Raw genomic sequence first — 288,358 nt, forward strand, 5'->3', positions numbered from 1 at the left:
CCATAGTGGTAGTAATCAAGTGTCCTTGCCATCCTGAGTGAAATAAATCAACCCAGAGGTCTGTGATATTTTCTGGTGCAGAGATATGTGATTTGTTACTTGGTTGCTAGGGTAACCCCATCTGGTTGCTAGGCAGTTACCATAGTGATAGTAATAAAGTGTCCTTGCCATCCTGAATGAAATAAATCAACCCAGAGGTCTGTACTATTTTGTGGTGCAGAGATATGTGATTTGTTACTCGGTTGCTAGGGTAACCCCATCTGGTTGCTAGGCAGTTACCATAGTGATAGTAATCAAGTGTCCTTGCCAGCCTGATTGAAATAAGTCAACCCGGAAGTCTCTATGTTTTTGTGATGCAGAGATATGTGATTTGTTACTCGGTTGCTAGGGTAAGCCCATCTGGTTGCTAGGCAGTTACCATAGTGATACTAATGAAGTGTCCTTTCCATCCTGATTGAAATAAGTCAACCCGGAAGTCTCTACGTTTTTCTGATGCAGAGATATGTGATTTGTTACTCGGTTGCTAGGGTAACCCCATCTGGTTGCTAGGCAGTTACCATAGTGATACTAATCAAGTCTCCTTGCCATCCTGATTGAAATAAATCAACCCAGAAGTCTCTCTGATTTTCTGGTGCAGAGATATAGTTACTGCTAAACGGTTGCTAGGGTACTCTGTGTAGTTGCTAGGGAGTGGCTTGGCAGCTGCCAATCATGAATCTCCAAAGGCTGCTTGTCAGTATGAATGATATAAACCAACTCCCATGCCTCTGTGACATTCAGAATGGAAGATATCCCTCTATGGATTTTGGTTGTTAAGGTGCTCGACAATGGTTGCTAGGGAGGGGCTAGGAAGTGTTGATTTGATGCATGATTGGCTGTTTGCTGTCCCGAGTCAAACGAGACCACCCTTGTGTTTCTATGACAGTTCTATCCGGAGATATCCCTTTGATATGTTTCAATAGAAGTCTATGGGACTTGTTGCTAAGGTGCTCTTAATGGTTGCTAGGGCGTGGCTTGATAGCTTCACAATGATCCTGAGAGACTGATTGGTCGTCTGAGTAAAATGAGCCCACCCCTCGTCTCTATGACACTGTGATCCAGAGCTATGTTCAATACAAATCCCTATGCCTTTTCATTTCATGGGCCGTCCTACACCATTATAAGTCAATTGGGGCATTTTTGGGCAGCTCCTGCCCCCAGGGGTGCAACTTTTACCCCATATTGAGGTATGCTCTTACAGAGCCTGCCAGCCTCTTCAAATGTGGCAAATCACACGTTTCTACGAAATCCTCGCTTGGAGCTGTGACGCGTCAAAGTTTGTCTCAATGTTAAGTCTATGGGATTTTTCGGCCGCTTTTTTGCCCCTGGGGCAAATACCGTACCCCCGATCGCTTATAAAAGTCATAGCACACGTGTCCTCAATAGGCCGTTCGATTTGACACCTCATTCGTGGGTCTACGCCAAACGGTGCGGGACGAGTTAGGTGCCGAAGTTTTGTTAAGAGATATAAAAATAAAAATAAAAATAAAAACTAGATAGGTACATTTCCTGAAGAAAATGTGAGTGGTGCTTGCCGTGGCAAAACTCGTCAAATAGCATGCTTGAAAAGAACAAAAATTATGGTCATAAATAAATCAACCCAGAAGTCTCTACGTTTTTCTGATGCAGAGATATGTGATTTGTTACTCGGTTGCTAGGGTAAACCCATCTGGTTGCTAGGCAGTTACCATAGTGATAGTAATGAAGTCTCCTTGCCATCCTTATTGAAATAAGTCAACCCGGAAGTCTGTACTATTTTCTGGTGCAGAGATATGTGATTTGTTACTCGGTTGCTAGGGTAACCCCATCTGGTTGCTAGGCAGTTTCCATAGTGATAGTAATCAAGTTTCCTTGCCATCCTGAGTGAAATAAATCAACCCAGAAGTCTGTACTATTTTCTGGTGTAGAGATATGTGATTTGTTACTCGGTTGCTAGGGTACTATGTGTAGTTGCTAGGGAGTGGTTTGGCAGCTGCCAATCATGAAATTCCAAAGGCTGCTTGTCAGTATGAATGACATAAATCAACTCCCATGCCTCTGTGACATTCAGAATGGAAGATATCCCTCTATGGATTTTGGTTGCTAAGGTGCTCGACAATAGTTGCTAGGGAGGGGCTAGGAAGTGTTGAGGTGATTCATGATTGGCTGTTTGCTGCCCCGAGTCAAACGAGACCACCCTTGTGTTGGTATGACACTTCTAGCCGGAGATATCCCTTTGATCTCTTTCATTAGAAGTCTATGGGACTTGTTGCTAAGGTCCTCTAAATGGTTGCTAGGGCGTGGCTTGATAGCTTTGCAATGATCCTGAGAGACTGATTGGTCGTCTTAGTAAAATGAGGCAGGCCCCTTGTCTCTATGACACTGTGATCCAGAGCTATGTTTAATTAAAAATCCCTATTTCATGGGCCGTCCTACACCATTGTAAGTCAATGGGGGCAACTTTGGGCAGCTCCTGCCCCCCAGGGGTGCAACTTTTACCCCATATTGAGGTATGCTCTTACAGAGCCTGCCAGCCTCTTCAAATGTGGCAAATCACACGTTTCTGCGAAATCCTCGCTCGGAGCTGTGACGCGTCAAAGTTTGTCTCAATGTTAAGTCAATGGGATTTTTCGGCCGCTTTTTTGCCCCTGGGGCAAATACCGTACCCCCGATCGCTTATAAAAGTCATAGCACACGTGTCCTCAATAGGCCGTTCGATTTGACACCTCATTCGTGGGTCTATGCCAAACGGTGCGGGACGAGTTAGGTGCCGAAGTTTTGTTAAGAGATATAAAAATAAAAATAAAAATAAAAATAATAAGTATGTGAGATTACAATAGTGATGCTTTGCAAGCACCACTAATAATAAGTATGTGAGATTACAATAGTGATGCTTTGCAAGCACCACTAATAATAAGTATGTGAGATTACAATAGTGATGCTTTGCAAGCACCACTAACTAGATGGGTACATTTCCTGAAGAAAATGTGAGTGGTGTTTGCTGTGGCGAAACTCGTCAAACAGCATGTTGTAACTTGAAAAGAGCAAAAATCACGGTCGTAAATAAATCAACGCAGAAGTCTGTACGATTCTCTGGTGCAGAAATATGCGATTTGTTACTCGGTTGCTAGGGTAACCCCATGTGGTTGCTAGGCAGTTACCATAGTGATACTTATCAAGTGTCCTTGCCATCCTGATTGAAATAAACCAACCCAGAAGTGTGTACGTTTTTCTGATGCAGAGATATGTGATTTGTTACTCGGTTGCTAGGGTAACCCCATCTGGTTGCTAGGCAGTTACCATAGTGATAGTAATCAAGTGTCCTTGCCAGCCTGATTGAAATAAGTCAACCCGGAAGTCTCTATGTTTTTGTGATGCAGAGATATGTGATTTGTTACTCGGTTGCTAGGGTAAGCCCATCTGGTTGCTAGGCAGTTACCATAGTGATACTAATGAAGTGTCCTTTCCATCCTGATTGAAATAAGTCAACCCGGAAGTCTCTACGTTTTTCTGATGCAGAGATATGTGATTTGTTACTCGGTTGCTAGGGTAACCCCATCTGGTTGCTAGGCAGTTACCATAGTGATACTAATCAAGTCTCCTTGCCATCCTGATTGAAATAAATCAACCCAGAAGTCTCTCTGATTTTCTGGTGCAGAGATATAGTTACTGCTAAACGGTTGCTAGGGTACTCTGTTTAGTTGCTAGGGAGTGGCTTGGCAGCTGCCAATCATGAATCTCCAAAGGCTGCTTGTCAGTATGAATGATATAAACCAACTCCCATGCCTCTGTGACATTCAGAATGGAAGATATCCCTCTATGGATTTTGGTTGTTAAGGTGCTCGACAATGGTTGCTAGGGAGGGGCTAGGAAGTGTTGATTTGATGCATGATTGGCTGTTTGCTGTCCCGAGTCAAACGAGACCACCCTTGTGTTTCTATGACAGTTCTATCCGGAGATATCCCTTTGATATGTTTCAATAGAAGTCTATGGGACTTGTTGCTAAGGTGCTCTTAATGGTTGCTAGGGCGTGGCTTGATAGCTTCACAATGATCCTGAGAGACTGATTGGTCGTCTGAGTAAAATGAGCCCACCCCCTCGTCTCTATGACACTGTGATCCAGAGCTATGTTCAATACAAATCCCTATGCCTTTTCATTTCATGGGCCGTCCTACACCATTATAAGTCAATTGGGGCATTTTTGGGCAGCTCCTGCCCCCAGGGGTGCAACTTTTACCCCATATTGAGGTATGCTCTTACAGAGCCTGCCAGCCTCTTCAAATGTGGCAAATCACACGTTTCTACTGAAATCCTCGCTTGGAGCTGTGACGCGTCAAAGTTTGTCTCAATGTTAAGTCTATGTGATTTTTCGGCCGCTTTTTTGCCCCTGGGGCAAATACCGTACCCCCGATCGCTTATAAAAGTCATAGCACACGTGTCCTCAATAGGCCGTTCGATTTGACACCTCATTCGTGGGTCTACGCCAAACGGTGCGGGACGAGTTAGGTGCCGAAGTTTTGTTAAGAGATATAAAAATAAAAATAAAAATAAAAATAATAAGTATGTGAGATTACAATAGTGATGCTTTGCAAGCACCACTAATAATAAGTATGTGAGATTACAATAGTGATGCTTTGCAAGCACCACTAACTAGATGGGTACATTTCCTGAAGAAAATGTGAGTGGTGTTTGCTGTGGCGAAACTCGTCAAACAGCATGTTGTAACTTGAAAAGAGCAAAAATCACGGTCGTAAATAAATCAACGCAGAAGTCTGTACGATTCTCTGGTGCAGAAATATGCGATTTGTTACTCGGTTGCTAGGGTAACCCCATGTGGTTGCTAGGCAGTTACCATAGTGATACTTATCAAGTGTCCTTGCCATCCTGATTGAAATAAACCAACCCAGAAGTGTGTACGTTTTTCTGATGCAGAGATATGTGATTTGTTACTCGGTTGCTAGGGTTACCCCATGTGGTTGCTAGGCAGTTATCATAGTGATACTTATCAAGTGTTCTTGCCATCCTGATTGAAATAAATCAACCAAGAAGTCTCTAGGTTTTTCTGATGCAGAGATATGTGATTTGTTACTCGGTTGCTATGGTAACCCCATGTGGTTGCTAGGCAGTTACCATAGTGATACTTATCAAGTGTCCTTGCCATACTGATTGAAATAAATCAACCCAGAAGTCTCTACGTTTTTGTGATGCAGAGATATGTGATTTGTTATTCGGTTGCTAGGGTAACCCCATGTGGTTGCTAGGCAGTTACTTGTGATACTAATCAAGTCTCCTTGCCATCCTGATTGAAATAAACCAACCCAGAAGTCTCTACGTTTTTCTGATGCAGAGATATGTGATTTGTTACTCGGTTGCTATGGTAACCCCATGTGGTTGCTAGGCATTTACCATAGTGATACTTATCAAGTGTCCTTGCCATCCTGATTGAAATAAGTCAACCCGGAAGTCTCTACGTTTTTCTGATGCAGAGATATGTGATTTGTTACTCGGTTGCTATGGTAACCCCATCTGGTTTCTAGGCAGTTACCATAGTGATACTAATGAAGTGTCCTTGCCATCCTGATTGAAATAAACCAACCCAGAAGTGTGTACGTTTTTCTGATGCAGAGATATGTGATTTGTTACTCGGTTGCTAGGGTTACCCCATGTGGTTGCTAGGCAGTTATCATAGTGATACTTATCAAGTGTTCTTGCCATCCTGATTGAAATTTACCAACCCAGAAGTCTCTACGTTTTTCTGATGCAGAGATATGTGATTTGTTACTCGGTTGCTAGGGTAACCCCATGTGGTTGCTAGGCAGTTACCATAGTGATACTTATCAAGTGTCCTTGCCATCCTGATTGAAATAAATCAACCCAGAAGTCTCTACGTTTTTGTGATGCAGAGATATGTGATTTGTTATTCGGTTGCTAGGGTAACCCCATGTGGTTGCTAGGCAGTTACCATAGTGATACTAATCAAGTCTCCTTGCCATCCTGATTGAAATAAACCAACCCAGAAGTCTCTACGTTTTTCTGATGCAGAGATATGTGATTTGTTACTCGGTTGCTATGGTAACCCCATGTGGTTGCTAGGCATTTACCATAGTGATACTTATCAAGTGTCCTTGAAATCCTGATTGAAATAAGTCAACCCGGAAGTCTCTACGTTTTTCTGATGCAGAGATATGTGATTTGTTACTCGGTTGCTAGGGTAACCCCATCTGGTTGCTAGGCAGTTACCATAGTGATACTAATGAAGTGTCCTTGCCATCCTGATTGAAATAAATCAACCCAGAATTCTGTACTATTTTCTGGTGCAGAGATATTTGATTTGTTACTCAGTTGCTAGGGTAACCCCATCTGGTTGCTAGGCAGTTACCATAGTGATACTAATCAAGTCTCCTTGCCATCCTGATTGAAATAAGTCAATCCAGAAGTGTGTACGTTTTTCTGATGCAGAGATATGTAATTTGTTACTCGGTTGCTAGGGAAACCCCATCTGGTTGCTAGGCAGTTACCATAGTGATACTAATGAAGTCTCCTTGCCATCCTGATTGGCATAAGTCAACCCGGAAGTCTCTACGTTTTTGTGATGCAGAGATATGCAATTTGTTTCTCGGTTGCTAGGGTAACCCCATCTGGTTGCTAGGCAGTTACCATAGTGATACTAATGAAGTCTCCTTGCCATCCTGATTGAAATAAGTCAACCCGGAAGTCTCTACGTGTTTGTGATGCAGAGATATGTGATTTGTTACTCGGTTGCAAGGGTAACACCATCTGGTTGCTAGGCAGTTACCATAGTGATACTAATGAAGTGTCCTTGCCATCCTGATTGAAATAAATCAACCCAGAAGTCTGTACTATTTTCTGGTGCAGAGATATTTGATTTGTTACTCGGTTGCTAGGGTAACCCCATCTGGTTGCTAGGCAGTTACCATAGTGATACTAATCAAGTCTCCTTGCCATCCTGTTTGAAATAAGTCAACCCAGAAGTCTCTACGTTTTTGTGATGCAGAGATATGTGATTTGTTACTCGGTTGCTAGGGTAACCCCATCTGGTTGCTAGGCAGTTACCATAGTGATACTAATGAAGTCTCCTTGCCATCCTGATTGAAATAAGTCAACCCGGAAGTCTCTACGTTTTTGTGATGCAGAGATATTTGATTTGTGACTCGGTTGCTAGGGTAACCCCATCTGGTTGCTAGGCAGTTACCATAGTGATACTAATCAAGTCTCCTTGCCATCCTGATTTAAATAAGTCAACCCGGAAGTCTCTACGTTTTTCTGATGCAGAGATATGTGATTTGTTACTCAGTTGCTAGGGTAACCCCATCTGGTTGCTAGGCAGTTACCATAGTGACACCAAGCAAGTCTACTTGCCATCCTGATTGAAATAAGTCAACCCGGAAGTCTCTACGTGTTTGTGATGCAGAGATATGTGATTTGTTACTCGGTTGCAAGGGTAACACCATCTGGTTGCTAGGCAGTTACCATAGTGATACTAATGAAGTGTCCTTGCCATCCTGATTGAAATAAATCAACCCAGAAGTCTGTACTATTTTCTGGTGCAGAGATATTTGATTTGTTACTCGGTTGCTAGGGTAACCCCATCTGGTTGCTAGGCAGTTACCATAGTGATACTAATCAAGTCTCCTTGCCATCCTGTTTGAAATAAGTCAACCCAGAAGTCTCTACGTTTTTGTGATGCAGAGATATGTGATTTGTTACTCGGTTGCTAGGGTAACCCCATCTGGTTGCTAGGCAGTTACCATAGTGATACTAATGAAGTCTCCTTGCCATCCTGATTGAAATAAGTCAACCCGGAAGTCTCTACGTTTTTGTGATGCAGAGATATTTGATTTGTGACTCGGTTGCTAGGGTAACCCCATCTGGTTGCTAGGCAGTTACCATAGTGATACTAATCAAGTCTCCTTGCCATCCTGATTGAAATAAGTCAACCCGGAAGTCTCTATGTTTTTCTGATGCAGAGATATGTGATTTGTTACTCAGTTGCTAGGGTAACCCCATCTGGTTGCTAGGCAGTTACCATAGTGACACCAAGCAAGTCTACTTGCCATCCTGATTGAAATAAGTCAATCCGGAAGTCTCTACTATTTTCTGGGACAGAGATATGTAATTTGTTACTCTATTGCTAGGGTAACCCCATCTGGTTGCTAGGCAGTTACCATAGTGATACTAATGAAGTCTCCTTGCCATCCTGATTGGCATAAGTCAACCCGGAAGTCTCTACGTTTTTGTGATGCAGAGATATGCTATTTGTTACTCGGTTGCTAGGGTAACCCCATCTGGTTGCTAGGCAGTTACCATAGTGATACTAATAAAGTGTCCTTGCCATCTTGATTGAAATAAGTCAACCTGGAAGTCTCTAAGTGTTTGTGATGCAGAGATAAGAGATTTGTTACTCGGTTGCTAGGGTAACCCCATCTGGTTGCTAGGCAGTTACCATAGTGATACTAATGAAGTCTCCTTGCCATCCTGATTGAAATAAGTCAACCCAGAAGTCTCTACGTGTTTGTGATGCAGAGATATGTGATTTGTTACTCGGTTGCTAGGGTAACCCCATCTGGTTGCTAGGCAGTTACCATAGTGATACTAATGAAGTGTCATTGCCATCCTGATTGAAATAAATCAACCCAGAAGTCTGTACTATTTTCTGGTGCAGAGATATTTGATTTGTTACTCGGTTGCTAGGGGAACCCCATCTGGTTGCTAGGCAGTTACCATAGTGATACTAATCAAGTCTCCTTGCCATCCTGTTTGAAATAAGTCAACCCAGAAGTCTCTACGTTTTTGTGATGCAGAGATATGTGATTTGTTACTCGGTTGCTAGGGTAACCCCATCTGGTTGCTAGGCAGTTACCATAGTGATACTAATCAAGTCTCCTTGCCATCCTGATTGAAATAAGTCAACCCGGAAGTCTCTACGTTTTTCTGATGCAGAGATATGTGATTTGTTACTTGGTTGATAGGGTAACCCCATATGGTTGCTAGGAAGTTACCATAGTGATACTAATCAAGTGTCCTTGCCATCCTGATTGAAATAAGCCAACCCGGAAGTCTGTACTATTTTCTGGTGCAGAGATATGTTGTTTGATAGTCGGTTGCTAGGGTAACCCCATCTGGTTGCTAGGCAGTTACCATAATGATACTAATCAAGTCTCCTTGCCATCGTGATTGAAATAAGTCAACCCGGAAGTCTCTACGTTTTTCTGATGCAGAGATATGAGATTTGTTACTCTGTTGCTAGGGTAACCCCATCTGGTTGCTAGGTTATTACCATAGTGATACTTATGAAGTCTCCTTGCCATCCTGATTGAAATAAATCAAGCCAGAAGTCTCTCTGATTTTCTGGTGCAGAGATATAGTTACTGCTAAACGGTTGCTAGGGTACTCTGTTTAGTTGCTATGGAGTGGCTTGGCAGCTGCCAATCATGAATCTCCAAAGGCTGCTTGTCAGTATGAATGATATAAACCAACTCCCATGCCTCTGTGACATTCAGAATGGAAGATATCCCTCTATGGATTTTGGTTGCGAAGGTGCTCGACAATTGTTGCTAGGGAGGGTCTAGGAAGTGTTGAGGTGATTCATGATTGGCTGTTTGCTGTCCCGAGTCAAACGAGACCACACTTGTGTTTCTATGACACTTCTATCCGGAGATATCCCTTTGATCTGTTTCAATAGAAGTCTATGGGACTTGTTTCTAAGGTGCTCTCAATGGTTGCTAGGGCGTGGCTTGATAGCTTCACAATGATCCTGAGAGACTGATTGTCATCTGAGTAAAATGAGCCCGCCCCCTCGTCTCTATGACACTGTGATCCAGAGCTATGTTCAATACAATATCCCTATGCCATTTCATTTCATGGGCCGCCCTACACCATTATAAGTCAATTGGGGCATTTGTGGGCAGCTCCTGCCCCCCAGGGGTGCAACTTTTACCCCATATTGAGGTATGCTCTTACAGAGCCTGCCAGCCTCTTCAAATGTGGCAAATCACACGTTTCTGTGAAATCCTCGATCGGAGCTGTGACTCGTCAAAGTTTGTCGCAATGTTAAGTCTATGGGATTTTTCGGCCGCTTTTTTGCCCCTGGGGCAAATACCATACCCCCGATCGCTTATAAAAGTCATAGCACATGTGTCATCAATAGGCCGTTCGATTTGACACCTCATTCGTGGGTCTACGCCAAACGGTGCGGGACGAGTTAGGTGGCGAAGTTTTGTACGGAGATATAAAAATACAAATAAAAATAAGTATGTGAGATTACAATAGTGATGCTTTGCAAGCACCACTAACTAGATAGGTACATTTCCTGAAGAAAATGTGAGTGGTGCTTGCCGTGGCAAAACTCGTCAAACAGCATGTTATAACTTGAAAAGAACAAAAATTACGGTCATAAATAAATCAACCCAGAAGTCTGTACGATTTTCCAGTGCAGAAATATGTGATTTGTTACTCGGTTGCTAGGGTAAGCCCATGTGGTTGCTAGGCAGGTACCATAGTGATACTTATCAAGTCTCCTTGCCATCCTGATTGAAATAAATCAACCCAGAAGTCTCTCTGATTTTCTGGTGCAGAGATATAGTTATTGCTAAACGGTTGCTAGGGTACTCTGTTTAGTTGCCAGGGAGTGGCTTGGCAGCTGCCAATCGTGAATCTCCAAAGGCTGCTTGTCAGTATGAATGATATAAACCAAATCCCATGCCTCTGTGACATTCAGAATGGAAGATATCCCTCTATGGATTTTGGTTGCTATGGTGCTCGACAATGGTTGCTAGGGAGGGGCTAGGAAGTGTTGAGGTGATTCATGATTGGCTGTTTGTTGTCCCGAGTGAAACGAGACCACCCTTGTGTTTCTATGACACTTCTATCCGGAGATATCCCTTTGATGTCTTTCATTAGAAGTCTATGGAACTTGTTGCTAAGGTGCTTTAAATTGCTGCTAGGGCGTGGCTTGATAGCTTCACAATGATCCCGAGAGACTGATTGGTCGTCTGAGTAAAATGAGCCTGCCCCCTTGTCTCTATGACACTGTGATCCAGAGCTATGTTCAATACAAAATCCCTATGCAATGAGGGAGAGAGAGAGGGAGAGATGCAGGGCTGACAGGCCCTTTTTGTCTGTGTGTGTGAAAATGTCAGTTGGGATTTAAATTTCTGAACATTCCGCAATGTTAAGTCAATGGGAGTTTTTTCCGAGTCCGATCAGTTAGAAATGATATAGCAACTCGAGTCAGAACAGTTTGAGTGTCTGAGCCAAGTTTGGAGTATGTGGAGTTAAAGCTCTAGGAGGAGTTCGATATAGAAATTTCTGAGTAAGAAGAATAATAATAACTAGAAAAAGTTCGTCGAGACAAACTTTAAGTTGGCTTGTGAAAGTTTGGACCAGAAAGTTTGAAGAAGTTTAAAGTAGTTTGAAGTTTAAATTTGTTTAAATTAGTTTAAATTAGTTTAAAGTCGTTTATAGTTTAAAGTAGTTTGAAGTTTAAAGTAGTTTATAGTTTAAACGAGTTTAAAGTTTAAATTAGTTTTTAGTTTAAATTAGTTTAAAGTTTATAGTTTGTAGTTTAAAGTAGTTTAAAGTTTAACTTAGTTGCTAGATAGATAGACACTCAGATAGATAGTTAGATAGAGAGATAGAGAGATAGATAGATAGATAGATAGATAGATAGATAGATAGATAGATAGATAGATAGATAGATAGATAGATATTTACCCTCAGATAGATAGATAGATAGATATTTACCCTCAGATAGATAGATAAATAGATAGAGAGAGAGAGATAGATATTTACCCTCAGATAGATAGATAGATAGATAGATATTGACCCTCAGATAGATAGATAGATAGATAGATAGATAGATAGATAGATAGATAGATAGACAGACAGATAGATGCTAGCACATTTTTAGCATTTTTCTAGCACTTCACTAGGCAATGCTAACATGTGTTAGCATTATGCTAGCACGTTTTTAGCATGTTTTAGCACTTCGCTAGGCGATGCTATCATGTGTTAGCATGATGCTAGCACGTTTTTAGCATGTTTTAGCACTTCGCTAGGCGATGCTAGCATGTGTTAGCATGATGCTAGCACGTTTTTAGCATTTTTTAGCACTTCGCTAGGCGATGCTATCATGTGTTAGCATGATGCTAGCACGTTTTTAGCATGTTTTAGCACTTCGCTAGGCGATGCTAGCATGTGTTAGCAAGATGCTAGCACTTTTGTAGCATGTTTTAGCACTTCGCTAGGCGATGCTAGCATGTCTTACCAGTGTAGACTGATTCCCAAACAAATGACTCTAATGAGCCGGTTCTTTTGAATCTACAGTGTGAAACATACAGTGTGACCAGTGTAATCTGATTACAACATTAATGACTCTAATGATCCGGTTCTTTTGAATCCACAGTGTGAAACATACAGTGTGAACAGTGTAGTCTGATTCCCAAATTAATGACTCTAATGAGCCGGTTCTTTTGAATCTACAATGTGAAACATACAGTGTGACCAGTGTAATCTGATTACAATATTAATGACTCTAACGAGCCGGTTCTTTTGAATCTACAGTGTGAAACATACAGTGTGAGCAGTGTAATCTGATTACGACATTAATGACTCTAATGAGCCAGTTCTTTTGAATCTAAAGTGTGAAACATACAGTGTGACCAGGGTAGTCTGATTCCCAAACAAATTACTCTAATGAGCCGGTTCTTTTGACTCTACAGTGTGAAACATACAGTGTGACCAGTGTAGTCTGATTCCCAAAGAATGACTCTAATGAGCCGGTTCTTTTGAATCTACAATGTGAAACATGCAGCGTGACCAGTGTAGTCTGATTCCCAAATGAATGACTCTAATGAGCCGGTTCTTTTGAATCTACAATGTGAAACATACAGCATGACCAGTGTAGTCTGATTCCCAAATGAATGACTCTAATGAGCCGGTTCTTTTGAATCTACAATGTGAAACATACAGTGTGACCAGTGTAGTCTGATTCCCAAATTAATGACTCTAATGAGCCGGTTCTTTTGAATCTACAATGTGAAACTTACAGTGTGACCGGTGTAGTCTGATTCCCAAATGAATGACTCTAATGAGCCAGTTCTACAGTGTAGTGTTAAAAAAGTTTAACTTAGTTGCTAGATAGATAGATAGATAGATAGATAGATAGATAGATAGATAGATAGATAGATAGATAGATAGATAGATAGATAGATAGATAGATAGATAGATAGATAGATAGATAGATAGATATTTACCCTTAGATATATAAAGAGATAGATATAGATAGATAGATATTTATCCTCAGATAGATAGATAGATAGATAGACAGATAGAGAGAGAGATAGATATTTACCCTCAGATAGATAGATAGATAGATAGATAGATAGATAGATAGATAGATAGATAGATAGATAGATAGATAGATAGATAGATATTGACACTCAGATAGATGCTAGCACGTTTTTAGCATGTTTTAGCATGTGGCTATGAAGATTTTAGGTCATTACTTTTTGGCTGCTTGATAAAAGAAATCCTCTGAGGGAGAGAGAGAGGGAGAGATGCAGGGCTGACAGGCCCTTTTTGTCTGTGTGTGTGAAAATGTCAGTTGGAATTTGAATTTCTGAACATTCCGCAATGTTAAGTCAATGGGAGTTTTTTCCGAGTTTGATCGTCATTTTTAGGAAAACCGTAAGTCCGATCAGTTAGAAAAGATATAGCAACTCGAGTCAGAACAGTTTGAGTGTCTGTGCCGAGTTTGGAGTATGTGGAGTTAAAGCTCTAGGAGGAGATAGATATAGAAATTTCACCGCTAAGAAGAATAAGAATCGGAATAATAATAAGTTTAAGTAGGATTTCAGTAAGTTGGCTCTCACAAGCCAACTTAATAAGTTTAAATAGGATTTCAGTAAGTTGGCTCTCACAAGCCAACTTATTATTATTATTATTATTATTATTATTATTAAGTTTAAATAGGATTTCAGTAAGTTGGCTCTCACAAGCCAACTTAATAACTAGAAAAAAAAGTTTGTCGAGACAAACTTTAAGTTGGCTTGTGAAAGCTTGGACCAGAAAGTTTGAAGAAGTTTAAAGTAGTTTGAAGTTTAAATTAGTTTAAAGTAGTTTAAAGTAGTTTATAGTTTAAATTAGTTTAAAGTTTAAATTAGTTTGTAGTTTAAATTAGTTAAAGTTTAAAGTAGTTTGTAGTTAAAAGTTGTTTAAAGTTTAACTTAGTTGCTAGATGGATAGACAGATGGATAGATAGACACATTTTTAGTATGTTTTAGCACTTAGCTAGGCGATGCTAGCATGAGTTAGCATGATGCTAGCACGTTTTTAGCATGTTTAAGCACTCCGCTAGGCGATGTTAGCATGTGTTAGCATGATGCTAGCACGTTTTTAGCATGTTTTAACACTCTGCTAGGCAATGCTAGCATGTTTTAGCATGATGCTAACATGTTTTTAGCATGTTTTATCACTTCGCTAGGCAATGTTAGCATGTGTTTTCATGATGCTGACACGTTTTTAGCACTTCGCTAGGCGATGCTATCATGTGTTAGCATGATGCTAGCACGTTTTTAGCATGTTTTAGCACTTCACTAGGCAATACTAGCATGTGTTAGCATGATGCTAGCACGTTTTTAGCATGTTTTAGCACTTTACTAGGCGATGCTAGCATGTGTTAGCATGATGCCAACACATTTTTAGCATGTTTTAGCACTACGCTAGGCGATGCTAGCATGTGTTAGCATGATGCTAACACGTTTTTAGCATTTTTTAGCACTTCGCTAGGCGATCCTAGCAAGTGTTAGCATGATGCTAGCATGTTTTTAGCAAGTTTTAACACTTCGCTAGACGATGCTAACATGTGTTAGCATTATGCTAGCACGTTTTAGCATGTTTTAGCACTTTGCTAGGAAATATTAGCATGTGTAAGCATGATGCTAGCACGTTTTTAGCATGATGCTAAAACGTTTTTACAATGTTTTAACACTTCGCTAGGCGATTTTAGCATGATGCTAGCACGTTTTTAGCATTTTTTAGCACTTCGCTAGGCGATGCTAGCATGTGTTATCATGATGCTAGCACGTTTTTAGCATGTTTTAGCACTTCGCTAGGCGATTTTAGCATGATGCTAGCACGTTTTTAGCAAGTTTTAGCACTTCATTAGGTGATGCTAACATGTGTTAGCATGATACTAGCACGTTTTTAGCATGTTTTAGCACTTCGCTAGGTGATGCTAGCATGTGTTAGCATGATGCTAGCATGTTTTTAGCATTTTATAGCACTTCGCTAGGTGATGCTAGCATGTGTTAGCATGATGCTAGCACTTTTTTAGCATGTTTTAGCACTTCGCTAGGCGATGCTAGCATGTGTTAGCATGATGCTAGCACATTTCTAGTATTTTTTAGCACTTCGCTAGGCGATGCTAGCACGTTTTTAGCATGTTTTAGCACTTCGCTAGGCGGTTAACATGTGTTAGCATGATGCTAGCACGTTTTTAGCATGTTTTAGCACTTCGCTAGGCGATTTTAGCATGATGCTAGCACATTTTTAGCTTGTTTTAGCACTTCGCTAGTCAATGCTAGCATGTGTTAGCATGATGCTAGCACGTTTTTAGCATGTTTTAGCGTGTGGCTATGAAGATTTTAGGTCATTACTTTTTGGCTGCTTGATAAAATAAATCCTCTGAGGGAGAGAGAGGGAAAGATGCAGGGCTGACAGGCCCTTTTTGTCTGTGAAAATGTCAGTTGGGATTTAAATTTCTGAAAATTCCGCAATGTTAAGTCAATGGGAGTTTTTTTTCCGAGTTTGATCGTCATTTTTAGGAAAACCATAAGTCCGATCAGTTAGAAAATATATAGCAACTCGAGTCAGAACAGTTTGAGTGTCTGAGCCGAGTTTGGAGTATGTGGAGTTAAAGCTCTAGGAGGAGTTAGATATATAAATTTCAGAGTAAGAAGAATAATAACTAGAAAAAGTTCGTCGAGACAAACTTTAAGTTGGCTTGTGAAAGTTTTTACCAGAAAGTTTGAAGTTTAAAGTAGTTTGAAGTTTAAATTTGTTTAAAGCAGTTTGAAGTTTAAAGTAGTTTATAGTTTAAATGAGTTTAAAGTTTAAATTAGTTTGTAGTTTAAATTAGTTTAAAGTAGTTTGTAGTTTAAAGTAGTTTAAAGTTTAACTTAGTTGCTAGATAGATAGATAGACACTCAGATAGATAGATAGATAGATAGATAGATAGATAGATAGAGAGATAGATAGATAGATATTTACCCTCAGATAGATAGATAGATATAGATAGATAGATATTTACCCTCAGATAGATAGATAGATAGATAAAGAGAGAGATAGATATTTCCCCCAGATAGATAGATAGATAGATAGATAGATATTGACCCTCAAATAGACAGATAGATAGATATTGACCCTCAGATAGATAGATAGATAGACAGACAGATAGATGCTAGCACATTTTTAGCATTTTTAGCACGTCGCTAGGCGATGCTAACATGTGTTAGCATGATGCTAACACGTTTTTAGCATGTTTTAGCACTTCGCTAGGCGATGCTAGCATGTGTTAGCATGATGCTAGCATGTTTTTAGCATTTTTTTAGCACTTCGCTAGGCGATGCTAGCATGTGTTAACATGATGTTAGCACGTTTTTAGCATGTTTTAACGCTTCGCTAGGCGATGCTAGCATGTGTTAGCATGATGCTAGCATGTTTTTAGCATGTTTTATCACTTCGCTAGGCGATTTTAGCATGATGCTAGCACGTTTTTAGCATTTTTTAGCACTTCGCTAGGCGATGCTGTAGGAGATTTTATCAGGTATAATTAATGTAAACATTGTTGATTTGTACCACAGTTATATCTGACAGGCAAACATATAGTTTGCTGTATGTGCATGAAGGCCTTAAGAACGTGTGTTCCATATATGTGTGACATTTGAAAGTGTGCAGAGTAAGCATTACGTGTGGGCTCTCATGACTGCTGGGAGAAAATATCCCTTACAAAGGTGGTTCTGTAGCTTCCTAATATGGTCACACCAGAGTCTGAGTATGCTAGATAACGCATGTTTAAAAAAAGGATAAGCCCAACCTTGTTTTTGAAAATGTATTTAAGTGAATGAAACCCAGAGTGAGTTAGTTGCTCTGCAGGCCGACTCGGCTTTATTGGTTGCAATAAAGTCTAATATTCTGAAATCAAAACCTAAGAATTTGAGAGTGATTCTTCATAGATTAAGGCAAAAATCTACAATTGGCGCCCGAACAGGGACAGAAGAGCGCAGAGTCATTACATCGCGGGCTGGCTGGGAAGGCAAACACAAACACGGTGGCCACCATTAAGAGGTAAGCATATTTTGCTTATAAACGTTTGTGTTACTTGCCAGTTTGCCTGTGGTGGTAAGAACACTCAAAAAGCTCTTCTAAACCAATAAAAAAAAGAAAAGAAAAAAAAAGAAAAAGGAAAATAAGAATAAATAAAGGGTTTTTGATTCCAGAAGAAATAATTGCATGCAATCATCTGTTTTCTACTGTTAAGTGGGCCTTGATGGATAACAGTAAATTTTTGTTAATTGTTTTATGTTTATAAATCCTGTAGGAACGGGTCACTCAAAAGGAGTGTGTATGTGTGTGTATAAATCCTGTAGGAACGGGTCACTCAAGAGGAGTGTGTGTGTGTGTGTGTGTGTGTGTGTATAAATCCTGTAGGAACGGGTCACTCAAGAGGAGTGTGTGTGTGTGTGTATAAATCCTGTAGGAACGGGTCACTCAAGAGGAGTGTGTATGTGTGTGTATAAATCCTGTAGGAACGGGTCACTCAAGAGGAGTGTGTGTGTGTGTGTGTGTGTGTGTGTGTGTGTGTGTGTGTGTGTATAAATCCTGTAGGAACGGGTCACTCAAGAGGAGTGTGTGTGTGTCTGTATAAATCCTGTAGGAACAGGTCACTCAAGAGGAGTGTGTGTGTGTCTGTATAAATCCTGTAGGAACGGGTCACTCAAGAGGAGTGTGTGTGTGTGTATAAATCCTGTAGGAACAGGTCACTCAAGAGGAGTGTGTGTGTGTGTGTGTGTATAAATCCTGTAGGAACGGGTCACTCAAGAGGAGTGTGTGTGTGTGTATAAATCCTGTAGGAACGGGTCACTCAAGAGGAGTGGTAGAATAGTTGCGTTCTAGAATTATTTTGTGTTATTGTGAGCTCTGTTTTTATAAAGGCCTATTGTGTGTACTAAGTGTGACATTTCGGTGGTTGTGAATGTAATTGAGTCTGTGTTTGAAAGTGTGTGTATGGAAGTGTAGGACTGAATACAAATATAAACCTAGTACAGGGATTGAGATGTCTGATGAATCCTTAAACAATAACAGGAACACAGAGTGGATGTATTATGAGCCTAATAAATAAATAAGAGACAAGATGAATGGAGAAAAGCCGTCCAATAAAGAAAGTTTGTCATTTATATGTTGAATGAATGTTGGAAATGAAAGCTGTCTCATAAAACTGTGGGAAGCAGGAAAATTCCATAGAAAACACATAGAAAACTAAAATCTAACATAGTGTAACATGTGTAACCAGTAGCGGGAGTCATTGCTGCATGAAAAGAAAATTAACTCTCAGCTGTGAGTTTTTTTTTAGAACTAGCAGTTGGCAGCTGACGGTAAAAATATTCTAAGCTTCTGAACTAGACAGTCACAGAAGACAAGTGAACTTCAAATAGATAATTTGTGAAGTCAAAAGAGATATCTGTGCTTAAAGTTTAACATTTAAAGCACAGGGATAAATAACAATAAAAAATTTAAATTTAAATAAAAAATTAAACAACGAAAAAGAAATTAAAAATAGTTTGAAAAATCAAAAATAGATAAGGAAGAAATAAAATAAGAAATAATAAGGAAAATAATTAAAAGCTTTGAGTCCAGTATATGGTTTTAGAACAAAGGTTAATGGAGTAAGTGGATATTAAAACAAAAGGTTGTTATAAAATAAAAGATATAATTATGGCAGCAACTCCAGTAGATATATTAGGATTAAAATATCCGTTGTGTAAAGAACTTATAGATAAACTCTCAAACAAATGGCAAAAAAGAACAAAAAATATGATAACAAAATGGCCAAAAGATGGGACATTTGATGTAGCTTTGTGCGAGGAGATGGAAACGTTGATAAAAAATTATAGACCCAAAGAAAGTAACAAGAGTAAGAAGAGAGAAGCAAAAAGAGAGAGAGAGAGAAGTACTGATATTGTTTAAAAAAGGAGAAAATGCTCTAAAAATCACAAGACAGACTAGAAAAATATTAAAAGAGACAGAAAAAGAAATGAATAAAAAAGGAGAAGAGACCCTTGTTAAATCACCTCCAAAAATACCCTCAGAAGGTCAATTCCCAATGCTCAAGGGAACTGTAGAGGTTTTAGGAGAAATGCAAATGGAAGGAAATGTGCAGTTTGAAAAAGAAACACTTACAAAATTAGGGGCAAGACCAAAAAAGACGCAGGATAGAAAAAGTGAGAAGAGTCTGACATTAGATTGTTATGATCAAGCAAGGACAGCGTTACAAGAAATGAAAGCACAATTAAATAAAGAAGCATTATATGAAAAATCATTAGGACAAATAAGAAGAGAAGAACAGGAAATAGAAGCAGAAGCGCAAATAATAGAAGCACAAATAAATAGGAAAGTTAAAGAAACTGAGAAATTAATACGAGATACAGATAAATTGGTCAAGAATAGAAGCAGATTATTAGACACAGAGGAGAGGGAGAGTGAAGAGGAGTTGTCATGTGATGATGGAAATTGGATACAAGGAAGAGAGAAGCATAGGTTACGACCTTTGACGAAACAACTCCCAATTTTGATTAAGGGTACGCAGGGACATTATGTGCCTTGGGCTACACAGGACCTTGATGGGCTTGTCGCTCGCCTCCCTGATATCCACCAGGGTGCTGGAAAGTGGATAAGAGTGCTTGAAGAACAAACAATGGGCAAACTGTTATCTGTGGGGGACATTAAAGCACACCTGGCAAAAGTTATAGGAGGAGCTGACATGGTGAAAATCCTTCAAGCATCAGATCTTGATAGAGCTGTGGATTCTTATTATATGGATGGAACTGCTTTTGATGAATACCGTCCAACAATGTGGGAGGCAATGCGTAATGAATATCCAACCAGAATAGACCCTAAGGCATTAAAAGGGGACAAGCTTGGGGAAACAGAAAACCCAATTGCATATGTTCAGAAACAACTAAATAAATGGAAGCAAGAGACTGAAGGGAATCCAGAAGGAGACTCATTAATAGCTACGTTGTTCAGAAATGCTGTAATAGATGCCATGCCAGAAACTGTAAAAAGCAGGCTGGAAGACGTGGTTGGCTTAACCTCCAAAACACACAAGGAGTTTTGTGATCATGTGACTCATGCAGTAGAGCAATACAGGAAAAATGAACAAAAGTTAAAAACCCAAGAGAAAGAGCTGCAGAAAAAACTAACACAGTTACAGCTTGAAGAATTAATACAAAAGAACAAGAAAAAGATTCAAGCCACCGTAACGAAGGAAGAATCAGAGCAAATGACAGTAGTAACTCCTGTGAATGTTTTAACACCAAACATGCAGCAGAATCCAGTTACAGCTATCCCTAAAAATACACACCAGGGCCCTGCGCCCATAATCAATGTTTATGCTCAACAACCAGATATGATGGGATGGAAAACAAAACCATCGCAAGGGGAACAGAGAGGAAGAGGCAGACTTAAAAGATTCCCTCCAAGAGTGTGCTGGGGATGTGAACAGACTGGACATAACAGAAATGAATGCCCCATAAATCCATGGCAAGCACCACCTGGGGTTGGAGGGGGGGAGAGGCGGCAGCCCTTTCGAGGTCCATCTCAATGTCCAGTAAACCCGTGGGGAGGACCAAATCAAGGATATTAGGGATGCCCAGAGAGTCCTATAGGGGAGAGTCAGCTTCCAATTATAACAACCAATGCTGATCAAGAACCTATGCTGCAGGTTAAAATAGAAGGAAAAACAATACCAATGCTAGTAGACACAGGAGCAATTTACACATGTGTAAATTCAAATTATGCCTCACATCTCCCCTTGTCTGGAAAATTTGCAAAGACAGTAGGATTCTCAGGACAAATGCAGCTAATTCCAATGACTTCTGCAGTTTGTCTACAAACTAAAAATAAAACGGCAACCATACCTATCCTAGTATCACATCAGACACCGGTTAATTTATTAGGAAGAGATGCATTGTGTAAAATGGAACTTCAAATTTTGTGTTCTCCAGACGGAGTGTATATTGATTTACAAGGAGTAGAAACTCAAATGATGATTTCTGAGCCAAAAGCAAATGTGTACTGGATAGGACAGATAGAAAACGATGTGAGACAAATAATAAATAAATGGGGAAAATTCATTGAAGCACAGATTCCAGAAGCACAGTTGCCAAGATCAGAATTTCACTGTACAATGATATATGATCCTAAGAGAGATTCAGAAATAGAAAAGAAATGGCAGGAAGGAGCTAAAGAACAAAAAATCGAAATAACCTCCCAATACATCATAATAGGTAAACGGGGCAGCTTTGAATTTAACAGAGAATGAATTTGTAAAAAAGTGGTTCAATATTACAGATTCCGATCCACATGTATCTTTATATGTAGGTAAAAATTCAAGTGCAAAAGATTTGGGGCCAATGATGATAAAAGCTAAATGGTGCCAATGGGAAACAACGATAAATCCATTGATTTTCCATTCTACTGACAAAAATTACATAAAAATTTTGTGTGGGACATCATTATTGGGAAATTCACAGGAAATAGTCATCAATGAAAAAATGAAAATGCAAATGATGACAACACACAAATTGGAAGAAACTATTGATACTGAACTATTTAAAGAATTGGAGTGTCAAGTACCAAATGAGATATGGTCTCAGCATGACACAGATGTAGGATTGGTAAAGTCAGCCAGTCCAATAAGAATACGACTTAAGCCAGGTGCACGTCTGCCAAGAAAATTGCAGTACCCTTTGTGGCCTGAAGCTGAAACGGGCATAAAAGACACTATAGATGGTCTAGTAAAAGCAGGAGTATTGGTGGAAACAAACAGTTATTGCAATACTCCAATTTTTCCTGTAATCAAAGCAAATAAATCTAAGTGGCGTCTAGTACATGATTTACGAGCAATAAATGATATAGTAGAAGATTGGCCAGCTGATGTTCCAAACCCACACACGCTGCTGACAAATGTCCCACCTAATGCCAAGTACTTTACCGTGATTGATTTATGTTCTGCATTTTTCAGTGTTCCTGTAGCAAAGGAAAGTAGATACTTATTTGAATTTACATACAATGGAAAACAGTATACTTACAAACGAATGCCACAAGGATTTAAACACTCACCACATATATTTAATCAAGTTCTCAAAGCTGATTTAGAAGACCTAACAATAGACAGCGTAATGCTGCAGTATGTAGATGATTTGATGATCTGCTCCCCCTCATTGGAACAGTGTCATAAAGATTCTATTAAAGTACTTACTAGGTTAGCACAAGGAGGACATAAAGCATCCAAATCAAAACTACAGTATTGCCAGACACAAGTGGAATACTTAGGACGACTGATCTCATATGGTACAAAAGCTATAGCTCCAAATCATTTAGAAGGCATAAGTAAAACACCATTGCCACAAACAGTAGGACAGATGATGACCTTTCTAGGAATGACAGGATTTAGTTCTGATTGGATAGAGGGATATGCAGTAAAAACAGCTCCACTAAGAGAGCTCATGAACCAAGAAGGATTGCAAAATTTAAAAACTAAATTAAAATGGAATTCAGATGCAATGATATCGTTTGAATCTATAAAAAAAGAATTACAACAAGCACCTGCCCTCTGTAATCCTGATTACACTATACCATTTCACCTGTATGTGGCAAACAGAACTGATGGCTATGCATCAGCTGTATTGATGCAAGAGACATGTAGTGGCAGGAAAAAACAACCCATAGCATACTATAGCACTAAGTTGGATAATGTAGCACAAGGCTACCCACCATGTTACCAACAAGGCCTTGCTGCATTATATTTTGCGTATGAGAAGACTTCCACATTGACTATGGGGTACCCAGTAATCATTTACACGCATCATAAAATTGTAGAGTTGCTAGAACAAGGAAAATTTGTTTTAACGCAAGCTCGTATTTTAGCATACTCGTCACTACTAACGTATCCAGATGTTACCATTAAACGATGTAATACAATCAATCCAGCTGAATTGATTCCTCTGGATTTTGAAGGTGAGCCACATGATTGTGTGGCTAATTCATTGGCATTCACTAGGCTACGACCAGATCTTGAGTCAACACCGATCTCTGAAGCAGAAGTAATTTACTTTGTTGATGGTTCCAGTTTTAGAGATTATACAGGAACTCATACAGGATATTCAATAATAAAGAAAGACAAGGATGAATTTATACCAGTAATATCCCAACATTGTGTACAGCCATGTTCGGCTCAATTAGCAGAATTAAAAGCTCTCACAATTGCATGCCAATTAGCAAAAGGACAAATAACAAATATTTTTACTGATTCATCTTATGCTCATGGTGTATGCCATCTATTTGGGGCTGTGTGGAAACAAAGAGGTTTCAAAAAGAGTGATGGGACTCCCATCCAACACACACAACAGATAGTACAGTTAATTTCTGCCATGATGTTACCAAAGCGATTAGCTGTTATCAAATGTCAGGCTCATAAAAAAGGAAACAATTATATCATTAAGGGTAACAACACAGCTGATTTAGAAGCTAAAAAAGCATCAGGATGTAAGGTGGCAGGTATTAGCTCCAACAATTTTAATAGAACCACAACCTCAGATAGAGGATATAATTAGAATTCAACAACAAGCAAGCCATATGAACAGACAATGTGGCATCAAAGAGGAGAAAAAAAGACACACAAGATATTTGGTGTTCACATGAAGGACAGATAGTAGCACCAACTACACTATTAAACATACTTATTACAGATGCGCATGGATTTCACCATTGCGCAAGGGGGGAAGTAGTAAGGAAAATTAAGCAGCAAGGATATTGGTCACCATACTTATATGCAATGGTAGACGAATTTCTGTCCACATGTGAAATTTGTGCCAAAAACAATGTTAGGAAGGGAACAACCACACCGATAGGCCACATACCAATACCAGAAGGACCATTCAAACACTTAGTAATGGATTATGTGGACATGATAAAGCGAGTACAAGGCAAAAGATACATGCTTTTTTTCCCCAGAAGCAATACCATCAGCAGATGAGGGGGCAGGAACAGTTATTAAGTTTCTAACAAGGGAAGTAATCCCTAGATTTGGAATACCATCAGAAATAAGTTCAGATAACGGGTCAGCGTTTATTCAAAAAACTGTAAAGCAAGTATTACAGCAACTAAGAATAAAACAGAGGTTAGGCTGTGTTTACCACCCACAATCTCAAGGGCTGGTGGAAAGGGTAAATGGTACCCTCAAGGCCAAACTTAACAAAATATGTGAAAGTACTAAACTCAACTGGATTGATGCTCTACCTCTTGTGCTAATGAGTTATCGCATGCAAACAAACAGAAGCACGCATTTAACACCGCATGAAATGCTTACGGGTCAACCCATGCCTGTGCCATATTGCAGAGGACCATACAAAGGACCCCCTCTAGAGCAATTGCAAATGGAGCTGAGGTCATATATGAAAAAACTAACTGCAATACATAAAGCTATCTATTTACAGGAAAAGAGAAAAGAGCCTGAAAAAGAGACAGAGACATCTTGTCCAGTCGTTCCAGGAGATCAGGTCTATTTGAGAGTATTCAGAAGAAAGTGGAATGAGCCCAGGAGAGAGGGACCTTACAATGTGGTGACAGCTACTCCAACAGCGGTCCAAGTCGAAGGAAGTACCACCTGGTATCATTTGAACCACTGTACAAGGGTACCCAAAGTAAGTAAGGCAGGAGAAGGAGAAAAACTTGATCCCGACAGTACAAAAGAAAGTGAGAGACACAAGAGGAAAAGGTACAGAATGATAAAAGTTCAGAAAAAGTTACACAGGGAGTGGAGCAAAGCAGAGAAGATCAAGAAAGCAATAGAAATGAATCCAATAACATTTGTGATAATCATCATATACCTATTGCATCTGGCAATGCAAGCTCAAGCCACAGCCAACATTATTACTCAGGAACTCAACCAGACCTCCCTATCATTGATTTTTCAGTCCTCAGTCAAACCTAGTAGCAATTCAGAAATAACGCAAACAAATCAAGAATTAGGTAAAACACAAAAGATATCAAAACAACATAGAAACATTGAAAATAAGATCGAGAGTAATGGAAATATTAGGAAATTAGATAGGTTATGGGAAACAGCACAAAATAATGAATGGTATGAATAGGCAACTTTTACAGCAAAAGAAGTAGGTATGGAAAACTGCCTACTATGCTCCAAATCACCCCTAAATAAGGTAACGGTAATTCCAAATCAGCATGACTATCAAAAATGTGCCAACTTTAATAGAAACTTTTGTCATTTAAGAAAGCATGTTAGACCATACTGCCCAGCAGAATGTTTGGCATTTCTGGGAAATTCCATTCTTAAGGATAATTTCAATAAACCGCATTGGGGAGATTGGTGTAGATATGGGGATATAAAAGAAACCATTAAAATAAAAAAAGGAAAGGTAGAAATCCCAAAATGGTATGACATAGATTATAGCCAGGAGTATGAGTGTTATAGTAAACCTAAAGGAGTTCATGATTTGGGAGAATTCATGGGAAAATGTGCTATTACATGGAATCTAGTTAAAACAAATGCTTGGAACTCAGATGTACCTGTAAGAGCCCCAGAACTTCAAGCACAAGGATTAAGAAAGGGAATACAAATAAATCAAGAAAAGTGTGAGAATCAAACTATAGCGTTACCGTCGATAGAATTATATGAAGATCAAACACTAGTGGTGGCAGATTTTTTCTGGGTTTGTGGGAAAGAACAACTTATGGCATCGTTACCACTAGGATGGAAAGGGATATGTGTTAGAGTACGATTGATTCAGGAAATTACAATGGCACAGTGGGAAGCAGGAAAATTCATAAAGGAAGATAGAAACAGAACGAAAAGAGCATATAAAACAGACCCTAATGTGTTCTTAGACTCAATTGGTCAACCTAGGGGTATACCTAATGAATATAAGGCTAGAGATGAGGTCAAAGCAGGGATAGAATCAATATTCATTTGGATTACACAAAATAAGTATACAGAGTGGACCAATTATATTTACTATAATCAACAAAGATTTATTAATTACACTGATGACGCTTTAACTGCTTTAGGAGAACAAGTACATGAAACAAGTAGAATGACATGGCAAAACAGACAGGCTTTTAATTGGTTATTGGCAAAACAAGGGGGTGTATGTGTTATGTTTGGAGATCAGTGTTGTACTTTCATACCAAACAATACTGCACCAGGAGGAACATTTAGTGAAGTCATGATTAAGTTAAAAAACTTAAGAACCGAAGTTAAATCAAATGCTGGAAGGGATAACCAAATGTGGGATTGGCTTGATTTAAAGTTAGGAGCATGGGGAGCATGGTTTGCTAAATTATGAATGTTTTTGGGAATTGCAATAGTAATAGGAGTGTTAGTATTTTGTTGTATGCTGCCTTTATTAAGGTCATTAGTTATTAAAGCCACAGTTAAGCAAATGGAATTATTAAGATATCAAGATAATGGTAGAGTTATAATAGAGCATCAGGGTTGGATTGAAAAACCAAATTGGGATTCACAAACATTGGATGAGGAGTCATCCTTCTTCACTTCCAACAAAGATGAAGAAGATGAATAAAAGATGAGCCATACCCTGGGTGAAAGTGCTAGCTTAACCTCTCCCCAATGGGTGGCCCTCTACGATACGTAAAGTATCTGGGTTGAAGACATCTGCATTACACTTTAATGATATGATGGATGGTTTAAGACTATGGTAAACAAAAGTAAAGCTAATCCATCACAATCAAGTTGAACCAATTGGACATTTAGGATTATAACATGTTTGTATATTAAAAGAAAATGGAGACAGGATCTTTTACTCTGCTCTCGAAACAATTTGAGTAGAGATGTTTGGTTCTGTAATCTCCACCGGAGTGCGGTTGCATAATGAGGTCATTGGTAGTGGAATGGTGAGACTTAATTGAGTCACTAGATAGCATAGCTAAAGCGACTGAATTATGAAACTGCACTCAGGAATGTGACTCTAAAAAGTCACAAAGGGGGGAATATGTAGGAGATTTTATCAGGTATAATTAATGTAAACATTGTTGATTTGTACCACAGTTATATCTGACAGGCAAACATATAGTTTGCTGTATGTGCATGAAGGCCTTAAGAACGTGTGTTCCATATATGTGTGACATTTGAAAGTGTGCAGAGTAAGCATTACGTGTGGGCTCTCATGACTGCTGGGAGAAAATATCCCTTACAAAGGTGGTTCTGTAGCTTCCTAATATGGTCACACCAGAGTCTGAGAATGCTAGATAACACATGTTTAAAAAAGGATAAGCCCAACCTTGTTTTTGAAAATGTATTTAAGTGAATGAAACCCAGAGTGAGTTAGTTGCTCTGCAGGCCGACTCGGCTTTATTGGTTGCAATAAAGTCTAATATTTTGAAATCAAAACCTAAGAATTTGAGAGTGATTCTTCATAGATTAAGGCAAAAATCTACAACAATGCTAGCATGTGTTAACATGATGCTAACATGTTTTTAGCATTTTTTAGCACTTCGCTAGGTGATGCTAGCATGTGTTAGCATGATGCTAGCACGTTTTTAGCATGTTTTAGCACTTTGCTAGGCGATGCTAGCATGTGTTAGCATGATGCTAGCACGTTTTTAGCATGTTTTAACACTTCGCTAGGCAATTTTAGCATGATGCTAGCACGTTTTTAGCATTTTTTAGTACTTCGCTAGGCGATGCTAGCATGTGTTAACATGATGCTAGCACGTTTTTAGCATGTTTTAGCACTTCGCTAGGTGATGCTAACATGTGTTAGCATTAAATTAGCACGTTTTAGCATGTTTTAGCACTTCGCTAGGTGATGCTAGCATGTGTTAGCATGATGCTAGCACGTTTTTAGCATTTTTTAGCACTTCGCTAGGTGATGCTAGCATGTGTTAGCATGATGCTAGCACATTTTTAGCTTGTTTTAGCACTTCGCTAGTCAATGCTAGCATGTGTTAGCATGATGCTACCACGTTTTTAGCATGTTTTAGCATGTGGCTATGAAGATTTTAGGTCATTACTTTTTGGCTGCTTGATAAAATAAATCCTCTGAGGGAGAGAGAGAGGGAGAGATGCAGGGCTGACAGGCCCTTTTTGTCTGTGTGTGTGAAAATGTCAGTTGGGATTTATATTTCTGAACATTCCGCAATGTTAAGTCAATGGGAGTTTTTTCCGAGTTTGATCGTCATTTTTAGGAAAACCATAAGTCCGATCAGTTAGAAAAGATATAGCAACTCGAGTCAGAACAGTTTGAGTGTCTGAGCCGAGTTTGGAGTATGTGGAGTTAAAGCTCTAGGAGGAGTTAGATATAGAAATTTCAGAGTAAGCAGAATAATAACTAGAAAAAGTTCGTCGAGACAAACTTTAAGTTGGCTTGTGAAAGTTTGGACCAGAAAGTTTGAAGTTTAAAGTAGTTTGAAGTTTAAAGTAGTTTGAAGTTTAAATTAGTTTATAGTTTAAATTAGTTTAAAGTTTAAATTAGTCTAAAGTTTAAATTAGTTTGAATTTTAAAGGTAGTTTGAAGATTAAATTAGTTCAAAGTTTAAAGTAGTCTAAAGTTTAAATTAGTTTGAATTTTAAAGTAGTTTATTGTTTAAAGTAGTTTGAAGTTTAAAGTAGTTTATAGTTTAAATGAGTTTAAAGTTTAAATTAGTTTAAAGTTTAAAGTAGTTTGTAGTTTAAAGTAGTTAAAAGTTTAACTTAGTTGCTAGATAGATAGATAGATAGATAGATAGATAGATAGACACTCAGATAGATAGATAGAGAGATAGCTAGATAGATATTTACCCTCAGATAGATAGATAGATATAGATAGATAAATATTTACCCTCAGATAGATAGATAGATAGATAGATAGATAGATAGATAGATAGATAGATAGATAGATAGATAGATATTGACCCTCAAATAGATAGATAGATAGATTGATAGATAGATCGATATTGACCCTCAGATAAATAGATAGATAGACAGACAGATAGATGCTAGCATCTTTTAGCATTTTTTAGTACTTCGCTAGGTGATACTAGCATGTGTTAGCATGATGCTAGCACAATTTTAGCATGTTTTAGCACTTCGCTAGGCGATGCTAGCATGTGTTAGCATGATGCTAGCACATTTTTAGCATGTTTTAGCACTTCGCTAGGCCATGCTAGCATGTATTAGCATGATGCTACCACGTTTTTAGCATGTTTTAGCACTTCACCAGGCGATGCTAGCATGTGTTAGCATGATGCTAGCACGTTTTTAGCATTTTTTAGCAATTCGCTAGCCGATGCTAGCATGTGTAAGCATGATGCTAGCATGTTTTTAGCATGTTTTAGCACTTCGCTAGGTGATGCTAGCATGTGTTAGCATGATGCTTGCACGTTTTTAGCATTTTTTTAGCACTTCGCTAGGCGATGCTAGCATATCTCATTTATAAGTGAGCCCTGGCCAAGGTAGCAACACACAATATACATAACTACATAAAACAGATTACACAACACACACATATACAACAATAAAACAAGATTAAACGTTAAGAGCAAGTGCAGACAGATTTGAATAATTTGTTTAAATGTAACTTGAACTCATTTATAGAAATGAGTACATCAAGTTTCAATGAACTTTCTCATTCCAAGCAGCTGATGCACTATAAATAAAAGCAGTTTTTCCAAACTCTGTCTTCATTAAAGGAACATTTAAAAGAATATATCTACTTGAACGTAGATTATACCCTTGAATATTAAAAGTTATTAAGCTATTCATATATTGAGGAAGCTGGCCGACTAATGCCTTATATACAAGTATGAGCCAGTGTTTGTACCTTCTTATGTAAAGTGAAGGCCAACCTACCATTTCATACAGTGCACAGTGATGAGTGTGATATTTTGTGCAAGTTATAAATCTTAGAGCAGAGTGATAAACAGAATCTACTGATTGTAAGAGAGCTTTAGTAGTGTTTCTGTAAAAAACATCTTCATAATCTAAGATAGGTAAGAAGGTAGATTCCACCAACTTTCTCTTGGCTGACTGTGAGAAACATGCACTATTCGAAAATAAAACCCCAGCTGTAACCTTAACTTAGACAGCAGTTGTTTAACATGTAATTTGAATGATAAGTCCTCTTCCAACACAAACCCTAGATATTTGTAAGAGGAGACCAGTTCTATAGAGTTACCCTGCAACGTGTAAATAGGTGGTGGAGAAGAATCAGTCTTATGTTTCCTAGAAAAGACCATATATTTTGTTTTCTTATCATTTAGGACTAATTTTAAAGAAAATAGGTTACACTGAACTAATTCAAATGCTTTCTGCAACTTTAAAATGCAATTATCAATAGAAGATGCAAAACAATAAATAATAGTATCGTCGGCATATAAATGGATACTTGCGTCTGATAGATTATCACCAAGATTGTTAATATATAATGTAAACAACAGGGGACCCAAAATGGACCCCTGTGGCACACCAGATTCAATGGTGAGCTTTTCAGAAAGAGACCCCTTAATTTGCACTCTTTGACACCTATTCTTTAAATAGTTCCTGATCCAACCTAATGCTGTTTCAGAAAGACCAATACAATGCAAACGCGACAAAAGAATACCATGATTGACTGTATCGAAAGCTTTATTCAAATCAATAAACATTGCAGCACATGACCTTCCAATATCTAGGGCGCAGGTAATGTCATTTAAGACTTTCATAGTAGCAGTTACTGTACTATGATTTTTTCTGAAACCGGACTGAAACCTAGATAAAATACTATTGTTAATTAAAAATTCCTTTAGCTGTTCGGTGACAATAGATTCTGAAATTTTAGCCACAGGTGATAGCTTCGAAATCGGTCTGTAATTATTTAAAATGGTTGGATCACCGCCTTTCAGCAGGGGTACAACCAAAGCAGATTTCCAAACATCAGGAACAATATTCTGTTCTAATGATAAATTGAAAATATAGGCTAGTGGGCCAGCAATGATCTCGGCAGCCAATTTCAAAAAATATGGCTCAATTTCATCAGGCCCTGCAGACTTCTTGATGTCTAGATTTTTTAAACCTTTTAAGACCTCACTTCTTGAAATTGGAGAAAAATTAAAAATCGGACTATCTTCTCTCAAAAGAGAATTTCTCTCACAGGAATTTCTTTAAAAATAGAACTTGAAGAAATAAAGTGCTTATTAAAAATATTTACCATAACCATATTATCATTAATGAGAATATTGTTTGCTAAAATTTGGTCAGGAAAGTCAATAGATAATGTGGAGGGAGACAGTGATTTGATAGTTTTCCAAAACTTTATAGGATTATTCAGATTTTGTGAGGTTTCTTTTAAATAATATTCAGATTTAGATCTACGTACAAGAGCTGTGCATTTGTTTCTCAATACTCTAAATGCTACCCAGTCTCTTTCTGTATCTGAATTCCTCGCAGTGGCCCAAGCCAAATTTCTTTCATGAAGGAGTTCAGATAATTTATTAGAAAACCATGGATTATCGCGGCCTTTTACTCTGAAAGTCCTAATAGGTGCATGTCTATTCACAATCTTCAAAAATAAAGTGTGAAAATACTGCCATGCAATGGACACATCAGGTAATAAAAACAGTCTATCCCAGTCAGATGTAAACAACTCGTGTAGAAACCCCTGAATATCAAACAATTTAAAGTTTCTTTTAGTAATAATTCTAGGTTTTACTTTGGGAATTTTACAATTTCTTATAACCGCTATAGTGCAATGATCACTGACATCATCAGAAAAAACCCCTGTATAGGTGTATTTATGGGGATTATTTGTTAATATAAGATCTATTAAAGCGGACTTACTTGGGTTCTTATGATTTGGCCGTGTTGGTGATTCAATGAGTTGAGTTAAGTTCACAGAATCACAATATGCTTTGAACTGATCCGAATTTGAGGTCAGCCAATTCCAATTCAAATCACCCAATAATACAAGATCTTCAGAGAGTATGTCGTTTAGGACAGCTGACAGTGAGGTGAGAGCATCACTGACAGCTGCTGGTGGTCTATAGCACACTATTCGAGATTAGTCTGAAGGTCTGTGCCGAGTTTGGTGCCTGTAGCTTAAAAGCTCTAGGAGGAGTTAGATATAGAAATTTCAGAGTAAGAAGAAGAATAATAACTAGAAAAAGTTCGTCGAGACAAACTTTAAGTTGGCTTGTGAAAGTTTGGACCAGAAAGTTTGAAGTTTAAAGTAGTTTGAAGTTTAAATTAGTTTATAGTTTAAATTAGTTTAAAGTTTAAATTAGTCTAAAGTTTAAATTAGTTTGAATTTTAAAGTAGTTTATAGTTTAAATTAAAGTTTAAATTAGTCTAAAGTTTAAATTAGTTTGAATTTTAAAGTAGTTTATAGTTTAAAGTAGTTTATAGTTTAAAGTAGTTTGAAGTTTAAAGTAGATTATAGTTTAAATGAGTTTAAAGTTTAAAGTAGTTTGTAGTTTAAAGTAGTTAAAAGTTTAACTTAGTTGGTGTATAGATAGATAGATAGATAGATAGATAGATAGATAGACACTCAGATAGATAGATAGAGATATAGATAGATATTTACCCTCAGATAGATAGATAGATATAGACAGATAGATATTTACCCTCAGATAGATAGATAGATATTGACCCTCAAATAGATAGATAGATAGATAGATATTGACCCTCAAATAGATAGATAGATAGACAGACAGATAGATGCTAGCACGTTTTTAGCATTTTTTAGTACTTCGCTAGGTGATACTAGTATGTGTTAGCATGATGCTAGCACATTTTTAGCATCTTTTATCACTTCGCTTGGCGATGCTAGCATGTGTTAGCATGATGCTAGCACGTTTTTAGCATGTTTTAGCACTTCGCTAGGTGATGCTAGCATGTGTTAGCATGATGCTAGCACGTTTTTAGCATGTTTTAGCACTTCGCTAGGCGATGCTAGCATGTGTTAGCATGATGCTAACACGTTTTTAGCATGTTTTAACACTTTGCCGAGCGATGATAGCATGTGTTAGCATGATGCTAGCACGTTTTTAGCATGTTTTAGCACTTCGCTAGGCGATGCTAGCATGTGTTAGCATGATGCTAGCACGTTTTTAGCATGTTTTAGCACTTCGCTAGGCGATTTTAGCATGTGTTAGCATGATGCTAGCACTTTTTTAGCATGTTTTAGCACTTCGCTAGGCGATGCTAGCATGTGTTACCAGTGTAGACTGATTCCCAAACAAATGACTCTAATGAGCCGGTTCTTTTGAATCTACAGTGTGAAACATACAGTATGACCAGTGTAATCTGATTTCAACATTAATGACTTTAATGAGCCGGTTCTTTTGAATCGACAGTGTGAAACATACAGCGTGAGCAGTGTAGTCTGATTACAACATTAATGACTCTAATGAGCCGGTTCTTTTGAATCTACAGTGTGAAACATACATTGTGAGCAGTGTAGTCTGATTACAACATTAATGACTCTAATGAGCCGGTTCTTTTGAATCCACAGTGTGAAACATACAGTGTGACCAGTGTAGTCTGATTCCCAAATTAATGACTCTAATGAGCTGGTTCTTTTGAATCTACAATGTGAAACATACAGTGTGACCAGTGTAGTCTGATTCCCAAATTAATGACTCTAATGAGCCGGTTCTTTTGAATCTACAATGTGAAACTTACAGTGTGACCAGTTTAGTCTGATTCCCAAATTAATCACTCTAATGAGCCAGTTCTTTTGAATCTAAAATGTGAAACATACAGTGTGACCAGTGTAGTCTGATTCCCAAATTAATGACTCTAATGAGCCAGTTCTTTTGAATCTACAATGTGAAACTTACAGTGTGACCAGTTTAGTCTGATTCCCAAATGAATGACTCTAATGAGCCGGTTCTTTTGAATCTACAATGTGAAACATACAGTGTGACCAGTGTAGTCTGATTCCCAAATTAATGACTCTAATGAGCCGGTTCTTTTGAATCTACAATGTGAAACATACAGTGTGACCAGTGTAGTCTGATTCCCAAATTAATGACTCTAATGAGCCGGTTCTTTTGAATCTAAAATGTGAAACATACAGTGTGACCAGTGTAGTCTGATTCCCAAATTAATGACTCTAATGAGCCGGTTCTTTTGAATCTACAATGTGAAACATACAGTGTGACCAGTGTAGTCTGATTCCCAAATGAATGACTCTAATGAGCCGGTTCTACAGTGTAGTGTTAAAAAAGATTAACTTAGTTGCTAGATAGATAGATAGATAGATAGATAGATAGATAGATAGATAGATAGATAGATAGATAGATAGATAGATAGATAGATAGATAGATAGATAGATAGATATTTACCCTTATATATATAGAGAGATAGATATAGATAGATAGATATTTATCCTCAGATAGATAGATAGATAGATAGAGAGAGAGATAGATATTTACCCTCAGATAGATAGATAGATAGATAGATAGACAGATAGATAGATAGATAGATAGATAGATAGATAGATATTGACCCTCAGATAGATGCTAGCACGTTTTTAGCATGTTTTAGCATGTGGCTAGGAAGATTTTAGGTCATTACTTTTTGGCTGCTTGATAAAAGAAATCCTCTGAGGGAGAGAGAGAGGGAGAGATGCAGGGCTGACAGGCCCTGTTTGTCTGTGTGTGTGAAAATGTCAGTTGGAATTTGAATTTCTGAACATTCCGCAATGTTAAGTCAATGGGAGTTTTTTCCGAGTTTGATCGTCATTTTTAGGAAAACCGTAAGTCCGATCAGTTAGAAAAGATATAGCACACTATTCGGGATTAGTCTGAAGGTCTGTGCTGAGTTTGGTGCCTGTAGCTTAAAAGCTCTAGGAGGAGTTAGATATAGAAATTTCAGAGTAAGAAGAATAATAATAACTAGAAAAAAAGTTAGATCGAGACAAACTTTAAGTTGGCTTGTGAAAGTTTGGACCAGAAAGTTTGAAGAAGTTTAAAGTAGTTTGAATTTTAAATTTGTTTATAGTTTAAATTAGTTTGAAGTTTAAATTAGTTTGAAGTTTAAATTAGTTTGTAGTTTAAATTAGTTTATAGTTTAAATTAGTTTAAAGTTTAAATTAGTCTAAAGTTTAAATTAGTTTGAATTTTAAAGTAGTTTGAAGATTAAATTAGTTCAAAGTTTAAAGTAGTCTAAAGTTTAAATTAGTTTGAATTTTAAAGTAGTTTATTGTTTAAAGTAGTTTATAGTTTAAATGAGTTTAAAGTTTAAATTAGTTTAAAGTTTAAAGTAGTTTGTAGTTTAAAGTAGTTAAAAGTTTAACTTAGTTGCTAGATAGATAGATAGATAGATAGATAGATAGATAGATAGATAGATAGATAGATAGATAGATAGACACTCAGATAGATAGATAGAGAGATAGGTAGATAGATATTTACCCTCAGATAGATAGATAGATATAGATAGATAAATATTTACCCTCAGATAGATAGATAGATAGCTAGATAGATAGATAGATAGATAGATATTGACCCTCAAATAGATAGATAGATAGATAGATATTGACCCTCAGATAGATAGATAGATAGATAGATAGACAGACAGATAGATGCTAGCACGTTTTTAGCATTTTTTAGTACTTCGCTAGGTGATACTAGCATGTGTTAGCATGATGCTAGCACGTTTTTAGCATCTTTTAGCACTTCGCTTGGCGATGCTAGCATGTGTTAGCATGATGCTAGCACGTTTTTAGCATGTTTTAGCACTCGGCTAGGTGATGCTAACATGTGTTAGCATGATGCTAGCATGTTTTTAGCATGTTTTCAGCACTCCGCTAGGCGATGCTAGCATGTGTTAGCATGATGCTTAGCACGATTTTAGCATGTTTTTGCACTCGCTAGGCGATGCTAGCATGTGTTAGCATGATGGTATGACGTTTTTAGCATGTTTTAACACTTCGCTAGGCGATGCTTAGCATGTGTTAGCATGATGCTTACCACATTTTTAGCATGTTTTAGCACTCGGCTAGGCGATGCTAGCATGTGTTAGCATGATGCTTAGCACGTTTTAGCATTTTTAGCGCTCGCTAGGCGATGCTAGCATGTGTTAGCATGATGCTTAGCATGTTTTTAGCATGTTTTAGCACTCCGCTACGCGATGCTAGCATGTGTTAGCATGATGCTAGCACGTTTTAGCATTTTTAGCACTTTGCTAGGCGATGCTTAGCATGTGTTAGCATGATGCTTGCAGCGTTTTAGCATGTTTTAGCGCTCGGCTAGGCGATGCTAGCATGTGTTAGCATGATGCTATGCACGTTTTTAGCATGTTTTAGCACTCGCTAGGCGATGCTTAGCATGTGTTAGCATGATGCTAGCGCGTTTTTAGCATTTTTAGCGCCTGCTAGGCGATGCTAGCATGTGTTAGCATGATGCTTAGCATGTTTTTAGCATGTTTTAGCACTTCGCTAGGCGATGCTAGCATGTGTTAGCTTGATGCTATCATGTTTTTAGCATTTTTTAGCACTTTGCTAGGCGATGCTAGCATGTGTTAGCATGATGCTAGCATGTTTTTAGCATGTTTTAGCGTGTGGCTAGGAAGATTTTAGGTCATTACTTTTTGGCTGCTTGATAAAAGAAATCCTCTGAGGGAGAGAGAGGGAGAGATGCAGGGCTGACAGGCCCTTTTTGTGTGTGTGTGTGAAAATGTCAGTTGGAATTTGAATTTCTGAACATTCCGCAATGTTAAGTCAATGGGAGTTTTTTCTGAGTTTGATCGTCATTTTTAGGAAAACCGTAAGTCCGATCAGTTAGAAAAGATATAGCACACTATTCGGGATTAGTCTGAAGGTCTGTGCGAGTTTGGTGCCTGTAGCTTAAAAGCTCTAGGAGGAGTTAGATATAGAAATTTCAGAGTAAGAATAATAATAATAATAATAATAATAACTAGAAAAAGTTCGTCGAGACAAACTTTAAGTTGGCTTGTGAAAGTTTGGACCAGAAAGTTTGAAGAAGTTTAAAGTAGTTTGAAGTTTAAATTAGTTTAAATTAGTTTAAATTAGTTTAAAGTCGTTTATAGTTTAAAGTAGTTTGAAGTTTAAAGTAGTTTATAGTTTAAACGAGTTTAAAGTTTAAATTAGTTTGTAGTTTAAATTAGTTTAAAGTTTAAAGTAGTTTGTAGTTTAAAGTAGTTTAAAGTTTAACTTAGTTGCTAGATAGATAGATAGATAGACACTCAGATAGATAGTTAGATAGAGAGATAGATAGATAGATATTTACCCTCAGATAGATAGATAGATAGATATTGACAGTCAGATAGATAGATAGATAGACAGACAGATAGATGCTAGCACGTTTTTAGCATTTTTTAGTACTTCGCTAGGTGATAATAGCATGTGTTAGCATGATGCTAGCACGTTTTGGCATGTTTTAGCACTTCGGCTAGGTGATGCTTAACATGTGTTAGCATGATGCTACCACGTTTTAGAATGTTTTAGCACAACGCTAGGCGATGCTAGCATGTGTTAGCATGATGCTAGCACGATTTTAGCATGTTTTAGCACTCGCTAGGCGATGCTTAGCATGTGTTAGCATGATGCTTGCTGCGTTTTTAGCATTTTTAGCACTCGGCTAGGCGATGCTTAGCATGTGTTAGCATGATGCTTAGCACGTTTTTAGCATTTTTAGCACTTCGGCTAGGCGATGCTAGCATGTGTTAGCATGATGCTTAGCACGTTTTTAGCATGTTTTAGCGCCGCTAGGCGATGCTTAGAATGTGTTAGCATGATGCTTAGCTGCGTTCTTAGCATTTTTAGCACTCCGCTAGGTGATGCTAGCATGTGTTAGCATGATGCTTAGCGCGTTTTAGCATGTTTTAGCGCTCGGCTAGGCGATGCTAGCATGTGTTAGCATGATCTTGCTGCGTTTTTAGCATGTTTTAGCGCCGCTAGGCGACGCTAGCATGTGTTAGCATGATGCTTGCACGTTTTTAGCATGTTTTAGCACTTTGCTAGGCGTTTTTAGCATGATGCTATGACGTTTTTAGCATGTTTTAGCACTTCGCTAGGCGATGCTAGCATGTGTTAGCATGATGCTAGCGCGTTTTAGCATTTTTAGCGCTCGCTAGGCGATGCTAGCATGTGTTAGCATGATGCTATGCGTTTTTAGCATGTTTTAGCGCTCGCTAGGCGATGCTAGAATGTGTTAGCATGATGCTATGCACGTTCTTAGCATTTTTAGCGCCGCTAAGGTGATGCTTAGCATGTGTTAGCATGATGCTTGCTGCGTTTTTAGCATGTTTTAGCACCTGGCTAGGCGATTCTAGCATGTGTTAGCATGATGCTAACACGTTTTTAGCATGTTTTAGCACTTCGCTAGGCGATGCTAGCATGTGTTAGCATGATGCTAGCACGTTTTTAGCATGTTTTAGCACTTCGCTAGGCGACGCTAGCATGTGTTAGCATGATGCTAGCACGTTTTTAGCATGTTTTAGCACTTCGCTAGGCGATGATAACATGTGTTAGCATGATGCTAGCACGTTTTTAGCATTTTTTATCACTTCGCTAGGCGATGCTAGCATGTGTTAGCATGATGCTAGCACGTTTTTAGCATGTGGCTATGAAGATTCTAGGTCATTACTTTTTGGCTGCTTGATAAAAGAAATCCTCTGAGGGAGAGAGAGAGGGAGAGATGCAGGGCTGACAGGCCCTTTTTATCTGTGTGTGTGTGAAAATGTCAGTTGGAATTTGAATTTCTGAACATTCCGCAATGTTAAGTCAATGGGAGTTTTTTCCGAGTTTGATCGTCATTTTTAGGAAAACCGTAAGTCCGATCAGTTAGAAAAGATATAGCACACTATTCGGGATTAGTCTGAAGGTCTGTGCCGAGTTTGGAGTATGTGGAGTTAAAGCTCTAGGAGGAGTAGCGTATAGAAATTTCTGAGTAAGAAGAATAATAATAACTAGATAGGTACATTTCCTGAAGAAAATGTGAGTGGTGCTTGCCGTGGCAAAACTAGATCAAATAGCATGCTTGAAAAGAACAAAAATTATGGTCATAAATAAATCAACCCAGAAGTCTCTACGATTTTCTGATGCAGAGATATGTGATTTGTTACTTTGCAGGTTGCTAGGAGGTAAAGCCCATCTGGTTGCTAGTGCAGTTACCATAGTGATACAGTACATGAAGTCTCCTTGCCATCCTTATTGAAATAAGTCAACCCGGAAGTCTGTACTATTTTCTGGTGCAGAGATATGTGATTTGTTACTGCGGTTGCTAGGGTAACCCCATCTGGTTGCTAGGCAGTTTCCATAGTGATACTAATCAAGTTTCCTTGCCATCCTGAGTGAAATAAATCAACCCAGAAGTCTGTACTGATTTTCTGGTGTAGAGATATAGTGATTTGTTACTCGGTTGCTAGGGTACTCTGTGTAGTTGCTAGGGAGTGGTTTGGCAGCTGCCAATCATGAAATCTCCAAAGGCTGCTTGTCAGTATGAATGACATAAATCAACTCCCATGCCTCTGTGACATTCAGAATGGAAGATATCCCTCTATGGATTTTGGTTGCTAAGGTGCTCGACAATAGTTGCTAGGGAGGGGCTAGGAAGTGTTGAGGTGATTCATGATTGGCTGTTTGCTGTCCCGAGTCAAAGCGAGACCACCCTTGTGTTGGTATGACACTTCTAGCCGGAGATATCCCTTTGATCTCTTTCATTAGAAGTCTATGGGACTTGTTGCTAAGGTCCTCTAAATGGTTGCTAGGGCGTGGCTTGATAGCTTCGCAATGATCCTGAGAGACTGATTGGTCGTCTGAGTAAAATGAGGCCAGGCCCCTTGTCTCTATGACACTGTGATCCAGAGCTATGTTTAATATAAATCCCATGCCCTTTCATTTCATGGGCCGTCCTACACCATTGTAAGTCAATGGGGGCAACTTTGGGCAGCTCCTGCCCCCAGGGGTGCAACTTTTACCCCATATTGAGGTATGCTCTTACAGAGCCTGCCAGCCTCTTCAAATGTGGCAAATCACACGTTTCTCACGAAATCCTCGCTTGGAGCTGTGATGCGTCAAAGTTTGTCTCAATGTTAAGTCAATGGGATTTTTGGCCGCTTTTTTGCCCCTGGGGCAAATACCGTACCCGATAAACTATAAAAGTCATAGCACACGTGTCCTCAATAGGCCGTTCGATTTGACACCTCATTAGTGGGTCTATGCCAAGCGGTCGTGGGACGAGTTAGGTGCCGAAGTTTTGTTAAGAGATATAAAAATAAAAATAAAATAATAAGTATGTGAGATTACAATAGTGATGCTGCAAGCACCACTAATAAGTATGTGATTACAATAGTGATGCTGCAAGCACCACTAATAATAAGTATGTGAGATTACAATAGTGATGCTTCAAGCACCACTAACTAGATGGTACATTTCCTGAAGAAAATGTAGTGGTGTTTGCTGTGAAACTCGTCAAACAGCATGTTGTAACTTGAAAAGAACAAAAATCATGGTGATAAATAAATCAACCCAGAAGTCTCTACGATTCTCTGTGATGCAGAAATATGTGATTTGTTACTCGGTTGCTAGGGTAACCCCATGTGGTTGCTAGGCAGTTACCATAGTGATACTAATCAAGTGTCCTTGCCATCCTGATTGAAATAAATCAACCCAGAAGTCTCTACGTTTTCTGATGCAGAGATATGTGATTTGTTACTTTCGGTTGCTAGGGTAACCCCATCTGGTTGCTAGGCAGTTACCATAGTGATAGTAATCAAGTGTCCTTGCCATCCTGATTGAAATAAGTCAACCCGGAAGTCTCTATGTTTTTGTGATGCAGAGATATGTGATTTGTTACTCGGTTGCTAGGGTAAGCCCATCTGGTTGCTAGGCAGTTACCATAGTGATACTAATGAAGTGTCCTTGCCATCCTGATTGAAATAAGTCAACCCGGAAGTCTCTACGTTTTTCTGATGCAGAGATATGTGATTTGTTACTCGGTTGCTAGGGTAACCCCATCTGGTTGCTAGGCAGTTACCATAGTGATACTAATCAAGTCTCCTTGCCATCCTGATTGAAATAAATCAACCCAGAAGTCTCTCTGATTTTCTGGTGCAGAGATATAGTTACTGCTAAGCGGTTGCTAGGGTACTCTGTTTAGTTGCTAGGGAGTGGCTTGGCAGCTGCCAATCATGAATCTCCAAAGGCTGCTTGTCAGTATGAATGATATAAACCAACTCCCATGCCTCTGTGACATTCAGAATGGAAGATATCCCTCTATGGATTTTGGTTGTTAAGGTGCTCGACAATGGTTGCTAGGGAGGGGCTAGGAAGTGTTGATTTGATGCATGATTGGCTGTTTGCTGTCCCGAGTCAAAGCGAGACCACCCTTGTGTTTCTATGACACTTCTATCCGGAGATATCCCTTTGATATGTTTCAATAGAAGTCTATGGGACTTGTTGCTAAGGTGCTCTTAATGGTTGCTAGGGCGTGGCTTGATAGCTTCACAATGATCCTGAGAGACTGATTGGTCGTCTGAGTAAAATGAGCCCACCCCTCGTCTCTATGACACTGTGATCCAGAGCTATGTTCAATACAAATCCCTATGCCTTTTCATTTCATGGGCAGTCCTACACCATTATAAGTCAATTGGGGCATTTTTGGGCAGCTCCTGCCCCCAGGGTGCAACTTTTACCCCATATTGAGGTATGCTCTTACAGAGCCTGCCAGCCTCTTCAAATGTGGCAAATCACCGCGTTTCTCTGAAATCCTAAGCTTGGAGCTGTGGCGTCAAAGTTTGTCTCAATGTTAAGTCTATGGGATTTTTAGGCGCTTTTTTGCCCCTGGGGCAAATACCGTACCCGATAAACTTATAAAAGTCATAGCACACGTGTCCTCAATAGGCGTTCGATTTGACACCTCATTAGTGGGTCTCACGCTAAGCGGTGCTTGGGACGAAGTTAGGTGCCGAAGTTTTGTTAAGAGATATAAAAATAATAAAAATAAAAATAAAAGATAATAAGTATGTGAGATTACAATAGTGATGCTTTGCAAGCACCACTAACTAGAAAAAAGTTAGATCGAGACAAACTTTAAGTTGGCTTGTGAAAGTTTGGACCAGAAAGTTTGAAGAAGTTTAAAGTAGTTTGAAGTTTAAAGTAGTTTGTAGTTTAAATTAGTTTAAAGTTTAAAGTAGTTTGTAGTTTAAAGCGAGTTTAAAGTTTAAAGTAGTTTGAAGTTTAAAGTAGTTTATAGTTTAAAGCGAGTTTAAAGTTTAAATTAGTTTGTAGTTTAAATTAGTTTAAAGTTTAAAGTAGTTTGTAGTTTAAAGTAGTTTAAAGTTTAACTTAGTTGCTAGATAGACAGATAGATAGATAGAGACACTCAGATAGATAGTTAGATAGAGATAGATAGATAGATATTTACCCTCAGATAGATAGATAGATATAGATAGATAGATATTTACCCTCAGATAGATAGATAAATAGATAGAGAGAGAGATAGATATTTACCCTCAGATAGATAGATAGATAGATATATATTGACCCTCAGATAGATAGATAGATAGATAGATAGACAGACAGATAGATGCTTAGCACGTTTTTAGAATTTTTAGCACTTAGCTAAGCGATCTTAGCACGTTTTAGCATTTTTTAGCACTTAGCTAGGCGATGCTAGCATGTGTTAGCATGATGCTAACACGTTTTTAGCATGCTTTAGCACTCGGCTAGGCGATGCTAGCATGTGTTAGCATGATGCTAGCACATTTTTAGCATGATTTAGCACTTCAGCTAGGCGATCTTAGCATGTGTTAGCATGATCTTGCTACGTTTTTGCATTTTTAGCGCTCGGCTAGGCGTCTTAGCATGTGTTAGCATGATCTTGCTGCGTTTTAGCATTTTTAGCGCCGCTGAGCGATGCTAGCATGTGTTAGCATGATGCTAGCAAGTTTTTAGCATTTTTAACACTTAGCTAGGCGATGCTTAGCATGTGTTAGCATGATCTTGCTGCGTTTTAGCATTTTTAGCGCTCGCTAGGCGATGCTAGCATGTGTTAGCATGATCTTGCTGCGTTTTAGCATGTTTTAACGCTCGCTAGGCGATGCTTAACATGTGTTAGCATGATGCTATTACGTTTTTAGCATGTTTTAGCACTTTGCTAGGCGATCTTAGCATGTGTTAGCATGATCTTGCTGCGTTTTACCATGTTTTAGCGCTCGCTAGGCGATGCTTAGCATGTGTTAGCATGATCTTGCTGCGTTTTTAGCATGTTTTAGCGCCGGCTAGGCGATGTTAGCATGTGTTAGCATGATCTTGATGCGTTTTAGCATGTTTTAGCGCCGGCTAGGTGATGCTTAGCATGTGTTAGCATGATGCTATGCGCGTTTTAGCATGTTTTAGCGCTCGGCTAGGCGATGTTAGCATGTGTTAGCATGATGCTTATGCGTTTTTAGCATTTTTAGCGCCTGCTAGGCGTCTTGCTAGCGTTTTAGCATGTTTTAGCGCTCGGCTAGGCGATCTTGCTGCGTTTTAGCATGTTTTAGCGCTTCGCTAGGCGATTTTAGCATGATGCTAGCACATTTTTAGCTTGTTTTAGCACTCGCTAGTCAATGCTAGCATGTGTTAGCATGATGCTAGCTGCGTTTTAGCATGTTTTAGCGTGTGGCTATGAAGATTTTAGGTCATTACTTTTTGGCTGGTTGATAAAAGAAATCCTCTGAGGAGAGAGAGGGAGAGATGCAGGGCTGACAGGCCCTTTTTGTCTGTGTGTGTGAAAATGTCAGTTGGAATTTGAATTTCTGAACATTCCGCAATGTTAAGTCAATGGGAGTTTTTTCGAGTTTGATCGTCATTTTTAGGAAAACCGTAAGTCCGATCAGTTAGAAAAGATATAGCACACTATTAGGGATTAGTCTGAAGGTCTGTGCGAGTTTGGTGCCTGTAGCTTAAAAGCTCTAGGAGGAGTAGCGTATAGAAATTTCTGAGTAAGAAGTAATAATAATAACTAGATAGGTACATTTCCTGAAGAAAATGTGAGTGGTGCTTGCCGTGGCAAAACTCGATCAAACAGCATGTTGTAACTGGAAAAGAAAAAAATTATGGTCATAAATAAATCAGCCCAGAAGTCTGTACGATTTTCTGGTGCAGAAATATGTGATTTTTACTCGGTTGCTAGGGTAAGCCCATGTGGTTGCTATGCAGTTACCAAGGTAATACAATACATGGCTCCTTTCCATCCTGAGTGAAATAAGTCAACCCGGAAGTCTGTAGTGTTTTCTGGTGCAGAGATATGTGATTTGTTACTCGGTTGCTAGGGTAACCCCATCTGGTTGCTAGGCAGTTACCATATTGATACTAATGAAGTGTCCTTGCCATCCTGGTTGAAATAAATCAACCCGGAAGTCTGTACTCTTTTCTGGTGCCGAGATATGTGATTTGTTTCTCGGTTGCTAGGGTAACCCCATCTGGTTGCTAGGCAGTTACCATAGTGATAGTAATCAAGTGTCCTTGCGATCCTGAGTGAAATAAATCAACCCGGAAGTCTGTACTCTTTTCTGGTGCCGAGATATGTGATTTGTTTCTCGGTTGCTAGGGTAACCCCATCTGGTTGCTAGGCAGTTACCATAGTGATAGTAATCAAGTGTCCTTGCGATCCTGAGTGAAATAAATCAACCCGGAAGTCAGTACTATTTTGTGGTGCAGAGATATGTGATTTGTTACTTCGGTTGCTAGGGTAACCCCATCTGGTTGCTAGGCAGTTACCATAGTGATAGTAATCAAGTGTCCTTGCCATCCTGATTGAAATAAGTCAACCCAGAAGTATCTACGTTTTCTGATGCAGAGATATGTGATTTGTTACTTCGGTTGCTAGGGTAACCCCATGTGGTTGCTAGGCAGTTACCATATTGATACTAATGAAGTGTCCTTGCCATCCTGGTTGAAATAAATCAACCTGGAAGTCTGTACTCTTTTCTGGTGCCGAGATATGTGATTTGTTTCTCGGTTGCTAGGGTAACCCCATCTGGTTGCTAGGCAGTTACCATAGTGATAGTAATGAAGTGTCCTTGCCATCCTGAGTGAAATAAATCAACCCGGAAGTCAGTACTATTTTCTGGTGCAGAGATATGTGATTTGTTACTCGGTTGCTAGGGTAACCCCATCTGGTTGCTAGGCAGTAATCATAGTGATACTAATCAAGTGTCCTTGCCATCCTGATTGAAATAAGTCAACCCGGAAGTCTGTACGTTTTTCTGATGCAGAGATATGTGATTTGTTACTTTCGGTTGCTAGGGTAAGCTCATGTGGTTGCTAGGCAGTTACCATAGTGATACTAATGAAGTGTCCTTGCCATCCTGATTGAAATAAGTCAACCCGGAAGTCTCTACGTTTTTCTGATGCAGAGATATGTGATTTGTTACTCGGTTGCTAGGGTAACCCCATCTGGTTGCTAGGAAGTTAACATAGTGATACTTATCAAGTGTCCTTGCCATCCTGATTGAAATAAGTCAACCCGGAAGTCTCTATGTTTTTGTGATGCAGAGATATGTGATTTGTTACTTTCGGTTGCTAGGGTAAGCCCATCTGGTTGCTAGGCAGTTACCATAGTGATACTAATGAAGTGTCCTTGCCATCCTGATTGAAATAAGTCAACCCGGAAGTCTCTACGTTTTTCTGATGCAGAGATATGTGATTTGTTACTCGGTTGCTAGGGTAACCCCATCTGGTTGCTAGGCAGTTAACATAGTGATACTTATCAAGTCTCCTTGCCATCCTGATTGAAATAAATCAACCCAGAAGTCTCTCTGATTTTCTGGTGCAGAGATATAGTTACTGCTAAGCGGTTGCTAGGGTACTCTGTGTAGTTGCTAGGGAGTGGCTTGGCAGCTGCCAATCATGAATCTCCAAAGGCTGCTTGTCAGTATGAATGATATAAACCAACTCCCATGCCTCTGTGACATTCAGAATGGAAGATATCCCTCTATGGATTTTGGTTGTTAAGGTGCTTCGACAATGGTTGCTAGGGAGGGGCTAGGAAGTGTTGAAGTGATGCATGATTGGCTGTTTGCTGTCCGAGTCAAGCGAGACCACCCTTGTGTTTCTATGACACTTCTATCCGGAGATATCCCTTTGATCTTTTTCAATAGAAGTCTATGGGACTTGTTGCTAAGGTGCTCTTAATGGTTGCTAGGGCGTGGCTTGATAGCTTCACAATGATCCAGAGAGACTGATTGGTTGTCTGAGTAAAATGAGCCCACCCCTCGTCTCTATGACACTGTGATCCAGAGCTATGTTCAATACAAATCCCTATGCCTTTTCATTTCATGGGCAGTCCTACACCATTATAAGTCAATTGGGGCATTTTTGGGCAGCTCCTGCCCCCAGAGGTGCAACTTTTACCCCATATTGAGGTATGCTCTTACAGAGCCTGCCAGCCTCTTCAAATGTGGCAAATCACGCGTTTCTCTGAAATCCTAAGCTTGGAGCTGTGGCGTCAAAGTTTGTCTCAATGTTAAGTCTATGGGATTTTTAGGCCGCTTTTTTGCCCCTGGGGCAAATACAGTACCCCGATAAACATAAAAGTCATAGCACATGTGTCCTCAATAGGCCGTTCGATTTGACACCTCATTAGGTGGGTCTACGCCAAGCGGTCTTGGGACGAGTTAGGTGCGAAGTTTTGTTAAGAGATATAAAAATAAAAATAAAAATAAAAATAAAAAGTATAATAATAAGTATGTGAGATTACAATAGTGATGCTTTGCAAGCACCACTAATAATAAGTTTAAATAGGATTTCAGTAAGTTGGCTTTCACAAGCCAACTTAATAATAAGTTTAAATAGGATTTCAGTAAGTTGGCTTTCACAAGCCAACTTAATAATAATAAGTTTAAATAGGATTTCAGTAAGTTGGCTTTCACAAGCCAACTTAACTAGAAAAAAAGTTAGATCGAGACAAACTTTAAGTTGGCTTGTGAAAGTTTGGAGCAGAAAGTTTGAAGAAGTTTAAAGTAGTTTGAATTTTAAATTTGTTTATAGTTTAAATTAGTTTGTAGTTTAAATTAGTTTGAAGTTTAAATTAGTTTAATGTAGTTTATAGTTTAAATTAGTTTAGTTTAAATTAGTTTAAAGTAGTTTAAAGTTTAACTTAGTTGCTAGATAGATAGATAGATAGATAGACAGACAGACACTCAGATAGATAGAGAGATAGATAGATAGCTATTTACCCTCAGATAGATAGATAGATAGATAGATAGATAGATAGATAGATAGATAGATAGATAGATAGATAGATAGATAGACATTGACCCTCAGATAGATAGATAGACAACAGACAGACAGAGAGACAGATAGATAGATAGATAGATATTGACCCTCAGATAGATAGATAGATAGATAGATGGATGGATGGATGGATGGATGGATGGATGGATGGATTGATTGATTGATTGATCCTTGCTACCCTGAGTCCCATGAAGAAAGCCAGAAGTCTTTATGTTGTTCTGTTGCAGAGATATGTGATTTGTTACTCGGTTGCTAGGGTAATCCCATATGGTTGCTAGGCAGTTACCATAGTGATACTTATCAAGTCTTCTTGCCATCCTGATTGAAATCAATCAACCCAGACGTCTCTACGATTTTCTGTTGCAGAGATATGTGATTTGTTACTCGGTTGCTAGGGTAACCCCATCTGGTTGTTAGGCAGTCACCATAGTGATACTTATCAAGTGTTCTTGACATCCTGATTGAAAAAAACCAACCCAGAAGTCTCTACGATTTTCTGGTCCAGAGATATGTGATTTGATACTCGGTTGCTAGGGTAACCCAATGTGGTTGCTAGGCAGTTACCATAGTGATACTTATCAAGTCTCCTTGACATCCTGATTGAAATATATCAACCCAGAAGTCTCTATGATTTTCTGGTGCATAGATATGTGATTTGTCACTTTCGGTTGCTAGGGTAACCCCATCTGGTTGCTAGGCAGTTACCATAGTGATACTAATGAAGTGTCCTTGCCATCCTGATTGAAATAAGTCAATCCGGAAGTCTCTACGTTTTTCTGATGCAGAGATATGTGATTTGTTACTCGGTTGCTAAGGTAACCCCATGTGGTTGCTAGGCAGTTACCATAGTGATACTTATCAAGTCTCCTTGCCATCCTGATTGAAATAAATCAACCCAGAAATCTCTCTGATTTTCTGGTGCAGAGATATGTGATTTGTTACTCGGTTGCTAGGGTAACCCCATCTGGTTGTTAGGCAGTCACCATAGTGATACTTATCAAGTCTTCTTGACATCCTGATTGAAATAAACCAACCCAGAAGTCTCTACGATTTTCTGGTCCAGAGATATGTGATTTGTTACTCGGTTGCTAGGGTAACCCAATGTGGTTGCTAGGCAGTTACCATAGTGATATTTATCAAGTCTCCTTGACATCCTGATTGAAATAAATCAACCTAGAAGTCTCTACGATATCTGGTGCAGAGATATGTGATTTGTTACTTGGTTGCTAGGGTAACCACATCTGGTTGCTAGGCAGTTACCATAGTGATACTAATGAAGTCTCTTTGCCATCCTGATTGAAATAAGTCAATCCGGAAGTCTTTAGCATTTTTTAGCACTTCGCTAGGAGATGCAAGCATGTGTTAGCATGATGCTAACACGTTTTTAGCATGCTTTAGCACTTCGCTGGGCGATGCTAGCATGTGTTAGCATGATGCTAGCATGTTTTTAGCATGATTTAGCACTTCGCTAGGCAATGCTAGCATGTGTTAGCATGATGCTAGCATGTATTTAGCATGATTTAGCACTTCGCTAGGCAATGCTAGCATGTGTTAGCATGATGCTTATGACGTTTTTGCATTTTTAGCACTCAGCTAGGCGATGCTTAGCATGTGTTAGCATGATGCTTTGCACGCTTTTAGCATTTTTAGCACTTCGCTAGGCGACGCTAGCATGTGTTAGCATGATGCTAACAGCGTTTTAGCATGTTTTAGCACTTCGGCTAGAGCGATGTTAGCATGTGTTAGCATGATGCTAATGACGCTTTTAGCATGTTTTAACACTTCGGCTAGAGCGATGCTTAGCATGTGTTACCAGTGTAGACTGATTCCCAAACAAATGACTCTAATGAGCCGGTTCTTTTGAATCCACAGTGTGAAACATACAGTGTGACCAGTGTAGTCTGATTCCCAAATTAATGACTCTAATGAGCTGGTTCTTTTGTGTCTACAGTGTGAAACATACAGTGTGAGCCAGTTCTTTTGAATCTAAAATGTGAAACATACAGTGTGACCAGTGTAGTCTGATTCCTAAATTAATGACTCTAATGAGCCGGTTCTTTTGAATCTACAATGTGAAACATACAGTGTGTCCAGTGTAATCTGATTACAATATTAATGACTTTAATGAGCCGGTTCTTTTGAATCTACAGTGTGAAACATACAGTATGACCAGTGTAGTCTGATTCCCAAATTAATGACTCTAATGAGCCGGTTCTATTGAATCTACAATGTGAAACTTACAGTATGACCAGTTTAGTCTGATTCCCAAATGAATGACTCTAATGAGCCAGTTCTACAGTGTAGTGTTAAAAAAGTTTAACTTAGTTGCTAGATAGATAGATAGATAGATAGATAGATAGATAGATAGATAGATAGATAGATAGATAGATAGATAGATAGATAGATAGATAGATATTTACCCTTAGATATATAGAGAGATAGATATAGATAGATAGATATTTATCCTCAGATAGATAGATAGAGAGAGAGAGAGATAAATATTTACCCTCAGATAGATAGATAGATAGATAGATAGATAGATAGATAGATAGATAGATAGATAGATAGATAGATAGATAGATAGATAGATAGATAGATAGATAGATAGATATTGACAGACAGCAGGAGCGGAAGAATCCAGAATGACAGCTCATTAGTTATGCAACATTCAACGATCTAATTGGCCAGCCGTTATATTCGTTTAAATACCCAACCCCTTATAATTAAATAATTAACAACATAATGGAATAAATAATCACAATTAATGTATTCAATCACCAGAATAAATAAATAAAAATAAATTGTATGTAGGCCTATGGAGTTGTAGCTGGTCACTCTTTCAGGCTGGTTGCTAGGCAGTTACCATAGCATGTTTTAGCATGTGGCAATGAAGATTTTAGGTCATTACTTTTTGGCTGCTTGATAAAATAAATCCTCTGAGGGACAGAGAGGGAGAGATGCAGGGCTGACAGGCCCTTTTTGTCAGTGTGTGTGAAAATGTCAGTTGAGATTTAAATTTCTGAACATTCCGCAATGTTAAGTCAATGGGAGTTTTTTCCGAGTTTGATCATCATTTTTAGGAAAACCGTAAGTCCGATCAGTTAGAAAAGATATAGCAACTCGAGTAAGAACAGTTTGAGTGTCTGTGCCGAGTTTGGAGTATGTGGAGTTAAAGCTCTAGGAGGAGATAGATATAGAAATTTCACCGCTAAGAAGAAGAAAAATCGGAATAATAACTAGATTAAAAAGTTTGAGTACAAACTTTAAGTTGGCTTGTGAAAGTTTGGACCAGAAAGTTTGAAGAAGTTTAAAGTAGTTTGAAGTTTAAAGTAGTTTATAGTTTAAAGTAGTTTATAGTTTAAAGTAGTTTGAAGTTTAAATTAGTTTATAGTTTAAATTAGTTTATAGTTTAAATTAGTTTAGAGTTTAAATTAGTCTAAAGTTTAAATTAGTTTGAATTTTAAAGTTGGTTCTTTTGAATCTACAGTGTGAAACATACAGTGTGACCAGTGTAGTCTGATTACAACATTAATGACTCTAATGAGCCAGTTCTTTTGAATCTACAGTGTGAAACATACAGTGTGACTAGTGTAGTCTGATTACAACATTAATGACTCTAATGAGCCAGTTCTTTTGAATCTACAATGTGAAACATACAGTGTGACCAGTGTAGTCTGATTCCCAAATTAATGACTCTAATGAGCCAGTTCTTTTGAATCTACAATGTGAAACATACAGTGTGACCAGTGTAATCTGATTACAACATTAATGACTCTAATGAACCAGTTCTTTTGAATATACAGTGTGAAACATACAGTGTGACCAGTGTAGTCTGATTCCCAAACAAATGACTCTAATGAGCCGGTTCTTTTGAATCTACAGTGTGAAACATACACTGTGACCAGTGTAATCTGATTCCCAAACAAATGACTCTAATGAGCCAGTTCTTTTGAATCTACAGTGTGAAACATACAGTGTGACCAGTGTAGTCTGATTCCCAAATTAATGACTCTAATGAGCCAGTTCTTTTGAATCTACAGTGTGAAACATACAGTGTGACCAGTGTAGTCTGATTCCCAAATGAATGACTCCAATGAGCCGGTTCTTTTGAATCTACAAATCAAGAGATATGTGATTTGTTACTCGGTTGCTAGGGTAACCCCATCTGGTTGCTAGGCAGTTACCATAGTGATACTTATCAAGTCTCCTTTACATCCTGATTGAAATAAATCAACCCAGAAGTCTCTACGATTTTCTGGTGCAGAGATATGTGATTTTTACTCGGTTGCTAGGGTAACCCCATCTGGTTGCTAGGCAGTTACCATAGTTATACTTATCAACTCTCCTTGCCATCCTGATTGAAATAAGTCAACCCGGAAGTCTCTACGATTTTCTGTTGCAGAGATATTTGATTTGTTACTCGGTTGCTAGGGTAACCCCATCTGGTTGTTAGGCAGATACCATAGTGATACTAATGAAGTCTCCTTGCCATCCTGATTGAAATAAACCAACCCAGAAGTCTCTACGATTTTCTGGTGCAGAGATATGTGATTTGTTACTCGGTTGCTAGGGTAACCCCATCTGGTTGTTAGGCAGTTACCATAGTGATACTTATCAAGTCTCCTTGCATCCTGATTGAAATAAATCAACCCAGAAGTCTCTATGATTTTCTGGTGCAGAGATATGTGATTTGTTACTCGGTTGCTAGGGTAACCCCATCTGGTTGCTAGGCAGTTACCATAGTGATACTTATCAAGTCTCCTTGCCATCCTGATTGAAATAAATCAACCCAGAAGTCTGTACTATTTTCTGGTGCAGAGATATGTGATTTGTTACTCGGTTGCTAGGGTAACCCCATCTGGTTGCTAGGCAGTTACCATAGTGATACTAATCAAGTCTCCTTGCCATCCTGATTGAAATAAATCAACCCAGAAGTCTGTACTATTTTCTGGTGCAGAGATATGTGATGTGTTACTTGGTTGCTAGGGTAACCCTATCTGGTTGCTAGGCAGTTACCATAGTGATAGTAATGAAGTCTCCTTGCCATCCTGATTGAAATAAGTCAACCCGGAAGTCTGTACTATTTTCTGGTGCAGAGATATTTGATTTGTTACTCGGTTGCTAGGGTAACCCCATCTGGTTGCTAGGCAGTTACCATAGTTATACTAATCAAGTCTCCTTGCCATCCTGATTGAAATAAGTCAACCCGGAAGTCTCTACTATTTTCTGGGGCAGAGATATGTGATTTGTTACTCGGTTGCTAGGGTAACCCCATCTGGTTGCTAGGCAGTTACCATAGTGATACTAATCAAGTCTCCTTGCCATCCTGATTGAAATAAGTCAACCCGAAGTCTCTACGATTTTCTGTTGCAGAGATATGTGATTTGTTACTCGGTTGCTAGGGTAACCCCATCTGGTTGTTAGGCTGATACCATAGTGATAGTAATGAAGTCTTCTTGCCATCCTGATTTAAATAAACCAACCCAGAAGTCTCTACTATTTTCTGGTGCAGAGATATGTGATTTGTTACTCGGTTGCTAGGGTAACTCCATCTGGTTGCTAGGCAGTTACCATAGTGATACTTATCAAGTCTCCTTGCCATCCTGATTGAAATAAATGAACCCGGAAGTCTCTCTGATTTTCTGGTGCAGAGATATAGTTATTGCTAAACGGTTGCTAGGGTACTCTGTTTAGTTGCTAGGGAGTGGCTTGACAGCTGCCAATCATGAAACTCCAAAGGCTGCTTGTCAGTATGAATGATATAAACCAACTCCCATGCCTCTGTGACATTCAGAATGGAAGATATCCCTCTATGGATTTTGGTTGTTAAGGTGCTCGACAATGGTTGCTAGGGAGGGGCTAGGAAGTGTTGAGGTGATTCATGATTGGCTGTTTGCTGCCCCGAGTCAAACGAGACAACCCTTGTGTTTCTATGACACTTCTATCCGGAGATATCCCTTTGATGTCTTTCATTAGAAGTCTATGGGAGTTGTTGCTAGCACGTTTTTAGCATGTTTTAGCACTTCGCTAGGCGATTTTAGCCTGATGCTAGCACATTTTTAGCCTTTTTTAGCACTTCGCTAGTCAATGCTAACATGTGTTAGCATGATGCTAGTACGTTTTTAGCATGTTTTAGCGTGTGGCTATGAAGATTTTAGGTCATTACTTTTTGGCTGCTTGATAAAAGCAATCCTCTGAGGGAGAGAGAGAGGGAGAGATGCAGGGCTGACAGGCCCTTTTTGTCTGTGTGTGAAAATGTCAGTTGGGATTTAAATTTCTGAACATTCCGCAATGTTAAGTCAATGGGAGTTTTTTCCGAGTTTGATCGTCATTTTTAGGAAAACCGTAAGTCCGATCAGTTAGAAAAGATATAGCAACTCGAGTCAGAACAGTTTGAGTGTCTGAGCCGAGTTTGGAGTATGTGGAGTTAAAGCTCTAGGAGGAGTTAGATATTGAAATTTCTTAGTAAGAAGAATAATAATAACTACATTAAAAAGTTTGAGTACAAACTTTAAGTTGGCTTGTGAAAGTTTGGACCAGAAAGTTTGAAGAAGTTTAAAGTAGTTTGAAGTTTAAAGTAGTTTATAGTTTAAAGTAGTTTATAGTTTAAAGTAGTTTGAAGTTTAAATTAGTTTATAGTTTAAATTAGTTTATAGTTTAAATTAGTTTAGAGTTTAAATTAGTCTAAAGTTTAAATTAGTTTGAATTTTAAAGTTGGTTCTTTTGAATCTACAGTGTGAAACATACAGTGTGACCAGTGTAGTCTGATTACAACATTAATGACTCTAATGAGCCAGTTCTTTTGAATCTACAGTGTGAAACATACAGTGTGACCAGTGTAGTCTGATTACAACATTAATGACTCTAATGAGCCAGTTCTTTTGAATCTACAATGTGAAACATACAGTGTGACCAGTGTAGTCTGATTCCCAAATTAATGACTCTAATGAGCCAGTTCTTTTGAATCTACAGTGTGAAACATACAGTGTGACCAGTGTAATCTGATTACAACATTAATGACTCTAATGAACCAGTTCTTTTGAATCTACAGTGTGAAACATACAGTGTGACCAGTGTAGTCTGATTCCCAAACAAATGACTCTAATGAGCCGGTTCTTTTGAATCTACAGTGTGAAACATACACTGTGACCAGTGTAGTCTGATTCCCAAACAAATGACTCTAATGAGCCAGTTCTTTTGAATCTACAGTGTGAAACATACAGTGTGACCAGTGTAGTCTGATTCCCAAATTAATGACTCTAATGAGCCAGTTCTTTTGAATCTACAGTGTGAAACATACAGTGTGACCAGTGTAGTCTGATTCCCAAATGAATGACTCTAATGAGCCGGTTCTTTTGAATCTACAAATCAAGAGATATGTGATTTGTTACTCGGTTGCTAGGGTAACCCCATCTGGTTGCTAGGCAGTTACCATAGTGATACTTATCAAGTCTCCTTTACATCCTGATTGAAATAAATCAACCCAGAAGTCTCTACGATTTTCTGGTGCAGTGATATGTGATTTGTTACTCGGTTGCTAGGGTAACCCCATCTGGTTGCTAGGCAGTTACCATAGTTATACTTATCAACTCTCCTTGCCATCCTGATTGAAATAAGTCAACCCGGAAGTCTCTACGATTTTCTGTTGCAGAGATATGTGATTTGTTACTCGGTTGCTAGGGTAACCCCATCTGGTTGTTAGGCAGATACCATAGTGATACTAATGAAGTCTCCTTGCCATCCTGATTGAAATAAACCAACCCAGAAGTCTCTACGATTTTCTGGTGCAGAGATATGTGATTTGTTACTCGGTTGCTAGGGTAACCCCATCTGGTTGTTAGGCAGTTACCATAGTGATACTTATCAAGTCTCCTTGCATCCTGATTGAAATAAATCAACCCAGAAGTCTCTATGACTTTCTGGTGCAGAGATATGTGATTTGTTACTCGGTTGCTAGGGTAACCCCATCTGGTTGGTAGGCAGTTACCATAGTGATACTAATCAAGTCTCCTTGCAATCATGATTGAAATAAATCAACCCAGAAGTCTATACTATTTTCTGGTGCAGAGATATGTGATTTGTTACTCGGTTGCTAGGGTAACCCCATCTGGTTGCTAGGCAGTTACCATAGTGATAGTAATGAAGTCTCCTTGCCATCCTGATTGAAATAAGTCAACCCGGAAGTCTCTACTATTTTCTGGTGCAGAGATATGTGATTTGTTACTCGGTTGCTAGGGTAAGCCCATGTGGTTGCTATGCAGTTACCAAGGTAATACAATACATGGCTACTTTCCATCCTGAGCGAAATAAGTCAACCCGGAAGTCTCTACGTTTTTCCGATGCAGAGATATGTGATTTGTTACTCTGTTGCTAGGGTAACCCCATGTGGTTGCTAGGCAGTTACCGTAGTGATACTTATCAAGTCACCATAGTAATACTAATGAAGTATCCTTGCCAATCCTGGTTGAAATAAATCAACCCAGAATTCTGTACAATTTTCTGGTTCAGAAATATGTGATTTGTTACTCGGTTGCTAGGGTACTCTGTTTAGTTGCTAGGGAGTGGCTTGGCAGCTGCCAATCATGAATCTTCAAAGGCTGCTTGTCAGTATGAATGATATAAACCAACTCCCGTGCCTCTGTGACATTCAGAATGGAAGATATCCCTGTATGGATTTTGGTTGCTATGGTGCTCGACAATGGTTGCTAGGGAGGGGCTAGGAAGTGTTGAGGTGATTCATGATTGGCTGTTTGCTGCCCAGAGTCAAACGAGACCACCCTTGTGTTTCTATAACACTTCTATCCGTAGATATCCCTTTGATCTCTTTCATTAGAAGTCTATGGGACTTGTTGCTAAGGTGCTCTAAATTGTTGCTAGGGCGTGGCTTGATAGATTCAAAATGATCCTGAGAGACTGATTGGTCGTCTGAGTAAAATGAGCCTGCCCCCTTGTCTCTATGACACTGTGATCCAGAGCAATGTTCAATACAAAATCCCTATGCCATTTCATTTCATGGGCCGTCCTACACCATTGTAAGCCAATGGGGGCAATTTTGGGCAGCTCCTGCCCCCCAGGGGTGCAACATTTACCCCATATTGAGGTATGCTCTTACAGAGCCTGCCAGCCTCTTCAAATGTGGCGAATCACACGTTTCTGCGAAATCCTCGCTCGGAATTCGCAGAAACGTGTGTTTCGCTTAGAAAAGTCATAGCACACGTGTCCTCAATAGGCCGTTCGATTTGACACCTCATTTGTGGGTCTACGCCAAACGGTGCGGGACGAGTTAGGTGCCGAAGTTTTGTACAGAGATATAATAATAAAAAGAAAAATAAGTATGTGAGATTACAATAGTGATGCTTTGCAAGCGCCACTAATAAGTTTAAGTACAATATCAGTAAGTTGGCTCTCACAAGCCAACTTAATATGTTTAAGTAGGATTTCAGTAAGTTGGCTCTCACAAGCCAACTTAATAAACACAGATTCCACAGAACATATGAAATGGGCCACTAATACTGTGCCATATGAGAAACACACTGTATGACAGAATGAGCATTATCAAACACCTATTCTCATCTGCAGAATTTAGTATTCCAATATTTCAGGAGGAATTATTTGAATGCCTGTGACTATAAATTGACAGCGACTCAAGTTTAGCCATGTTCACAGGTTTAAAGCAAAAAAGGTATTTTAAAATCTGACAAAAAGGCAATGTATAAGAATATGTACTTAATGTCTTTTATGAGGGCATGCACTGCAATCCCACAAAGCATTGCAAATGACAAAAGCAAACCGGTCCACTTATCACAATGCACTTCCGCTCAGTTGTTCCCTACTGTATGTGTCCACTGGAGCAAAAAAACAAAAACAAAAGTGCACAGTGACGCTCACAATGCAAGAGAGCTGCTGCTTTTGAAAAAGTACTCAATATCCATACTTAAGTAAAAGAAGCCTAAAGATACCCCCACGCAAAGTATTAAGTCAAATTCATCCATTAAAATACTAGGACAGGGCATTTTTATTCAGAAAATTAACATGAACAGCTTATAATTTGTTCAAACAACATCAATTATTTTATTATGAATAAGTTAAGCATATTTACTTCTGAGTTGAATCTATCATTTTAAAAATAGGTAGCTAGACTACAAGCTATTAACAATAGGGCCAAACTACACTGAAGTATTATCTTTATCTAAAATGTATAAGTGTGGGTTTAAACAAAATTTGAACAGATACACTAGTGTGTAAATAAATATAAACAAATCCATAATCATACATAAATAGTGTTTAACAGCAGCATTTAAATAAATATTCAGCAACAAACAAAAAGATGTGAAACAATGCGAAAGGTTTTCAGGTACATGAATCCTCAGAACAAACTGATTCACCAAAATGAATCAAACTTCCCAATGTGAGAGGATGGTTTAAAAGAGCTTCATATACTGTACATGAACTGTCCAAACAAGCCAATTCACTAAAATGAATCAGACTTTTGAAAGATTCATACAAGAGAACAGTTTAGGAGAGTACATTTGATTTGGATAGAGTGCACATAAACATCTGCTGGCATTGGCAAACATGCCAGGAACATTTTCAAATTAAGGGACATTTTGCAAATGGAATTTCTTTTTCCAGGACAGACTGCCAAAATCTGAGATGAAGCAGGGAAATCCTGGGAGTGGCAACTTGATATGAGCGCTCTTTACAGCACAAACAGACATACAGATGTAGAGTTTGAAAGGATACCCAATTGAGTCAATGTGCTACCGGATCTGTAGAAAGAACCAAAAGCATGTGGTAGTTTTCCATTTATTATCATTCATCATTCGTGAAGCAAAAGCATGTGTTAAAAACACCTAATTAACCCTCTACAGACACGTTGGAAAAAGAATCACCATTGGCTAGTACATTATTGTTTTTTTCACGCACCAGTCTTTTGAAAACATGTAAATATAACGCAATTGAAAAAGATATTAAGCAAACTGGGAAGGGGGCATCTTTACATATACATATATATCATTCATATACTGTATATAACTGCATGAACTATAGTATGTGACAGTGTATATTTTATTTCCTGTTTGCTTTCCTATTTATCACATTTTAGCTTTTTAAAAATGTACACATTTCACATTCTATTCATTTCTATGATGTCATGAAATTGCATTAATGACACAAACTGATGTCACTGTTTGAAATTTCATACACATTTTTAAACATGAAATATTCACAAGATTGGAACCTAATAATGAAAATAGAATTCCACATATTACATTTAAGTGCTACTATATCAAAAGCACAAGGTAAAAAAGCCTATTTGTTAAATTCTTCAGTATATACAATATTTGTGTAATGATACTCAAGCACTGAAGAGTGAGATGAACCCAGGTGTGGGATTTTATTAAATTGGAAACAAACTAACAGGTGCTTAAGCAAGTTCCCTTACGAGGGAACTTGTGATGCGTCGATGACGCTTTGGGAACGCCTTTGCGTGAACGCCCCTGAAGCACGTATGTCAACTAGTCCAATGGAATGAATGAACACCACGGGTGGGTGACGTCATGACCAGGAAAAGGATATAAGCACATCCGGTGCGTTACTCGTGTTAGCTTTTGTGCCTCAGCAAAGCACTCTGTGTCAAAACTGTCAGTCTTATTTATTGTTGTCTGTCTCTCTTTATATTGATATTATGGCGAAACAACTATTTAAAGCCTGTGCTTCTCCTTGCCCTCGTTATATCACGGGTGGAGATACACATGAGCTTTGTGTAGTTTGTTTGGGAGTGGAGCATGCGATGTCAGCTTTCGAGGGGGCTGACTGTCACCATTGTGAGCGTCTGCCGCTCCGCATGCTCCGCTCCCGTCTGTCCGCATTTGAGGATGATGGACAGGCTCGCGAACTAAGAAGGCTTCGGCTCAAAAAAAAAAAAAAGGTCCTGATGCTATGCACGTCAGACCATCGAGGACAGCCCCAACTGAGGTGGAGCAGTGTACACCTCAGAATATGGTGCCCGCTCCACTTCGGGGTCGCAAATGGATCTCTCCGAGGGACGCTTCTCTCACCGGCTGGGGAGTGGTAATGGACTCACACTTATGTCCACAGGGCTGCCCCGTGGAGAAGATCTAATCAGTAAGTGGATAGCTGAGGCTATTTCTCTTGCATATGAGTCCTCTGGCCAGCCGTGCCCTTCGGTGGTCAGAGCTCACTCTACTCGAAGTATGGCGGCCTCTAAAGCCCTCATTTCAGGAGTTTCCCTTCAGGAGGTTTCTGATGCGGCAGGTTGGTCCTCGCCGCTAACTTTTGTGAGGTTTTATAGCCTGGACCTGGAAGCTGCCCCAGGATCCCAGGTGCTTTTTACTGATTTGCCGACAGTTTTTATCATCTGGCATTTTGTAATTATGGCGTATTGGGTATTATCGTTCCCAAAGCGTCATCGACGCATCGCGAGTTCCCTCGTAAGGAACGTCTCAGGTTACGACTGTAACCCTAGTTCCCTGAGAAGGAGCGAGGCGATGCGTCGCCCTGCCATACTTCCTGCATCCCTGCGATCGACTTTGCTTCGGCTCTAAAAGCTAATGCGAGTAACGCACCGGATGTGCTTATATCCTTTCCTGGTCATGACGTCACCCGCTCGTGGCGTTCATTCATTCCATTGGACTAGTTGACATACGTGCTTCAGGGGCGTTCACGCAAAGGCGTTCCCAAAGCGTCATCGACGCATCGTCTCGTTCCCTTCTCAGGGAACTAGGGTTACAGTCGTAACCTGAGACGTTACTTCAATATCAAACAGGATCACAGGTAAGTCATGTCTTGTGCTCAGACTGTTAACTTCAATATCAAACAGAGTCAAAGGTAATTCAAATCTTGTGCTCAAACTGGTAACATCAATATCAAACAGGATCAAAGGAGAGTCAGGTGCATAAACAGTGGAGAAGGTATGTTTTAAATGTCACATTTACTGAGCATCTAGGCGTGCTCGTGGTACAGAAGTTAAGTTTCAAACAGGTGAGTAGGAATAAGGTAAACTGGGAATTCACAAAGTCACTTATCTTATGTGTTTGAAGAAGATCGTAAACAAACTGGTGAGGAGAGTAATTCCACTAATGTTATTCCAGAGCCATGGAAGACTCAGGGCTAAGGGCCATGGGAGGCTCTGAGGGTGGAGCCATGAGTGGCCCATGGGACAAAGACATAGAATACGGAGCTATTGGAGGCCCGACGGAAAGAGGCTTGGGGCAAAGAGCCAGGGCTGGCTTGGGGCAAAGAACCATTAGTGACTGGGAACTGACCTCTATAGCTGAGAGACCAGGCAGAAACTGGGACGGTCGAGGCTACTGGAACAGACATCCAATAGGCATGTTACACTGGTCTGTAGTAGAGGTCTGCATGGGCCTTATAATGAAACCCGACCCGTACCCAAGACCATGTGGCCCGAATGAAACATTCAGATTTAAAGCCTGAACCAGATCCAAACCAGAAATCGCTTAATATCTACTTTCTTCTCCTAGCAAGTACTGTTGCAATAGGCTATATTTTATATAAGCAAAGGCAACATTCGTAACAGTACTGAAACATTAAACATACACAGTTTTAACTTGGTGAAACTTGGTGCAGAATAATCTGGAATAAGTTTAAACATGCAACAGTCCCCTTTTGGTGCAGAACAATGTGAAATAATATAAAACACTGCAACAGTCACCTCTATACAGCCTGAAATTGTTTAGAATTTTGAATCTTTGTGACAACAGTGCTAAAAACAATCTAGATGCAGCGCAGAGAATGAAACAGAGTGCAGATGACTCAGCATGCATTTTTTAAAAATTTAAGATCTTTTTAACTTGACATGGAGTTTTATAAACAAGGTTTGGGAGGAGCAAGGTAATTTAATCTGACCAATCACGTCGCCTGAGTGTAAATAAATAGCCAATCACCTCTACATGGCATTAAGTCTTCCGGCATTACACCCCACCCATACTTGTATCAGGAACTTGACCTGTTCCCCTCAGATGATGAATTCTCCATGGCTCCGGACTCCCCACAACAGCTCATTGAACCCATGATCATCTCTGCTTCCCCCAATGCCGATCCTCAATCTCCAGCAGCGAATCGAGGCTGCCAAACCTCACGCTCGGAGACCTCTTCTCCTAGGCGCTGCACCTCATCGCATGCCTTTTCCACACCAGATCGCAATTCCATCCTCAGCATAGCTAAATGGACCATCAGTGGATTACAACACACTCTATCCACCGCAGATATTATCAGGCTCACAATCAAAGCCCAGCTCTTCATGCTGCTCATCACCTCTAACCGCTGTGATTTCTCCTACCCCATCTCCACCCGCTAAAAGGTCAAAATCGTCAGCCTCTAACCCCAAATCTGTGAGAATTCTTCCTCAGCCATCTAACTCCAGTGGCAACATACATCCGGAGGTAAACATGGAAGTTTGGTGCTTGCACAGAACCTCTAGTCGCGCAGCATGCGTCACTATTCCTTCCATTGCCGAATTGCCTCCGCCCCTCTCTCTCCCTCTCCAGGCTTCCAATGCAAATCTCCACCCAATAACAGATTTTTCTACAATCCCATCTCTCTTCATGCAGCAAGCCAATCATCTGTCCTCCTATTTTTCCATTGCTCATACAGGCTATCACCTGCATCCCTCAACATTAGCCCTTCCAAATGCCTGTGCCTTTTTCACACAAGCCATTCATCCCACATCCAGCTTCTCCTCTACTCCTTTCTATCCATGTGCCACTGGAGCAGATTCCCATGTAAGGCTACCTCCGAATACCAATCCTGCTCCACCCTTCTTTACTTTATCCCCCTTCTATTCATCATTCTAACCATACCCACACTGGAACAATTCCTTGCCTCTGCCTCCACAGCAAGTGAATCCGGTCCCAAATACTTTTTTGTATTTTCCCAACTTCCCATATTGCTTGCCTTCATTTACACTGCAGACAGCAATAGCTCTCACTATTCCTCCAAACGCTGTGGTTCCTGAATCCCTGCCAGTTTCCAACCATGTACGTTCTCAAATATGAGTAGGTGTGGATATAGACCTTTCTTCTTTACTTTCAACAATCCCTTATGATAATATGATCAGAACCACAGAATTCTACAAGTTCTGTGTTAACATTAAAAATCCCTTCCGCAGCATTTCCCACATGCTCACCTTCACAGAATTTTGCATCACCTTCGGCCGCTATACCAAAGTTATGTGCTCCTCGTTCCCACACAGACGGCGCAAGCTCAATGATTATCCATCGTCGCTGAACTATCACTATCTTCTGGAGGCTGTCACTTCTTCACATACCAGACTAGCACAGTGGAACCAATGTCAGTACTGGGCTAGATTTAGATTTACATAATAGAGTGTTCCTGGGATGCAAGAGCATATCACATGCTGTCTGTAGGTCAACTGAACACCAAACCACACCTTGCCCTTCAATTACACCCCCTCAACCTGCCACCACAGATATTAAACAAACTATGTTCCCCAACCCAGCAGCAACATGTCAAATAGCCACTGATCATCAATTGACTAACTTGTTGCCTAAACACCCTTCATCAAGACTAAATTTCCCTAAACACCTCAAAGACCCTAGATGCCGTGTTCATCCTTGCTTTCTTCGGCTTCCTTCATTGCTACAAACTCACCACTATGTCAAAATTCAACCCAAAAATCCATCCCACTATTTCAGATCTCCAGATCCTACACGATACAATAAGATACGTAATCAAACAAAGCAAAACAGATCAAACCCAATAAGGTCATTACATTTTATAAAAATCCATATTCAAGCCATAAGTTTTGAATTGGTGCCACAACCACAGCAGCACACAAAGGCCTGCCCGAACACCTAATAAGACTACTTGGCCGCTGGTCACCTGACACATTTCTCAGTTACATCCATACAAACCGTCTTCATATCAGGAAGGCCCATCAAGCCCTGATTAACTAGCCACAAGTTCTCATCCAGGGTCAAGGGGACCGCCTGCTCAAGCGGGTGCCAGGCCACTTCCCCTGGGTTTGCCAGTTCGCTGCACAGGCCCATACATCAAATTCACCAAGCCTGGAGGGAGACTTAAGGTTGGACCAGGCAGCTTGGATTCCCACCTCCGTCCGGGCAATCCGGCCCTATTGCGGGCTTAACGATCCCTCCAGCACTTTTCAGCTCTCTTAGAGCTTATTTCAGTTTGGCCGCAACCACCACTGTTATTGTCAGTTTTTGGCCGCAACCACCATATGTAATTTTCATTCCCCCATCTCTACCTATTCTTTACCTCCCAGTTTTCTATCCCCGAGCGGACCCTACTTCACCCAGCAGTTCTCGGCGGTGAAGAAGCAGACGGAGGCCATCTATCACATTGTGGCAGCGGGGGCGTGGTCAAGTGCCCGTCCGGGAGAGGAAAGCGGTAAGGGCACTTACACCTGAGCTAAATTATGCCTAACACCTGTCTCTAATTCCAGTGAGCACGAGGAGAGCGGCATAAAAACAGACACAGAGCCTCCAGTGGGGGAGAGCCCCGACAAGCCAACTCAGTGCACTTGTATTATATTATATTGTATTGTATTGTATTGTGTTGTAGTGTATTGTTATAAGAAAGACGGCAATTAAAGCCTTACCTTTGGTTGAAGACTCGTTTCATGTCCTCCTTCCCGTAAGGGTCGTTACACTGGTGCCAAAACCCGGGAATTAAAAAAAAAAAAAAATTCCAAGCATGGAGAAAGGTCACTCCATAGAGTCCTCCCAGCTGGCGGAGGTCCTCCAGTCCCTCGCGACGCTACATCAAAGCCACCAGCAATCCCTGCTTGAGCTCCGGCTGGACCAAGATCGGCGTTTTTTTGAAGTCATGCGGGCTCAGGCAGAGGACCGGCACACCATCCGGAGCCTCCTCAGCCAGGAGACCGCGTCGGCCACAACCGCGACCCCGGACACCCGCGCTACGCTGCCCCCGCCCACGTTACAGAAGATGGGGGCAGCAGATGATCCTGAGGCCTTCCTCGATTTGTTCGAGTGCACGGCAGAAATCTGGGGCTGGCCGCTCGAACAGTGGGCAGCCCGCCTAATCCCCCTCATGTCCGGGGAAGCTCAACTTGCGGCACAACAACTGCCGGCGACGAACCTCCTGGCCTATCCAGATCTGAAGAAAGCCATTCGGCAACGGGTCGGTCGGAGCCCGGAAGAGAATCGCCAGCTCTTCCGCGGCATGAAGATAGAAATGTCTGATCACCCGTTTGCGTTTGCGCAACGGCTCCGGGACACCTGTCGGAGGTGGCTGCTCGCGGGGGACCGCGACATCGAGGGAGTGATCGACCAGGTGGTACTGGAGCAATTCGTCCAACGGCTGCCCCGGAAGACGGCAGAGTGGGTCCAGTGCCACCGCCCGGCGTCGCTGGAGGAGGCTGTTCGTCTGGCGGAGGACCATTTGGCGGTGATCCTGAGGGCGGACGAGCCCTCTTCTTCTCTCTCCCCTTCCCCTGTGTCTGCATCCCCCTCCTCCCCCTCCCCTGTGTTCTCTCGCTCTGTTCTCTCCCCAGGGCCCGTTCCTGCCCCGCGCAGGCGTGGAGCTGTGCGACCAGCTTCCCGGCCTTGGGAGAATGTTCCTTCCCCGTCCTTCAGCCGCTCTCCTCCTCAGGTGGGGGTGTCCGCCAGCACAAGTGCGGGCGTAACGCCTGGGCCGGCCTGTTGGAGGTGCGGGGACCCGGACCACTTCCGGGATCAATGTCCGCTGATGGAGGTGGGGACGGTGGTGCGGGTCTCCGACGTCCTGCAGGCTGCCCCCGATCGGGCTGGAGCATACCGGATTCCGGTAAGGATCAGGGAGGGTTTTTACCAAGCTTTGCTGGATACCAGCTGCAATCAGACCACCATCCACCAACGCTTGGTTCAGCCCGGGGCTTTGGGTTTAGCTAAACTGGTGAGGGTGAGGTGTGTGCATGGGGATGTTCACAAGTATCCCATGGTGACTTTGGCGATACAATTCAGGGGAAGAAACCATAGTGTGGAGGCAGCGGTTAGTTCCCGCCTCACTCATCCGCTAATCTTGGGTACCGATTGGCCTAATTTTAGAGACATTTTGGAGGGTATTTGCGTGGATGAGTCCTGCATAAAGAGGTGTGCGGTGTGCGATGCTTTGGCAGGGGAGGCGGAGCCGGGGCCGTCCTCGGCTGCTCTGAATGATGAGGGAATGGGCGAGGTGGCCACCCCTCCTCTCAGGGAATTCCCTGGGGGGGACTTCCTTCTAGAGCAGTCGCAGGACGAAACCCTTAAACATGCTCTTGACCAAGTGAGAGTAATCGATGGTCAACAGCTCCGGCCGGGCATCGCCATTTCATACCCGTATTTTGCCATGATTAAAGATCGGCTATATAGAGTGATGCAGGACGCTCAAACAAAGGAGGAAGTGACACAATTATTGATTCCATGGAGCCGCCGGGAAATGGTTTTCCAGGCGGCTCACTATAATCCTATGGCCGGTCACCTAGGGGAACGAAAAACACTTCTCCGTCTAATAGCCCGTTTCTATTGGCCGGGCATTGGCGGTGACATCCGCAGGTGGTGTGCGGTGGTGTACGGCGTGCCGTGAATGTCAGCTGGTAAACCCACCGGCCACCCCAAAAGCGCCATTGCGCCCTCTACCATTGATCGAGGTCCCCTTCGAAAGAATTGGTATGGACCTCGTCGGGCCATTAGAACGGTCAGCACGCGGACATCGCTTCGTGTTAGTCCTAGTGGATTACGCGACGCGATATCCGGAAGCAGTGCCTCTGAGCAACATCTCCACACGTAGTGTTGCAGGGGCACTCTTCAAGATAATCTCCCCGGGTGGGGATTCCCGAAAGAAATCCTCACCGATCAAGGCACGACTTTCATGTCACGAACACTCCGCGAACTTTACGAGCTCTTGGGCATTAAGTCGATTCGCACTAGCGTTTACCATCCCCAGACAGATGGCCTAGTGGAACGATTTAATAAAACGCTCAAGAACGATTCGTAAATTCGTACACGATGACACTAGAAATTGGGATAAGTGGTTAGACCCCCTGTTGTTCGCAGTACGGGAGGTCCCGCAAGCCTCCACGGGGTTCTCCCCGTTTGAGCTGCTGTACGGGCGATGCCCACGCGGGGTCCTTGACGTCATCCGCGAAGCTTGGGAGGAGGGACCTTCTAATAGCAAAAATGAAATTCAGTTCGTTCTCGATCTTAGAGCAAAACTCCACACTCTGGGGCGACTAACACAGGAGATTTTGCTCCAGGCTCAAGAACGCCAACGGCGGCTGTATGACAGGGGTGCTCGGCTACGGGAATTTGCACTGGGAGATAAGGTACTCGTATTACTCCCGACATCGACCTCTAAATTACTCGCCAAGTGAGGTCACACGACGAGTAGGGGATCTCGATTATGAAGTTAAACGTACCGATAGAGGGGGCGCACGCCAAATTTATCACCTCAACCTCCTGAAATTGTGGAGAGAAGAGGCGGCCTCTGTGACGTTGGCCACGGTAGTTCCGGAGAGGGCGGAGCTCGGACCGGAGGTAAACAAAGCCCGCAATCTCAATACCCCGGTTGCTTGTGGAGACCACCTCTCACCGCATCAACTCACAGAGGTTTCCGATTTACAAAAGGAATTTGCAGATGTGTTTTCCCCTCTGCCGGGCCGTACAAACATCATACAGCACCACATCGAGACCGAGCCGGGCGTGGTGGTGTGTTGCCGCCCCTATCGTTTACCCGAACATAAAAAGAAAATAGTTCGGGAGGAATTAGATGCGATGCTTGATATGGGCGTAATAGAGGAATCCCACAGTGATTGGTCCAGCCCGGTTGTTCTTGTTCCTAAGTGTGATGGGTCTGTTCGATTCTGTGTGGATTACAGAAAAGTCAACGCGGTGTCTAAATTTGACACGTACCCAATGCCCAATGTGTTGTAGTGTATTGTTATAAGAAAGACGGCAATTAAAGCCTTACCTTTGGTTGAAGACTCGTTTCATGTCCTCCTTCCCGTAAGGGTCGTTACACACATCTTGTCCCAATGCTGCTCAAGATCCTGCACCCCATCTGCTTTCTGAGGGTGTCCCCCTGCGGCGGCAAAAGCCCAGAACAGGCTGCGGAGCCCACATTGTCAGAAAGAGAGCTGTTTCCTCACTCCTTGGGTCATGTTATCGGTGTCCACATCCCTTGTCATGGCTGCCAGACACCGAGCACCTGCAGCCAGGGCCCCACGAACCTTGTGTTGAGTCTCGAGGACAGCCCAAGAGGCCCTCCTCCTCAGTCGCTAACCCACCATATTCCGGTTTTGAAAAGAGCCAGTAAAGTGCTTTGAGCTCCCCCTCAGCACAGCCGCCTCAGGTCGAAGCAACATTGCCCGATGCAATGTCACCTGCCCTGAAATGGCAGGACCTTGTTATTTTTTCATTCATTCCAAACCCGAATCAAGAGTTCATGGTAAATTTTCTGCAAACTTGCAATTTGTCCATTGTAACAAAAGGTTCACCACTACCGATGAAGAACTGCAAACTTCAGGCAAACATTTGCGGCGAATCAAAAGTTAATTTGCATGTGAAAATAACAAGTGCAAATTTGTTTAGATTTTCTTTTAAGGGATGACAAGACATTACATTGCATTGCTTATGTCTGTGCTCGTTCTGGAAGAGAGACTGGTAAATGATGGTAAGAAAAACTACAACAGTAAAGTACAAGTTAAAATGCTTTATGATTTCTTTAAAATCCTGTATTTAAAGCTGGAATGTTGAGAAGTGTTTACATCATGCGTGGAAGATAAATTTATTGTGGAAAAATAGGTAGAGACATCTGTGGAAAGGCAAGAGGGTGAAAGAGAACGGAGGTTACAGCAAAACCAAAGGAGGAGTCTGTTTTAATGTAGATGGGAGAGTCATGTTGAATTGAACAAAGTAGTGATCAGAGACATGTAAATGTTTAACAAGAATAAATAAACTTCAGTTGGTTCAAAATGCAGCAGCCAGAGTGCTAATGAGAACCAAGAAATATGATCATATTAGCCCCATTTTATCATTGTTATATTGGCTACCTGTTAAATTTCATATTCATTTTAAAGTACAAAGCTTTGATTGGTCAAGCTCTGCAGTACTTAAGTGACCTTCTACATATATTCCATCATGTTCATTATGATCACAAAATTCTGGCCTGTTATTAGTTCCTATAATATCAAAATCCACAAAAAGAGGTAGATCCTTTTAATATTTGGCTCCTAAACTATGGAATAATCTCCCTAACACTGTTCGAGATGCAGACACACTCCCTCAGTTTAAGTCTAGACTCCATTCCTGCTTCGTTTTGGACTCCACTGCTACGTATTGCTGTGTGACGATGACTAATAGCAGCAAACATCACTTCAGTCTATTACGATGGACTTCAGAGGATGAACTGATGCCAACTCCAACCATAAGACATGGGATACTTAACACTAACTTAGTTTAATAATTTTATACCATGACTTTCTCTATACATAAGTCATATTGGCATTATATTCATGATGGTAGCCAGAGGGGAACAGTGAGTCTGGTTTATCCCAAAATTATTTTTCTCCACTTACCAACATCTTATGGAGTTTCTTTCCTTGCCACAGTCACCTTCGGCTTGCTCACTGGGGTTATTAATACAATTATTATTTAATTACTTATTTTTAAACACAATTCACAATCGTATTTTATCAAACTACTCAATGATGGTTCAAGACATTATATATATTACAGTTTTATCTTCTGTTAATGCCTGATATTCTGTAAACTGCTTTGAAACGATGAGTGTTGTGAAAGGCACTATACAAATAAAAAATAACTTGACTTGACTTGTAACAGTATAAGGATGGGCAAGAAGGAGGCAGGAACTGGCTGAACAGTCAACATAAAGGTTTAATGATATAAATTAATTTAAAACAACATAAAACTTAAACTAACAGACACACAAGCAGTGTGGCCCTGTGCATCTCTCTCTCGAACTGGCACCTCCGGCTCCCCTTTATCTCGCTCTCCAGCTGATTAGCTGATTCAGCGCCCTCCTCCTCCCCACAGACATTTAATACAGAACCAGACTGTTTCACTCTATAGCCTTTCTACAGAGCAACAATCCACAACAAGCTAAATATATGGATTCTGCTTAGAGCTCTTATGAAAGGTACTTCATTCTATCTGCAGCAGGTGTCTAGCTTATATTACATGTGCTGATTAATGTTGTCCAGAAATCTGGGAGACTGGCGGCTTCTATCTCTGGCAAAAGAGGCATTGGCTCAGATTTACTAAGATCTCAAATATTGGGTGCTAATATGCTTGTGCAAACTTTCAAATTGCGTGTGCATATCATGGGCGTATTGCAGGTGATTTACTAACAAAAAGCCACACATGCAAATTATGTAGGCATACTCATATTTTAAAGGGGAATATTTTTAGTGGTAACTGTACCAAACCATAAATGGAAATACATTTTAAACAACAGCGTTTGAGACCTTAGTCAAAGAGGTGAATAAACACATCAAAGAGTTACAGAAGAAAACAGAATAATGCAATACGGGACAAAATTACAAACAAAGTCAACCTAGTGGGTAAAATTAAAAGAACAACTGCAGAAGTTAAGAGAAGGTGGCAAGAAATAAGAAAAAAAAAAAAAAAAAAAATCGCATATAAAAAAAACTTCCCCAAATAAAACAGATGGAGGGTCAGTAGAAGAGTTGCCTCTATCTGGCATTAAGCAACAGGTGCAGCTCACTTTTTGTGGTGAGAGCAGCTGATCGGGATTCTGGGGTACCCTTGAAATTGTAGGAGAACAATGTGACTTCAAACACACAGTTTTACTTAAGAGGAAATTATTTTAATTTGACATGTGCTTCTGCATTGATTTATTGTTCTTCTTTTATGATTCTGTTTTTATTCTGTATGCCTTTGTACAGGGGCGTGTCTAGAGCATTTTCAGTGGGGGGGCCATGCTGGGGCACTGCCTCCAAACGGGGTGGCCGCCAGTGACCAAAAAAAAAAAATTCTACAGTATATTACGTAAATCCTATTGATTTTATTATATTTTTAACTTGAATAAAGTTACTTGTAAACAAATGTAGTAATAAAGCACATTTTTGATTAATTTAGTTTTTTGTCATCCCTGTATATATCCATTAAGTTAAATTTAAGAGCCAGTGTTTATTATTTTTAGTGTTTTCATAAAACTAACAAGTTTATAAAATAAAAGCAATTTTAATAATGAGCAATTTTAAAAACCCAGAAGCAGAAACGATGTCAACTATTTTCTTTTAATTAGTTTGGCCATTACAATATACAGTAGTTTTATTCACAATCTCTTTCAAATAATAATAATTAAAAATAAAAATTCCCCCACTGTAATAATTCAAATGGTTTGGCCAAAACATCATAGTGTTTCATTCAACATTTCTTTCAGATTCATTTACAAAAAAGCTGAGTAACAAAGAGTTAAAGTTTTAGCACTGTAACAGTTCAAATGAAAACACCACAGTTTAAAAATAAAATATGGAACCATTACATTGTGCTCTGCTAATATATTAAAGAACAGTCTTTAGTTTAGAAACAATAAAAACAGAAGCAGAAAGAGAGGAAAACAGTCGAAAAAGAAAGAAGGCAGACCTCAACTAAAACAGCTGGATTCTTCTGTTTCAGTGGTGACTGGCAAACTCACCATTATTATTTATATTGGTTGCAGAGTTATTATCTATATTGATTAAAAATAATGGTATTGAAGGTATTTCAGTGTTGGATAGACATGTACTTATAAGTCAGTTTGCTGACGATACAACATTGTTTCTAAAGAATGAATATCAAATTCCATGAGCTTTACATTCTATAAACCAGTTGTCTAAAGCTTCGGGGCACATTTAAACCTAAACAAATGTGTAATGTTAACACTGCATGAGTTTCCTTTGCAGTCATTATCTAATATACAAATTAAAAGGGAAGTTAAATATTTGGGGATTATTATTTCTAAAGATAAAGATGTTATGGAGAATAAAAATGTGTTGAATAACATAGATAAATGTAAGTTCATATTGAATAGATGGCTGCAGAGGGATCTTACAATTTTTGGAAGGGTTCTTTTATCTAAAATGGATAGTTTGTCCAGACTCATCTATCCAGCCTTCTCCTTGCCCATATCGACATGAATGATTAAATTAATAACTAAGGTGAATTTTAAATTTATTTGGAGAAATAAGTGTCAGTCCATTAGAAAGGAGGACATGATTAAAAAATATGAAGACGGTGGGGTGAATGCTATCGATTTTGACATTATGAATGGTGTTTTGAAATTGAAATGGTTAAAATCCTTCATTCAAAATAGCCACTCCTTTTGGTTTATTGTCCCCAATGCTATCTTTAACAAACTGGGGGGAATACACTTTCTGTTATGTTGTGACTTTGAGTGCACCTCGTTACCAGTTAAACTTTCATCCTTCCATCAGCAAGTGCTGCTCTATTGGAAACTATTGTTCAAACATAACTTCACTCCTCACAGCACTCCAGTTTGGAATAGTAGATATATAAAATTTGGCAGAAAATCTGTATATCCTGAAGAATGGATATCTAAAGGGATTTGGGCTATTGCCCATTTCTTGGATGATAATGGAAATTTGTTACTGTATAGAGAGTTTTGTGAGATATTCCAAGTACAGAGTACCGTTAATATTTGTAATAGAATGATTAGAGCTATACCAATTCCGTTAAGATTAATGGTTAAAGAAGACATGTTGTACTCCAAAATCTCCCCAGTACTGAGACAGCTCTCCTTAGAAGGTTATGATTTTTGTGATAAAAAATGTACAAATAGAGTCATTAGAATTTTTTTTTTACAGGCTTATTACCCAAACCCAATTAGATGGGAATACGTGCTTAAAGATTTTGATAAGGTTGAAATATAAAAAATTTGGAAAAATTATTTGTCTTTTCCTCTCCCTCCTAAAGCTAAGGAGGTGAACTTAAAAATTTTAAATGAGATTTATCCTACTAAAGAATTTTTAAGATTGAAATTTTATTTTGATGTGAATAATTGTGTTTTTTGTGAAACAAATATTGAAAATCTAGAGCATGTCTTCTTTGATTGTGATCTGGTGCAACCCTTTTGGAGTGAGGTGCAGAATTGGTTAAGGTCTAAAAATTAATAGTATTAATTTCTTGTTATGTTTTGGAAAGTTTTTCATTCATAAATGCAGATGGTTTAAATCTAAACCCAACTTTAATCACTGGATGAATGAGGTTAAACTCTTGTGCAAATCTTTAAAATTTGTTAAAAATCAGAAAGCCCTTAAACTGATTTCTCTTTTGGATACGTTTAAATTAATTAAAAAAGTCCCTTTTTATTTATTTTTGTTTTTTTTCTATTTAATTATTGGTTTGTTCATAGTGTTTTCTGTTCTTTGTACTAGCTATGCTCAACCTATGGCTGAACAATTGAGGTTATATTCAGAGATTTGTTGATGTACCTTGTTTGTTTGTGTTGTTGAAGGATAATAAAAATTAAAAAAAAGTATGTCGAAACAATTTACGGCAATTGTAGACAGTAGTTATTTGAGAAAATTTTTATGTATATTTTGATAAGTCACTTGTGATTTGTATTCTTTTTTTGGCAATAAAGATGACTTTATTAAGCTTTAAAAAAAAAATAATAATAAATAAAATAATTCTTTGAATCACGAACTTCAGTAGAGTCTATAAACTGATTGGCCGTAAAATGAACCAATCACAAGACATCTTATAGGGGGGGCACCTGGGGTGGCCAATCGAATTTCAGGGGGGGCCGGTGCCCCTGGCCACCATGTAGACCCGCCCCTGCCTTTGTATCCTCCATTCTTTCCACGCTGACAGCAGCCAAGGTGCTCCCATTATAATCAACAAAGTTGTCTTTAATCAGCCCTTTTTATGCTGTCAGGTTTCATACTAACCTTGAAGTGCAAGTGTTGAACTCCACAGCTCCATGCAAAGACAAACATTGTGTATTGTGAGAAAAATATTCCCGTTCTTAGGAATATGATAACCAAGTGTGCTTTCAAGACCAGCAGAAGATTTTCCACTACGAACTTGAACTTCCTAGACATGTCAACTCTTTGTGGATGTTAACAAATGATCTTGAATGTTTCACAAGAATATTTGGAGTAAGGCAGGGTAAGATAAAAGTGAAAAAGTGTGTTAACAGTAAGATCAGTGGGCAACAAAGAAAGCACTCCCTCTTCTCCACCAGCTTCTCCACCAGAAAGAATAAGAGAGCTTCTCAACAAACTGACTTATAATTTCATAAAATTACTAGTTAAATCTCTTGTAAGAATTACTTGCAATATTACTTCTCCTTCTTAGGTAAGAGAAGCTTGGACTTCATAAGGGGATTAATTAAAATATTCTTCACAATCTTCAATAAAAAGGAATAAGTGCATCCCCATCACCCTCACTGAAACAGGGCAATTGTCCTCATAATGGTCTTTAACCTCATCTCTGGTAAAATATGCACTCTAGATTTATTGTTTACATTGCGTTGTCTGTTGTGTTTGACGGAAAGAAAGATTTATAATTCTGCCTCAAACCTACGCCATAGGCTATGCCGTAGCCTGACATGCACCTCTTCAAAAACGTAACTGCATTGCAGACAACAACAGCTGTGTTTGGTGCACTTTGTAAACAGAGACTGCCCCCCAGGATTATAACTTTAATATTATAGGTAGCATCACATTGTACCTAGATTTATTTTTGTTGCTATTAACAATTTTTATTTATTCCATTCAACAGATTAAATAAAAAGAAAAAAATTGATTGTGTGTCAAAAATAAAATTATAAAGACTACATGCCAACATTAGTGCCACAGTCAGACCCTGAACCAACAAACAGAAAAAAGAAAAACGTGCGCATTAAACCCACGCATGACGCGCCAACCGGCGTCCATCCCTCTAAACTCAAACAGTCCGTGTACACCTACGAGAGCCCTCGCCACAACTTTGCCGTCGGATTTCTGAAGTCTGCTGCTTCTGTACAAAATTTTGATGAGACAGAATTACAAACAAACTCCAGCCAATAGGCAGAATAAACACAAAGAATGTGTAGATTCATTCACAAATGTCTCGAAGGTGTGTTACTCCACAAAACAAATTCCAGCCACTAGCAGAACCAGCACACAAAAAATGTAATAAATAAATAAAAAATAATAAAGCCATTCAGTTTCCCCAGACAGTCAAAGGAATGTTCAGTTAGCCGGCTGTTCATGAGTGCAGGAGATGACCTAATCATTCCAATGTCTTGCAAAAAATACTCCACGATACAAACTCCATTCAATAGGAGGCATAAGCACAAAGAACGAATAGATTCATCCACAACTGTCCCGAAGGAGGGTTATTCCACAAAACAAACTCCAGCCGCTTGGTGGAACCAGCACAAAAAGAACTAAAAAAGGCACCTAGCTTCCTCGGATGGTCAAGTGTATGTTCAGTGAGACAAGGTCAATGGAGGCAAGTTAGAAACACACCATGACTTCCTCAGTCCATTGATTTTACGAAAGATATCACTTGTTGTGGGCATGTAGATATTTTGTGGCCATCCTTATTATCTATTCTCAATTTGGCCGGTAACTTGGCGGAACCAACACAAAGGAAACAGTAATGGCGCCCAGCTTCCTCAGACATTCAAGTGTATGTACAGCGAGACAAGCTCAATTGGGGGCCATATGAAAATCACCAAATGGTTTAAGCACCCCATTGTCTCTATAAAAGACAATGCTTGCTGAAGGCATGTAAATATTTTGCGGCCATCCTTAGTATCTATTCTCAGCTTGGCCAGGAACATTAGAGCAAATACGACCTTTGATGTAAGAGTTTCTTGCAAGTCTGGAAACAAGAAAATGCTTTGATTCTTCCAAGAAGGCTTTCCTTTACTCCTCGCCTCGTGCAACACGAGATCTTTGTCAGATGATCTCAGAAATTTGGCCAGAATTGATCGGGCCTGTCTCCCTCAGGAGATCTCCGAGCTGGAAACCTGTGAGCTTGCTCGATTTCCAGCTTATGGCCTGGTAAGTCAAGCAGACTCGGGAAGAGCTCATCTAGGAATTTCATATCTCCACCTTCCACATGCTCAGGAATTCCAACAATTCAAATGTTGTTTTGACAATTTCAATTCTCAAAATCCTCCAGTTTTTCCCAAACGCATTCCAAGTCTATCTTGGTCGCTAGCGGATTAGCAGCTAATTACCTCTCAGATGACTCTAGATAATCAATCCCTTTCTCGGCATCTGACAATCTTGTAACCAACTCGAATTGGAATTTCGTTTCCATCACAGCAATCGACCGACGTATTACAGCAAGATCCTCTTAGTCAGCAACAACTTAAGTCAGCATCACAGATGTGCTCACCAGTTTGCGTTGAATGTCTCCCACCGCACTGTCCAAACTGAATCCTTGGTCTGCAGGCCTGTCAGAGGTTTCAGCTTGAGCAGGTATGTGTCTTTTAATATCTCCAGAGCCTGAAGATTTTGAGTTATTTGCCATGTTGAATTCAAAGAACAGATATGTTGCAGGGTGTATCAAATCGCACCAGTTTATGACATAAAAATAATTCAAAACTAGCAAAGTGTGCAGAGCTCGCCGTTTACATGTCTGCTTCTCACATGGCATCACGTGACTCCCCTTACCTCCCTTATTTTAATATCTCTGCATCATATCACATTGTATTTGGACTCGGGACCATTAAAGAAATTGTTTCTATCAGGAGCATCTGCTGTTTTTATGTTCTGTTTGTGTTTCATGAAGTTACAGGTGAAACGCTACAAAATATATCTGTTTACAGCTTATAAACTATAAAATGAATGTATAATTAGCATTTTGTCTGTGTAATCACAGAACGATGCAGACACCAACTCAGAACTATAAATGCAAACCAACGCATTGGCCACTACTCAGAGCCTATGCCATAGATTCTAAGCAAAAGTATAAATCATCCTATCGCGCTATATCTTCTTTTTCAGTGTGCCGGATCATCTTGCACACAGTCAAGTGCTCAGTTTTTCAAAGTATACTATTTTGACCTCGAGCCCATATGGATGCGTTTAACACCACCATCTCCCCAACCTCTCTACGTCCAACAATATGAAAATGCTGCCTGAATATTTCTGTGCCACAACAGACTGATTGCTGTCCCATGCCAGGCCACCCCTGTGAAAAACTCCTGGCTCTGCACCTGACTAGTAGACTGGTGTTTTATTACACACTCACTATCAAACTGTGGATCTGGAGCTGCGTCATAGGAAACTGAGGAAGATGACAATTGTTCTACAAGATAAAAAGCGATGACATCAGAGGTGCTTTCTAAACAGCACATTGAATAGGAGATATAGAACATTACGGCTACGATAGATAATTAAATGTCATTACATACATGTTGTAAGTTCTTTATCTTTCTTCTGACCAGTTTATGTCTCAAGCTGTCTTACTCTCTTCTTTTTTGCATTCTGTCTCTCTGTAGTTTTTCTAGCTTTTCACATTCACATATGAATTTAGTCTTGCCTTTGCTTTGGTTTAAAGCACAAACTATAACAGCTATAGTTATTTTGTCCAGGATGTGCATTGTGACTGAAGTGGACAGCAGGAAGCTGCCGGCTCTTGCACAGGAAGTGTGCTGAATGTGAGGTGCTGCGGGAATTTGCTGCTGTGTTTTGCTCTTTTTGGTTCTTTTTTGTTTTAACCAGTTAATAAAGATGTTAACAAATGAAGGACATTTTATGTTACCTGACAAAACATATTTTTAAGTGTATGAGGCTTAGACAATGCCTTGCTCATTTACTAAATACACTGATACAGTCAATGTCACTGTGTATTTGCTGTCTTGAATTTTACATTTTATACTCTGCCTTTATTATGATTGAGTCGACGCTCTCTAATGTTTAATGCCGAGTATGAGCCAGTAAGATGCTTGGTCTGATGAAATAGCTATTGCAGGAGTATGAAGTTGACAAACTAGAGTGTAGTGACTCACAAGGGGAAAGAAACTCAATTGTCTTTCCCTCACAATGGTGCAGCAAAGACAGAAGGGTGTGAGTGTATGGAGCAGATATTTATATACTGTTAGACAGGCTTCCTGACTTTGTCAAGCTTAAAGCATTTTTTTTTGCTCACTCGTGTAAGAACCTCTCTTTCCTGAGTCGGGCAGGGAAATGCCATGTGATTAAAGTAGCACCAAAACAGGACAAAAAGGAAGTGTTTCAAATAGGCTGTGAAACTTTTACCATACGTGCCCACTGCAAAGCTTGCTATAGCACTGATGAACATACATGAAACTTTATGACAATAAATCCATTTTAAAATGATTTGAAGCTTACATTTATTTGCAAATATAAAAATGACTGACCCATATAAAGAGAGCATTCAAGTTAAAATGGAAGAATGGCACAACTAACCGGATTATATCCACAAACTTAATGAGAGGAACTGGGCGTGTGTGGTGTCTGTTCACTCTCTGTAGGGCAAGAGTTCAACAGCTTTACTCTACTAAGAAAAAACCCTGGACCATTTTTTAAGAAAGCTCTGATTTAACAACCGTCTTCAATAACAGTATGGAATGATTCTATTGGAAAATGTTTTTGCCCAGAATGTTTTATGCACTTTAATGGGATAACAATTCTTGCTGTTGGTATTCTCTGGAAAGACTAATCTGGTAAGTTTTTATGACTATTCGTATTATTATTTTGCTTTTGATTGTCTTCTTAAAGAATGCAGGGTTTGTAAAATTCTGTCTTGTTTTGAATGTGTATTATCAGAGATGATGTAGCACTCTAAAAACAGTTTTTTACATTATTAGATTTAGAAGTTGAACAACTATATTAACTTAACTGTAATTTTGTCTATATTCATGTATATCACATTACAAATCTGGCATTCAAAGTGTCATTAAAAGCTGGAAATAAAAAAAGTTTTGGGATGCATTTGCAAACAACAAAATGGAACAGAATGACATAAAATCAAGTATTCACTAGTTTCTCTAATCATATAAGCACATTTATGACATTGTTACAAAAGGTACTTAAAAACTTTGTACAAAAGTTCAGATTTTCAAGCTTCAACTGAAATTATGCTCTTTGGAACAATCTCAAATCACTCTGGATAACATGCACAATTGCACCAAATATTCTTAAATCCATGTTCATTTTAATTTGAGTTGTTTTAACAAAAAAAAAGTTAAATTATATCAAAAAATTGTAAAAGAGAAGCATTTTCTCTACTATTCTCAGATATTTGGACCCTATACATATTTTTTGTATTTTTTATTATCAATTAAGATCCATCTGACGGGTGATTTGTGGTAAACATACTGTTAAATTCACAAATTGGAACAATTGGAAAAGTGTTCTCCGTTTCCTTTAATAAGCATATGGTGATGTGATTTCTAAACCCTTACAATGAGTCTACATATACATGAGAGAAGTTTAATATATTAAATCAAGCAGCCACTTAATCAATCCTTTTTAAACAACTATAATCTTATAGAATGTTAACAGAATGGTTATTTATATATATTATTTTAACATTCCAAATTCCAGTAGTCTAGAGTTACCATAAACCATACACTTTAATCACCTTATCAATCTACTGTGTGATATTTTGATCTGTCACAGACATTTTCAAGGAGGCCGATAATGCCGCTTCCCATAGTTGACTCCTGACATCTTGTCTTACAATGAGCGAGGATGGATAGCTCAACCAGCCCGACAGCAGAGTCTGCTGTTTCCAATGGATTTGTCAACAGTGTGTTTAATATTTCGCTAGACGAGGAAAGTAAAACAGGGATCTCATGGATTCCAGAGCCCAACTCCTCAGAGCCCGTCATTCCCTGTCAGACCCTCAGAAGAGAGAAGCCAGAACCCAACCAGCGGTCCAGATCCGCTGTCATTTGGAGGATTCTGAACCGCCGCAAGACCCCTTCTGACCTGGACCGGCGACCTCACTCTATGGTCCTCCCAGGCGAAGCGTCCTTTCTTAAACTGTCCATCAAAAACAAGGTGAGGTCCTTCAAGAAATTAAAGTCCCCATCTGTCTTTAAAGGGAAAACTGGTAAGCTATCCAGTGTCAAATTCAACAGCAACTTGAAAGAAGACGTGGATGACGTATATATGTGCAAGGACTCTCCCTCCTCAGAGCACAATAACTTTTCTAGGAATAAAGCCAAGAGACATTCATTTGCAGGACACACTACAGACTTCTACTGTTCGTTTGAGGACATAGACCCAGCTGGAACTCCAGAGAGTGAACACAAGGCGCTCAAGGACACAGCTAGTCACCAAAATGCATGCTGTCCTAAGTTATCCGAAAGAGAAACGTACACAAAGAAAGCTCACTCCAACACATCAAACTGCAACAATTCATCTGTGATGGACCATGAAGAACGATACGTGAAGCAAAGTCTCAAGATACCTCAAAGAAGACAATGGTCAAAGGGGGGCGATGTTTTGAATTACTTGAGAAGAATTTCCCTCAAAGGACGGGGAAGTTCGCCTTTGGCCGAGAGTAGTTTTGAGTCTATGAATACCCTGGACAAAACCATTGACTCTGACTACGGCTCGGTCAACTTTGAATTCGTGAAAGATTTGAACCCTGCACCTGAGCAAACGGGGCTTGATGGCAAAAGCAGCCATTTTAGAGGCCTATTCAGATTTTTCAACAGTGTGGCAGAGACCGCCATGAGATGGAGAAACTCATCTCGCACATTCTCCCCCCCTGAAGGACAGAGATCCCCTCAGGACTTGCAAACAACTCAACCATCAGAGCTCATCCACAATATGCCGTTGACTTTGAGGAGTCAGCATAAAACCGATAGCTCAGATAATGGTAAATCTAAATTATCCACTGACTTGGCATGCAAGGTGGTCTTACCAGCCAATGCCACAGTGGGTGGCTCTCCTGCTGTGGTGCTGAAGGCCTGGAGGACATGTCCAGTCTCTCCACCAGATAACAGTTCCCTGTGTAATGACTCGGATGGATCTCAATCGCAGCTCAACTCGATTCACATCTCTCTAGCCACCATTGAGAACCATTCAAGATGTGAAGAAGCAGAGAAGAGCCCCTGCTCAGAGCCACTGGACCAGAGAGATTCTGAAACTTTTGAACACTCAGATCGGATGAAGCACTTATCTAGCACAACAGTAGATGAAAACCAAGATATTTGCATTGCAAATAAGAAGAAAATACCAAATTGTCCAGAGAACTTATTTAAGGTAACATGAATGGACAGTGACTTTTAAATATCATATAGCTGTCAACTGCACCTCTTAGTAGTTTCACCTTAATTAAGAAAGTCCTAATAAGACTACTAATTATTACTACTTTGAACTTTTAATGGTCATAATATTGTCTAACATACTGCAATTATATCACTATGCTTCCATTACTAACAGTTTAACTGTGCTGCCATTGACTTGATCATTAATTGCTCTTTTATAAATGCTATTATGAGAATGTTACAGACATCTGGCTCTGTTTATTTTAATTCTCTTGATTATATAAGTATTCTTGTTTATAGTATGAAATGGCTTGCCAAGCTCTTTTTTTCATGTGTTGACATATTGACAGAATTTCTTATTCCTGAAAGTCTATTGAACCTGAAAGTTGGGGCCAATATTACATTTGAATTTACACCACAGTCGTGAACTGTGATTTGCTGCTTCCTATTGGTAGTCAGTTGCGAAAATATATTAAATGAAAATGTCCCTGAGTGCATGAGAGAAATGAGAGGTCAATTGAAATGAGAGGTCAATTGTCCTGAAAGAGAAAGACTGTACATTTTAAATGCTAAACATGCTAACAGACTGTTTTGTTGACATTTAATAGTAGCATAAACATCCACATGAACAAAAAAATACAAAAAAACAACACAACTCCAATTTAGATTTTATGAGGTATTTAATATTAATCTTGATCATGACTGCTTGAGAAAAACTGAAAGAAACTTTGATGTAAGTCCAAATCTGTTGTGAGTAAGCTTCTGCTTTACAATACAACAGAGATCCCAGAAAACCACAAATGTGATTAGAATTATGTAACCACCGCAGCCCAGATCCCTGTGTGCTTTCAATTAGCATTCAAATGCCCTATAAAAACAATTATGACATACTCATGTGAAAGACCATCATTTCCATTTAAATCAGTGCAAATATAGCAGTATCAGCCATGTAATAAGTCATCACTGGTTTGCATTATCAAGTGAGAGTTGTATTTCCATAAACTAGTTTTATTATTGACCACTATAGTTCAGAGTGGATGGATAGTGGCATCATTAGTTGGGTGCGATTAACCCCACTCCACTACTTCACCTGGTCATCATGTAGGCTAAACTGTAGGTCATGCTTTGGAATCAGTATAATATGTTTTTAGTGTGACCTGACTTTATACAGTGATTTTCAGGCCCTCTCTCGTCCTGTTGGCCAGTCGCCTGCAGATCCTCCATTTAAAGTTCTGCTACAGCGATGTCGCTCACTGCCATTGCCCACCACGCTCTTGGCTCTAGAGCCACTGGACCTGATGCATGCGCTCACTCCAGCAGGTACACTGATGATCAACTCTGTGAACAATATGTCTGTATGGCGGTCAATAGCCATGCATCAAATTCAGAGCTGAACATTAGTCAATAGAAAATTGTTTAAAACTGATGTAGTGTTTATTGTCTGTACATTTTATTCATAAAACAGTTATTCTTGTTGCATAGCGACATTCTCTTTATTGTTTACAATTAATTGCATCATTTTCTGAAATGTGACTATATACTTTTCCTGTCAACATGCATTTACATAGATCCTTCCTTAGGAAAGAAAACAAAACCTTTTTGAAACAAAGCCTTCTACAGCATAACCATAGAAATGCAAAAATAGCACCAATTCAAGTAACATTAAACGTTTCCCAAAGTGTAAGTGGGAGGTTGACTAATTGAAAGAACTAGTCTCCACAGGTTGCATATTCATTGCATGCACATCTCTTAAAATCTCATACTCCAGAATATGAATCTGCCAGCATGCTATATTTAGCTACTTTGCCTTAGTGAACGTGAAGCTGCATTTATAAGATCCATATCAGGACATCAACGCTCTGCTTAACATCATTGTCAAGTGCCGCTTTGAACTCCATACATAAAGTGCCACGGACAACAGCCGTGTTCGGAATGAAAGTGCCACGGACAACAGCCGTGTTCGGAATGGAATACTACCCATACTGCTCATACTGCTTCTTTTCTATGGCAGAATAGTAAGAGTAGTATGGTAGTATGCCATTACAGTCACGGCCAATGTCTTGTTCTACCTTTAGCACTGGCACTGCCCACGTAATGATAAATCATCCAAATTGTCTGGTAATTATTCATAATTAGCTGACTTTTTAAAAGGTCAGTAGCAGCGGGTTCAAAGTTGTAATTATTTGATCTGTATATATATATAAGCGGTGCACTGACAGACATTCAATAGGTGAACTCAAACAAGCTAGCTGCCCTTGAAAATTGAGAGTTCATGGCAAATTCGCTTCAAACTGCCACAAATTCACCATTGATCATTTTCACATGCAAATGAGCTTTGCGGCAAACTTGCAGTAAATTGTCCCCAAAGGTTTGCCGGAGGTTCACCACTACCTGAGAAGAACTTCAAACTTCTGGCAAACATTTGCGGCGAATCAAAAGCTACTTGGCATGAGAAAATAACGAGCAACAAATTTATTTAGAACTCACATGGAGCTGAATCAAATGTCAGAAACTAATGTCAAAATTGCTAAATGTGTTAATCGCATTAAAGAACAATAAAACATTTTAATCGTATGCGTTAATGTGCTAATTTGGACAGCTCTATATTTTACTTCAAAAAAATACATTTAAAGAAACATTTGTGTCCTTAATATTTTTATTATGTGGTAACCAGTTTAAATAAGCAATAAGGCAATCAAGGCTGTGCCATATTGTGAAAATAGTCATTGTTGAAGTGGTTACAGATACTCTGCTTCACCTCGAGCCTAACAATGCCCTCTAGCACAGCTTAATTGAAATATTTAAAATATGTCATGCAAGGGATAACAATAACACAAAAATTTTGCCAAAATAGCTGTAGACATTTCTCTTATAGTCATGATTACAGTTTCCATTATTAGTTTCCTTGGCAAGTATTTTATTGTATTTTTTGAAAAATTTTATTTCAGCATAAATATTTCAGCATTCCTTTTGTTATGCAGTGAAGTCAAAAACTCAGTCAGGTGTTCTCGGCATGAGGAACAGCAGCAAAGGATCCAACCGCCAGAAGCTGTTCAGACCAGGATCAGGGCCGCTGCATGTCAACATGGTGAGTGCTGCAGCCGCTGTCCTCACATGACACTTTAGTCACCTGATCAGATTTATCTGTGGACATAACTAACACTGGCTGGAGGCTGTTTGTTTTTCTTTTGTAAAGTTAATGGTGCACCCTTGCAATGTTTTGTTCATATTGTCTTGGACTTATACTGACTTCTAGTGGCATGGATGCAGCATTATTCAAACAATAGTTTAAGTTACTGATGTCATCAAAGAAATTCACTTTTCACAGTCAGTTGTGATTATTCCATGAGTATAAGTAAAATAAAAAATAAAAAACAGGGTGTGAGTATTATTCAGCTGGTCATGTGATCCCAACGTGAAAGCCCCCATGGGGGGATCTTACACAGTGGAATCAATCAGGACTCATGTGAGTGCTCTTGATTTTATACATATGTTTCAAAATTACTATTAATTTCTATAGGAGTTATACTGTTTTAATGATGAAAAAAATTACTGAGTGCTCCTTTAAATTTGAGGGACTCTAGCATGAAACTCGACTTGACACTGCTGTGTAGGTATCATCAGAATGGCAATGTGTATGATGTGGTATGAATGGATAAGCTAAGTTCCTGCAGAGAGACTGTACTGCACTCTGGATTAGTGGCTAGTTCTAACATCTCTCTTTCTGGTATATGTGTAAATGAGCATGCCAGAGGCCTGAGAGAAGCTCTGAACCTCTAAATAAACTGCTGATGAAGCTTCTGTGAGCTTTAGTTTAGTGATTAACTCTACATGAGAGAATCCAGCTTGTGTGTCAGCTTGAGCTTATATATGAGAGGATTGCTATGAGGTAGGGGAGTGAAATCTCCCCTTCAGAGTGAATTTGGTTCTCTCACTCACATTATGTAATGGTTACATCTTCATAGATGAGTCATCAAAGCAAGCAGAGCATGCTGGGAATCTGTGGAGATTAACTGTGGTGCGCACTTGCCTCTTTGCTCAATGCTGTAAAAACCAGAGCATGTTTCTATATTTATACACCCAAAAGCATTTCAACTTCACAAGTCTAACAAATTTACTCATGCAAGAATGATGTAAGCTTAGGCTGCTCGATTATGGCAGTAATCATAATCACGATTATTTTGGTCAATATTGAGATCACGATTATTTAACACGATTACTCATTGACTTCGGAACTTTAAATGTAAACTGCACTGGGTAGGGGAGGAGGCTATTGTCATAGGGTAGTTATGTATGTTATGTACAGTAATCAAATAAAGGAAAGCCTCCATCGCCATCATTTACAGCTGGGGTGCTCACACTTCTATGGAATGAGATCATCATGTTATTGCAGCAAGAGCTGCCATGTACAATAAAATCTGTGGGAGGCCGGCGCGTATGCCGAGGAGATGGGAGTTGAGCAGCAGGCCAACATACGGTTCTCCCTGTCACACTCCCCGGATTCGGCTAGATGTTCTCCCATGGAGTTTACACATGGGCATTTGCATCCTAGCCCTGAGGCCCCCACTGCTCTTTCCTTCTGTACTGAGGATGAGGACGCTATATCTATGGTGGAACTGGATTCTGAGGACCTCGCCGTGAGTAGGCTGAAGCCTTTCCTCCTAGCAGTCAGATTTTCAGACCTTCGGAAGCTTATGTGGAATTGTTGGAGATTATTACACGTGCAGTGGAAATATTCCATGCTGTGAAACAGCACACTGCTGCATTCCAGCAGAAGCTTCCTCGTAGAGAGAGAGAGAAAAGCCCGCCGCAGCTCCGGTACGTTCACATTTGGTATCTTAGCTACATCCCACCAGAGAGCTGCATAAGGTGCCAGACATTAATTTTGTACCTCCTCAGATGGATTGGGCTCCTCGTTCATTCCCACTCTCATGGGCATGTCCACGCCAGACTGGCCCCTTTTAAATGGCCGGCAGGTCACCAGAAGCGAGAATGATGGACTTGCAATGAAGCAAAGGGTGAGCCACCATTTGGTGAATGAAACCAGACCATACAAACTTATCCGTATTGTTTCTTTTTGACTGGGTTGAATTCACCATTGTTAACGCTTTGAACATCCGAGAGCCAGAATATAGTTCAGTTTCCATCCACAGTTTGCACTGGGGAGCGAACATTATAAACTCACATTCTGAATTCAGCCAAGGTTCTCGAGACATGCATAACAGAATTCAGTGTTCATCATTCACAAATGTTCACAAGACACAGAAAACAAATGCACCACACGTTGGCGAACCAATTTTCCCATTTAAACATTTCCCCCAATGTTTGTACATTTTCCCCATTCAAGGTATATTCTGTCAGCGGACTGCAAAGGCATCTCAGGATGCTCATCTTTTATGCCTGAGTGCAATAAAGGCAAAAACATTATAAAATTCCCTTCAATCAGTCTCAGTAGTAGAGGAGCGAAGGATTCCCTCTCCTGTGCCGCTGGTTCGGGGGCAGTTGCCAAAAGTAAGCCAAGTTCGCCATCTAGTAGTTACAGGTTGCACTGCAGGCAAAACCTATGCATTAATCCCTCTGTATGCCCATCTGTCGGCTTGGTAGCAGCTGAAGGGCATTTCGAACTGGGTACTTAGAACGATAAAGCATGGTTGGACAATTCAATTCTGTTGCCGTTTTAATTCTGGAAATTCATTCTCTTAGAAAAAAGGGCAATACAGGAGATACCCCCTTTTCAGAGAGAGTGTTTTTACAGCCGTTATTTTCTGGTCCCGATAAAAGATCGCGGCTTACGTGCCATTCTGGATTTGAGATATTTGAATTCCAAACTATTGAAACGTAATACATTTTCAGATTTGCGTCTTTCCGTTTGGACTTGCACTGGCACCATGCACTTTCACAAAATGTATGGATACGGCTTTGATACACTTGAGGCTTCAGGGCATCTGTGCTTTGAATGATCTCGACAATTGCTTGGTGCTATCCCACACAGAGATGTTGGCTGCTCATCATTGAGATGTCATTCTCAGCCACCTGAGTAATCTAGGGCTGTGTGTAAACCTAGACAAGAGTGCCTGTTGCTAGATTCGCAGGTGGGTCTGTCTCCAGCCCATGTTCTGTCATTCCACCGGTATCTAATGATGTTTAGAGGGGGGATTTCTCCCTGCGAGAACATTTTGCAGGCTTTTGGGGCTCATGATCGCGGCTTCCACTGTCATTACCCTGGGCATGTTGCATTTGAAACCTTTTCAGTGCTGGATGAACTCCACAATATGCGCTTATCAATTAGTCTCTGTCAGTAGACATTCTCTTGTCTCTCATTTTATGCATTTGGTACGCAGGCTTAGAACTTTTTGTCCCATCCGCATTCCTTTATAGAATTTGTTTTTTAGGCACTCTCAGGTGCTCCATTTGAGCCCTCGGCAACAGTCGCTGATAAGTTTCTGACTCTTAAAACAGCCCTGCTGGTGGCATTGGTGTCGTTTAAAGGGGTTAGTGATTTGCATGCTCTGTCGGTTAATCCCTTATGTATGGATTTTGCACCACGGTGTTCAAGGTTGGAGTTAAGACCTCATATGGGCTATTTGCCCAAGGTAGTTTTAACATAATTTCTCTCACAGGCTATTAAATTTCAGGCTTTCTGTCCTCCCCCATTTGAGTCGGAGGAGCATGAAAGATTGCATATGTTTTGCCCAATTTGGCCAAGGCAAGTTTATGTTGACCGTACTAGCCAGTGGCATAAGTCAGAGAAGTTGTTTGTGTGCTTTGGTAGCCACAACAGGGGTGTTTCGGTATCTCATTGGCTAGTTTATGCAATTTCAAGTTTAGTTTATTGTTTATTTTCATTCTAAAATATGGGCTACATGTTATTGCACATTAAAAAAAGTTCTTGAATCTAACAGCTTCTGGAAAGAAGCTTTTTCTGAGCCTGGTTGTTCTTGCTCTAAAGCTGCGCAGCCTTCTACCTGAGGGAAGGAGGGTAAGCAGTCTATGAGCAGGATGGAAAGAGTCTTTCATGATACGGTCAGCCCTGTGCCTACATCTACTGGTGTAAATGTTCTCAATAGTTGGAAAACTGCATCCAGTCATCCTCGTACGGTTTACCTTCGTCTTCAGGCACTTGAGCTCATTCAACGAGGAGCATGGCATCCTCATGGGCTTTGGCTATTATTGTGTAAATTATTGTAAAAATTCCTTTAGAGAAAATCCCTACATCCTTTTGTAATCATGATGGTTCTTATGTTGTTGATTTCTGATGTTTTTATGATTGGTGTTGAAAAATTGTGTCTAGATTTATATATATATTTTTTTACATCTATATTTTTAATAGGGTCTTTTGTGAGGTGTACTAGTGAATTGTTATATATTTGATACATCATTCTGACACTGTGATTAGTTGAGTGTCTTGACTGATTGAATGATTGAGGTAATGCACATCCCTAAATAACCTAATAATTAGCTGGGATTCAATTCCAGAGCCCAATATGATTGGTTGTTTAAGTGTGCTTTCATTGGTCAGAGTTGTTTTAAATGAGCATGTCGTGTTTTTTTTTTATCTTAATCCTGATGAAGGCCTACGTGCCAAAATGCGTTAGTTAATGTTTATAATTTTAAGTCTAATAAAGGTTCTCATGTACAAAATATGTACAGAACACCATAATTTGTTTAATTGGTTGGATTCAACAGGAAGGCCCCCAAACATCTAGGGTCCTGAGCATTTGTATGTGTTTAGGGCTGCACAATTTGTACAAAAGTCATATTGTGATTATTTTGAAAATTATTGCGAATACAAGTTGAAGTGCACTATAATAAACAAAAAATGAATGTGATTCCTTTTGACCAAAATTTGGTAAGGTTTTGCCTATGTTCTGCTGCCAATAAACAAACTTGGGCTACTTGTTAAGTGTTCACTCATGAGTCTTTTTTTAAAAGAAAAAAACTAGAGTGCTAACAATATTGCACTTTAAATATCACACACTCACTAACATCAGACAACTTTGGCTGCAAGCAACACTTGTGCTTTTACACCATGCAACATTTCTGCTGCAGAAACTGCTACACTTTATACAGAAAATTAAGTTATAAAATGGTTATCAGGAGTGAGCTATTAATAAGTATTACAAATGTGATTGTCATGAAATCTTATTTAAATGATGCTTGTGTAATCTAATTTACATTTACATTTATGCATTTGGCAGACGCTTTTATCCAAAGCGACTTACAGAGCCCTTATTACAGGGACAATCCCCCCGGAGCAACCTGGAGTTAAGTGCCTTGCTCAAGGACACAATGGTGGTGGCTGTGGGGCTTGAACCAGAGTCCTTCTGATTACTAGATTACCAGTTATGTGCTTAGACCACTTACCCCAACCGCCTGGGTTGAGAGCGCATTGGGAAAAAGTGCAGTAAGACACATGAAAAATACATCCTTTGAAAACAATCCTAAAAATTAGGGGTGTGAATCTATGGGTTGAAAGTGAATCGTTTCGATTCACAATAGAATTTAAATAACGATTCGATTCTGCATTTTTTAAATGCATTTACAGGATTCTTAAAATACTCCCCCTAATGTGGCTTAGGCAAGAATATTTTAGAGTCAAGAGTACCTACGAAAGTATTTTACTATAAAAAGTCCACGATTTCACTACAGTGACCACATTTTATTTGAGTAGTGGCCACGCAAAAACATATAGGCAACCGACTTGCTGCCTTGTTTAATGGCTTAACCAACAGCGTTTTTGGATGAATTGTATTCTTAATGAAACTGTGGTCTCAGTACATTTGGAAAAGCACGTCATTTTCAACCTATCTCCATAGGCAGCATTTTCCAGTTTTCGCACACAGCCAGTGAGCTGCCAATGAGCCAATACAATCCTTTCCCTTCATGCTAATGTGCTTTGCAGCAAACTTGTGGCAAATTGTCCATTGTTGCTAAAAGTTTGCTGGAGGTTCCACAACTGGCAAAGAGCTGCAAACTTCTGGCAAACATTTACAGCAAATCAAAAGCTAATTTGATTGTGAAAAGGCAAATTTGCAGCAAGTTTGGGGGTAGAGCGTGAGCTGTCAATTGCTTATGTGATTCTCAGTGGCCATCCTAAGGAGAAATCAGACACGAGGTGCACAAAAGCTGCTCAGAAACATTTTCAAAGAAAGTTATGGACAGAACCGAGAGCAAGAGGGGCGACAGAACAGTAAAGCACATGCCTGTGAGGGGAGAGAACTATGAGGGCGAGTGCCTAGAGAACAAAGCTGCACATGTCTCCATTAAAACACGCTTGTTACTTATTAAACATTTATACATTTTAGAATATTATGCACTGTTTTGTCAAATCGAGAGTCCTCAGATTTTTTGCATTTTAATTTGATTATTGCCTAACACTAATGAGTCTAATTTTGTCACTAATGAGAAACTAATGAGAAAATTTGTGAATCGCTACACCCCTACTAATTATTTCTTGTTTTAAGGATTTTCAGATCATTTTATAGAAAAGCATTACAAAAATTCAATACAAAAATTATCATCAAGAGTAAGATTTATGCAGTACATCATCGCCCTAATATCTTAAGAAATGTCTTAAGAAAACATTATGATCTAACATGGATTTTCTTGATAGAAAAAATATAATCGTGCCTGGAAAGAAATAGCATTTTAGCTTAGCATAAAGCTAAATGTTCACATGACAGTTTACACAATGCTAACAATTTCTGCAGCTCCAAACTTGCCTCAAAACCCCACAGTGTACACAACCACATCTTCTTCTGATTGTATCATTTACAGCATACTGATTGATGTTTTCCTACAGAATAGACTAAATACTACATTAAACAAATCACAATAAGATGCACAGTAATCTCTTAGTAAACAAAATACTTTTTGAATGTAAATGTATTCCAATTACCAATTAATTAAAATGTAACATTAGTGCAATAAAGTTACTAATATTTTGTATTTTAAATAAATAATCCTGTTACATATCATTTGTTACTCCCCAACTCTGGTGACAGCCAACACAATAGGCTCTGCTCATTTCAAACATCATCATTCAGTGGAAGGGGAGGAAGAAAAGTCTAAAACACTGCTTCTGCTTCTTTCTTCCGACATGTGTACTCTAACTTGTTAACATGGGTGCTGAAAAAATACGCTCTGCTTGACGATTTTAGTTCAATTAATTCTGCAGCCCTATTTGTGTTGTAACACTGCCACAGCTGCATTGTAGAAGATTGGGGCAATTTAAAGCCTTGATGTATGAAAAACTTTATACAAACAGAGTGTAGCGCAGAGGAGGGCAGGTCCGGTCCGGAATGACACACGCCCGGACCCCAATCAGCCTGATGAGATGAGCGAGTGATAAAGGCTACCAGAGATGGCAGAGGACTATGGCAGCTGCCCTGTATGTGTTTTTGTTTAAGTTTATCATTAAACTATTATTTATACTGTCAAGCCGGTTCTCGCCTCCTCCTTTCCCTTAATCCCTTTACACTGGTGCCGAAACCAGGGAGGGAGGAGGGAAGCCCGTTGTAGAGTCCTCGACACTGCCATCCACCCAGGGGAGTGGCGCTGCCATCCGCTGGGAGACGGAGTAGCCCGACTTCCTGGACACAGGGAACAGCCGGTGTCTGCAAGGGGAGGAGGGACTGGAATCCCCGACCACCTGGAGTGATGGAGCCACTGCCAGGGGTAGAGGAGTGCCCTGCTTGCCGCCAGAAACTTGGAGGGGTCGAGGGAAGACCGGCGTCCGCAAGGGGAGGAGGGAATAGACTCCCCGATCACCAGGAGAAGTAGGGCCGCAGGAGTGTCCCCACATGCCGCCAGAAACGCAGAGGGCTGTTCTGTCTGACGGGGGTTTGAGGTTTGACTCAGGAATGGCTGTCGTCCACCTGAGAGCATGGAGGAATGATCGAGGACCATGCAACAGCGCATCAGAGAACCAGTAAGTGAGTTTCTCTTTTCTCTCTCTCCTCTCTCTGAGGGCCTTTCCCTCAGCTGTTTTTTTTCCCACTTGTCTCCTCCCAGGTTGAAGGTGGCATTACCCCCTAAACAACCCCCTGGCAACGCAGGGAGGAGTGTATGGCGGGGCCGGGCCGGAATGACGCACGCTCTGACCACAATCAGCCTGATGAGGCGAGCGAGGGATAAAGACAGATAATGTTTTTGTTTAAGTTTATTATTTAACTACTATTTATATTGTCAAGCCGGTTCACGCCTCCTCCTTTCCCTCTAACCCCTTTACACAGACAATTTATGAAATTGTTTTGTAAAAAGTTTATATTGCTATGGCAGGAGCATAATAAATGTGCATTCTCTTTCAAAATGCTTTTATATTATGAAAGTAAATTCTGAAAATATGCTTGCATAATTCATGATAAACCGCAGTGAAATTAGCACAGATTATGTTTACGAGAGAGTGCACTAGCAGACATTCTACGCTGAAGCATGGTTCTGTTTGAGGAGTTGGAAATATTCCTTGACCTACATTGGTTGAGTAATGTTTTATTCATGCTGTAATGATGATGGGTTGGAAAAGAGTTTGCTGTTTATTCCTCTGATCACTGTTTAAAAGCTGTATTGTCCATAAAGACAGTGCAGCCCTACAGTGTGCTACATGACAGCTCATTTCAGAATCAGATTTCTGTTTATCCACCAGTGCCATGGTCACTTGAAGGATTGTCCAGTTACATAACAGTGTTCGGTAGGCACAGAGAAGGAGAACAGCAAAGTTTTCACAATCTCTAAGAGATGCTTCATAGGCCAGTATGAGACTAAAAGGGATGAAGTGCCCTGCTTCTCAGATTTTTCTTTGCAGTTATCTTACGCGTGTCTAATCTACAGTTTCATAACAATGTATTGGCAAAGATTCCAGAATTATCTCAATAACTTTTTTTTAAATTCTTTAGCAAATGATCAGATTATCTGAGCTATGCTATTCACATTTTATTGTGTGTCTCATTTGTGCCATTGTGAGGAATGTTAGGAGACACGTCTAAGATATCGAGAGATGATATTTAAATGAGTTTCCTGAGATATGAATTAGCAACCACTGTGCGATAAAACTTTACTCAGTGATTTGAGAAAATATTCAGCTGCTTTTATTATAACCTTCGGTAGTAACAGCAGCCTTTGCTCTATTATTACTCTATTATTACCAGGGGAGGAAAGAGTACTGAAAAATCATTAGAAATACTGTTACTTCCCAAAAAATGTAGTGTGAGTAGAGTAAAAGTAGCTGTCCTAAAAACTACTCAAGTAAGAGTAAAAGAGTAGCTAATTTAAAAGTACTCAAAAGTATGTAACAATTACATTAAAATCAGTTTATTTATAGGGTCTAAATTTATCTTAATGCCGAAACGTTGTTTGGTATAGGAGCTACATCACGCTTAAATAGGAATAATTCACCCAAAAAGTACAATTCTCTCATTATTTACTCACCCTCATGCCATCCTGGATGTGTATGACTTTGTTTATTTCTGCAGAGCACAAATTAAGATTTTTAGAAGAGTATCTCAGCTCTTTTTCCATACAATGAAAGCTCAACAAATCATCATAAAAGTAGTCTAATCCATGTACCTCCAGTGATTTAATCCATGTCTTCAGAGTGATATGATAAATGTGGTGAGAAACAGATCAATATTTAAATCCTTTTTTACTAATTCTCCTGCCTACTTTCATGTTTTTCTTGTGTTTTTGGTGATTTACCACCTACTTACTTCATGCATATTGCCACCTACTGGGCAGAGAGAATATTTTTTTTAGCAAAAATAGACTTAAATATTGATCTGTTTCTCATCCACACCTGTCATATAAATTCTGTCATGGATTAAACCACTGGAGTTGTATGTATTACTTTTTTGGCACCCCTTCACTTACATCGAATGGACATACAGAGCTGAAATATTCTTCTAAAAATCTTAATTTGTGTTCTGAAGAAAGAAAGTCATAGATGGGATGAGGGTGAGCAAATGATAAGGGAATTTTCATTTTTGTGTGAATTATTTCTTTAAGTAGCACATGGGGGGCCACATTGTCCTCCTTTTGAGATACAATGTTCCACAACGATTTAGTTCTTGCATCTTTTAAGCCCAGAAATAGTTGCATTCTTATTCTAATGCATGATACACAATTTTCTGAAGTTTGTGACTGGTGGAATTTTCTGCTGAACTATTGCTCTGCAAATGTTGATACTTTTCTATATTCTAAAGGCTAAGCATTATTATACATTATTTTATCATCTCTACTTTCCTGGTAATTTATTATACAAATGAATACACTCTCTACATCAGGAGTCCGTGTTATTAAAAAACGAACAATTCAAAAATATATATATTATTATTACAAATGAAATAAAAATTGTTTTATTCAATTACATTAATATTTTTAAAGCTTCTCAAGTTATTCAGTCAAAGGTAGTGAGTGGTTTTCTCATTGCCTTGTTAATGCTGTTTGATTATTATCCTTTATATGACAAAGCCTACTAGACAGAGCCCAATTCATTTACATGTACACTTCAAGTCCAACATTTTGATGCAAATACGCTATTTGTCCGACTGTTTAAATTCACTTTAGATCTAGTAAGCAGAAATATGAAATTTACCTCGATATGTTTCTTCAAATTAGAGGCAGGATTAATGCTGATATCTGGCTTGATCAAGTTAAACTCACATGACACGATTAAGCAATTGGCCTTTTTCACTGCAAAAATCCCATTCAGATGCAGCCGTGATGTTCAGCTCTAAACTATGCTTGAGGCATTCTCCACATCCATAAATGTTAGATTTGCAGCTGCCGTTCAAGTTTTTTACTTGTGATTTGATTGGACGGGAATCACAAGACTCTGCCTAGCCAATCATGTTGATAGATAAAAATACAATTAGGACAGGGAAGTAGCAAACACAGACGGTGGGAAAATAGCACAGTAAAAGTACAGTTACAGCACTTGAAATGCACTCAAGTAAAAGTAAATGTATAGAAGTTTTAAACTACTTAATAAAGTAAAATTCTTAGGAAAAAAGTAGTTAATTACAGTAACGAGAGTATTTGTAATTCGTTACTTTACACCCCTGATTATTATAGCTCTAGTGTAGATTGATTGTTTTTTCACATAGGGGAGGGTGGGGTAAGATGAGCCAGTTTTTACTTATGTGGATCTCCAGGCAAGGGAAATTGAGACAAAAGTGCAATTAAGACATCTACTGTTAATTTGGGATGTTGCCTATCAACTGAAAATATAAGAATGCACCTATGACAAAGAGGCTTGAAATTATGACCTCAGGAAAGAAAAGTGTTCATGTGACTCAACTTACACCAGGCTAGGGGTAAGTTGATCCCAGTCAGTGGGTAAATTGAGCCATCTGGGGGTAAACTGACCATATTATTTTTCACGTTTTAATGCAAGCATAAAAAAAATAATAATAAGTTGCCTCTTTAAAAAAATAATAATTTAATAATACACTTACCTTTCCAAACAATGTTATTTTTGTAAAGCTACCTCAATCAACACAAAACAAACCAATTAAAGTTTAATTTTCCCTTTAATATTTTATTTTTTGTATTGGTGAACAATAGTTTTAAACATTTCTGTTAAGTGAAGGACTGCCAGCATAGTTTTCAGGAGCAAGAAATATGGTTATATGCTGTATTTCATATGCTGTTAATCAAGTCATGTCCAATCACACACATACACACATAAACGTGTTTGGCAGAAAGAACGTCCCTTCAGTGTGTTCAGTTCTAATTTCCAATTTTGTTAAACAGATTCACAGTTTTGAACTTGTGAGAACAAAAGAACAGTTTGATATTCCAGACCTCAGCACAGTGAAAATGACTATTAGACATTCCATCCATCAAGGTTGCAGGGAAATATGAGTTGTTGCTCCCTCCTTGCAGTTCCGCCAACCTTTCGAGGTTTAGGAAGCTTCTTCAGCACATCATTTAGTGGGACAGATCCCACATCATTTTCTTTGAATGCAAAGGTGGCTTTGTCTTTGCCAGTGCACCCTCGGATTCTTCTGAGGAATCTTGCATTAACTTCATTGTCCTCAAGGCTCTCAACCAAGCCAATATAATGGTAGCTGTTGCATTTGGTCGCAAAATTCACAATAATAAAGTCACCAACTGACAGATCTGAGATGTCTGTTTCACTAGTCTCATCCTGGGAGCTGTCACACTCAGAAGTGTCATCAAGTGGGATGGGAACATCACTCTCCTCAGAGCTGCTGTACACTGGGGTTTTCTTCTTGGTTTGTTTCTTCTTGGACTTTCCTTGTTCTTTTATGTTGGTTACTTGTTTCCCCTTCAGTTTGTTTTTTCTCTTTTCATGTTCCATTTCTTTTGCCTGCTTTTCAGGTGTATCAGTCAGGATCCTTGTCTTCACTCGCTTTCTCTTTGTCTGTGCCCTAGGCTGCTGACTTTTGGGTAAGGGTAGAATTTCAGTGGGAGATACATATCCAGGGGAGGTGAGGAGTGAATCTGTCCCAGATCTTGAAGAACATGCCTGTGAAGGCAACTCAGCAGAGGTGGAGGTTGAAGCCATGGGTGGATCTTCTTCAGAAGTAGACAGCACATCAGGGTTTGGCCTGTCTGACACCATGGATGGTTCAAACTCTGCATCAGAGAAAATATCTCTGTTGTAAGGAAAAATCACTGTGGACCTGAATCCAGAAGAGATATTCCGTGGTGTCATTGCCGACATGAAAGCCTCATTTACACATACAGGGATGTGGTATATGCTGGCTGTTTTTCCTGGGTTAGATCTCATCCAACCATCAAGAGCTCTGTTGTAATAGATCTTGAATGGACCATAGACACTCTTGTCCAGAGGCTGCAGGCGATGAGATGTGTGGGGTGGAATTGTGAGCATAACAATCCCCTTACTCTTTCCTAAATCCAGTGCCCTCAGTGAAATATGGGCCTCGTGGTTATCAAGGAGTAGCAGCATGGGATGGTCAGAGGAGCACTTGGTATGCTGAACCAGATGTTCAAGGAACTCAGCAAAGATGTCTTCATTGATCCAGCCAGATCTGGTGGAGGACCCAATTGATCCTGGAGGTGCTCCTGTAATGAAATAGTCTTTGTATCTAACCCTTGGGAAGATGAACATGGGAGGCACTGCATTCCCAGTAGCATTGACTGCACAGACCACAGTCACAAGCGCTCCTCTTTCGGCAGATGTGATGGCCCCCACTTGTTTCTTTCCCTTTTCAGCCACAACTTGCTTTGGTGTCTGCACTGTTGTGACACCTGTTTCATCAACATTATAAATCATGTTTGGAGGGAATTTAAACCTATAAATCAAAGACAAGAGCCATGATGCAAAAAATCTGAATAGTTAAGCTTTTCAAGCAATGCTAAAATCATACTAAACAGCCCTGAATACATATCCTGGTAACTGTGGCTGATAAGTAAATACATGACAATTTCTTGTACAGTAAATGTACTTTACTCTTGTATCTTGCTATAGTTGCCATTAATTTGTTTTAATATTATGGAATAAATTAATTCTGTCACCTGTCCATCACTTTGGTCAGATTGTCAAAGAACTCCCTGACTGTAGTTTTGTTGAAGGCTGTAGCTCTTCCAAAAGATGTTACTTCAGATGGTGGCGTGCAATAAAGTTCTTGAACCAATCTCTACCTAACAAAATAGAATTAATTAATTTCATGATACTGTGGCATGAAACCACAGACGTCAGCCTTTCCTGTCCTAAATTTATAATGTAATTTCCTACACACCCTACCCGCTAGACCTTGGGAACAGGGATGTTGTTTTTCTGTGCAAACTGGAATGCCAGTTCACAGCATTTCTTTGGAGTGAGGCCATGGATCTGCTCAGCCAACTTTTTGATGTGATCGCAGTGTTGACCTGTCAATATTTCTGTCCTTCACCACTGATCTGATGGATTTTACGTGCTCAACATCAATGGCTGCTCTGGGGCTCAACTGGGGCTCAGCTGGGGTGTTGAGCCCCAGTTGGTTCTTCTTTTGTAGGTTCTTGGCATAATAGCTTTTATGCAATGTGTAATGTATGGTTAACAGTTGTGTAATACTATATTTAAAACAATGTTATGCTTAAAACTTAACTTCAGTGCTTTAAGTTAGGGGTAAGTGGAACCACTGGTTCAATTTACCCCACATCATCTGGCTCACTTTGCCCCATAGTCACCATTTTGGTAAAAACGGCCTAGCTTAGCAATTCAGGCTAACCTTTAGCTAGTAGTGGTATGGTTATGATTCACATGGTTTTATATGTTGACAAATCACCAACATGTACCATACACAACTTTAGACCTAGATACATTTGCTTTGGCACAACAACTAGTATACCTGCAATGCAGAAAATTTACTTTAACAAGCAAAAAAGTGTTTTTGTGAGAAAAAACAACTTACCTCTTGTCCCAAGTGCTTCTCCTCTTCACAGCAAAATAGAAATGATGGAGTCCTTCAGAATGTATGGTCACATGACACCAAATGTGCATAGTTGCCTAGAAACAGGGGGTGGGTCAACTTACCCACTGGCTCATCTTACCCCACTCTCCCCTATTCCTTATGAGAGTGACTGTGACGCGGACTCAGGCTGGTTGGGATCCATATGCAGTTTTTATTGGGTTCAGGTCAATACAGGCAAGGTTCAAGGATGAGCAGACAGGAATAAAGGAGGTAACTGAGTTTGTGGTCAGACAGGCAGAGGATCGGGGCAGGCAGCAAACATCAGAATCAGGTAAACAGGCATTAATACAACAAAGGGCAGGCGACAGACAAACGTAGTAGTAAATACAGGCAAGGTCAATACACAGGAGATCAGAAGTAAAGATAATAGTAATGCCGGGGCAAACAAGACTTCGCAATGATTGAACAAACAAGCATGGCTTAAATAGAGTGGATGTGATAGGGAACAGCTGTGTGGTAATCGGACCAGGTATGCAGGCTTATGGGAAATGTAGTTCATTGTTCAAACTCGGGTGAGTCAGATCTCCGGTGACCGGTTGAGGAGGTGCCTTCACCGGCGTTCGTGACAGAGCCCCCCTCCCGTGAGCGGCTCCTGAAGCGAGGGTGCGACCGACGTCGGGGTCTACCTCTGGGTTGAGGGGCCGGTTTCTCCGGGTTGGTCCTGTGAAACTCTGAGATGAGGTTGGGGTCGAGGATGCCGTTCTGAAGTGCGACAGTAGTCCAGTGAAGCTTGGTATGGCCTGCCTTTACCATGGAGGTGAGTGGTGCAGCGATGGTGCTGTAGTTCCGAATGAATCTTCGGTAGAAGTTGGCGAATCCTAGGAAACGTTGGAGCTCTTTCACTGTGTTTGGCTGGGGCCAGTTCAGAACGGCGTGCACCTTGCTCTCGTCCATGGCCACCCCTTCAGGACTGATGATGTACCCGAGGATGGAGACTGAGTTTAGGTGGAACTCACACTTTTCCGCCTTGGCGTATAGTTGGTGCTCGATGAGCTGTTTCATGACTGCCCTGACCTGGGTGACGTGTTCCTCCAGTGAGTTGGAGTAGATTAGTATGTCGTCGATGTAGACGATCAGGCACCGGTTCAGCATGTCCCTGAAAAGGTCGTTAAGAGGTAGTGGATACCGGAACTTGATGGTGACGTCGTTCAAACCATGTTAATCAATACAGGGACCTCCTTACCCACGAAAAAGATTTTCATCACGCCGGTGTGATGTAGAGGGTCGAGTTGGGCAGTTGGCTCTCTGGTGTCCCGCCTAGCTGCATTAGAGGCAGAGGTGGTTGGAGATGTGGCGATTTTGCTCCTCTTGAGTGAGGTGTGCCCGACCAATTTGCATGGGTTCGGGGCTTTCGTAGGAGAGGTGCATCGGAACGGAAGGCTTGGGCCACTGGGCTGGTCACCTGGAGCTGATGAGGTTATCAATACGGATCGCCAGGGTGATGAACTGGTCGAGTGAGATACCTTCATCACGACAGGCTAGTTCGGACTACACCTCCTCGTTCAGACCCTGGCGGAAAAGCAGCTTGAGTGTGTCTTCAACCCAGACAGTCTGTGTGGCGAGGGTGCGGAAGGTCAGCGCGAAGTCCGCCGCTGTCCGGTTTCCTTGGCAGAGTGTTAGCAGGTGTTCACTGGCCGAAAACCTCAGACAAACGCTGCATGAAAGCGTTGAAACAGGTCTGGTTTAAGCCCTGATTGGTCCAGACGGCGGTAGCCCATTCGAGCGCTCTTCCCGTGAGCAAGGAGCATACAAAACAGGATCTTACTCTCATCAGTGGGGTAAAGAGCTGGTTGTTGGGACAGGAAGATTGAACATTGCATCACGAACCCCTTGCATTTGGAGGGCTTACCATCAAATTTCTCAGGCAATGCTAGTCGGTGGGTGGCGGGTGCGCCGAGGAAAGGCTGAGCAGCGGGCGCTTGGCTGGTGGGAGGCGCTGCGGGCACAGGCAGTGGTGCGGGCTGGTGCAGACCCTGGACGGCCCTCATTACTTCCTCCATCAACGAAGTGAGTTGGCCCAGCTGATGTTGATGGGAGGCCAGCTGGTTTGCTTGACTTTATAAATTGATACATTTAAGAAGTACTGAGAACTTACTGCTCAAGTCCTCATACAGGAAGCATCATTGTTTGCCTCTGAGCATCGACATTTTGTCCTGTCCTTTGTTGCTTCCCCAGACACACTATACAAAATGTATGCCTATGTGACTTGCACTCTCTGTCCTGGTGAAGGTTTTCCTTAAATAATAACCAAAAATGAACACTAAATCATCATTTATTTGCCCACATGTCTCTCCAAACCTGAATTACTTTCTTTATTCAGTGGAACAGCTCTAAACAGGACAGAAAATGCTTCAACAAGAACCATTTAAATACCATAAAATCCAAAAAGTAGTCCATTAGACTAAAAAACACTGTTTGGTGCATCAAAGACAAGACAAGAAAAGAGCTCTATTACAATAGTGGTACTGGATGATTACCATATTCATTTCCCATGTTTTTATGGTACTCCAAAATACTGTAAAGTATACCATTGTTGTACTATGGTGCAAGTAAAAAAAAATGGTGCTACTTGTTATGTATACCTTGTCTTGTCTCACTGTTGCCCTTTTGTTTGTCATTTTTGTCACTTTTTGAGTTCCTTAGTTTTCACTTTTGTCACCCTTGTAGCTCCATAGTGCACTCATCATTGTTTTCACCTGTGTCTCGTTCAGTCTTCATTTTGTCCGTGTATTTAAACCCTGGTGTTACGAATGAGGACGGAGGCTGACAAAGATTGAGGATCCAAATACGGGTTTATTGATAAACAGACACAACAGGAGCAAACAAAACAACCACGATGGGTAAAATGAAAGCAAAACACAAAAATGCTGGAACACTGGAACTAGGAACTCGGGCATGGAAGCGACCATCAACATTTAACAAACGACAAGGTAATGGAGGAACGGGCAGGGTTAAATACACAAAAGGCAGGATGATTACCAACAAGACACAGGTGAGAACAATGACAGTGAACACGAACGCTAACAAGAAGACTATGGAGTTAAATAAAGGACAAAAGTGAAAACTAAGGAGCAAGGTGAAACACGACAGGGTAATACATGACACCTGGTTCTTTGTTTAGTCGCTGTCTATCGTTGAATGTTGTCAAGCCTGGTATGTGTTCCCTGCCCGAGTTCTCAGTTTTATTTCATTGTGTTTAGTTTCCTGTTTTCCCATCGTGGTTGTTTCTTTTGTGTTTATTCGTTGGTTTATTTAAATAAACAGTTGCATTTAGATCCACTCTCCTCGTCTGCCTTCGCTGCCTCTTTCGCTACAGAACGATAGACCGCCAAATGGATCTAGCAGCGGTTTTCCTCGAACTGTCCCGGGCAAATCTTCCTGTCCGCGAGTACTCACGGCTCTTCTCCACAGTCGCCATCCACACCGGGCTCAACGATGACACCCTGAAGTCCGTCTCTCCAGTCAGCGTGAAGAGTCAGCGTCTCTCCAGTCTCCTAGCGCTCCTCCTCCCGAGCTTTCTAGAGCTCCACCTCCCGAGCTTCCCAGAGCTCTGCCTCCCGAACTTCCCAGAGCTCCGCCTCCCGAGCTTTCCAGAGCTCCGCCTCCCGAGCTTTCCAGAGCCCCTCAAGCCTCTCGAGCCTTCCAGGGCTCCGCCCCTGAAGCCTCTCGAGCCTTCCAGGGCTCCGCCCCTCAGGTCTCTCGAGCCTTCCAGGGCTTTGCCCCTCAAGCCTCTCGAGCCTTCCAGGGCTCCGCCCCTCGAGCCTTCCAGGGCTCCGCCTCTCAAGTCTCTCGAGCCTCCCAGGGCTCCGCCCCTCAGGTCTCTCGAGCCTTCCAGGGCTCCGCCTCTCAAGCCTCTCGAGCCTTCCAGGACTCCGCCCCTCAAGCCTCTTGAGCCTCCCAGGGCTCCTCCCCTTAAGCCTCTCGAGCCTCCTAGGGCTCCGCCTCTCAAGCCTTCCAGGGCTCCACCCCTCGAGCCTTCCAGGGCTCCGCCCCTCAAGCCTCTCGAGCCTTCCAGGGCTCCGCCTCTCAAGTCTCTCGAGCCTCCCAGGGCTCCACTCCTCAAGCCTCTCGAGCCTTCCAGGGCTCCGCCCCTCAATCCTCTCGAGCCTTCCAGGGCTCCGCCTCTCAAGTCTCTCGAGCCTCCCAGGGCTCCGCCCCTCAAGCCTCTCGAGCCTTCCATGGCTCCGCCTCTCAAGTCTCTCGAGCCTCCCAGGGCTTCGACTGCCTCCGAGGCCCCCCAAACCTGTCCTTGCCCTGTGGCCAGCTCCCAAGCCTCCTGAACCTATCCTTGCCCTATGGCCTCTTCCCTGGCCTCATGACTCTTCTGTCCCTGTCCTGTGGCCACCGCCCTGGCCTCCTGTCCCAGTCCTGCGGCCACCTCCCAGTCTGCCAGACCCTGTTCCCGACCTGTGGCCTCCTCCCAGGCCTCCTGACCCGGTCCCTGTCCTGTGGCCTCCTCCCAGGCCCCCTGACCCTGTTCCCGACCTGTGGCCTCCCTCCAGGCCTCCTGACCCGGTCCTTGTCCGACAGCCGCCTTCCAGGCCCCCTGACCCAGTCTCTGCCCTATGGCTGCTTCCCAGACCCCCCCGACCCGGCCTGCCCTTTGTGCCCCCTTGGACTTCCTGCCTGCCCTCTGTGCCCCCTGGGACTTCCTGCCTGCCCTCTGTGCCCCCTGGGACTTCCTGCCTGCCCTCTGTGCCCCCTTGGACTGCCTGTCTGCCCCTCGTTGCCCCCTGGACTGCCTGTCTGCCCTTCGTTGCCCCCCTTGGTCTGTCTGCCCACCACAAGCTTCCCCCCCCCACTCATTGGACATTGGTTTTTCTTGTTTTTTTGTGTTATTGCTTTTGAGCGTCTGGAATCCGCTCCTTTAAGGGGGGGCTCTGTTATGTATACCTTGTCTTGTCTCACTGTTGCCCTTTTGTTTGTCATTTTTGTCACTTTTTGAGTTCCTTAGTTTTCACTTTTGTCACCCTTGTAGCTCCATAGTGCACTTCGTCAGTGCACTTGTTTTCACCTGTGTCTCGTTCAGTCTTCATTTTGTCCGTGTATTTAAACCCTGGTTCTTTGTTTAGTCGCTGTCTATCGTTGAATGTTGTCAAGCCTGGTATGTGTTCCCTGCCCGAGTTCTCAGTTTTATTTCATTGTGTTTAGTTTCCTGTTTTCCCATCGTGGTTGTTTAATTTGTGTTTATTCGTTGGTTTATTTAAATAAACAGTTGCATTTAGATCCACTCTCCTCGTCTGCCTTCGCTGCCTCATTCGCTACACTACTATGGACCATCTCTACAAAACATAGTGTTGAAAGATAGAACAGAGATGTCAAAGGTGTTGTAAAATAGAATGGATATATTAGTTGGAATGGAATAAATTAGAGAGAACATTTAAATAATAAATGAAAAATGCTTGCTTACTGTCAAAGTAAACAAATTAGTTATGGATGTGAGTAATATTCATTCAAAGATTTGAGTTGCCTTTTGTTATCCTACTGCCCGGGCTGAGATCTGCGCTTCTCTATATGATGATTGGTTGATCTCTCTAATGGACGTGACTTCACAATAAATGGCCAGTAATTGAAAAGCTAATGATTGGCAGTGTATGAAGTGATTGGCAGTGTATGAAGTGTAAAAGTACCACTCGTAAGGGCAGAGTGATCGCGGCTTGTGGACACACGCAGTTACTGACAATCTGACATAACAGATTTATTTCAGCCTTCATTATCAGATATTTGCCTGTTCGCACTTTTAACTCTGCTTTTGTTCTTACATCTAAACATCTCCTTTTGTTATCCAAAGAAGAAGACAAGTCATACAGGTTTGGAATGATATAGGGGTGATTAAATGATGACAAAATTGTCATTTTGGGGAGATCTATTCCTTAAGAGCCCAATAGGGCAAGAAGTAGAGCTCAAGGGTCTGTGTTTCTAGCTCAAGCCCTAACCTGTTAGACTGACAGCACAAGTCAAATGTGTACATATTGTATATATAATTCTTATGTGAACATTTTAATATGTCTCCCCCTCTGCTTATGTCCCAAAGGTCTTTGAGTGAGTTTAGGTCAGACATCTGTGTGTTATTAAAGTTCTCGCACATCCATGTGAGCTAAACATATCTGTATGGATATCTCCCTTTGTGCTAACTGTCATACTGAAACAGGAAAGGGTGTTCCCAAAACTTCTAAACCGTATAGAATTGTTTGAACCATCATTGGATGCTTCAAAAACAGTCTAAATCCAGTATCACCTTCCATCAGATCCTATATATTCAGTTTGGTTTTGTTCAAAAGACAGATTTGTGGGCAGTCTTCCAGGCACAGAAGTGCATTTCATCACTCCAGAAAACACATTTCAACTGGCAGACACTTTTACTGTATATTGAGTTTTTCTTTGTTTTATATATACATAATTTACCATTGATTATTTAAATTTTTGACCTTCACGCCAAAGTGTTTTTAATTATGTTTGACTGAAAGAACAAACAGCTGATATTTCAACATTGATGACAGCATAGTGTGCAGGGAAATTACTCAATTATATTTTTAGGGCTTCATGGTCTGGCTATGTCACTTACAGGAAACAGGAAGTCAACAGTTGACGAAGGCTCAGAGCTTGAACAAAAGATGCAGTCCATCTTGAGAGGAAATGAATGGGGTGGCAACTCCCAAACATTACCAGATCATGTACTGTAATTACAGTCTGCTACAATCTCATGAATTATAAAATGGCAAAATTCCACTGCTTTGTCAAATGTGTGAATCGAAAGCTTGCATTTAACCAGATCAACTGACAAAGGACTACTGCCATTATTGTCAACCTAAAGTGGTGTAAAACCGTTTTTTACTTGGTAAAGGCTGACCTGTGAAACAGAGGGTTACCGAGATCCTCAAATCTATAAGTTCTGATATCAATTAACTTTAGTGACTGTGTTGTTGTATAATTTGATCACTGATATGTGAAACTTTATTGGTAATCTAATTTGCTCCAGGGAACTTTGGTTCAAATAATCAAAATGTTACAAATGTAGGGTGCTACTGGTTGTTTAGATCAGAAATGATTACTAATTAATAATTATCAATTATTAATTACTAATTAAATTAAATAATATAATTTAATTAATTAAATTCTATCCTCGGGGCACCACTCTTTGACAAGAGAAAATTTATAGCAAGTGACTGATCGAGTTCCATAATAATCTACCCTGAAGGTTGAGTATTTTGATGAATAATCAAAATAATCAAAAAGGCAAGAAACTAGTCAAATTATTGCCATATGAATCCAACAGTAATCTGGTTACAGTTGGCTTCTAACAACAACAATTTAACCACACTGAAGTAATAGGGGTGTTCTTGACGGGGCAGAGGATGGCTTCAACACAATATTAAAACAAACAACTAGTAGTTCTTCTTATTATAATATATCAAGATTTATTACAATCAAACCGCAAGGAACACCGCCAATACTATATGAATATAACACAAAAACATAACAGGGAAACTAAATAGTGGAGCTATATGCTAGTGTATGTATGTATGTATGTATGTGGGGGTGTGTCTAGATTCGGTAACAAGGAAAACAAAATGGCGGATTAAACTCCACATGAAGAACTAGTTACAAAATAGAGGATCAAAATTAAAAATGGTGAACTGGATTCAAAATGGAAACTAAATTCAAAATGAAGGATCAGGTCCAGCATGGAGAACGTGATTTAGTGCTTTGGAAACGTCTTTAGGAGTGACCAGCTGTGAATTTGTGTGCAACATGTCAATGAAATTGACAAAAATGTATAGCCTCTGTCGGTGACATCATCAGGATGCGCCGGTAAAGGGGCTATAAATAGATGCACTACAGGTGCATCGTCAGGTATTTTGTCTGAAGAGCAATCCTGGGGCATCCTCAGTGTGGCAATGAAGCGCAGCATCTCATGGAGTGGTGGTGGTGTAGTGGCTAAAGCACAGGGCTATTAATCAGAAGGTCGTTGGTTCGAACCCCACCCCACCATTGTGCCCTTGAGCAAGGCACTTAACTCCAGGTTGTTCTGGGGGGGATTGTCCCTGTAATAATTGCACTTTGGATAAAAGCGTCTGCCAAATGCATAAATGTAATTGTAAATGTTCCGCTTTTATCAGGGAATAGGGGTTACAGTTAAGTAACCCAAGATGTTCCCTATCAAAAAGCTACACTTTGATGCTGCGCTGATTTAGCACTTTGGGAACGAGAATACCCACACCGCCGCACTGTGGATGTTTGGACCCCTTACTGTTGCGTAGTTGTGCTCACAAGAGCGCGAGAGGTCTCAGACATGAGCTTGTGATGTAGAAGGACATAAGAGCCCGGAGTAGCATGAACATCCAAACTATAGAATCTTGTGAATGTATGCGGTGAGCTCCAGCCATGTTGCAGAGGGACAAAAGCTTTAGAGGAGGCGACCCCTCTGGTAGAGTGAGCCCTGATACCTACTGGTGAAACTTGACCGCGCGCCTCGTAGGACAGGGCAATAGCATCCCTCACCCAATGGGACATAGTTTGCTTGGTGGCGGCCGCCCCTTTGTTACGACCCCCATGACAAACAAATAGTTGCCCTGACTTATGCCATTGGCTAGTGCGGTGGACATAAGTCTGAAGGGCACGGACTGGACACAGCCCGCAAAGTCTTTCCTGCTCCAGCGTTATAAATGGCTGGTACGGTCGAGAAAGGAACCTTAGACAGGTAGTCAGGGTGAAGGTGCAATAATGCTTTAGACATTCCTGGGGCAAAATCTAAGCAGGATGCAAGACGGACAGAGCCTGTAGATCCCAAATTCTTTTTAGAGCAGTAATTGCCAAAAGAAAAACCATCTTGAGAGTCAGAATATTATCAGATGCTGACTCTAGAGGTTCAAAGGGCAATTCAATTTCAATTCAATTTTATTGTATAGCGCCTTTCACAAAACAGATTGTTTCAAAGCAGCTTACAGAAGATCAGGCATTAACAGCCAAAACTGTAATGTCTATAATGTCGATGAATCATCATTGTGTAATTAGATTATTAAATAATAATTGTATTAATAACCCCAGTGAGCAAGCTGAAGGCGACTGTGGCAAGGAACACAAAACTTCATAAGATGTTGATTAACCCCTCTGGGGTCTGAGGGTATATTAGGCCCTGGAGAAGTTTTGACATGCCTTGGCATTTGTGCTTTTTTCAGTTGCTTAAAAACATATCAATGGCTAAAGTCTGATAACACTGTATTTAGCACAAACTGGACTACAATAATATGTGCGCAACATGTGTGTACATGTTTGTATTTTTTAGAAAATAACGTTTATGCATGGTTTTTGAAAAAAACAACAATTTTAAGTCACTGAAATAAGGCCATATAACACATACTAAACATTTGTCCACAAGCCTTTTGAGAGCCTTTTGACTGGATCTTGTAGCCTAGAGTTTTTGCTACAAAATGATGTGAAAACCATCCTGATCACTCATTCATACAAAACAATATAGTAATTTAACTATTGTAAGATAATTTTTGTGTTGAAAGGTAATATGCGAGGAGGCATGAATAATCATGAATATGGATGTATTTCACACCTGAGAGACAAAAGACCCACCCCATGACCTATCAACGAGGGATAGATAATGAATGTGAGGAGACTTAATGATCAAAATCAAGTTTTAAGTTAAAAGAAGAAATCTGACTATACATTTTCTTTACATAAAGACTTTACTTAATTTTAGACATACATTTAAAAGATGTCTCTTCTGCTCACCAAGACTGGATTTATTTGATCCAAAATACAGAAACAACATTGATATTCTGAACACTTTTTACAATTTAAAAGAGCCGTTTTCTATTTAAATATATTGTAAAAGGCCATTTGTTATCAAAGCTGAATTTTTAGCATCATTACTGCAGACTTCAGTGTCAAATGATCTTTCAGAAATCATTGTAATATGCTGATTTTCTAATATGGGCATATTTAAAGTGCATTTTACTCATTTAACCTGAACACATATTTGCAAGCACAAGCTTTGTTGATGATAATGAGGCATTATAACACTAGATAAAATATAATCTAAACATTCATATTATTTTTTATATCATATCATATTACATATCATATTTATATCATACAGCATACAATTTAAATACCTGCTTTAGCTGAAACAGCATTTAAATGTAACTAAAACTTGCTTATTAGGACATATTTCAAATGTCAATACTCTGAATCCTGTCTGGCAAGTCTGGAAACAGCCCACTAGTAAAATATGTACATGTTTATATAAAATAGCATGTCAACTAATGAAAACTAAATGACTTTGTATCCTCAGCTGGATCAAGTCTCTCTTCAAAATACAAATGTTCATCGGAGTCCCACTCTTCTTCTGAGGAAAATGTTTACGCTTCCTTAATATCCTGGAGTTTCATCGCCTGTGTATCGTTACAAACACGCAGAAAAGTTGAGTTGTGTTGTGTTTACATTAAACTTCATTGTCGGGGGCGTGTACATTTGCATTGATCGTCTCAGCATATTAGTGTATGAATGGTGCGCTCTGCTGGTGGGTGGGATCACATTATCTATAATTATATTAACCGGTAAAAAGTGTACATCACTTAGTTTCAAACAGATTGCATAGCAGGAGAATATTTGTTTTAAATTTGAATTGTTTTATTTAAAAGTAGAAATCTTAAGCTTTCTTTAGACATATGTTTCATGTTTGTGTGTGTCACGATTCCCTTGTTGTCTGCCCTGGGTTTCACTTGTCATTGTTAAATGTACTACACTTCCCAGAATCCAACTGCCATCACCACTGCCATTTTGTTCATTGTTCTCACCTGTGTCTAATTCAGTCATCACTCCCTGGTTATTTAAGCCCTGCTTTTTGTTCACTCCTTGTCGTTCGTTGAATGTTGTCAAGCCTGATCTGTGTTCCCCTGCCCGAGTTCTTAGTTTATGTTTGTTTCCCCATCGAGGGTTTTTCCTTTGTGTTTGTTTTGATTTTGCTAAATAAAGAAACCTGCATTTAGATCCTCTCTCCTCGCTGCCTCATTCGTAACAGAACGAACGACCAACCATGGATCTAGCGGTTTCACAAGCCAACTGCAGTCTGCTCAGCTTGATGCAGGGAAGCCGTCCGGTGGACTTCCCAGACTCCCTCCTGGTGGGTTTTTTCTGGGCCAACCTGAACGGTGCACTCAAGGAGCGGTTGCCACCGGCGCCGCGTGGCTGGACGCTCCGCGAATTTGTGGAGGAGACCCTGTTAGCCTGCGGTTCGTCGTTCACTGTGGACGTCGTCGAGGAGGACCCTGTAGCTCCCCCCACAGTGGTAACTCTCCATTCGCCCGTGGTTCGTCCATTCATGCCTGCCTTAGTCAACGAACCAGCGTTGCCAACTTCATCCGCCCGGAGGAGGAGAAGAAAGGCCTCTGCTCTCCAGCCTCCGCCAACCACGGCCAACCAGCCAATGCCTGTAGCCTCCGATGTCAGTGAGCCAGCACCTGTAGCCTCCGATGTCAGTGAGCCAGCGCCTGTAGCCTCCGATGTCAGTGAGCCAGTGCCTGTAGCCTCGACCGTCCAAGAGCCAGCGCCAGTGGCCATGACCGTCCAAGAGCCAGTACCCCCCGAGCTTTTCAGAGCTCCGCCTCCCGAGCTTTTCAGAGCTCCGCCTTCCGAGCTTCCTAGAGCTCCGCTTTCCAGAGCTCCGCCTCCCGAGCTTTCCAGAGCTCCGCCTTCAGAGCCTCCCGAGCTTTCCAGAGCTCTGCCTCCCGAGCTTTCTACGGCTCCTCTCCCAGAGACTCCTGAGCCTCCCTTGGCTCCGCCCCCTGAGCCTCCCTTGGCTCCGTCTCCTGAGCCTCCCTTGGCTCCGCCTCTCGAGCCTCCCAGGGCTCTGCCTCTCAAGCCTCTCGAGCCTTCCAGGACTTCGCTTCTGGAGCGTCCTACGGCGCCACCTCCCTCGGCTCCACCTCCAGAACCTTCCAGACCTCCGCCTCTAGAGCCTCCTACGGTGCCACCTCCATCGGCACCGCCTCTAGAGCCTCCTACGGTGCCACCTCCATCGGCTCCGCCTCCAGAGCCTTCCAGACCTCCGCCTCTAGAGCCTCCTACGGTGCCACCTCCATCGGCTCCGCTTCCAGAGCCTTCCAGGTCTCCGCCTCTAGAGCCTCCTATGGCGCCTACTTCCACGCCTGCAACGGCTCCACCTCCCACGGTTCGGCCTCCTGAACCTGTCCTTGCCCTGTGGCCGCCTTCCAGGCCTCCCGAACCTGTCCTTGCCCTGTGGCCAGCTCCCAGGCCTCCGAAACCTGTCCTTGCCCTGTGGCCAGCTCCCAGGCCTCCTGAACCTATCCTTGCCCGGTGGCCAGCTCCCAGACCACCTGAACCTGTCCTTGCCCTTTGTGCCCCCTTGGACTTCCTGTCTGCTCCCTGTGCCTCTTTGGACTGCCTGTCTGCTCCCTGTGCCCCTTGGACTGCATGTTTTCCCCTTGTACTCCCTTGGTCTGTCTGTTTGCTCCCCCCCTCACTCCTTGGACGATTTTTTTTCATTTATTTTTTCTCTGAGGAGCGTCTAGAAGCCGCTCCTTTGAGGGGGGGGGGCTATGTCACGATTCCCTTGTTGTCTGCCCTGGGTTTCACTTGTCATTGTTAAATGTACTACACTTCCCAGAATCCACCTGCCATCACTACTGCCATTTTGTTCATTGTTCTCACCTGTGTCTAATTCAGTCATCACTCCCTGGTTATTTAAGCCCTGCTTTTTGTTCACTCCTTGTCGTTCGTTGAATGTTGTCAAGCCTGATCTGTGTTTCCCTGCCCGAGTTCTTAGTTTATGTTTGTTTCCCCATCGAGGGTTTTTCCTTTGTGTTTGTTTTGATTTTGCTAAATAAAGAAACCTGCATGTAGATCCTCTCTCCTCGCTGCCTCATTCGTAACAGTGTGATAAGTATTCGCAAAGTTTCAGTTCATTTTAGTAACGTGTTTTTGAAATATGCTCGTGAACACAGAGACTGCTGAAAGCTCACTCTTTTTATTTTCTTTATTTTACAAAAGCACAAGATTTTGTTGTTATTGTGAGTGTACACAAATAAAAGTATACCCTTTATAGTCTCTAATGATGTATTACACTTATCTGTATACCCAAAAATGCCGGAGTATTTTAAACTGTTTCTACTGGAATGACGAAAATATCCAGCAGGACGCGCCGGCGCCAGAGGGTTATTGGAGAAAAATAACCTTGGGAGAAACCAGACTCACTGTGGGGGCCAGTTCCCCTCTGGCTAACATCATGACTATAATGTAAATATTAATTATGTATAGTTCAAGTCATGGTTTAAAATTATTAAACTTAATAAGTGTTAAGGGTCAGTGTTTAAACATCAATTCTGTTTGAACTGTAAGATTAATGACAATGTCTTTGAACTCCAGCCTGGATTAACTGCAGAAGTTCACATAGATGCAATTGTCCTTGTTAATTGGCTGATGAAGGCTTTTGTTGGCAATTGTTAGTCTATGCATTCCATTTTAAGATCGTAGTCATCAATAGACCGAGGTGATGCAGGCAGAAATCAGGGATGTGAAATGCAATTCAACCTGGCCGGAAATTTCGGTGAGGTTCGGTGTGGTCTATCCTAAATCCAAGGTTCAGACAATGGCATATGAAGTATCCCATGTCTTATGGTTGGAGGTGGCATTAGTTCATCCTCTGAAGTCCATCATAATAGACGTAAGTGATGTTTGGCTGGCACCGGCTGCATTTAGTCATCATCATTCAGCGACAAGTAGCAGTGGAGTCCAACACGAAGCAGGAATGGTGCTGGATCAGCCAGTTCTGGTGACCTCAGGATAGGAGTCCCGAGGTTAAGACAGGGAAACATATTAAACAATATAAGCATAGATGCCATTCAATTTATTGCAGAGTTATAGATCATGATCAATATTTCTGGTTTCTGGTTCTGGCAGACTAAACTAAAGCAGCCTAATTGTGGGTTGGAGGATAAATTAGGTGTATGCCTGGCTAAATTGATGAGGGAGTGTGTCTGCATCTCGAACAGTGTTAGGGAGACTATTCCATATTTTAGGAGCCTAGGGTCTATTTAGGTGTATGGACTAGTTTTGGCCACTAGAGGCCCTCATTGCATTTAATTTCAGTTTCCTGCCTTTGTATCATGTGCTATTGTTTTCACCTGTGCCTAATTTTTCTGTGAGTGTATTTAAGTTGCTCTGTTCTATGCTCAGTGTTTGATATGTTGAGGCCAACATCTCTAGTCTTTTGTTTTTTGAAGAGTCTCTTTTACCCTTTGAGGTTTCAAAACATTTTTGACTTTTTGCATTGACCTTTTGGAACATTTGGGATCTTCTGTTGTATGACTTTATCTTTTTTCCCTATTGACTCTTTGGAACATTTTTGGAGTTTTCAACGCAACTCAACTCAACTCAACTTTATTTATAGAGCACTTTCAAAACCACAAGTGGAACCAAAGTGCTGTACAGAAGGTATAAAAGTAAAAACAAAAACATAAAAACAATGCAAACATATGACAAAAAAACTTACAAAGCATTGTCAAAAGCTAAAGTGAACAAGTAAGTTTTAAGCACACTCTGAAAAGCACCCAATGAAGGACAAGTTTTTACAGACAGAGGAAGGTCATTCCAGAGCCTAGGAGCTGCAACAGAGAATGCCCGATCACCTTTACATCTTAAACATGATCAGCGGAACCATGAGAAGCAATTGATCGTTAGAGCGCAGAGATCTACTTGATTGACAGCTGCTGATTAAATCAGTAACATACTCAGGTGCTAGGCCATGCAGAGACTTAAAAACATACAACAAAGCTTTGTATTGGATTCTGTATCGTATGGGTAACCAATGTAATTTAATTAAAACCGGAGTAATGTGCTCTCTCTTCTTAGTGCCCGTTAAAAGTCTGGCAGCTGAATTCTGAACGAGCTGCAAGCTGAAAGAGAGAAGCCTGACTCACACCCAGATACAATACATTACAATAATCCAAATGGGATGACACAAAGGCATGAACAACCTTCTCCATATCGTCAAAAGAAAGGATAGATTTCAATTTAGAAACTGATCTAAGATGGAAAAAACTATTCTTAATCGACAGCATTGATTTGCCGGTCAAATTTAAGCTCAGAGTCAAAAATGACACCAAGGTTCCTCACGCTAGACAATTTTTTCCCAGGAAACAACCCCAGGCAGTCATCATCCACACAGCCCTTATTTCCAAATAAAATCATCTCGGTCTTATCCTCATTTAATTGGAGAAAGTTATTCGCAAGCCAACTCTTAACTTCGGCCAAACATGCACGAAGAGACTGAATGGCACATCTATGGCCATGTTTCAGCGGTAAGTAAATTTGAGAATCATCCGCATACAGGTGATACTGAATCCCAAATTTCTCAAAAATCGAGCCTAGAGGGAGCATATAAAGGGAAAATAAAATTGGTCCCAGTATAGAGCCCTGTGGAACCCCACACACAAGAGGGGCAACAGAAGAAAAATAATCCCCTAAACTGACTGAAAAAGTCCTATCCTTCAAATAGGAAGAGAACCATTTCAGGGCTAAGCCCTGAATACCAACATGATTCCTAAGACGACCAATGAGAATGTTATGATCAACTGTATCAAATGCCGCTGTAAGATCTAACAAAAGCAGAACAACACGGTTTCCAGAATCAACACCTCGTAGGATATCATTAGAGACCCTCAAAAGAGCAGATTCTGTACTATGACCAGCTCTAAAACCTGACTGGAATCTATCGGCGATGTTATTCCTCATTAAAAGTCATTAAGCTGTGCATACACAATTTTTTCCAGTATCTTCGAAATAAAAGGCAATTTTGAAATCGGACTGAAAACTACTCATGTCAAAAGGGTCTAAGCCGTTTCTTTTTAGAAGGGGCTGAATAACCGCATGCTTAAAACTAACCGAACAACACCAGATGACAAACTAGTATTCATAATAGACAGAATACTTGGGCCAATGGAATCAAGTACCTTCTTAAACAAAGAAGAAGGGAGCACATCACCAGGGGACCTGGTGGGCTTCATATGAGCAGTTATATCATTAAGCTGCTGCAAAGAAACAGGCATAAAACAGGTTAATTGATTCAGTAGGGTCAACACGAGTAAAACAAACATTGACAACAGATGAAATCTGAGATCTAATTCCATCAACTTTACCAATAAAAAGTTTAAGAACTCTTCACACATCTTAGCAGAAGGAGTGAATGAAGGAGTAGTAGTCGGATGAAGAACAGCATTTATAGTCGAGAAAAGTACTCTAGAATTATTACAGTTTCTGGAGATGATATCAGAAAAATAATTTGATCTAGCCAATTTAACAGCTCTTTGAAATTCATTCAAATGGTTCTTCAAAATCTCATAAGAGACTTGTAATTTATCTTTGAGCCATTTGCGTTCAGCCCTCCTACACTCCTGCCTAAGAGCGCAGGTAGTACTGTTCAACCAGGGCTGTGATTTGACTTTTTTTCCCCTGACTTTAACTGGAGCCACAACATCTAAAATCTCTAAACAAGAAGAATTAAACTGATCGACCAACTCTTCCAAACCCATACAGGTAGAGTGTGACTCGGTCAAGTCAGTTTTCAGGTTGGAATAGCTTTATGGATTGTTTTGGAATTACCTTCTGGACTAATTAAAAGACATTTAGTGTATTCCCTGACTGTGCTCTCATTTCTGCAACTGGGTCCACATTCCCCATTTTAGCTTTACCTGCGTCACCCCCAAGTTCCTGACAGAGCCAAATATAAAAAGGATCTACCTCCTTTGGTGGATTTTGATATTCTAGGAACTATTAACAGGCCAGAATTTTGCGATCGTAATGAACTTGATGGAATATAGCGTGGTAGAAGGTCACTTAAGTACTGTGGAGCTAGACCATTCAAAGCTTTGTACGTAGTTAACAGAATTGTAAAATTACTACTGAATTTAACAGGTAGGCAATGTAACGATGATAAAATCAAATGATCATATTTCTTGGTTCTGGCTGCTGCATTCTGAACCAATTGAAGTTTATTTATTAATCTTGCTGGACCTCCTCCCAGTAATGCATTACAATTATCTAGTCTTGAGGTCATGAACGTATTAATTCGTTTTTCGGCATCAGCAACAGAGAGTATGTGCCGTAATTTAGCAATATTTCTTAAGTGGAAGAATGCTGTTCTACAAACATTGGTAATTTGATTTTCAAAGGACAGATTGGTATAAAATATAACACATAAGTTCTTTGCTGTTGAAGATGATGTAACAGTACATCCATCGAGAGTCAAATTATATTGTAGTGGCTTACATTTAGAGTTTTTACTTAGACTATCACTAAGTCCCATGAAGGGATCCTGGTCCTAGCAGGAGGTTTCAAACGCATTGCTCCACGAACGAAGCGAGCAAGTGGGAGATGTTTCCTCAAAGGCATCCCGTCAATCAAGGCATGGCAAGCCAATAGAGCAGCCACATAAACCCTGAGAATGTGCCTGCTGATAATTTTTCCTGCAGAAAATCCAGAACTGAAGCAATCTGGCAGTTAGCTGGATCTGTGTTATGTGCACTGCACCGTCTTTCAAAGACACCCCATTTATTGGCATATCTTCTAGTAGAGGGAGCCCTTGCACTTAGAATGGTCTCGATAACTTCAAGTGAAAGCCCAGTGTCCCTCAGTTGGTACAATTTAGGGGCCAAACATGAAGGTTCCACAGCTCAGGCCAGGGATGAAATATTGTCTCCTGCGCCTGAGACAGAAGGTCCCTCCTGTCCGGAATCACCCAAGGCGAGCCGTCGAGGAGAGACATTATCTCCGAGAACCATACCCTGTTTGGCCAACGCGGCGCTGTCAGTAAGAGGCAGGACCCTTGCTGGCGAACTCTGGCCAAGACTCCCGGGAGCGGAGGAAACGCATACAGGCGCATTCTGGGCCATGTACAGTGAGGAAAATAAGTATTTGAACACCCTGCTATTTTGCAAGTTCTCCCACTTGGAAATCATGGAGGGGTCTGAAATTGTCATCGTAGGTGCATGTCCACTGTGAGAGACATAATCTAAAAAAAAAAATCCAGAAATCACAATATATGATTTTTTAACAATTTATTTGTATGATACAGCTGCAAATAAGTATTTGAACACCTGTCTATCAGCTAGAATTCTGACCCTCAAAGACCTGTTAGTCTGCCTTTAAAATGTCCACCTCCACTCCATTTATTATTCTAAATTAGATGCACCTGTTTGAGGTCGTTAGCTCCATAAAGACACCTGTCCACCCCATACAATCAGTAAGAATCCAACTACTAACATGGCCAAGACCAAAGAGCTGTCCATAGACACTAGAGACAAAATTGTACACCTCCACAAGGCTGGAAAGGGCTACGGGAAATTGCCAAGCAGCTTGGTGAAAAAAGGTCCACTGTTGGAGCAATCATTAGAAAATGGAAGAAGCTAAACATGACTGTCAATCTCCCTCGGACTGGGGCTCCATGCAAGATCTCACCTCGTGGGGTCTCAATGATCCTAAGAAAGGTGAGAAATCAGCCCAGAACTACACGGGAGGAGCTGGTCAATGACCTGAAAAGAGCTGGGACCACCGCTTCCAAGGTGACTGTTGGTAATACACTAAGACGCCATGGTTTGAAATCATGCATGGCACGGAAGGTTCCCCTGCTTAAACCAGCACATGTCAAGGCCCGTCTTAAGTTTGCCAATGACCATTTGGGTGATCCAGAGGAGTCATGGGAGAAAGTCATGTGGTCAGATGAGACCAAAATAGAACTTTTTGGTCATAATTCCACTAACCGTGTTTGGAGGAAGAAGAATGATGAGTACCATCCCAAGAACACCATCCCTACTGTGAAGCATGGGGGTGGTAGCATCATGCTTTGGGGGTGTTTTTCTGCACATGGGACAGGGCGACTGCACTGTATTAAGGAGAGGATGACCGGGGCCATGTATTGTGAGATTTTGGGGAACAACCTCCTTCCCTCAGGTAGAGCATTGAAGATGGGTCGAGGCTGGGTCTTCCAACATGACAATGACCCGAAGCACACAGCCAGGATAACCAACGAGTGGCTCTGTAAGAAGCATATCAAGGTTCTGGCGTGGCCTAGCCAGTCTCCAGACCTAAACCCAATAGAGAATCTTTGGAGGGAGCTCAAACTCCGTGTTTATCAGCGACAGCCCACAAACCTGACTGATCTAGAGAAGATCTGTGTGGAGGAGTGGGCCAAAATCCCTCCTGCAGTGTGTGCAAACCTGGTGAAAAACTACAGGAAACATTTGACCTCTGTAATTGCAAACAAAGGCTACTGTACTAAATATTAACATTGATTTTCTCAGGTGTTCAAATACTTATTTGCAGCTGTATCATACAAATAAATAGTTAAAAAATCATACATTGTGATTTCTGGATTTTTTTTTTTAGATTATGTCTCTCACAGTGGACATGCACCTACGATGACAATTTCAGACCCCTCCATGATTTCTAAGTGGGAGAACTTGCAAAATAGCAGGGTGTTCAAATACTTATTTTCCTCACTGTATGTGCCATCGCATCCAGAACCAGGGGGGCTGGGTGACTCAGAGAGAAGTAGAGGGGACATTGCGCTGTCTGTTGGGAGGTGAAGAGGGCCACTTCTGCTCTGTAAAATCTCAACCAGATTTGTTCCACTACCTCGGGGTGGAGTTTACACTCCCATCTGTATTTTCTGTCTGGACAGTAAATCTGCTCCCACATTCAGGCATCCAGTGTTATAAACTGCTCTGATTGACAGGAGCTTGCCCTGGACCCAAAGGAGAATCTGCCGTGCCAGTCTGTTCAGCTGGCGTGAACGTAGACCTCCTTGATGGTTTATGTAAGAGACTACTGATTTGTTGTCCACCCGCATCAGGTCATGGCAGCCTCTAAAATACTGGAGGAAGGATTTCAGAGGCAGAAATACATCCATCAACTTGAGGCAGTTGATGTGCCAATCAAGCTGATGACCCTCCCATTCCCCTTGAGCTGGATGACCACTTAAGACAGCTCCCCATCCCGTCAGGGAGGAGTCTGTCGTTAGCAACTTGCAACAGCAAGACACACCTAGAGTGGGACCCAAAGTGAGGAACTGGGGTCTGAACCATATAGAAAGGGTACGAAGCACGCAACGCCTAACCCTTATCTGCCTTAGGGGACTGGCCCTTGGATGAAATCCCCTGGCTTTGAGCTACAACTGAAATGGTCTCATGTGCAGAAGGCCCAAAGGGATCACCGAGGACGCAGATGCCATGAGACCTAGTATTCATTGATACTGATGAACAGTGCAACTTGGCCTAAACTGACTTTGCTCAGGGTGTTCTGAATGGACACGATTCGAGCGGGAGACAATTGTGCTCGCATCATGATCAAATTCCATACAACCCCCATATAGGTAATTTCGTGAGTGGGAGAGAGAATGCTCTTTTTGACGTTGAGTCTCAGACCCAGAGAGACCAGATGAGCAAAGATGATATCCCTATGCTGAAATGCCAGTTCTTGTGACTGTTATAGCAAAGGAGCCAGTGCTGAATCAATGCACTTCGTGATAGGGCTAGGCCGAATGGAAATCTCTTGGTCTCTTGTTCATGTGGCCAGTCTAATTGAAGCCTGGCCACCGGACCAGTAACCACGCGGAATGCTCAGAGGTAGGTAGCTCGAAGTCCGCAGACTCAAGAGATTCAAGGCCCCCCTCATGAACCAAAGAAGCGCCAGAGCGCGCTTCAGGATCACAGGAAGGACCAGCTGGATCTGGAGAGAGAGCGAGTGATAGGGACGGATCCATCTCTCGCTCCTCAGCCAGATCCATACGAGAGCCCCACGATGAAAGAGTTCTCTTGACTGAGAACAGATCGCAATGCTTGCACCCGCCCCACCCCAACACAAGAGCAGCATGCTCTTCCCCCAAACACACAAAACAAAACTGGTGTGTGTCCCTCTCAGCCATAGAACGTAAACACCACTTGCCTTGTTTATCAGTCATTCTTCTTTTTTTTTAAGAAAAGAGAAAAGGTTTCTGCGCACTGCCTATCAATTTCTAACTCCTAACAAAGGAAAGTTGAAAGTTCTGACAGTCAAGAAGCACAACACACACAGAATGATCTGAAGACAAAAGATCTGACGATGCACCTGTGGCGCATCTATTTATAGCCCTTTTACCGGCGCATCTATTTATAGTCCCTTTACCGGCGCATCCTGATGATGTCACCAGTGGAGGCTATACATTTTAGTTAATTTCAATGACTTGTTGCACACATATTCACAGCTGGTCACTCCTAAAGACTTTCCCAAAGTGCTAAATCAGCGCAGCATCAAAGTGTAGCTTTTTGATAGGGAACTAGGTTCAAAATGGAGGACTAGGTCTGAAAGGCGGAGCAAACGATCATTTGAATTTGGAGGGAAGGGAGGAAAGAAAAATGGCTGGATCAGATCCAGAGCAATGGAACTAATATCACGTGCGGGTGGAAATGAGCATGCACACAAAGGAACTGACAAAACAGGCAGGAGAATTTGAAACACCAGTCTGAGTCAGACATAAACCGCGGTGCCGCTCACTCCGTGAATTTCAGTGAAAGAGAGAGCGAACAAACAGGGGTGCATGCAATTTAACTGAGGATAACCGCTGGTAACAGCTGGACTGAATTGCTAGTTCTGATCACTCAACAAACAACATTTCACCCAAAACTGATGATCTCACAAATCAAAACAGCAGAGCTCAAAAGATCAGAGTTAAACATACAATATTATATTCAAAATATCAAACATTCAGCATCAAATATACAATTTAGTTGTACAAGAAAAGTCACAGTTTCTAAACTAAATCTGCCCAGATATCAAGCCTTACTTGGGAAATCCTGTGTGATTTCAGCAAGGTTGTCCGTTTTACTGTCGAATTCCTGTTGCGTTGAGAGTTCAGGAGAAAACAATCTTTAATCGGTCCTTTGTCTTACGCTTGTCAGCGAAAAGATGCATCTCTGCTTTTTCCTCCGGTCCGGTGACAGAGAGAAATCCAGGCGATGTTCAACGTTGATAGAAAATGAGGGAGAAGGGAAGCTGGTCGCCTTTCTGTTTTCATAATAAATTCACTGTTGTCTTGTAGTGAAAATGAATGAACCGGTTGTAATAAGTAAACTATGAGACTGGAACAAAGCTAAGTTAATCTTACTCTACCGTGGCCAAATGGTGAGGTTAGAAAAAACGTGGTCTCTCTTTTTCCTTTGTCCAGAAGGAGGGAAAACTCCTTTGTATGTGTAGATACGCATCTCTTTAAACCGCTGGCTTAGAAGCTGGGTGCAGAGAGCCCGAAATTCACCTGTCTGCTAGTTTTGTTGACAGGAGGACGTCATCGGTCATAGGCCGCTTTTTGACCAATGGCGTTTGAGATTGGGTCCATGGGCGGGACTTCACATCCAGCTGTGAAACTGTGAAGGAACCTGGGAAACTGAGTTCAATGTCTCACCTTGCGGTCTGTGCTGCCATTTTGATTGGGCAAGGCCCTATATAAATGAAAAGGCTCTACTCATGTTATATATAGATGCTTCCATTGTTCTACAAAATAGCATTAGTAGAAGTTTTTTGTTTTGTTTTATTAATTCATGGTTTATACGTAAAACATATGGGATATCGACTTAACCTTGTCTTGATAAACTACTAACACAAAAACACGTACACCACATACAGGGCAGCTGCCTGTAGGTCTCTCTCTCTGGAATTGCCGCCTCCGGTTGCCTTTAACCCTCTTGGGCTTGATCAGCCTGATTAGGGTCCGGGTGTTTGCAAAGTAAGCAATCAATTTCATGTGTGCCATCTCATTGTTAGCTCGATCTCCACTTTCACCATAATGGTGATCCCCAAAACTCATCTAAATCTCAACATATTAAACCATTAAACACTAATAAGTATCCCCCTTTATATTCTTCTTGCACAAAAACACGTAAAATAACACTTCATTTGAACATTTTCTCTCTCTATGGAGTCCTGTGTGTGTGTATGCCAAACCATTCAATCAAAAGTAAAAAAAAAAATATCACAATTTGAACTTCTCCCTATACCAATTGATGTTACTTTTGTCTTTGTGTTGGATGTTGTTTCCTTTGACAAGCATCCCAAACATAGTAATTCTACTAATGACATTATACTACTGTATAAACAAATATTAGAAACAAACTAATGCCAAAGTTAAGTAAAGATTGTAACAGCACACCAGTAATCAAGATTTGACAGTATGTGTATTAATGACAAATTACTGAGTTTTTGCCTGATTGATCAACTTCAGGTGAATTGGCAAATTAGCTCATACTACTGCATGAATTTCATAATTTCAAGCTGACGTTGCCAAATTTGTTTCAACATGGAATGTTGGACACTTCATGCACTCAGTGCATGCGGCTTACCACAGACAGTAGTATCGTTCCATTTGCATTGTGTATTTTATAAGTGCACAGTGTTTAGTGTGTTGTATGGGACACAACTTAAAGTTAAGCATGAGAAATGTATAAGGACTTCACACCGAACCTAGATATGTCACACGTGAGGGCTTCTGTAATACATAATAATTCACAAATAACAAATCATATTTGTAAAGGAGCATGGGAAACAGGACACGATTGTGAACAAGATGAGGGCAAAATACAAGAAACATTAAGGTCTGAAAGGGTAAATCCAAAGACAAGCACAATAAGGAACCTACAAATTTAGCAACTAATTGCTAAACAAGTAACATTATAAAAAATAATTAAAATATACTGTCTGTATATTATATCATTTTCGAAATGTTCAAGTAGCTATAGATGCAGGCCAGAGATCTCCAAATGGGGTGGAATCTTTAATAGATGGCAGGGTTACTCCAAAATAGGGTTTCACCTACTCCAAGTGCATTCTTAAGTTGATTGACAATGTCTGTTTCTAAAAGGTGAACTGCTCTTTTACCTGTAAGGCGGAACTTCCTTTCTACACCCGCTGACTGCTGGCTGCCGTTAAGCATTCCAATTTCTCCCATTAATTTAATAGAAGTGGCTTGTCTCTGCTAAATAGTCTGTGGCAATATATCGCATAGTAACACCATGGCAACCACCCACAACATCACTTACATGTTCTTTAGAAAATAATGATGTTTAGGTTTGTACACTTCCTATAGAGATGTCTACATTTGAAAAAAAAATTATTTTCTTATAAGTTGGGAGTATCATTATGCCGTGTTATCGATATTAGTAAAGTATATTGGAATAAGAATAGGATGCTGAAATCCTGTAAAACTGTTGAATGATTCGAAATGGATTAAATACTAAATGCATAGACAGCATAATCTTTTCCCATGAGCAAATCCATCAATGTCTGTAAATGACAAAACATACAGCAGTAATACTGATATTTTCAGTTCAGTTTCACACTGCTTTGAAGGATCTGAAGAATCCTTTAATTTAAACTGCCTTTCTGCTTGAGAAGACAGCTGAGAGAGAGGTTGTGTAACTCTCTTTACATCATATATGATTCTGACAAACTCTTCTTTGTATTCATGAATGATTAGTAGATAACTGTTTGAATTTCATATGTGACCTTTGTTGTGTAAATGTCAGAAAAGGGCATGAGTGAGTCTCTGTCTCGGTGTTATACAACCATCTTTTCTGCATCTGTGTACGAGAAGAAGCGATCATTTCAGTACATTACTCCAGATATTTCACTGAAATTAAAAAAGTACAGCAAAACTTTTAGGACGTTAATATTAATAGTCTTTCTTGAGTTTCACTCAAATACTAGAGAGTTTATTTATGTGTGATATGTTTCCTTATCTATGACTATTAACATAAGTTATGAGACCACCAGAAGCTAGAAATGAAATTGAAATAATTTGAAAAACATTACTGCTCCAGAAACAATTGTGTATGGATTATTTTAAGAAAACAACATACATCACTGATTCTTGAGATAAGGGACAAAACATGTCCAGCATACAAAAGTCCTTTTTATGTTAAAAATCAAGAAATTCATAATAATACAAATTCTGAAAAAGTTATATCTGAAGGAGTGTGTATACTCTGGGTATTTATCACTATACTTTTTAAATGATATCATTATAATGTTTTAAAATGTATACTCAATACTTAACCTGCCCTCGACAAGAGGTCACAATGTTAAACTGCCAAACAAAGTGTTTAAAAATTAATAAACATAAATCTGCGTCAATCAAAATGATGTCCTCACTTTGTGTCATCTCTGTCAGGTTTTTAGTTAACACTTTTTATTGTTTCTTTTAAAAAAAAAAAAAAAACATTGTGACAAAAACATATACATGACATTTCAACAGATTGCCCACTCTCTAACAAAGTGTCACTGGAAGATGCAGTATGTGTTTCTCTTGCACTCGCCATTAATCAGTAAGCTAGGGGTGAAGGAAAGGGACACCAAGGTTCATGTGATTAAGGAGAGATGGGTAAATAAAATATGGATATTCAATTTAGCTGTTCCTTAAAGCTGCACTAAATAACTGTGTGCTCTCTAGTGACATCTGTGGTTGAAATGTAAAATTTCAAGCAGTTTGCAGAAGAATACATTACATTACATCGTGTTTCGACACTGCTCTTCTGGCGGATGAATCTCATGATTTGAGGTTACCTGGACATTGCCACTGTGATCATGACTGGAAGATAATCAGAAGTCATAACATGCTATTTTAAACATTGAATGAATGAATTGTATTCTATTCTGACACTATATTCAAAGCGCTTTTACATAGAGAACAGGGGACTCTCATGAATCATTACCAGTTACAAGTATATTTTAATATCATTATTCAAGTGTTTTATCGACTATATATTAACATTTCAAGATATAAACCGAAGAAGAAACATCTTGAGAATCTGTAAATAGAAGAAGATATTAGATATGGACAGGGCTGGACTGGACTTGTTATCTGGCATACCGTGCATTTTCCTGGTGGGCCGGCCGCAAAACGGGCCAAATGGGCCATGATAAGCTAAAATGAGCCACCGCGTTATGTATAATGGACCACAATACGGCGCCGTGATATGCAGAAAAGGACAGTCCCCCCCCCCCCCCCCCAACCCCACATCAACCATGGGCTCAACATCCCCACCCCCAACCCCCTCAACAACTCTTGGGCCTGTTGCTATGTAAAATCCCGGTTCCATTTCTCTTCCCTGTCCAGCCCTGGATATGGATTTATTTATTACATTAATTCAGTGTGTTGGGCATTTTTCAGCTTGAGCTGCATGAGTTGCACACGATAACGCCGGCACAATTACTCGCTTTAAAACGGGGTAAATACTTCATTGAAACGCATGCTATTTATGCATGAGATTCATCAATATATCCACAAAATGTATGGAACTACTTATATCTGCACAGTGAAGCGAATGATCAGGTGATCTTGAACTAAACGATGCACTAGTAAGAATAATCATAATTTCGGTTGTGAATACACTTTCAATAAGAAACAGACTACATGCAATGTAATATCCTTTCATGGGAAATTAATACGTCTCTAATTATTAAGAATTCAGAGTACATGCTAAATTCTAAAAAGTAGCTACTACTTCATTATTAGTTCAGGAGCTCAGGTTTTTCATAACAATGACAGTATATACATTTATACTGTATGCTTGATACATGTTTACATTAGAAAATGTTTATAAGTTTTTTCTAAATATTTGATTAATGTTCGGTCTGTTGCAGTTTGACACTTTTTTGTCCATTTTGGACGTCATCATCAAGTAAAAGATTTTATTTGATTATTTGTAAATAAAAAAAATGAACACAGCAGTTTATAAAGCAAGTGAAACTGTAGGTTTTATAACACTGTAAACTAAAAACATAAAACGAGCAATAATGGGGATTGATTGATGTCAAGATGGCGCCGAGTATGGCTGCTACGTTGCTAGGTCCGATACAACAGTGCGGTTTATTGTTTGTTTTGTTTACAGTTCTTTGTTTTTTTGTCTTGGATGTTGTCTGCCTTATTGTTTACGACAGGCAAACGCTTTTGGACATTGGTTCTACAATTAGACATCGAAAACCGGACTTCAAATTCCTCAATGCCGACCCGCTGTTTACAAACACGCCGGCGGAGCCCTTTGTCTGGGCTGCTCGGCCGCGGAAACGCAGAAGGAAAAGGGGAAAAAGAGCCGGCGTTCTCATCAGAGTAAGACGTCATGCAAATCGACCCCCACTACCCCCCCCCCCCACTATACTACTGGCAAATGTTCAGTCTCTGGACAACAAGCTCTGCGAGCTGAGAGCGTGGATCTCTTTCCAACGAGAGATGAGAGATTGCTGTGTTATCTGCCTTACAGAAACCTGGATGTCTACGGAGATTCCAGACTCGCCCATCGGAATCACGGGCTTCTTCGTGCACTGAGTGGACAGAGCGAAAGACCTCTCTGGTAAAAGCAGAGGTGGTGGTGTATGTTTTATGATCAACAAATCATGGTGTGATCAGAGGAACGTACATTTCATCAAGTCTTTCTGCTCTCCTGATCTGGAATATCTCATGCTTCTGTGTCGACCATTCTGGCTACCGAGGGAATTCACAGCGGTCATCATCACAGCTGTGTACATCCCCCCACAAGCCGACACAGACCGGGCACTCAGGGAACTGTATGGGAGTATAAGTGAGCAGGAAACCGCAAGCACCCTGAGGCTGGCGCTCATTGTTGCCGGGACTTCAACAAAGCAAATTTTAAAACAATAGCACCAAAATACCACCAACACATAAACTTCAACACATGAGGGGACCGGGTTTTAGATCATTGTTACTCTCCTTTCCGGTATGGCTACAAATCCCTCCCCCCCCCCATTTGGCAAATCGGACCACTCTTCCGTTCTTCTCCTGCCCGCTTACAGGCAGAAACTGAAACGGGAAGCACCCACCCTCAGAACGATCCAGTGCTGGTCGGACCAATCAGACTCTGCGCTACAAGACTGGTTTGATAACGCGGACTGAGAGATGTTTCCGGTCCGCCTCTGATGACGACATCGAGGTTTACGCTGACAGCATAACGTGTTTCTTCAGTAAGTGCGTAGAGGATGTTGTTCCGACCAAAACATTACGGATATACCCCAACCAGAAACCATGGGTTAACGCCGATGTTCACGCGGCACTCAATGCGCGGACCTCCGCTTTTAATTCTTCTAACACGGAGGAGCGTAAACAAGCCAGTTATGCCCTCCGTAACACGATCAGTGAAGCCAAACGCCAGTACAGGCACAAACTTGAAGGTCAGTTCAACACCACTGACTCCAGAAGTATGTGGCAGGGAATTAACATCATCACGGACTACAAACGGAATAAAGACTCCGCCGTGAACACCGCTGCATCTCTCCCGGACAAACTTAATACATTTTATACTCGTTTCGAGGACAATAACACCGCCCTCGCGGAGAGAGCACTCGCGGCTGACACTTCAGAGGTTGGTTCACTCTCCGTCTCTGTTGTGGATGTAACCCGATCCTTCCGATGGGTGAACATCCGTAAAGCTGCGGGTCCAGACGGCATTCCGGGCCACTTCATCAGAACGTGCGCAAATCAACTGGCAGGTGTTTTTACGGACATTTTCAATCTGTCCCTCTCCCTGTCTGTAGTCCCCACATGCTTCAAAACATCAACCATTGTGCCTGTTACGAAGCAAGCCACAATCACTTGCTTAAATGACTGCCGTCCTGTTGCTCTGACTCCCATCATCAGCAAATGCTTTGAGAGGTTAATCAGAGATTACATCTGCTCTGCGCAGTTTGCCTACCGCAACAACCGCTCCACTGATGTTGCAATTGCGTCTACACTACATACTGCTCTCTCCCACCTGGAAAAAAAGGAATACATATGTGAGAATGCTGTTTGTAGACTACAGCTCAGCATTCAACACCATAGTGCCCTCCAAGCTTGATGAGAAACTCTGGGCTCTGGGCTTAAGCAGCTCGCTGTGCAGCTGGATCCTGGATTTCCTGTCACGCAGACGTCAGGTGGTTAGAATGGGCAGCAACATCTCCTCATCACTGACCCTCAACACTGGAGCCCCGCAGGGCTGTGTTCTCAGCCCACTCCTGTATTCACTATACACACATGACTGTGTGGCATCACATAGCTCCAATGCCATCATTGTTTGATGTAAAGTTTGCTGACGATATGACGGTGGTAGGTCTGATCACTGACAATGATGAAAGAGCCTACAGAGAGGAGGTGCACACTCTGACACGCTGGTGTCAGGAGCACAACCTCTCCCTCAACGTCAGTAAAACCAAGGAGCTTGTAGTGGACTTCAGGAAGAAAGACGGAGAACACAGCCCCATCACTATCAATGGAGCACCGGTAGAGAGAGTCTGCAGTTTCAAGTTCCTCGGTGTCCACATTACTGAGGAACTCACATGGTCTGTCCACACTGAGGCCGTTGTGAAGAAGGCACACCAGCGCCTCTTCTTCCTGAGACGGCTGAGAAAGTTTGGAATGAACCACCACATCCTCACACGGTTCTACACTAGTACTGTAGAGAGTATCCTGACTGGCTGCATCACCGCCTGGTATGGCAATAGGACCGCCCACAACTGCAAAGCCCTGCAAAGGGTGGTGCGAACTGCCAGAAACATCATCGGAGGTGAGCTTCCCTCCTCCAGGACATATATACTAGGCGGTGTGTGAAAAAAGCTCGGAGGATCATCAGAGACTCTAGCCACCCGAGTCATGGTCTGTACTCACTGCTACCATCAGGCAGGCGGTATCGTAGCATCAGGACCTGCACCAGCCGACTACATGACAGCTTCTTCCCCCAAGCAGTCTGACTGTTGAACAATTGATCTCTCACGATCAATAATTTGCACTGCACTTTATTAACCTATAATCTCACACTGGACTGTCAACTTATTCTCCTCAATACAACTACTTATATATATATATACTTTTTACTTATTGCATTGTATATTGTGTATATTTTTTTGTGTGTATTGTTTACTGTACATTGTATATAATTATGGTGTTGTGTAAGTATGTGTACATCTGATATGTAAATTGTGTTGTGTAAGTATGTTATTTACTGTAATTGGTATATGTCTCGTCACTGTCATGACTGCTATGTTGCTCGGAACTGCACACAAGAATTTCACCTACTGTTGCACTTGTGTACATGGTAGTGTGACAATAAAGTGATATCATTTGATTTGATTTGATAAAATATACTTAATTAAACATGTAATATGTACAAGTAGTCAATTTCAGAATTCATATTTATTAGTAAACATGCACAGTATCTTCCCCTGACAACGTAGATACATCGAGATTGGTTAACACACATGTAATGTTCGATTCATAACAGCATGAGCCCTACGAGACAACATACTGTATCCAAGCATTATAGCAGGTAAACAATTTTGCCAAACAGATATCAGATCTGCAGTGATGCTGTTCTGAACTGAGTTTGACTGAACTGAACAGCGTCCTCAGCCGGAGCATGTGACAGACGGCACTTATTTCTATGTTTACGGACATGACATCATGACGCAAAGAGGAACGACAAAAGCCAGCGATTTTGCGTCAAATCCGACCCAACAGCTCAAAATACAAATTATTTTTATAGGCTTACCAAAATAAATCGGGGTAAAGGAAGGACATTTTTGAACACTGATTGTTTATGTACTTAATCAATAATGGCAATTTGTAAATTTTTTACCAAAAAATCTTATATAGTGCAGCTTTAAAATATGATAAAAAAATGGTTCCCAAGTCCAAAAAGAAAATATCAGCATTGCCAAGCACAGTGAAAGAATTTTTTTTCAATTTGACTGAACTGCATCAAGTCATGCACCCATTGAGAATAGTGGGGTGGGGAAACCTTTTTCCAGTTCAGCAGGATAAGCCTTTTAGCAATTATCAAGCAGAAGGCTATAGTGTCTGATTGCAGCAAAGACAAAGGTATGTTTTTTGGAGAAAGGCCAAATAATGTCACTTAAGTATAAGGTTCAATAGTTAAATTAATATATCAGAAAAAGACTTGAAAATAAGCATCCCAAAAAGAGTTCAGCGCTGTGCACTGCCAAAAAGTATTAATTAAACTGGCTGGAGCTTGATGACATTTGTCACATGTAGGACCTTGAGCAGGATTTAATTTAATCAGTTTTGTCTTTGGCCAACAGATTTAATGTAATGACTTAATGACGGGCACAAAAAGAGGCGCAGATGCTGACAACGCAATGATTGAAAAAATTATGTTGTAATATGGGAGACAGCTCCTTTGACAGACACTTTAACTTCCAATAGCCTATCAATTTCATGCTTAGTAAATGTATTTTTTACAAATTCCTGGGCCTGAAAATATAGAAAGAACTGAGTTTTAGGAAGGTTGATTTTTTTTCCGATAAATATGAAAAAGTAGCAAATGTATTGTCATGAAAAAACACTGTATTGGTCTAAAATATTTAAAACCTGGGGAAGACAGGCTACCGGTTCCTTCATGAATCACACAATATCATCAGCGTAAAGAGCTCCTTCCTTCACTAAAAATACCCTTCACCCTATTATCAGTACGAAAAGTGATTGCAAGAGGCTCAATGACTATGACAAACAAAAGGTGGGACAGGGGACATCCCTGCCTCATGCCACGATAAAGAGGGAAATAATCAGATGTGTAAAGAAGAAAGAAAAAAAAGAAAGAACATTTCTATTTTTCACAAAGCCTGCTTGGTTTGAATGAATAATGTCTTGTATAACAGATTCTAACATTTAAAGAAAGGAATTTTGAATCTTCACATCTATATTGAGGAGGGAAATTGGACGAAAGGACACACAGTCTGTAGGACCTTTTTCACTTTTTAAAAGAAGAGAGATCGAGGCCTGATGCAGTATAGTTGGAAGACTACCATTATTCAGTGATTCTGCAAAAACTGCAAAAACAAACAGTGGGGAGACCTGAAAAGAAAACTGTGGCAGCGGGGGCGTGGTCAAGCGCCCGTCCGGGAGAGAAAAGCGGTAAGGGTGCTTACACCTGAGCTAAATTATGTCTAAACACCTGTCTCTAATTTCAGTGAGTACGAGGAGAGCGGCATAAAAAGGCAGCGAGAGGGCCCCAGAGGGGAGAGATGACATGCGAACCCAGTGTTTGGCATTGTGTTGTATTGTGTTTGTAAAATAAGATTGTACGGAACAAAAAGGGAATTAAAACCTTACCTTGTGGTGAAGACCTGTTTCCTGTCCTCCTTCCTTGGGAAGTGTAACACAAAACACAAACACAATACAACACAATGCCAAACACTGGGTTCGCATGTCACCTCTCCCCTCTGGGGCCCTCTCGCTGCCTTTTTATGCCGCTCTCCTCGTACTCACTGAAATTAGAGACAGGTGTTTAGACATAATTTAGCTCAGGTGTAAGCGCCCTTACCGCTTTTCTCTCCCGGACGGGCGCTTGACCACGCCCCAGCTGCCACAAACACGTTTTAAAGAACTCTACAGAGAATCCATCTGGACATCTGCATCTGGGATATAGCTTGCATAATTTCGGTTAAACAAATAGGTTCATCCAGTTTGGCTTTGATTCGTTATTGAGTTTAAGGTGTGTCTAAATAAAAATAGGTTCTGTCTCCCCAAACGATTTTCCAAATTACCTGGAGCTTCAAGCTGTCGTTTTGAACCCGCAACACAGTGCACAGATTCTCTACAGCCATCAGCCGCCCGTCAGAGTCATTAAATGCAGTTTCAATTCCACAGATCTTTTGAGCTTGTGTCGAGAGAGTCGTTTGAAGCATAGAGATGGCTAAACAAAATTCTGTCAGAAATTCAGATCTCAAGGTTGAGACTTCCAAGTCAAGTGGTTTTTATTGTCGTTTCAACCATATACAGTTAGTACAGTACACAGCAAAACGAGACAACGTTCCTCCAGGACCATGGTGCTACATAAAAACAACAAAGGACGAACATAGGACCACGTGAGACTACACAACGAAATAAAATACCTATATAAACTACCTATATATATACCTATATAAAGTGCATGTGCAAACATGTGCAAAAAGTACAGGACAGTACAACAAATTACTGACAATGAACAGGACAATAGACAGTGCAGCGCCGACCAGTACTCAGTAGTGCAAAAAGATGACAGTTTCTAAAAATGTAAACATAACATACTATGAGATAATGTTCTATGCACATAGCAGTTATTGAGGTAGCAGACAGTTATAAAGTGACAGTAATTAAAGTGCAACTCAGGACACGTGTGTGTCAAACCAGTCTCTGAGTATTGAGGAATCTGATGGCTTGGGGGAAGAAGCTGTTACACAGTCTGGCCGTGAGGGCCTGAATGCTTCGGTACCTCTTGCCAGACGGGAGGAGGGTAAAGAGTTTGTGTGAGGGGTGTGTGGGGTCGTCCACAATGCTGGTTGCTTTATGGATACAGTGTTTTTTGTAAATGTCTTTGATGGAGGGAAGAGAGACCCCAATGATCTTCTCAGCTGTCCTCACTATCCTCTGCAGGGCTTTGCGGTCCGAAACGGTGCAATTCCCAAACCAGGCAGTGATGCAGCTGCTCAGGATGCTCTCAATAGTCCCTCTATAGAATGTAGTGAGGATGGGGGTTGGGAGATGTGCTTTCCTCAGCCTTCGAAGAAAGTAGAGACGCTGCTGGGCTTTCTTGGTGATAGAGCTGGTGTTGAGGGACCAGGTGAGGTTCTCCGCCAAGTGAACACCAAGGAATTTGGTGCTTTTGAAGATCTCCACAGAGGAGCCGTCGATGTTCAGCGGAGTGTGTTCACCTTGTGCTCTCCTAAAGTCAACAACCATCTCTTTTGTTTTGTCGACATTCAGGGACAGGTTGTTGGCTCTACACCAGTTCGTCAGCCGTGTGGATGGTGGAAGTAATTAAGTCTTTGAAAGAAGTTGGTGTTAACTCCTCTTCCACCTGTGATGGAGCTTTAGCTTTAGCAGCAAGGTTGTTGTTATCTTTATTGGTCGACGATTCTGTGTTATTTTGCCCTGCTTTTGCAGATTTAGGCATTTTTCTCTGTAATAGTTCTCCAGTAATAAGTCTCAACTCAACTTCAATAATCCTGAATAAATCAGACGTGGTCAGCTATAACTTTGAGTACCCCTTTCCTACATCCTACTCATGGTGGATGCAACAGTAGGACACAAGGTCTGGTAAATTCTGTATTTTTATATATTTCATACTTTATACTTTATTCTTTATTGTCATTGTACACAAGATACAACGAAATTGCGGAGCTTCTGCATAAGGTGCATAGTACATAAAAAGATAAATAAATAATACATAGTACAAAGTGATGTATTAAAATGTTTAAGCTAGGACAAAGAATAAGGAAAAAGAACATAGAAAGAGTTGCCACAGTTTGTCAAAATTATATTTTGACAAATACAAGACTATACTAAACTAAAAGTATAAAGAGATGGAGATTGCACAGAAATATAATACATAAATACACATATTGTGCTGGGTAAGATGTCAATACATCCAAGATGTTCAGTGCATATGTGCATTCAGTGTGATTATAGCTCTGGGAAAAAAGCTGTCCTTAAGTCTATTTGTCCTTGACTTAAAGCATCTGTAGCGCCTACCAGAGGGCAGCAGTTTAAACAGGTGAGAACCAGGGTGAGAGTGGTCTTTTTCAATATTCTTGGCTCTGCTGATGCAGCGGGAGTTGTAAAGGTCCTTCAGGGATGGAAGAGGGCAACCAATGATCCTCTGCGCGGTGTTAATAATCCACTGTATTCTCTTTCTCTCTGCCTCAGTACAGCTACAGTACCATACTGAGATACAGTATGTCAGCAGGCTCTCCACTGCAGAGCGATAGAAGGTCTCCAGCAGCTTCTCCTTTAAGTTGTTCCTCTTTAACACTCTCAAGAAGTGAAGGCGCTGCTGTGCCTTCTTGATGATTGCTGTGGTGTTGGCTGACCATTTGAGGTCTGCTGAGATGGTTGTGCCAAGGAATTTGAATGTTTGAACCCTCTCTATGTGGTCTCCATTGATGTAGAGGGGAGCGGGGTCTGCCCTGTGCCTTCTAAAGTCGATGATGATTTCCTTTGTTTTGGTGGTATTTAGTGTCAGGTTATTGGCTAAACACCACTCTGACAATCTCAGGATCTCATTTCTGTAGGCAGCCTCACCCCCCTTTGAAATTAGTCCCACCACTGTAGTATCATCTGCAAATTTGATGATGTTGTTCTGGTGGTGGACTGGGCGGCAGTCATGCGTATACAGAGAGTACAGAATTGGGCTCAGCACGCACCCTTGAGGGGAGCCAGTGCTGAGCGTGCGGGTGGAAGAGAAATGAGGACCGATTTTAACAGTCTGAGGGCGGTCCGTCAGGAAATTCCTGATCCAATTACAGGTGAGTAAAGGGAAGCCCAGATCTGTGAGTTTGCAGAAGAGGATGTCCGGTATGATAGTGTTAAATGCCGAGCTATAATCAATGAAAAGCATCCTCACATAGCTCTCCTGATGTTCCAAATGGCACAGCGCATTATGGAGAGCTATGGCTATTGCATCCTCAGTTGATCTGTTAGCTCTATAAGCAAACTGATGTTCATCAAAAGTGAAGGGGAGGCAGGTTTTCAGATGTTGCAACACCAGCCTCTCAAGGCACTTTGTGATGATCGGTGTAAGGGCAATGGGGCAATAGTCATTGAGGTTATCTGTGGCTGATTTCTTTGGTATGGGGATAATTATGGAGGATTTCAAGCAGGATGGAATTAAAGCTTGTGTCAGAGACAGGTTGAAGAGGTTTGTGAAGACTCCTGAGAGCTGGTTAGCACATCCCTTGAGCACCTTCCCTGGGATGCCATCAGGGCCAGAAGCTTTCAGTGTGTTCACTGTTCTAAGCACCCGCCTCACTTCATGCTCCTGGACAGTGAGTGAGGGGGTACCATAGTCTGTTGTAGACTGAAGTGGTGTGTGATATTTTGCAGCTGTGGTTTATCAAAATGAGCAAAGAAGCAGTTCAGTTCCTCTGCTAGTGGAGCCGAGCTGTTTCCAGCTACACAGCTGCTGCCTCTGAAGTTTGTTAGGTGCTGGAATCCCTGCCATACCTGTCGTGGTTTACCGTCTGTGAAATGATATTCTACCTTATTTTTGTAGTCCCTCTTTGCATCCTTAATTCCTCTCTTCAGGTTGGCTCTAGCAGCACTGTAAAGAGCTCTATCATCTGACCTGAAAGCAGCTTTCCGATCTTTGAGGAGCTTATAGACTTGGCTGGTCATCCAAGGCTTCTGGTTGGGAAAAACCCGGATGATTTTATTCACTGTGACATTGTCCATACAGTATTTGATGTAGGCCAGTACCGCCTCAGTGTGAACAGCCAGGTCATGGTGTTTAAAGACTTCCCAGTCAGTGTGTAAAAAGCAGTTACTAACAATGTTGAAGCCTCTACGGTCACAGCTTCAACATGTCAACAACATCATCCATTTTTAATATTGCTATTAAGACATGTGGGCTAAATTTTGGCATTTTAGAGGCAGCTTCAACTGAGGAAAAAAACTAAATGTCTCAAGTGTACAACACGTGGTTAAGATGGAAAAATATTCAATTTCGTCAACTCCATCAGAATTTTCATAATAGTGTGAAAACAAATTAAAATTGTTATAGTATATAATGTATTTTATTTCTTAAGTACTTTACTGAACACATTACATAATTAAAGACTTTACACTCTTGTTTGATGGATTAAATTAAAATGGTATATTTTAGAGTGTCTAATTGAGTTTTCAGAAATTACAGCAAGATATATGTAATGAAGTGAATAAATGTCAATGTTTAGAAGTGTTTTTTTTATAAAAAACTGTTCCCTTTTATGGTTAGCTCAAGTTAGCTGAGACCTTGCTGTAGGAGCCATATTTCTGATTAGTATTATTTAAATGTATTACTATAATTCTTTGTGTTCTATAGACATTTAATATTGTTTATTTTTTTATTCTATACAACTGTATATATTTAATTTGCTATTGGATAATGTATTTTGGTTATTCTGCGCATGTTCGTGAAGGGCAGCCGGTGGTGTAAGTGCTGATGGACATAGTGAAGAGACGAAGTGTGGAATAATACGAGGCTTTTTACCATAATCCTCAACAAAGTAAAGTAAAAAGTTGTCAAAGTAAGTCAACGAATAAGTTGTTGAAAAACTAAGTGAACTGTAAAGATGGAAAGAATATGAATCTGTTAAGTAATAAACACAAGGATAAAGATTTCATGGATTCCCGATTGTGAGTGCTTAATCAAGATGATAAGAATTAAGGATACGAGTCAAAACTTGATATAACTAGAAGTCTATCACATGGCATTACATGTAAGTCAAAAGCTTATTCCATCGTTCAGTCGAAGACAAGTGATTACAAGTGTGCAATTTATGCACCTGCCTGCACATTAATGTCAACAGAAGATCATTCATGAGAAGGGATTGCTCGTTGTTGACAAAACAATACTTTGTGCAGTTTGTGTGTAATTGAGATTTTAATGAAAGAAGAGTGCTTAGATCATTTGAAGTAACTCTAACTTAAAGTGAATTTTCACATTTTTAAGTTTAAATGGCGGATGAAGAAGACGATGATGCTAGTACCCATTCTGAGCGCAAGAGGGCGCTCACTGACAAGGGCTGGGAAGAGAAGCTTCATAGCGAGATAAACGCTAGAGGAGCCAAAGTGAGGCAATTGACTGCAAAATCAAACGAAAATCAGTTGCTCATGGAAAATGTTTGCAATTTGGATGAAGTTGAAAATAACCAATTTAAGATCTGCAATCGGCTGTTGGGAGAATTTATTGAAAGTAATGCAGCAGTGTTGCTGTATTTAAAAGATGAAAAGCATGATGATGATCAGGATTTCTGGTTTCAGCCTAAATTGTTGTGCTGTAAACAATTCATAGAAAAAGTGAAGTTGTGGATTGAGGAGTCTAAGAACAGCATTGAAATGTCTCAAATTTGTGACAACAAAGTGTCACCAGTGGACAGTTTGTCAATGGTGGCGTCCAAGACATCTATTTCTAATAAGTCTGGAAGTGAAGTAATGTCTGTATCCAAAAAAATCCTCAATATCCTCAGCAATCTCTGCTCGTCTTAAAGAAGAAGCTAACAGATCAGCTTTGTTGGCTAAGGCAGCCTCTTTAAAAGAAAGACTTAGCATTAGAAATGAAAGAAGTTAGGTTAAAGGCTGAATTGAAAGATTGGAAATTAGAACGGCTCTTGCAATGTCTGATGCTAAAATAAAAGTGTATCAAGACTGTGAAGAACAACAAAGTTATGCAAGCCAAAACATGGTCACTAAAGCATCTGGTATAGATGTTCCAAAACTTGAACACAATGAATACAGTCTATCATCATGGCATGACAAAATGTCATCATGACCTGTAGCAGTTCATTCAAGTGTGCCTGTAAGTGTCAGACCTAAGAAAACAAACATTGTAAAGGAACGGTCTGCAGAAGTTAATGAAATGTCAAGCCATAATAGAGATACAGTACAGCTTCAAAAGGTAATGCAACATCAGACAGATATCACAGAAATGCTTGTGAAGAATCTAGGTCTTGCTTACCTCAATGTGATGTTCCTTTGTTTCATGGAGACCCACTAGAGTTCAGGTCGTTCATGAGAGCATTCGAAAACGCTATTGACTCTAGAGTTGATAGTAATGCTGATAAGCTATATTTTTTGGAGCAATGCACTAGAGGAGAGCCCAGAGAACTTGTAAAGAGTTGTCAACATATGCCAGATGATCGTGGCTATGTTAAGGCAATGAAAATGTTACATGAAAGGTTTGGAAATTAGCTCAAAGTTGCAACAGCCTTGATGCAAAAGGTATTCAAATGGCCTGAAATAAAGTCAGAAGATGGAAAGGCTTTAAGTGCATTCTCACTGTTCCTGGTCACTTGTTGGAAGACATGTTATGGAGGACATTGAATATATGGACGAGCTGGATAATCCTACCAACATGAGGGTTATTATCTAAAAACTGCCTTACAAATTATGTGAACGATGGAGAGACCATGCTTATGAGTATGAGGAGCATAATCAGAAAAGAGTCAAGTTCATAGTTAGTGGATTTTGTTGACCGGCAAGCAAAAGTAATATCAAATCCACTTTTTGGAGATCTGGATGATTTGGCAGGTAATAAGAAATACACAAAACATCCTCAAGTACCTAAGTTAAAAAAGGAAGGAAAAAGAGGTAGTAGCTTTGTAACTAGCATTTCACAGGTGAATGATGGTCACAAAGAATGAAGCATCAGCTTCTAGTGCTTTCACTAAACCTTGTGCATTCTGTGAGAAAGATCATACATTGGAAAAATGTTATCAGTTCAGTGTTAAGCCTTATAAAGACAAATTTGACTTTTTGAGAAAGAACAGATTTTGCTTTGGATGCTTAGTGAAAGGCCACTTAAGCAAATATTGTAAAAGAACATGTACATGTCAATTGTGTTCAAAGAAACATCATAACCACATGTTACACATAACCACACAAGACAAATGTCATGTAAAAGAAATAGTAAAAGTTGATGAAACTGAAACAGTTACCACGTTACCTGCTACAGCAAGTCATGAAACAAGTACCTGTACTGGGGCCAGAGTCAATTGTGTTTTTGCCATAGTACCTGTTAAAATAACGTCCAAAAAAAGTGATAATACTGTGGAAGTGTATGCATTTATAGACCCAGGGAGTTCAGCCACTTTTTGCACAGAGGCATTATCAAGACGGTTGAATGTCCAGGGCAGAAATAACGATGTGATATTAAGCACCATGAACTCAATGAAACGAGTAGAAAGTTATGTGCTCACTGACCTGGAGATAAGTAGATTGGAAGAAAACAACTTTTTTTAACTTTCCAAAGTGTTTACAAAAAAGAGTATCCCAGTTTCAATGGAAAACATTCCACAGCAACACAAAATTGTCAAATGGCCTTACCTCGGTGAAGTGAAATTGCCTCACATTGATGCTGGAGTTGAAATCTTAATAGGCAATAAAGAGTACAAGCTTCTAGAGCCATGGAAAGTAATTAACAGTAAGCAAAATGGGCCATATGCTGTAAAAACTGCTCTTGGTTGGATTTTGAATGGACCTCTTAGAAAACCTATTGAGGACAGTATGCACGACAACACTCTAATAAGTTCTACAGTCAACAGAATTTCCATTGAAAGTGTGGAACAGATGCTCATACAACAGTACAATCATGCTTTTCCAGATAGAAATTGTGATGACAGAGCTTAATTGTCTAAGGAGAATCATCAGTTTTTGGATTTTGTGTCCAACTCATTGAAGTTTTCAATGTTCAATATTATATTGGCCTTCCCTTCAAGAAAACTGTTATTCAAATGCCTAACAATTGAAGAGCAGCAGTTCAGCAAGCACTAAATCTCAAAAATTAATTCAATAAAGTGACTCCTTTCATGAGGAGTACTCAAACTTTATGAATGACATGCTTAACAAAAACCATGCTGTTAAGGTACCCATATTACACCTGAGTCGTCAAGATGGTCAAGTCTGGTATATACCTCACCATGGGGTGTACATCCTCAGAAGAAAAAACTAAGAGTAGTGTTTGTCTGTGCTGCCAGCTTCCAAGGAATATCTTTGAATAGTGAGCTCCTACAAGGCCCAGATATGACAAACTCACTTATCGGAGTGCTCACTCATTTCAGGCAAGAGTCAGTTGCCATGATGGCAGATGTTGAAGCAATGTATTATCAAATAAGAGTTCCTGAAAAAGAGACTGACTTGTTGCACTTCCTATGGTGGCCAGATGGAGATGTAAATCAGGACTTAGCTGAGAACAAAATGGTTGTCCATCTAGTGTTGCTAATTTCACCCTTAGGAAAACAGCAGAGGAAAACCGTAGTAAGTAATCTGTTGAAGCAGTTAACACTGTTCTCAAGAACTTTTATGTAGACGACTGTTTAAAGTCTGTCGCAAGCCATGCTCAAGCAATTGCCTTGTACAGTGATCTCACAAAACTTTGTTTTGTTATCCTCTGTTCCTGAGAGAGCTAAAGATGTAAGAAACTTCAATTCAGACTGTGGCAGGGCGGAGGGCGGGGCCGGGTCGTGATCCTACGCACCCGGTCCCGTATTAGGCTATTTATGCCTCCGTGAGGTTAAAGGCTGACTGCAGGGGCCGTGCGGGAGAAAGAGATTGTTTACGGACATGTCCATCATGTGTTTATGTTGTCTTTGAGTTTATCATTAAACTATTATTTATATCGTCAAGCCGGTTCTCGCCTCACTTTACACTCGTGCCGAAGCCCGGGAAGGTGGAGGGATACGCCGTAGTAGAGTTCCAACGGAGTCCCAACGAGTCCCAACGGAGCAGCCGCGGCCATCTGCCGGGGGACGAGGAGCCCAGCCGCCTGAACGAGGATGATGGCCGCCGACCGCGAGGGGAGAAGGGGCTCCTAGCCGACCGCCTGGAGCGAGAGAACCGCTGCCAGGGGCGGGGGAGACCCCTTCTGTTCCCCGAGAACGCGGCGGGGTGTTCCGTCCGCCAGGGGCTGGAGGACTGCCTCGGATCCGCCCGGAGAGGCACGGCTCTCGTCCGATAGAGGGTGGAGGAGTGGCCGAGGAAAAAGCTGTGGCGTAACGGAGAACTGGCGAGTTTTTTTTTCATCTCTCTCTCCTCTCTCTCTCTCTCTCACTGTCGCTCTGCATTGGCCTTTTCCCTCTTTTAAATTTTACAGTTTTTTGGGGGGTACTACACTGTTACAGGAAGTACCCCCCATTTTAATTATTTCTGTTTCCCTCCCCTTGTCCCCTCCCTTGTCCAGGTAGATGGTGATGACCTGCCGGCAGACGGGGCAGAAGGCGCGCCCTCTCCCAGGGAAAGAGAGGGGGGATGAATGAGGGAGGAATGTGGCAGGGCGGAGGGTGGGGCCGGGTCGTGATCCTACGCACCTGGTTCCGTATTAGGCTAATTATGCCTCCGTGCAGGGGCCGTGCGGGACAGAGAGATCGTTTATGGACATGTCCGTCATGTGTTTATGTTGTCTTTTGAGTTTATCATTAAACTATTATTTATATCGTCAAGCCGGTTCTCGCCTCCTTTCCATTGATCACTTTACACAGACATGTTCAAGTTTAATATCAGTCAGAGAGAAAGACCTGTAACCAGAAGAGGAATCCATCTATGTTCCATCTATGACCCCTTGGGTTTTCTCACACTTGTTATATTGCCAGCAAAAATTCTGATGCAGCAATTGTGCAAAGAAAGACTTGCATGGGACGATGACATACCAGAACAGTTTTCAGACAAGTGGAATGCCTGGTTTCAAGGGTTGAAACAATTGGCTAACTTCAGTGTAAGAAGATATGTAAAACCAGTAAACTTTGGAGTTACAACAACAGCTCAACTTCATCACTTCTTGGATTCAAGCTAAATGGGATATGGAGTTGTCTCATACCTCAGATTAGTAAACGTTGATGGGCTTGTACATTACGCCTTTATGATGGGGAAGTCACGTGTAGCACCAATAAAGCAAATTACTATTCTACGTATGGAGTTGACTGCAGCTGTTGTGGCGGTGAAGACTGATAATATGTTGAAAGATGAACTGGAACTGGAATTGCTTGAATTTGTATTTTGGACTGACAGTACAACTGTGTTGCGATATATTGACAATGAAAGACTCTGTTTCAAAACTTTTGTTGCCAATAGGATTGCCATTATAAAAGAGTCAATCAAGCCACAGCAGTGGAGGTACATCAATACCACAAAAAACCCTGCTGATTGTGCATCCAGGGGAGTTACTTGTGAAAAGTTCATGGAAAACTTGAGTTGGATCCATGGTCCTTCTTTTCTCAAAGACCCAGAGAGTATGTGGCCAGAGAAGTATCTTGACCCATCTACAAAAATGGATGATGAAGAAGTCAAACACTCAGTCTCAGTGAATCTTGTGGGCACTTCTGAAGGCTTAGACACTGTGAACAAACTGATTAATCATTACTCTGATTGGTACAAGTTGAAAAGAGCTGTAGCCTGGATTATTCGTTTCAAGGACATGCTTATCCAGAGCAAAAAACAACAAAGCTCTAGCTCTGCAGGACTTAACAAGGGCAGAAATTGAGATAATCAAGTTCACTCAAGGTCATTTCCATGTTGCAAAAAGGTAATGCATCTGTAAAAAAGAACAGTTGCCTTTCCAGACTTGATCCAAAACTTCAGGATGGAATGTTGAGAGTTGCAGGTTGTCTTGGTAAATCTACAATGCCTGAGCATGTAAAACATCCAGTTATCATACCCAAAGACTCACATGTCACTACTTTAATCTTAAGAGATATTCATGAGAAAATTGGACATTGTGGAAGGAACTACATCCTTTCAAGAATGCAACAAAAATTCTGGGTTCCATCTGCAAACTCCATTGTGAGGAAGTTCCTCTCTTGATGTGTGACATGTAGAAAAATAAGAGCAAATGCTGTTGAACCAAAAATGTCAGAGCTGCCACATGACAGATTAATACCAGATCAGCCACCCTTTACTAATGCTAGGGTAGACTATTTTGGACCATTTGAAGTTAGACAAGTAATGTTAAAAGATATTGTTTGTTGTATATTGTTTACTTGTTTGCCAATTAAGAGCTGTGCATATTGAAGTTGCAGTTACACTGGACACTGACTCCTGTTTGAATGCCATTCGACGCTTTGTGTGCAGGAGAGGTCAGGTGTCAATCATGAGACGTGACAATGGTACTAACTTCAAAGGTGCTGAGATTGAACTGCGGAAAGTCTTTCAACAGTGGAATCAAACAAAAATTTAAAGCACTCTCATGCAAAAAGGAATACAATGGATATTCAACCCACCTTCTGGATCTCATTTCGGTGGTATATGGGAAAGACAGATAAGGTCAGTCAGAAAGATTATTATATTATTAAGAAACAAAATAATTCAAGCATGGGCGGCACCAGAATTTTTTCATTGCAGTATCTTAACAGTTGCTATATGACCGCAAGTGGCCAATTTTCAACAGATGAAGAGTTAGTCGAAGCCGACATGAATCGTTCTTTAAAAGATCGCCGCCACCCCACACACACACACACACACACTAAGTTAAGGTAATAAAGGCAGAGCCTACTCACCAATAGATGTCAGTCAAAGGAGGACAATGCGTCTGTTGTTGTGATTCATGGCGAAAGCGTCTATGATGTCCTCCACATCAAGGGCTCTTGCACGTTCTGCATTGATGGACAGCAAAGCCAAATTACTATTCCTTGAGTCCCCACTGTTGCTCCTCAAGTAGTTTTTAACACGCCGTAAACATGAAAAGCTGCGTTCACAGGTTGCAGACATGACGGGCAGTGTACACGAGATACACAAAAGTCTGTGCAAATCAATAAATGCATCCTTGTATGGCCGGAGAACGGAGAGGAATTCATGTGTGGTGTTCACAGTTTGTCCCTGCTGTGTTTTTCGGTTAAGAAGCCGTCGAACTTGGTGAAGTTCAGCAGACAGGTTTTCTGTTGTTACCCCATAATGCTGGGCCATGGGTGATAGAACGCTCATCTGAAGGAATGACTTGTTTTGGGGGTTTAAGGCAGATGTGCCATGTAGAACACCACAAGATTCGGATGAAAACCACCTTTTCATTTCATTGACAAGTCTATCAATGTCAGGGTAGTAGCAGTGCTTTCGGATATCATCGATGGAGGTGAGTGGTGGACGTTTTCCTGTGTGGGCGTCAACTACAAATCCCTCCAGGTGGCATGCAGGCTGACCTTGTCATCGCTCTTGTCTGAATTGAACGATGATCCCAGTCTTGCTGCACAGGGCCTGTGCTTTGTCCCAAATGTCATTCCATGACTTTTCGTTTCTCTTTTCGGACAGGGATGCAATTACGGACTCCACAAGATCCAGAGCAGATGCTAGTTGCAGATCTGGGGACTGCAAATGGTCAGACAAGAATTTGGTGGTGCGAAACAGATCCTCAAATAGAGTGAGCTGTAAAACAAACTGTCCGTCTATCAGTGCCTTTACTGCTCTAGCTTCTGTTTTTCTTCTAGCCATCGAATGTTTGATTATATAATCAAGTGTAGCACAGATTGCTGGCAGTGTTTTCTGAATGGCCCACAGTGCTGCATACTGACAAGCCCATCTGGTTTCGGACAGCTTTTTTAATTCAACCGACTTTTCTGTTGGTTCGAGTTCCTTTTGCTTCTTGAGGAAAACGTTGTGTACGAGAGAGCCAGAAAAAAAAATATGCAGCATCTGCACAACTTCAAAAAAGTCTCCTGCTGGTCCTACATTATTGACACAGTCTACTAAAACTAAATTTAAACGATGGGCATGGCAATGTACATACAGAGTATGCGGTACTTCTCTCCGAAACCTCTCCTGCACACCGTTATTACACCCTGACATGACGGCGCCGCCGTAATGTGCATTGGCACATGTTGTAATCGATGTTGCATTTATTGAGTGTTTGTTTGATAGTGGTCAAAAGTGAATCGGCGTTTAGGCCATCAGCTGGAGTGAAGTGAAGGAGCTCCTCCCGTATGTCATTGTTATGCAAGTACCGCACTACCACAGACACCTGCTCCTTTTTACTCACGTCTTTCCTCTCATCCACCATCAGTGCAAAAACTCCAGCCTCCTGTACTTCCCCACTGATTTGGTCCCTTACCATATTTGCCATTAGCTCGATTAGCTCATCTTGAATATCGTGGTGTGTGTACTGGGCATTTCTGGGATGGTTGGATATTTTGTTTGCAACAGTTTTGTCAAACTTGCCAAGTAAGTGTAAAAGTTCGATGAAGTTGCCCGTTTGATGTACCCTCCACCTCCCTATGTCCTCTTTGGGCGATGGTTTGACACGAAATGTAACATAATGCCTCCAAAACAGCCCGCATATATACCCTGTTGTCACGTACCATCTTTGAATGTACCTCGCTGAGAGTATTACTGATTTTTGAGCCGCTCTCTTTCCGTATTTTAAACTCAGACCATGCATCCATGCCGTGTTTATGTCCAGCACTCAAATCATGTGTATGGAATGACTGTGTAGCTTTAACCCATGTGCTAAACCCATCATGGGTATACATGGTTTCTTTATGGAACCTGTGGCCCTGGTGAGCAAAATGCCTGCAGGCAAAACAAAACTCACAGTCCATGGTCATTGAGTACTTGAGTCAAGGATACTGTTCATACCATCGGTGATTGAACGACCGTACTTCTTTGCCGGATATTTTCTCAACATAGGGTGCCTTGGTCCATTACTGGTTGACTGACTGATGTTGGATATAGCGCAGAGGAGGGGGGCAGCGCTAGTTCCAATGCAGCTCGGGGTAGGGGCTAATTGGCCCTGCTGTGGGTTAATTGGCGCAGGCACCTGTTCTTCATCATGGTCCCAATCCTCCCAATCGTGATCCTCACTATTGCTCTGCTCCTCTTTGTCTACCAAATCCTTGGAGATGGCAGGGTTGTCCGTCTCCGTTGGATTTCGCATTTTACACTGACTTGCCAGAAACTTCTCCATTTTCGAGCTCACCTTTTTATCGCTATCTACATTAGCCAAGTTTACCGCCTTATTATACGAACCTCCCTGACATATATATATATATATATATATTTTTTTTTTTTTTTTTTTCTTAACAAAAGCCTTGGGGTTGCTTAGCAGTTGCTAGGCCAAATCTTGGTATTGCTATAGCAACTCCAAGCTACCCCCTGGCATACCGCCCATGAATTCAAGCCATTTTTCTCAGTTTCAATGTTAGTTAATGAGTATGGCATTTGTAGGGTAGCAAAAGGTATTGCTATTTTTACCAGTGAAACTATATGTGCAAAGTCATTTAGGGAACACAGTAATTTGGATGGATGGATGGATGGAAAGTAATGCCATGTAAGTACCAAAGGTTATTTTCATGGCAAAATAGAGTATATTAAAAAGCAATGACAAACAATAATCAGAAACCTATCACAGCATTGTAAAAAGATGTAAGACATGTGGAGACAGACTGGAGAATGTGGAGAGTGTGCACGTGGAGAATCTCTCATCGACACCGAATTAACAACAGGGGAAACAGAAGCACGAATCCCACATCAGTGCGGTGCGGGACAGGTTTTGATGAGTGCAGGTGCGGTGGGATGATGTGTGCGCGGGAACGGGAGAAATAAATTACCCGCATGACTCCCGCAAAATATAAATAGATACAAAACAAATTCTTCCTTGTGCGCCATGTAGCAGAAAGTCCCTCAGTGCTATAGATGTTTTTTTTTTTTTATAGGAAGGGTACAAACAATATTTTGAAAGCAACTAAAGGGATAATACAGATCTCCTAAGATAGAAATAAAACAATCTTACGGGAGTGGGACAGAAAAATTCGCGCAGACCACCAGCGGGCTTTTGATGGCGGGAGCAGTTGCAGACGGGAGCGGGACACATGATTACATTTTAATTCAGGTCCAGAACTTCATGAACACCCGTAGTGCGATTTTGGGGAACTGATGTGGAGGGAGAGGGAGATTTGATAAGATCAGTCTGGTGATACATTAACAGCAGTCACATGGTCACTGCACACTGAGACAGCACCAGGCTTCTATAAAACCTATACATTACACACAAACAGCTCTTATTACCATTCTCGCTCACGTAAAGTCTCGAACACTCTGGCTTGCAGCAACCGCTTCATGAGAATGTCGTTGCTTACAGCCAATGACAAAAATAGAAGAACGCTACACATTTCTGGTGCTGTTTTGTGATTGGTTGGGCAGTCTATAGCCCAACCTCAATGTTTGCAACACACAGCCCGCCCCACATCGCTTTTAACCAATGCATAAATTGGGAATTTGTTTTATTTTTATTTTATTTATTTCCCAAATGTTTGATTGGGTGGGCAAGACTCAAGTTTGGGTGGGTTCAGCCCATCCCTGCCCATGTCTACATTCGGCCCTGTATACCTTTATGTTTGTTTTTATTTTTCTGGGGAATATTGGTAGAATTTTGTAGGCCTATTTAAGACTTATAAAGATAATTTAGTGAAGATGTGAATATAATCAAAAATGTATGACATTTTCGTCTCTCTAGATGTACTTTTAGAAATGCTGTTTTCATTATAAAACATATAGTTCTTGACTCTAACTTCTGATTGGATGAGCCACATTCAAAGATGTTGTAATATAACTGATCAATCTATGGCAACCATCAACAACCTATAGCTATACAGTACAAATAAACTGTATGGTAACACTTTATAATAAGATTCAATTTGTTAATTGCACTAGGTATCATAAACTAACAATGAACACTAACTGGTTCATGCTGTTTATTCTATTGTATGTCTAATCACATTTTAGAGAAGGATTAGTATTATTCTTTTAGTTATTTCATTCAATTCTTTACATGAAGATGTCTGCACAAATATGGATCGATTACATCAAATACTTTTGAAGAAAATGCTATCTATCTAAAACTATTTGAAACCTAATTTTGCTCATTTCTATTTGTATCTTACCTTAAACAAGCAGTTTCATCCTAAAATGCTGACATACAAAACGTCCCATAAACACCTGAATGTGACCGTATGAATGAAACATTTCTAACTAGATTTACGTTGACTAATGATGTGATAAACATTATATAACGTTAGTAATGTTTGTTCATATTAATAACTGTGTTTCCATGGTGAGGGTTAATTATCATGCAGGCGTGATGTGATTGGCCGAGCGCAGGTCCACGTCATGGGAAATCGATTATTTCGCCGCTGATTTTTGTTGTTTTTACGACAAAAGATACGCTGACAAACACTGTTACAGATTAGGATGGTGAGGATCAGGCATATTTGCTCTGTCTATTTATATTAGGCAAAGAGCAACACTGGGGCAGTGGCTCAATAGGGAGCTGGCCACCTAGGCTGACGTTCCGAGCCAGCCGAGCTGCTGTGCACCGTGATGCCCAAACATGCTGTCTAGTTAGGTAGCTCACTATGCTTTCAGACACAGCCGGAGTGTCGTGCGTGTGTGTATATTTCTTTCTTTTATTTAACGTCTTGCGTACAGATGCATTGATCATTGCATTTGTCGCAGGTCTGACAAGCGCACATCTGCGTCCTGTATCTCTCGGCTCTGCAGAATGACCTTGGACGTTCAGTCTGTGGCGGTGTTCGCAGTTATCGCCATTCTGCTGCTGGTCAACGTGATCCTCATATTCTTCATGGGCTCCAGCTAATGCGCCTTCAGCATGACTGCCACACTGTGTTACAGACACACACATCTGTGATCGTTTCTTGTGCTGGTTGTTTAACTGCGGCTCGTATCTGTGATTCTCCTCTTTACTGCAGTGAGAATGGTAAAATACGATTTATAATTACAATTTTGATGTCGCGAAATCTCTTAGATAAGGCGTTTGTGTTTTCTCATAACTGCAATTCCTGTTGCCTTATATGTGATGTTTAATGTGTTTTATCATCATTGTGTCAATGTTTTATGAACGTGAGGAACAGTGATGCTCAAATCAGGTCTTATCATCCATTTAAAACGCTTGTGAATTATATATCTTGAATGAATATCCATAGATGATGCTCTGAATGCATATAATATTAAACAACACTTAATTAGAGACCAGAGTAAAATTATAATTTTATTCCTGAAGATCACATCATTTTCTGTAATATACTCAAACTGCATTCTTGCAGGGGAGCACCACAACATAAATGGCAAGTTTCTAAATTCGGAGACTTTCAAGCAGTAAAACTGCTAATAATATTATACGAACTATGTTTAAATGTATGGAAGCATATGGGTAGCAATATTCAATTTGACATTTAATATGCAAAATGACAATGCAATATTGGGTAGCAATATTCAATTTGACATTTAATATGCAAAATGACAATGCAATATGTAAAATGGCAATGCATTCTGTATTTAAATTTACATTTTACATTACCATTCTAGCAACGTTTGGTGCAAAATGAAAATGAAATTACATAATTTACATTTGCCATTTCATACACTCGTTTTAATATGCATTATTGAAACGCTTTATAAGTTGCAAAATTAAAATGAAAATGTATTACAGAAATGATTAGATATGTGTAACATGTTCAAGCAAAAACTGTGGCAAAATGATCATTAAAATGTTATTTTTCTTAATTGCATTTACACTTACAGTCAAGCTACTTGCGATTGCTTTTTCATTAAATGTCCCGCAATGAATGTAGCAAAATTCAATGTGCACGTTGAAAATGCATTCCGAGCCGATCACGCCCCTGCCCTGCCCCGCCCCCTCCCGCCCTGTCAATCACTGCATCAAGGCGGGGCTCGGCAACAGGTAAACATAACATGTTATGGCTATGTTACGTGTTTTGAGCTTACAGTCTATGGTTTTGAGGTGTTGGAAAAATGGCGGCGGCAGAGCTAATACGAGCGTTAAATTCACTAGCAGATGAAGTGGAGCGTGAACAGAGAAACGGTAGTATTTCCGAAGATTATTACGAGTATGTAGGTGATAGAACCAGTACGTTGTTGGAACGTCTGGGAGAATTTTCTGCCTTATCAGGCGCCGACACCCGTTTGGCTGCTGACCTCTTAAAGGTAGTGGAAGAACAATTGTATTCGGAGAGGCCTAGGGGAGTGGGGAGACCAGCAGCCGTGGAGATCCCTGGCGAGGCCATAGAGGGGTATCTTATGTATGGGTTAAAAGTTAAAGATATCGCGGCCTTGTATGGAGTTAGTCGATGGACGGTACATCGACGAATGCAGCAGTGTGGACTGAAGTAAACAACAACTTAAATATATTTTAATGATTTTATACAAATGCCTCAAGGCCATAATCTCTGTGTTTACTTCCGAATTCTGCCATGGGGATTTTAATAAAAAAAAGGCAGTTTTGTTTTTTAAATGAAGTGTCATTTTGTAAATGACGGGTGTCGGCGCCTGATAAGGCAGAAAATTCTCCCAGACGTTCCAACAACGTACTGGTTCTATCACCTACATACTCGTAATAATCTTCGGAAATACTACCGTTTCTCTGTTCACGTTCCACTTCATCTGCTAGTGAATTTAACGCTCGTATTAGCTCTGCCGCCGCCATTTTTCCAACACCTCAAAACCATAGACTGTAAGCTCAAAACACGTAACATAGCCATAACATGTTATGTTTACCTGTTGCCGAGCCCCGCCTTGATGCAGTGATTGACAGGGCGGGAGGGGGCGGGGCAGGGCAGGGCAGGGGCGTGATCGGCTCGGAATGCATTTTCAATGTGCACATTGAATTTTGCTACATTCATTGCGGGACATTTAATGAAAAAGCAATCACAAGTGTCTTGACTGTGAGTGTAAATGCAATTAAGAAAAATAACATTTGAATGATCATTTTGCCACAGTTTTTGCTTGAACATGTTACACATATCTAATCATTTCTGTAATACATTTTCATTTTAATTTTGCAACTTATAAAGCGTTTCAATAATGCATATTAAAACGAGTGTATGAAATAGCAAATGTAAATTATGTAATTTCATTTTCATTTTGCACCAAACGTTGCTAGAATAGTAATGTAAAATGTAAATTTAAATACAGAATGCATTGCCATTTTACATATTGCATTGTCATTTTGCATATTAAATGTCAAATTGAATATTGCTACCCATATGCTTCCATATAAATGTGTGTCTGTATTTCTAGCAAGGTTAATTCACAGTATGTATTAAGATGTTGCCGTCTGAATGTCAGTGTTTCATTTAATCAGAGCTGTGATCACATGCCAGCACAGGTGAAAGATGTGGCCAAGTGAATTTTCACACCACTGCTATGAAATGCTTGAAATCGCAGGCTTCTAGTGAGGCACTTTGAGCTGTACTTTAGAGGAATGGATTTATTTATAGTCTGGATGGTTGGATTGTAATCTCATGCTATAATAGGCTCATCATATGTTTGAAATGTGTTTCGTTTGGCAGAAATAGATGATGCTTGGGGTCATTAGGCTGACTTTAGTGTTGGTGGTCTGTTCAGAATGCAGTTAATGTGTTTGTTATAATGCTGACTTAAAGTGGAGCATGTTTGATTGACACAAGTCTATTTTACACACACACACACACACACACACACACACACACACATATATATATATATATATATATATATATATATATATATATATATATATATATATATATATATATATATATAATTGTTTTGGCTGGACAGAGGCTTCACTGAGACTGTGAATGCAGTGTGGATGCTGTTATTTGGGCTAGTAGATTATTCCTTCCAAAATATTTATTCCTTTTTATTATTTTTTTTATTTATTTTTTTTTTAATCTTATAAAGGATGTTTGAATGCAGATGATGTTTTAACACTCCTTGAATACATTACTAAATACATTGTCTCTAATTTGCTTGTAGTTTCTTTAGACATGGTAACTTCATTAATCACATTGAAATTTGACATTTATGATGAAGTATTTGTCTCTGCCATATTCAGAGCGGCACAGAGGGTTATCTTTAGTATTTTGATTAGGCAGAATTGTGTATAGTCAAACAGAAAAAATAATACATCACATTTCACCCTAAATATTCACAGTTACATATGAATTTATGACTGAATACATTTAACAATCTGAGAATATACCTAGTTTAATATGAAATGATATGTAAAGGACATGCTTCTCTTTTAGTTTAGACACATTTTAATTTTAACATTTGTATTAAATCATTTTCAATGGCATGTCGGTGAAGTGTCATTTATGGTATATTTTTCATATTTGGACACGACATATGCAGAAACATGAGGGGGAGACAGAGATTGATTATGTAACAATAATTTATTCTGACACATACGCTGGAATCATGGGATTTCTTTTATGAGAGGTAGCATTAAAGGTGTGTTATGATCTGTACAGAGAGTTCAACATTTTTTTATGACTACTCTAAAACAGTTACTTCCAGTCCTCGAATCTGATTAGTGGCATACAGTGGTGCTGATAAAGGAGTCATATCAGCTCTGCGACACTTCACTGTTTGTATCACAGCGCTTGTGTTCGTGGTGTTCCAAACTAGAGTGCAAGAGCAGCGCAGATGTAGAGCAGCTGCATGAGGGGATTCAAGCCAGCAGGTCAGATTTGTGGTGAATAGATTTGAGCCTGCAGGTGACAAAAAAAGTGACAGAGTGTCTTTTATGTGTATATGATCATGAGCGAGTTGATTTGACATTGAGAGAGACTTTGTTGTTAGTCAGTGCACGAGTTTTAATAATGTCATTGTCTCTCACTTCATGATCGCTCCGATTACTACCACACTGTAGCTAAGAACTGGAGCTAAACTAACAGCTTCGGCATTAGCTGGATGGATGGAGTAATCAAACATGGTCAGGGTGCCTACCTGATACCCAGTTTCTGAGTTGGGAGGACATGTAGACTTTCAACATGCCTAATGATATTCTGGTTTCTGTGTCGTTGTCAAAACAATAGTTCCCCAAGAATAATCAATCATCCATTGTTTCTCTCCGACAACAGTACACATAAGTGAAATACTCGTAGGATATTTCTGATAGCACGTCTTAAAGGAAGCATCACTCCACAATCGCTCGGAGCAGATTAATATGACACTACAGCTAAAGAATACAGTTAAACTAACAGCTTCAGCGTTAATATTTATCACTGCTAAATATAACAGAAATGTTTTTTATCATTATGGCTTTGAATCTGTGCCTGTAGTCATGTTCTTATACTATACTGAATACTTATCAGGTATTCAGTGCATGGTGTTTGCAGTGTTAGTTCAGAGAAAGCTCCAGGCAACTGTGGGTTGAGTGTTGGTGTGAACTTGTGGCTGCTGTTTTCTGCATGGGAGCTCAGAGACACTCATTTACACTCAATGCACTGAGAGCATTCAATCATGCATGCACATATGCTCTGACTGCGCACACTTATGCATGCTTGAACGCACTGAGCACTCATTATGCATGCACAAATTCACTGACAGCAGTCACTCATGCATGCATATATGTACTGACAGCGCTCACTCATGCATGCTCAAATGCACTGACAGCACTCTCATGTATGTTCAATTGCACTGACAGCACTCTCATGCATGCTCAAATGCACTGACAGCACTCACTCATGCATCCTCAAATACACTGACAGCACTCACTCATGCATGTTCAATTGCACTGACAGCACTCTCATGCATGTTTAATTGCACTGACAGCACTCACTCATGCATCCTCAAATACACTGACAGCACTCACTCATGCATGCTCAAATGCACTGACAGTGCACACTCATGCATGCTCAAATGCACTGACGGTGCACACTCATGCATGCTCAAATGCACTGACGGTGCACACTCATGCATGCTCAAATGCACTGACGGTGCACACTTATGCATGCTCAAATGCACTGATGGTGCACACTCATGCATGCTCAAATGCACTGATGGTGCACACTCATGCATGCTCAAATGCACTGACAACAGTCACTCATGCATGCGCGCTCATGCATGCACGCACAAATGCACTGACAGTTCTCAAACATGCATGCTCAAATGCACTGACAGTGCTCACTCATGCATGCTCAAATGCACAGAGAGTGCTCACTTAAGCATGTGCAAATGCATTGACAGCAATCTCATGCATGTTCAAATGCACTGACAACACTCACTCGTGTGCGCAAATGCACTGACAGTGTTCACTCATGCATGCACATATGCACTGACTAACTCATGCTTGCTCAGGGTGATGCATTGCTCAGAAGATTAAGACTGACTGTGTCATAAGCTAAATAAATCTAACAAAGAATGATCTCTCAGAGTCCAAAGAACTATGCTTGCTTTATAGTGTGCCATTGTATGTAGTGCATATTGTTTGTAACAGATAGATGAGCCCTGATTATGAGATCTGTGGATATTGTGACCGATTCAAGTGACATGGGAAATGTTTTGATGAGGTGAAGAAAATAATAAACGTTTTAATGAAAATGGCCTGAAACATAAATGACTGTATTACATGTGTAGCTCATAAACAGGCCTATAAGGAACACATGGAGAGTCATTGCTTTGTTGATATTGTTTATGTTCGTTTTTAGTTTATGGAAATTTGAATTGTGCTGTGTAAACATTGAAAATATTTCATGGCATTATGGCGGTTTCAGTGTTACATGATGTGTGATTAAATCGATTTTTGTCTTCTTCAGTTGATCAGTGGGGGTTCAGTGGTCAGCGCAGAGGCAGTATGGGATCATGTAACGATGGCAGAGAGGGAGCTGGCGTTCAAGGCCGGAGACCTCATAAAAGTCCTCGATGCCTCCAACAAAGACTGGTGGTGGGGCCAAATCGATGAGGAGGAGGGCTGGTTCCCCGCCAGCTTTGTGAGGGTCAGTCTCCTATTATTTCTTTAATCTTATTATATCAGATCTTATGATTTAATTATGAAGCTCCCAAGCATCTCTTTGTTGAAGTCTTGGACACTGGTGCTGATTAGATGTTTCTCTCTGGACTTTGGAAAGAAAACGCAAGCCACTTCTATCTCACTATTCCATTTTTATTCTTCCGCAGCAAGAATGTATTGAAACAAAGTGTATTTCTGTCATTCTTTCCAAAGGTTGATCCGCACCCTCTTCAATCTTACACAAAACCAGTTTTCTATATCAACCCTATAGCAACTCCAAGATTCCATAACACAACGGCAAAGGTGCGTCCCTCGATTTTGTGAACACTGGCGTCTCACAAAGCATTTTAACATCCAACCTAAATCACGCTCTTAGTGTTCTTCATCCTGGAGATTTTACAATAGATTAAAAACTTGATCATCCAGAATGTTTCTCCATCACATGCGCTGCTTTGGATGCATCACCCAATATTATAGTTGCCTTAAGATATAAACCAAATGTCAATATTTGTCAGTTTTTGGTTGTAGTAAACTGTTTTACATTTTAAACTATCTTTTCTTTCATGGGAAGCATCCCATTTTAAATTTGCATTTATAATACAATGAGTGTTATGATTGAAATACTCTTTGTTGTTGATCTGAATTTGTTGGTTAAAATAAATTTTTCATGTTGAGCCACTCTTGTGATCTGGGAGATGGTTTTAGACACCCAAACAAATGTTCTTGACTGGACCGGGTGCTAATGGTTGCCTAGATTTTAGTGAGTAATGTAAGTGTGTCCTGTGTATTTGAGCATTACTTAGGGAACCATACGCCCTGATGTGACACAATGTTGCTTAGTGTGCTGTAAGTTCATTTGAATAAAATGTGCCCATGAAATCTCAGTCAAAATATCTGAAGAACAACCATCGTCTTTGAAACTGTGGAGAGAAAGTGAAATATTTGTTGTCAACATTCCTTATTGTAGCTATGGTTGTCCTAAACCTTAAATAGCTTTTTACTTCTGGTTGATCAATCCCAGCGATCTTTACCCCAGCAATTTCCTTGCAGGACTCACAGCTTAGGGACCAAAAACCTAGTGAGCAGCCTACCTAGACAGCATTTTAAGGCATCATTCTGAAGGCTTTTCCAAACCATAGGCAGCTACTGTAAATTATGCTGCCTTACAAGATGCCTTATTAGATACTTTGTTTCGGCCAAATTCTATGGCAGTATTGGATCTATCCTTAACAGATTATGCAATTTTAGAATGCATTGCGATGGGCTGATGATGAAATACATCCACATCCACATATATATAAATATTATATATACATTATTTATTTTTTTTTTTTTTTACAAATATTTGTGCATACTATGTATTTTTGTACAACTGGAGTATGGAAAAGTAAGCGTAGCAAATTGCTATCACCAAAATGTATTGAACCCAACTGTTTGTGTCTGTCAAATTCTCACAGTTTTGTGTGGGTCGTGAGTTGCTGCCTATGTAGAGTGCTTCAAATTAATTACTTTTATGGTTAAATGATGGTTAGGATGCAGCCTGGGAAGGTATCTGCCTATTGTAGGTAACAAGCAGCGAGGCAACTCATTTAGTTTTAGAACAGAAATATAATGTGTCTTTATTTCCTTTTAGCTGTGGGTAAACCAGGAAAATGGGGCCACAGAAACAGTGGAGGGTACCAATGAGGTGCAGAATGGACACATTGATCCAGGCAACGGTTGTCTACGTATTGGCCAACCACTTCAGAACCGAGATCAGATGAGGGCCAATGTTATCAATGAGATCATGAGCACTGAACGTCACTACATCAAACACCTGAAGGACATATGCGAGGTACTGCGTTGCCATCTATAACAACGATCAAGTGCCCTTTCTTGGTACCATGGGGAGATTATCATGTAATCAGAATGAAAATGTTTAGGTTGGAATCAGAAATGATGTTATGTGGTCTATAATGGATACTTAACTTGCAAATCTTGGACTTGTAGCCCAGCATGTTCAACCGAAGATGGTTCTTTTCTATCTAGGGATATTTGAGGCAGTGCAGAAAGAGGATTGACATGTTCAATGATGACCAACTAAAAGTGATCTTTGGGAACATTGAGGATATCTACAGATTTCAAATGGGATTTGTGCGAGACTTGGAGAAACAGTACAACATTGAGGAACCCCATCTCAGTGAAATGGGGCCATGCTTCTTGGAACATGTGAGTGCATTGCCTAATGTTTTGATATTAAGATTATCAAAACATTAGGCAATTATTGGAGTGTTTTTTAGTAACTACAAGCTCCTTCATGATATCTGTAGGAAGTAACATGGTTATGTAAAGGTATTTACATTTTACATGAGGTACTTTAACTGTTTTCAAAATCTTTGAAAACAGTTCAGTTGTAATGAGTTTTTGACCTCTCTCTGCAATATAGCAAGATGGCTTCTGGATCTACTCAGAGTACTGCAACAACCATCTGGATGCCTGCATGGAGCTTTCTAAGCTGATGAAGGATGGTCGCTATCAGCACTTCTTCGAGGCCTGTCGTCTCCTCCAGCAGATGATTGACATCGCCATAGACGGCTTCCTGCTAACTCCTGTGCAGAAAATCTGCAAGTATCCACTCCAGCTGGCAGAGCTGCTCAAGTATACAGCACAGGAACATAGGTAACACACAGACACAAACATGCAGAGCCACTGGATGTGTGGTTGCACAGCATCCTGAGCCAGAGCTTAAGATGTGTTCACACTAAAAGTGATTCAATCGCTACACTGCTGGATTCTATAAGTGTTCCTTCTCATTTCGGCTTCTTTTACTCCAGCAGTAGCTTTTGCTCATGTCGGCTCAAATCGGCAATTCTTATCGAAAATGACTGACTTAAAGATGGTCACCAGGCTCTGAGATGTAAGGTGTGCCATAGGACCCTCCGGGTTTATCACACAGTTATAGGGTTTGGTGGTAATGTGTTTGCCAAGGTGTGCAAAGTCCATGATTGAAATTTTCAAGTCACTGCCAGTGTGAACGCCCCTTTCTGTCCAGACATCCAGTTGCTTATATTTACAGCAAGTTAGTTAATATTCTGGCTGTGAAGTTAACATCTGCTTTTATACTTTTAGTACCATCAGCAATTCTTAATCATTTTAACCCTTGTATTATGTTAATTTGTGCTAACACCTTTTGTGTTCAAATGGTTTATAAATCTCTCATATTGTATATATCATGACAAGATGTCCCTTACAAAAAAATCTAAACTAGCCGCAAACTTGCCGCAAATTTGTCACACGTTATTTTCGCATGTGTGATGAGCAGGTTGTGGCCGAGCGATTGAGGATGGACGGCTGGGGGAGAATCAGTGCAATCAGCTGGGAGAGAGATAAAGAGGGGCCAGAGCCACAGTTTGAGAGAGAGAGAGATTGACAAAGCTGTCTGTGTGTGTGTCAATGTGTTTCATGTGACTGCTGAAAAGCAGTGCGTGTATTCTATGTGGTGCTGAATAGTTAATAAACGTCTCAGGTTTGGATGTTTACTCGGCTTCCGCTTCCTTCACAGGAACGGCAGAGGTTTGCCACAACATGCAAATGAGCTTTTGATTCACCGCAAGTGTTTGACTCTTCGCCCGTATTGGTGAACCTTTGGCAACAATGGACAATTTGCAGCAAAGCTAATTTGCATGTGAAAATTATCTGTGGCAAATTTGCGACGAACTCTGGATTTTCGTAAGGGATAGCCGGTTTCACAATCCTACATGAGTGGGGCGTGATCGAGGCGTTGCATTTGGGCTTTCACATTAGCAACATCTCTTTTCTAGGTTCCTATGGCAACAGCGGTAGTCACATGCACTTGTTTATCAGCGTACTTGGTCGTGATTGATTAATATATCAAAGTGCCTTTCAGGGCAAGTCAGTCCATTCTGCTGTAATCTTTGGAATGCTCTTGGGCAGGCTGGGCAGCTATTTTCTATGTAAACCAGCATCATAAAAGTACAGCTCCTATCTTCTTCAATGGGGAAAGACTGAAATTTCCAAAAAGGTTGGTCAAGATGCAGACCTATCAATTGTAGTGTGTAGTTTGTTTGGTTTAAATATAGTTTATGTGTTTTTGCGTCTTTTCTAAAATCTCCTGATTGTTTAGTTTTCTACTGCACCAGAGCCGCTGAGTTCACCATGAGCCACGTGGCAAAAATAGGCTCGGAGCCGAAACTATCCACTCACTGCCACTTCTGGGATGCTTGACCTCATGACTCACGCTTACAATGTGAAGGGTGTAATCCGTTAATATGTGTACCGAAACGAAAACGCGCTGCTCGTGTCCCGCTCATGGAGGATATATGAAACCATCGTTTTTTCAAGTAATTATGAAATGTTTTATACTTCTTTTATTATATATATATATATACATACACACACACAGTATATTGATAAAAGGTATCATAAACTTGGCTTAAACTGGCAAGTCGGGGGCACTCCCTTCAAAACAAACTAATAAATATGTTAGAAATGAATAACCGCTTGCTTACGCTACACAAAATAGGTGTAATTCAAAAGCTTAGAATCTGAAATTTACAGTGCATATACTGTAACTTATCCAACAAATTTCAAATAATGCTTTTTTAATTTACTAACAAAACAGAACTGTTCTGTTATCATAATTTGCAAATTTGTAATCACAACAATTATATTCAGAATAGTTCAAAATGATCAAAAAGATGAGATATCCATGAGATGTATGGAAAGACATCTGAAAGAATTGCACAAGAGGGCGTGTCTGTATGTTTGTGTGTGCGTGCGTGTGTGTGTGTGTGTGTGTGAGAGAGAGAGAGAGAGAGTGTGTGTGAGAGAGTGTGTGTGTGTGTGTGTGAGAGAGACTGGGTGTATACAGATGTTTGAGGACACATGCAGAAACAGTGTGTTTAACATAACGGCAAATTTTGTTCTCTTTTTTTAATCTGACCATTCATTTTCAATGGCTGGTCATTTTGACCTGGGAACACCACAGCTGTAACAAAATTAAATTAAAACAATATCTCAATAAATTGCATGGGCAGATGCACTGTGTAAACAAAGTCATGAGATTTTACTTCAATCGGATTAATCAAAGCAATGTATTTCAGTGAAAATGACTGGAACACATGGACTGTATCTTGTGCTTTGTTCTGCAGTGATTACCGTTATGTGGCAGCAGCACTGGCGGTCATGCGGAACGTCACCCAACAAATCAATGAACGCAAAAGAAGACTGGAGAACATTGACAAGATTGCTCAGTGGCAGGCCTCAGTGCTGGAATGGGAGGTGCGTTTGAAGAATCTTTTGTGTTTTGTATTAATAGGACAACATTTAGTCAGACAGCCCAGCAACACAACCTTTATAATGACCTCTAAGATCTCATGGTAGTGTATTTAAAATATGAAGTGCTCCTCTTTTTGGATTTAAACCTGTGCAACCAGTCTAATTAAAAATAGGAATCCAAAAATCGTGGACTTGAAAAGAGCCAGAAAGGATTGGCTTTGGAACAATTGTCAAACAAACTGTTTTGACACAATTTTGTTAAATGTCTTAAGATCTATCAAGGGCTCCTTTAAAACTGCAATCTCTAAGCGACTGCACAGATGCTCAGTTAAACAGCTGGATTCCAGAAGTTCAATTACATTCAAAAGCTTCAAAGCAAAACTGCTGTTGAGTGCTAACTTGTAAACCTTTCAAGACAGACCTGCTATGAGCTCAAAGATTGTTCATTGATTGGATTAAGCCGGAAGTGACTGTGATTTAAAAAACAAAGGAAATTCATTTGGTAAATACCCCAGTGCCAGCAGTATCTATTGCTTAAACTCTTATTAAACGAATCGCTGCTAAATGCTGTTATTGGCATCTTATGACCTCTTTTGTTTTTGAAATAAAAGCCTATCATCAGTCTATCGTAACTCAGCACTATTTGTTTGTTTGTTTCTCTAGGGTGATGATATTCTGGACAGAAGTTCAGAGTTGATCTACACAGGTGAGATGTCGTGGATATATCAGCCATATGGCAGGAGTCAGCAGCGAGTCTTCTTTCTATTCGATCATCAGCTGGTTTTGTGCAAAAAGGTATGTCACCTACAATGATTCATTATTGATTTTCCTGCACAAAATGAGACTTTCTTTCATCTGGCCATTTTATCCATAATTGAGATTAATTACGTTTCAGAATGTCATACTTTACCGGTTTCTCATGATCTAATATTAAATCAGAACCAAGCAACCTTCATTTAACTGCATGATTTTCATTGTTTTATGAAGATTAGTAAAACTCAATAAAAACTGGATGACTTAATTACAAAATGCATTAGTAAACCACATCAACATAAATAATATTTAATAAGCCAAACCTTAAACTTGGCAAAAAGATGCACTTTATTAAGAACTCTGTGGTCCTAATAATTTGCCTGACGTGGTCTTATGCTGATCAAATGTTTTTCCGACACCTTTGAGTGTTTGTCTTTTTGTTTAAGTTTCTAATTAAGATATGATTTATATTCTCAAGCCAGTTCTATGAATCGCTTTACAATTATAATTCTGTAAAATATCAAATATTTGTATCATAAATGTAATATTGTATACGTCATTGTGTGTGTGTATATATACGCTGTCACCCTTCCTTATTAACAATGTGTTCATGTTAGTGAAATAAGAAACTGCAGAGTTCAGTCAATTGAGAGACCCTGGAGCAACACAACCACAGATTCAATATTAATTCTTTTATAATATAAATGTAAAACTATTTGACTTTAATTCTATCTGCTGTTGTTAAAAGTCTTCGGGATGTGCTTGATTAGTTGTGATCAAGCATTGCTCTGTGTTTTGACGAGGTGAGGATGGTTAGGGTTTTCTTTAGAGTTGTGAAGTGCTGAGAAGTGACAGTATAGTGATGCTCGTCATTGTTACTTCATTAATTTTATACAGGAAGTACTTGTAATCTACCTTGCTGGGAAACTAAGATGAAACGCTCAATCTAATTAACAACATAATTAACTCGTTTTGTAACTGTGGCTCTTTTACACAATCACTGTATACAGTATGAATACAAGTGAAATCTTGCTGCTTTTCATAAAAGTTTGAATAGCTCAATATATTAAACATATCTAATTTGAGTAGTTCTCACAAGAAAACAGACGTTGTATTTGTGGAAATGCCGTCTATTAGAACATTCACAAGTGCAGATGAGTTTGCTTGTGCGTTGATGAATGTAACTTCCTCTCTCCTCAGGACCTGATACGACGGGACATACTTTACTACAAAGGCCGCATTGACATGGACAGGCATGATGTGAGAGATGCTATTGATGGCCGAGACGACGACTTTAACGTCAGCGTGAAGAATGCGTTCAAGCTGCACAACAAAGACACGGAGGAGATTCACATCTTTCTGGCCAAGAAACTGGAGGAGAAGATACACTGGCTAAGAGCTTTTCACGAGGAACGCAAGATGGTGCAGGAGGATGAAAAAATAGGTGAGCTCCATAACTCTTAATTTTCCATGATTATAATCTAAATTGTATCGATTTACCTTCTGCAAAAGCCTTGAAATGTGTCCTTAATGGCAGCTGCTTTTTATCACCCACATATCTTCTCTTGGGTTTGTTGTTTTTAGGTTTTGAAATTTCTGAATATCAGAAACGACAAGCTGTCATGACCGTACGTAAAGTGACCAAACAGAAAGGTGAGGCAACAAAGCGATACCAGGTGAATTCAACATTTTTCTATTTTTCACTTCTGTCTTATCATTGTTGTTAAAAGAATAAGCTCATAGTAGACATGGACAGATATGAGGAGATCAGGTTCTCTTTGGACTGTGTTGGAGAGAAACTAATTCAAACGGCTGACACAACCATTCCTCCATATTATGACCGGAGCTTTACTCTTTGCAAAATAGTAATGAGTCTTCATTTTTGTTGCAAAGTATTTCGTATAGTTTTGGTTCTGATTTGTCAGTCGTGGCATTCCAAAGTCAAATATTTCTGAATAATGACCACACTTCCAGGGTCATTTCCTACTAATGTGCTCCTGTTCAATCTGCTCTCTACAATAAAATTATTTAATCTCCAATCTATATTTCATGTCCATGTATTTATTTGGCAAGTAGTCAAATAAAGTGGGATAATGTACAGTCAGCCGGTCGTTATTGCAAAATAAAGCCCAACAAGGTGATCAGGACCATGACACAGCATGGAGGACTCTTTTATCACTGAAGTGGTTCGCTTATTTCTTTTCAGACTTCTTATTTTAATGCTATTTACGTAATAAATAAATAGATAGACATGAAATATTGATTTGCATGAGAAGAAAGAAATGGCGGAGTTCTGTTGGTGGTTATATATCCCTACTTCACAAACAAATAAATAAATGGACATGAATTTGCTTTTTATTAGCTAGAGTTCACGGAGTGATACAAGAAATCGAAATGATGACCTGCAATACTCATATCACTTTATCCCCAGATGTGCGCTCATTATTCAGAAAAATCAGACCCCTGAATGTCAGATTCTGTGAAATCAAGTATTCCAGAGAGTGATGATAATTTACGATAATGACCGGCTGGTTGACTAGATTATCCTTTACAAATACTGCAGTTCTGCATTGTTTTTCTTTTACTTGTGGATGCGTCTCATGTTGCTCCCATTTAGATATCGCGCAGTGACAGCCAATGAGTAATGACAGTGAAGCTTACGTAATCTGTCTCCTGTGAGATAATGGAGACGAGTGCAGGAAAGAGATTTGTTGTTGTCATCAATTTCATGTTTCAGTGATGCGTGGAAAACCGTGTCAGAAATTGTCAGCATTCTGAGTGAGTTTGATTGATGCGTTGAAAGATTGATCTTTGTGTTGATATAATGCATTGAGTTTTATGCAGTTTATAACACTTTCCCGTCCAGAATGCTCATTTTTAGTGGCAAGTAAACCGATTTCTTATCATATTGGATAATGTACCAAAAGTGGTTGACATTGTGAATTTAATGCCTACATTAATAGATTGTTTGTCTTGTTCATGATAGGATGCATTGAGCTGTAGTTTATATTAAAGAACTCTCCTCTGCAGAATGTTCATTATTAGAGGCAAAACAAATGATTCCTTCTCAAATGTAGAATTCTATATTTGTTTTACTGGCAATCTAGTTAACCAATAACGTTAGAGCGACAGCAGAAGGAATGCCCACTAGCGACAAGAAATACAGGGGCTATAGGCATCTAGCAACAAACTCGGTGACAGTGTGAACGGGGCTTTTCCAGTACAGATAATTCTAGAATCATCCAAACATGGTGTTCTGTTCAACTACGTAAATGCAATCATTCAAATATTATATAAAAAAAAAACACCAAGTCTTGTTGGTCAGAGGATATGGGTCATAGGTGAGTCTCCTTTTAGATACACTTATGTCCAGTCCCTCTGACCTAGTCAAATGCCTCTCAAAACTCCATACAATCCCTTCAATGACATCATTAGACAGAACATCTGTCCCTCAGTGTTGAGTCAAGCCTCTCTGGAACATAGGCCTTATCCTGCAGAAACAAACATGACGATGAGCCCAAAGTTAGGCTGAAATATACTTTGTTATGAACGTGTATAAGAAAATACATGTGGTACACTAATGACCTAAAACTAAAACACAATAAAACACTTGCTTAACTTTAATCATAATATGATTTGATGAATTACCTACAAGTCACATATATGTATATTTGTTCTCCGGGAGCTGGGCTAAATGGGCAAGCACTGTTACTGCATTCCTGATATGGGTCAGACTCTCAGACACCCACCAGTAGTGATGTTTAGTTTGTGAACAGATCTGTCTTTTTGAACTAAACTTTTAAGTGAACAAATCATTGTTGTGACACTGACTCCTATTTCTTGTACTCGTGTACTTGTTCGCGAACAGAATTAATGAATCACTCCATTCATCTCGTTCGTGAATGAGGATCTGCTGACTGACTGAATGAGAGGAGCCATGTTGTTGATTCAGGTCGGCATTTCATTCATTCAATTTGGCATGTGGTCATTCGCGTTCAAGAAAGGTGGTATGCACCAAACATAATCCACAATTTATGAATGCGTAAAAATGAGTGAAGAACATACAGTTAAAATCACATGGAAATGTTGTGCTTTTGTGCATAGGCAGTGTATTTATGCTTTTCTTGAACTTGATAAAAGTGAACGAAATGAATGAATCGGTCTTCTCGTTCATGAACGAGGATCTGCTAACTTGTTGAACGAGAGGAGGAGGCAAGTCGTTTGTTCAGTCTCGCTCAACAAGAAAAGGGGCTGGATGAATTATGAATGATTATGAATTGGTGAGTGATGACCACACATTTCAAAGACATATGAACGTTATTGAAACTTACAATTATGTTTTTAGCTGTGCTTTGCAGTTCATAAATGATTGATATACTTTGTTGTAATTTGTGGGGAGACTCGCTATGCTTTTGATTCTATGCAATTTACTTGAATAAAAGTCGCATCAGAATCAGCTTTTTTGCCAGGTATGCTGACACATACAAGTTTTTTGTCTTGGTGACAGAAGCTTCCAGTGCACAAACAATACAACAACAACAAGACAGCTATGATAATAATAATAATAATTTATATATATATATATATACACACAGGGTTGGGAGGGTTACTTTTAAAAATGTATTCCACTACAGATTACAGAATACATGCTGTAAAATGTAATTTGTAACGTATTCTGTTAGATTACTCAAGGTCAATAATGTATACTAAATACTTTGGATTACTTCTACAGCACTGAATATAAAAACTCACATATTAAAAAGACATTCTCTGAAAAACCTAAATATCATAAGCAATGTTGTTTCTAAATCAAGATAAATCAAATTGATCTTTTAGATATATATATATAAGTATGATCTAATGTGAATTTTCTTGATAAAAGAACATGATCGTGTCTGGTAACGTGCATGTAAAATGGCTAGAAATAGCATTTGAATACAGTTACTTATATTTTGTATTTTAAATACGTAATCCCATTACATGTATTCCGTTACTCCCTAACTCTCTCTATATATATATATATATATATATATATATATATATATATATATCCATCCATCCATCCATCGATCAACCGCTTATCCTGTGTACAGGGTCGTGGGGGCTGGAGCCTATCCCAGCTAACATTGGGCTAAAGGCGGGGACACCCTGGACAGGTCAGCCAGTCCATCACAGGGCTATATATATATATATATATATATATATATATATATATATATATATATATATATATATATATGTATATATATATATGTACAAATACAAATTTGTTATATACAGATATTGAAAGGGAATGTAATGGCAGAAGAGGATATCTTGGATAAATAGACTAAGCTGAGTATTGCACATAATTATATCTCAATGGGGCAGTTTTAACTGAGATGGATAGTATGAGGGACATTTTTTTTCCTGTGCCTGACGGATCTGGTGCTCAGTGCTCTTTAGCGCCGTCCAGAAGGCAACAGTTCAAAGAGGTAGAGGGCAGGGTGAGTGGTGTAAAGAGTGATTTTCCAGCCTTTTCGAGTACAGTTCTTGGTCAAAAATGTTTCATTTGGCACCATCTACTGGCATAAATATATTTATTTATTTATTTATTTGGGGATTTTCTCCCCAATTTGGCATGCCCAAATCCCAATGCTCACTAGGTCCTCGTGGTGGCACAGTTGCTCACCTCATTCCGGGTAGCGGAGGACAAATCTCTCTTGCCTCTGCTTCTGAGACAACCTACTGTGGTGACCTTCCACGGAGACCTAGCGCTTGTAGAGGCTCACACTATTCACTGCGATCTCCACACACAACTTACCATGTGCCATGTGTTGTTTGTAACAGTTGCTTGTGAATGTATTTAACTCATCAATAGTGCAAAGAGACAGGGGTGAACCCAGCCCTTCATTTTAATCTTTTTCTAACAACTCTAAAATATAAAAGATTGTTCCCTATCTGTCACTCACTCGACGTTGTGTCATTGTAGTGACACAAGGGGTCACTCTTGGGAGCCCGAGACACCTCTGATCTTTAAATAAAAGGCCTAAGGGAACTGGCGAGTGGTATTTGCATGATTTGATGATTTTGCTGCTGCAAAAAAAGTAACAGTGGCGTCTGATGCTGATGTCTCAACTGGGCTGCCACCTCCGTGTCTGTTTGTCCAGTGTGAGCCTGACGCGCAGATGTCCACTATGCTTGCCCGGACTGCCGTGAGGATGGGGCGGGACTGGAACTCTCCGCCCCCACCCTCATGGCTAAATGATTGGTTCACGGGTCAGGGCGCTGCTCACAGCCATGCCATGAGAGTGCACCTTTTACTGCCCGAAACGGCTTCCTCGCTCCTCCATTCTCACTACCCTCGACGGTGTAGCAGCTCCAAGCTGTCTCCTCCCTGCATGCCATGGCCCCCCTGCAATCCACCTGGCCAAGGCACTTGAAGATCTGCACTTGGGTAATCCTGTTCCTGATGTGCTGCAGGAACTGCGCTCGATGACTGATAGCGTCCACCCCGGGGCCATGAAGGTCACAGCGCCGGCACTCGGACAGGCGATGGCCACCCTCTTGGTCCAGGAGCATCATCCGTGTCTCGACCTGGTCGAGATATGGAAGGTAGACAAAGCATGCTTTCTCAAACGCCCCCATCTCCCAACTCAGTCTATTCGGCAACACCGTTGACGACTTTGCCCAGCAGTTCTCAGCCGTGAAGAAACAGATGGAGGCCACATCAAGCGCCGGCGCCGTACCAGCGCGGGCCTTGCTCCGTCTGCTCGCAGAGGGCGTCCCCCTGTGGCTTCCAAACGTCAGGCAGCTCCGCTTCAACATGGGCCCAGCTCTCAGCCCCAGCCTCGAGCGTCCCACAGGTAGAGCACCCACCCTGTCCCCGAAGGTCCTCGAGGACCCGGCAGGCTCCCAAGCATTCCTGAGACGGACGACCCAGGGAACGAGACATTTGCTCTGGAGCTGGTAAGCAGACCACTCCATCCTCCGGTGGAGAGCCGTTAGGAGAACCTTCAGTCAAAGGTATTTTCTTTGCCTCATCCCCTTCGGGCTGCGGTTCTCACATTCTCAATAATAGAGCAATTTTCTCTCTCCCTGAGTCACCTGCCGTCCTTATAGCAACCGGCACCACACTTCAGCAGTCTTGGTTACCCCGGACGCGGACCCCCCGCCTCCATACCCACGATGGCTGCCCCTCGGCCGGCCAGCTCTGACGAGAGGATGCCTACATGGGACCTCCTCCTCAGTCACTACCCGGCCCCTGCCGGGTGTGCGGAGCAAGGTAAATGCTTGAGTCTTCTCTCAGCACCAGAGCCTTGGGACACACTTTTGCCTCCCGAAGCCATACTACCTGCCCCGCCCCACTGCGAAGCCTCGCCAGGTATGTAGAAAACAATCGTCCCCTTAGTGCACCTCGCACAGAGCTTGGACGCCTGGCTTTCACTTCCCAACCTGTCACGCTAGTTGGCCAGGACCATCCCACTCGGCTACACGATTGTTCGCCAGGCCTCCGCCCCCTTTTCGGCGGCATCTGATTTACCTCTGTGCACAGCGAAGATGCCAACCCCCTGCGTGTGGAGATCGTGATCTCTACAGCCCTTCCTTCATCGTATCTAAGAAAGGCGGCGGTTTATGATCAATCTTGGACTTTGGAGTTTCAAACCGTGCCTTTTACAAACTCCCGTTCAAAATGCTCATGCAAGGACACATCTTAACTTGCGTCCGGCATCAAGATTGGTTCGCAGCTGTAGACCTGAAGGACGCATACTTCCACGTCTCTATCTTGCCTTGACACCAACCCTTTCTACGGTTCGACGGCCAGGCGTGTCAGTACAAGGTCCTCCCCTTCGGCGTATCCCTGTCCCCTCGCGTCCTCACGAGGGTCGCAGAGGCAGCCCTTGCCCCGCCAGGGGAAGTGGTCATCCGCATACTCAACTACCTCGAAGACTGGCTCATCCTGGCCCACTCCCGAGAGTTACTATGCACCCACAGGGAGTGGGCTTCAGGTCAACTGGGAAAAGAGCAAGCTCGCCCTGGTTCAGAGCATCTCTTTTCTCTGCATGGAGTTAGACTTAGTCTCAATGGTGTACGCCTCACCAACGAGCGCGCGCAGTCAGTGCTGAAATGCCTCACCTTGTTCAAGCCAGGCACGGCGGTTCCTCTAAAAACACCTGGGGCATATGGCATCCTCCGTGGCAGTCGCGCCGCTTGGGTTGATGCATATGAGACTGCTTCAGCACTGGCCCCAGACTCGAGTCCCAAGATGGGCAAGTCGCCGCTGCATGCATTGTGTGTTTATCACCCCCGTCTGCCGCCAGATTCAAACCCTTAACAGACCTCTGTTTTCTACGGACAGGAGTCCCCTTACAGTAGGTGTCCCGACACGTCCTGGTCACCACAGATGCCTCCAAACAGGGTTGGGGCGCCATGTGCAACAGGCACGCAGCCGCTGGTTCTTGGAAAGGGCCCCCCGCTGCGTTGGCACATCAACTGCCTACGGGGGTTCCTCCCACTAATTCCTCCCACAAGCACATCTTGATCTGTTCAGACAGCACCACAACGGTAGCATACATGAATCGGCAAGGCGCTCCCATCACGTCACAACTCGCCCGCCATCTCCTCCTCTGTAGCCAGCAGTGACTCAGAGGCAGCCTCAACACTGCAGCGGACACGCTGTCGCAACAAGGTATGCTGAGCGGAGAGTGGAGGCTTCACACCTAGTCGGTCCAGCTGATATGAGAATGGTTTGGCAAAGCATAGTTAGCTCCCTCTACCAGACAACTTTACACTCCGAAGTGGCGCTTGTTCGCAAATTGGTGTTCTTCCCGGTCTGAAGACCCGCAGAGATGTGCAGTTTAGTCAGTTCTTTCATCCCTGCAAGAGAGGTCGGAGGGAAGGCTGTCCCCCTCCACCTTTAAGGTGTATGTAACCGCTGTCGCGGCCCACCATGACGCAGTGGACGGCAAGTCCTTGGGTAAGCATGACTTGATTATCAGATTCCTTAGAGGCGCCGGAGGTTGAATTCTCCTAAGACTGTTCCCCTCCTGGGTTCTCTCAGTGGTCCTCTCGGGCCTTCAGAGATCCCACTTCAAGCCACTTGACTCAGTTGAGCTCGAGGCCCTCTCCTTGAAGACCGCCATCCTGATTGCGCTAGCCTCCATCAAGCGGGCTGGGGACCTGCCCGCCTCAGTTTCCCCTCCATCGTGCGCTCTTATCCCAGGAGATCCCACTAACTCTGCTCCCTGGATGACTCCTCCCTAGCCCTCTGGTCAGCAAATTCAGTGGAGGAATTCCCCAATCAGACCCACTACGAGTACTGAAATTACTCTGTACTGGAATAGGTGCTCCACAGGACGGGCCACCGTGTGGATTAATCCCCCTGTGTGTATTTCCGCGTCTCCCTTGGGCAGTCCCCGTTGCCCCCCCGGTCGCTGTGTTTGTAGCAACCCTGGGTGGGATGTGGTCTCCGCAGTGAGTGGAATCTTCACCATGGGAGTGATTCTGGACACAATTCTGGATTACCTGCTGAGATAGCCGGGACCTTTTCTCGGCTCCTCAGCACAAAACCTGAATGAGCGGTTCACACGCCATATCCTTTATACCCATATGTTAGGGGGAGTGGCATGCAAATACCACTTGCCAATTCCCATTGGCCTTTTATCAAAGATCAGAGGTGTCTCAGTCTCCCAAGTGTGAACCCTAATGTCACTATATCTACACAACGTCTCGTTCCCTCCATCAGGGAATGGAGGTTATGAAAGTAACCAGGACGTTTCCTTTTCATACTCATTATATGTATATGAAATTAAAGAGAACATAATGGTTTGACATCAATTTATGCTTGCTCTCATAGAATTCAGAAGACACGACAGCATTCCTGGTATAACATGACGGTAAGGGAGCATAGAGCAAATTGATCAACAGTGCTCCCTGGTTTTACATTGTATACTGGGAATTTTTAGGGAAGGAACGTTTGGCCAACTTCCTGGTCAGTGCCCTGTACACTGGACTAGGGAGCTGATTGAGATGCACCCTGAGTTACCTGCTAGTTATATAAAAAGACCGTCTACTATTTGTTAGTAACATTTGGTAGCTTGTAATGCAGCTAGTGGTCTGCTGCTGTAGCTATTTCTGAGCAGTTCTGTCAATAAAGTGCAATTAGAGCAATTATTAATATGGAAATATCCTTGTTCCTAATTCTATTAATGCTTAATTTGTTAGCGTTGTTTGTCAAAGGTGTCCAAATGTTGTAGGGTATGCAGGTCAGGTTTTGGGAAATGTATAATTAATTTCAATGATCGTAATCAATGATTAATCAGACGATTTGACCCGGATACCCATACACATTGTAAAAATGCCCCAAAAAGGGCTTATATAGTCCAGGAGTCTGCCTCAAATATATATAGATAATTAAACACCACGAATTATAATTAATTAGGAATATACATTATATGCAGACAGGATATATTCATTTAATTAGACCCTCAATGGAATTGACCCGTAGGCTACCGCAACCAGTCAGTTCGTCCAGCGAACAGCTTTGCTAAATATTCCTGATCAATTCCCTTGAAGGTTTATTCTTAGTTATAAGCATACTCATCAAAGCACGTTAAATTACTTTGATAATATCAGCTCGTAGCTTAAAATCGCACATTAAAGAGGCTTTGTTTTATGATCAACACACACAGACAATCAAGCATATAATTGGGTTTAATACAAGGAACTAGAATATATCACTACACTTGACAAACAGACACTTAACATGTAAAATAAAATAAACATAAAATAAACAGAGTAGAAGCAATAAGGAAAATAAAGAGATTATTAAGGATAGCAACTTATTACAACAGTTAACCCTTAAGAGCCAGCAAATGGAATTACACACTTTAACGCGTTTGGATTTCAGATGAAATGATACTTGCAAAATGGGCCTATGTGTGGCTGAGCAAGGCTGCGTGGATGTCGCGTCCTCGGGGCTTTCTTGAGGCGGAGGATTTCGGTTCGGTGTTTCCAGAGCGTGGAGTTGAGACTCACTTGAAGAGAGAGTTGAGGGGTTGTTCCAAGCAGTTGCAAATGTTCAGCAGAAGAGGAGAGAGAGGGGTGCCGGGGGAAGTCCAAGGAGAGATGAAGTAAGTTGGGAGTTGGAAGCAAGAGAGAGAGGAAGAAGATAAGAGCTTTCGAAGATAAGAGGAGATAAGGGAAGTAAGAGGAATAAGAGAGCTAAGAGATGAGAGGACTAAGAGGAAGAACTAAGCTGTAAGGAGATGAGGGAAGTAAGAGAGATAAAGAGGACTAAGAGAGTGAGAGGAAGTGGGCGCAGCAATTTTATACCCTTAGAAAACATGTCCCACCTCTCATTGGCTCGACCAATGAGAAGGGTTTGGGTTCCAGGCGGGAATTTGGTTTATTGCTCTTTTGTTCTCACATTTCTCATTGCATGTGCAAGAAAGAAAACTAGGAAATATACTTGTAATACTAATATGTTGTTGTTATCGACATATCATGTACACAGTCATTTCAATCTTCGAAATACCAAGTTATAGAGACCAAATATGCCACACATATGATTTCGGGTAACCATGGTATGCAAAGTCTGAAACATTAACCCATTAGAGTTTGCAAGAAAACATAGATCAAGCACATTTAAGGGAAAATGTGAGATGGCACATTAGATACATGTCAATATTTTTATCACATGGATTATATATATATATATATATATATGTATATGGAATATATAGGATTAAAAAGTGTTCATTTCTCCTTCTCAGTAAGAATTGAGTGAGAATCAGCCCTGTCTGAGCATTCCTTTGGAGGTCATAAAATTCTCCTTTCTTTGGGCAGGACAATGATTCCTTTGTCCCGTCTCACTCATTTGCATGTTTATGACTGTGTTTATGACGGTAAGAGATTTTGGGCTGAATGACTCAAAAGATGGTAAACATAGCCGAAATATCATTCTACGGAGATCTTATATTCGAATTCGGCTAGGACAAATCGTAAGGTTTAATTTGATACCAAGAAAAGTATATTTGGTACCCTTAAAAATGGGTTTACACTGTTAGGCTATTAAATATAAGGCCTCTTATTAACAATAACTAGTTTTACTACACTACTAGACAGTCTTACTAGTTTGATCTAACATCAGACAAACAAAACATACGGGGATTAAAACATATTTCACTAGAAAATACATTTCTAAGTTTAAAACTGAAAACGCACACATTCTCTGTTGCCAACTTTTCACGTGCCCTTTTCTCACGTGGTGAAGCACAGAGTCTCACATGTGTGGGGTTTTTTAGAAAGCACCACGAGGATCCTCTGTCAATGGTTCCTTGTCTCTTTGTCAATACATTTATTGTGCTTGTGGAGACTGGTTGGCGCTATTTCAGTAATTAGGGGAGTTTTTAACAGTAAGTTCTGTTTGTTCGGAACCCGCCGAGTTAATGATTATCCTTCATTGATTCCTCCAGTCACTACATGTATATGATTAAGCAACAATGAAAAGACAAAAATTTTATGCATGTTGATTTCTAATTGAAATTGATTTTATATTAAGCATGTGCTGTGTTTTTTGTGTCTTGTTTATGGGAAAACAATGAATGTAAATGGTTTTAGTGTGTATTCTATGAATCTAGAAAAATTACAATTTAAATTTTGTGAATTTGAATTCTAGACATGTGGCATTTAACAAAATTGAATTTGTTTTGTGGCGTATTTTATAGATATGTATTTTTAAACAGCAAATTCTATGTTCTGTAATTTTAAGAGGTGTAATTAGCTGTAAATATTCATATTATAAAATTGCAGCTGAAAAAGGAATTAAAATTCACTATTATAAAATTAAAATGCTGAAATTCAGATCTTACAGAAAGTGGGCCAGATATCAAGCTTCTGTGTTCCTCAGGGAAAGGTTTCAGAAAAGTCGACCGGACCATTTTGGCCAATCATAGAGCTGCTAAAGGTTTCAGATCTCTGTGAAGTTGGCACCCCAATAAATCTTTACCAGAATTATAGGCAACCATTTATTTGTGCTGCGTTTGTGATGATTTGTGTGAAATATTAGATATTTATTTTTTGGCTGTGTGTTGTCACGTTTCACCCCATGTCATCCAAATCGCTCTTAACTGGTGGCGTTCATTTGTACTAAATTTGTGCCATTAAAAGGAACTCTGTAACTCTTTTCCTTTCTTGGATATAGCAGGTAAAGTTTTTGGGAGCAGAGACATCACTGTCCACCCCATGCCGTCCTAATCATTCCAAATAAGTGCCATTCATTTTTGCTCGATTTGTGCCAGTTTATTTCGTTAAAATAAACATTGTATCTATCTCCCTTCCTTAGAAATAACCGCTTGTATTCAGGAGCGGCGACTCTCCACCCCATATAGTCCAAATCGCTCTTTTTGTTTGTGCTGGTGTGTGCCGTTGAAAGTAACATCATTACGTTTTCATTTCTTTGTATTTAACAAGATAGCTGTTGGGTCAACCACTTCATAGTTTGTGCTGTGTTTGGTATCGTTAAAGCATTTATTATTTGCAAAGACTTTCTTTCACCTCATCAAACTCTAAATGTAACAAAGAAAATTGTCTGTGTTTGTACTGAAAATTATGGTTTGTTTATATGCTATGTGGCATTGCTGAACAAAGTACATCATGTTTATAAAGATTAATTATTCAAAAAAATTTTCACAAGTAAACAGCCACAGTATTCAGCTCGGAATTTGCTTTTATTCGTTTTAGTTTAGCTAGAAGCTTGCTTGACTTGCATTGACGGCGTTTGTATAATTTATAGGCCTATATGACAGCTAAAGTTCAAAATATTTGTTTGAAATTCCAGCACAATGTTTGAAAACTTGTTAGAGGCGTTGACATGGGGGAATGCATTGGGAATGCACTAAAATTGGAGGCAACACAAGAAAAGAGCAAAACTTTTAACAGTTTAGGTTCTTTTTAACTTGACATGGCATCTAAAAACGTAATGCAACTTTACATTGAAAAACAATTATAAAACAGCACAGACGGACACAAAAATGGGTTCAATGCGAACGGCTCCTCAGTGCAAGACTAGTGTAAGACTGTTCACTAGTTCATGAACATGCCATTTGTTTGTTGTCTTATTGTACATTGCTGAATCAAAGTAAGCCTAACACATATGGAGTTTTATTTAACAAGGTTTGGGAAAAGTAAGACATTTAATCAGATCAATCACACTGCCAGAATAAGAGTATATAAACAGCTTCTTACCTGTCTTCTGGCATTCGGTCCCGCCCATTGCCCATGAACAGACTCATGCAGACTCTGGTCACTGAATGTAAATTTGCTGCAAAGCATTCACCTTCATCAGCACAGCTCTTCTGTCCAAACAATCTTGTTATTCAACAGAAGCTGCCACAGCAGCTCATTTATTTTTGCAGTATTGGCTGCTAACATGTTAAGTGTTATATTTTATTCTGTCTTTCTTTTCATTCTCTATTGAATCGTGAAGTTACTTCCGCTTGCGTGAAACTGCTTCCACATGCTTCACTTTGCCATCACTTTGGCACCGTACACATGTGAAACAGCTCCCTACAGCTGTTCAAACGTTCTCCTATCTAAACTTCCCACCTGGAGCGGCCCATTGTGTAAGCCTACCTCCGTGAAAGGACACTGCTATGGCATCATGTCACTTAAGCTCTTACACAGCTTCATTTGAATGCGAGGGAATCAAAAGAATAACTATTTAATTCAAGCATCATTCCAATCCTCCCTAGCATTTCAATCTGGTTCTCCTGCACAGCTGATTCCTGTCAGCCTCATTACCTCGCCATGCAGCTTGTTTAGGGCATGCTCCATTCAGCGATTCTATTTCTTCCAACATGACTATCACAATTGTTCTCCATTCAAAGCGCCCTTTGGAGTGTGATTTATTCCATTCAGAACACAGTCGCAATTTGCAACAAGCGAATTCCTTCCAAACGACCGCTGTAGCTCCCGCTCGGACCAGCTCCCACTCTTACCAGCTCCCACTCAGCTTCGGGACAGTTATGTGGATGAATTTTCACGTTGTTTGCGCTTATTCTGCCTGTTGACTGGAATTTGTTTTATAGATTATTTTCTTTTGTGAAATTCTGTCTCACAAAATGTTTATAGAAGCACTGGACTTGAGCAATCCAACGGAAAAGTTGTCGCGGGGAATCTCATAGGCGTTCATAGACTGTTTGGGATTGGAAGGATGGATGACGGGTGGCGCTGTCGTGCGTGGGGTTAATGCACACTTTTTTTTTTCTGTTTGTTTGGTTCTGGAGGAGGTTTGGGGTTTGATTGTGCACTAATGTTGGAATGTCTTTATAATTGTATTTTTTGACACACAATATATTTTTTTCTAATATGTCAAACATTTTAATATGAGTGGATTGTCTCTCTCGACATGGAATGTGAATGGGTTGGGACACCCCATAAAAAGAAGGTAGATAATTTTTTTCCTAAACGTTAGAAATATGATTAATGATTAATGAATCTTTCCTCACAGGAAGCTGAAAAATTTGGGATGATATTGGGTGGACATGTTTTCTTAAGTGCTGGCTCAAGTAAGAGCAGGGGATTCATTATTGTTTTAGTTGAAATTCCAGGGCTAAGGTTGATTTTTTGGCTCATATTTGCACTCCTAACGCTGATGATCAGGTCTTTTTATAGATCTTGAAAGAATGTTGCAAACCGCTGGCACACCTCATGATACAATATTGGGAGGAGACTTTAATAATTTGATGGACTCAGTCCTTGATCATAGTGAAGCAAAAGTGTGTAAGCCCCAACAGCAACATTGACACTTCACAGGATGTGTAAAAATCTTGGTCTTACAGATATTTGGAGACTTTTAAACCCATCTGGTAGGGACTATAAAAAAATCTTTCCATCGGTCCATGAGATTTATTTTAATCCCTCATTTCCTCTGTTGTTGATTGATCAGTTGGAAACATCTTAGTCGCAGATCATGCCCTGGTGTGTTTAGAGGTGTTGCCGCATATGAAGAAAAATAAATCACATAGTTGGCAATTTAATATATCCCTTGTGCAAAATCCTGATTTCCAACAAATGTTAAACGCTGAAATCAGTGTTTATATGGAGACCAACTGGTCCTCAGTATCCTCTGTGGGCATGGCTTGGGAGGCACTTAATGCGGTTCTTAGAGGTCGGATCATACAGTATGCCTCATTCATCAAAAGGTCCAAAGCATGAAGTGTTTATTAGTTCGAAGGGAATATTAAAAGTGCAGAGGCAGAGCTGAAGCGACTAATGTCGTCTTATGGCCTCAGAGTATTGACCCGATTAAAATACAGATATAATACTTGCAGAAGGTTGTGTTTTGGATAATCAGGGCAAGACAGTCATACTTTGAGTTTGGGAACAAAGCAGAGAAGCTTTTTGCTGGATACATAAAGCAGAGAGAGTATTTTTCTACCATTCCCTTCGTGAAATCTGCTGGTGGTGAAATTTGTACCTCGGCCATTGATATTAATAATGCTTTTAAGAGAATTCCATCTTGATCTTTATAGTTCCACATCGTCTACTGATGAAATTATTAGAAACTTCATGGAACCATTTGAACTCTGTAAATTGATGACTGAGCAAAAACAATTATCTTGATTCTGAGATGACCTTGCCTACAGCAAGTCTCTGGTGCCAGATGGCTTTGCCGCTGAATTTTTTAGATCTTATGCTACAGAACTGGCTCCACATTTGCTAGAAGTTCATATGGAATCATTAAAGAATGGAAAGCTTCCACCAAGCATGACACAAGCCTGTATCAGTCTGATTCTTAAAAAGGACAAAGATCCAAGCCAGTGTAAGAGTTACTGTCCAATTTCCCTGATCCAGCTAGATGTTAAAATATTGTCAAAAATGCTGGCTAACCGATATAGTAAAGCTATGACGTCTCTTATACATATAGATCAGCTGGGGTTTATTTGAGGCCGCTGCTCTTCTGACAACATTAGGTGTTTCATCAATATCATGTGGTCAGTGACAAATCTCACTTGACACCGAAAAGGCATTTGATATGATTGAATGGGATTACCTTTTTAAGATTTTGGAAATATATGGGTTCGGGAATACTTTTATTGGATGGATTAAATTACTTTAGAGACACCCGGTAGTGGTGGTAAAAACAAATGGATTATTTTCAGACTATTTTACTCTGGATAGGGGCACCTGGCAGGGTTACCCTGTTTCCCCATTATTTTTCTGTCTTGCCCTGGAACCATTATCAGCCACGATATAAAGGAAGATGATTTTCCTGGGGTGGTGGTGGGAGGTATGGTGCATAAGCTTTTGCTTTACACAATGGTATTTTATTATTCGTCTCTGACCCCACTATATATCTAATTCTTCCCTCCACAGAATGATTAATTACTTTTCTAAATTCTCAGGATACAGAGTCAATTGGTCTGAATCCAAAGCTTTGGCCTTGACACCGTACTTCCCAATAACTGCTTTTCAGCCGGGCACCTTCCAGTGACTCAAACAGGGCATTAAGTATTTGGGCATTTTATTCACAGCAAATTTGCCTGATTTAGTTAGTGTTAATTTTGACCCCTTATTAAAAAGGTTTTCGAGCAATATGGGCAGGTGGGCTTCATTACATTTATCTATGATTAGGAAGGTTAAAGTTATTGAATATTGTATTCCAAAATGTATCTACCTGCTACAGTCTTTCCCTGTTGATGTTCCCCTCTCTTATTTCAAGCTATTTGATAGCATAGTGAATACATTCATTTGGAATGGTAAACATCCCAGATTACATTTCAATAAGTTACATAGGCTGATTGACAAAGGTGGGCTAGGCCTACCCAAGATTTTGTTTTGTTATTATGCATTCGGTCTCAGACATTTGACTCTTTGGTCACTTCCACCTGTGAGAGCCCCTCCCTGCTGTTGTATTGAAAAGGAAGTTCTTGCCCCTATTTTGCTATTGCAAAGCCTTTCTATCAAACTAACCAGAGAAGTTATATTACACCCCGTTATCTCGCATTTGCACATGGTATGCACAAATGTGTCCAGAGTGTTTAATTTGGACATTTATTTAAATGTTGCCTCGAGCATATGGCTGAACCCAAAATTATGTATTAATAAGTCCCCTTTCTTCTGGTCAGAGTGGATTGTGATGGGGGTTGCTACACTCGGTGATCTATATGAGAGTTGAGTGTTGAGATCCTTTGAAAATTTGGTTCAACATTTTGGGATTCCCAGATCTCAGTTTTTTAGGTAATTACATCTGCGCCACCTGCTCTGTACTATTTTTGGGAGTAGCATACACCCCCCTAAAGCAGCAGATACTCTGGGAGTGGTGAGGGAGTTTGGGCTAGAATAAAAAAAAAAAAAAAGGCAAGTCTGTATCTAGAGATGCAAGTGCCTTATGCAATTCAAGATTTTACATAGATTCTATTGGACAGCAAGTTCATTCTGAAATTAATGACCAATGTCTTTGAAGTCCATCCTGGATTAGCTGCAGAAAGTCACATAGATGCAATTGTCCTTTTTAATATGCTGATGAGGGGTTTGTTGGCAATTAATTGATGGTCTATGTATTCCATTTCAAGATCGTAGTCATCAATAGACTGAGGTGATGCAGGCAGAGATCAGTGAGGTGCATCACAGTTCAACCTGGCCAGTAATTTCGGTGAGGTCTATCCTAAATCCAAGGTTCAGACAGTGGCATATGAAGTATCCCATATCTTATGGTTGGAGATGGCATCAGTTCATCCTCTGAAGTCCATCGTAATTCTATAATCATAAATCGTTGGTTATGGCAGACCTAACTAAAGTAGCCTAATTGTGAGTTGAAGGATAAATTAGGTGTATGTCTGGCTAAACAGATGAGTCTTTGTTCAAGATGCAGACACACTCAGTTTAAGTTTAGACTAGTTTAGGGAGACTGTTCCATAGTTTAGGAGCTAAATATGAAAAGGATCTACCTCCTTTTGTGGATTTTCATATTCTAGGAACTATTAACAGGCCAGAATTTTGCGATCGTAATGAACGTGATGGAATATAGCGTGCTAGAAGGTAACATAAGTACTGCGGAGCTAGACCATTCAAAGCTTTGTATGTAGTTAACTGAATTAAAAATTAATAAAAACTTAACAGGTAGCCAATGTAACAATGATAAAATAGGGCTAATGTGATCATAATTCTTGGTTCTCGTCAGCACTCTGGCTGCTGCATTTTGAACCAATTGAAGTTTATTTATTGATCTTGCTGGACATCCTTTAGCTTTACAATATTCAAGTCTTGAGGTCATGAACACATTCATTTTTCGTCATCAGCAACAGAGAGCATGTGTCGTAATTTAGCCATATTTCTTAGGTGGAAGAACGCTGTTCTACAAACATTGGTAATTTGATTTTCAAAGGACAGATTGGTCTCAAATATTACACTTAAGTTCTTCGCTGTTGAAGATGATGTAACGGTACATACAAGGGCGCCGTAAAGGGGTGGAAGGTTAGGACGATTCTAAGGGCCCAGGCTGATTTAGGGCCCAGAAGAGCAGACCCCCTTTTTCTTTTATTTCTTTTCTCTTTTTTATACATACATTAAATGTGCTAGGGCCCCTCATGCACTAAATGTGTATTTTGTCTGTTTTGACCATAGATTTAATATTTAAAAAACAAATAATGTATTTACTGTTTCAGTCACACCCCTCCCCCTCACAATGGTTTATTCCACCTGCGCTGTCCGAGCTACGATCGCTAGTGTAGCGTCTCTTGCTTATTGCACTTGCTATGATACAGTGCAGACAGTGACACACGCAGGCATGTCACATCAAAAGTCAGGGCATCAAAAACGGAAAGAAAAGAAGGAAAGAGAAGACAGAGAACGCCGAAGTCGACAGTATGTCACACAGTTTTTCAAAAAGAAGGGTAGCTTGCCCTATTCCTGTATTCCAAAACTTTCAGAGTTACTTATTTTTGTTGCTACATGACCTGCTTTTATCTAGCTAGCTTAGTAAAATAATTACTGAATTATGATTTACATCCAACAATAATAACATCTCTGCTGTCTCCGGGGTTATCATGTCTCATAGACACAGATTCAGCGGCTGCTGCACACCCACTTCCTCCTTCCCCCACGTCCCCCGTCCCCTTCTCAGCCGAACAAGGTGAGCCTGAGCGCGAAACTTCACGAAGATTGAAGCCTCTAAACACGTCTTATCTACTGTGTTCGCCACATGATGATAACTTTACAAAACAAAAAGTAATCTACACGCTTCAAAAATTACAAAATCAGTTTGCTGTGTGTGTGTCGTGTGTTCTGTGAAGTGACAGTGCTGCTGCTACGATCGATGCTGTCAAACTTAATGTTCTTAATGTGAATAAAATGCCCCAGAAAAAATCATATAAAATTGAATAAAACATGTGTCTGTAGTAACCATTGGCTATAAGGAGTTTACAAAATAGATATTTTAATATTTTATATTAAGAAAACTAAATAATATGGTTAATATTACGTGTGTGTGTGTGTGTGTGTTTGACTTATACAGATGCAGAGTCAGCTTTATTGTCTGCACCTCGTTCTCCTATTGATTTCAAAATACAACACTGATCTGACTTGTGAATTTGAAGATGAAGTCAGACACCTCAACTCTGTATATGGGGCCACTTTCCCAGGGTGTCTGTCACCAATTGATCTGCTCAACAGCATTTACAAGATGCAGCTGCAGAGTATTTTTGGGCAGGTCTGCATAGTTTTGCGAATATTTTGCACACTGCCTGTGACCGTTGCTGGTGGCGAGAGAGCATTCAGTAAGCTGAAACTGATAAAAAATTATCTGAGGTCTGCTATGTTGCAGGATAGACTTTGTCACCTTGCCATACTATCCATTGAAAGCAAACTGGCAAGAAAGCTGAACTTTGATGATTAGATACATGATTTTGCCAGCAGAAAGGTACGCCGCTGGGCCATTATAAAGTGATGTTGAACATAACTTTGTTAGACCTGGCTAACAAACAGTTGATGTCTGGTTCAGTACTTGTTTAGTCCTGGACTGGTTTAGGCCTGGCATTACTCCTGGTGTGTCTTGATTTTGAGCCCTTTTGGCCTAGCTAGTTTTATTCCTGGACTGATTTAATTATGGGTTAGTTCTAGCTGATGTTTCCTGATTGAGCAGTTTGACCCAGCTAAAGCTTGTTCATGTAAAGTACATGTCAATATATGTACATTATGTTCCGTTGTGCTTGCAATTGCAATTGAGATAATAAATGTTCTCCCTTGTATGTAAACAAGTACATATTTCTATATTTTTTTCTTTGTACTCATCTTTAGACATTTTAACTATGTAATGCGCTAAGTATCTTTTTAAAGTATACTGGGCATGTTTATTGGGTTAAATTTTATCTGTAAAAATGTAGGGGGCCCAGAAATTTTGGTTTCCATAGGGCCCAGAATTTCTGGCGGCACCCCTGAGTACATACATCGAGAGTCAAATAATATTTTAGTGCCTTATTTTTAGAGGTTTTTGGTCCAATAATTAGTACCTCTGTTTTATCGGAATTGAGTAGAAGGAAATTTATGGCCATCCAATCATTTATTTCATTGATACACTCTGCTAATTTGGAGAATTGTGAAATCTCATCAGGTTTTGAAGAAATATTTAAGTTGGGTATCATCGGCATAACAGTGGACACTTATTCCACCATTTCTGATGATATCTCCCAGGGGAAGCATATACAAGGAGAAAAGCAGAGGCCCTAAAACTGATCCCTGTGGCACTCCAAAATTTTGTTTGATTTTACAATTCCTCATTTATATAGACAAAGTGGTAGCGATCTGATAAATAGGACCTAAACCATGCTAATGCAGCTCCACAAATGCCAACCTAATTCTCTAGCCTATTCAAGAGAATGTCGTGATCTATCGTGTCGAATGCAGCACTAAGATCTAAAAGCACTAGAATTGAAATGCAGCTGTGATCGGATGATAAGAGCAAGTCATTTATAACTCTGATAAGTGCAGTCTTTGTACTGTAATGAGGTCTAAATCCTGACTGAAATTGTTCATATATACTATTTCTCTGTAGAAATTAACATATTAGGGAGGATATTACCTTTTCTAGTATTTTCAACATAAATGGGAGATTTGAAATCGCCAGTGAAATATTTTGCCAGTTCTCCAGAATCAAGTTGTGGCTTCTTAATAAGCGGTTTGATAACTGCCATTTGAAAGTTTCTTGGGACTTGTCCTAAGGATAGCGAAGAGTTAATAATATTAAGAAGAGGTTCTAAAATTACAGGAAATATCTCTTTTAAGAGCTTAGTTGGTATTGGATCTTACAAACATGTTGTGGCTTTTGATGTTTCGATATCATTTGTTAGCTCTTCATGACCTATGACAGCGAGTCATCAAATTTCATGTGAGGAAAATTATTAGACACAGTTTTCAGAGGTGCTATGACAGATAATTGCATAATTCCAAATTTAATTTTTATCAGTAAAGAAATTCATGAAGTCATTACTCTTGTGCTGCGACGTAATATCTGGTTCTGTTGAGGCTTCATAACTAACCAATTTATCCACAATACTAAATAAACACCTAGGATTGTTGTGGTTATTTTCTATTAGTTTACTAAAATATGCTGACCTGGCAGACACTATCCTTCCATGCACCATGAAATACTTCTAATTTTGTATTCTTCCACTAGTGCTCCATTTTCCGAGCTGCTCTCTTGAGCATGAGTGTGATAATTGTACCATGGTTCAGGGCTTATTTCTTTAATTTTCTTTAATTGAAGGGGGGCGGCACTATCAAGAGTGCTAGAGATGACTGTATTTATATTTTTTGTTATTTCATCAAGTTCTTCTAGACTTTGGGGTTTACTGAGCGTATGAGATAGATCTGGAAGATTATAAGTGAAGCTATCTTTAGTGGTCGAAAGAATAGTTCTACCTGAACGATAGCGGGGTGTAGATTGAGTAACATTAGCTGGTCGCAGTATACAAGAGACGAGGTAATGATCCGAGATGTCATCGCTCTGCGGCAGAATTTCTATATTATCAACATCAATTCCATATGACAGAATTAAATCTAGTGTAGGATTATGGTGATGAGTTGATCGTGTTACATATTGTCTATGTGATAACTACAAGATATGATCAAATTTTGCAAATTCACCAACTAAATCAGAATAAGGCCTGGGTGATCTATATACTGTAGCAAGGGTAAAAGATTCATTTTTTTTTTTTTATTTATATCTGATGATGTCATAGAAGTATTAAGTAAAAGCAGGTAAAAACCTGGCCAGCAGGAGCCATCTGTGCTCTTCAGGACTGTTTTGAGTGTATTGACTGGCACATGTTCAGGGATGCTGCAACATATGGCGACTCTACTAACTTGGAGGATTACACAGCATCAGTGATCAGCTACATCAGCAAGTGCTTTGATGATGTCAATTTCTCCAAGATCATCACCACACGCTCCAACCAGAAGCCGTGGATTACTGCCGTGTGCTGCTGAGGACCCGAGACACCGCCTTCAGAGCAGGTGACAAGGTGGCCATAAGAACCTCGTGGGCCAAACTGTCCCGGGCCATCAGAGAGACAAAGCGTGCACGCGTACAGAGAATCCACAGTCACTTCCAGGACAGCGGTGACACGCGGCGCACGTGGCAGGGCATCCAGGCCATCACCAACTACAGGACAACATCAGTTGCCTTTGACAAAGATGCCTCCCAGATGCGCTGAACAACTTCTACACTCGGTTTGAGGCACAGAACGACATGGTGGTGAGGAAGACCACCCCTCCCCCCAACAACCAGGTGCTCTGTCTTACCACGGCCGATGTGAGAAAAACTCTACGTAGAGTCAACCCAAGGAAGGCTGCTGGACTATACAACATTCCTGGCAGAGTTCTCAGAGGATGTGCAGACCAGCTGGTAGATGTTCTTACCGACATCTTCAACATCTCTCTGAACAACGGTGTCATTCCAATGTGCTTCAAGGTCACCACCATCGTCCCTATGCCAGAAAAGTCTTCAGTGTCCTGCCTCAATGACTACAGTCCTGTCGCACTCATACCCATCATCATGAAGTGCTTCGAGAGGCTCGTCATGAGGCACATTAAGACCCAGCTGCCCACCTCACTAGACCCACTGCAGTTCATGTATCATCCCAACTGTTCAACAGACGACTCCACCGCCACCACCCTCCATCTGGCCCTCACCCACCTAAATAAAAAGGACTCATACGTTCAAATGCTGTTCATAGACTTCAGCTCAGCATTCAGCACAATCATTCCCCAGCACCTGATTGGAAAGCTGAACCTGCTGGGCCTGGACACCTCCCTCTGCAACTAGATCCTAGACTTCCTGAATGGGAGACATCAGTCAGTCCGGATCGGGAACAGCATCTCCACCACCACCACACTGAGCACTGGGCCCCCAAGGGCTGTGTGCTCAGTCCTCTGCTGTTCACTCTGCTGACTCAAGACTGTGCAGCACACAGCTCGAATCACATCATCACGACCTCATCAGCAAGAACGACGAGTCAGCATACAGAGAGGAGGTGCAGTGGCTAACGGACTGGTGTAGAGCCAACAACCTGTCTCTGAATGTGGACAAAACAAAAGAGATGGTTGGTGACTTTAGGAGAGCACAGAGTGACCACTCTCCGCTGAACATCGACGGCTCCTATGTGGAGATCGTCAAGAGCACCAAATTCCTTGGTGTTCACCTGGCGGAGAACCTCACCTGGTCCCTCAACACCAGCTCTATCACCAAGAAAGCCCAGCAGCGTCTCTACTTTCTTCGAAGGCTGAGGAAAGCACATCTCCCACCCCCCATCCTCACTACATTCTAAAGAGGGACTATTGAGAGCATCCTGAGCAGCTGCATTACTGCCTGGTTTGGGACTTGCACTGTTTCGGACCGCAAAGCCCTGCAGAGGATAGTGAGGACAGCTGAGAAGATCATCGGGGTCTCTCTTCCCTCCATTTCAAAGACATTTACAAAAAAACACTGTATCCGCAAAGCAACCAGCATTGTGGATGACCCCACACACCCCTCACACAAACTCTTCACCCTCCTGCCCTCTGGCAAGAGGTACCGAAGCATTCGGGGCCTCACGGCCCGACTGTGTAGCAGCTTCTTCCCCCAAGCCATCAGACTCCTCAATAAGCAGAGACTGGACTGACACACACACACACACACACCCTTTGAGTTGCACTTTAATTATTGTCACTTTATAACTGGCTGCTACCTCAATAACTGCTATGTTTGTCCTATGTTGTTTTATGTAGCACCATGGTCCTGGAGGAACGTTGTCTCGTTTCACTGTGTACTGTACTAACTGTATATGGTTGAACGACAATAAAACCACTTGACTTGACCTGTTAACTGTCACTGCCTAACAGGTGGGCCGTCTGTGGCTTTATATCAAAAACATTACCAATGTTCACATACTTGGTATCAAATTAAAGCTTAAAAACTCAGCTTTTATCTTCTGCAGTCTATTTTGCAATTACAACATTACAGTGAAAAACCTAGGTGCAAAATCTAGGCAAAGACTGGAACTTTCAAGATATAAAATATCACAGTTTTGATATTTTTAGTCACATCATAATTCCTATATTTTCATTTCTATTATTCCATAGTTGTGATGTCTACTATTATTCTAAAATGTAAAAAATAAAAAAAAATAATAATGAGTAAGTGACCCTGAACTTTTGAACGGTAGTGTATGTCTAAAATAGTCCCGCGAGGCAGCCGCAGTTGTAGCTGGCAGGCAGCACAGTTGCTTTTTCTGAGTTACACGAACTTAAAGCACGATGAGGAATTACTTGCTGACGATACAGATTAATGCTCATTGGCTTAAACAACCATGATGCTTTGTTCACTTTGTCTATAATATCATGTTTTTATGTGTATAAATTATATGAGAATATTCCCAACATTCTGACAGTGCAATCTCTGTATGGGATATGTGATTGGTATCATATTTCTGAAATATCTCAAATATTTGTCTTTATTAAACTAAAAATGTATGGAAAGACACGTCTTATGGGGGTGGGGGGAATTAAGTAGCAGGTACATTGAGTGTTTTGTTTATCATATTTATTTTCACTTAAAAGCAACAGAATTTGTATTACATCCCCTTTATTAACAACAAAGCACTTGAACGTGAATCACGCAATATTTGCCTTTGATCTCGTAGCGGCTGAAGTGAGAACTGTCCGACTGACAGCTCTTATTTCACTACTCCCCAGACAGCACCAGCCTGCGCTCATCTACTCAACCATTTAATTCAAAACATCGAAAATAGGGGGTAAATGGGGAAAAACCCAGTCTGATTCTCTATTTTTGTGTTATGTAATCAAAAATGTATAATTTCAATAAAATATTGATCATAATCTAAATCAAAATCAATTGCTGTGTCGGAAATCGTTCACTCATTCACTGTTTCCTAAATAGTGAATGGCAGTGAGTGCACTATATTTCAGCAGTTAGTGTGAGTGAATTCAGACACTGACATATACACTCAGTGTCGGAGCTCTGGGGCTGTCACAGAAGCAAAAATACTTGGGCTCGGTTGCATAAAGTCTTTTAAGTGTAATTCTACTTTTAAGAACACCCTAAAGCTTCTTTTAAAATTAAAGGAGTTGCAGAAAATAAAACAGTAAGTGTTATTTAAGAGGTTTATAAGTAAAACGTCATAATCCCTTTCAGTTTCCCTTAATGTCGCTCTGAAGTGCCTTGACAAGCAAGGTTGGAGTTACTGTTTTAACGTATTTCCTACTGAAACAGGAAGTGGGAGCGGGACATATCCAACTACTTGCCCCATTTTTAAAACTAGACAATATGTTTTGGTTAGTAGCCACACACTGATGCACAACCCTTTCCATCATGCTGACCAAGCTAGAGCACTCTTACAGGGAAAACTTAATATCGGTCAGCTTTTCCAAATATTTGAAAACTGAACAATGATCTCAACATTACTACATAACCTGCCCACAAATGCACACAATAAATCTCAGTCTTTGTTTACAACGAGGCAGGAGACGCTGAGCAATACAGATGAATGAAATACAAAGGAATAAAATATAATATATCCATGTTGTGAATCACAATACACCAAGCATTATAATTAGAGAAAACTAGAACTGTACATCCCAGGAAACCTATGGCTGCACACACACTCACACACACACAACTCTATGAAAATGTATTTTGTCAGCATTTAGAATTACACTAGCAAATAGATGACCTTAAAGGTAATAGTTCTCTTACGAGAGGTTCTCTCGTATTGCGTAAGCTAGCTTACGCTACGGGAAAGATTCATCTTTTCTGAGATATTGAAGCCAAAAAATTATCCTTAATTTTGTATCATTTGTCAACGCAGTGCAGCAACTGCAGACCTTGAGCGGGCTAGCTAGCGAGCTCATTGGTTGCTCTGCGGCAACTGCTGCAGCGTATAGACGAACTTGCGTGAATTCGCACCCAATGAGAGGCGCCCGCGCGCTCACTGTCCCAAAGCCCGCCAGAATGGTCGTGGCTAGGGTGCATATAAGCGCAGTTCGTAGGCTGGAACCCTGATTTTCATCTCTTCAGCGAAGCTCTTCGCATCTCTGAAACTGCAAGAAGCTGCGTCGCCGTTCGAGGGGCATCAAGCAAGCTTGGACAGCGCTCGAAGAAGCCGGCCGCCGCCACCTTCAGCCATCCTGCGAGCTACGCCATCCGGCGACGTATCTTTTTTAAAGCAAACTAGTTCCTCAGTGAACTTCACAAAAGAGCACGAGCGTCTTTTTAAAGATGCCTCGCACCTGCGGTTCATGCCGCACCCCTCTCAGCGCCGGAGACCGCCACATCATCTGCGCTCTCTGCCTGGGACTGGGGCATGCAGAGCTCGCCTTCGCTGACGGCGGATGCGACCTCTGCGAGGAGCTTCCGATGTCGACCCTGCGGGCTCGACTCGAAGCGCTCAGGACCGAAGCCGCCGCGCCGCCTTCTGTTTCGCCGCGCCGGAAGCGCCGCTCCCAAAGGCTGCCGGAACCGGGTTTAGAAGCGACTGTCTCGCCGGAGCCTCTCCCTCGAGCATCGCGTTCACCCTCCCCGCCCCCCCGGGACGCGCAGTTGCCGCCGAGCGGCCGCACTGCTGCCACCTTGGAGAGCGAGGCGGAGGACAAAGGCTGCTGTTCCATCATGGCTTCGGACAGCGAGGAGTGGTCACAAGCCTCCTCATCGGCCCAGGAATCCAGCAGGACCTGCGCCGGAGTCGAAGGGGAACTGATACGCCTCCTCACACAGGCCGTCGACCGCCTCGGGCTCGAGTGGTCACCGCCCCCTGAGCAGGCTCCCAACAGACTCGACGACAGCTTTCTTCAAAGCCGTCACCGCGCGGCGCCCGCGGCCCGGGCCGCTCCCTTCCTGCCAGAACTCCACGCCGAGCTCTCTAAATCGTGGAATGCGCCTCTCTCGGCCAGGATTCGATCCCACGTCTCCACCTCTCTAGCTTCAGTGGACGGCGCCGCCGAGAAGGGCTACTCTTCCATCCCCCCGGTCGAGGATTCGGTAGCAGCACACCTTTGCCCGCCCTCCGCGAGATGGCGGTCTAAGCCAGTGCTCCCGTCTAAGGCCTGCAGAACTACTTCCGCCTGTGTTGGCCGCGCCTATTCCGCCGCCGGCCAAGCCGCATCTGCTCTGCATTCCGTGGCCGTCTTGCAGATCCTCCAAGCGGACCTTCTTCGGGAATGGGATGAAAAAGGCAGGCACCCAGAGGCTGTTACAGATCTAAGGAGCGCGACGGTCCTCGCCCTTCGCGCCACCAAAGCTGCAGCTCAAGCCCTAGGGAAGTGCATGGCCTCGCTGACTGTAACCGAGAGACACCTGTGGCTAACGCTAGCCGACATGGGAGAAGCTGAGCGCTCCACGTTCCTCAACGCGCCGCTCTCTCCGTCCGGTCTCTTCGGTTCCGCGGTAAGTGGCATTGTTGACCATTTTTCGGAAGTCCAGAAAGCCACCCAAGCCATGAATCTCTTCCTGCCTCCCCGCGCTAGCTCCTCTGCAGGCCGCCCACGTAACCAGCCTCCTGCACGAGCATCTTCACAGTGCCCAGCTAAACAAAGCCAGACTTCCCAGCGTCGACAGGGCGGCCGCCCCAGATCGCGCTCAGACAGCTGCCGCAGACCGCCGCCCCCCCGCGGGCCTCGGCCTAAGATTGCGCTGAAACCTGAACAACCGAAGTCCTCCTAGCGTTGTTGAAAAAACGACGGCTCAGTCCCGCCGCGGCCGGACCACCGTCAAAGCTTCGCCCCCTGTCAGTCCCCTTCTCTCAGGCTACTACAGTGGTGAATTCAGCAGCCAACAAGCCGGTGTTACTACCCGCTTGCCTGCACTCAAACGCCGTTTTCACGGCGACACAAAAAGATCTTGTAAAGAGCAAACATGTCTTATGTGTAAAAAATGTGCCCACAATCTAGTGTTCACCCCTACACACAAGCATTACACTTCCCGTGTCCCTATCAGAGAGCAAACATGTCTTATGTGTAGAAAATGTGCCCACAATCCAGTGTTCACCCCTACACACAAGCATTACACTTCCCGTGTTCCTATCAGAGCACACTCACATAAAGCGGGCACGTGCGCGCGGCTCTGTCACACGGCCAGCAAACACCTCTCTATGTGTAAGTCCCGTGCCCGTGACTATGCTCGCGCATCACGTTTCCTGGCAGAGTGCTCAGAGGATGTGCAGACCAGCTAGCAGATGTTCTTACCGACATATTCAACATCTCTCTGAGCAGTGCCGTCGTTCCAACGTGCTTCAAGGCCACCACCATCATCCCCATGCCAAAGAAGTCTTCAGTGTCCTGCCTCAACGACTACCGTCCAGTCGCACTTACACCCATCATCATGAAGTGCTTCGAGAGGCTCGTCATGAGGCAGATTAAGACCCAGCTGCCCCCCTCACTAGACCCACTGCAGTTTGCGTATCGTTCAAACCGTTCAACGGACGATGCCATCACCACAACCCTCCATCTGGCCCTCACCCACCTAGACAATAAGGACTCATACGTTCGAATGCTGTTCATAGATTTCAGCTCAGCATTCAACACAATCATTCCCCAGTACCTGATTGGAAAGCTGAACCTGCTGGGCCTGGACACCTCCCTCTGCAACTGGATCCTGGACTTCCTGACTGGGAGACCTCAGTCAGTCCGGATCGGGAACAGCATCTCCACCACCACCACACTGAGCACTGGGGCCCCCAGGGCTGTGTGCTCAGTCCACTGCTGTTCACTCTGCTGACTCACGACTGTGCAGCAATGCACAGCTCGAATCACATCATCAAGTTCGCCGATGACACGACCGTGGTGGGTCTCATCAGCAAGAACAACGAGTCAGCATACAGAGAGGAGGTGCAGCGGCTGACGAACTGGTGTAGAGCCAACAACCTGTCCCTGAATGTCGACAAAACAAAAGAGATGGTTGTTGACTTTAGGAGAGCACAAGGTGAACACACTCCGCTGAACATCGACGGCTCCTCTGTGGAGATCGTCAAAAGCACCAAATTCCTTGGTGTTCACTTAGCGGAGAACCTCACCTGGTCCCTCAACACCAGCTCTATCACCAAGAAAGCCCAGCAGCGTCTCTACTTTCTTCGAAGGCTGAGGAAAGCACATCTCCCAACCCCCATCCTCACTACATTCTATAGAGGGACTATTGAGAGCATCCTGAGCAGCTGCATCACTGCCTGGTTTGGGACTTGCACCGTTTCGGACCGCAAAGCCCTGCAGAGGATAGTGAGGACAGCTGAGAAGATCATTGGGGTCTCTCTTCCCTCCATCAAAGACATTTACAAAAAACACTGTATCCACAAAGCAACCAGCATTGTGGACGACCCCACACACCCCTCACACAAACTCTTTACCCTCCTCCCGTCTGGCAAGAGGTACCGAAGCATTCGGGCCCTCACGGCCAGACTGTGTAACAGATTCTTCCCCCAAGCCATCAGACTCCTCAATACTCAGAGACTGGTTTGACACACACGTGTCCTGAGTTGCACTTTAATTACTGTCACTTTATAACTGTCTGCTACCTCAATAGCTGCTATGTGCATAGAACATTATCTCATAGTATGTTATGTTTACATTTTTAGAAACTGTCATCTTTTTGCACTACTGAGTACTGGTCGGCGCTGCACTGTCTACTGTCCTGTTCATTGTCAGTAATTTGTTGTACTGTCCTGTACTTTTTGCACATGTTTGCACGTGCACTTTATATAGGTATATATAGGTAGTTTATATAGGTATTTTATTTCGTTGTGTAGTCTCACGTGGTCCTATGTTGGTCCTTTGTTGTTTTTATGTAGCACCATGGTCCTGGAGGAACGTTGTCTCGTTTTGCTGTGTACTGTACTAACTGTATATGGTTGAAACGACAATAAAAACCACTTGACTTGACTTGACTTGACTTAACAGATGTGACTCTTTCCCCATTCATCTCAATCGGGAAGTCACTCACAGAACAGCATGTCCCTGCTGTCTGCGAGCAGTCATGCATAAGCACAATAAGCGTGCTCACACATTCTGTTCAGCCCGCTGTGTACGGCAATCAGGGCGACTCGGCCATTCACCCTCTAGCGTTACGCTTCAAAGCATGGGAAGCTATCCCAGGGATATGCAAATGGGTGTTAAGCACAATAAAACAGGGCTATTTGCTACAGTTCGATCGCTGCCCTCCCCGCTTCAGGGCGCGGCTCGAAACTACTGTGAACACGGAAGCAGCCTGCATGCTTCGTTCAGAAATAGCAAACCTTCAGTGCAAAAGGGCCATAGAGAGAGTGCCGCCTTCACTGAGCGAGTCGGGGTTTTACAGCCGTTATTTTCTTGTCCCCAAGAAAGACGGCAGCCTCAGACCAGATCTCAGGGTTTTGAACAAGGTGCTTGCAAAAAGACCGTTCAAAATGCTTACAATCAGGAAACTCCTCGCGCATGTGCGCCAGGGGGACTGGTTTATTTCTCTCGATCTGAAAGATGCCTATTTTCAGATTCAGATAAATCCCCGTCACAGGCCATTCTTGAGATTCGCCTTCGATGGTCAGGTTTATCAATACACCGTCCTTCCGCTCGGCCTGTCCTTAGCACCCCGTACTTTCACGAAGTGCATGGATGCGGCGCTCGCACACCTGCGGAGTCAGGGCTTGCGAATTCTGAACTATTTGGACGATTGGCTGATTTTGGCACAGTCACATACGGAGCTTCTGTCTCACAGGACAGTTCTCCTCAGTCATCTGAACAGTCTGGGTCTTGCAGTCAATTGGACCAAGAGCTCACTACAGCCCAGTAAGGCAATTTCCTTCCTTGGAATAGAACTAGACTCTGTGGCAATGATGGCTCGCTTATTTACACGGCGCGCGCTTCAGCATTGGCTAAACACCCGCGCGTCTCGCCGGGCATGGGCCACAGGCCGCCAGCCGATCAGAGTGACTCAGACCTGTATATCAGCTCTGCAGCCTTGGACGGTGGCCGAATGGTATCAGCGGGGAGTGACGATGGGAGCTGTATCTCGCCGAAAAGTCATCTCGACCGACGCGTCCAACACGGGTTGGGGCGCGGTCTGCGAGGGCTCGCCGGTTTTCGGCCTATGGTCAGTTCAGGAAAAGCTCCTTCACATAAATTGTCTGGAAATGATAGCGGTCGAGTACGCACTCGTGCGCTTCCTCCCGGTCATTCAGGGTCACCACGTCCTGGTCCGTTCGGACAAAAGATCTGTGGTATCCTATCTAAACCGTCAGGGCGGTGTCAGATCCAGGAACCTCTTCCATCTGACAAAACGCATACTAAGTTGGTCCCAGGGCCACCTGCGCTCGCTGAGGACGACGCACGTGCCAGGCCACCTGAACGACGGCCCAGACAGACTGTCCAGAGACAATGTTCCCCCAGGGGAATGGTCCCTGCAAGCTCAAACAGTCCAGAAATTATGGCAAATATTCGGCAGAGCAGAGATAGGCCTCTTCGCGTCAGAAGAGAACTCTCACTGCCCAGTATTTTTCTCGAAAAGCGAGCACGCGCTGGCCCAGGACTGGCCCAACCGCCCGCTTTACGCCTTCCCTCCCGTCTCGCTATTGCCACAGGTAATGCAGAGGATCAGGGAAACGCGTCACTCAGTGCTCCTCATAGCCCCGCGCTGGGAGAATCAGACATGGTTCCCGGAGCTTACGCAGCTGTCACTGACAGCCCCGTGGCCCATCCCAGTGAGAGCAGATCTCCTCTCTCAAGCTCGCGGCACGATCTGGCATCCCCACCCAGAGCGCTGGGCGCTGCACGCGTGGGTGATCAACGACTACCCGTCGCTTTGCCAGAAGGAGTAATGAACACTATCATACACGCTAGAGCCCCTTCCACGAGAAGACTCTATGCGTCCAAATGGTCGGTGTTTTCAAAATGGTGCACCGACAGAGACCTGGACCCACGGACATGTGGGGTGTCGTCACTGCTCGTGTTTTTACAAGAGCTGTTGGATAAGGGCAGAGCCCCATCCACGCTCAAAGTGTACGTGGCGGCCGTCGCGCGTTCGCTGAACCCCTGCACGGCCAGTCACGGGGAAAAAATGAGCTGGTCATCCGCTTCGTCAGGGGAGCTAGAAGGATGAACCCCCCGCGCCCCCCATCGGTTCCTATCTGGGATCTTTCTGTAGTTCTCGAAGCTATGAAAGCCCCCCCTTTCGAACCGCTTGAATCCGTGGATTTGAAATACCTTTCACTCAAACCCGTTTTTCTGACTGCCCTGTCATCAGTTAAATGTGTGGGAGACCTTCACGCGCTGTCTGTCAGCGCTGCGTGTATGGAGTTTGGACCAAGTGACTCCAAGGTCATTTTAAAGTCTAGACACGTCTATGTCCCCAAGGTGATCGGTACTCCGTTCAGAGCACACAGATTATTTCCCTTTCGGCTCTGCCAGCATCCGATAGCGAACGCGACACAAATCTCCTTTGCCCAGTCAGAGCACTGAGATTGTATACTGTGCGCTTCGCCTCTTTCAGACGCGCTGAGCAGCTTTTCGTTTCGTTCGGAGGGTGCACCAAGGGTCTCGCCACCTCAAAACAGACACTGTCTAGATGGATAGTGGACGCTATTGCTGCCGCGTACGCGTCGAAAGACCTGCCATGCCCGCTAGGCATTAGGGCTCACTCCACCAGAGGCATGGCCTCCTCGTGGGCATGGTCCAGCGGGATTTCCATTCAGGACATATGTGTGGCAGCGGGCTGGGCTTCCCCCTCCACCTTTGTCAGATTTTACAATCTGGAAGTGCCCGCTCTGCAGGCAAAACTACTAGCAGTTTAATACGCTACAGCTCCTCTGGTGAGCTGCACTAATGGGACACATTCCACACAGACCGGCACCGCCGCTCTGTTTTTCCCTTCCCACTATGTGCTTATGTATCACACACACACTGACCCGCACTCTTGCCGGCCAAATATTATTTCCCCACTCACAAGGGCTCCCCCGGGTCCCCCCACCCCCCTGGGGCTCATGCAGTGGATGCTTGGCGCGCACGGCGTTGACAATGGGTTCCCGTAGCATAAGCTAGCTTACGCAATACGAGAGAACCTCTCGTAAGAGAACGTCTCGGTTACCTACGTAACCTCGGTTCTCTCTAGATGAGGGAACGAGTATTGCGTAGCTGGCCGTGCTCGCGCCACGAGCGATTTTCGCTTCATTCAATGAAAACCAGGGTTCCAGCCTACGAACTGCACTTATATGCACCCTAGCCACGCCCATTCTGGCGGGCTTTGGGACAGTGAGCGCGCGGGCGCCTCTCATTTGGCGCGAGTTCACGCAAGTTCGTCTATAGGCTGCAGCAGTTGCCGCAGAGCAACCAATGAGCTCGCTAGCTAGCCCGCTCAAGGTCTGCAGTTGCTGCACTGCGTTGACAAATGATACAAAATTAAGGATAATTTTTTGGCTTCAATATCTCAGAAAAGATGAATCTTTCCCGTAGCGTAAGCTAGCTTACGCAATACTCGTTCCCTCATCTAGAGAGAACCGAGGTTACGTAGGTAACCGAGACGATTTAAACGAAAAGCAGCAAAACCTTCATCTGGATATCACAGGAAAGTATTTATCATTTTTACTTAAGAACACCCTAAAACACGTCAAGTGTTGCATAAAACCTCTTAAGTGCCAGTTTTTTTTATGATAGAAAAACTATTGCATGAGTCAAATACATACAAATGGAAATCCACCCTGTTTCCTCCAGAAATGAGTTTTCTAATTCTAAATCTTTATGCAGTAAACACAAAGGACTGTGTCAAGTGACAATGCTCCCCTTGTGGATTTATTCACCGCTTCAGAAGAGGTCGGACAATAACTTGCATATTAAGAATGATAGTGAAAAAGTTTAATAGTCATTTAAATTCAAATAAAAACATAGTATACATTTTAAGTATTTTCTATGAGGTAAAATTACCCAGGACATTTCCGATCTTCTGAAAATAGGTAGAGACATGTATCCATGGTAACAGTAGAATTGTATTATGGTAAAACCTTGCTTACTGTAGTAAATCCCTTAACGTCTAAGAGAAGTTTATAAAGGATTATACGCAACACCCTCATGTCATTTCGGCAGCTACGCACAATCACATTTTTAGTGATATACTTAAGGGAAAAACTTGTGTTTTATGCAACTGGGCATTGGGCTTTACTTGTTAATCTTAATAAATAATATATTAATACAATAAATCTTCATTCTATTTAGGCAATAGTGTGCGTTTACCATTGTTACATGGGCTGGCCTTTCTCAGTTTAGAAAGTGACATCAACCACGTGATCATTTCGAGCGATACAGAGGAATTATGTTGTATAATTTATGGCAGAAAAAATATTATATGTTTGTTGAAAATGAAAATAGTTGCTGGCTCCAACTGCTAACAGCACTTGCATTGTAACCAATTATTTTAGAAGTTATTGTAATATTTCTAATCTCGTAAACGTCTTATATAATGTTGTGTAATAAAATGTTGTCACTTCACATATGGTTTGAGAGGTGTTTCTAACATTATTTTTGTTTAGATCCCAAACTTTATATCTTACTGACCTAACTTTATGGCATTGTATGTCCTGTCCTTAGAAAAAGGACAGGACATACTACTACTACTTCTTTTCGTAGTAATGTTCTCAAATTCATATTGTGTTTTTATACCAATCCCTGCGAGTTTACTCGGATAATTGTGCATATGTGGTCTTTTGGCAATCACTCACCAATGGAGCTTGGTTATCCTCTATTGGACATTTCTGGTACAGCGTCTGAATAAAAACTGCCACCAAAAGGTCATTTTTTATATATATCTACCTAATATTTGTATCAGATCTGGTTTAGGCATTTGGCCTTGATTCTCTAATATATTTACATTTATGTTAATATCTTTGGTATATTTATTTATATAAAATAATTTGTGCAGTACATTTTAATTACAATAAACTTAAACTTCTATAACATTCATTTAACTTTAAAAACTGTTTTCACTTGCACAATAAACTGCCAAGTGTTTTTAAAAAGAGACCAGGCTTAGGTCTGTACTCCTTAACATTCATGAGTTACAACCATTTAAGTTTACACCCAAAATATAGGAATAAAGGAATCATTTCAATAAACGTGTTTGCATGGCAACACTATTTAAGATATAAAATATCCCTTTAAAAGAATTTTGAAGCAATTTATTTAAACACAAGAGGGCTATTTAAAAGTGTGTTAAAATTGCCTTACTTCCTGCTGCCAGTTGGTGGCACTATGACTGTGACCCCCATTACCAAACATACAGCTTAATTTTCATAAAAATCATACAACACACACAGAAGATATGAGACACTTCCCTTTTCCCATTTTTATATCTTAAATGTCTTGGCATAATGTTAATGTAAAGTTTGATGCCAGTCACATGAAACACCCTAGGAGGAGTATTCAAAAGTTCAGTGCCTGCAATTTAAATAAAATGCACATTAAATCCAAAATGGCTGACTTCCTTTTGGGTGGAGCTAATGACTGTAATTTTAAAAGTTGTCTGGCTTGATGAGAACAATATATGTAGTAAGATTTGTGATCGTAGATGAAACCGACCCCACCTCTTTTGTCAAAAGTTGGTGCTACAGAGCTCTCCAGCCACACCCATGTGTTAACTTTTGCCCAGGCCTAATGACTGACAACTCTGAAAATTCAAGCATGTCAAGTACCTCAAAAACATGTGACTATACATAAAAAAAAAAAAAAATCAAATCAAATCAAATCACTTTATTGTCACACTACCATGTACACAAGTGCAACAGTAGGTGAAATTCTTGTGTGCAGTTCCGAGCAAAATAGTAGTCATGACAGCGACGAGACATATACCAATTACAATAAACAACATACACAAAACAATTTACATATCAAATGTACACATACTTACACAAAACAATTTACAAATCAGATGTACACATACTTACACAACACAATAATTATATACAATGCAGAATATAGAACAGAATATACAATACAATACAATAAGTGGGAGTATATGAAATATATATGTGTATATATATATATAGCAGTTGTATTGAGGAGAATATGTTGACAGTCCAGTGTGAGATTATAGCTGAATAAAGTGCAGTGCTAATTATTGATCCTGATAGATCAAGAGTTCAACAGTCTGATTGCTTGGGGGAAAAAGCTATCATGTAGTCGGCTGGTGCGGGTCCTGATGCTGCGATACCGCCTGCCTGATGGTAGCAGTGAGAACAGCCCATGACTTAGGTGACTGGAGTCTCTGATGATCCTCCGAGCTTTTTTCACACACCGCCTGGTGTATATGTCCTGGAGGGAGGGAAGCTCACCTCCGATGATGTTCCTGGCAGTTTGCACCACCCTTTGCAGGGCTTTGCAGTTGTGCGCGGTGCTATTGCCGTACCAGGCGGTGATGCAGCCAGTCAGGATGCTCTCTACAGTGCTGGTGTAGAACCGTGTGAGGATGTGGTGGTTCATTCCAAACTTCCTCAGCCGTCTCAGGAAGAAGAGGCGCATAAAAGAATAATGACATTTAATGTGTTGCCATTGCAACAGTATTTAAAATATAAATAATCCCTTCAGAATTTTAAATCTGTACTGTCTTGACATTATTTTAAAAACATTTAAGCAATTCAGTTAAACATATTTCAAAGTCTGTTAAACATGCCACACTTTCTTCCGCCAGTTGGTGGTGCTACGAACGTGACCCACAATAGCCACATCAATCTGATCAGCCCCAAAGGCCAAATATACGTAAATCATACGATGCACGCAGAAGATATGAGGTACTTCTTTTTCCCATTTGTTGATGGCAACAAAAACTGGCAACACCTTTTGATATGTCAAAAATCAGTTCACAATTTAGCATCGTCAATGTCTTGGCATTTTGTTGCCCACATTTAGTACCTGTAACATGAAATTCTTAGGAGGATTTCATAATCCAGAGCATGCTTTTTTCAAACAATCCAAAATGGCAGACTTCCTTTTGAGCTGAGCTTATAACTGTCAGCACGAAAGTTGTCCGGCTTGATGAGATCTATAAGTTTGCAAAGTTTGGTGAGGGTAGCTCAAAAGGGATGTGCTACAGAGCCCCCTGAACATGCTCATCTTCTAGGTGGTTTTACAGAGCCCCCCTGCAACTTTTCTCAGCCCTAATGGCCAATGATTCTGATGAAGAATTATAGGGTCTCCGCACTTTCAGTGATTTGTCCCTAAAAATAAGCCACTTATTTTCCCCAATTTTGTTAAATGCCACATGCCTAAAATTCTAATTTACAAAATTCAAATATTTTAGTTTTTTGTCTAGTTTTATAGTACTCTACAATGTATATTGTGTATGTTGGTTAAAACCTCCTTGTCGTATTTACACACTGTGGTGAAATCCCCAATGCTTCACTGACAAACGGTGAAGTTTGCTCTTGAATTTGCAGATTCATTGATAGATATCATCTTGAGAAAGAGGGCCATTTTATATGGACTTGGTATGAAAATGATAAAGGTATATCTGTTAGCATTTTATGTACAATTAGCCTTTTTTACAAGCTGCCATGGCAATGACTTTGAAATGCCACTAGAATAAATCAATAAGGCCTCTTTATGAGAAATTTAAATTCCGAATCTGAGAATAATCTTAAAAAAATACTCATACTTAAACATGAGTATGTAAGACTTTACGATACTTAAATAAATTGAAGTAAATTGATGCCATGGCAACTTTGTGAATTTTATTGCAACAAATTAATTGCCTCAACTAAAATTGGTTTGGCTTGTAGCATAGTTGGGAAAAAAGTTGGGAATGTAGTGTGTCTGCTTTAATTTTGTCATAACTATATCTGGTCATGTATGAATTATCCATAACATCAAATTACCATGGTAAATTCTGCCAAAATACCATACTTCCCACAGTTATTGTTGTGATAATAAAACTGTGCTTTCTTGGTATAAACCACCACTGTCTAAAAAAAAAAAAAGGAATCAAGATGCTTTCAGAATTTTTTTATCATTTTTTTTTTAAAGGTGATTCCATATTTATGCTTTTTCAGTTCCACGATCAATTGAACAGTTACCATGGTAAATTTGTGTAAAGGATGTCCTGTCTGCTGTAAAGCATGTCATTCTAGCTGTGCATTGATTATTTTGCATTTAGCATTGACAGTGTTTTTCTTATTGTCTATATTTTTGTTGTTTCTTAAACTGCTGTGTTTGTGTTGAGCAGGTGTGAGTCCGAGCAGGTGTTTAGCTCCATATTACCCATCATACCCGCCAGACCACTCGACTCACGGACACTACATGCTCTTTGTTGAAACACCACAGTCTGATGTTGAATTCCAGCTCACCAAATCAGGACAATCTCCATTCTGGCTGAACTTTAATAAGATAACAGTATTAAAAAATGGCAAAAAATAGTTCACTTTGTGTCTGAATACTCCCAGAACTGGACTTGACAATCATGATTCAGATGTGCTTCTACCTGCCCATATTTATACTGTATCATTCTCTGTAACTGTATCTTGACCTTTATTTTGCCTTGTGGAATCTGAAGGCAATATTCAGCAGAACTGACAGACATAAGGTGCTTGATGGCTTGCTTTGAAAATGGATGTATCAAGTGTTCTGTATAGTTCTGGATGATCAAAGACTATTCATTCCACGGTCTAACTCGTGTCTTCAGGTTGATCATGAAGATAATTTGAGCATGAGGTGATTCACGTGTCACTTTAAAAGTGTACCATACACTACACCATAAATACAGGACAAGGAATGTGAGTTATAAACAATATTAATTACCAATTCTTCGAAACAGGGTCTCACTTTCTCATTAGCAGAGGTGTTTTAGTCATTTCGGGGAAAACAATGTTTGCCAATATGATTATTCTTAGTCTTAGTTAAGCGTTAGTTAATATTCCAGCATTGTAGACATGTCACATATTTGTATCATGCTCTACTCAGTGTTTTATATTGCCTGAACTCATATGGTGAATATACACCGATCAGCCACAACATTAAAATCACCTGCCTAATATTGTGTAGGTCCCCCTCATGCCGCCAAAACAGCGCCAACCCACATCTCAGAATAGCATTCTGAATATGATATTCTTTTCACCACAATTGTACAGAGCAGTTATCTGAGTTACCATAGACTTTGTCAGTTTGAATCAGTCTGGCCAATCTCTGTAGACCTCTCTCATCAACAAGTTATTTCAGTCCATAGACCTGCCACTCAATGGATGTTTTTGGTTTTTGGCACCATTTGGAGTAAATTCTAGAGACTGTTGTGTGTGAAAATCCCAGAAGATCAGCAGTTACAGAAATACTCAAACAAGCCCATCTGGCACCAACAATCATCCATGCGATTATCTAATCAGCCAATCGTCTGTCAGCAGTGCAGTGCATAAAATCGTGCAGTGCATAAAATCATGCAGATACGGGTCAGGAGCTTCAGATAATGTTCACATCAGCAGTTACAGAAATATTCAAACTAGCCCATCTGTCACCAACAATCACCCATGCGATTATCTAATCAGCCAATTGTGTGTCAGCAGTGCAGTGCATAAAATGCAGATACGGGTCAGGAGCTTCAGTTAATGTTCACATCAACCATCAGAATGGGGAAAATAATTTGATCTCAGTGATTTGGACCAGGCATGATTGTTGTTGCCCAGATGGTCTGGTTTGATTATTTCTGTAACTGCTGAACTCCTGGGATTTTCACTCACAATTGTCTCTAGAATTTACTCAGAATGGTGCCAAAAACAAAAAACATCCAGTGAGGGGCTGTTCTGTGGATGGAAATTACTTGTTGATGAGAGAGGTCAACAGAGAATGGCCAGACTGGTTCAAACTGACAAAGTCTATGGTAACTCAGATAACTGCTCTGTACAACTGTGGTGAAAAGAATGCCATTCTAAGATGCAGGTTGGCGCTGTTTTTGCAGCACGAGTGGGACCTACACAATATTAGGCAGGTGGTTTTGATGTTGTGGCTGATCGGTGTAGATGTTTGTATGACTGTTAAAGGTAAAGTCGTTTTTTTGAATTAGCCTCCAAAGGGGTTTGTATTCAATTGTATTACTGTATCTGTAATCAGCACAGTGAAGCCATTCATATGATTTTTAAGTTTCCTTTTTATGTCTAAACACTACTCTAAATACTATTTATTATTGTAGTTAATAGCAAATATTCAGCCAATTTTGTTTGTACATACAGTAATGTGCTGAAGTCTGAGGCCACCAAAGATTATAAAACTATTTATCTAATCAGTTAAATATCATAAGATAAATACAAGTGAACATAATAAAAGGTCATTTCATTTGTTTTCCAGAAATGTTTTATAAGATGTTATGGTTTCTTTGTCAAATTACATATATTGTAACTATTACCACTTTACATTTTTTTTACAGTACTGTTCAGAGAGTGCATTACTCATGTAATAATGGACCCTGAAGAACAGCTGTTGATAGATTCTTATCATGGGTCCATCAACAACTGTTCATAACATTCAAATCAGTTGTCTCGTAGTGCCAATGAGCTCCATTGCAGAAGTCACAGTGTCATGTCTGTGCATGGAGCGATCCAGGGCATCTCAAAGGTGTACTATGGGTCAATGGTCACCAGAACAGTATTGTCCTGTTGCAGGGTTTTGGACAGCTTGCTTAACCATAACAGAATAATTTACATTTATCCATTTGGCAACTAGTGCGTTCAAGGTCACATTTGATCAGTTTGTATGTTTCTTGAGATTGAACCAATGTCATTGGACTTACTAGCGTAACGCTCTACCAACATAAGAGTCATTGATACTGTCATTGTTTCAGCAGCAGTTCATGTAGCAGTTATTAATGAGTTTCATCCAAGTAACGATTTTAATTTATTCAAAAAATTGGAATATTGCAAAAACAATTTGCAAATAAAGCATTTTACGTCCCATGTGTTCAAGAGAACAACATTTTCACTTCTGGTTATATTGGCACAACTTGGATGTTGTAGCTACTTTTGAAGCCACTGTGGCTCTTTTGTTCAATGTAATGAATTAATGCAGTTCTGGGAAGTAATAGTAGACCATCATTTTAATGACAGGCTTTGTGTCCAGCATTTCACAATAACTAGAACAATATTTGAGATGCCACACGATGATATTGATCTGCTGGTTATGTGTGAATTATTTCTTTTTACATTACATTTTTGAAAACATCTAGGAATTTATTGTTGTTTATGTGCATGTCTTCTTATTGAATAAAGAATTATCCACCTCAAGTGACAGTATATGCGCATTTTCGAGATTTTATTTGTATCTTGGTGTTTTCATCCAGCATTTTTAACCAAGATCCCAAAGTTCACATAAAATATGTGGATGTAAACCCAGCTAATGTGATCAGGTGCTGCTGTATTGTGCTCACTTGAGGACTATCAGTATACACTGAGACTGGCTCACTCAATCATGAGAATACTAGTAGATGATTTGGCAGTCTAGAGCATGCTGGTAGTCATTTTAATTTTGGTGACATTAGTGTGATTGATATGTTTCAGTGTCTTACTGTACAAACTACAGTGCAGGTCAGACAGTCTCAAATGTTTTTTGTTTTTTTTAATTACTTAAACTATAATGGTTGTTTTCTTCTTTTGAAGTACCCTTCACTTTAGGTAATAATTTTGTGGCTATAGATAATTACCAAGATAAATTCAGCACAATGTAAATACAGAAAAAACATGGGATGTGATAACTGTATCAGCTGATACACCTAACCAGTGGTGTGATTAACTCAGAATAATATAAACTATCAGCGTTCAGTAATAATGCACATATTTCTTTATGATGTTTTATGAATACGTTTAGTAATGACAACATGAATTTACATGTTGTGGGTTTGAATGATATGCTTTGTTTTTTAAAGTATAGGGAGAAAATCCATTACTTTCTGTTCTATTTTTATTCTGAATGACTTCCCCACTGGAAAAGACTACAATCACACAGGTCTGATTTAACTAATTGTATGTGACATGTTAGGTTAGGTTTAGCTCAAAATGTTGTTCTGCATAAAGCCTTGCCGTTCAGTATTGCCTACAACAAATAAGGCTTCAAACAGTTTGACAAAATGATGTCTTGGTTTTCACCATGGGAATGTATGAATCACTGTTTGTACCATTCGCTGTTGAGTGATGTGATGCTTGATTTAGCTTATACATTAAAATGTGTCACTTCATACTGCCGAATATCATGAATATAATAAGATGAATAAACAAAATGTTTTGGTTTTATGTCATTTTTTTGTACATCCACATGTGTTTTATGATTAGTATTGAGTATTTATAGATAGATATGTCTTTATTGGTGACTTGATTATCAATACGTCATTCAGATCAATGGAGACTACAGTTTTTACGTGTATCAAGGACTCTTCATGATAACTTTGACACTTAATAAATGCTAAAGTTCCTGCCTACTCGCTGCTTCAATTTACAAAAGCATCTGTTGTTAATGTTCAAAAAATACAACACATCCCATCTACTGCCTCATTAAGACATAAGGGATGTTTAAATATTACTGTTCCCTCTAATATTTAACATCAAAACCATACACAGCAAAAGCACGAGTGTTCATTTCTTGGTGTTGAAATTCAGAGTAGTTTTAACACTTATGTATAAGAGCTAACACTGCTGGAGGAAATAGAATGAAAGTGTTGGTGTTGTTGGAAGTTAGTGTTCAGATGTAATTGCCTGCTTACACTGTCATGCCCACTTTTCTTAGTTTAGTTCTTGTCTGGACAGCCGCAGTGTTGCCAACTTTAGTGACTTTTCAGACCCCTTTAGTGACTTTTTTCTAAAAAGCACCTAGCGACAAATCTTAGCTTCTTTCCGTAGAAGAGTCAGCAGTACTGCCATGGGAGCGCGAGGTCTTGCTTTCCCGCTGCAGGCACACCTCTCTCCGTCTGCCACTCACTGAACAGAGTAGACACAGAGGAGCAGCACAATCAGTTGACTGCATGGCAGCTGACACAGACATGAATGAGCTGCTCATGTGCAAACAAAGTTACCAAGGACCAATCAATAATCTCTATGGTTTGCTTCTCCTTTTTTCATTTAAACAATTTAATTTGACCATTATTTTTCTTGCTTATCACTCACCGTTACCCAGACTGAGACTGCGCACTGTGTGAGAGAACAAATAAGACATTCTGTTGCTTCTAACGTTCTCTCTGAGTGATCCTTTTACATGTAAATATAGCCGAAATCACAGCACAGCCGTTGTCTTTAACTTATGTTATAAAATCAGGACTTTAGCAGTGCAGAGCAGCTGCTTGGAATTGACTACTGGTGAACTTGTCAGTCACTATTTCATACTCGTTCCATTGTCTGACAACAGAAACAGAACAAATATGTAAATGACAACAGCTTTATTGGGAATTTGGCTGTATTAAAATACAGTATGTGAGCACAGAAAGTAGGAGGAAAGCAAACAGATGTTAAGGGCTTAACTTTTTTAGCAGGCTTTAGCTACTTTTTATTAAAAGGCAACACTGGACAGCTGCCATTTTTTCACTTCACAATTTCTCTATGAAGAGAAGCAAGGTAAGTAAACTTCAAATTATTTTTTTGTATTATTTAAACATATCAGTTTGATAAACATTAATAGAATTGAATTATTTATGTAATATGATTTTCATGTTATTTGTATTTAAATATGACTGGAAGATACAACTTCAGTGGAAAGGCAAACTGGAAGAAAGAAAATTCCGGGTGAAGTGAGGCAAAATTTGCCGCGGTTATTTCAACATGGTTAGATAATTGCTATCATTCAGCTTCATTATTTACTTTATTTGGTTTTATATATATATATATATATATATATATATATATATATATATATATACACACACTCACCTAAAGGATTATTAGGAACACCTGTTCAATTTCTCATTAATGCAATTATCTAATCAACCAATCACAGTTGCTTCAATGCATTTAGGGTGTGGTCCTGGTCAAGACAATCTCCTGAACTCCAAACTGAATGTCAGAATGGGAAAGAAAGGTGATTTAAGCAATTTTGAGCGTGGCATGGTTGTTGGTGCCAGATGGGCCGGTCTGAGTATTTCACAATCTGCTCAGTTACTGGGATTTTCACGCACAACCATTTCTAGGGTTTACAAAGAATGGTGTGAAAAGGAAAAACATCCAGTATGCGGCAGTCCTGTGGGCTAAAAATGCCTTGTTGATGCTAGAGGTCAGAGGAGATTGGGCCGACTGATTCAAGCTGATAGAAGAGCAACTTTGCCTGAAATAACCACTGTTACAACCGAGGTATGCAGCAAAGCATTTGTGAAGCCACAACACGCACAACCTTGAGGCGGATGGGCTACAACAGCAGAAGACCCCACCGGGTACCACTCATCTCCACTACAAATAGGAAAAAGAGGCTACAATTTGCAAGAGCTCACCAAAATTGGACAGTTGAAGACTGGAAAAATGTTGCCTGGTCTGATGAGTCTCGATTTCTGTTGAGACATTCAGATGGTAGAGTCAGAATTTGGCGTAAACAGAATGAGAACATGGATCCATCATGCCTTGTTACCACTGTGCAGGCTGGTGGTGGTGGTGTAATGGTGTGGGGGATGTTTTCTTGGCACACTTTAGGCCCCTTAGTGCCAATTCGGCATCGTTTAAATGCCACGGCCTACCTGAGCATTGTTTCTGACCATGTCCATACCTTTATGGCCACCATGTACCCATCCTCTGATGGCTACTTCCAGCAGGATAATGCACCATGTCACAAAGCTCGAATCATTTCAAATTGGTTTCTTGAACATGACAATGAGTTCACTGTACTAAAATGGCCCCCACAGTCACCAGATCTCAACCCAATAGAGCATCTTTGCTCTAGTGGAACAGGAGCTTCGTGCCCTGGATGTGCATCCCACAAATCTCCATCAACTACAAGATGCTATCCTATCAATATGGGCCAACATTTCTAAAGAATGCTTTCAGCACCTTGTTTAATCAATGCCACGTAGAATTAAGGCTGTTCTGAAGGCGAAAGGGGGTCAAACACAGTATTAGTGTGGTGTTCCTAATAATCCTTTAGGTGAGTGTATATATAAAGTATTTTTTTTTGTATTTATATTTTCAATCTTCACTACCTTCACTAAATAAGGTTGGATTTAGGATTAATGGTGCTATGAGTCATCCTCATGTGAAAAGAGCTGGTTTGTCAAAACTTTTTCAAACGTAACTTAAGAGCTTATACATATTGGTATATTCTCCTCAAAACCTTTCATGCCCATTTCCCGCTAAATTTTGTAGGGATGTACCAATACAATCAAATATAGAGATATTGTGAATCTTTTTACCCGCAGTTCCACTCTCTCTCAGGGATCCGAGAGGTGGGATCTCCTGGGAAAGAAGGCGCACTATTTTACCTCGGCTGAGGGAAAGGGCGCTAGGCGCAAGTGATTCACCTGGCCAGTTTGTCAGTGTGTTACCGAGTTCTACGGAATCGGACCTGAGAAAACACAAGACAATACCGACTCAACCCGGAGATTGTAGAATCTCGCGAAGGTATTGGGTGTTGCCCACCCTGCTGCTCTACAGATGTCTGCTAGGGAGGTGCCCTTGGCCAGTGCCCACGAGGACGCAACACTTCTGGCTGAGTGCGCTCGAACCCGCAAGGGGGGGCATGGCCTGGGTGTGATAAGCCAATGAAATGGCATCAACAACCCAGTGGGCGAGCCTCTGTTTGGAGACAGCATTCCCTTTCTGCTGTCCCCCGAAGCATACAAAGAGCTGCTCAGAATGTCTAGAGCTCTGCGTGCGGTCCAAATACATACGCAAAGCATATACCGGACACAGCAACGTAAGGGCTGGGTCTGCCTCCTCCCGGGGCAGTGCTTGCAGGTTCACTACCTGATCTCTGAAGGGGGTGGTAGGAACCTTGGGCATGTAGCCCGGTCGCGGTCTTAGGATCACATATGTGTCTGCCGGACCGAACTCCAGGCAAGTGTCGCTGACAGAGAATGCTTGCAGACCCTCTTGATGGAGGCAAGAACGATCAGCAGGGCCATTTTGAGAAAGAGGGCCCTGGGTCCAGCTGAGTCTAGCAGCTCGAAGGGGGGTCTCTGGAGGCCCGCGAGGACCACTGAGAGATCCCAGGAGGGGAACAGGCTTGGCCGGGAGGGATTTAGGAACCTGACAATTAAGTCGTGCTTACCCATAGACTTGCCGTCTACTGTATCATGGTGAGCCGCGATGGCGGCGACATACACTTTGAGGGTGGAGGGGGACAGCCTCCCCTCGAGCATCTCCTGTAGGAACAAAAGCACTGACCTAACTGCGCACCTCTGTGGGTCTTCAGCTCGGGAAGAACACCAATTTGTGAACAAGTTGCGCCACTTAAGGGCGTAAAAAAAATGGAAGAAGGGGCTCTGGCTTGGTTGATTGTGTCTATGACGGTCGGTGGTAGACCTGCTAGCTCTTCCATGTCCCGTCCAAGGGCCAGATGTGGAGGTTCCAGAGGTCTGGATGCAGATGCCAGAGCATGCCCCGTCCCTGAGAAAGAAGGTCCTTCCTCAGGGGAATTCGCCAGGGAGGGGCTGTCGCGAGAAGCGTGAGATCCGAGAACCAAGTCCGAGTGGGCCAATAGGGGGCCACTAAGGTGACTTGCTCCTCGTCCTCCCTTACCTTGCACAGCATCTGTGCAAGAAGGCTCACTGGAGGGAACGCGTACTTGTGCAGCCCTGTGGGCCAGCTGTGTGACTATGCATCTGCCCCGAGGGGAGCCTCTGTTTGGGCGTACCAGAGCGGACAGTGGGAGGTTTCTTGGGAGGCAAACAGGTCTACCTGGGCCTTGACAAACCATTCCCAAATCAGCTGGACCGACTGGGGGTGAAGCCTCCACTCTCCACTGGGCAAGCATTGTCGTGACAGCACGTCCACTATCACATTGAGGTTGCCGGGGATGTGAGTGGCACGCAGCAATCTGATTCGCTGCTGGCTCCAAAGGAGGAGACGACGGGCGAGTCATGACATGTGGTGGGAGTGTACTCCGCCTTGGCGATTTATGTACGCCACCATAAAACAGTCAGCAACTCTAGGCACAGTGGGGCCCCTTTCCAACGGCCCGTTGCACACGGCGCCCCATCTCGATCTGGAGGCGTCGGCCGTGACCAGGAATCGTCGGGACACCTGCCCGCAGAAAGCAGAGGTCTGTCCAGGGTTTCAGTGTTTGACGGCAGGCGGTTGTGATCATCACACGCGTCTCGGGACTGGAGTCTGAAGCCAGTGCTGAAGTGGTCTCATGTGCATCAACCCCAGCGACACGACCGCCGTGGAGGATGCCATATACCCCAGGAGCCTTTGGAAACATTTTAAAGGGACCATAGTTCCTGGCTTGAAGGAAGCTGTGCACGCTCGTTGGTGAAACGTGCTGACATTGAGACTGAGTCTAACTCCATTCCGAGAAAAGAGATACTCCGAACCGGGGCGAGCTTGCTCTTTTCCCAGTTGACCTGAAGTCCCAAACGGTTCAGGTGCCTGAGCACCTGGTCTCTGTGCGTGCATAGTAATTCTCATGAGGGGGCCTAAGATGAGCCAATCATCGAGGTAGTTGAGTAAGTGGATGCCGGCTTCTCGGAGCGGGGCAAGGGCTGCCTCTGTGACTTTCATGAAGACGCGAGGGGACAGAGACAGGCCGAAGGGGAGGACTTTGTACTGATACGCCTGGCCGTCGAACGCAAACCATAAGAAGGGTAGATGTCGCGGCAGAATCGAGACGTGGAAGTACGCGTCATTCAGGTCTACCGCTGCGAACCAATCTAGATGCCGGACGCAAGTCAGAATCTGTTTCAGCGTGAGCATTTTGAACGGGAGTTTGAGCAAAGCCCGGTTGAAAACTCGCAGGTCCAAGATCGGTCGTAAGCCGCCACCTTTCTTGGGTACAATGAAGGGCTGTAGAAACCCTTCTTCATTTCGGTTGGAGGGACAGGCTCTATCGCATCTTTGAGTAAAAGAGTGGTGATTTCCGTGCGCAGGGAATTGGCATGTTCGCCGTGTACTGCGGAAAAACGGACGCCCACGAATGGGGTGGAGGCCTGGCAAACTGAATTGCTTAACCGAGTGGAATGGTCCGGTATAGCCAGCATGACGGGTTGGGCAGTGAAACTCCATGCTAGGGGCACCAAGGGGACGAGTTTTTTGGACGTACCTGGCAGGGCTTTGCAGTGGGACGGAGCAGGTAGTGTGGCGTGCCTCCCGAGGCTCTGGTGCTGAGAACAAACTCCTTGCTCCGCGGGCCTGAGGAGGAGGTCCGATGTTGGCGTCCTCTAGACTCATCTGAACCGGCTGGCCAGGGAACAGTCGTGGGGCTGAGGGCGGAGGTACCGCGTCCAGGGAGCCGGGACTGTTGAGATCTGGAAGCAAAGTGATGTGAGAATGGCATTTGCGGGCCAGGTGACCCAGAGACAAAGGAAATAGCTCTTTTATTGAGAATGTGGCAAATGAAAAAACATAAGATTCTCCTCCCGGCCCTCCACCGGGGGACGGAGCGGTCTTACCACCTCCGGAGCTAACGTCTTGGACTCTGGGTCGGATGTCTCAGGAACGCCTGGGAGCCTTCTGGGTCCTTGAGGGGGTTCGTGAGAGGGGGGCGTGTGCCTCCTGCAGAGTGCTCAACGCTGGGGCTGAGAGCTGGGCCCGGGTTGAGGCGGAGCAGAGCGTTTTTTAGCCGTAGGTCTGGTGCAGTTGGCTGACTGCACCAGACAGCCAACTGTTCAACCTCCTTTCTATATGCAGACTCATCGTCATCTCGGATGAGGCCGATGACAGTGGTGTCATCTGCAAACTTCAGGAGCTTGACAGAGGGATCCTTGGTGGTGCAGTCATTGGTGTAGAGGGAGAAGTGTAGTGGGGAGAGCACAAATCCCTGGGGGGCACCAGTGCTGATTGTACAGGTGGTGGAAGTGAATTTTCCCTGCCTCAGAAGCTGCTGCCTGTCCATCAGAAAGCTGGTAATCCACTGACAGATAGACATGGGAACAGGAAGTTGGTTTAACTTAGTGCGGAGAATAGCTGGGATGATGGTGTTGAAAGCCGAGCTGAAGTCCACAAAAAGGATCCTTACCTATGTCCCTGATCTGTCCAGATGTTGCAAGACATGATGCAATCCCATGTTGACTGCATCATCCACAGACCTGTTTGCTTGATAAGCAAATTGAAGGGGATCTAGAAAGGGTCCAGTGATGTCCTTCAGGTGGGCCAACACCAGTTTCTCAAATGACTTCATGACCACAGATGTCAGGGCGACAGGTCTGTAGTCATTAAGTCCTGTGATTTATGGTTTCTAAGGAACAGTGATTGTTATTGAGTGTTTGAAGCAGCATGGGACTTCACACTGCTCCAGTGAACTATTGAAGATCTGTGTGAAGATGGGGGCCAGTTGGTTAGCACAGGAACGAAGGCACGCTGGTGAGACGCCATCTGGGCCTGAAACCTTCCTTGACCTTTGCTTCCGAAAGACAAGGCGCACATCGTCTTCACAGATCTTGAGTGCAGGCTGTGTAGTGGGAGGGGGGAGGAGGGGGTTACAGGAGGTGTTAATGTTTGTGTGAAGTGAAGGTCCGAGTGCGTGTGGGGTGTGAAATTGGGCCTTTCAAATCTGCAGCAGAACACATTCAGGTCGTCAGCCAGTCGTTGGTCCACCACAGGGTTGGGGGTAGGATTCCTGTAATTAGTATGTTGTTTTAGGCCACTCCACACTGATGCAGGGTCATTAGCTGAAAACGTATTTTTCAGCTTCTCAGAGTGACTTCTTTTAGCCGCTCTGATTTCCTTATTCAGTGTGTTCCTGGCCTGATTATACAAGACTTTATCCCCACCCCTGTAAGCATCCTCTTTGTCATGATGAAGCTGTCTGAGTTTTTCTGTATACCATGGTTTATCATTGAAATTGTCCTAGAAGTGGGGATGCACATGTCCTCACAGAAACTGTATGATGTAACAGTATCTGTGAGCTCATCCAGGTCTGTAGCTGCAGCTTTAAAAACTCTCCAATCAGTGCAGTCAAAGCAGGCTTGTAGCTCCAGCTCTGCTTCATTAGTCCATTTCTTTACAGGCTTTGTTGATTTAAATTTCTGCCTGTAGGTCTGAAGAAGATGAACCAGACAGTGATCAGGGGGACAGCTGCACGTGGGACAGAGCGATATGCATCCTTTATTGTTGTGTAGTAGTGATCCAATATATTCCTGTCTCTGGTGGGGCATGTAATGTGTGAGATTTTCTTTGTTAAAGTCCCCAAGAATAAACAGTGGTGGCTCAGTGGTTGAGGTTCAGGGTTACTGACCAGAAGGTCACGGGTTCAAGCCCCAGCACCACCAAGATGCCACTGTTGGGCCCTTGAGCAAGGCACTTAACTCCAGGTTGCTCCGGGGGGATTGTCCCTGTAATAAGTGCACTGTAAGTCGCTTTGGATAAAAGTGTCTGCAAAATGCATAAATGTAAATGTAATATAATAATAACTGATTCCGGGTATTGTTGTTCTATGTCTGTGATTTGATCAGCCAGCTGTTGCAGTGCGCCACTCATGCACGTATTTGGGATGATATACACACTCACCAGAATAAACAAAGAAAACTCCAGTGGTGAATAGAATGACTTACAGTTAATAAAGAGCTCTTCCAAATTAGGACAGCACATCTTCTTTAATGTTGTTACATCTGTACACCAACTTTCATTGATGTAAAAGCATGTTCCATTGCCTCTTGTTTTCCCCGTTAACTCTGCGGTGCGATCCATTGTGAACAGCTGAAAGCCCGGCAGATGTAATGCACTGTCTGGGATGGCTTCACTCAGCCAGGTGTTTGTGAAGCACAAGGCAGCAGAGTTTGAAAAGTCCTTGTTTGTATGGGTGAGGAGATGTAGTTCGTCCATTTTGTTAGGCAGAGAGTAGAGATTCGCTAGATGAATGCTCGGCAGCGCTGTTCGAAAGCTGCGCCTATGGATCTTGACCTGCACACCGGCTCATCTCATCTGCATCTTTTGAACAGCAGAGCTGCACCTCTGACTAAAATGTCCAGTAAATCATCCAAATATTCAAAAACCGGCAAAAGATTGTCTGGTATTATGCTGTTGAATGTTCATCAGTTCGTCCCTGGTAAAACTGACTGGAAAAAATTATTAAACACGTGAAAGTGAAAATTGAGATGGTTTATAATGTAGAAGGTAGTGATATTTTGAGTAGATAGCTGAACATATCAATATATTCTGATGTACACATAACCCCCTTGGTAGAACGTTATGGCACAGAGTATCATACTGTATGTATATCTGCCGTTGTGTTGAATTTGAAACTCCTGTGTTAAATTCTTTTTTTGATTTGATTGTGAATGATGAGAATGTTTTTCTTTTAACAAGCCATGTACGTACATACTCTAGGAATGGATGATCAACTTATTAAGTTATCGATGTAACTGCAAATTGTCACAAATTATCTCCTGGCAGTTAACGGTAACTGCCAGGAGACTCCCTCTTAAGTGAACCAATCAACACTAGTTGGAGTATTGTGAAGTCAACTCCTTACACTGGAGTTAAAAATAAATGGAGTTAAAATTCATCTTAATAGTGTTAATTTGTCACTCTTTACTCTGTGTTAAAGAAAAAATTAACTCCCTGTGGTATGGTGTGGTGTGGAGTTGTTTTTAAACTCGATAGAGTGGTGATATAACTCAGTCACAGTGTTAAACTCTAAAATCTTTCAAGGATGTTACTTTATCTCTGAAAATACTGGGACAATATTTACACTCCTTTGGAGTTGAATTGAAATCAATTAGAGTTGAATTAACATTGATCATTTTGCTGTGTATCCTTCATTATACTAATGGATTTTCATGTGATGTCCAGCAGAGAGCAGTTAGATTTAGATGTGTCCTCGATATTGACTTTGATTGCAGCCCTGAACTGAATATTAAACACTGAAAAACTAAATGAATGTGTCATTTTTAATTTTTATGTGGAACTGTTTTCCATGTGAATTCAAGGTATTATCATCCAGTATACAGCAGTGGGGATTTCTTTAAGACTGCAAGGGAAGCTCAGCTTCCCCTATAATGTCAAAAAAATAATGGTCAAATATGTACTATTGTGTAAACAATTTATTGACTAAAAATGCATTAGAACACGTTCATCTCGAAGACGAGTTCGTTCAGAATCAGCTACATTACATATAGCAGGTCGGCTGACTCGATTTACTTCTCATACATTCCTGTAGCGTCAGTGCATTTCCCTGTTGAAGCCGAGCGTCCATTGACTTCAATGGAGCTGCTCTGAACAGTTTTTTTCAGTGCTCCGAAAATAGACGTCACTGGATAAATGCTGCGATTATGTCCCGCCCACGGACGCTCAGCGTCTCTGGGGGTGAATGAGGAGTGGGCTGGCCCGGACGCCGGGCTTCCGCTTGATGATTGAAGGATCTGTCGAAAGACTGCATCTCCTTTTGATTGACAGCGAATCTGTACTATAAGAAGTCACTGAAGCTATTTCGCGCTCAGTCCCATCGCGGATTTCTCAAGTGTAGTCGAAAGACAAACTGCTGGAACCTATTTCTTTATATTTGTTTGGCGAAATTGCTAGTCAATTTGCATAATACATTTCACACAATTATACACCACATTCCTTGTTTCAGTTTTACCAAGTTTAATATATTTTGTTTTAGAGCGTTCGTTCGTTCGGTCGTTCATTCATTAATTCATAAAGTAGGCTAGGCTAGCGTCGTACGGGTGAAACTGCGCACGATGGCAGACGGTGCTAATATTGTCGACCTGATTTTGGCGAAGCCATTTGACAGTCTTCCTTACGAGGAAAAAATTAGAATTAAACAGCAGGGCAGATCAACACCTAAGATTGATTTAGTGCAAAAAATAGGGTAAATAAGTTTATAATGTAGGCCGAAAATTAGCTTCCCCTCTTTGAAAGACCAGCAGCCGCCACTGGTATACAGTATATTCAGTAGTATCAAAATTGATTTATTCATTTAACCATCAAATACATGGATGTTTCTGAAAACATTATTACATACTCTGGTTTTTAGAGACCCAGCACTCAACTGTTAACACTATGTTCATAATAAAGTGCCAAATTTTGTTTTCTGCTGTTGTAGACCATCAGTCTCAATGTTTGACATTTTGTGCATTCTGAGATGCTATTCTGCTCACTACAATTGTACAGAGTGGTTATCTGAGTTACCGTATCTAAAATCACATTTTCCCCATTCTGATGGTTGATGTGAACAGTCACTGATGCTCCTGCCCCATGATTTTATGTATTGCGCTGCTGCCACACAATTGGCTGATTAGATAATTGCATGAATAAGTAGATGTACATGTGTATCTACTAAAGTGTTCAGTGAGTGTATATCTATCACAAATGGATTGTCACAAACCCCGCCCCTCTGCCCCATCTCCGCTTCCTCGAGCACGCACCCATACACTCCGAGCGTGCTCGCTTCCCGCTCCCTCGCTCCGCCCCCTTGAGCTCGTACGCTCTTTTTCCTCCCTCAGGCTTCCACGCCCGGTTTGCTATTACGAGCTCTCGCTCGTAAACTCTCTCCCCCCTCTGACTCATGTTCGCATGCACGCTCCGGTGGCCAGAACATTATGACCACCGGCACTTTCTCAATCACCCCTACATTATGACCACCTACATTTACGCGCATCCTATCCCCACACATTAGATTCACCTGCACTCGTCTCGTCACCTTCATTGTTCACACCTGCACCTTCCCCTATATATATCACAACCCTTTCGTTTCACTTGGGTTGGTTATTGTATGTATTTAGTTCCCCGTATCGTTGCCCTGCTAGTCTCATCTAGTTTTGACCTCCCTACTGTTTTACCTCTTAGCTTGCCAACTTGTTCCCCTGTCTCCGTTCCCACTTGTCCCTAGTTGTTAACTGTTTTCCCGTCCTCGACCCTCTTGTTATTGTTATCTTGATTCCCTGGCTTTTGACCTCACGCTTCCCTCGACTACTCTTCACTGGATTTGCCCTTTTTGTACATTGCACGCTTTTGTGTTTAATAAAGCAGTTTTTCCTCCGACATTGTGACTGTCTCGTCTTGTGTGTGTGTGTGTGTGCGGGTTACAGAATAACCAACCTCACCGAAGACAGTCACAATGCGTCGCGCTGAGGATTCACGCGGCTCACTAGAGCGGAGGAACACGTCACATTCAGCGCGAGGAGCTACGGTGTGGAAGCATGATCGCGCGCTCACAGCCCAGGGCCAGCAGGTACGTGCGATTTTTGATTTTTGTCACCCTGCGTCACCTGTGTCTGCCCCTGAGCCCGTTTATGCTTCCCATGAGCGCCGTAAGCTCTCCACCCCCGGAGAGGTTTTACGGCTCTTCAGACGCTGACCAAGGGGTTTTTATGCGAGGCAGCGGTTGTGTAACCCATAACCCCGCCCTCGGCATTATGGACCCAGCGGCCCAACTTCGTGGGTTTGCGTCAGGGAGCCAAACCGTGGAGGCTTATATTATGGATTTTTGTGTCCTGGCGTACCAGGTGAATTTTAATGAGGTGGCTCTGAAGACCATTTTTCAATGTGGTCTGAATGAGCCAACCTCATCATTAATGCCTGGTGGTCGCTGCCCCCTTAACCTGGCTCAGTTTATTGACCTCGCCCTACTGTACTCTGGTTCCTCGTTCACTGTGGGGGAGGCAGACACTGAACCAGCGCTCCACACCAAGACCCCCATCTCGAAGCCTACCACGGCCCCCGTCTCGAAGCCTACCACGGCCCCAGTCCCGAGGCCTGTCACGGCCCCAGTCCCGAGGCCTGTCACGGCCCCAGTCCCTAAGCCTGACACGGCCCCAGTCCCGAGGCCTGTCACGGCCCCAGCCTCGAAGCCTGGCACGGCCAACGAGCCGGCGCCCATGCCCGCCACGGCCAACGAGCCGGCGCCCATGCCCGCCACGACCAGCGAGCCGGCGCCCATGCCCGCCACGGCCAACGAGCCAGCGCCCATGCCCGCCACGGCCAACGAGCCAGCGCCCCTGCCTGCCACGGCCGGTGAGCCAGCGCCCATGTCTGCCACGGTCAGCGAGCCAGCGCCTGTAGCCTCGACCCCCCCTGAGCCAGCGCCTGTAGCCTCGACCGTCCCCATGGCCACGTCCCCTGTTGGCCGAAGACGTAAGAGAAGGAAGAGGGCCCCTTCTCCCCAGTCTCGTCTGGTGCTCAAGACCTCTGCTCCGCCCTCAGAGTCTCCCACGGCTCTGCAGACCTCTGCTCCGCCCTCAGAGTCTCCCACGGCTCTGCAGACCTCTGCTCCGCCCTCAGAGTCTCCCACGGCTCTGCAGACCTCTGCTCCACCCTCAGAGTCTCCCACGGCTCTGCCGGGTTCTGCTCCGCCCTCAGAGTCTCCCACGGCTCTGCCGGGTTCTGCTCCGCCCTCAGAGTCTCCCACGGCTCTGCCGGGTTCTGCTCCGCCCTCAGAGTCTCCCACGGCTCTGCCGGGTTCTGCTCGCCCCTCTGAGCCCTCCCGGGCTCCGCCTCCCGAGTCTCCAAGGGCCCCTCACGAGCCTCCTAGGGCTCCTCCTCACGAGCCTCCCAGAGCTCTACCCCTCAAGTCCCTCAGGGCTCCACCCCTCAAGCCTCTCACGGCTCGCCTCTCGAGTCTCTCAGGGCTCCATCCCTCGAGTCTTTCATGGCTCCACCCCTCAAGCCTCTCACGGCTTAGCCTCTCGAGTCTCTCAAGGCTCCATCCCTCGAGTCTTTCATGGCTCCACCCCTCAAGCCTCTCACGGCCGCCTCTCGAGTCTCTCAAGGCTCCATCCCTCGAGTCTTTCATGGCTCCAACCCTCAAGCCTCTCACGGCTTCGCCTCTCGAGTCTCTCAGGGCTCCATCCCTTGAGTCTTTCATGGCTCCACCCCTCAAGCCTCTCACGGCTTCGCCTCTCGAGTCTCTCAGGGCTCCATCCCTCAAGCCTCTCACGGCCGCCTCTCCGAGTCTCTCAGGGCTCCATCCCTCGAGTCTTTCATGGCTCCACCCCTCAAGCCTCTCACGGCTCGCCTCTCCGAGTCTTTCAGGGCTCCATCCCTCGAGTCTTTCATGGCTCCACCCCTCAAGCCTCTCACGGCCAGCCTCTCGAGTCTCTCAGGGCTCCTCTGCCTCTCAGGGCGTCCCCTCTCGAGTCTTTCATGGCTCCACCCCTCAAGCCTCTCACGGCTTCGCCTCTCGAGTCTCTCAGGGCTCCTCCGCCTCTCAGGGCTCCACCCCTCGAGTCTCTCAGGGCTCCTCCCCCTCTCGAGTCTTTCAGGGCTCCTCCTCTCAAGCCTCTCAGGGCTTCGTCTCTCGAGTCTTTCAAGGCTCCCCCCCTCAAGCCTCTCGAGCCTCCCAGGGCTCGGCCACTAGAGGCTCCTATGGCTCTGCCTCCCGAGCCTCCTACGGCTCCCCCTCCAGAGCCTCCTATGGCTCCACCTCCCGAGCCTCTCATGGCTCTGCTCCCAAAGACTCCAGAGCTTCCTAGGGCTCCGCCTCTTGAGCCTTCCACGGCTCCACCACCCGAGCCTCCTACAGCTCTGCTCCCTAAGACACCAGAGCCTTCTAGAGATTCGCCTCTCGAGCCTCCTACGGCTCCGCCTCTCGAGCCTTCCACGGCTCCACCACCCGAGCCTCCTACGGCTCTGCTCCCTAAGACTCCAGAGCCTTCTAGAGATTCGCCTCTGGAGCCTCCTGCTGGCTCCGCCTCTAAAGCCTCCCTTGGCTCCACCTCCAGAGCCTTCCAGGGCTTCACCTCTGGAGCCTCCTACGGCGCCACCTCCCCCGGCTCTGCCTCCAGAGCCTACCAGGGCTTCACTCCTGGAGCCTTCTACAGCGCCACCTCCCACGGCGTCACCTCCCTCGGCTCTGCCTCCAGAGCCTTCCAGGGCTTCACCTCTGGAGCCTCCTACGGCGCCACCTCCATGGGCTCCACTTCCTGAGCCTTCCAGGCCTTCGCCCCTAAAGCCTCCTTCGGCTCCACCTCCAGAGCCCACCAGGGCCTCGCCCCTGGGGCCTCCTGCGACTCCACCTCCCTCGGCTCCATCTCCTGAGCCTTCCTCGGCTCTGCCTCCGGAGCCCCCCGAGCCTCCCTAGGCGCCGCCTCTTCTGTCTCTCAATTCCCCGCCTGCCGAGTCTCTCACGGCTCCGCCTTCCAAGGCTCAGTCTCCCAAGTCCTCCACGACTCCGCCTTTCACGGCTCCGCCCCCTGAAACCTCTCCTCACTGGGTCTTGCCTGCTCCCCTTGTTACCGTTCGTCTACCTGTCCTGTGGCCTCTTCCCTGGCCTCCGGACCCTATTCCTGTCCGGTGGTCACCTTCCAGACCCCCGGACCCAGTCCCTGTCCTCCAGTCGCCTTCCAGACCTCCTGACCCAGTCTCTGCCCTATGGCTGCCCCCTAGACCTCCCGACAACCCGCCTGTCCACTATGTTCCCCTTGACCTTGCCTTGAACTGCCCATTGACCCCCATGGACTGTTTCATCTCCCTTTTGTGCCTTCTGCCCCTTGAGCTCGCACGCTCGTTCTGCTCCCCGCGAGCTCACGCTCGTTCTGTCCCCTCGAGCTCTCACGCTCGTTCTGTCCCTCGAGCTCTCACGCTCGTTCTGTCCCCACGAGCTCTCACGCTCGTTCTGTCCCCACGAGCTCACACGCTCGTTCTGTTCCCTCAGCGCTCCTGCGCGGCCGAGCGGCCGTCAGGAGCCGTCCTATTCAGAGGGGAGTACTGTCACGAACCCGCCCCTCTGCCCCATCTCCGCTTCCTCGAGCACGCACCCATACACTCCGGCGTGCTCGCTTCCGCTCCCTCGCTCCGCCCCTTGAGCTCGTGCAGCTCTTTTTCCTCCCTCAGGCTTCCACGCCCGGTTTGCTATTACGAGCTCTGCGCTCGTAAACTCTCTCCCCTCTGACTCATGTTCGCATGCGCGCTCCGGTGGCCAGAACATTATGACCACCGGCACTTTCTCAATCACCCCTACATTATGACCACCTACACTCACGCGCATCCTATCCCCACACATTAGATTCACCTGCACTCGTCTCGTCACCTTCATTGTTCACACCTGCACCTTCCCCTATATATATCACAACCCTTTCGTTTCACTTCGGGTTGGTTATTGTATGTATTTAGTTCCCGTATCATTGCCCTGCTAGTCTCGTCTAGTTTTGACCTCCCTACTGTTTTACCTCTTAGCTTGCCAACTTGTTCCCCTGTCTCCGTTCCCACTTGTCCCTAGTTGTTAACTGTTTTCCCGTCCTCGACCCTCTTGTTATTGTTATCTTGATTCCCCGGCTTTTGACCTCACGCTTCCCTCGACTACTCTTCACTGGATTTGCCCTTTTTGTACATTGCACGCTTTTGTGTTTAATAAAGCAGTTTTTCCTCCGACATTGTGACTGTCTCGTCTTGTGTGTGTGTGTGCGGGTTACATGGATCTAGAAAATGCCCAGATTGTGTCAAATTTTCAAAACATTTTGAAGACAATTATAACATAATAGAATCAAATATGTTTTGATATATTTTGATGTTTTTATTTTTCATATATCAAAGAGATCATGGAACAAATCTAGAACAGGATTCATTTCTACTACACTGATATTGTAACGATCCGGTCATTCTGTCAGTCTGGGTTTTTTGTCTTCTGTCTTTGTGAGCGAATGGCTTCAGTTGTGGTTTTCCTGCAGTGCGCTCTTCGGTCTCTCTTGTGTTTCATGTCTGGAGCATGGTGTCTGGATCCTGACTTCCCTGTCTGGTTCTGTTTCGGTTGGTGTCGGGATTCGGACACTCATGCTCCATGTTCTGTCTGTTATTGGCATGAGTGCATTTCGCTTGTCATCTTGGCTACATACACTCGCGTCAATCGTTTATGTCTGTTTCTCGTGACCACTGGTGCACTTTGCGTTGCACATTCAGTATACTTTTTCTTAAAGGGTAATTAAACACTATGTAAAGGGATTAATGGAATGGAGGAGGCGATAACCGGCTTGACAATATAAATAATATTTGAATTATAAACTTAAGCAAAAGACAAACACAAACAGGTAAATCTCTCTCTCTGTCATACTGCCATCTTCGGTTGGCCTTTATACCTCTCGAGGGCTAATTATCCTGATTAGGGGCCGGGTGTGCGGAATCACAACCCAGCCACACCCTCCACCCTGCCACATTCCTCCCTCGTTCTCTCTGGCCTGGTACACCCCCCCCCCCTTTTTTTCCCTGGGGAGGGGGCGTGCCTTCCACCCTGTCTGCCGGCAGGTCATCCCCATCTACCTGGATGAGAGACGGAACAAGGTGAGGGAAACAAAACAAAGTGTGTCACCTACATGCCGTAACGGCGATCGTGCCAAATTTAAAAAAAAATAAAAAAAGAGAGGGAAAGGCCAACACGGAATGGCAGCTGGAGAGAGAGAGAAAAAACACTTACTCGTCGGTTCTCGGATACGCCATAGCTTGGTCCTCGGCCACTCCTCCACCCAACATCCAATGAGTGGCAGTTCTGTGGGCGGAAACACCTTGTTGATGAGAGAGGTCAATGGAGAATGGCCAGACTGGTTCGAGCTGACAGATAGGCTACTGTAACTCAGATAACCCCTCTGTACAATTTAATTGAGCAGAATAACATCTCAGAATGCACAACACATCGATCCTTGAGGCAGAAAGGCTTCAACAGCAGAAGACCATTTCGGTTTCCACTTCTGTCAGCCAAGAACAATAATTCAGCAGCAAATCGAGATTCATCAGATCAGGCTATATATTTCCAGTCTTTAACTGTCCAGTTTTGGTGAGCCTGTGCCCACTGCAGCCTCAGCTTTCTTGGCTGACAGAAGTGGAACCTGTCTGACCAGATTACCACAGTGAGAGCATCCACACTATATAGCGCTGAATCCAGGTACAAACAAAAGAAAATATAACTAAATATATTTAGCATAAAAATGAAGCCTATTCTTAGGACCATTATGATTTATTTTACATTATAACAATATGTTCATGGAAATTAAACATTTCCCTGTGATGGGCATTATGTCTATGGTCTTGTGCATGTTCTTGTTCATGATGTGGTCCAACCTAGTTATGCCGAGCATTCTCCAGAGCATCTTTATTTCAATACTGCACTACTGGTTATCTGCCACCACCTAATACTGTCACTGTATGATTAGTGTTTCCTTGTGAACACTGATTGTTCCCAGGGGAATGCTGATCATGCCACTTATTAGCGTGGTGACAGCACCCGGTTCTCCGCTGATTTACTCCCTACTTAATCCCTTCGTGTTGTTAGTATCTTTGCTAGGTTGTTGTTTTTTGTGAAGTAACTCACTCTCTCTGCCTAGGTGGTCCTGTCTAGTGTATCTGTTTGGTTGCCCATCTCTTTCCACGTGTTGGGAATGTGGTTGTCTTCCAGTTTTCTGTACACTTATTCTCTGCACTCACAAATCTTCAACAGAGGATTCCTTGTCTCGGCCCACATGTCAGGAGAGTGACTTCTTTCCAGTCTGCTGTGCACTTGTTCTCTGGACCTCACTATGCTTAAATGGAGGATTCCTCTCAAATCTGCTCCTGACTACCATGACGCACACACACCTACGAACACACTATTCATTAGTCCTCATGAATCTGCCCATCTGCACGCATCCACAAACTTCTGCCGGGTTCTCCACTCTTCACCAGCATCGTTTAAGTTGCTATTTATTGTTAATAAATCATTTGTACTGTTCCTCTGATCTTGGGTCTCTTTGTTTTGCTCTCGCAGTGACAAATTTATTCTTGGCTGGACTTTGGTGTCTTCATCTGTCTGCTTGTATCAAACTGGAGGTCAAGGACCAGCAGGCAGTGCTGCAGAGTGATTTTATCTGACAGGTTCATGGTTAAATTGTTTTATGGAGAAATAATGGGTATACAAAAGCAAATGTTAATTCGTGTTTGACAAAGAAGCGCTTGGTGCATATGTACCCGAAATCAGTACTGGCTGTCATGTTCACTGTTGTCTTTTGTTTTTGTGCTTTTATGTTGAAGTTTAGTTTAGATCCTGTTTCCTGTTTGGTTTTTGTAGTCCTTTTGTAGTTTCATTTTATGATTGGTTTTCCCCTGATTATTTCTCATTCCCTAATTGTTTCCCCAGGTGTTCCTCATTCCCTTGTTTGTTCCTTTTGTGTATATAAGCCTTTTAGTTTCCTTGTTAGTTCTTGCATGTGTTACCATGACCTGTGCTAGGTTTCCTTTGGTTTCCTTTGGTTTTCTTTGTCCCGAGTTTTCCCTGTTTTTATTAATAAAAGCTGCATTTAGATCCACATTCTCTGCCTGTCTTCGTCACAGAAGAACTAACCTCAAATGGATCTAGCAGTAATCTTCCTCCAGTTGAGCCGGGCGAACCTCCCTTTAATTGAATACTCACGTATGTTTTGCACCATTGCCAGATGCACTGGATATGTGGACCGACACCTCAAGTGCATCTACCAGATCGGCCTCCTTGCCCAAGGATGGGAGGAGTTGCCGGAGACTGGTGAGTACACTTGGATGGACGTCCATCCCAGAGCCAGCGTTGCCAGCTTCGTCCGCCCGGAGGAGGAAGAGAAGAGGAAAGGCTTCTGCTCCCCAGTCTCACGCCCGCCACGGTAAGCGAGCCAGAGCTCACGCCCGCCACGGTCAGAGAGCCAGAGCCCACGCCCGCCAAGGTCCCAGAGCCAGCGCCTCCCGAGCCTCCAATGGCTCCGCCTCCCAAGGCTCCCAGGGCTCCGTCTTCCAGGGCTCCGTCTTCCAGGGCTCCCAGGGCTCCGTCTTCCAGGGCTCCGCCTCCCGAGCCTCCCAGGACTCTGCCACCCAGGGCTCTGCCTCCCGAGCCTCTCAGGGCTCCACCTCCAAGGGATCCACCTTCCCGGGCTCCACCTCCCGAGCTTCCCAGGGCTCTGCCTACCAAAGCCTCCGCCTCCCAGGGCTCTGCCTCCCAAGCCTCCCAGGGCTCTGCCTCCTGAGCCTCTGCCTTCCAGGGCTCTGCCTCCCGAGCCTCCCAGCGCTCCGCCTTCCAGGGCTCTGCCTCCCGAGCCTCCCAGCGCTCCGCCTCCCAGGGCTCCGCCTCCCGAGCCTCCCAGGCCCCCTGACCCAGTCCCTGTCCTGTGGCCTCTTCCCAGGCCTCCTGACCCAGTCCCTGTCCTGTGGCCTCTTCCCAGGCCTCCTGACCCAGTCCCTGTCCTGTGGCCTCCTCCCAGGTCCCCTGACCCTGTTCCCGTCCTGTGGCCTCCTCCCAGGGCCCCTGACCCTGTTCCCATCCTGTGGCCTCCTCCCAGGCCCCCTGAGCCAGTCCCCATCTTGTGGCCTCCCCCCAGGCCGCTTGACCCGGCCCCTGTCCTGTGGCCTCCCCCCAGGCCTCCTGACCTGGTCCCTGTCCTGTGGCCTCCTGCCAGGCCCCCTGACCCGGTCCCTGTCCTGTGGCCTCCTCCCAGGCCCCCTGACCCAGTCCCCGTCTTGTGGCCTCCTCCCAGGCCTCCTGACACGGTCCCTGTCCTGTGGCCTCCTCCCAGGCCCACTGACCCTGTTCCCATCCTGTGGCCTCCTCCCAGGCCCCCTGACCCTGTTCCCATCCTGTGGCCTCCTCCCAGGCCCCTGACCCAGTCCCCGTCCTGTGGACTGCTCTGTTAGCCCCTTGTGCCCCCTTGGACTGCCTGTCTGCCCCTTGTGCCCCCTTGGACTGCCTGTTTGTCCCTTGTGCCCCCTTGGACAATTTGTTTTTTGTTTTACTTTTTTCTGCTTTTTGGAGCTTCTGGAATCCGCTCCTTAAAGCGGGGGCTCTGTCATGTTCACTGTTGTCTTTTTTGTTTTTGTGCTTTTATGTTGAAGTTTAGTTTAGTTTAGTTCCTGTTTGGTTTTTGTAGTCCTTTTGTAGTTTCATTTTATGATTGGTTTTCCCCTGATTATTTCTCATTCCCTAATTGTTTCCCCAGGTGTTCCTCATTCCCTTGTTTGTTCCTTTTGTGTATATGACCCTTTTAGTGTTACCATGTGTTACCATGCCCTGTGCTAGGTTTCCTTTGTCCCGAGTTTTCCCTGTTTTTATTAATAAAAGCTGCATTTAGATCCAGATTCTCTGCCTGCCTTCGTCACACTAGCTTGCACTGCAAAGCTTAATTTTTTGTCCCATCTGTTTTCACTTAAGACAAATTTTACTGTGTACCGCTCAAAGAATAAAAACTTTTGCATTTAAAGACACACACAAAAACAGCTAATTTTTATTCCCACCCAAAAATTACCATTTTCTACATGGTATAATAAATTAGACACTAATGAGGGAGAGACTCATTACTCATCAGAAGTACCAACTTTGAGAATGAACCAGGAAGTTTCCGAATGGTTATTTGATAAATGTATTTATTTGTTGTAGAGTTTTTTCAGCAGTTTTGCAACGATGGATGAGCAAGACACACACAAATACTGTTACAACGTTTGCTATGCGTTATAAAAAAACAACACACACAAACAAACATGTCTGTCTGCAATGGGCAGGGCCTGTACAAAGTGACGTCAATTTGTACAGAATCTGCGAACGGCTTGTTCTGAGACAGTGCTTATGATTAATGGGGATTCAAAAAAGGACTGGGTGGCTTTTCATCATTATGGTTGTGTATACACACTGCCAACACACAATTATGTTAAAACACCATGTAAAAGTGAATTTTGCATAATAGGTCGCCTTTAAAACACTTATGTAGGAGATCAATCTAAGGACACATGAAAACATTGGGTACCTCTGCCTCTTGGTGGCAAAAAATACCATGTCTCCGTGCTACCTATCCTGATGTTTCTGAACATTATGGCATTTTATCATTGTTTATAATTTTAGTTGCAAACAGACTGTCTAATTAATACTTAATATCTTTTATATATGTACTCAAAGGACCTTATAATATATATATATATATATATATATATATATATATATATATATATATATTTATTATACATAAAATCAATTAAGAACAAGAAATAAGAATAACAAGTAATAAGAAAAAAGTCAAGTACTCAATGAATAAATACACAACTAAACAGATGTGTTTTCAGTCTGGACTTGAATACGGCTAATGTTGGAGCACACCTGATCTCTTCTGTGAGCTGATTCCAGCTGTTGGTGGCATAATAGCTAAACGCAGTCTCACCTTGTATTTCTATCTGTAAACCCATGGTATTTCTAAATGTCTTGATCTTAATGGTCTGAATTTTCAGCAAGCATGTCTGCAATGTATTTAGGTCCTAGGCCATTGAGTGATTTATAAATGAGTAATAGTACTTTAAAAATCAATTCGAAATGTAACTGAAAGCCAGTTTAAATATCTGAGGACTGAAGTACTATGCTCAGATTTTTGGTTCGGGTGAGAATTTTGGCAGAAGCATTTTTGAATGAGCTCCAGGTGTATAATGGTCTTTTTGGACAGGCTGGTGAGAAGTCCTCTGCAGTAGTCCACCTTACTGGTGATGAATGGACAGGCCTGTAAGACTTTACCAACTACAAGACATCATTCCTCAACACTGAAGGGAATCAGAAACTGGCTAACAACCTGAATGTGTTTTTCTGTAGATTGAAAAGCCCAGTCACTCAACCCACACCCGCTCCGACCTTCACAGCACACAAACCTTTACACCTCCTGCCTCCTCCCTTCTCCTACTACTCAGCGCAACATGAGGGCGAGCTGATTGCCATTCTAATATCATTGATCTTCATGAAAAATTATGCAAACTTATTGAATTTGCTGTCAGAGAGTATTTCACAGGGAACATGTGTTGGGGGGTTAGTAAGTCTCTCTACAGTAGCAAAAAGAGTGCAGATGCTGTTTATATTGCTGTCTATAATATTTGAGAAGAAGGTCTGCCTAGCTGTGCTTAGTTTCATATTGAAAGCATGAAGGCTCTTTACAGCAGGGCCAGCCCAGACACTTTTGGAGCCCTTGACAAGATTTTTGATTGGCGCCCCCCAGATCAAAATCACTTAGGGTGCTTCTAATAGTGAAAATAGTGGGGGTGCTCTGTATAAAGTGAAGATGTATTGTAATGAAAATTTTTTAAATAGATTAAAACGTGTGTTGTGGCAAAAAATTATTAACCAACCATTATCACTGCGTTAGAGACACTCTGAATCAAACAGTCTTTTAAAATTATTTATTCTTGCAAGAAGGACCCGGTCATTACACAGGAGTTAATCTGTGCCGTGAGTGGGACAGAGAAAGGGAGGGCTGACTTGTATTTTATACTCTTTTATTCCAAGGTTGTCTAACAGAAGCATATCCTCCCCCTCTGTATTCCTCAGACACAGGGCCATTCCCTTGCAATGACTATTACTGATCAATGAGTATCAAAATTTCTACTAAAACAAAGTAAAGAACAGTTCCCCTTCTGTCACTCACTCGATGTTGTGTCGATTATAGTGACACAAGGGGTCTCTTCTGAGAGCCTCGCGTAAGTTTTTCTCAGCACCCAAGGACGCGTTTCTGCCTCCCCTTGTGTCACTACAATCAACACAACATCGAGTGATTGACAGAAGGGGAACGTCATGGTTACTGTTGTAACCTTCATTCCCAGATGGAAGGAAAGAGACGTTTTGTTCCCCTTGCCACGTCACTATCCCTACCACTGTAATGCTCCGTAACCTTATGACTAACTGCTTTAGACTACAGTCCTAGAAATGGTCTCTTTTCAAATAAGACACTTAGGAGTTTTTTGGTGAAGTGAAAGCAAGCTGCAATATAACTAAAATTATACATTATACCAACACTATAGAAGCTTAAGTTTCTTTGAAAGAAAATACATTGCACTTAACTTGAGCATTGGGCGGCTTTGGCTCAGGTGGTAGAGCGGGTTGGCTGCTAATCGCAGGGTTGGCGGTTTGATTCCCGGCCCACACGACTTCACATGCCAAAGTGTCCTTGGGCAAGACACTGAACCCCAATTTGCTCCCAATGGCTGGCTAGCGCTGGTGTACAAGTGTGTGTGTGTGTGTATGGGTGATTGGGACACAGTGTAAAGCGCTTTGGTAACCTCTAAGGTTAAAAAAAATGCTATATAAGTGCAGACCATTTACCATAACTTGCACTAATGGCCAAACATGAAAGTTCCACAGTTCAGGCTGGGGATGAAGTATCGTCTCCTGTGCCTGAGACAGGAGGTCCCTCCTGTCCGGAATCGCCCAAGGCAAGCTGTCGAGGAGAAACATTATCTCTGAGAACCATACCCTGTTCGGCCAATGCGGCGCTATCAGTAAGAGGCAGGACCCTTGCTGGCGAACTCTGGCCAAGACTCCCGGGAGCAGAGAAACCGGAAGAAACGCATACAGGCGCATTCTGGGCCATATATGCACTATCGCGTCAAGATCCAGGGGGGCAGGGTGACTCAGAGAGAAGTATAGGGGACATTGCGCTGTCTGTTCGGAGGCGAAGAGGTCCGCTTCTGCTCTGTAAAATTTGTTTCACTACCTCGGGGTGGAGTTTCCACTCAACCCGTCAGAATTTTCTGTCAGGACAGTAAATCTGCTCCCACATTCAGGCATCCAGGGATATAAATTGCTCTGATTGACAGGAGCTTGCCCTGGGCCAAAAAGGACAATGTGCTGTGCCAGTCTGTTCAGCTGGTGTGACCGTAGACCTCCTTGATGGTTTATGTAAGAGACTACTGCTGTGTTGTCCACCCGCAACATCCGTTTCAACCATAGAGCGTAAACAAGGGAACACTCACCGCTTGCTTTTTTTTATTATTCATTTTCAGAAAGGAGAATCTGCGCACTGCCTAACAAATTCTAACTCCTAACAGAGGAAAGTAGAAAGTTTTGACAAGATTGAGAAGCACAACACACACATAATGGTCTGAAGACAAAATGTATATTAATAAATGTATAGACTATTTATAGTCCCTGGTACTGGCGCATCCTGATGATGTCACCGGCAGAGGCTATAAATTCTAGTCAATTTCATTGACGTGTTGCTCACATATTCACAGCTGGTAACTCCTAAAGACGTCCCAAAGTGCTAAATCAGCACACCATCAAAGTGTAGCTTTTGATAGGGAACAGCACTTTCATGGACTCAAGCTCACAACTTAAAAGTGCCAAAGAAACATTTCAAGTTGAGAGCAGCAGATTTTAAATGAAAAAATAATAATACCATGTCAGAAGAGAGAATAAGGAAGCAATGATACATTAATACGTTTGTTTTGTTGTTTTAAATTGACATTTAAAATTGGCATTTTGACCACTATGTGATGCTGTCTCCAAACTACTTAGGTACCCTCAGGACATGATGTCGAAGAACCCTTCCAATTATAATTCAAATCAGACAAAGTGTTTCAACCATGCCATGCTATTCGGTCATTTTTAAACAAATCTTTTTATTTTTTAATAAATAAATTTCCTTTATCTGAGCAGTACAAGACTTGGTGACCTTTCCTCCATTTACCATCTAAACATACAAAAAAGGCGTGATTCAATCATTCTTAGAGGTCCTAAACAAACAGCACCTTTGTTATTCGCAGTCAAAATTTACCGATCATTGAAAATAATAGGAAAGCCAAAAAAAGAGCCATTTTATTTTATTTTTATGATTTATTTCATAAATCAGCAACAAAGCAGATAAAATCAGACAGAAATTACAGGTTCAGAATCTAAAACATTCTCAGTGCAAAACATACACACACTTACACAAACACAAGAATGAACTGGTAAGACTTTTTTTTTCCTTTGTCAAATAAAACCAATAAATCAGCCACAATGCTAAACACACACACACTTAGAAATGAAGGGTTGAGACAATAACACACTCACAATAGAGAACACATGTACAGACACACAGAGAGAACCAGGGCATCAATAATTGGAGCTCTACAGACATCTTTTGGTCATTGTTGGCATTACAAGTCAACTGTTGTTTTCCAGATGATGATGACAGCAATCTAACATTCACACACATATATGCAAAATAATATTTTACTATAGAAAGTTTGAAACTGCAAAATGTCTACTCTGATTTTCGGTTTTATACTATTATTGAATTTTCAGAATTTAGTTTCTTGATGTTCATTTTCTTGAAATGATTATGCTTAATATAGTGAAATATTTTAAATAGTTTGTAATATTATATGTAAATAAGATCAAAATATCATACAATCCTAAAAGAAATGTAAAATGTTATTGTTATTACTTCAGGGAATAATAAACAGTATCATCATCATCATAAAAAAGGGTTAAACATCTAAAGCTTCTGGTAAACAAATGCAGCAAATACCAAAGGAAGGTGCCATTTTTGTATACCATAGCAGAGTTAAATAAACATGACTTTTTCATAAAATAAAAAATGGCAGAGAGTTTATATGGCTGATGTTGGAAAAATGGACAGAATATTATTTATTAATTTTTTTAATTGAAGAAGGAATTTCACAATAAAGTACAGTCTGCAACAGATGCCTGTTGCACAAATTAAAATGATTTGTGGTCAGTTCTATCTGGAGATTATTTTGAGCCATTGTTTGGACAAATTGGACAAAGTTTGAAGGACATAATAAGTTAAAACACTAAATGATATAATTCAAGATGATGGCCACTAAAAATCAGAGGACGTTACTGATAACAGTTCTGTAAAATCATCAACAAAGGCTGGAGAGAATTTTGGAGGCCTGTAACTAATTATAAATAGAATGCTTGGAGCAACTTTTAGTACAATACTTAGATATTCAAAGGTCAAGTAATCACCAAGTGACACTTGCTTGGATTGAAAGGCACCTATAAATATTGCAGCTAATCCTCCACCTCTCCTGACAGCTCTACAGTCACTCATACAAGTAACATTTGGAGGGGCTGATTCATTGAGGACTGTTGCACTGCAGCTGTCATCTTAGTTTAATTTAGAAACATAAAATCCAGGTTGTTTGTGGTGATGAGGTCACTGACTAAAAATTATTTGTTCTTAATTGAGCAGAAGTTTAAAAGTGCTAATTTCATATTATCTGTTTTTGTCCCCACAGCAATCTCGGATTGATGTCTAATAGGCAACAGATTAGATGGGTATATCACTGAGAGCTGTTATCAGTTGTTTGTTGTTCACTGAGAGCAGAAGAAGGACGATGTGTGCCCTGGTGAGGTGGCAGAGGCTGAAGAGCTCTCTCAGTGGGAAGGGGAGGGTGAGCTGGGCCTGCAGGCTTTGGTGATAGAGGGGTCTGTATTTTTTTTTGGTTTGTATCTGGGGGTTCATAGCAATGGAGTGGGATAGTTTTCTTCCAGCAACTAGTTCCTCCATTTTCTCAGAGAATCTCAGATGTGGGGATGTTGGCGAGAAGGAGAAAGTGTGTGGAGAGAGGGGCTGTTGCTCTGGGGTATCTGGTTGCTGAATTACATTATCTTGGCTCCCTTGGATTGTTTTCCAGGAATTCGTCCTTGGGTCCTGTATCTTGGAGCAGTTCTAAGTCATCACAGTTCGACTGTACAGTACATCTGGAAAGTATTCACAGTATTCACTTTTTCCACATTTTGTTATGTTACAGCCTTATTCCAAAATTTATTAAATTAATTATTTTCTTCAAAATTCTACAAACAATACCCCATAATGACAACGTGAAAGAAGTTTGTTTGAAGTCTTTGCAAATGTATAAAAAAAATAAAATAAAAAATCATATGTACATAAAAATTCACAGCCTTTGCTCAATACTTTGTTGAAGCAGCTTTGGCACCAATTACAGCCTCAAGTCTTTTTGTGTATGATGCTCCAAGCTTGGCACACCTATTTTTGGGCAGTTTCTCCCATTCTTCTTTGCAGACCTCTCAAGCTCCATCAGGTTGAATGGGGAGCGCCGGCGCAAAGCCATTTTCAGATCTCTCCAGAGATGTTCAATCGGGTTCAAGTCTGGGCTCTGGCTGGGCAGTGGCCTGTTGGAAGATGAACCTTTACCCCAGTCTGAGGTCCAGAGTGCTCTAGAGCAGGTTTTCATCAAGGATGTCTCTGTACATTGCTGCATTCATCTTTCCTTCGATCCTGACTAGTCTCCCAGTTCCTGCCGCTGAAAAACATCCCCACAGCATGATGCTGCCACCACCATGCTTCAGTGTAGGGATGGTATTGGCCAGGTGATGAGCGGTGCCTGGTTTCCAGACATGACGATTGCCAATCAGGCCAAAGAGTTCAATCTTTGTTTCATCAGAAAGGATTATTTTGTTTCTCATGGTCTGAGAGTCCTTCAGGTTTCTTTTGGCAAACTCCAGGTGGGCTGTCATGTGCCTTTTACTGAGGAGTGGCTTCCGTCTGGCCACTCTACCATACATGCCTGATTGGTAAAGTGCTGCAGAGATGGTTGTTCTTCTGGAAGGTTCTCCTCTCTTGCGCAGTAAACCTCACTGTCGGGGGTGTTTACCATTTGCCTTGATCGCTTCAGCACCTTAGCTTATGAATGGCACACTCTGCTGGTGGGTGTGATCACATTAGCTATAATTAGATGAACTCAGTTTGGCCGGGCGGCCAGCCCTAGGAAGAATCCTGGTGGTTCCAAACTTACATTTACATTTATTCATTTGGCAGACGCTTTTATCCAAAGCGACATACAAAAGAGGAAAACATAAGTGAATCATCTTAAGGAGACGTGGTACCAAAAGTGCCACTACAAAGTTTCACTATCATCAGAATAGTATACAAAACAGATTTAAGTGCAACAAGAATTGTAAAAATATATATATATATATATTATTTTATTATTATTTTTTTTTAATTTATTGACTGGTTAAGTACTTTTGGAAAAGATGTGTTTTTAGCCGTTTTTTAAAGATAGAGAGTGAGTCAGCTTCACGGATTGAGTTGGAAAGATCATTCCACCAACATGGTATGATGAAAACGTCTTCCATTTATGGATGATGGAGGCCACTGGGCTCATTGTGACCTTCAATGCTGCAGAAATTACCCTCTTTTGGGATTACTGAAACAATAGCCTCTTGATCTGTATGTGGAATCTCATTCTTTTTCAATGCCCAGTGCCCAATGACTGATATAATGATATGCCCAATGACCCAAAGCAAAACTGATATAATTTTTTTTAATGTTCTATTCCATTATGCAGTGAACATTTGTGATCTATGGTAATAGATGGTATATGTATATAGTGCAAAAATAAATCTATAAAATAGATGTTTCTCCATTATCATTTTGTTCTATGTATTGATTGAATTATTAGATTGTTTACACACACACACATATATATATTTAAGCAATATCACACAAGCAAGAGTGCGATATGGCCCTACATCAGCACTGCTGTGATTCGGCCACAGGCATGAGGCCACAGGCCGAGTGCCATAGGTAATCACAGTAGTTCTGATTTAGGGCTATATAGCACAATTGCGAGTGTGATATTGCTTAAACATATATGTGTCTGTGTGTGTGTGTGTTGAGAGAGAGAGAGAGAGAGAGATAGACTGTTCCTGTTCCCGTTCCTGTTAGGAACAATCCTAGGTGTTTATTCAGTACTGTGGCTAAATTGGTTAGGAATAAAGCCTCAACAGAACCAGATATTACGCCGCAGCACAAGAGTAATGACTTCATTAATTTCTTTATAGATAAAATTGAAATAATCAGAAATAAAATGGGAATTATGCAATCATCTGAAATAGCACCTTAGAAAACAGTGGCTAATAATTTTCCTCACATGCAACTTCAATCCTTCTCTGTCATAGGTCATGAAGAGCTAACAAAACTTATCGAAACATCAAAAGCCACAACATGTTTGTTAGACTCTATACCAACTAAGATCTTAAAAGAGGTATCTCCTGTAATTTCAGAACCTCTTCTTAATATTATTAACTCCTCGCTATGCTTGTCTCAAGAAACTTTAAAATGGCAGTTATCAAACAACGTATTAAAGCCACAACTTGATCCTGGAGAACTGGCTATTTATAGACCGATTTCAAATCTCCCGTTTATGTCAAAAATACTAGAAAAGGTAGTATCCTCCCAAATATGTTCATTTCTACAGAAAAATAGTATATACGAAGAATTTCAGTCAGTATTTAGGCCTCATCACAGTACAGAGACTGCACTTTCAGAGTAACAAATGACTTGCTCTTATCATCTGATCGTGGCTGCATTTCTCTTCTAGTGCTTTTAAATCTTAGTGCTGCATTCGACACAATAGATCACAACATTCTCTTGAATAGGCTGGAGAATTATGTTGGCATTTGTGGAGTTGCATTAGCATAGTTTAGGTCATATTTAGCAGGCCGCTACCACTTTGTCTATGTAAATGAGGAATTGTCAAACCAAACAAAAGTAAAATATGCTGATATTACACAACTTTATATTTCTTCAAAACCTGATGAGATTTCACAATTCTCAAAATTAACAGAGTGTATCAATGAAATAAAAGATTAGATAGCCAGAAATTTCCTTCTACTCAATTCTGACAAAACAGAGGTACTAATTATTGGACCAAAAACCTCTAAAAATAAGCCACTACAATATAAATTGACTCTCGATGGATGTACTGTTACATCATCTTCAACAGCGAAGAAATTTGGTGTTATATTTGATACCAATCTGTCCTTTGAAAATCAAATTACCAATGTTTGTAGAACTGCATTCTTCCACCTAAGAAATATTGCTAAATTACAGCACATGCTCTCTGTTGCTGATGCCGAAAAACAAATGAATGCGTTCATGACCTCAAGACTAGATTATTGTAATGCATTACTGGGAGGATAAATAAACTTCAATTGGTTCAAAATGCAGCAGCCAGAGTGCTGACGAGAACCAAGAAATATGATCATATTAGCCCCATTTTATAATCGTTATATTGGCTACCTGTTAAATTCTGTATACATTATAAAATTCTGTTAACTATGTACAAAGCTTTGAATGGTCTCCACAGTACTTAAGTGACCTTCTACCACGCTATATTCCATCATATTCATTATGATCGCAAAATTCTGGCTTGTTAATAGTTCCTAGAATATCAAAATCCACAAAAGGAGGTAGATCCTTTTCATATTTGGCTCTTAAACTATGGAATAGTCTCCCTAACACTGTTCGAGATACAGACACACTCCCTCAGTTTAAGTCTAGAATAAAGACTCATCTATTTAGCCAGGCATACACCTAATTTATCCTCCAACCCACAATTAGGCTGCTTTAGTTTAGTCTGCCGGAACCAGAAACATTGATCATAATTTATAATTCAGCAATAAATTTAACCGGCTGGATCCAGCACCATTCCTGCTTCGTGTTGGACTCCACTGCTTCGTGTCGCTGAATGATGATGACTAAATGCAGCCGGTGCCAGCCAAACTTCACTTCAGTCTTGCACTTCCTGCTCAGCTTCTGTTCGGACGCTCTTGCTTACTGCTCCGCACTTTTGCTCTATCGCTTTTATATTTTCATATTTTATCTCCTTTTATCAACTAATTTTAACTAATTTTAATTAAACAAATCAGCACAGTGCTCAAAAGCTTGAACTACTACAAAAAAAAAAAAAAAAAAGCGGAATTCTTTTATCCGACCAGCCTCCCACTGAAAGTTTTAATTCCAGGGAAGGGAAAACACAACTGCCTACATTCAAAAGGATAAGAGAAAATGCCTCTTCTGGAATCTACTTGCTGCACTAACTGCCACAGACTTTTACAAAGGATTGCAGTTCTTGAAACAAAGTTATTTACAGGACAACCAAACCAGACGGAACACACAACAGAGCTTCGTCATGGACGCCCTCAGCATACAGCCGGTGAGTCCCATGAATCTAGTGCTCCTCGACAGGCCATACTGAGTGTAGAGAAACAAACCGATCGACTTACAAATCGATGGCAAAAACAGGGAGCGAGACCAAAAGGCACTCGAGACATCAGATTGTCACGAGCATCTCATATTGCCGCAGTAGCATCCTCTACCCCAGATACGGCTCTGACAAGGATTGCAAACACTGGTTTCCTACCACCGCCTATACATCTTGAGAACAGATTTGAAGTATTAATGAATGAGGAATCCCCAAATGTGATGTGATCGAACACAGACTGAATCAGCCAGTAGCTAACACTGATGTGAACTGGTGCTCAAGGTCGAGCAGACAGCGGCATTCAGCTCAGAGCGCAGCCGGGCCCAGGACTCTGATAGTGGGTGACTCCATAATCAGAAACATTAGCAGCAGGGATACAACTACATGCTGCCTTCCACAAGCAACAACCTCGGATGTAAACAGGGAACTTCAGAACATTCTGATGAAACATAAAACTGCAAATCGACTCATCATTCATGTGGGGAAGAATGATATTTATAAAGAGCAGTCAGAACTCCTTAAAAAGGATTTCAATGAACTTTTTGAAACACTTAAAAGACTCAAAGTTCAAACATTCATCAGTGGACCACTTCCAGCAAGAGGAACAAACAGGTTTTCATGGTTGCTTGGGCTTAATACATGGCTGCAAAAAACCTGCAATAGAATTGACAACTTCAATCTTTTCTGGAGTCAGAGGCAACTGTTTCGACAGGATGGCCACCACCCAAACAAACTTGGTTTAAGAGTGCTAAAGGACAATATCTACTTCTCCCTCAATCATCCTTCTGCAGTGTGTGCCAATCCACTCAATCTGAATGGCACACACACACCTGGACACAGTATGAATGACCACAGGACTTCACTTCAGCACCTGAATGGACATGCAGTTGACAAATCACACAAGGACAATGATAACACCACTCAGCCACAACAATTTCTGCTCATGGACACAATCTCATCTGAGCCCTGCCCACAAAGTTCACCACAGACAGACTGTGACATATTTGAACTGCTCCAAGATTCAGCACCCAAGGACGACTTTCTGGAAAACATCCAGGGAAACCAGGACAGCATATTACAGCCCCTCTCACCAGACAAGTTATCCCTCTCTCCAGCATCTCCACATCTGTGTTTCTCAGAGAAAATGGAAGAACTGGTGTATGCTGGAACCAAACTATCCCACTCTTTTGCTGCAAGCCCCCAGATATCAAGCAAAAAACGTCAGGCCCCTCAAGCACCTGCGGGCCCAGCTCGCCCTCCCCCTCCTCCTGTGAGAGCTCTTCGACCTCTGCCACAACGCCAGGGCTCACACCCTCCTCCATCTGCTCGAGGTGAACCAAAAACAACTGATACCAGCTCTCAGTGATATGTGTTGGGTCCCCGCTATGATAACAGTAACTTTCTCAAATGTTTACAAAACAAGCGGGAACCCAGTGTGCCTGTATCAATCTCTATTTCTGTTCGATTACATCATAGAAAGTCTAAGGCCTTCAAAAGCCGTACAGCAAACCCATCTAATCTGGTGCCTATTACACGCCAAACTAAGATTGCTGTGGGGACAAAAACTGTTAAGTTAGCACTTTTAAACATCCGCTCACTTAAAAATAAATCACTTCTAGTCAATGACTTAATAAGCACGTACAACCTGGATTTTATGTTTCTAAATTAAACTTGGCTAGAAGACAGCTGTAGTGCAACAGTCATTAATGAAATATCCCCTCCTAACTTTACTTATTTGAGTGTCTGCAGAGAAGGTAGACGAGGTGGGGGTTTAGCTGCTCTTTTTAAAGATGTCTATCAATGTAAGCAAATATCATTTGGGAATTACCCGTCTTTCGAATATCTGGGTAGTGTGTTAAAAGGTGCTCCACGCATTTTACTTATCATTATTTACAGGCCTCCAAAATACTCTCCAGCCTTCGCTGAGGACTTTACAGAACTGTTATCAACAATTACCTCAGAGTTTGACTGTTTTGCCATTGCTGGAGACTTTAACATTCACATAATTAATGCAGAAAACAATATGACAAAAGAAATCATAACTGTTTTAAAAACTTTTGATCTGACTCAGCATGTACATGGACCCACACACAATCATGGACACACTCTAGATTTACTTATCAGTAAGGGTCTAAACATTTCATCGATTGTTATTAAGGATGTAGCACTGTCTGATCATTTCTGTGTTTTCTTTGATATATTGATCTCTCCTGCCATTGAAGCTAGATCTGTGTCTGTCAAGAAGAGATGCTTAAATGAGAACACTAGTGTACTATTTATGAAGGCTATATCTTTAACACCAAGTATATCTGCTGACTCTGTTGATTTTCTCCTTGATTCTTTTAACTCAAAAGTTAAAAGTGTAATTGATGATATTGCTCCTGTGAAAGTCAGGAAGAAGAGTGGCAGACAAAAAGCACCTTGGAGAAACTCAACAGCAGTGCAAAATATGAAAAGACAATGCAGAAAAGCAGAGCGCATGTGGCGGAAGACAAAACTTGTAGTCCATTATAACATCTACAAAGACAGCATCCATGCTTTTAATATGGAACTAGGCAAAGCTAGACAGATTTTCTTCTCGAATATTATAAACAGCAACTTAAACAACACACACACTCTTTTTGCGACTGTAGAGAGACTGACAAACCCCCCAAGCCAGATTCCCAGTGAAATGCTCTCAGACAGCAAGTGCAATGAGTTTGCTTCTTTCTTCTCTGAAAAAATCAATAATATCAGAAAGGTGATCAGCACATACTTGAGTTGTGCTGGGGTCAGACAAATCAAACCACAACCTGAGAAAGTAGTTACTATGTCTGATTTCAAAGAAATTGATGACAAAATTTTGGAAGAAACCGTACAGCACCTTAAAACATCAACCTGCGCCCTTGATGCACTTCCCACATCTTTTTTCAAAAGTGTGTTCAACTGTTTAGAAGCAGATCTCCTAGAAGTGATAAACTCTTCACTTCTCTCTGGGAGTTTTCCAAACTCCCTGAAAACTGCAGTTGTCAAGCCCCTCTTGAAAAAGAGCAATCTGGATAAGACCATATTAAGCAACTATAGACCGATCTCAAATCTTCCTTTCATAGGCAAGATCATTGAAAAAGTTGTCTTCAATCAGCTGAACAAATTCTTGAACTCAAATGAATACTTTGACAATTTTCAATCTGGTTTCCGATCGCATCACAGCACAGAGACAGGCTCATAAAGATAATAAACGATATTCAGCTTAAATACTGATACAGGCAAATTATCAGTACTGGTACTACTCGACCTCAGTGCTGCATTTGACACTGTTGATCACAACATACTTCTTGACAGGCTGGAAAACTGGGTGGGGCTTTCTGGGATGGTCCTAAAATGGTTCAGGTCATACTTAGAAGGGAGAGGTTATTATGTGAGTATAGGAGACCATAAGTCTGAGTGGACGTCCATGACATGCGGAGTCCCTCAAGGCTCAATTCTTGCGCCACTCCTGTTCAACCTGTATATGCTCCCAATGAGCCAAATAATGAGAAAGAACCAAATTGCTTACCACAGCTATGCAGACGACACACAGATCTACTTAGCCCTATCACCTAACGATTACAGCCCCATTGACTCCCTGTGCCAATGCATTGATGAAGTTAACAGTTGGATGTGCCAAAAATTTCTTCAGTTAAACAAAGACAAAACTGAAGTCATTGTGTTTGGAAACAAAGATGACGTTCTCAAGGTGAATGCATACCTTGACGCTAGGGGTCAAACAACTAAAAATCAAGTCAGGAATCTTGGTGTGTCTCTACAGTCAGACCTTAGTTTCAGTAGTCATGTCAAAGCAATAACTAAATCAGCATACTATCATTTGAAAAATATTGCAAGAATTAGATGCTTTGTTTCCAGTCAAGACCTAGAGAAACTTGTGCATGCTTTCATCACCAGCAGGGTGGATTATTGTAATGGACTCCTCACTGGCCTTCCCAAAAAGACCATAAGACAGTTGCAGCTCATACAGAACGCTGCTGCCAGGATTCTGAGCAGAACCAGAAAATATGAACATATCACACCAGTCCTCAGGTCTTTACACTGGCTCCCAGTTACATTTAGGATTGATTTTAAAGTATTATTTCTGGTATATAAATCACTCAATGGGCTAGGACCTCAATATATTGCAGATATGCTCACTGAATATGAACCCAACAGATCACTCAGATCATTGGGATCACATCAGCTAGAAATACCAAGGGTTCACTCTAAGCAAGGAGAGTCTGCTTTTAGCTTTTATGCCAGCCGCAGCTGGAACCAGCTTCCAGAAGAGATCAGATGTGCTCCTACAGTAGTCACATTCAAATCCAGACTCAAAACACATCTGTTTAGCTGTACATTTACTGAATGAGCACTGTGCCACTGTGTGTCCGACTGTTTGTACTGTATTTTATTTTATTTTAAACTGTTTCAATTATTCTTATTTTTTTTTATTCTTATTTTAATCTCTTCTATGTAAAGCACTTTGAATTACCATTGTGTATGAAATGTGCTATGTAAATAAACTTGCCTTGCCTTGCCTTGCCTTGCCTTGCCTTATGATGGACTTCAGAGGATGAACTGATGACAACTCCAACCATAAGACATGGGATACTTCATATGCCATTGTCTGAACCTTGGATTTAGGATGGACCACACCGAACCTCACCGAAATTTCACATGCCTGATCTCTGCCTGCATCACCTCGGCCTATTGATGGACTACGATCTTGAAATGGAATGAATAGACTAACAATTGCCAACAAAAGCCTTCATCAGCCAATTAGTTAATCCAGGATGGACTTCAAAGGCATTGGTCATTAATCGTGCAATTCAAACAAAATCGATGTTTAAACACTGACCCTTAACACTTACTTAGTTTAATAATTTTAAACTATGACTTTAACTATACATGTCACGTTCCTGTGTTGTCTGCCCCGTGTTTTCTGTTTCACTCAGCACGTCACATTCCATGTCACGTTCCTTGTGGTCCGGTCCGTGTTTTCACCAGTCATTGTCTAGAAAACTACACTTCCCAACTCTCCTTGCCCTCACCACCTCCCAGCACTCACTCATTGTTTTCACCTGCGTATCGTTTAGTTCCATCACCTCTGTGTATATAACCCTGTTTATTTCTCCATTCCCTGTCGGTCTTTAATGTTTGTGGATGCTTGTTTCCGTGGCTCGCCGTCATTGTCTCTCCTACCCGTTAAACCCTTCTAATGTCTTTCGTGTTGTTTTTGTAGTTTTGCTTTATTTTTCCCCATCGCGGGTATTTCCTTTGTTCTTGTAGTGTTTGTTTCCTTTTGTTTTATTTCTAATAAAGAACCGCTGCACCTAGATCCTCGCTCCTTGTCTGCCTTCACCTACATTCGTGACAGAAAGACCGACCAAAAATGGATCTAGCAGCGGTTTTTACCGAACTGGCCCAGGCAGAATTGACCGTTCGCGAGTACTCACATCTCTTCTCCACGGTCGCCATCTACACCGGGTTCGATGACGCTTCCCTGAAATCCATCTACTGGGTCGGGTTACCATCATGCCGGCGGAGGGAAGCGCTGGAACCCGGAGAGCACACGTGGAGGGAGTATGTGAGTCTCGTTGTGAAGAAACTCGCTGCCGAGGAACCACCCCTCTTGATTCCGGCTTTCGAGCATGAGCCCACGCCTGCCACGGTCAACGAGCCAGAGCCCACGCCTGCCACGGTCAGCGAGCCAGCGCCAACGCCTGCCACGGTCAGCGAGCCTGAGCCCACGCCTGCCACGGTCAACGAGCCTGAGCCCACGCCAGCCACGGTCAGCAAGCCAGCGTTGCCAGCCTCATCCGCTTGGAGGAGGAGGAGAAAAGGAAAGGCCTCTGCCCTCCAGCTTCTGCCTACCTCTGCCAAGCAGCCAGCGCCTGTAGCCTCGACCGTCCCAGAGCCAGCGCCTGTAGCCTCGACCGTCCCAGAGCCAGCACCTGTAGCCTCAACCGTCCCAGAGCCAGCGCCTGTAGCCTCGACCGTCCCAGAGCCATCACCAGCAGCCATGACCGTCCAAGAGCCAGCACCTCCTGAGCCTCCTATGGCTCCGCCCCCAGAGCCTCCTGTGGCTCCGCCTCCCGGGCCTCCCGAGCCTCCTAAAACTCGGCCCCCAGAAACTCCAGAGCCTACCAGGTCTTCCCCTCTGAAACCTCCCACGGCACCCCCTTCCTCAGCTCCACCCCCAGAGCCTTCCAGGTCTCCGCCCCTGAAGTCTCCTACGGCTCCACCTTCCGAGCCTCCCTCGGTTCCGCCTCCAGAGCCTCCCAGGTCTCCGCCCCAAAGCCTCCTACGGCGCCCCCTTCCTCAGCTCCGCCACCTGAGCCTTCCTCGGCTCCCCCTCCTGAGCCTTCCTCGGCTCCGTCTCCTGAGCCTCCCTCGGCTCCACCTCCAGAGCCTTCCAGGCCTCCGTCTCTAGAGCTGCCTACGGCGCCACCACCCTCGGCTCCACCTCCTGAGCCATCCTCAGCTCCGCCTCCTAGGCCTTCCTCAGCTCCGCCTCCTGAGCCTCCAGAGCCTCCCTCAGCTTCGTCTCCAGAGCCCCTCTCAGCTCCGCCTCCGGGACCTGTCCCTGTCCCGAGGCCGCCTCCCAGGCCTCCTGGACCTGTCTCTTTCCTGTGGCCGCCTCCCAGGCCTCCTAGACCTGTCCCTGTCTTGTGGCTGCCTCCCAGGCCTCCTAGACCTGTCCCTGTCTTGTGGCCGCCTCCCAGGCCTCCTAGACCTGTCCCTGTCTTGTGGCCGCCTCCCAGGCCTCCTGAACCTGTCCCTGTCCTGTGGCCACCTCCCAGGCCTCCTGGACCTGTCTCTGCCCCTTGGACTGCCCTCTTGCCCTCTGTGCCCCCCGGACTTCCTGTCTGACCTGTGTGCTCCCCCTGGACTGCCTCCTTGCCCTTGTGCCTCCGTGGACTTCCTGATTGCCCCTTGTGCTTCCTTGGTTTGTCTCTGTGTCCCTTGTGCCTCCTTAGTCTGTCTTTATGTCCCTTGTGGCCCCTTCGGTCTGTTTGTTCTTCCCCACGTCTAGCCCCCCTCTCCTGGAACTTTTGTTTGTTTTTTCTATTTTTTTTGTTGTTGTTTAGGACCGTCTGGAATCCGATCCTTTTGAGGGGGGATTATGTCACGTTCCTGTGTTGTCTGCCCCGTGTTTTCTGTTTCACTCAGCACGTCACATTCCATGTCACGTTTCTTGTGGTCCGGTCCATGTTTTCACCAGTCATTGTCTAGAAAACTACACTTCCCAACTCTCCTTGCAATCACCACCTGCCAGCACTCACTCATTGTTTTCACCTGCGTATCGTTTAGTTCCATCACCTCTGTGTATATAACCCTGTTTATTTCTCCATTCCACTGTCGGTCTTTAATGTTTGTGAATGCTTGTTTCCGTGCTCTCCGTCATTGTTTCTCCTACCCGTTAAACCCTTCTAATGTCTTTCGTGTTGTTTTTGTAGTTTTGCTTTATTTTTCCCCATCGCGGGTATTTCCTTTGTTCTTGTAGTGTTTGTTTCCTTTTGTTTTATTTCTAATATAGAACCGCTGCACCTAGATCCTCGCTCCTTGTCTGCCTTCACCTAGATTCGTGACAATACATAAGTAATATTTACATTATATTCATGATGTTAGCCAAAGGGGAACTGGCCCCCACAGTGAGTCTGGTTTCTCCCAAGGTTATATTTCTCCATTAATCAACATCTTATGGAGTTTTGTGTTCCTTGGCACAGTCACCTTCAGTTTGCTCACTGGGGTTATTAATAAAATGATTACTTAATTACTTATTTTTAAACACGATTAACAATCGTATTTTATCTAATTACACAATGATGATTCATCAACATTATAGACATTACAGTTTTATCGTCTGTTAATGCCTGATCTTCTGTAAAGCTGCTTTGAAACAATGTGTGTTGTGAAAGGTGCTATACAAATAAAATGTACTTGACTTGATTTAATAAAAATATATTTGAATGTAACTGTATTCTAATTATCAATTATTTAAATTGTAACTGTAGTGGAATACAGTTACTTATATTTTGAATTTTAAATACGTAATGCAATTACATGTATTCCGTTACTCCCCAACACTGCATATGTATAAAACAGCTCATCATAAAAGACATAAATATCATCATTAAAAGACAATACACCTCACAATTAACAAAATCAATGGTAATTATATTTTATATTGCAGGTGTAACTGTTCTCCTGTTTAGAACACTAACATTATTTTGTCGGCTTCTGGTGGCACTGCATTGTCATGTTGGTAGTTGGAGCCTCCTGCACACCCCATGAGACCCAAGAATGATCTCACCTCCTTCTTTGTTCTTGGCCTTGGGCTCTGTCAAATTGTCTCTACCTTATCAACTTGAGGTCGAAGTTGGCCATTGCATAGATGATACCTGACGTAGCTGGTCTCCTGATGTGCCCAATTGCATTTCACCATGATTAAGGTCAACCCCGCCCTCTGGATCCTCTTCAAGGTCTGCCATAGATGTTCAAGGTGGCCTGCCCAGGTGTTGCTGTGGATGTGGACATCAGCCAGTTAGGATCAGAGCATCTCTTTTCTCGGTCTCAATGTCAGTGCGCCTCACAAGCGTGCAGTCAGGGCTGAACTTATTAATACAGAGAACGGCGGTCCCACTGCAGCAGTCACACTGCTCGAGTTGATGCATATGAGACCGCTAAAGCACCTGCTTCAGACTTGAGTCCCGAGGTACGCATGGTGCCGTGGCACACTTTTCGTGACTATCATGCCAGCCTGCCTCCACTTCTTCAGCCCTTGGACAGACCTTGCATTCTTGTGGGCTGGAATCCCCCTACAGCAAGTGTCCAGGCGTGTCGTGGTTAAGACAGACACCTCCAACTCGGGCTGGGGTGCCGTGTGCAACGGGCACGCAGCCGCTGGTTCCTGGACAGGACCACACCTGCGTTGGCACATCAACTGCCTCGAGTTGCTGGCAGTACAGCTTGTTCGACGGAGGCTCTTGCTGTTGATCCAGGGCAAGCACGTGTTGGTCCGAATGGACAACACAGCGACTGTGGCATATATAAACCGCCAAGGCAGTTGCCTCTCTTTGCATGTTGCAAATCGCCCGTCACCTCCTCCTCTGGAGTCAGCGGCGACTTAGGTCACTGTGGGCCACTCATATACACAGCAACATCAACACCACAGCAGATGCACTGTTGTGGCAGGTGACTCTCAGCGGAGAGTTGAGACTCCACCCCAGGTGGTCCAGCTGATTTGGAGTCGATTCGATGGGCACAGGTAGACCTGTTCGCCTCCCAGGAATCCTTCCACTGCCCACTCTGGTATGCTCTGATGGGAGCCCCCTCTGTACAGATGCGTTGGAACACAGCTAGCCCCGGGGCTGTGCAAGTACGCATTCTCCCCAGTGAGCCTACTTGCACAGACCCTGTGCAAGGTCAGAGAGGATGAGGAACAAGTCACCCTTGTGGCGCCCTAATGGCCCACCCAGACTTAGTTTTCTGATTTCACACTCCTCGTGACAGCACCTCCCTGGCAAATTTCCCGGAAGAAGGACCTTCTCTCTCAGGGACGGGAGAGATGCACAGAGATGCGCAGTCAGGTCAGTGCTTTCCTTCCTACAAGAGAAGCTGGAAGTTCCTTGGCAAGCATGACCTGATCATCAGGTTCCTGAGTGGCTGAACCCTCCTAGGCCATGCCTCTTTCCATCATGGGACCTCTCAGTGGTCCTGCTGGGCCTTCGGAGAGCCCCGTTCCAGCCCCTAGAGTCAGTCGAGTTAAAGGTTGTCTCATTAAAGACCACCCTCTTGACCGTGCTAACTTCCATAAAGAGGGTTGGAGACATGCAAGCGTTCTCTGTCAGCGAAATGTGCCTGGAGTTTGGTCTGGAAGACTTTCACGTGATCCTGAGTGCCCAAGGTTCTCATGACCCCTTTTAGGCATCATGTGGTGAGCCTGCAAGCGCTGCCCCCGGAGGAGGCAGACCCAGCCTTATTGTTGCTGTGTCCGGTGCGTGCTTTGTGCATCTACTTGGATCGCACGCAGAGCTTTAGACGCTCTGAGCAGCTCTTTGTCTGCTTTAGTGGACAGTGGAAAGGGAACGCTGTCTCCAAATAGAGGCTTGCCCACTGGATCGTGGACGCGATTGCATTGGCCTACCAGACCAGGCCATGCGGAAGTGTGGCTCCTTGTGGGCACTGGCCAATGGCACCTCTCTAGCAGACATCTGCAGAGCAGCAGGCTGGGCAACGCACAATACCTTCACGAGATTCTACAATCTCTGGGTTGAGCCGGTGTAGAGCTCACTGTTTAGTAGTGGGTTTGGTTATTAGCAATAATTAATAATTATCATAGATAATTATCAATTATTAAAAATAGAACACTGATTAGAATCAATGTTAGATTTTTTAATCCTTTTAAATAAACAATCATCTAATTCAATAGAATATTAATTATTATCAAAGATAATCATTCATTATTACAATTTATGGAACATTGATTAGACTTAACACTAGCTTATTGATCCTTCAAATTCAACAATCATCACAGATAATTGTCAATGATCAAAATCAATAGAATATTAATAAGGATTAATGTCGACGGGGCACCACCCTGGAATCAGGGACTAATAACCAGACAGTATAACAGTCTCAATATTAGATTGTTCTCTTAGGAAAATAGATGTCCATAGATTATCAAAATTCAAAAGGAAATATTGAATGTTTAAATTTGAGCACTGGCATCCCCTGCCAGCCTTTGACACATGTGTATGCAAAGCAAACCAAAACACTTCTCTTGGAAATATAACAAAGTTTATTGATAGAGTAATATCAATTAATAATCAATACAATGCAGTCAATAAACCTCCGACTTACAACTACGAACTAAACAGTGACGTGATTAGACATGGTAACCAAAATAAACCTATAACACATGAGAGGACGGTATGTGTGTGTGTGTGTGTGTGTGTGTGTGTGTGTAGGAGTGACGCACACAAAATGGCAGACGTCACGCGAGATTTCCGGCCAGACAGTATGGATGCGAATGTGGGCAGAGATTTAATGAATAAATACAGTGTGCCAGTCTCATACGCGATGGCGTAAATACACAACAGTCCAATATCGTTGGATTACAACACAGCAAACTCTCATTTGTGATAACAGTATGTTACATTAATACCTTGAGTATTATTAGCAACAATGAGCGGACTCGGTGGTCAGTAAACTGTACAAACAATAAACTTGATCCACAAGAATAACACACCTAAATATTCTATCTCTGCCCAGACGTTAACCTCTTACTTGGATCATGTAGAATGTGTGTTCATCAGTTGTTTGACTCCGACTCGGTTCCTCGAGGCTCGGGTGATGACGGGAGGCTGTTTCCTCGCTCTGTCGGCGGGCAGTACGGCTGCTGATTCTCAGCGTGCTGCCGGAGAAATCAGCGACGTCAATTTGATTGAAGAGGGAAGTGAATTCTTCTTTCTTCACTTCTGCAGGCAAACGGATGAAGATGCGGATTGCTCGGCGGTCTCCTTCGGATCTGTTAAAGTGTTCGGTGGAACACAGTGTAATCTCAACTCATCCAGCAAGATGGAGATTGTATGGCCGCAGTTTCAAGTCGTACGTTACTTCCTTGTGCAACGAGGCAACACCTGAGGGCAGCGATGACTGCGTCTATGCACGGCGAGCAAAGTCACTGGAAGCAAGGTACAGAATGATTTCTGAGGTATTTCTACTCCTGATGACATCATAGTTGAGGTGTGTTCTGTTGTGTGCCTCATTCAATAGGAGCTGAGAGTTTGATCCTTTGGAATTTCACATAGTTGTAAAGTGAGCAAGGCTTCTTGGGATTTGAAGTAGGTTTTGTACTCCCTTTGTTTGATTTTGGCGTGGTTTTTATCAGTAAGATTTATGACTTTGTTTTTGTGGGCCTCAGTCAGGCTTTAGGACTTTGTTAGGCCTGCCTTTGTCTTGTATATGAATACATGAGGTCCAACACCAGTTTCCTCCTGTGTTCTTCCACTGAGCAGTGTAATAAATTTAAACTTCAGTTATTTTGTTGAACAAATTCAGAACATACTGTATATAATTCCACTGCCTCTGTTCCCTCATTGGATTTTTTCCAGTTTAAGCACTGTTAACATCTCTAAACTTGTTACAAGTATGAATATAACTACCTGTATCCCCGACCCGCTCTCCACAACTGTTCTGAAGGGATGTTTGTCATATATCAGCCCTCATATTACTACAATTGTTAATACCTCTCTCAAAACTGGGTCAGTCCCACTGGCACTAAAGATTGCTGTTATCACACCAATCAAAAATCCTGGTTGTGTAGCTGATGACTTTTCAACTCGCAGGCCTATTTCAAACCTCTCATTTTTAGCCAAGGTTCTTGAATGGGTTGTAGCAGCACAACTACATAATCATCTGTCCCTAAACAAATTAGTGGAACCTTTTCAGTCTGACTTTAGATCAGAATCAGAATCAGCTTTATTGCCAAGTATGCTTACACATACAAGGAATTTGTCTTGGGGACAGGAGCTTCCAGTCTACAACAATACAAAAACAGCAGCAAGACATAGGTAATTAAAAACAAAAAAGAACACAATATAAATAATTATACATATACGTACATACACTCACCTTCATACATACCCACATACACACGCATAGTGCAAATCTAATACAATCTGTATATAAAGAACAAAAAACAGTATATTATGTACAGCGCAAATGTAAGTAATGGCAGAAGTGGATATGTTGGATAATATCAATTTAACTTTAAATTAAACTGTGTATTGCACATCATTATTGCTCAATGGGGCAATTTAATTGTTCATTAGAAGGATGGCCTGAGGGGAAAAACTGTTCCTGTGTCTGACGGTTCTGGTATTCAGAGCTCTGAAGCGCCGGCCAGAAGGCAACAGTTCAAAAAGGTAGTGGGCAGGGTGAGTGGGCACAGGGTGAGATCAGGGCACAGTACAGAGACTGCCATTGTTAGGGTCAGGAATGACCTTGTTGTCACGGCTGACTCGGGAACCTGCAGCATTTTAGTCTTGTTAGATCTTAGTGCTACATTTGATACAGTTTATCATGCCATCCTCCTAAAAAGGCTGCATTGATGACTTGGATTCTCTGGCTCCGAGTTGGTCTGGTTTAGATCTTACCTTATGGATCATTCTCAGCATGTTATTTTTTACCACTATACTACTACGGCAGGGTGTTCCCCAGGGGTCAGTCCTAGGTCCTACTTTGTTCAGAATAAATATGTTGACCCTAGTGGAGATTATTAAGATTATCGGTTCTGGTGTCGGGATCCGAACACTCATGATCCATGTCTTGACTTTTATTGCCGTGCATTGCTATTATGTCATCTTGGCGGCATGGACTCATGTCAGTGATATGTGTCTGTCTCTCACAACCGGGTGTGTGCTTCGCATTGTGCTTGCTTTGTGCTGCATGACTGAGTCGCAAGCTGTCTTCACATTGTGCTGGGGTTTGGTCACTTCTGTCTTTGATGTCGGTTTTATTTGTGGCTGAACTCTCACACAGTCTTGTCTCATTTGGTTGCCTATTGCGTGCATCGCGTTTTGTTTGTCTCACCTGCCTATTAAACTGTTAATTTATCTCCCTATTTTAGTCTCCTCATTTGTGCTGTGCCAGTTAATTTTGTTCTTTCCTCCTGTTGGTCCAGTGTTTTTGCTCCTTTTTTGATCCAGAGCAGCCCGTCTGTGTGATTTCTGCGCTGGACCTTGTTTGTGTCTTTTGGCTTTGTTTTTTGTTATTAATAAAATCTTTTGTTTCACTCTGCGTTTGGGAACTGCCTCTGCTAATCGTGACACCTTGACTATTGTAATGCAGTTTTTTACATCACCAGAGCAACATAAATCTCCTGAGCTGTTTGAATTGCATTGGCTTCCTATTCAAGCACTTATTTATTTTAAAACTCTTATTTAAACCCTCTGGGGTCAACGGACGTGCCGGCATGTCCTGCTGGATTTTTTCATCATTACCGCTGTCATTTTGGGGCATACAGATAAGTGTAAGACATCATTAGAGACTATAAAGGGTCTACTTTTATTTGTGTACACTCACAATAACAGAAAAACCTTGTGCTTTTGTAAAATAAAGAAAATAAAAAGGGTGAGCTTACAGCTGTCTCACAAACATGAAACATATGTCTAAAGAAAGCTTAAGATTTCTACTTTTAAATAAAACAATTCAAATTTAAAACAAATATTCTCCTGCAATGTAATCTGTTTGAAACCAAGTGATGTACAGTTTTTTACCGGTCCATCTAATTATCTGTAATGTGAACCCACCCACCAGCAGAGCGCGCCATTCATAAGCTAATGTGCTGAGACGATCAATGCAAATGAGATACGCCCCCGACAGTGTTCAGAGGTTTAATTTAAACAATTCATTCACTTTTCTGCGCATTTGTAATGATAAACAGGCGATGAAACTCCTGGATATTAAGGAAGAGCTAACATTTTCCTCAGAAGAAGAGCGGGACTCCGATGAACGTTTGTATTTTGAAGAGAGACTTGATCCAGCCGAGGATACAATTTCGGATGAGTAAGTTATATAGTTTTCTTTAGCTGACATGCTATTTTATATAAACATGTACATATTTTACTAGTGGGACTGTTTCCAGACTTGCCAGCCGGGATTCAGAGTATTGCTATTTGAAATATGTCCTAATAAGCAAGTTTTAGTTACATTTAAATGCTGTTTTGGCTAAAGCAGGTATTTAAATTGTATGCTGTATGATATAAATATGATATAAAAATAATGTGAATGTTTAGATTATATTTTAACTAGTGGTTATACTGCCTCATTATCATAACCAAAGCTTGTGCTTGCAAATATCTGTTCAGGTGGAAATGAGTAAAATGCACTTTAAATATGCCCATATGTAATGCACACAAGTTGAGACAGTCACAATGTAAGTCAAAAACTGCGTTTTATTGCAGGCAGGCAAAAGTACATACAAGGGGCAAATAAAATGAAGAGTAGTCGTGGGAAGCGTAGGGTCAAGAGCCGGGGAATCAAAGAGATGAACAAGGGGGCAGATCTAGTGAGGGAGGTGAACGATAGCGGGGGTCGAAGTGGGGAAAACAGTTAACAACTATGGACAAGACAAGACGGGATAAGCGGGAGCGAAAGACAGGGAAACGAGAGGAATAGGGAGTTGGCAAACTAAGGGGATAATCAAGAGTGGGGAAGTCAAAACTAGACGCGACTAGCGGGGGTCAAAACACGGGAATCTAAATACAATAACCAACGGGACTCAAACGGAGGGATAGTGTATTTATAGGGGCGAGTGCAGGTGTAGACAATGACAGGTGACGAGACGAGTGCAGGTGTAACTAATGTGTGGGGACAAGAAGCGCGTGAGTGCAAGTGGTCATAATGTTCAGGCTGATTGAGGCGAGTGCGCCAGAGGGAGGAGATCGTTTACGAGCGAGAGCTCGTAAAAGCAAAACCGGGCGTGGAAGCCCGATGGAGGAAAAAGAGCGTCACGCGCTCAGGGGGGCGGAGCGAGGGAGCGGGAAGCGAGCACGCTCGCGGAGTGCCTGTGTGCGAGAAGGGAGATAGTGTGCGTGTGTGAGGAAGCTGAGATGGGGCAGAGGAAAGGGGTTCGTGACACCATATTAGAAAATCAGCATATTATAATGATTTCTGAAGGATCATTTGACACTGAAGTCTGCAGTAATGATGCTAAAAATTCAGCTTTGATCACAAATTGCATTTTACAATATATTCAAATAGAAAACTGTTCTTTTAAATTGTAAAAATATCATATTTTTACTGTATTTTGGATCAAATAAATGCAGTCTTGGTGAGCAGAAGAGACATCTTTTAAATGGTATTGTAGGTCTAAAATTAAGTCTTTATTTAAAGAAAATGTATAGTCAGATTTCTTCTTTTAACTTAAAACTTGATTTTGATTATTAAGTCTTCTCACATTCATTCTCATTCTGTCACATTCCTCATTGATGGGCCCAGTGGAGGGTCTTTTGTGTCCTCAGGTGTAAATTACCTCAATATTCATGATAGTTCACGCCTCCTCGCATATCGCCTTTCAACACTAAAATTGTCTTACAAAAGTTAAATTACTATATTGTTTTGTATGAATGAGTGATCAGGATGGTTTTCACATAATTTTGTAGCAAAAACTCTACAAGATCCAGTTTTTAAAAGTCTCGTGGACAAATGTTAAGTATGTGTTATATGGCCTTATCTCAATTACTTGAAATTTTTGTTTTTTCAAAAACCACACATAAACATTATTTTCTCAAAAATACAAACATGTACACACATGTTGCTCAAATATTATTTTAGCCCAGTTTGTGCTAAATACAGTGTTATCAGACTTTAGCCATTAATATGTTTTTAAGCAACTGAAAAAAGCACAAATGTCAAGGCATGTCAAAACTTCTCCAGGGCCCAAAACACCCTCAGACCCCAGAGGGTTAACATATAAACTAAGCATTTCATGAAACAGCCCCAGTTTATCTCTGCACCATGCTGTCTTAAATTCCCCAAATTCTGTTGTGAAAAATGGTGTGCAGAAAGTTGTAGCATTCCATTGAGCATGGCATCAGACTGCACGTACCCTTCCCCAACACCCCAAGAAGACATCATATTGTTTTATTAGGTTTCCGGCATCCGACCAAGGATTTCCCTTGAGGGGTGGGAACAAGCGACGAAACAAGCATGGGAGCAGGCCTCACCAGCTGAGGCCTTTTTCTCTCATTATGTTTCTCCTCATAGAGTGTTAGATGTGGCTGGGGTCATCTAGCTTCTGGGAAGTTGTTCTTTTCCAGTCCAATTCTTTCAGGGGAAAAGACCTCGTGGAGACCACATCCTGCCCAGGCTGGGGAGGTAAAAATGTGGCAAATATGTCATGTGGGCCTGTTACACCACACATGGAAGTGGCTCGATGGTAGGTCCTACATAATGAGGGAGGAGCTCTACAAACACGGTGACCGGGGCAGAGGGGACTGCCCAAGGGAGACGCAGGTCTGCCTGACAGGGGGACTGTACCATGGAAAATACATCACAGGAGGTTACCGTGATAACCTGCACCTATGGAGCACCTTTTCCAGTACAGAGTAGCTAGTACCCGTAGTGGGTCTGGTCAGTAATTCCTCAGCAGAATTTGCAAGCCAGAGGGCTGGGGAGGAAGAACATCCAGGGAGTGTGAGTTTAAGGACTCACCTGGGAGTAAAAAGCTTGCCTTCATTGAGGGGAAAGGCGCTAGCACAAGCAGTATTCCCGGCCTGACAAAACGGACTCAAACCGGAGATTGTAGAATCTCGCAAAGTTATTGGGTGTTGCCCAGCCCGCTGCGTTACCAATGTCTGCTAGAGAGGTGCCATTGGCCAGTGCCCACCAGGATGCCACACTTCTTGTAGAGTGTACTCGAACCTGCAAGAGGGTTCCGACAGGCCAATGCGATGGCGTTGACTATCCAGTGGACGAGCCTCTGTTTGGAGACAGTGTTCCTTTTCCGCTGTCCGCCAAAGCAGAGAAAGAGCTGCTCAGAGAGTCTAAAGCGCTGTGTGTGGTCCAAATAGGTACACAAATCATGTACCGGACACAGCAAAGATAAGGCTGGACACAGTAACAATCCACTCTCCGTTGAGCGGAGCCTGTCACGACAGCACGTCCACTGTCGTGTTGAGGCTGCTCAGGATATGAGTGGCGATCAGCAACCTCAGTCCGTGCTGATTCAAAAGGAGGAGATGGTGGGCGAGTTGTGACATATGATGAGAGCACACGCCGCCTTAACAATTTATGTACACTACTGTCGTCGTGCTGTATCAACGGATCAAGACGTGCTTGCCTCAGATAAGCGGGAGAAACCTCCGCAGGGCAAGAAATACAGCCAGAAACTCTAGGCAGTTGATGAGCCAACATAACCTAGACTGGGGAATATTTTTTTATCAAGTTAAGTATACATTAATCAAGTATTCAATCAATTATTTCTGATGGTCAAGTATGTATTTTACTGTGTGTGTGTGTGTGTGTGTGTGTGTGTGTTTGTCTTTGTATGAGTATAGAGGCCTGTGAAAATTAGGCCCCTCAGAATGCAATGAGTGACCACATATGGTACTCATATATGGTAAACTTGAGTCTCATGGTTTGACACTAGAGAAAATATATGATAAGACCCTTTAAAGGTTTGACACTAGAGAAAATATATAAGGCCCTTTAAAGAGGTTCCAGATATTCCCTTCTTAAAAATAACAGACTGAAGACACAGAACAAAATGTATGGAAGGTGTAGCCACACCTTGTGAGACCTATGTAAGTAGGTGCAAACTCAAGACACATCAGTTGTTTCTGCAGGCAACTCGGCTTTATGGTCTGATAATAAAGTCTATTCTTCTGAAATCAAAAACTCCAAGTCGTTGAGAGTGAGTTTTTCACAAAGCGGGCAGAAACCACAACAAATGGTGACCACGAAGGGACAGAACAGGGCAGAAGAGTGACCACAGCAGGTTTTCTGGATGAGCAACACAAAAAAGGTGGCCACCTAAAAGGTAATCATTTTTTGTATTTAATTTTGTGTTGCTTGCCAGTTTACCTGTGGTGGTAAAGACTTTCAAAAGCTCTTCAAAATTTATAGTAAAAGGACTAAAAGGGTTTTTGATTCCAGAAGAGAAATAATTGCATGCAATGATCTGTTTTTACTGTTAATATGATGGAGAGTGATACATAAAAACACATAAAGTAGGCCTAGGCATATTCCTCATGTGTTGAGGAATTAAAAATATTCCTCCTTTGTTGGGTATGATGAAGTAAGGGCAGTAGAAAGCCTTCTTACGCCCGGTTTTATACATAATCAGTTTGCAGTGCATATACGGTACAGGAGCAGCACGTGCTATAGTGCTTTCACATGGATTCAAGATGGCTGCCGAGTGAATGGCAATGAGAGACAGCAATTGAATCCGTCAAAAATCATGAAAATGACTTGACATCCAAGTAGATAAGTGAAGTCTATGGCTTTATATGGATATTGGGATTTAACTTTTATGAGTATTTCCCATTATTTTTATGTTTTGGGGCACTTCTGAAAATACTTGTCAAGACTGTGAAAACCAGTCAAATTTAAAATGGAGGATATCAAGAAAGCTCTGAGAGAACTGGCAAAGAAGATTGATGGAATGGCTGAAAATGTGGGCAAGATAAGCGGTTTGGTAGAGGATGTGAAGAAACTAAACAACCTACTTGCACAGAAGGATGAGAAAATTGCAGAGTTGGAGAAAAGAGTTGATGACTTGGAGCAATATACAAGAAAAGAAGATGTGGTCATTAGTGGCCTAAAAACAACACACCGCACTTACTCCAATGTCACCCGAGGGGAGAGCAGCGAAGTTGATATAACAGAGGAAGAAAAACAGATGCTGGAGGAGCAGGTGATTAAGTTCTTCAATAGAAGGGATATCTCTATTCACAAGGAGAGTATCGCTGCTTGCTATACCCTCCCCAAAAGGAATGGACAAATGGAAAGAACCATCATTTTGAGATTTGAAAACAGAAAATAGAACTCTTGAAACAAGGAAAAAAGCTAAAGGACACACATGTGTATGTGAATGAACATCTCACGAAAAGGAATGCTGAAATGGCTAAACATGCAAGGGCACTGAAGAAACAAAGGAAAATCCATTCAACTTGGACAAGGGACTGTAAAATTTGGATACGTACAAATGCTTTATCTGGTGAGGAGATGAAGGTCCTGTTAATCCGGGACCTCAAAGACCTGGAGAAATATGGCAATGTTTAGCCAACAAGAACATTCTCTTGAGGCCCAGATCCATCTGATAGAGGTTTGTCTCAGACATAAAGCGTCCAACTTGGTGGTGGTGAGCAGATTTACATTTATTTGGAACAACCCTGCTACAAACTATGAAGGTATTTTTTTTCCTTTTTGGTTGAGACTGATGGTTGACTTACTGTTTTTCCAAGTACCTTTTTTCGTGTTCCAGAGACTTATATTGAACCCACTTTCCTATTACAATATGCCTACCTGTCGGAACTTAATATTATATCTTCTAAGGGAAAAGAAAAGAAAAGAAAAAAGAAAAAAAAAATTCTTTTTTTTTTATTTTTTTTTTTATTTTTGTTATTGTTGTTGGATTTTTCTTGGATTAATTGCTCTATTATCACTTTAACTGGTGTGTATATGCATTGACCAGGATGTGTGAGATTGGGAAGAAAGTTTGTGATCATATTGAACAATTATTATGCAGGAACGAGATATAGACCCGGAAAGTAATCTTTTTGACCAAGTTACTAGAAATTGTTTTTATTATACTGAACACCAATTTAAGGAAGAATTTAACTTGGAGAATGGTATATCAATTGTACATTTCAATAGAAGGAGTCTATATGCAAACTTTGATAAGATCAGAGACTACTTGCAACATAATACCATGCAATTTAATATAATTGCTATTTTTGAGAGTTGGCTCAGTCATGATAAAGGAATTCAACTTGAACTAGAAGGTTATCAATTACATTATGTGAATAGAGTAAACAAAAGAGGTGGGGGAGTTGCAATGTTTGTAGATAATAGGTTAAAGCATATGATTGTTGAAAGTATGACGACTGCTATTGATGATATTTGTGAGTGTTTAACGGTGGAAATCGATATGGGTAAAATGAAGGATGTTGTCGTTAGTTGTGTTTATAGAGCACCCAACTCTGGTATTGAGAGCTTTAAAGAAGTGTTTGAGGCCTTGGTTTTGAATGCCAAGCAGAAGGTTGCTTATTTCTGTGGGGATTATAATATAGATTTATTAAATCCGAGTAAATTACCTGCAATAGAACAGTTTATTGAGGTAATGTACAGTATAGGCCTGTATCCATGTATAAACAAACTGAGTAGAATTACCACCCACTCAGCAACAATAATAGATAATATTTTCACAAATAATATGAGTAGTAATTTAGAAAGTGGATTGTTAATAAATGGTATCACTGACCATCTGCCAATATTTGTACTCCATGAATGTAAACACTATAAATTGGATACCAGCAAAATAAATATACAGAGGAGATTAAGAACAGATCACACCATGAATAAATTAAAAAATGACTTGTTAGTTCAAGATTGGAAGAGTGTGTATGAAATAGGGGACGTTGATTTAGCCTACAACTCATTTCTAAATACATTTTTGACTTTGTATTATAAAAATTGTCCTATCCAGCAATCAGAGATAACATCTAAACGTCCAAATAAACCCTGGGTTACAAGGGGTCTGATGAACGCTTGCAAAAAAAAGAATACTCTATATAAAGACTTTAAGTATAGAACTGAAGAGAAAGAATTTAAATATAAGACATATAAAAACAAATTAACAGCTATCTTAAGAAAATGTAAAAAAAGATTATTATAGTAGATTGCTGGAAACTAATAAAAACAATATAAAGGGTACGTGGAATATTTTAAATTCAATTATTAGAAGGGAAAAAACAAGTACTGGTTTTCCAAACGAATTTATTGATAATGGTAAAATAATTAAAAACATGAATGAAGTCGTGGCTGGCTTCAATAGATTCTTTGTGAACGCAGGCTCTAATTTGGCTGATGAGATAATACCTCCACAAGAGGGTGAGGTCCCACAATATTTTGAAGAAAGAAATCCAGCAACTATTTTTTTGAGAGATACTGATAAAACCGAAGTACTTGATATTGTTAATAACTTTAAGAATAAAACATCAAGAGACTGTAATGATATTGATATGCTTTTAATTAAACAACTAATTGCAGTAATAGTAGATCCCATAGTATATATTTTCAATCTCTCTCTGAAATTGGGTTCTTTTCCCACAAATATGAAAATAGCTAAAGTGGTCCCTATCTTTAAAGCTGGTGAACAGAATCTTTATACTAACTATAGGCCAATCTCACTGCATCCCCAATTCTCTAAAATTCTGGAAAAGATATTCTCCATCAGATTGGATAGTTTTATTGATAAATATAGGATCTTAACTGATAGTCAATATGGTTTTAGAACAAACCGTTCTACATCTCTGGCTTTAATAGATCTGGTGGAAGAATTAACAACCAGTATTGATGACAAGAAGTTTGCTGTAGGTGTATTTATAGACCTTAAAAAGGCCTTTGATACAATAGATCATCATATTTTGCTTCAAAAATTGGAAATTTATGGAACTGGGGGGATAGGGCTAAACTGGATAAAAAGCTATTTAGAACATAGACAACAATATGTGCAGATGGGGGAGGAAAGGTCGAAGCTTCAAAATACAATATATGGTGTACCACAAGGTTCAATTCTAGGACCAAAATTATTTTTATTATACATAAATGATATTGTTAAAACTTCTGATTTGTTGAAATTTGTAATTTTTGCAGATGATACAAATATATTTTGTGAAGGAGAGAATCTCCAACATTTGTTGAAGACTGTCTCTAAAGATTTGGCTAAGCTTAAATTGTGGTTTGATTTAAACAAATTATCTCTCAATATAAAGAAAACTAAATTTATGATCTTTGGGAAACGTAGAATTAACGAAGATTTAACTATTGAAGTACTGTGTGATAATTCCAGATTAGAAAGAGTTTATGAAAACTCCTTTTTAGGAGTATTAATTGATCATAAACTAAGCTGGAAACCACAAGTCAACTATATTAGTTCTAAATTGGCAAAGATTAATGGTATATTTTGTAAAGTGAGACACATATTGAACCGAGATACAATGTATATTTTATACTGCGCGCTTTTTCTTCCTTATTTGCACTACTGTACAGAAGTGTGGGGCAATACCTATAAAACCACCCTTAAGACGATATGCACAATGCAAAGTCTGCAATGTTGGTTATTATGTACATAAAAATGATTTATTTTTAACATTGCAAACATTAAAATTTAAAGACATAGTGGATTTTAAGACCACACAAATTATGTACAAAGCTAAAAACAAAGTACTTCCTAGTAATATTCAAAGATGGTTTAAGGAAAGAGATAGCAGACACAATTTAAGAAGGAGAGGAAATCTCTCTCAAGCAATGGCACGCACCACACTCAAAAGCATGTGCATATCCGTCAATGGGGTGAGGTTGTGGAATAATTTACCTGTAATAATTAAGGAAAGCAATCATATTGTGCAATTTAAAAGAAGGTTTAAAATGTCTATATTAGAAAAGTATATGAATTAAGGCGGACTTGGGACAAATGTCTCATTTCCTCTTCAAGAGGTTGATTTGAATTACCATACAGTCTGTTTTTTGCCATTTCATTAATATTTATATTATTGTTAGTATTACATTTTGGGTTTTTTTTTTTCTTTTTTTTTCTTTCTCATTTTATAATTGTATTGTGTGATGTTGTTTTTTTTTCTCTCTCAATAAGGATAAATTATGATATTTTTTACTAATGATCATGTTCTGAAGAGGAAAGGGAAAAGAAAGGAAATGAGAAAGAAGAAGACAAAAAAAAGAGAAAAAGAAAAGGAGAAAGATATTAAAAAAAAAGAATAAATAAATAAATTGTAAATAATATATTAAGATAGGATTAAAATGATATAATTATGAAGCCAATTTAATGATTATTAACTAGAGGTGGAGAAGGGGTAGGATTAAATAAGCTTATGCTTCTTCCTACTCCTTTTCGGACATGTATATGTTAATATTGTTTTGTTAATATTGTTTTGTTTCTTGTTTATTGTATTATAATTTTTGTATTATTATTTGTATTATTGTATTAGTTTTACATGTTCGAAATAAAGTTTTTCATTCATTCATTCATTCATATGCTGCGTTTGCAGTGTGCTACTGATCCGCAGTTTCTGTGTGCCACAAAATCAAAAATGTGTAAGTAATTTTGATTTTAAATCCAAATTAATTTTAATCATTGTGATTCTTTGTTCCCTTTACAAAAAGCTTCACTATGATGCTGCGCTGCTAAGCGCTACGGGGAACAACCCTAGTTGTGACCGAGCTGAATAATGTGTGCAACACGTCAATGAACATTGACCAGAATTTATAGCCTCGGCTGATATAATCATTAGATGCACCTGCGGCCAGGCTATAAATGGATACATCACCTGGTGTCGTCAGAAACTCGAGCGATTCTGTTTCAGTGTGTTTTACAACCCTGTCAAAACTTTCTTTCCTCTGTTAGGAGTTAGAATTGGTTAGACAGTGTGCAGTGAATATTTTTCTCTTTTCGCTTCTGTTTAGAAAATATTATATATATATATATATTTCTAAAAAAAAGAAAAGAAAAAGAGAGAGAATGACAAAGCCGAGCAAGCCTCAGACCCGCCTCGGTCCTGACTGAAGGGAGGCTCAAAAGCAAAGCGTGGTGAGCTGTGCTGCTCCTCCCATGGATTGGGGACAGTCTCGCCGCCCTCGCCAGCCCCCGAAGCAAGACATCAGGACTATAATTTCTAGTAAGAGAAAACCCTGATGGTCTTGCGCCTAGATTAGGGGGTAGCTCCCCTCGGGACGTGGCGCATGCTTCACTTCACCCCTCCCGGTACCCCCTCGAAGCCCCTCCATTCCTGCCACCTCTTGGTGTTTCGGGTTGCAGAGGCTTCCGTCAAAATTGGGTGTTTTCGCTGTTCCTGCATTTTATTCAGGATGCAAAACACTCGACAACCCCTCAACAGGAAGTGTTCAAATATAATACCCATCTCAGAGATCCTGGCAGCGTGGAAACTTCTGCCAGATATATTCTATTCTGTGGGTCTTATAAGGGCGTCAGGATTTAATTCACTCGCTGCTTTTCCGTGTTTCAACGGCGTGTTCTCACTACCGTAAACTGGATTTCTTTTTTATGTAAAAAAAAAACCCCTCAATCTCCTGGTTAAAGGGGCCATGGTATATGTTCCCCTTCCAGAGAGAGAGTTAGGTTATTACACTAAATACTTCCCGTTTCCCATGGAGGGTGAGGGGTGGCGTCTGGCTTAGATCTTAAAGCTTGAACTGCCCGTGGGTGTTCAAGTCCAAGATGAAGCCTGTCAAGACGGTCGTGTCTCAAGCCCTACAACTCGTTTGGCTGGTCACCATCGATCTTATGAAGCACTTCTATACTTCATTTAGAAGTTCTGCCACAACATGGAAAGTTCCTGAGGTTCACTTCCGGGGGCGAAGTCTTCCAGGGTCAGGTTCTTTCACTCGGCCTAGCCCTTTTTACCCGCACATTCACAATGCATGATGTAGCGCTGGCTCCTTGCGACTCCGGGGCATCTGCATTTTGAATTATGTAGACGACTGGCTGATCCTAGTGCAGTTCCAGGAACTGGCAGTTCAGCACAGGGACATCGTCTTAGCTCATCTGGTTCTCTGGGGTTGAGGCTCAACGCCAAGAAAAGCGCCCTCTCTCCCACTCAGAACACTGTCTATCGGGGCATCGTATGGAGTTCAATCACAATGCGGGCACAACTGTCTCCCGCTAGGATTGAGTCCATTCAGATCACCCTGAGCAAAATCAGGCTAGGTCAAGGTTGCACTGTTATCAGTATCAATGATTTCCAGGTCTCAGGCCGACCACGTCCACGGTGATCCCTCTGGACCTTCTGCTCATGAGACCGTTTTTGTTGTGGCCAAAAGCCAGGGGATTTCTTCCAAGGGCCAAAACCCCTAGGCTAAAAAGGGTTACGCGCCTCAGGCTTCGTTCCCTTTGTATTTGGTTCAGACCCAGGTTTTCTGCCTTGGGTCCCACTCTAGGTGCGTCTTTTTGTTGCAGGCTGCTAACGACAGATGCCTCCCTGACGGGCGGAGTAGCGGCCTTAAGTGGTCATCCAGCTTAAGGGGATAGGAGGGTCATCAGCTCGGTTGTCACAGTCACTGTCTCGGGTTGATGGCTGTATATCTGGCCCTGAAATACCTCCTCCTGAGGCTGCCATGTCTTGGTGCGGGTGGACAATACAGTGGTAGCCTCTTACATAAATCATCAAGGAGACCCACGTTCTTGTCAGCTGTATTTCTGACATGTCGGATTCTCCTTAGGGCCCAGGGCAAGCTCCTGTCACTCAGGTCAGTTATATCCCTGGATGCCCATATATGGGAGCAGATTTACGGTCCAGACAGAAAATACCAACAGGGGAGTTAAGAACTCCACCCTAAGGTAGTAGTTGCCCAGAGTTCACCAGCAAGGGATTTTGCCTCTTACTGATAGCACCGCGCTGGCCGAACAGGGCTTGGTTCTCGGAGCTAATCTCTTCCCTCGACGGCTCGCCTTGGGCGATTCCGAACAGGAAGGATCTTCTGTCTCAGGCACAGGGCAATATTTCATCCCTGCCCCAAATTGTGGAATCTTTCATGTTTGGCCCCAAGGGTACCAACTGAGGGACACAGGGCTCTCTCCTGAGGTAATCGAGACCTTTTTAAATGCCGGGCTTTTTTCACTTGGAACAAGTTTGGGTGAGATCTTAGGGCAGAAGAGGACCTCTTAACCTCTATGAATAGCGCAATGTCTCCTCTACTTCTCCCTGAAATCACCCAGCCCCCTTGGGTCTGGACGTAAAGACACATACATGACCCAGAATGCGTCTGTATGCATTTCTTTCCCCGGTTTCTCTGCTCCCGGGAGTCTTGGCAATGTTCACCAGCAAGGGTCTTGCCTCCTATTAATGGCGCTGCGCTGGCCAAACAGGATATGGTACTCTGAATTAATTCCTCTCCTCGACGGCTCGCCTTGGGCGATTCCGAACAGGTAGGACCTTCTCATCCTTGGCCCGAATTGTGAAACCTTTCATGTCTGGCCCCTAAGGGTACCAAATGAGGTTCACAGGGCTTTCTCTTGAGGTTATCGAGACCATTTCAAGTGCTAGGGCTCCCTCCACTTGGAACTGATCTGGGTAGATTTTACAGGGCAGAAGAGGACCTCTTCGCCTCTGTTGATAGCACAATGTCTCCTCTACTTCTCCCCGAGTCGCCCAGTCCCCCCCGGGAGGGGCTGATCGTAGTAACGCATACATAGCACAAATGCACATGCATGCGTTTCCTTCTACTAAAGTTCTTAATACAGAACCAGCTAACTGCCAGTTTGCTTCAGTTCTGGATTTTCTGTAGAAAGAACTGTCAGCAGGCACTTGCCTTGCCACTGCCAGGTTCTATGTGGCCACTGCGGTTTGCCATGGCTTGGTGGGCGGGGTGCCCTCATTATTGCCCGGGCCTATGAGGCGCGTGGTCAAGCTTCGCCAATAGGTTTTAGGGTGCACTCTACCAGAGGGCTCTCCTCTAAAACCTTGGCTAGAGGTCTCCCTCTGCAGCAAGTTTGTGATGCGGCAGGTTGTCCTCTCCGCACACATTCATCGTACTTTTTTAGTTTGGATTTTCTGCCACTCCGGCTCTTATGCCCTTGAGTCGACATCTCAAGCTCATGCCTGAACAAGTTTGTGATGCGGCAGGCTGGTCCTCTCCGCTCACATTCATCAGTTTTTATGACAAGTTTGTGTTGCGATAGGGTTCTCTTCGCACACATTCATCGAACTTTATGGGTTAGATGCTTTGCTACTCCGGACTCCTATGTCCTTGAGTCGACATCTCAGCCCATGCCTAAACAAGTTTGTGATGCGGCAGGTTGTCCTCTCCGCACACATTCATTGGACTTTTTTAGTTTGTATGTTCTGCACTCCGGGCTCTTATGCCCTTGAGTCGACATCTCAAGCTCATGCCTGAACAAGTTTGTGATGTGGCAGGCTGGTCCTCTCCGCTCACATTCATCAGTTTTTATGACAAGTTTGTGTTGCGATAGGGTTCTCTTCGCACACATTCATCGAACTTTATGGGTTAGATGCTTTGCTACTCCGGGCTCTTATGCCCTTGAGTCGACATCTCAAGCTCATGTCTGAGACCTCTCGCTTTTTTGTGAGTACACTGCACAACCGTAGGGGTCCGGACAGCCCCAAGTGCGGCGGCATGGGTATTGCGTTCCCCGTAGCGCTTAGCAGCGCAGCATCATAGTGAAGCTTTTTGTAAAGGGAACGTCTCGGGTTACATGTGTAACCCTTGTTCCCTGAAAAAAGCAGAACGAGATGCTGCGCTGCTTTGCCGCACTGGGACGTCCCAGGACTGCTCTTCAAAAAGAAGTATCTGACGACACCTGGTGACGTATCCATTTATAGCCTGGCCGCAGGTGCATCTAATGATTACATCAGCTGAGGCTATAAATTCCGGTCAATGTTCATTGACGTGTTGCACACACTATTAAGCTCGGTCACAACTAGGGTTGTTCCCCGTAGCGCTTAGCAGCGCAGCATCTCGTTCCGCTTTTTTCAGGGAACAAGGGTTACACATGTAACCTGAGACGTTTTACATGTAGTTCGAGTTGTTGACAGAAGAAAAGCTATCGGGCTATAGCTGTTGCTAAGAAGGAGAAGAATGAGATGCATTTGTGTTCACTCTGTTTTTTTATAGGGTAAATATATATGATGGCATTTTGCAACTTTTGGGACTATAATCATACTTTTTAGTTTTTCTTGACCCTGTAATTTAGTAACTGTAGAACACATTAACTGAAATTATGCGTATTGTCGTGGAATATCACGATGAATCTCTCTAAGTTGTAAGAAAACTCTTGGAGTCTTGAGTTCCAGATGCCAAAATTGTAGTTTATTGAACACCAACAAACATGAGACCGGCCAGCTGTCCGTTCTGACTGTCTTAGTCCAAAACCTCCTCTTCTATACAGTTTGTTATCTGGCATTACCTCATTTCTGTGCCCCTTTGTTATTTTTGTAACCAATGGATACTATTTGCCACCATTATCTCACAGAGCCTTTTGATATCTTTTTACTGGTAGAAACTTGGCTTTAGTCTATCTTCAAGGTCCTTAGTCTCATTATTTTGTTACAGCTGGGTGCTCTTTGTGGCCTCTGCAGCATCAACACTTTTAGTAACCTCATATGCTCTCTCCTGGGTCACACAAAGGCCAGGAAACTCATATAAGTATTTTGATATATAAGAAACATACTAGAATATTGAAAAATATACTATATATTCCCACCTCTGAGACTTAAAGTCTCACACTCTATTTCCCTCAAACCAGAGTGCAGTCACACAAGCTAGCCTGTCCCATTTCATCATGTAGCCAAAGTAGGCCACTCAGTCCACTATCCAATGCCATTTTTATGGGGCTGCACTCTGCAGAACTTGGGACCAAACCTCTCCATCCACACTTAACTAGGAAGGAGTAAAAGATCCCAGTCCTCTAGCTAGCGCTGTGCCTGGGGGTGGGTGACAAAAATCAACTCATTTGTAATAAGCATGTGCATGCAAATGTGAAGCCTTGCGTGATGTAGAGTACAATTGATTATCCATTGAGTAGAAGATATATATATATATGCTTTAACAAAACACTATTAAAAGTAACATAGTAATATTTATCCTTCGTTGCCAGAGGAACTCACAGACAATTCCGGTAGCCTGGAGCGCTATCTGGTGGTGTGTTGGAGCAGACAGCGGGTTTTTAAACCACCAGTTGAGTCTATTTGCTCTTGCAGACAAGCACTGAGGTGCTCGTCGCTCCTGTCTTCAAATATAGCTCTTATATGTCTTCTCTTGGCAATAACTTCACATATACATTATATGGAACCATAATCATCAAAAATGCTACTTCTATTTGGTTAGATACAGTGTACTAAAGGTATACTTCACCACTAAGTAATAAGTAATTGGTTACATTGATAATAGGGGAATATGTCAAAAATAACATACAAAACACCCTCTAACTCCTTTCTTGAGATGCTACCTATTTTGTTATGTAAAATGAAAGTACAATAGTCTTGCTGTCTCCCTTACTATCAAAAACATGAGAAAAGTGTTCAAAAATAAAATTCCCCTTACATTGTTATTTTCTTGATTGCTTCTCAGTAAATCTCATCAAGTTCATCCAATCCTGGCCCAATGGTATATTGTCTGGTTGCTACACTTGTTTGCGTTGTCATCATTGATACGGCTACCATTTGCTTAGCCTCCGTTCTAGTCATAATTGATCTCAGAATGGGTATAATACAACATAACAATAATGCAAATAAGGTCAGTCCCATAACTACTATTATACCTATTTTCATTAGCCCCAACTTCCATGAACCAAAAGACCATCAAACCATTGCCCAAACCGCTGATCTCTCCCTACATTAGATTTAACTTCCTTTCTCAGGTCATGCAGTTTCCTCATCGCCTGGGTAAAAGTTCCTTCTGGGGATGTATTATTTGGTATGTATGTATATACAGCAATCTAAATCTAAACCTAATCACATTATTATTAAAAAAAACATTTCATCATCTAAATGCCATATTACTGCACAATTGCCCTTAAATTGTCCTACAATCGTTTTTCCTTTAGTTTTGTTAAAGCATTCATACTCCAGTTGACGATTTATTTTATATGATAATGTGCTTTCTTTTTTCTCATTATCCACATGTACGTCTATTTTTCTGCCTTGATCTCCCCACCCTATCATCTTATACTATTTATCATATTCCGGATGACCCAAGAATGCCAAACATTCTGCTGGGCAGAACACTGTTCTCCCTGTTTTACCACAATTTTTTGGCATAATACTCAGCGCAATGCTTATAATCATACTGATTTGGGACTACTACAAATTTTTTCAATGGAGTGGGTGAGCACATTACACCGTTTGTCATTTTTGCTTGCTTAGCTGTATATCTGGCCCATTTATACCAGTCATTTTGATTTGCATATTGTAATAGTTCCTCTGTTCCTGCTGACTCTATGGGTTCCATATCATTTTCTAAATTTATTGGCTTTTTCAGTCTTTGGGTGATTATTTTGACAGGTGTCTTATAAGGCGGATTCTTCGGTTTGTTCTGCTTAGCCAAATTGCTTATCCAGATTCTTTGCTTTTCGGGTTCACCTTTGTTTAGTGATCCAGGCGTTCGCTTCTTTCTGATTTCTCGTGCTATGTTATCTAGTCTCTGCTTATTAGGGGGAATAATATTGAAGGTCTGAGATGTCAATTGTAGGAAATTCATCATACCATGGTCGTTGTGATGGTCCCTCACCTGGGGAGTCTGGGCCTTCCTGGATTTCCTCTCCGGTAGGCCCTGTATGGGAGGCAATACCTGTCCCAAATATGTTAGTAAGATCATTATCCACACTAGTACCTCCTTGAGCTTCCATTCTTTTCTCCATGTCCCACAACGCTTCATTGAATGACTGCGCTTGTTGGCCTGCTTCATGTCCTTCAGTTGTTTCTGTATCTGTTTCAGCAGGATGATCACTTTCTTCTTGTCTTTCTCCTTCTTCACCTTCCTGGTCCTGTTCCTCTGTGACATGTACTTCCGTCTCACTTTCTATGCTTTCCTGCTCTACTGCGGCACTTACTTCAATCCCTCTTTCTGCCACAGCGTGCTCTTCCCCTACTTTCGCTTGTCCCTCTTCTACTTCCTCTTCTCTTTCTTCAGATTCTGTAGCCGGTTCCTGTTGATCTTCTTCCTCGGGTTCTTGTTTTTGTGCTTGCTGCTCTTCTTTGTCTAAATCTTGCCTCGTATTCATCGTTGGGAAGTCCATATTCATAGTTTCTTCAATACAGTCCGTCAAGTGCTCTGTACTTTCTGAATTCACTTTCTGGATTATTTAGTTTCAGGTTAGCTTCATTGGAAAGGCCAACCAAGATCTCCAAGTCTGATTGTAGGGAACCCATTCTGCAGTATGCTTTCATAGAATTGTTCATCTGGGGATCCTGGTCCTTCTTGGGACGTTTCTCTGGTAGGCCCCATCATTGGGGGCAACACTTGTCCCAAGTATGTCAGTAATAACATCCATATTAATATGTCTTTCTTATTCATTGGTATTGGAGGCCTATTTCTTAATTAATTCCATTTATATTGTTACAAACAAACAAGACAAGCAATCATAATCTTTAGTCACCACCATGTATCTTTTCCATTCTTCATTACTTTTAAAATGTATATGAGTTCAATTAAAGCATAAGTAAAAGTAATAAATCATCTTCCAGTCTAAATTCATTATCATACAAACATTCCCCATGTTTGTTTAATACTTCTATAAAATGTCAAGCACTCCTTTGTCTGCAACGGTTCTCAAAACTTTACCCCCAAAACCAATCTATAAATAATCCTCTACACAGGGTATGATCCCCTGACAACACAGTGACAGAATGCTTAGTATTTAACACTGTGATAAGTTATTTTAGTAAAGTGGTTATTAAAATGCTGTCGGGTTCAGTGGAACTTTTAAATGTTTGAGCAGGTCTCTTCTAGACCTCCCTTTTGATGCTTCTGATCTAAGAGCATTCATCCACTTCCTTAAACCCCTTTCAAACCTTCTTAGTCAGGTCTCCAGGGCGGTGACGCCCCTGCTTTGGTTGCTTAACCTTTTATGCCATTGTCAAGTCTTACCCGTCATTGGGTCGTCACCTCTTGCCACTGGTCTTGATGCTGCTCAGTCCTCAATCCTTAATAATTTGCTATCAGTAAACAGATATTTTCTTTTTCAGGGAGTATCACCAGAGAACCGACACAGCCAATGGAACATCTACAAATGCTTAAATATGGAGACAATTCAAAACATGGTTAAATTCAAAAAGCATTATTAAAAATTCATCAATCTATTAAAATTGTCCAAAGTAAAAGTAAAATATGCTAAAATTGAACTCATTTATAGATAATTAATTTCCATTCAGGTTTTATTTCTGCTACTTCAGCAAATGTTACACAAAACTATGTGGGGACTAACATCAGAACAAAGCCTCTCAAGCTTCTAGGAAGCTTAATTAAAAACATCACCTTAATTCAATAATAGTCTCTAGATAGTTTTTGAACCTACATTTATTCTTTCAGATGAATTTTCAACTTAATCTCTTTTCTTTAGTATAAACCCTTAAACTTTAGATTGCCCTCTTAATATATAAAATCTTTAATCATTGATGAGGAGAGCTGTTTGAACTCCTTCATATCACTCTATCTAACATTATTGTCAAGGCACATCATTTTACATATAAAAATAAAATCAAACCAAAATAAAATGAAATAAAACACTTATGAATATTTCTTCAAATTCTGCTCTTGTGTTTCTGTTTCAAGCAGACACTTATCAATTTTAGACTAAGAGTGAGGAGTGGGGCATTACACTGTTTCACAATAATACATTTAATTTATTCTTCAACAGTAAAAATAGTGATATTTATAATAACTGATTATATTAACTGCTTTCAAACTTTCTCATCTCACACCATTTAAAAACAAAAACTACTCTCATCAAAAAGTACTCTCATCTTACTTTCTTCTGTCCATTCAAACAACACACAAATAACCTTCTAATCTTTAATAAAACAGAACACAGTGTCTTTTTCGACATTCTCTATATAATCAATACAACTTATGTTTAGCCTTCTGTTCATGCAGAGCTTTACATTTAATATATTATAATCCCTTTTTTATTATTAAGTAATAATTTATTATTACTACTTTCTCCATTTCTTACACTTTCTCAGGTGAAGGAACTTCCATTCTATCTAATAAAATAATATAAATCAAGTTTTTAAACTAACAGAAAAGTAAAAGATTAAACAGAATAAAGTCTTAAAGACAAACATATCTAAAAACATATCTCTTTTCTTGTGTTTTGAAATAATTGCTCAGTAAGATACACTAATTTAAACTGATACTAATTTCTCATGACTCTTACATTATTTATTTATTTTTTTTTTTTATCCAAATGTTTCATCATCTTTTAACAGTTATCACTATTATACCTCTAAAATTACACTTTCATGTATTAACTATGGCAAACTATAATAGTAGTATTTTTTTATTTCTTTATTATGAGGGTACTCTCTGGAAAATTTGGGGGAGTAACCAATCCAATAGGTAACTCTATAACTTTGCCACATGTTTGTAATATTTACTCTTCAAATCAATAAATCAGTGGTTAGCTGCTGGATTTAAATTTAGACCCTCAGAACAATTTAGACACGGGTATTGAACCCATTGATGGCATTCTGGAAAATCATAAAGTGATCGTATAAGACTGAAATCAACTTTTCCAGAGAAATTTTAATCCACATTATAAATGGCAAATCAATAATGATTACCAGCAGTAATGAGCGCAGGAAGATCAATCAGATCAATCACATCATTTTCAGTCTTCTTTGTGTCTGGATTTCCTCCTGCAGCATTAGTAACTTCTATAAAATCATCTTTCTCAGCCGTCTGCAATGGTGAGAAACTAGTTCCAGAATGAGTTAGTGAAACAACATACACATAATGATGACAAAAGAAACACAGAATAGACACATGAATATGAACTTATTAACATTCATATATGAGGAAGTTATGATGTTCAATTTAATCTTAACCTTTATCCATGGGCTTCACCTGCCCCAAAGACTTATTTTTAAATGATCCAGATCATTCTTAAATTTATGTTCCTTTAATTTTAGTCTCAAATGCAGCTTCTCAGTGTATCCACGATCAACCAAGACCTATTCTGTGTATACCAAACAAAAAATAAATAAAATAAAAATAAAATAGCTATCTATCTGCTTTCTATCTTTTTCTAAAGTCGGGGCCCCTTTCTGTCTGTCTGAAGACATCAAGAGAGGCCTGTTTCCCCTCAAAGCCATCCTCAATGCCTTCATCAGACAGTCCCTAACAAAAATAAAAAATCTCTGCCTATCTTTTGTTGGTTGATCAAGTTTACACCAACAACGCTGCACTCACATTCAAATTGTTCTCCAGACATTTTTAAAATCATAGAAAATTCAAAAACAACTTTCTTGTGTTTAATTTAATAATGTTAAAATAGTATTCTCTCATAAAGTGGACCAGACAGAACATAAAATGGACACATGAATGTGAAGTTTTCACATTTAAGGTTTAACTGCATAAGATACAAAATATAATTTTCTTATTTTATCATATCTTTGGTCCTCTTTTGCCATTTGCTTTAATATAACAACACTTATCTTAAATACAACCTTGGTTTAAAATACAATTACTTATTTGACTTTAGTTTAGCGCAATACACTAGATTCAAAGCTTTATTGTTTGTCCAGATAATGTGATTTCCCAAATGCAATTCAATCACTTTAAAGTTATCACTTTTTATAATCTAAATATTCTTACTCATCACTTTGATATAAAAGGAGTTATGATCTGACACATGTCCATTCAACAGCTGCTCCCTTTCAGTTTAGTTAATCTTACATCAGGCTTCATTCATGACATGAAAAGAACAGCCCAAGAATAAACATTGTCCAGTCCGCTAAGGGTTAACTTTTTGATTTCATGCACATTTTTGTTTTACAGCTATTTGTTTGTTTATACTGTATTATATTTATCCTTATACATACATACATACATATACATATACATACACACATTTACACAGACATACAAATATAATTTTTATCATTGGTTTTAATTCTACAATCATAATATTTATTAAGTGCCCTCTTTGTTTTTAATCATCAGATCTCTTCTGCCTCTTATATTGATGAAAATAGTCTAAATAGATTTTCTTTTATGTAAATTGCATACATACTCCTCATTAGTTATGCAGCAAAGGATCAACCTCTCTATCTGGATGGATATTTATAGGGCTCATATAACACTTCCATAAGCAATCACACTTCAGTCATACTTCCCATACTTTAAAACACAGATTCTCTCACAAACACAGAACCTTTCACACTTTTTACAAACACAAGGCCTTTATAAACACTAAAAAACAAACCTATTACTTCTGCCCCTCCTTTTGCTCTCCTCTTTTTATCCCTCTCCTTTATGTCCATAAAAAACACTCATTATTTACAGTGGTTGATTGCTATATCTGTTACTTCTTTTTATATTAAAACTCATGTACTTCCACCCACAGAGGTCACATCCATTTTGGGTCTCTGTTCAAGACAATTTCTACATTGGTGCTAATTCTCCTTTACTCTCCCTATTAAAAATCACCTTAACATTTTTGACTGTATTTAATTTGTTCATAACTCCAGAAATGATCAATAATTCCCTGTGTTTCTATTATTAATCTTTTTAATTTGAATTCTTTTCTCCTCTCAGTTAGTCTCCTCTCAAATTCAGTAACATCTTATTTCCACATTATGATTTCTGCTTCAGGAGGAAAACTGAGACAAGGAAAAAAAAAAGTATTGTTCTGTTTCTCTGTGCCTGCTCAAAGCCCTCCCTTTACAGCTCCCTATTCTCACTCTAGCAGCCCCACCCTTCTCTCTTTCCCAGCACTCAGTCTCCAGCATACTGTAAGAGAGAGAGAATGAAAAAATCAACAACTGTGCTCATTTATCCGAGTCTTATCAACTATACTTCTGGATAACATCCAACTAAATAAACAAAATATTTATTACTACTAATACTTATTTATATATTTATTATACTTATTTTTATTTCTTATCTCTTCCCCTTATATTTATTTATTATCTTTTATTTCTTTCTTTTTACTCTTTTTGTTATCCTCTTTATTTTCTTAACTTATATTTTCTCTTATTCTTTTATTTTATTATTTGCTTATGTTCCTTCTTTCTTAAAACATGGTTATACCTCACATACTACTTATACATACATCTTGGGTACATAGTCTAAACTGGATAACATGATTATACATTACTTATTTCTTATACATACAGCATGGTCACAAGTGTTTAAACTAATGCATTCATTTTTCTAATTATTTGCTTTATCATGCATTAAACTTTCATTTTTGATTACATATTTATTTCAACATGAGCAATACATTGCTTTCACATAAGTAATGCATCATTATCTATGTCTATATTAGCAATACACACTTAAGTTTTGCATTCTGCTTTATATCATGCATATCTATGTTTCCCTATCCAAGTCTGCCCTCTTAAAACAACGTTTCCCAATAATGTGCCACTTCAGATTTCAAGTAAGGAATATTAGCCTCCTTGACTGACACTTTCAAATGTCCCCTGTATATATCTATCTCATCTCTATGGCCTGTTTTACAGAGTGTAGTTATGTGATCCACAAATAATTTAGGATCTATGTTCCTAACCGCAACATCCAACCAGTTAACAAATGGCCACTCCTGTTCTATTTCTCCTAAATTCACCACTTCAGTTAAGGTTCTCATTAACTCCTTCTTTTTGCAGTTAATTTTCTCTTCTGCCCTGCGTAATCTATGTACTCTGATTCTTTCCAAAAATGATCGCTGATTCCCTTTAACTCTATCAGCGCTCTTTCCAATTCTCTCTCCCACTCTTCAGATCTGCATTGATCTCCAACTTTACAAAACTAACTTGTCTCTGCATTTTTCTCTAGTCTTGTTCACTGTAATGGAAAACTTTTTGCCTTTTCTTTATCTTTTTCCCAATTATTCTATTTTTTCTCTTCTGAATCTCCCCTTCCCCTCTGTCCGTTCAGCTGACCAGTGAGCGAGAGCAAGGCAGGGAGATATCAGAGAAGCCGGTGCCATTTTGCGTCTTTATACTTTTTCAACAATTGTTTTATTTAATTCACTGTTTCAATTCATTTTCCACTTTTGCTCTCATTTAGCATTTCCTTTGTGCACCTGATTCTCTGTATTATTCTGCCTCTGCACACAATACATCATCAACACTGCAATCATGCATTTGAATAAACACAAAAACAGCGCATTTAGTACCGTAAGCACACATGCACCAACAACATAGTTAGTCATGCACATTATTCATTATCTCAAACATGCACATAGTTCAACATTTCCCCGTTTTCTACACACTCCGGGTTCCGTCAAACACTTCAATAAATAACTAAATCTAACACCTGGAGGACTTTTACGCGAATTTCAACCACCCGAGTTAGGATTTTCACCTGTGCAGGATTTTCTCTGCCACTTCTTGGCCAAACCTTGAATAAATGCACCTAACCGGGAATTTTCACGCATCGTCGCTTCTCGACTCACCTCCAGGCCTAGAGTTGCTTCTCAACTCTCTTTAGTCGCTTCTCGACTCTTTAAATATATTTTAGTCGCTTCTTGACTTTTTAAATATCTATTAGTCGCTTCTCGACTTTTTAAATAACCTTCAGTCGCTTCTCGACTTTTTAAATAACCTTCAGTCGCTTCTCGACTTTTTAAATAACCTTCAGTCGCTTCTCGACTCTTTAAATAACACTCAGTCGCTTCTCGACTTCTTAAATAACACTCAGTTGCTTCTCGACTCTTTAAATAACATTCCTTAAATAATCCCACCCCAAGTTTTTGAAATCTGTAACTCGTCTCTATTTTAGCCAATTAGTTCGAATTATTCTATGTCCGGACCGGCAAAAGTCTTAGGGAAGTCACTTACTGGGACTCGCTACCACAGATCACACAAAAACACCTTAAGCAAAGATGCTTACCTCAGTTTCTGGCACCGGTGTTTCTGTGCGATTTGTGCAAGCCGTCCCACCAGCGACCTCTGTCCCCTTGACCTCAGTGCCGGCCCCACGTTGGGCGCCAAAGATATGTCGTGGAATATCACGATGAATCTCTCTAAGTTGTAAGAAAACTCTCAGAGTCTTGAGTTCCAGATGCCAAAGTTGTAGTTTATTGAACACCAACAAACATGAGATCGGCCAGCTGTCCGTTCTGACTGTCTTAGTCCAAAACCTCCTCTTCTATACAGTTTGTTATCTGGCATTACCTCATTTCTGTGCCCCTTTGTTATTTTTGTAACCAATGGATACTATTTGCCACCATTATCTCACAGAGCCTTTTGATATCTTTTTACTGGTAGAAACTTGGCTTTAGTCTATCTTCAAGGTCCTTAGTCTCATTATTTTGTTACAGCTGGGTGCTCTTTGTGGCCTCTGCAGCATCAACACTTTTAGTAACCTCATATGCTCTCTCCTGGGTCACACAAAGGCCAGGAAACTCATATAAGTATTTTGATATATAAGAAACATACTAGAATATTGAAAAATATACTATAGTATATGATGAAATTATTACAGTTTCTTGTCAATCTATGTCTATTTTAATGTGCTGTATATGCACCGCAACTGGAACGGATCGACGAACTGCATCCGCGTGCAGTGTAAAAGCTCTAACCTGTTAACATGGGTACGGGACAAAATACGCACCGCATACGCACTGCAAACGAAGTATGTGTGAAACGGGCATTAGTCTCGGCTGGAGGGACACGCTCTATCGCATCCTTTTGCAAGTGTAGCGATTTCCGCGGTCAGGGTGCTGGCTTTTTTGCAATGCACCGAAGTGGGGCGGATGCCACTGAAACGGGGTGGATGCCTGGTGAACTGAATCACGTAGCCGAGTCGGATGGTCCTGGCCAGCCAGCGAGTTAGAAAGCGTAAGCCAAGCATCCTAATCTACATGAGGGGCACTAAGGGGACGATACCCGGTGGGGCTTCGCAGCGGCAGGGAGCAGGTAGTGTTGTGTCGGGAGGCAACCTTGTGTAATGAGGCATGTGTGCTGAGAAAAAACTCTAAGCACTTACCTCCCTCCGCATACCCGGTATGGGGCGGGTTAGTGACTGAGGAGGAGGTCCTAGTGAGGTATCCTCTGCACACGTCAGAACCGGCCAACCGGGGTTGTGAACGTTGTACAGACGTGGAGGTGAAATTTCTATGTCCAGAGTGCCACTTTGCCTGTAAGGGTTTGATGCCGGGCGCCATGGGATCGGCGTTTTGCGGTTGACCCAGGGGATCAGGGAATTGCTCTTTTATTGAAAAGTGGGTACTGCAGCCTGAAGGCTCTACGCTGGGCTGAGAGCTGAGCCCTGGTTGAGGTGGAGCTACCTGCTGGTTTCTTGCTGCCGTAGGGGGACGCCCCAAAACACCCCAAAAGACCCAAAGCCCGCTTTGGGATGCTCCCGCATCTCAACCAAGTTCAGCCATAGATGACATTCCTGGACCATGAGGGTGGCCATCACCTGTCCGAGTGCTTGTGTTGTGACCTTTGTGGCCCAGAGGGCGAGGTCAGTAGCTGAGCACAGTTCCTACAGCACATCAGGATCAGGACTACCAAAGTGCAGCTCTTTAAGTGCCTTGGCCTGGTTGGTTTGCAGTAGGGCCATGGTATGCAGAGTGTAAGTTGCCCGTCCGATGGCGCTGTAGGCTTTGGATGCCAGGGACGACGTCATCCTCCCAGGGGAGTACTGGGCGATCCCGCCAGGTGGCTGCGTTTTGCTGATGCAAGCGCACCGCAACCTCTTAGTCAAGTCAAGTCAAGTCAATTTTATTTGTATAGCGCCTTTCACAACACACATCGTTTCAAAGCAGCTTTACAGAATATCAGCATTAACAGACGATAAAACTGTAATGTCTATAAAGTCGATTAATCATCATTGTGTAATTTCGATAAAATACGATTTTTAATAGTGTTTAAAAATAATTAAATGATAATTGTATTAATAACCCCAGTGAGCAAGCGGTCTTAGTCCACTTGGGGGACCTCCGTGTACCCGTGGACATCCCCGCTGTCGAGGCTAGTGAGAGTGGACAAGCGAGGAGGTCGGTTTTGGGCAGTAAAAGGGGCTCTCCAAGACTTCGTCAGCTCATCATGCACTTCCGGGAAGAAAGGAACTAAGGGGGGACATGGCCCTGAGTGGCGCCATGACCCGAGGAACCAGTCATCTAACCGTGAGGGCTGAGGGGGGGACAGGAACTTCCGGTCCAGCCCAACACTCTCGGTGGCCCGGGCAAGCATGCCAGACATCTGTGCGTCAGTCTCAGAGTGGGCGAGCAGACCCGAAGGTGGCAACCCAGTCAGATGCCGCAACGCTCATTGATGTAGCAGCAATACCCTCATCCAGCAATGTCTAAAGGAGACATTGAAGTGGCCGTGGGGCGAGCTGGTCTCACATCGAGCCCGGATGGAGGCAAACGAGCGTGCAGGGGGACGGTTGGCCCGCGGGGATTTACCCGGCGAAATCGTGCCCGCCGAACTCCCCAAATCGCCTCCATCGGCAGCCGAGTCAGCCTCAATCCCATGGGAAGAAGGTGCGACGCAGGGGGGGGCTGGAGTGGCGTTTCCTTTAAGGAAGGAAACCCGTGACCGCAAAGTTGCCATGCTCACGCTCTTGCAATGAGAACATAATTCATAAACGCTGCCTCAGTGTGATCGCAGCCCGTACACGTGAGGCAGCATATATGACCGTCAGAATCGGAGAGATATCTACCGCTTCCAGGACTTACACAAAGGTGGAGAGGCATCTTGAAAAATACGTTTCTTTAAAAAAGACGTTCAACGTTAATGTGTAAACTCTTTTAGAGGAATTATACTCATTTAGGAAATGCTGTCGAAGTGCCCAGAGGTGTGGACTGCACTGGCGTGAAGAGAAGGGAGCATGCCGCTGGTAATTTGCTGTAGGATCCAACAGCAATTCTCTTAGAGGTGAGTGGAACAGTAGTGAGTGTCTCAGCTCGCTGATCACACAACCGCTCGGCCCCGAAGAAGAATCTGACTGAACAGATGCACGATCACCACCATTTATACCCATATGTCCGGGGGCAGGACATGCAAATTATGTTTGCCAATTTAGCATTGGTCTTTTTCATATTCAGAGGTATCTGAGGCACCCGAAAGAAGCCCCTTGTATCACTACAATCGACACAATGTCGAGTGAGTGACAGAAGGGGAACAACAATTACAATTAACACAGAAATATTATTTTAAGTCATATCATCACACTTACACTCTTCATCTCTGTTTTTCGCATAAATGATCACTCTCTTAAACATTTGTGAAATAACATTTGGAAAAATAAAAAGCTTAGGCTATTTAGGGATAGTCCCCTAAGTATTAGCAAGCAAGTAAAGACTTTATCTGAAGCCTGGCTAAATGAGTAAACACTGTTACTGCACTTCTGACATAAAATCAGACCCTCAGTCACCTCAGTATAAACAAGAAATAGTGTAAATATTAAGCAGGAAAAACACAGCAATTTAACATTTTGGTTATGTCACATCTCTTGGTTATGTCAGCAGGCTGTAAAAATACAAAGAATAGAAGTAGAATAAAATCCCTCATTTCAAACCCTCTCCTTGTACGTCATCTCGTAACACGGATGACCGCTGCTTATAACCATCTTTACATATCAAAACATTCTCAGAAAGGAAAGACATACCTCATTTTAACACATTTCACAGTAGCTCTCGCTACTCGTATCATCTTATTTGTGTTCATCATCCTCTGGATATACTGTCATTTTTACCATTTGAACAGACACCCCTGCTTTAACCAGTCTCTGTACTGAGCTGGAAACACACGTTATAATGCATGGTAAACATAACAATATCAACAGTCCTATCACCGCAATTGGTAACACAGTTTGAATCAGCCAATACCCCCATCCTCCCCAGAGATTCATAAACAAAGTAACCCATGTACACTCAACATGTTCTGGTTCCTGTACGGCTTTTCTCATGTGTTCAATTACATTTGTGATGTTGTCACTGTAATCTGGAATATTGAAACAACAAGACATTCTCAACATTTTGCAAACTCCCCCTTTCTCTGCAGTTAACATATCAAGAACCAACCTGTTTTGAATGACCACATCTCTTAACTTTCATTTCATCATCTATTATTGTCAAAGCATTTTCTGTGCTATTAGCTATTGCTAATACTGTCCAATGCTAGCCCATTTATCTTATTAATTGTTACCGTTGTACCCACCCCTAAGAACAATGAACAAAATCCCAGGCAAGATTTCAACATTTCTTTTTTCCCTTCCCACCCCAGGTGCCCTGTTTGGCAAATACACAGATGTACCCACATTCATTAATGCTGGATAACAGCACCCTGACCATTTCTTTGGCATCCGAATGGGCATGTGAAGTTGACTTCTTTGTCGTTGATGACGGCTGTACAGTTGTCCGCTGTTCTGTCCTTCACGTTGATTCTGACCCTGCAGTCAGACCAACCTGCTTTAAACTGTCTCGCATTGTTCAGACAAATGCATACGTCACCCTGTGTCGCCGTCACTCTCAGAGGTGGAATCGCCATATCAGTGTGGTTATACTGCTGCACATGGTCGCAGTCATCCGCAGGTCACTTTGTTGGTATCTTTCCTTTCTCCAGATCAATCACAGCTTTGAGCACATCAGTCATTTGCTGTGGAATCAGACACTTTGTTTCTTTTGCTGTCGCTACAGTCAGTGGGACAGCTTTCCAAGCATGAGACATTTGCAGACAAAGCCAGCAGCTCGTTGATATTTCCAGTTCTTCCTTTTGCAGCATCGCCAAAGCACAGGCCTTGTTCCCTTGACAACTCATCATGGCCTTCTGCACTTCAGGATTCGCTTGACCTTTTCTTGTGTCTCCGTTTCCTATCCAAGCCATCTCTTCCTCTGTCTCTTGTTTAAGCTCAGGTGCCTCAAAAGGTTTTGTCTTCGTTGTTGGAGCTGCTTCAACTATAATTATGTCAAACGTCTCATACCAGTCGGTTCCTTCTTTATCCAGTCCGCAGTAGTACCTGCCTTGATCAGAATTTCTTACTTGTCTCAGCTCTACTCGCATTCCATCCCTGTTGCTGCTGAGTCTGTGGTTCGTTTGTACTCTGAATCTTTCGTCGTTCCCCTTCTTGTAGTCGTAGTAGTATGCTTTCACGTTGCCCCACTTGCATGGATCTCTGCAGACATAGAAAGGTGCATACTCTTCTCACAGTTCGGACAGTTCTTTTGGAACGGGTTGCAGTTGAAAGTCACATTTGTTCCTTCCTGAATCATGATGATTTCTCCTTCCAGGCCATGCGTTGGCTCCACGAACATAAATGCACTTCTCTTGAACCGTCAGATGGTATTGTTTGGCGCAGTTGTCTCAGTCCAGTTGGTGTGATCTTCTGTTGATAACACTCTCAGGCCCTCGGTAAGGTGCAGTATTATCATACCAATTGTCACTGCAAGCAAAGTCATTATGCACATACTCTTACCCAGACCACACATTCAAGTCAAGTCAAGTCAATTTTATTTGTATAGCGCCTTTCACAACACACATCGTTTCAAAGCAGCTTTACAGAATATCAGCATTAACAGACGATAAAACTGTAATGTCTATAAAGTCGATTAATCATCATTGTGTAATTTCGATAAAATACGATTAAGTGTTTAAAAATAATTAAATGATAATTGTATTAATAACCCCAGTGAGCAAGCTGTAGGCGACTGTGGCAAGGAACACAAAACTCCTTAAATGTTGATTAATGGAGAAAAATAACCTTGGGAGAAACCAGACTCACTGTGGGGGCCAGTTCCCCTCTGGCTAACATTCTGAATGTAATGTAAATATTAATTATGTATAGTTAAAATCATGGTTTAAAATTATTAAACTAAGTGTTAAGGATCAGTGATTAAACATCGATTGTGTTTGAACTGTAAGATTAATGACCAAAGTCTTTGAAGTCCATCTTGATTAATTGCAGAAGTTCACATAGATGCAATTGTCCTTGTTAATTGGCTGATGAAGGCTTTTGTTGGCAATAGTTAGTCTATGCATTCCATTTCAAGATCGTAGTCCATCTATAGACCGAGGTGATGCAGGTTGGAGTTGGCATCATTTCATCCTCTGAAGTCTGTCATAATAGATTGAAGTGATGTTTGGCTGGCACCGGCTGCATTTAGTCATCATCATTCTGCGACATGTAGCAGAGGAGTCCAACATGAAGCAGGAATGGTGCTGGATCCAGCCGGTTCTGGTGACCTCAGGATAGGAGTCCCGAGGTTGAGACAGGGAAACAAATAAAAAGATGTTAAGCGTAGATGTCATTTAATTTATTGCAGAGTAAGAGATCATGCTCAATGTTTCTGGTTTCTGGTTCCGGCAGACCCAACTAAAGCAGCCTAATTGTGGGTTGGAGGATAAATTAGGTGTATGTCTGGCTAAATAGATGAGTCTTTAGTCTAGACTTAAACTGAGAGAGTGTGTCTGCATCTCGAACAGTGTTTGGGAGACTATTCCATAGTTTAGGAGCCAAATATGAAAAGGATCTTCCTCCTTTAGTGGATTTTGATATTCTAGGAACTATTAATAGGCCATAATTTTGTGATCTTAACGCCTTATACCAGCAGGGGGGGCGTGGGCGGGCCATGGGGGGTGTGTTTATAATTTTATTACCTTCGTTTTATAACAAATATTCAATCAACTATCATAAACTATGCATCATTTGAAAGCTAAAACACTCAAGAATCACGTTCTGAACTTGTTTTTGCAATCAATACACCAGAGAGGAAAGGGTTAAATTAAATGCTGACAGACCGACCCTGTAAATATGAACAAAATGAACGGCAATACTTATCTTTCATCTCCTATGGTTCAGATCAGTTCGGACGAATCCAAGAAACACCAGCATACATTTCAATGTAAGGGTCTACTCTTCAAAATGCATCCCACTTTTTAATCCAAAACAACAAAAAAATAGGGAAAAAAACGAAATATCCTCCTCAGTTTTCATGAGCGCTTCCAGTTATTCCAGTTATGATGGATTATCCAGTAATCCATCATGTTCCCTTTCAATGAAATATCGATTCTAATTTGTATTCCAATGTTCAAAAACCATCTCTCCCCCGTAGTTTGGACTGTTTCCGATAAAATGAGCCTTTCTCTGTTTCTCTCCTCCAATCACAGGCTCTGTAATGACCAAAATATGAAGGGAGCGCAACAACAGGCTGCGGGACCTGTCACTCTCGCACCTCGGTTTTTGACTGGATAAAAGCCACCCAATGTCTGGTCAGCAAAATTTTGATGGATGGGAGTATTAACCAACTAAAACACGATTGCAGTGATTGACAGTTTGCTTAGTTTACCTCAGAAGATCTGTCTAATACATAGGTCTAATACAAGTGCGTCCACTCGTGCGCTCTTCGTCATTTTACGCACAGCGCGCACAGTTTTTACCATTGTTTTGCTACACGGAGCTCGTTTCAACGCGCAGATTTATTCTAACATTATATCTAACAATCTACATCATGGATCGTCGACTGAAGAGGAGTTTTTGTGGTGTTGAGAGTGTTTTGGAGGAGGTAATGAGGAGTAGCGACGAAGAACAGCAGAAAGACGCAGAAACAGACATCTTTGACAGAGAGAGCACGGTGTCGAGTGTCGATTCGGCTGAAGAGGAGATGTTTCTCCATGGACTCGATCCCGTATTAGATCGGTAAGTTGAAACATCATCTTGAGTTTTTATGGTTCTCTTACGAGAGGTTCTCTCGTATTGCGTAAGCTAGCTTACGCTACGGGAAAGATTCGTCTTTTCTGAGATATTGAAGCCAAAAAATTATCCTTAATTTTTGTATCCATTGTCAACGCAGTGCGGCAGCTGCAGACCTTGAGCGGGCTAGCTAGCGAGCTCATAGGTTGCTCTGCGGCAACTGCTGCAGCCTATAGACGAGCTTGGGTGAACTCGCATCCAATGAGAGGCGTCCGCGTGCTCACTGCATCAAAGCCCGCCAAAATGGGCATGACTAGAGTGCATATAAGCGTAGTTCGTAGGCTGGAACCCTGATTTTCATCTCTTCAGCGAAGCTCTTCGCATCGCTGACCTGGAAGCCGCGTCGCCGTTCGAGGGGCATCAAGCAAGCGTGGACAGCGCTAGAAGAAGCCGGCCGTCTCAGCCACCTTCAGCCATCCTGCGAGCTACGCCATCTGACGAAGTATCCTTTTTATTCAGCAAGCTAGTTCTTACGAACTATTCACAAAAGAGTACGAGCATCTTTTTCAAGATGCCTCGTTCCACTTGCGCCTCATGTCGCGCCCTTCTCAGCACCGGAGACGCCACATCATCTGCGCTCTCTGCCTGGGACTGGGACACGCAGAGCTCGCCCTCACTGAGGGCGGATGCGATTTCTGCGAGGAGCTACCGATGTCGACCCTGCGGGCTCGACTCGAAGCGCTCAAAGCAGAAGCCGCCGCGCCGCCTTACATTCCGCCACGCAGAAAGAAGCGCCGCTCCCAAAGGCTGCCGGAAACTGTGGTTGAAGCGACTGCCTCGCCGGAGCCTCTCCCTCGAGCATCGTTTTCACCCTCCCCGCCCCCCCGGGACGCGCAGTTGCCACCGAGCGGCTGCACTGCTGCCATCTTGGATGACGAGGCGGAGGATAAGGGCTGCTGTTCCATCATGGCTTCGGACAGCGAGGAGTGGTCAGGCTCCCAAGCCTCCTCCTCGGCCCAGGAATCCAGCAGGACCCGCGCCGGAGTCGAAGGGGAGTTAACACGCCTCCTCACACAGGCCGTCGACCGCCTCGGGCTCGAGTGGTCACCGCCCCCTGAGCAGGCACCCAACAGACTCGACGGCTGCTTTCTTCAAAGCCATCGCCGCTCTACACCACCTTTGCCTGCCCTCCGCGAGATGGCGGTCTAAGCCTGTGCTCCCGTCTAAGGCCCGCAGAGCGACTTCCGCCTATGTTGGCCGCGCCTATTCCACCGCCGGCCAAGCCGCATCTGCTCTGCACTCCATGGCCGTTTTACAGATCCTACAAGCGGACCTTCTTCGGGAGTGGGATGAGAAAGGCAGGCACCCAGAGGCTGTTACTGATCTACGAAGCGCGACAGACCTCGCCCTTCGCGCTACCAAAGCTGCAGCTCAAGCTCTAGAGAAGTGTATGGCCTCGCTGACTGTGACCGAGAGACACCTGTGGCTAACGCTAGCCGACATGGGAGAAGCAGAGCGCTCCACGTTCCTCAACGCACCGCTCTCTCCGACCGGTCTCTTCGGCTCCGCGGTGAGTGGCATTGTTGACCGCTTCTCAGAAGTCCAGAAAGCCACTCAAGCCATGAACCTCTTCCTGTCGCGTCGCGCTAGCTCCTCTGCAGGCCGCTCACGTGATCAGCCTCCTGCACGAGCCTCATCACAGCGCCCAGCTCAACAAACTCAGACTTCTCAGCGTCGACAGGGCGGCCCCCCTCGATCACGCTCAGACAGCCGCCGCAGACCGCCGCCCCCCCCGCGGGCCTCCATTTAAGGTAACGCTGAAACCAGAGCAACCGAATCTTCCTAACTTTGTTGAACAAACGACGGCTCAGTCCCGCCGCGGCCGGACCACCGTCAAAGCTTTGCCCCCTGTCAGTCCCCTTCTCTCAGGCTACTACAGTGGTGAATTTAGCAGCCAACAAGCCGGTGACACTGCCCGCTTGCCTGCACTCAAACGCCGTTTTTACGGCGACACAAATAAATCTTGTAAAGAGCAAACATGTCTTATGTGTAGAACATGTGCTCACAACCCAGTGTTCACCCCTACACACAAGCATAACACATTCCGTGCCCCTATCAGAGCACGCTTGCATAAAGCGATTCATGAACCGCTCGGCGTCAGAGTCAATGAAGGCGCCCACGAATGCGTCGCGTCGCCCATTCTCTGGCCGCTCTGTCACACGACCAGCCCTATGTGTAGAAAATGTCCCCACAATCCAGTGTTCACCTCTACACACAAGCACTACATGTCTCGTGTCCCCACCAGAGCACGCTCACATAAAGCGGTTACGAACCGCTCGAGTGTTAGAGTCAATAAATGCGCACACGAATACGTGCGCGCGCCCATTCTCTGCCCGCTCTGTTACACGGCCAGCAAACATTCCTCTGTGTGTAAGTCCCGTGTCCATGACATCTGTTACTTATAAGTAACAGATGTGACTCTTTCCCCTTTCATTCCAATCGGGAAGTCACTCACAAAACAGCCTGTTCATGCTGTCTGCGAGCACTCATGCATAAACACACTAAACGCGCTCACACATTTTGTTCAGCGCTCTGTGTGCGGCAATCAGAGCGAATTGGCCATTCACCCTCTAGCGTTACGCTTCAAAGTGTGGGAAGCTATTCCAGGGATATCCAAGTGGGTGTTAAGCACAATACAACAGGGCTATTTGCTACAGTTCGATCGCCGCCCTCCTCGCTTCAGAGCTGGCTCGAAACCACTGTGAACACGGAAGCAGCGTGCATGCTTCGTTCAGAAATAGCAAGCCTTCTGTGCAAAAGGGCCATAGAGAAAGTGCCACCCTCTCTGAGCGAGTCGGGGCTTTACAGCCGTTATTTTCTTGTTCCCAAGAAAGACGGCGGCCTCAGACCCATATTAAATCTCAGGGTTTTGAACAAGGTGCTTGCAAAAGACCATTCAAAATGCTTACAATCAGGAAACTCCTCGCGCATGTGCGCCAGGGGACTGGTTTATTTCTCTCGATCTGAAAGATGCATACTTTCAGATTCAGGTAAATCCCGTCACAGGCCATTCTTGAGATTAGCCATTGGCGGCCAGGTTTATCAATACACTGTCCTCCCGTTCGGCCTGTCCTTAGCACCCGTACTTTCACGAAGTGCATGGATGCGGCGCTCGCACCCCTGCGGAGTCAGGGTTTGCGAATTTTGAACTATTTGGACGACTGGCTGATTATGGCACAGTCACATATGGAGCTTCTCTCTCACAGAGCAGTTCTCCTCAGCCATCTGAACAGTTTGGGTCTTGCAGTCAATTGGACCAAGAGCTCACTACAGCCCAGTCAGACAATTTCCTTCCATGGAATAGAACTAGACTCCGTGGCAATGACGGCTCGCTTATCTACACAGCACGCGCGCCGTGTTCAGCGACTAGCCGCATCTTTTCAGATGAACAGCCTCACGCCTCTGAAGAAATTCCAGAGAGTGCTAGGTTACATGGCCTCAGCCGCAGCAGTACTTCAGCTGGGTTTACTGCACATGCGCCCGCTTCAGCATTTGCTAAACACCAGCGCATCTTGGGCCACAGGCCGCCAGCCCATCAAGGTGACTCAGACCTGTATATCAGCTCTGCAGCCCTGGACAGTGGCCGAATGGTATCAGCGGGGTGTGACAATGGGAGCTGTATCTCACCGAAATGTCATCTCGACAGACGCGTCCAACACGGGTTGGGGCGCGGTCTGTGAGGGCTCTCCGGTTTTCGGCCTATGGTCAGTTCAGGAAAAGCTCCTTCACATAAATTGTCTTGAAATGATAGCGGTCGAGTACGCGCTCGTGCGCTTTCTCCCAGTCATTCAGGGTCACCACGTCCTGGTCCGTTCGGACAACAGATCTGTGGTATCCTACCTAAACCGTCAGGGCGGTGTCAGATCCAGGAACCTCTTCCATCTGACGAAACGCATACTGAGTTGGTCCCAGTGCCACCTGCGCTCGCTGAGGGCGACGCACGTACCAGGCCACCTGAACGACGGCCCGGACAGACTGTTCAGAGACAGTATTCCCCCAGGGGAATGGTCCCTGCACGCTCAAACAGTCCAGACGTTATGGCACCTATTCGGCAGAGCAGAGATAGACCTCTTTGCGTCCAAAGAGAACTCTCACTGCCCAATATTTTTCTCGAAAAGCGAGGACGCGCTGGCACAAGACTGGCCCAGAGGCCCGCTTTACGCCTTCCCTCCCGTCTCGCTATTGCCACAGGTAATGCAGAGGATCAGGGAAACGCGTCACTCGGTGCTCCTCATAGCCCCGCGTTGGGAGAATCAGACATGGTTCCCGGAGCTTACGCAGCTGTCACTGACAGCGCCGTGGCCCATCCCAGTGATAGCAGATCTCCTCTCTCAAGCTCACGGCACAATCTGGAATCCCCACCCAGAGCTGGCGCTGCATGCGTGGGTGATCAGCGACTACCCGTCGCTCTGCCAGAAGGAGTAATAAACACCATCATACACGCTAGAGCCCCTTCCACGAGAAGACTCTATGCGTCAAAATGGTCTGTGTTCTCAAAATGGTGCACCGACAGAGACCTGGACCCACGGACATGTGGGGTGTCGTCGCTGCTCGTATTTCTACAAGAGCTGCTGGATAAGGGCAGATCCCCATCCACGCTCAAAGTGTATGTGGCGGCCGTTGCGGCGTTCGCTGAACCCCTGCACGGCCAGTCATGGGGTAAAAACGAGCTGGTCATTCGCTTCCTCAGGGGAGCTAGAAGGATGAACCCCCTGCGCCCCCCATCGGTTCCTATCTGGGATCTTTCTATAGTTCTCGAAACTATGAAAGCCCCCCCTTTCGAACCACTTCAATCCGTGGATTTGAAATACCTTTCACTCAAAACCGTTTTTCTGACTGCCCTGTCATCAGTCAAACGTGTGGGAGACTTTCACGAGCTGTCTGTCAGCGCTGTGTGTTTTGAGTTTGGACCAAGTGACTCCAAGGTCATTTTAAAGCCTAGACACGGCTATGTTCCCAAGGTGATCGGTACTCCTTTCAGAGCACAGGTAATTTCCATATCGGCACTGCCAGCACCCGATAGCGAATGCGACGCCAATCTCCTTTGCCCGGTCAGAGCACTGAGATTGTATACTGCGTGCTCCGCCACTTTCAGACGCTCTGAGCAGCTTTTCGTTTCGTTCGGAGGGCGCACCAAAGGTCTCGCCGCCTCGAAACAGACACTATCTAGATGGATAGTGGACGCTATTGCTGCTGCATATGCGTCAAAAGACCTGCCATGCCCGTTGGGCATTAGGGCTCACTCCACTAGAGGCATGGCATCTTCGTGGGCATGGTCCAGCGGGATTTCCATTCACGACATATGTGTGGCAGCGGGATGGACTTCCCCCTCCACCTTTGTCAGATTTTACAATATGGAAGTGCCCGCTCTGCAGGCAAAACTACTAGCGGTTTAATACGCTACAGCTCCCCTGGTGAGCTGCACTGATGGGACACATTCCACACAGATGTCGTTCCCTTCCCACTATGTGCTTATGTATTACACAATCAATGACCCGCATTCTTGCCGGCCAAATATTATTTCCCCACTCATAAGGGCTCCCCCGGGTCCCCCCTTAATTTCCTGGGGCTCATACAGTGGATGCTTGGTGCGCACGGCGTTGACAATGGGTTCCCGTAGCGTAAGCTAGCTTCCGCAATACGAGAGAACCTCTCGTAAGAGAACGTATCGGTTACCTAACGTAACCTCGGTTCTCTCTAGATGAGGGAACGAGTATTGCGTAGCCGGCCGTGCTTTCGCCACGGCGACTTTTCGCTTCAGTCAATGAAAACCAGGGTTCCAGCCTACGAACTACGCTTATATGCACTCTAGTCACGCCCATTTTGGCGGGCTTTGATGCAGTGAGCGCGCGGACGCCTCTCATTGGATGCGAGTTCGCCCAAGCTCGTCTATAGGCTGCAGCAGTTGCCGCAGAGCAACCTATGAGCTCGCTAGCTAGCCCGCTCAAGGTCTGCAGCTGCCGCACTGCGTTGACAATGGATACAAAAATTAAGGATAATTTTTTGGCTTCAATATCTCAGAAAAGATGAATCTTTCCCGTAGCGTAAGCTAGCTTACGCAATACTCGTTCCCTCATCTAGAGAGAACCGAGGTTACGTTAGGTAACCGATACGTTATGAAGTATTGGCAGTTTTTCTGTTCATATCATGTTTTTGATTATAAAATGACTAGCAAAGACACAAGGCTACACGAGTAGCTAGGTGATAGCTGTATATTATACATAAAGACATAATATTTATATCACACACACACATTATATTTATGATGCATATAATATAACAAAAATATCTTTATCTTTATCTTTCCTGTCTTTCAGTGGCTTTGGTTTCCAGTTGGTAACAAACCTTGTTAGTGACTGCCTTGGATCAACATAAATACTGTAAATACTGTAATTGCTTTTTTTTTTCTTTAGTAATTGGATATTTATTATAATTATCAGTTTATTGTAATTTATTTGTGTAAAAAACACTGTTGCAATTACAAATGTTGTTTTCTTTTTATATAATTTATTAATTAGTTTTTTTTGTTTCACTGTTTTTGCTATCAGAATTGTTCAAAATATAGAGTATTTTGTTAAAATGTTAAAATGTTGTGCTGAAATCATTTTTTCTTGTGTGGTTTGATGAGCAGAACAGTTCTGAATTGATATACATGTATGTAGTATGTAGTGTTTACTCCTTATGTCATTTGGTTACCAGATGTCCATTTGGCGTCTCCAAATGGCCTTTTGGAAAGGACGCCTAGACTTTCCCTGAATAAAAGCTTACAGAAACTACATTTTTGGGAGTATCATCTTCAAATTTGAATCAGAACATGGTCAGACATTCAGTTTTATCTTTATGGTGTTTTCAGGCCTTTAACATAAAAGTCTGATACATTTTTCCCTAAATGAAGTTCATTCATAGAAATCGTCACTTTCATGTAAATTTGACCTTGTTTTACTCTGTTCCTATGCTACTCTTGAATTAATATGACTCTTGGGTAACAAAGTTTCAAGTGTCTAGTTTAAAAAAAATATCAGAGTTATGAATGTGGACCATATGGTTTAGGAGCTACAGACATTTGTATTTGGGTATGTCATTTTCAGAAAATTCTCAAAAATAGGGGTGCTGGTTAAGAGGTTAATGAACGTGTTGGAATATAGCGTGGTAGAAGATCACTTAAGTACTGCGGTGCTAGACCATTCAAAGCTTTGTACGTAGTTAACAGAATTTTAAAATCAAGACGGAATTTAACAGGTAGCCAATGTAACGATGATAAAATGGGGCTAATATGATCATATTTCTTGGTTCTCGTCAGCACTCTGGCTGCTGCATTTTGAACCAATTGAAGTTTATTTATTGATCTTGCTGGACATCCTCCCAGTAATGCATTACAATAATCTAGTCTTGAGGTC

General features: G+C 41.8%; 1 protein-coding gene across 4 annotated transcripts; it reads left to right on the forward strand.

Moving 5' to 3' along the window:
• The first annotated feature begins 78,054 nt into the window (after nt 1-78,054).
• LOC127660253 (rho guanine nucleotide exchange factor 9-like) lies at nt 78,055-200,069 on the forward strand. 4 transcript variants are annotated; one of them, XM_052150386.1, is made up of 14 exons: nt 78,055-78,233; nt 79,192-80,787; nt 81,974-82,112; nt 83,774-83,880; nt 153,332-153,511; nt 153,739-153,828; nt 155,159-155,359; nt 155,554-155,733; nt 155,951-156,183; nt 158,676-158,805; nt 159,466-159,597; nt 160,756-160,999; nt 161,140-161,208; nt 199,250-200,069. In XM_052150386.1, the coding sequence occupies exons 2-14, from the start codon at nt 79,264-79,266 to the stop codon at nt 199,438-199,440; spliced, it is 3,420 nt and encodes a 1,139-aa protein (XP_052006346.1). In that variant the 5' UTR covers nt 78,055-78,233; nt 79,192-79,263; the 3' UTR covers nt 199,441-200,069. The 4 variants fall into 4 exon arrangements, with proteins under 4 accessions (XP_052006346.1, XP_052006348.1, XP_052006347.1 ...); XM_052150388.1 differs by having other exon boundaries at nt 161,140-161,231; nt 199,250-199,394; XM_052150387.1 differs by lacking the exon at nt 153,739-153,828.
• Nucleotides 200,070-288,358: the final 88,289 nt, after the last annotated feature.

Source organism: Xyrauchen texanus, chromosome 19 (assembly GCF_025860055.1).
Source record: "Xyrauchen texanus isolate HMW12.3.18 chromosome 19, RBS_HiC_50CHRs, whole genome shotgun sequence".
Lineage (NCBI taxonomy): Eukaryota > Metazoa > Chordata > Actinopteri > Cypriniformes > Catostomidae > Xyrauchen > Xyrauchen texanus.

What these genes read in the sequence shown, in the direction of transcription:
- LOC127660253 (XM_052150386.1), top strand. Translation starts at nt 79,264, where the DNA reads ATGGATAGCTCAACCAGCCCGACAGCAGAGTCTGCTGTTTCCAATGGA. An exon ending in GGCCGCTGCATGTCAACATG is followed by an intron (nt 83,881 to 153,331) that starts GTGAGTGCTGCA and finishes TGTCTTCTTCAG; the next exon opens with TTGATCAGTGGGGGTTCAGT. An exon ending in GCAGGAGGATGAAAAAATAG is followed by an intron (nt 161,000 to 161,139) that starts GTGAGCTCCATA and finishes TGTTGTTTTTAG; the next exon opens with GTTTTGAAATTTCTGAATAT.